The sequence below is a fragment of the Lichenostomus cassidix genome, chromosome 1, assembly GCF_008360975.1.
Source record: "Lichenostomus cassidix isolate B80296 chromosome 1, HeHo_3.0, whole genome shotgun sequence".
Lineage (NCBI taxonomy): Eukaryota > Metazoa > Chordata > Aves > Passeriformes > Meliphagidae > Lichenostomus > Lichenostomus cassidix.
The window spans coordinates 77,068,907-77,321,095 of NC_139479.1; the positions used below are offsets into that span (position 1 = coordinate 77,068,907).

Here is a 252,189-nt window from a genome sequence, read left to right on the forward strand (position 1 = left end):
GGAGGGCATAAACTATGGACAGTTTAGAGTGAAAATCCCTCCAGCTGCAAAAAAACTCAACAGCACTAATCATTTAATCATGTTCAAGTGGAGAAAGTGGTCACCCTGAGTTCGCCTGAATGCATATGTGAACCAAGCTTGTTTGCCCTGAAATTTTCTTCAAAAGCACATTAGTGGTCTCATGTCTGTATTAAGTTTTTAGGAGCTTCTCTCAACTTCTTTTACTTTCTTTAGCTTCCCAGCTAAAATACTGAGATAACTGCCCATGTTTGCTACTTGCCTGGCACTGTCAGAGGAAGAAGGGAATGATTTAATAACTTAAGGCTACAGAAACATTTTCAGCCAAAACAACAATCAAATTCCAAAGTTCTCTGAGATTTGATTCATGGTGTTTACAAAACTGTGGTTCTGTGACCTCCACTTGTCATTGCAATCATAAACAACTGGCTGTCTCCCTCTGTTCCTTTTTGTTTTCCATTATCCACCCTCTGTCTCTTACTTCATCCTTAAATCATATGTTCTAAGGAGCAGAGACCATCTTTTCACAATAATCAACAGTGCAGGACTGTGTGAGCTGGTAGGTGCTTCTGTAATGCAAGTAATGACTACTCAGAACAGCTAGAGTGAGTGGAAACTGAAACACCCCTTCTGTGACACTTAACTGTCACAGGTCACTGTGGTTTGAGCTGCACAAGGTACGTGGGCAAAACAGAGACCCAGCAATTGTACAATTGCATTCTAGTGTTCTGCTCTGCACTCCTCTGTTTACAAACAATATTAAGCAGTTTGCAGATATGATACTTGGAATTTAACATGTCATTTTAACCACCATTTTACCTTCAAGTGTGAGGTACTTAAGTTTAATGGAGCCAAAAAAAAAAGAATACCGTAAGAAAAGCATCATCTCAAAATATGTTATGCCCTAATATTGCAGGAGGAACCTTATGTGAAGGCAAAAATCCCTGTAATTGCATATGACTACATTCATATGTAAGAAATTCCAAAGTGTTTGGTATAAGCAAAAATAGACAGCTCAAGTAAAATTTTCACTATGACCAGTTTTGCTCATAATTGGTTATATAACCAATATTGGTAGGATAGAGAGAGAGATTTCTCTTCAGACAGAAAGAAGTTGTTTAAATCTTTTATGGGAATTTATAAAAAGCAATAATCAGATTTTGTTTTAACAAGCCAAAATACACAAAAATTAAGGGGGGTGGGGGATACAAAAGCCTTTTAACAAATGAAAATTACAGTCAGCACTAGTTTTAAAGTTAAGCTACTGCAAAACATCCATATCTAATAAAAGCAACTTTGCCAACACTCCCCACCAAGAACTTTCTTTCCCTCCTGCAATATCCCCATGTGCTTAAAAAGTAGCCATGACAGTCCTTAAGCATGTTGTATAGCTAAAATATAAGACACCAGTTAATGAACTATGTACCCCTAGATCTCGACAGGAAAGTATGTCACATACGCTTAGATAACATCAGAAATAGAAAAGTCATGGGAAAGGAACTGAAAAACTACACTACCCTAAGAAATCTAAGATAAAAATCTAAGGGCATAGGTCTTTGAGGCCTTTCACATGACCAAATTATTTCATCATTTGCAGTGTTCAGGGGCAATTCAGTCTGTGACTGCTTACTTAGTTAATGGCTTTTTTTTTCAGGCCTATTTCACCTTGCTGAAAATGCTGCTATTTTGCACTAAGTACTGTTGGGACGTGTGGGGAATGGTGGTAGAGGTTTATATATTTCTGATTTATATAATCTCAAAGGAAGTGGATGACCTCAGCAGCTGAGATCCTGTGCTGGCCTCTATCTACTGCTCTGTGGTTTTTATAATTTCTAGGCAGAATTTCAAGACAGGAGGTTTGTGTAACACTCTTTCATTTGGCTTTTCCTTTTGGCTTACCAGAGACCACAGCCCAACCTCAATACCGTGTAAGCTAGGCTCACGTGAACTCAAAGGCTATTTCTGGAGGGATGGAACAAGCATAGAGTAGAAAGGATGGTAAACTTTAAATACAGAGTTAGGGTGAGGAAAAAATCCATTGCACCATCTGGTGTCTGCAAAGACCATACTTATTAAGGACACAGCTTGTTGAGAAAACAAGAAGTTATTGTACTTACAAAGAACTTGTGCTTAAGAACATCATATTTGATACTTACCAGGTACGAAGATTTGTGTCTGTCTTGTTTACAGTTTGCTTTTGGGTACTTTTGATACATAATACATGTTGTTAATACTGTTATTTTGTACATGTATCCCCAGCTGTGCTGAAAGATTCACAGATTTTAATGATGAAAAATTCAGCATTGCTGTGCAACAGGCCAATTCTCGAATGAGAGGCAAGTAGATACAACAGAATGTAAGGGAAGGCTGGGAAAATACTGAACCAGAGCAGATGTGCAAATTTCACAATAAATAGAAAAATTAAAGAATTTCAGAGACTAATATGTAAAGTGAAAATCCATCTTCTATTTTAATTATTTAAACAATGAAAGAACTCTCCATGTGATCTACTTTTTTCATATGGTTGAAACATGTAAATCTAGAATTAAAATTACATTTTAAAATATATTATTATATCTATTTCAAAGAACACTCAGGCAAACCTGCTTTCTCTTGTGAACCTTTTCATGTGTCTTTTTCCTGTGTTGATCTTTCAGGGTCTGAATCTGTGTGGTTGAACTTTTGTTGTTGGCTCCACCAGAGCAGGTTAAGGCTCAAAACTTCGTCTGTCTGCAACTGTCCTGATACCTGTATCTCTTCTTATTGCCAAGGATCTATATACAAACAATAACTTCAGATGAAAGGTGCTATATCAAATAGCAAATCTTGGAGAACCACCATCAGCCCTAGGATGAAACAATCCTTTATTCTGACTTTGCTATTACGCAAATCAATTTAATAGAATTCTAACCTTTATATAGAATATGTAAATTGCACCTCCTTATAAATAGGGTTACCTCACCTTCCTTCCCTCAACTAAATAAGAAATAAATGGCACAATAAGAAATGTAGAGATGTCAGTTTGTTTGTGTATGCTTTGGTATCCTCTTGTACATGCAGTTTAGGTTAACCAGTCAGGTGTTCTCTTCATTACAGTTTAAATACTATATATAAAATGCAAGGAAAACACAAAAGAAGGCTTTTAACAGCCATTAATCAAGCCAGGCCAAAAATGAAGGCTCAGTTAAAGCTGAAAGGCTTTTGCAGGCACAGAGACTCTGATACATAACATGGTAATAAGTTGGTGCAGATGAACTAAAAAGCAGACAAATACTTTTGCCCCTGCAGTTTATTCTAAGAGCCCCTTGTTTCTGCCACCACAGATTGAATATATTCAAGTACCTAAGCACAGTTTTAAGGGTGGAACTCCATCTACTCTCGGCAATTTTAACAGCACAGCTATTCTGGTCACACATCATGACTCATCATATTCCTCCTAGCAAAAGGACTGTATTCCAGCTAAAGCAATGCAGCCAACAGGTTTTGCTTCATTTGTGACAAAAAGAAACTACACAAAAGGTAAAGTCAATTCTTCAGGAAATAGTAAAATGAAGGTGAAAAACTCTGAAAGTAGGATGAAATACCACTCCCCTCAATGCATAAAACTGCTAACCTTCATTATACAGCTCTTGTGGATGCTAGTAAGTTATGCCTTGATTTGCTCTTGCTCAAAACTCAGCACATCAACATGGTCAAGTTATGGCCAGCATAATTTAAACCTCGACATCATTCAAACAGAACCTCTCCAGGATTGTGTAGGAATGTCTCAGCCTTACACCAGCACCAGGTAAACATCAAATTCTATTTATTCCCCAGTCTCTTACTTCAACACAGAAGGGTGTAATTCATACTCAATGTGATTTTGAAAGACCGAGGTATGTCTAAAATCTTAGGGCAGTGAAAATAGAATAAACTGAGTTCTACTAGAATAGAATTGGATCAAAAGAGAGGTGATCTTCATACCCTCCTAATATTAGATTGTATATGCTTCAGGCACTGAAGATAAAAGATTTTAACTTACATACACAAACAGCAAGGTAAACTACACATTTTATCAACTGTTAGGACTTTTAAGTAGCGGGGACAAGAGCTCCCAAAGGTACTGCTGACAACACCATGCAAGTCATCTAGTAATCGTGATCCAGCCTGCAAGACACACAAAGAAAACTTTTGTATATGAAACATCATTTCAGGATCTCACAAGACCAGAAAGCTCTCAGTGCTTCAGAAAGATTAAATGTTAACTCCATTGGTCTCTTTTGTCTGAAATTCATGCTTTCTGTGAAATTCAACACCACACAAAGAGCTAGAATCAGGATTAAGGATCTCATAAACCCCATTTAATTCCTTAAAAAGGCTTCTGTGCAGAAATGAATGCCAGTCTCTGAGAAAAGTTATGCTATTCACAAAAGTGGGAGGGAGGGGGGACTTTAGAATTACTATGAAAACTCTATGCTCCAGGAAACTTTTGGAAACATACTTCTTCTAAATGGAGATGTACATTCTTTAAAATAGGCATTGAAGTGGAATCTTAAAATGCTTTGCCTTAAAAAATTATGACTATTAAGGTCAATTTCTCTGTTGCTACCTGACTAAAGAGTGATAGCAACAAAATTAAAAGAATCATGTCAAAGTGCGCCAATAGCTACAAAGGGCTTTTGGCAGGCTTACCATTTGCAGGGATTCTCCCTAAAATTGGGGAAATGGTCTTCCATTGACAAGACACAGGAGGCAGAGAAATGCAAGATAGTTAGTCCCTTGTAATATGCTCTTCATGTAGCCTGCAGGAGGTTGAGTTCAATGAAGACAGAGAGAAAGAATAAAAGAACAAAAAAATGAAAAGATCACCTTATATTCAATTTCAACATTTCAGGTATAGTCTTATTTGGGGACCTCCCTATGAGTCCTAGCAGCTCTTTCAGGTGATAAAACTGTTGCTGTGTGGTTAATTTGTGTCTCTATTTAATACATGACATAAATGGACCGAGCAGGGGGTTTGGTATAGGGATGGGGAATCCCTAGTGACATACGCTGGTGACTAGTAAAAAGTCCCCTCTAAGGACCTGCAATGCTGAAAATTTATTTCAAAAGCATTAAAGCTCATTGTCATGGGTGCCACTGCCTAAACCTCTTGTCAAAGTCAGAGGTGACTTGCCTTGAGCTGTAACATGCTCTTGAGCTATTGCAATCTGTCAGAGAGCAACTTTGTCAGCTGCACCAGTTCCAGCCAGGCTGAACATCTCCATAAGTTTAAAAATTAAAAAGAGCTTTTCAAGTTGCTTTATTTGTTTTGGGATTTTTTTCTTTTTTGCAGTTGGGGTAAATTCCAGCATTACTATTTGGGCGTGAGCCAACCTAATGCTCAGTATGCCTGGGAGTCACAGGGCATTTGCAAATGCTGCACTGCTGCAGGAAACAGTCCCTGGGAACTGTGGGCTGTGAGCTTCCCATTGCTTACCTTAGGGAAAGGAGAATACCCCAGGCAGGAAGGGTCTGTTTTGTGGAAGGAATGTTCATATAACCCTGTACATCACTGAGCCCCAGAAGAGCTAAAGCTCCAGAGAAACTGCAGTGTGAACTCAGCAACAGCCAGACAGCTAACAGATCAGCTGGAAAGCAGCAGAGAATATGCTCAGTGGCTAAAGCAGCCAGCAACAGAAGGGGCTATTAGGGGCTGCCACTTAAAGTTTCTCATATAATAACTTCTTTATTATCTAAAATCATACAGGACTGGAATACCCCAGTAAAATATAAAACTCTATACTGGGGAGATGCTGTCGCCATCACTTGGCATAGTAACTGCACAAACTCAGTAAAATTGCTATGCTGCACATGAAAATCAACAGTGTTTATTTTCTGTGAGACAAACAAGTTTCCTTAATGTGTAGGGAACATATTAAGATATTTAGAAAAGGAGTTCTGAGGAAAATTGGTCTGTTTGGAAAACTTGTCTCTTGACTGAATTCTGCGACTAAAGTCTAAGGATGCACATGACCCCATGCTGTAGACTCCCCTGGGACTGGGGCTCACTTGAAAAATCATCAGAAAAATCAGGATATAAGTATTGTGAACAGCAAAAACTTTTTGCTGTCCTTCAGAAGCCAGCACTCATAACTGAAACTCCTCATGTCATTGAAGTAGGAAAAAAACGTATTTACTATATATTTTCTTCAGTTACATAGCATATTTTCTGTGTAATTACATTATTTCCGTGTGCTGTTCTACAGGAGTAAAACTACCAGGATTCCTTCATGCCTTTTGTCACAAGGTGGCGACGTTGGAAGCAAGAAATGTGATGGAAACCAAGGACAGAGCAGTACCCTGAAATGTTAACTTCCACCACACTTTGGAGGAAATAATAAATCATGGGAAAACTCTGATCCGTTTATTTATGTGAAAATTCACGTACTGACTTTAAATGTAAAGCAATTAAAGAAATGCCAGCCCAGGACTCTAAATCCCTTAATGCAATATAATCCTTGAGTTATAATCACTATAATCCTTCCAATATAAACATTTTGGTGGGAATTCAACCCACCTGCACACACCTCTTCACCGTATCAAATTCATGATGAAAAATACCTGTCTTTCCTTTCCAGGATTTCCTCTCCTTTTGGTTTTGTTAGCAGCTGTATTTAAAGAAATATATGGAAGCCAATTACAAGATCTTGTTAAAATAGTACAAAAATATGTCAGCAGAATGAGTTCCAAGGTAACGGCAGTTTTCTGCCACAGACCAAGCAAAGCAGAGAAAATTTGAGGCATTAATCTTGCAATTAAAATGCATCTGTAAGCTTATTAGCTTTGAACAGAATCCAGCGTCCTATTCAAAGATGCTTCATGCAGAAATCCAGCAGAAGGTCATTATTCACAGAATCATAGAACGGTTAAGGCTGGAAAAGACCTTTGGGATCATCCGACCCAACCACCAGCTCAGCACCAACACCATGTTCACCACTAAACCTGCCTTCAAATGCTGTATATCCACAGGTCTTTTGAACGTTTCCGGGGACAATGACTCCTCCACTTCCCTGGGCAGCCTGTTAGAATGCTTGACCATCCTTTCAGAGATGAAATTTTCCTAATGTACGATTTAAGCCTCCCCTGGCACAACTTGAGGCCATTACCTCTCGTCCTACCCTTGCTACGCCCTCCTTTCAGGCCGTTTAGAGAGCGATAAGGGCCCCCTTGAGCCTCCTTTCCTCCAGGCTAAATAACCACCCCCAGCGCCCTCAGCCACCCCTCACAAACCCGCCGGGCTTGCTCCCAGGGCTGCTGAGGGAGCTGCTGTGCCGGGGCGCCTCGGCCCAGCGCTGCTCCCTGCCAGCCCCGCTGGGGAGGTGCCGAACCTCACAAGCCCAACGCGGACTGCTCTCGGGAATGCACCCAGGACGGGCACAAACATCTAAACCATCCCACGACGGCGCTGCCTGCGAGCTCCCGGTGATGCGCCGGGAGGGCGCCGAGGCGGGACTCGAACTCATTACCTCCAGTTCGCCCGCCACTGCGCGCCAAGCCAGACACAACCCTCCTCCCAACCCCTGCCGCGGCGTGACAGCACTTCCGTAAATATCACGGCGGGATGAGTGACAGGCGCGGCAGCCAATCGCGGTGCGAGGAGCGGTGGAGGGGGCGGGAGCCCGTGCTCGGCGGCGGGGACGGCGCGCGGCGGGAAGCGGCGGCCGGAAGCGGCGGCGCGCGGTAACGGCGGGGCGCGCGCGGTAACGGCGGCGCGCGAGCTGAGGGGGCGCGGGAGGGTCTCCGCGCGTGCCCCGAGCGCGCGCCCCGAGGCGGGCCGGGCCCACAGCGGCCTGCAGCCGCCCGGCGCCGGGAGCGGCCATGGCAGCGGGAGCGGCGCCCCGGACCCCATTCCTGCAGCCGCTCCGGGCGCTTCGGCGTGCCTCGAGTGAGGTGTAGCCGCTAGAGAAGTTACTGTGCGTGCTGAGCTGTGTTTGGTGCTGGTTCCGCGTCCCGTATCGGTACTGCTAAGGCATACGCCTATGGAGCAAAATATGTATGCTCATACGGGTTGGTTTTTTTTCCTTTGAATGGCACACAATGTAATAAGTGCTTTTTTCTGCCGGTTTATATTTTGGTACAGCCTTCCGATGGGGGTAAAAGCAGCTGTCAAAAGATACGAAACGAGAAATAAGACAGCAGGGACAGAGCTGCCACCAGCCAAATCCCGAGTGGATTGGCGCCGCACTAGGAGGGAGCTCATTCTGCTTGACAGCAGTGATGAATCCTCAGCCAGCTCTGAGGAGGAGGAAGAGTCTACCACATCAGAAAGTGAAGAAGATGAAAAAGATCAACCCACTGTGAAGAACAGTCTTTCAGATCAGGGAGAGAAAAAAGACCAGAGTGGGGAAGGAACAGAAGATGGTGAGGATGAGTGCATTGTGCCTGGAAAGCGTAAGAGGTTGAGCACTTCTGTCATGTATGACAGCGATGAAAGCGAGGACAGTGACATACTTGTTAGAAAGGTTGCTGCCAAGCGCCCCTGTGTAATGGATGATGATGAGAGTTCTGAAGAACAGCAGCCTGATAAAACATGCCCTACAGAGAATGTTTCTACTAATAGGAAACAGAAAGTGCTTGCAAAATTGAAAGAACTTGCAAGACAAAGCGCAGCTCGGAGATCCTGCAGCAGTGCAATTTGTGAGGTCTGGGTTTTGTCTTTGAAATTTAATTGGAGAAAATATTTAATGTGAGGAAAGGTTAAGAGATATAAATCAGTGGGATTTTTTGGGTTTGAATGCCTGACAAATGAGTAGTTCTGTAATATTTTTATAGTCATGTTTACTAGATAACAATATTGACTGCTGAAAATCAATCAAATTATTTTTATCAGCAGAATACCTGCTGAAGTAACTTCGAGATCTCATGTTAGCTTAATTCCTAGAAATAGACTAAAGAGAGGTACATGGGAATAGCTAATTTAAAGCTGAAAGTAATTGTCATCTAGTGCAGAATGATGCATTTATTGGAAATGTGTGCTGTCTTTTTAATTGAACAAATTGTGTTATTAGATGGTCAAAAATATTAGCTGGTGTATTTAGTATTTTGCCTGTGCAAATAGTGAAAATTCTTATGTTTGAAGTACTTTTCAAAATTTAATTAGGATTCTAATAGTGAAGCAGAAATAGAAGAGGAACCACTCTGTCAGTTGCCCCTCACACCATCAGAAGGTAGTGAAACTGACGATGACAGCATGAAAGATTTTATAGTAGAGGAAGAGGAAGGCAGCAGTGATGGTTATGGTGACAATGACAACACAGAGCACGTGAAGAGTGAAAATCAGCCACATCAAAAGCAACCAAATCCATCAAACAGTGAGCTGCTGGCACACTACGTCCCACAGTGTAAGATCAAAATTACTGATGATTCTTTATCTATAATTTGCTCATAGTACTGTAATGAAAATTAATGGGCTAAGTACAAATACTAAGGAACAGGATATGATATTTAAAAGCAGGTATCTAAAAGCCTTCAATTTATTGTGAAAGCATTCTGATTTCCACAGTAAACTTTTACCATCTTTCGGTATCTAATTAAAGAGAGAGTATAAGTTGGGGGGAAGGAAGGGAAACCTTATTGCACAAATTTTCTAAGTTGGTCTGATTTAGGATTTTTTTTCTTTCTTTTGGTAAATTTTGGTCGTATTGCTTTCTTCCCAGTATCTCGCTGTGATCATTATGTACACTTCAAAAGAATAGTAAAGGCTTTCCTCATAAATGCCATTGATGACACTTTTCTGAGCTCATTATATGGTAAGTAAATTGCATTAAACAATATAATCACACATTCAAAGTTATACAAAGCCATTTATTCTAGGGAAAGGTGTTTCTCCTGATTAGAGTATAAAAATGAGGGCCCTGAAATCTGTGGCTTTCCTGTTATCTAACTTTGGTGGGGGAGGCCAGAGGGGACTCTATCTGAAAATGATACTGTAATCTTGGAAAAATGTGTAGACTTAATTATTTTAAGCATAGAAGGCTTAAAATGCCTTTTTGAGATGTAGGAATGTGTTTCTGTGTTACTAATCAGTAGTAACCTTTCCAGCATGAAAAACAAATTAGTTTCAAAGCAGGTATCTCAATGAAAACATTGCAAGGTCAGCTAGTTTGTCAAAATGTATTGTGCTTCACAGCTTTTTTTCTTAGGAATTTGATAGATAATAAATAATTTTAGTTATGGTAATTACTCTACTTCAGATTTTTTTTCCTTTTTTTTTTAACATTTCAGATACATAAACTTCAGCTGCAGTCAGTACTTGTCTTATTCTTTCTGAGGAAGTACTTTTTGGCATTTGGCCTAGTGGGGCTGACTGACAGCCTCACACATAGTTTCATAAACACTGTAATGATGGGATTAAGGAGAGGACTCTCAGTGTCAGATGGTGGAAGGAGTCAGTAAAGTGCCAAAGAGTGAAGGTTTTGGTGTCATCAGGAACTAAGAGGGAATGGAGAAACTGAAGTACACCACAGACCTCAGAATAAAGGTTGTACACTCTTGGAGCTAAAAATGTCTTCCATCTACCACTGCTAGTTCAGGTGTTTGGTTTGTTTTGTTTCAACAAGTAAAAACAAGCTTATGAAAAGTAATAAGTAAACTTTGCCAGATTAATGTTGTAATAGTTTCCTTCTATTTCAATTTCTATCTGCTGTGTAAAATGTAACAACTTACTGCCAAGTTGCTGGAAGTAAATGAGCTCTCTAGGTGAGCTGGAGGTTGTACATGAACATTATATGAACATAGTCTAGCATTACAAAAAACATATTTTTAGAATGTAGAATAGATTGTTCTGAGTTAATGGAAGTGAATCTCTTCACTGGTTTTTAATCAAGAGCAGCTACTATAGTACTTGAGTTCACACTTGCTTTTTATTCAAAGGGATTTTGTTTTGTGGTCTAGCACAGCCTCTTCAAGCTCATACTGCAAATGTGTGTGTAAAGTGAACACGGAAAAACAGTTAATTGCAATTATAGTGACTGTAATGACAGTTAACTACTACTGGATAGCCACTGGTTCTTCTCAGCTCTGCTTTATTTTGCTAACAGCTTTGCTAGGAGACATAGGAAGGTAGCTGAATTAAGTTTTATGTGTGTACATGCTGAAGTTCCAGGACAGTATGCATTGGCCTGCATCTAGGGAAGTCCTGTTTAATTCCTGGAGTCCAGCATGTATTTGGGAAACAGTAGTGGAATAGTGGTAGTTTTACTCATCATCATGCTTTTTTATTTATTTTAGTTGAGTAAGTACTTATGCTGCCTAACTTAAGGCATCTGACTGTGCTGCTGAAGTAAAAGTCAGTTGCTCTGTGATCTTCATAGGTGACAAAGAGAGTTGTCAAAATTTGTGTTCTGAAGTAGCTCAGAGCAATTTGTTATCATGGATTTCAACCACTTCCCTTATTCATTATGAACAACTTAAACAGATTGGTTAAAATGCAAGACATTCCGCCACACACTTTCTCCTTTTCTGTTCTTTTAATGGGATTGAGTGAATGGATCTCCATTAGGGATGAGAACTTTTGACTTGATTGTAGAGTTTATTAATATACACCTTTTAAAATAATCAAATATATCCCTTTATCAAGAGGCATGGGTTGTATGGATCACTCTCATGGATAACAGTAGCAAATGTATTGAGTAATAGTTTAGTAAAATCATTCATAGTTCTTAGCAATGAAGAAGTATAATGTCCTTGAAAATTTTGTCTAAAGAAACTTGTACAACGTAGGTTGGTCAGCAAATTAGTAATGATTCTCACTGAACAGATGGAACAAGACGAAAGAAGTATGCACAAGATATGCTGCTCTCACTTCATTATTTGGACAACCGCTTCATTCAGCCTCGTCTGGAGAACTTAATCTGTAGAAGTCGCTGGAAAGATCGATACAAGGTGTGTAGATTCTACTTTAAATACTGAAGTGGCCCCCAAATCATTTTAATACTCTAATTCTCTGTAAAGGTTCAACCGTCACTATAATTATATATACTTTTTAATAGAAACTATTGTTCTTTAACTTACATAGTTTGTTTTGATGCTTATATAAATATCAGAAATATTTTATGTGTTTATAACCGGATAAACATTCAGGTAGCAGAACAGAATCTGTTCTCAGCTACCTGAATGTATCCCCTGCTAACTTCAGCAGATGACTTTTTCAGGATTTTTGTGACTTGCTAATTAAATGTTATAACAAAATTTCATCCTCCTCCCACAAAAAGATAAACTAGTATGTTCATCATGAAGCTTCTACTACTGCTACTACAAAAAATTAAGTCAGTAGAGAGTAATTAGTCATTGTATGTATATTACCAGAAGTGTATTGGTGTGATAGGTGTGATGATCTAGTAATCACTGTAATAATGGATATTTGAATCTCTCTCATTTCTCTTGGACTAATTTTGTGTGAGTACAGAGTACTCAGCAGCCTATTCAAGGCATCATTCAGTTTACAGAGATTCTTTAATGTTATTTGGAATCTGTTTTTCAGGAGCGTGTGGATTGTTACCCAAATGTTCACATAAGCTTGAAAAATACCAAAAATATGTCTTGTCAGGCCTGTGAATTGAAGCGGTGTTGTAAGTTCAGTGTGATGCTCTCTGGAAGGCTTTATAATAGTAAAACTTTGGAAGTGGATGACTTCATGTCAGATGACAAACAGGTAATTTCAAACCAGCCCTCTATTTTTAAGCTTTATGAAGTATTACAGAAAATCACCTATCAACACATCTGACGTCTATAATGTTAGATGCAAGTGTTAGGCTATTACAGATCCATGTGTAAACCCTATTAATTTTTAAATATGAAGAACGTTTTGCGGTTTGGAGGAGTATAGTCTTTGATTTAGCTACGATTTATGAAGGAAGTTCCTATAAAACTTGGAAAAATGAATGGAGGCTTTCCCCTCTGCCTGCCCCTCCCCTTCCCTTCCCTTCCCTTCCCCCTTTCTTATATGTTGGGAAAAAGGTAATGAAAATTATCCTCAAATAAATCCAACTTTTATCAAGAAAATAAATCAGATGTTTTTCTATGACCTTTGGTTTTGCCTGCATCACAGTGACCCGTTGCTGTTTCCTCCCCACCTCTGCCCCTTAATGAAAAAGCCTTTTAGCTTTGTGTATGCCTACAGAGCCCTTAAGCATTTCCCAGCAGGAATCTTGCATTGAATAGCTCTCAGAAACATTGTAAAAGTAACTTTCTGTATGATTGACAACTATCTCCATTGAAAGACTGATTGTCTTTTCTATATTGTTGCAAGGTTTGTTCTACACTGTGTCAATAGGTTTGCTGATTCTGTGCCTGCTCTGCCTCTAGCACTTATAGGGTCCATGTGCACTCCAACAGTTCTTGTCTGTCTGCTCTAGGCTCAAACGTTGAGTGAAACAGAGTAGTGGTCACCCTAATAGTCCAACTGCTTGTCAGAATTTACTGTTTCATTCTTCAGATTTTTTCCCACATCTGCTATTTCCCACATAGCTGTTCACTCAGGACAAAGCCTCTTGGCATCTCAGATGCATTGACACTTGCAGTTGCTGATCTCCTTTCACGACTTGTTCCTACCTACATCAATACTTTTTGTTAGAGCCTTTTCCCTATTACTGCATTATCAGAACTGCTTGTCCAAACTAGAGAACACTTCCATTTAGGTAGTCTTGCATCTATTTCTCCCTCAGTTGTCACTACTAGAACATTTTGGACCAAATTATATTTTTTGACTAAAAGGCATCTTTCATGGAATATGATGTTCCATTAGGCAGTCATTTTGGGTGACTTAAAAGTCACCTGAAATAATTTAATAATAGGCTAATATAATTTTATTTCACAGCTGAGCTTTTTTCAAAAGCTTTTGAACAGCTTGACTCTGAAGAACCTGGGTGTTTCTAATATTTAGAGACCTTCCCTTCAAATTTGCAGCTACACGTAATTGTTATGATTAGGTATGCATGACCTTCTTAAGTAATGCAATTCATGACCTCTTGTGATAAACTCAAAGCACACAATTTATCAAGAATAAAATATTGCTACAGTTGTTTACCAAGTACCAAGCTGATGTCCAAGTTCTGCCTTTCTTCCCTTTCAGGAGATGCAGATGTTATTTTATTTCTGAGTGTAAAAGAATTTTTGAATACAGCTGAAGTTTCTCTCAGTATTTGTTGAAAATAAAAACGTTTTGGAACAAAGGTTTTTTTCAGTATATTTGGTAATGAGGTATAATAGAATTTCTTATGTAAGAATGAAATGAAGCCATTGTCAAACAGGGAGTATACCTTACTGAAGCTCAAGCCTGTATTGTTTGGATGTTTGCAAATTCTTTAACTTAGAGATTTGAGAGGTGTCACTATGGTTATCTTTTTGTCATCATACAGGTCTCTGCATGTAATGCAGGAGCTTGAAAATCTGTGCCAGAGGTTTTCTTAGATTACAGACCCTTCTGTGAAGCAGTTGGTGATACTCTGTTTTTAAAAGTATGTATGTGCATGATAGTCAAGAGAGCTAGGCTTTTCCAGCTAGGCTTCTCCCCTTGTTTATTTCAGGAAAACAGTAAGTGCTCTGCAATCGTCCCAGCTACAGTCATTCTTCCTTACATACAGGTGTCTAATTGCAGATTACTAATTTAAAAATACTCAGTTTTTTGTGGGAAGTGTTTGCCTTACCTAACCAGAAATAATAAGTGAACTAGCACAAGAATTTAATCTTTTCTCAAGTTCCAACTTAAGTGTGGAAATAACAGTAGCAGTTCCCTCACTGCTGACCAAATATCCTGCATAAAGTGTTGGCTATTTTTCACTTTGGAAAAAAACTTGAAATATCTTATGGAATATTAAACTAACTTGATAGTTCATTTTTATCCTCTTCAGCTTAGCAGTACAAAATGAGAGCTTTTTTTAACCCTGTGTACACCAGCATCTGAGCACATGTCTGCTCTGTGCATGCTCAGTATAGCTCAATGGCTGTTAAGCAGACTCAGGAGAGAGAGTAATTGAGCACTTTTCTAGTCATATTTGATAGTGTCTTGTAATGCCACGTTTGTGTTCTTATGGTGACATGCAATTCAGACTGCTGAAAGTACTCTTCTCGAGTTGTTTTTAAAGTTCTGCTGCCAATGCATTGATCAACTTGTCCTGCCAATTTAGGAAAAAAAAAGAAAGAAAAAAAAGGCTCACGGAGCTACATAAAACTGCTGTTTCACAAATTTAATTGACTGATGGAGAAGGCAGTTCAGAACTGACAGATCAAATTGAACGGAAACACATAGTTGGACTATTTTCTATAGACTTGTTTGAAAATACCCAAGAAAAGTGGATATGAAGAGAACAAAAAGACCTCCAACCCCCTTCTTCTGCATAAAACTTTCCTTTTCTCTCATCTCTGAAGTATTCTGCTTTGCCAGTAGAAAGAGAAGAGAAACAGCTGTTCCAGTTTTGCATAGGCTTGCAGTGATTGTTGACTGTGTAGATGCCAATTCTCATTTCCCCATGGTCAGGGAGAATCAAAAGGTTTAGAGATGTAGGTATCCCCCACACTTCCTTGCTTCTGATGTCACCTAGATTATAAACTGTTTTCTCTCTCAGTCTTGTTTATAAGCATGCTTAGAGGATGTGGATTCAGCCGCCAAATGTTGTGCTATTGTCCAACCATGCTCCTGCATTCCATACAAAGTGATTTAACACAACTTTGGCTGATAGGGCCAGCTTGAGTAGATAAGTTAAGCATTAACACAGAGGGACTGAGAACTGCGAGAGGGAAAAATTAGAATGAGTACAGTACTGAGATTCTTTCCAAAGCTGCATTCTGAAATAGCGTTGTATTTTTAGACTATCTTTCTTGCTTAAAAACACAATACATAGTTACATTTATACAATATTTAGCCATTTGCCTTTGGCATTTCTCCACCTCACACATAAATAAGCTATGAAATTCACTGCCACAGGATATTTTGGAAGGGAAAAATAGTATTGGGTCCCAAAATGGATTAGACAGGTTCTTGGGGAAGGTTCTTTCACACTATGGAACATGATATTTGGGATGTTACAGACTGTCTTAACTCTTGACTGCCAGAAAATGTGTGGTAATCTTATGATCATTCTATTGTTTGTGCTGGATCTTATACTAACTTCCTGAATATCTCCTGCTAGCTGTTGTCATGGGGAAAAAAACTGGGCCATCAGTTTGATACAAGATGGTATCTCCTATTTTGTATCACAGAATGTTCCAAGTGCCACACCTCATTGCTCGGGATACTTGAAAGTTATGCAATGCTCTACAAGACACTGCAGCTCTGTTCTTGATTGTTGCAGTATTTGAAATGGTGCTTCTAATTTGAGTTAGTCGAGGCTCAGCATTGGTTGGTAGGTCTTGCACTTCAGAAGCACCTGCACCACCGAACACAAGCCTTAGTTTTTCAGTTTTGGGGGTACTAGAAAATGGAACTGTATATAGGTACGATATGTACATGATCAGTAGAAAATTAAAATATAGTAATAGGCATTTTTAATCTCAAAAAGTTTAAAATTTCAGTTAATAACCACTTACTGTAGGTCAGATCAAAAGTTCTGTTAAGTGACTCTGTCTTTTTTGACTTCAGTGATATTATGCCTGCTGATATCCACTGAGCTGCCAGTTATTATATTTAACAAATAAGGATATATTCATATATTTAAGAAAATATGAAAATAACACATATAGATTTTGTTTACATAATCTTAATAAATAAGCTTTTTTATTACTTTCATTGTCAGCAGATAGAGTTGGTGCTAGATTGCACAAGTAGGTCAGGTGCTTTGGGGAGCTGCTCACAGATATAAACATTTGGTCATGCATTCAGAAAAGCTCCCTGAAAATGTAGGTTGTAAGCATTAATTAAAACTTAACGTTATTGTAATTTGAGAGTATTCGGATTATTACCAATGGTGGCAATAAAAGGTATCACTGTTGTGGCTCAGAAGAAATAATTTTGCAACTTAAAACTTAGTTGATTCCTTTAAATATAAGTGTGTATATATATGTGCATGTAATCTGAAACAGCAATACAATTGCAGCTTGCATTACTGATGCAAAGAACTTTGACCTTTAACCATTTACATACTTGTTATGCAAAGGTGTGACAAGACACCAGTCCAAAACAATGCTGTCCTTGAAGGAAAAGTTGATGAGGAGGTACTTTTTTCAGAAAAGCTAAATCAATTTCTTTACACATGTATTAATTATGTTGCTTTTTTAGAAAACCAGACCTCCAAAAATCAGCCAGATGTAGATTTCTTACCTGATAGGCTTTGTCTCTATGGGTTGGAGTAGTAATCAGTGCACCTGTGGGTCATTTACAGGGAATAGAATCCTCTCCTGACCTGCCATTGTATCTACTGGAATTACTGTTCTTGTAGAAGTGGAACAAAACATACTCCTGTGAAATGCAGGATGTCCTTAAACACAGGTGAAAGTTCAGTCTTGCTCCCTCCCCGCACCTCCAATTTCACGTACTCTTAGTGAACACTGAGGATGGCCAAAGATTCTTGTAACCAATATATTATGCAGTATTTTCATGTTAGTGCTGATAGATGATAACAAATCTACTCTAATCCATGCTCTGATTATGTAGTAACAAGCACATTTACCATTTGTTTATCTATAAATGCTGCTGTAAAGAAAACTGCTCCATAGACTAAATAAGATAGTTCCATATTTTTTGCATGGAAATCATAGAAATAAATCTGGTAATAGCTAGGAGATGCAGAGGCTTTATTTTCTGCAGCATTATGGCTTAGCTATACCTCCCAGACAGTTGCAGATTAACGTTTGTGTTGTATAAAACTTCAAGTTCAGATGTAACTTTTTTTCAATTCAACCTCTCTATTTATTAAGTAAATGCTTTGAAGTATATATCATATTGTGTTTATATGTATTTCTTGAAGAAATATTGAATATTACTCAGTCTACAAAATGTTAAAACCAGTATTTCATATCCCTAGGAAGTACTTACATATTAAGCAAAACTCATCAAATTCCTCTTCCTCTGCTTTCACAATATGATGGTTGTCTAAAGTGTTAGTGATTTTGCAACAGAGTTGCAGCAGGAGATAGGAAGGATACAACCAATCACAAACATGACTGTGTTTGCAAGAAGACTGTACCGATAAGCTGCCATGGTGTGGACTTGCTGGCTGCCTGCTTGCTCAAAAATCCTTGTGCTGTGGTATGAAAACTACATGGGTTTGTGCTAATTATATGCATGTAGTGTTATTCTGTTTATTTCATTATTCCAGAAAATTTCCTGGACTGACTGGTTAAATCTTACTAGTTTATCCCATCAATTCTGTGTATTGTCAAGATAATCATAGTTCTATCAGAAAGAATTATTTGTTTGTTCTGGCCTAGGTTTTGAAGGTTGGTGTGGTGTGTGCAAATCGTACAAGAGTTTATCACAACTTGAAGCACTTCAAGTACAAGTTGTATGTGGATTGCAGCTCTGTTGCTGAATTGGATGGTGTTGAGGATGAACCAGTCAAAGACACTGTAGAGCGGCTTTTCAGCCACTTGGAAGAGAGTGGGTGGATTCAGGAGGTATGACTGGGTTATTTCCTGTATCCTTTTTCAAGCAGATAAAAGTAAGTTCAGATAAAATGTCTGATGTAATTGATCAGTTCTGAATTACCAGTCTTCAATAATACAACTCAGCTCAACTATTCCCCCATTTCTGCTGACCCAATGTTTCAAACAGTAGTGTGCTGTGTGCTCACATAGAGTTTGTATCAGCTTTTGACACAAAACTTTTTGACAGCTGCATGATCTCCTGGGCTGTGGTGGGCAGGTTCCTGTTTCATTTGAAAGCAGCAACACAGCAAACTTGAGCTGTAGATTAGAAAGATGGGAAAGATGTACATGAGGAACAGCAAGATGATTTTAGAATTCTGTTTATGTTGAAGTACTTTGAATTATTCAGAACTAATTTATGAACTATTTTAAGACAATTTGTAGTACAATTGCATTTAGTATTCAGATATAGCGTCTAAATTATTACTGACATGCTTGGTCATGTGCTGAACAAGGAAGAGCAGCCTTTACATAATACAGTTGTTAAATATTGATAAGTTATACAAATTTTATTTCATTCACAGAAATACAATGATCTTGAAGATTACATGGAAGATGCAGACAATTTCCAAGAAGAGAAAATTGATTAAGAGGTCATATAGCTCTTTGAAAGACATCTTAAATAATGTGAATAGCCTAATTCATCTGCATGCACTTTTTCTCTGCCTGGACTTCAAGATTTCTATTTAGGCTGTTACACCTAAATTCATATGCCTTTAAACTACTGTTTGATAATGTGCTGTATCTTTTTTTCTCATCTGTGTCAATATAAATCCAAAGTTTTACCAAATCAGTCCTTCCGGTCTTACTGCATTAATCACTTTAAGTTTCCTACTGATAGAAGTATCAGTTCAATATCTATTTACTCATTAATTAAAACTTCCACCTATTTATATTGACCTGCATTGTATGGAAGGTAGAAGATGCTGAGATCTTTTGAAGTGGACATTATTTGGAAAGGTAAGGTTTTGTTATACAAGAACTTAGGACTTGCATTTTACCTGCCTTTTTGCTCATTATATACAAGTCCAGTCAATTAGAATAATCGTTACAACAAACAGGACCCAAATGCAAAGATCTATTTCTCCTTTGAGGAATCAGTATAGACAATTGCAAGGCAACAGAGGAAATATTCTGCAGTCCTGACTACATTTGCAGCACAATAGTCATTCCTCTCTTGAGAAAGTAGGTGATGAGTCACAGTATAGGCGTCATACAGACCGAGTCTGGCTTAGCCATCTAAATGAACACATGGGCCCACATTGCTGTCTCAGATAAGCAGCTGGGGCAATTTACTGAGATTTTAAACATCAAGTTACATTGTGCAAACATAATGGCAGCAACATGGAGCAACTGCAATCCTAAGAGAATGGATTAATATGCCTATGCAAGATAAGCAAGAATTTTTCTAGTGTAACTTAACAGAAAGTAGGAGTTAGTGAGAAGCAGGATACTTGGCTTACCAGAATTGCATGAAACCCAGAACAAAGTAGATTTTCAAGGATTTAGGAAGGTCTAAGCATGGTGTTGTCCATTCTGAAAAATTGGACATGAACCATAAATGTGCACTTACGGCCCATAAAGCCAACTGTGTCCTGGGCTGCATCTAAAGCAGCATGGCCAGCAGGTTGAGGGAGATGATTCTGCCCCTCTGCTCTTATGAAACCCTACCTGAAGTGATGCATCCATCTGGGGTCCTGGCACAGGAAAGGCTGGACCTGCTGGATCAAGTCCAGAGGAGAGTCACTATATTGATCAGAGGGCTAGCTGTAGACAGGCTGGGAGAGTTGGGGTTGTTAAGTCTGGAGAAGGGTAGGCTTTGGAGACTTTACTGCAGCCTTTCAGTACTGAAAGGTGGCCTGCAAGAACAATGGAGAGGGACTTTTTACCAAGGTCTGTAGTGACGGGACAAGGGATGAGTTTTAAACTCAGAGAGGGTAGGTATAGATAGCCATAGGGAAGAAATTCTTTACTGTGAGGTTGGTGAGGCACTGGCACAGGTTGCCCAGAGAAGGTGTGAATGCCCCACCCCTGAAAGTGTATACGGTTAGGTCAGGATGGGGCTTTGAGAAACCTGGTCTACTGGAAGATATCCCTGGCCATTATGATCCTTAAAGGTCCCTTCAACCGAAATGATTCCATGTTTCTGTCCCTGTATTTTGGACTGCATATAAAAGGAATCAGATGTAGCCTAAGATAAAATGCTGGGCACAGGGTTTTGAATCCTGTTAGTAACTGTTCCTACATCTTACTTTATGCACATACTCTATTAGTCTTTTGTGGCTAAAAAACTTAGTGAAAGATACTGTTAATACTCTAAATCCTTTTAGCAGGTTACTTTCTCAGTAGAAAAAATAATGAAACCTGATGTCTCATAGATTTGTCCACAAGAAATCCCCACACTCATTTTGCCACTTTACTGGGGACAGATATGCTGATTGGGTAGGCAACTGCTGCCAGGTGTATTGCTTAGCAATGAACATCTGTTGGCTTTTTTTATATAGAGACTGTACCTCAGATGTGTCATTCACTACCTTTTTCCCAGCATTCATTCTAAGAAATGAACTGCTTTTACTTTTGTAAGGGCTTGAAATTCAGCAATGTTTTAAATGTTACTAGGATGAGCTAATAGCATCAGTTCTCCTTTGTACCACATACAGATACAAGATACACAAAACCAACATGAAAATTCCCAATAAAGAGATTGAGATCTGCTCTCAAGTAAATTTATGTTGAAGATATTCTTTCCATACCTTACCTGTGAGTTAGATCCATAAAATTCTGAGGTTTGGTATGTCTTTTATCTATCTCCCTGGTTACCAAAGCTGAAGATTTTCTTCTCTGTTCCCTTTCCTCGCTCATCTCCGTTCTTCTGGGAATATTGGTGGGAACACACCCATCAACTTGAAAGTACTCAGGAGTACATCTTGAATATATCCCTTTTAGTTAAAGCCCCTTGATACCTCACTTGTTTCTGTTAACGAAATTTTGGTTTGCTTCTCTAGAACATTACATACATTTGGTGTAACTTTATTCTTACAAAGGAAAACCATTCTGAAATGAGTTCTGTACCATGTAATGGAGTATGGCCTCTTAGAGACTTCCTGACTGGTCCTATTTTCTGCTACCATACAAATTTTCTGAAAACTCTCAAGACTATTGACTTTTACTTAAAGATTTTGTTGTCCTAATGAATGGTTGATCTCTCATTTTGATACATTTAAACAGTTTGCTACCAAAGTAAAGAATAAGTTTGTGAAATTCTAGCTTGCTGATTGCAGGTAATATTCCAAGAATACATACATTTTGATTGAAAACTAAAATGGTCAAATTATTAATTTTACTCATATTTTGATATCCCAGACCTTGTTTCTCACCTCCTCTTCATTCACCTAAAAAGTGAGTGCTATCTACTTCTTGGTCCTGCAGGCATTCTTTTTCCAGATCACTGTTTTTTTCTGTTGGTAACAGGGATACAAAAGTATCCTAATGGAATTTCATGGTAGGAAGTGCTTCCATGGGATTACTAATCTTGTTTGTGGTATCACCAGTGGGACCAAGAAAATGCCTCAAATTGACATCACCAATTTCTGTTTCAGTAAGCAACAGATATGTGATCTGGCAGGAGCTGATGTGATGTTTTTGTGTGTATTGTATCTCTTAAACTCTGATATTGCCCTCACTGAGATGGAAGGAAGTGATAATATTTTTGTGGCTGTTCTACGTGAAGTGTTTCTACAAGACAGCAAATGTGAAGTGTCACTACATCACGTTTACATTTGTCTTCACCACAGGAAGTTCAAAAATTGTTTAGAAGAGTAAATATGTAAAATTTTAGATCAAATTTTCTGGGTGTGCCTGCAAATGCTAGTACAGCATGAAGCACAATGAAGACTCTTACTCCTGAGACTTTCTATATATAGAAATAATCAGTAAGAATATTTCTAGCAGAAAAAATTTGTGCACATATCTAATGATGGGAGAACAGAAATCTGACCAGTCTTTCAAACTGCTTTTTTCCTTATCAGAGAAGTTGAATGGAGTTAGGAGGTGAGAGAATAAAATGTTTGTTCCAGTAGGACATTTTAAATTGTTTTTAGTGTTAATTTTTGAATCAGTAGCTCTAATTAAGATAAAGTACCTGTCTTAATGGAACAATGAAGAGAGCTCAGTATGCGATTAGACTTTGCACAGGTGATTAATGATCATACTTGGAAATTACTTTAGTTCCTGTAATGTTTTGATAATCTGCTCCAGTTCAAGTTCGGTAACTGGAGACGGTGATAATGAAGTTCACACAAGGTATTTATGCACAGGATCAGGTTTACTAACACGATGTACTTCTGGGACAGGAGGTTCTTTTTGGTCTATATTTTGTCCAGTTCTTGCAGTGAAGTATGAAAAGAAATTATTTTTCTCCCTGTGTCCTTCAGTTTTTGGAAAGAAAGTTGTTTGCCTATAGTAGATAGCTGTTACTGTCACTTTTTCGACAGTGAAGCCTTCTCCTGTTTCCAAAAAGCAGCTATTTTTAGCACTTCAGCAGGCAATTACAGGCAATTCCCATGCTTAACTCCCCTAGTTTACATTTATTTGGATAAATAAAGACTTCTAGTTTTATCCTTTTTTAAGTCTGTCTGGATAAACAGAGTGGGCTAGTGTGCATGTGTGCTACACAAACACTTGTAAATACAATACCATTCCAAGAGAAATATCCAGCACACACAAAATAGACTTTAAAAAGTTGCCTTTCTGATTTTGCTTTGAGAAGAAAGAAATACCAATTTCTAATCTGAATTTAGAGATTAGACAAAAGAATGTAATAAAGTATGATCTACCAGCCAAGGAATATTATGAGAAATATGTGAAATTATGTTAAAAGAACCCAATAATAACACCTTCAGTGGCTCCACTTCCCTGAATAGTTTATGTGAACTTTGGTAAATGTCTAGGTAGTAAGTGATGGCATGGGGTTGTTTTGGGTTTCTTCCTCTATTGTTTATTAAATAAGATGTAAACACAGTTTCTTTGGATTAATTATTCCTAATTAAAAAAAAAATTCTCTGTTCAAGATTGTTCACTTTACAGTTTAAACAGAGCAGCAATTGCATGCTCCTTGTGCCCAAAATTTAAAGATGAGAAAACTGCCTCAGGTGCAGTCAGACTCTTCTTCAAAATTAAACAATTTGCCAGGTAAGCCACATCATACATGAGCCTGCCTAGCTGGGAATACCCCAGGAAATGAAAATGGCTAAGAACCTTCACTGAAAAGCAAATTGAAATGGCTGAAAATCCAAAGCTCTGAGTTTGAAAAGTCCTCTGCAGGATTGATATTAAGCATATGCCGTTCCAGTGGAGTTAATGTAACTTTGAAGCAATTTGATATGTGATTTCTAAACACAGATGAACAAGGCATGTGTTGAGATTGAAGCATGCACTCAAGATTGTAGGCGACACAGGTTCAGCACAGTCTTTTGGTTCCATTTTTGGAAAGTTATTAGCACAATGGGATGTCTATCGTGAGAATTCCTGGCTGTGAACCCGGCAAAAATAAGTGCTTTTCTCATCTGTAGGGGACTGCTGCTTTGGGAAACGCAGAGCTTCGACAGCAGAAAAAATGCTCAAGAATTCAGACAGAAAAAATGCTCAAGCATGACAGTCCATGTGAAATTACATCATGTAAAAAGGTCACAAATTAGGGTCAACAGAAGGAAAAAAGTAATTAATTGTTCAGGACCTGTTATGTTAATTATTTTGTCCTGAGTGTGTTTACGGGAATGCCACTAATCGCAAGGGATGTTACAATCGTGTTAGGAACCGTTTGCTTTTAAGAAAATTGACAACCAACCGGTCCAAAACTGATGGCAGGATCCAGGGGTTGGCGGCATCCGGCAGGGTCTTCTGAACAAAACTTGGAAAGCCAAGGGATGGCTGTGGGGTATTTCCTGCTCGGAAACAGCAGGGGCAGCATTTGCTGCGGATTGAGCGAGCGGGACTCGCAGCGCAGCCCCGCAGCCGGCTGCCTCTCGCCCCGAAAGGGAGAGATCAAACCACAAACCGAACTCTCGAGATGCTGCTTGGCAAAAAGCGAATCTTAAACGTCTCATGGTAAAATGAAAAAAGTCTTTGTTTTGAAAGATCACTCTCTGAGTTCGACAAAAGCTTGTAAGAGAGAGAGAATTCCTCCAGCTGTCTTTGTAGCTTCCGGAGCAGCACCATGGATTTCATATTCCCACAGCCACTTTGAAAACCCCAGCCAAGCCATCACTTAAAATACGCTTACTTACTCTCCATGAGATTCGTGTGTTAGTGTTGCACGTGTGTTCTGTGACTGACCCTCTTAAACACAGCAATGACATCTGAGATGTAAAGAACAAATAAAAGCCCAAGCAGGGCCTGAAGCGAAGGTAACATTCTCTACTATTTTACAAACATTATAATTTCATTTTATTTTCCAGCTGTGCCAACCCATTGTTCTCAACAGATGCAAGCTACTGTTATGTATCAAATAATAACCCACTCTTCCTCAGTTGTTCAAGGTTAAACGAAACAAAACAAAACAAAATCTCTTTTTCCTGTTAGCAAAAATGCCTTCCTCTGAAGGCAGCACAACCCCAAACTCTGTCCCCCAGACCTTATCCCTCAGCAAGGTCTCAAAGCATTTGCTGAGACAAACATGGGTCTGAATGTGCTGGAGGCTCTGGCTGGTGCTCACCAAGCCAGAACTTGGAAACCCACATGTTGTAACAAACCTTCATGTTTGTCACTGCATAAAGGAGATGGGGGTCATGAAAGTGGGGGCTTTTATATTTCCTGTATGTCTAACGCTGCGTAGCTTTTACATTCTGGGGGATTTTACAGGAATGTGTCACTTCATCACTGGCATTCGAAATATTTATTTGCATAACCTTGGAAGGGGATAAAATCACCTGGAGAGGGTTGTCAGCTCCTCCTCATCTTCAGCTTAATGCTCTCGGTATGGTGGAATAAAATTTGTGTATCTTTATGACTGGACCCATGTACTAAGAGCTGCACAGTCCCAAAAGACCTTAGAGGTTTTCCATCAGGGATGTGTCTCGGCATACTTGGGGGCCATTTTTATTCCCAGAGGTATTTGGGAATTTGGCTAATACAGCCACAGTAGTACAACAGTATATTGCTTTAATAAAGCCCGCCAGCTCCCAGCTATTTCTGCATCCTCCTTCAGAGCTCACCTACAACAACACGCAGAACCTGACGGCTGCCAGTTGCAGCAAGGCCAGTTCCAGAGGCCGAATCTCGCAGTCTAAAATTGCCCTGCTCTAAATAGAGGAGCCGGGCGAGAGAAGCACTAAGCCTGCGGCTTTCCCGGGGAGGCACCACAGTGCAGGCGCTACGTGACTTGCCCCGGACACCCAAGAAGCTCCTGTCAGCGCGCGGAGCTCCCACATCCCGAGCCTGACCTCGTGTCGTGCACTCGTCCCGTGCATGCGAGCGCCCTAGAAGGCACTGCTTGTTTTTATACCGTCTGTTCCAGAGAAATCCAGCTGGTAGAGGAGCGCAGCGCCGTGATTTATTTGAGAACTCCCTCGTACTCGCCTGAAGGTCTCGCCGCCGGGGGAGGAGGGAGAGCGCGGGAGGCTGCGCTCCTCGGCAGCTGCTCCGCGCTCGGCGCGGCGCTCAGGTACAGGGCGAGGAGGGGAGCGGGGATTTCCTTGGCTTCCTCCCATGCACATACCTCCCGGGGAGCGGCAGCGGCCCGACTCCCCTCGGCGGCCGCTGGGAGGCTCCGCGCCTCGCCCCGGCCTCCCGGGCGCCGCGTCCCCGGCCGCGCTCTCTGTCGGTGACACCCGCCTCCCGCCCCCGCTCCGCTCCGCTCCGCTCCGCGCCGCGCCGCACGGAGGGGCCGCGGGCAGCTCCGGCACCGGCAGCGCCGACAGCCCACCGGCAAACACCCGCCCGCCGGCGCGGGCATGGAATATACAAAAACACAAAGGAAAAGTGGCTGCTGGACTGTTCTGGGGGCAAAATGCTGGAAGTTTGTAAGTGCAACTCTCCGTTTGTAATTACTGTCTGAAGAGGGGCTGGGTTGCTTGGGGTTTGGTTTTTTTCCCTCTTCCCCTTCTCCCCCCTCCTCCGTGCTTTTCTTGAAACTGTACTTGAAACTGTTCAATATCTGGGAGTAAAAGGGAAAGTACGCGAGAGGAGTTCTTTGCCTGGGTCCGTAGCTTGCTGCTTAATACTAAGGGGGGAGATGAGCACTGAAAGCAATACGGATTTATCCAGTGGCTGAATTAAGTAAAGGCGAAGCGTGGTCTGGAAGTCCACTGACTGACATTGTTCCGGACCGGGGAATCTGTCTCTCTGATTTTGAGAGGAACTACAGTTTAGCGGCAGCCAGCCGGACACAGTCACACGCCGCAGAGTGGCCAGCAACGAGCGGGCGAGAGAAACGAGACAGCACAAAGACTGAACTAACCCGACCCTCCTCCTCCTCCTCTTTCTCCTCCTTCCCCGGCTCTTTATTTGCACATTTACTAAAGACTTACAAGAAAAAAAAAGACAGAGAGAGAAAAACCCCAACAAACCCACTCCAGCTAACCTACGAGATTTTCGGTTCGCCGGGGGTTTCTCCGCGCCGCCGACCACGGCAATGCCTTAAATTTCTACTACAAGGAATAACACCCCCCGCTCCCCCGAAATAAAATAAACCCAATAAACCTGCCAAGTCTCACTCATTCCCGAGGGAGAGCTCCTTCGTCCAGGGATTCATTTTGAAGGCAGCGCCTCACTTTATTTTTTTTCCCCGTTCTCCTCCCCCGGCGGAGCCCCCCCGTCCCCCCTCACCGGGCGCCCCTCGGCCGGGGCTGCCCGGCCCCGACCCCCGCTCCTCCCGCCGGCCGATGCTGGCGCAGCCCTAGCGACCCCCTCCCGCCCCCCGATCTGTCAACCCCCCGCGGGGCCGTCACCGCCCGGGGGCCGGGCGGGGGTGGGCTGGGGGCGCGGGGCTGACCGCCCTCCGCCCCGCCGCCAGCCCCCGGGCTCGGGCTCCCGCCGCTGCCCCCGCCTCCCCCCCCATCCCCCCCGCCCTCCTCCATGCGGCAGTGAGGACCGACCCATCCGGAGGGCCAGGACCGGCAGCCAGCGATGGGCGACACGGCTCCCCCCCAGGCCGCGGGGCTGGGGGCCGGGCTGCTGGGGGGGGGCCCGGCGGCGCCCCGGGTGCACAGCGCCATCGTGGAGCGGCTGCGGGCCCGCATCGCCGTCTGCCGCCAGCACCACCTCAGCTGCGAGGGGCGCTACGAGCGGGGCCGCGCCGAGAGCTCCGACCGCGAGCGGGAGAGCACCTTGCAGCTCCTCCACCTCGTGCAGCAGGGGCAGGGCGCCCGCAAGGCCGGCAAGCACCCCAAGGCGCCCGCCGCCCCCGCCACCGCCGCCGCCGCCGGCGCGGCGCCCCCGGACTACCACCAGCACCTCCTCGGCAACGGCGGCATCAACGGGGAGCAGCCGGCGGGGGAGCAGCGCGCCTCGGCGCTCCTGGCGGTGAGTCACAGCGCCCGCTGCCGGCGGGGAGGCGCCGCGCCGAGCCCCGGTCGCTCCTCGGGCCGCCCGCCCTGCCCGCGCCGTCCGTGGGCCAGCGCCGCGGGCCGGGGAGTGCCTGTGGGCTCGGCCCGCTGCGCCCCGGGGTGCGCCTGCCAGGCCCCGCGCCCGCGGTGGCATCGGGAGTGTGTGTGAGGAGCGGCGGGCAGGCGCCAAGCCGGGGGGCTTAGGGACGTGTGTGTGCTCCTCGAAGGGATTTTGTGACTGCTTGGGGTGTTTTTTTGTTTTGCTTTGCTTTTACATCGCGCTGTGTACCTGCAAACGCGTCGCGCGCCCCTGCCATGCCCTGCCAAGGCGGTGACAGCGGCATCCCTGAGCAGAGAGGGCACGGGCAGCCGCCGCTGTCAGCGCGTCCCCGAGCAGGGCTGAAAAGTAGCGCTAGAGTATCGCCCGCGTTCGGAATTGTCCCCCCCTGCCCCTCTCCATCCCGGAGTGTTCGCCGGGGCTTCAGGCACCTGTTTTCGCTCAGTTGGCGAGCGGACTGAGGTCCCTGGAACTCGGGCAGTGCCTACGCTTGGGGCAGCGGGCACTGCCCGGAGCGGAGCGGAGCGCCTGCGGGGCAACTCCGAGCGCCGGCCTGGCCAGCGATGCTCAGCTTGTTATTGTCACCCAGAGCGTTTCGCGGAGCAGAGTTACGAGAGTTTTCCAGGCACTGCCGCTCTGTAAATGATACGCTGACCTTTTTCAGCTGGAAATTGCTCTGAACATGTCAAGGAGGCGAAGCCTTGTCTCCTGTTACTTTATTACGAGCAGTCAGTGCACCACGCTTTCGAAGGCGTATGCTGCGCTGTGCTGCCTCCCAACTCTTAATTCTCGGCACACATGCGAAACATTGAGAGCAGCGACTGCGTTCTGATAGGCCCGCGGCTGCTATTCGAACAGCTGAAAATAGATCGCTCCCTCTGCTCCAGACATCAAACTTATCTTTCTTGGTGCCTGACGTATGCTAAAACGGGACCTTTGTGGTCGTTTCTCCCTTCTTACCCGAGCGGTGCGTGGATCGACGTTTGGGGCTGCGTTACTCAGCATCATTCGTGAGGGTGATGATGTAAGCGTTAAATGCGATAACATTGTGTCCGAGGGGAGTTTAGGCGCTTCCACCTGACTCAGTGTTCAGATTAAATCTCCCCACGTTCCTCGTCACAATCAAGAAAGCCATTATCTTATTTTTCCAGTGTGTATTAATGTAATGCTTTGCACTTGCCTTATGGGAAAAAGAAAAAAAAGAAAAGGCTTTTGCCTGGTAGTGTACATCCCAGAAAAATTCACTTTCTGAAATCAGGCAACAGGCCTATGTGGGATTTTTTGTTTTGTTTTGTTTGTTTGTTTTCAACTTTTCTTTGCTAGTTGTTACTATTATTATGAAATAGCTGGAGACAGCTGTTTGGAAATGCTAAATGAAACAACTCCCAAGACAATACTGAAAGATTTTCATCTTTTAAGTGCAGAGAGGTTGTCCTTGTTTCTGAAATACCAGTGATGTCTATTAGCCTGCTGCTTTCTGGTGATGCTGTGCACAGCCCTTGCTCTCTGTTGCATGTGGCATTACCCCTAGAAAACTCCACATGCACGTGTCCTTGGAGAAGCAAAAGGTCAGACAAAGTCCCCATCGTTTTTGCATGCTAGTGTTCAGTAATCCCGCTGACAAGGTGTGTGACTTCAGTGAGCATGACGTTTGGGGCCCTGAACCATGCTTTGACACTGAGGAAATGCTGGCTCATGAAGCAGCATTGTTGTAATGGTATCACTGCACATCCTCCCACTCTATGCTTGTCACAGACATTCCTCATTTGCTGCTCTGGTAGGACTACCTAATTAAGAAACAGAGAAAGGCATCAGTTCAAAGTCACATCTCTGTGTCATGGAGATGCAGCTTCTCCTTATCAAGAGCTCCTTAGAACATTGGTGCAAATATTAACAAGGAAAAGCAAAACACACAGTGTCTGAGTGGGATGAGTTCAAGTGGCTGAGGGTCATACACCAGGTAGTACAGCTTTGTGTTCCTGTTCTTGAAAATTCAGAGGGCAGGGATGGACCAGGAAAGAATAGAATCTTGCTTTTTCTCCGGCCATAGTTAGAAAAGGAATTTGCTCTGTCAGTTATTCCAAGGATACTTGAACACAAAGGATAAGGTAGACTAAGCTGTTGTCCTGTGCATTCTAAATGGATGGGAAGAGAAGAATCTCTAATCAGAATTGATCCTCTGTGGGGTGATTCCCAAGAGCAAATCCAGTGGAAGACTTATATGCACTATTCTTCTAATTCCAGATTTATTCCTTACAGCAGATGTGAGGTGCACAGAGTCCTGGAAAAAGGGGCAGCTCTGAGTTTCAGCTGTGGCAGGTACAGCTCTGGCACAGGGAAGCACAATACAGGAGCATGGGTGCGAGTCTCACACTGAGCATGTGAGACTGGACTCATATCTGACTCCAAGGGGAATGTAAAGCTCCACCTGCCTTGCTGGAGGTTCACCAGTTAAAAAAGAAACAAACCCTGAGCTCCACACAGATAAGTGCAAAGGCAGTCATAACTCTCGCCGGGGAGTTCTGGCCATCAGGACGTTCTTTGTCTGCAAAACCCAGCTGGGTTGTTTCCTCTGCTTTGCAGGTCCCACTGCTCTTGTTACATGTGCTCCTGCAGTGTTTAGTGGCATTGGATGGGTCATTTACACAGTTGGACTCAAGAGTAAATATTTGACACTTGGTAACATTTGAAACAATGTTTCCTTGAACATATCAAAGAGCTTGAAGTGATTATCTGACATTGTTGATACTATTATTTGATAATTATCTTTTCCCAGTGGACAGTTTAAAACTGGCAAAAGAGAGAGTTTTAGAGGAGTTTGGTTTGGCCTTAGTTTAACAGTGTTACTTTGATTTTTGAGAAAGTATCTTTGGCAACAGCGTTTTCTAATTGGAGACTGGGGATCAGATTTTTTTAGCTGGACCAATGGATGTGGGTGTGTGTGTGAATGAGAAATTTATTCTTCAGGACACAGCTAGGGAAGCTTTTGTACTTTCTGCCTTCCTGCATTTCCCAAGAGCTGACATTTGTTTATTTATATGGTGTTGTTACTTTTCATGGTGCAGAGTGGAACAGATAAAATATTCTGTCTTTCTTTTATACATGCATCAATATGTATGTATATGCCCTCCAGCGCTTAGCTGTTTATAATATTTATGTTACATATAAACAGTTAGCTCTGGAGGGCATTCCTCAGTGGCTTAAGCACTGAACTGGTAATACCAAAGTTCTTGCACTGCAGTTTCGAGTCTCCAGCAGCCAATTCATTTTATCGTCCTTCTGACACGGGCTGAGCACTGCTCATTTTGCTCTGTGCAAGCTGGGAACTTGTCTCACGGGCATTAGTGTATTACTCTGGTCAGGTTCTTTCATTGCAGCCATCACCCCGGGTGGCTCTGAGTGTGTTAAGTGATGTTTGTCATCAGTCACAGGTGACTTGTTCTCCTTTCACCCATCTTGTGGCTGTGCTGAATTTATCATTATAAGAACTCATTTTAAATAATAATTAAATACGTTAATATTTTTTGTACTTGGAAATGTGAGTGTGAAAGTGGTCTGCTCCCTACATGTAGTCTGCAAGCAGGTGAAAAAAGAAAAGGGAAAACAATCCCATAAAAGTGATGTATCCAAGGAAGAGGGGAATGTGTAAATTCCTCCTGTTCCCCTAAATTCTCATCAACGGCTGTACAAATCTAGAAGAGTCAATGGGTTTGTCCCAGTTCCCAGAGGACCTCAGTGGAAAACAGGGTTGCCTGACTAGTACTCAGAGCCAAGATTGACTTGTAAAAACTCAATTTAGGCAGTTATTTTATGTGGAGATCCTGAATTAATTTCCTTAGGATATTTTTTCTTTTTTATTTTTTATGATCCACACTGTGTTTGCTGAGGTTTGGCCTCCCCTGTGCTGGTGTTAAAGATCCTTGAGTATTTTAAAAGGAACGATTGTGCTCTGGTATCGTTGCCCAAGTTGACACTTACCCCATCTCCCAAGCTCTTTGTTATGTTTGCTTGTTGGCTGCCAGGGTATCCTGCAGAAATACCTGCAGTTTTTGGTTGTAGATGTACATAACATTTGAAGCAAGCAGGATAAGGTGACCAGCTAAGGGGTGAAGTGATGTTATGGTGTAGGGAGCACAAGTGGATTAAAGCACAAACCATTCTGCAAAGCTAGAGTGTGATCTTTTGACTGACATGAAGTTTGGTGCCAAAGCAATGGAAGTGTTCTGTTTTTGAGGTGAAGAACTGCTATCTGCTCCCTAGGCTTCTGCAGGAGTGTTCTGATGAAGACAATTTATGTAGCTGAGTCAGGTAAAATGAGTAAGTCACATTGCCTTTGTGGGTGGAAAACACTGATCTGCTGTTATGGGCCCTCTGGCCTGCTGTGAGCCATTTGGTTAGGATTGGCATAGGCGCCATTTTGAAATCCAAACGAAAATCAAGAAGACTCCCTGGAAGCTGCATAGAAGCTATATTTAATAAAGATTTCAACAAGTGTTAAATTTATGCTAGGTAGGAGCCTTTTCAGGCCTAGCTCTCCCGTCAAATCACTTGTCCCCTTTAAAGCTTTTAAAGCTTTGAATACATTTAATGAAAGCCTCCTCCATTCTGAAAGTGTTTAACAGACTATTTCCACCACCAAAGTTTCTGTAGGCAGTGAGCAGAGGAGCAGTGTCTCTGCCTGTACTTGACATGCTCTCCAAGGCCAACCTGTGGGCTTATTAATGTTCATGGCTGTTATGGCACATCCTCTGATAGAGTTTTTGCATCCCCTGCAGTACTCAAATTCAGTCCCTTGTCTGTAGCACCACAACAAAGGAAAGTGATATTCAGCTTCTGTTTGTTCTGCTTTGAAAAGTGTGACTCCAGCAAAAATGTGAGCTGCTCTGTGGGGAAATCTGAACCTTAGAAAGGTACGTCTGAGTCAGAGAAGCTGTTGTACCGAAACTTTGACTTGCTTCACTATTAGTACTTCTCCCCTTGCAAAGAATACTCCCTGCAGGAGTATATGGGGTTCAGTTAGGTTGCAGTGACCAAAAAAGCCCCAGCAGCTAGGTTAGTCAGTTAGCAGGTTAGGAAAGGCCACAGTGCCTCTCTTCCTCTTCCTAACTGCTGTCAACAGCCTCTTCTACCAAGACATCCTCTTCGGAGGCCAGGTGTAGTCTGCCTTTCTTATTAAGTCTGCTGGCTTATGAAACTGAAACGTCACCTCTGTCTCATTACTGGAAAAGAATTGCTCCATCCAGGTCCCTTTGACAGCTTTGGGGAGGGTGGTATCTCCACTGTTTCATTTATATGGCAGCTCCTGTGTGGTGTAGGAGGAGCTGGAAGGTGGCAAGCTTCTCCAGCTAACAAAGTACCAGCATAGAGGTGCCAGTTCTGCCAGAAAGTGTCCCTGTGGTCTTGCAAATGTCCCCTGCTGTGCCACTATTTCAATTCTATGCTTTAGCTCTTCACATGGCACAGTCTCACTAGCATGTAGGACCTTGGTTTCTACTGAGGGCTCAATTCTGCATGACAATGACCTGACACCATCATGTCATGGAGTTCTAGCAGGTGATTAAAGCAACCACTGTGTAACACCTTAAAGGGCACACAATTAGCTACAGTGCCTAGAAGAGCTTTGGCCACCTGGCTGCTCTGAAAAGAAGAACTAGGTCTTTGCTCTTTGACCTCTCTCCAGTGTCTGCATGTCAGCATTCCCCTGTATGAATTTCCAGTGGTGGTATTCCAAGCAGGAGTAGGATGAGGCTGATGGGATGCCTGTCTCTGTTTTCCACAAATCTTAATCAGCATCTGTAAACCTGAAAAGGGTCTTACCCATATCATGCTGCTCCAGTTTGAAACAGCTTTGAGCAGTGAAAGAGGCAGTAGTCTTGGCTGCAGAAAAGAAGGAGTTGGTGCTGAGTGAGATTTGGATCAAATTTTCAACTTAACAGCAGTAACATACGGATTTTTTCTGTGCTTTTTTTTTCTTTTAAATAAAAGCATAAACTAATTATGTCCTACATTCCCATTGGAAAGCTTCCTATAGCAACCTGAGAGCCAATTTGTGAATTTGTTATATCTTGTCAGGTTCTTCCAAAGTATTTTCAGATGCAGGTAATCAGTCCCTAATTGCAGTCTAGTGCCAGCACCAATACCTAAACCAAAGTACCTGCAACTTTCAAGCAACAGTTTTTAGGTGAGCATGCTGTAAACCAAAATCTAAGCATTTCCGCTCTTACTCTAGGATCTATTAAACAAATTATTCCTGTTATTTCACTTCCATAAACCTCAGTTTCTTCTATGAAAGATATTATTTATCATTTCTGTTAAGTACATAGAGAAGTGATGGTGAGTTTTATGGCTCAGAAGCCAAATTCGTTATTGATGGAGCCCAAGACAGAAGTTTTGAATGCTTGCTTTGACAAAGCCTTTGAGGTGCATTCAAATTACCTTTTCAGCCTTTGACCCACAGATATGAGTACTGGAAATACAAACCCAAATGAGTCTTTTACATAATCACATGACTTCCAGACCTAGGTTTTCATGGCACCATGTTGCAAAGATTGACAATACAAGTGCAAGATGTGGCAGTGACCCTTCTCTTTAGAAGAGAAAAGCATTTTTTGACTGTCTGTTCCTAATCATCAATGTGTATGCTTTATATTTTCTTACTCTACTTGCTCTTGATTCTGCATCAGTTTGTGCTCAAATTAATCTCCCAATTAAGTCATCTGTGTCCAAGTTTCATGTACATGATGCTTCAACAAACTGGGAGCAAAGTGGGATTGGGAGTGAGAGCATATACACAAGCCATCAGCTCTCTGTGAGGCTGCAGATCCCCAGTGAAAGAAGGTGGGAGCTACCTTGCCCTGCATGTGTTGCCTCCCATCTGGTAGTAATGGAGGATGGTTCACATTTATGGCTCAGGGTGAGAGAAACACAGAAACATTTCTTAATTGAATAATTTACACAAAATTCCAACACACTTACTGAAAAATTATAAATTATTTTAGTTTTAATTTGAAAACACCTCACGCCTGTGGTTTCACCTACAGGTGTTGGCATTCCCCTGAAGAAATTCCTTTTGTTCAGAAATGGCTCCTGTAGCTATTTTTATCTGTGTCACTCAATTATAATTCTGATGTGCTTGCAAACCCAGCTGAATCAAGGTGGAGAGGAATTAGTATCAATTAGGAATCAATGTGAAAGTGCTTCTGACAAGTGAGGATGTAGATCTTGCAAACCCATTTAGCTGCTGCCTGAGCCTGAAGCTGGTTGAAAGGTTTGGTAAGATCCTGGACTAGCAGATGAAACCCCAAGAGGGTTCATCATAGCCACTCTGTTTTGAAACAAAACATGCTATTGTTCAAGAGTCATCCCCGTGGTACCCTAGCTTCATTGTAGATCTCTGCAGCCACCTCCCTAGAGTAGGTGTTATACAAACACCCAGTGAGAATCATGCCCTTCCCTGCGTAGCTCAGGGCCTCAGGAGACAAGATAGACAAAGAATGGAAGGAGGAACAGAAGCACAGAAAGGTCAAGTGTCTTGCCCAAGGCCAAACAGCAGGTCAGTGGCAGAGCTGGGAATGGAGCCCAGATTTCCTGACTCCTAGTCCAGCACTCTATTAATCATCTCTTTGCTTTGTGTTCCGTGGCCTGTAACTGATCATAGGAAATGTGAGGATGACTTTCCGACAGCTTCAGAATTGCTTCTTAGCTTTGGAAACTATTGATCATCAGCACATTATTGAGATAAAGAGGTCATGTACTGGACTCTTGTACCTACTCTTGTAGGTGTATATGCACTAGAGGATTCAGAACTAAATGTTCTAGGTATCGATTTCAATCCAGGACACTGAAAAGCTGTGTTTCATAATCCCAAATGTTTCTTCTAAGTGAAATTTTTGAAGTCTTTTTTTCCCCTTACATTATGTACAAAGTAGTTTGTTTTTATAGCATTACCCATCACAGTAGAACTCCTATGTTGGTGCTTGCCCTATAAATTATTTCGTCCTTGAAAATGAGTTACAGCAGTTATTTAGTTAGCAGGGCTTTTATTCTCAATGAAATTTACCCATGAAACAGTCAGAAAACCGGTAAGTCAACAGTCCTGAGACACTAGTGATTCGTACTTATTTTCATTCCTCGCTGTAGGATGTATTCAGTTTCCAAAGTCTTTCAATGGACTATCTTGATCACAAAGTTAATTATACCTGTGAGATTTTTTTCTTCCCAAAAATTTTGACTTGAGGCAAAATTCTGGCTACTGTGGTAATGACTTATTGAGAGTCTCTTGTAAACAATAGTATAATCACTTTCTTATAGTCATGGCAACAGTGTTTAAGCAATGAGCTTACTGAACAGAATGTGCAGGGAACTGTCTCCACTGAATAGCTATTGCAGCACTGAAGTGTATGCTGCTCATTTTCAGAAGTCTCAGGGACATAAATTATTCAGCAAAACAACACTGCTTCAGAAAGCATCTTTGGAATTGTTGCATTTTGTACTAACTAAAGGATGTTCATTGGTGCTGACAGGGCTGTGTTTAGTTACTGCACAACAGTGTAGTCTTTGGTCCAGGTTTGCTCCCAGTGAGTTTAAGGGTGTCTGTCTCAAACCACTTGAGGACTGTGCTACCTGTTGGCAGGGTCATGCTTCCCCTGGTAATGTTTGCTGCTGTGGAGGGTGGAATGGCTCAGGAGGATGCATCCGGCACATATCCATGATGTGAGAGGTGGTGACTAGGTGTAGAAGGAAGAATTTGGTTTGACAGACAGGGGGTTTACTCCAGCAGGGCCAATCCCTTCCTTGGCGCAGAGGATCACCTGAAGTCCTACTCAGTAGGTTCGGGAGGCACCTTGGAGAGTGGGCAACTTCACAGGAAGCTTCAGAGCTGAACCCCAAGACAAGAAGTTGTCCCTGATTTTTCTGTTTATTTTGTTTTTATACCTCTCTTATTCAAATATCTAGACCTGAAGGAAAGACCTTGTTGGCAACAGTTGTTGTTCTGGGATGAGTCATTCCACCAGATTTTAGAAATACCACCTCAGTGACAGTTGGCAAAAATGCTGCATGGGCTGTTCAGTTTATGTTTTTCACTTTGGAAAATCAGACCATTTATTTAGGGTTCTGTTGCTTTAGAAACCATCTCCAGACACTCCAGGTTCCTCTCCTCTCCTCTCCTCTCCTCTCCTCTCCTCTCCTCTCCTCTCCTCTCCTCTCCTCTCCTCTCCTCTCCTCTCCTCTCCTCTCCTCTCCTCTCCTCTCCCTGCCCCGCCCCTTTTTTCTCTCCCCATCCCTTTTCTTTCCTGAATTTCCCCTTTTCCTCACTGTTATGGTATCTCAACATCTGAGCTTTTCTAGCTTGATTCTGATCTGATTTGCCCCTCCCGACACAGCCTATGGGAAATACTGTGGACGTGGCACTGTGGAACATCAACCTAACACAGGATCAGGCATTTTATTTCTGGTCTAGTTTTCTGCTAGTTTATAGTCAATTATTTTGTTTTCTGAAGAAATGCATTCTCTCTGCTTCTCTGAAAGCTTTTAGTTCGACATCCTTCCAAGCTAGATAGACTTGGTGTTCAACATGCGGCTGCTTACCTCCATGGCGCAGTTCCCGGAAACACTTATGCGTGTGCTTAATTGTGCACACATGGGTAATCACACTGAAATCAAGATGTGTCGAATTAAGCAAGTCAAGAAATATTTGCAGGGTTTAGTCTTTGTTCAACAAACAGGCCTCAGCCTGGCTGAAGTCCACGACATGCTACAAAAAGAATCCAATTTGAGAAGTTGTGTATTAATTATCAATTGACTTATTTCCTTAAACCAGTTAATTCTGTATTTTTAAAAGCTACTTTCCATTTTCCTGCAAATCCAATTGCCCTTCCTTTCACACTCATTTTTCCTCCTCACTGCCCAACTCCCAGCAGACCTGAGCTGCCAGCCACATGATCCGCTTTTATAATGATTTGAGTTCTGACATTTCTTTTTTCCTACCAGCTTTGTGTATTACCATAATGGTTCCTAGGACGTATTTTGGCCAGCTTTTAGGGAGAGAGAGTGTGTCACAGTGTTTCAGACCTTCATTTCCAAGTGCAGTATTAAATATAATCCTTATAATTATAGCACTGCCACTTGGACCACTGTAGTTCAGGCTATGTCAATATGTCGTCAAAAGCTCTCTTTTTCAGGAGCTGGAACTCAGTCATGTTGATTGAATTGAAATTTGATGGCCAGCAGCTGCAAACACACTCTGGCCCCATCCCCCCCCGCCCCGCCGTCTCCCTGCTTTTTTTTTCCCCCTTTACCACAAAATCCTCTTGCTTTCTGTCAAAGTCATAGTTTGGAGAACAGAGCTAATGGCTGATTCCAGGCTCAGTTATTCTGAGACATCCCTTTGGGTAAGTCTAGACTGTCCTTTGAGGGGTGCCCTGAGGCAACCTGAAGGCCTTATCTACTGTCTGTGTGTAGAGGGTGAATCTGAGAACACAGCCCCAGGTGCAGTGTGGAGGCCATCCTCAGACTAGGCATGACCATCCTCCGTGTCAGAGCTCCTAGGATGCCATCAGTGTCACTCTCAGCAGCCAAGGAAGCTGTAAATGTGCCTAGGCTGAAGTCTGTGAGGCTCCTGTGTAAGCAGGCCTGGGAGCACCACAGTCCTCTCCCCTCTCGTTCCTTTGGTCAATCTCCATACAGACCTCGCTATTCATCTAAGCAAGGGCACTGGGATGAGGGCAATTGCCAGCAGCAGTTTATACTGCAAGTTTAACACACAACTTTATTTGCCCTAGGGGACTGGGGGGAAAAACAGCTTCAAACTGGATAAAAAAAAATTGTATCCAGTAGTTGTGTAGCATGATCCTGTCATTTTTGGTACTTAGAAACCAAAACAAATCCCCAGCATTCATAACACAAGATATCCAGGTTTTAAAAAGTGCCACTTGGAAATACACAGTAACTACTTTTCATAAGGCCCTTTAGTCCATGTATTTACAGGTGGACCAGAATAGCTCTGCAGAACTTAATCCAGTGCCTTGAGTAAACAGTATGTACTTCTAAAACTTTCTATATAAACCAACCAAAGTAAGGCCTTTGACATACATTTGTACCACACACAGTACATCTGATGGACCCTGGTAGAGCCAGGAGGGCTAGTGAGGTTGATAACCCCCTTGCTAGTGTACTGGATGTGTGCTCATCCTGTCATGCCCATGCAGGATAACTCTCTTTGGATGACTGGTGTGCCAAAAGGGCTATTTACTGCAACACTCTATTATGTGGTTCTTGCAGCCCTCTCCCAGGACATACTGTCTGTGCTTGGGTCTCCCAGGCTGCCATCAAAGCACAGGCTCTTTGACACAGGTCAGAAGGACTCATCACCCCAGCACTGCCACTTTTGGTCACTGAAGTCACACTCAGCCCCTCCCCTGGTAAAGTTCTTCTCTGTTGTCCCCGTCCTCCCCTTCCTAAAGCTATAAGCCATTTCTCCTCCTCCACATTCAACCCCTCTCACCTGGGTTATTGCCCTCCAATCTCTCCTTTCATGCTTCTGACACTGCTGCTTCGTAATGTTGTTTTTCTAGTTTGGAAAGGCCAGAGGGCCAGAGTGAGAGAGACATGCTGAACACATGTTTTCCACATGTTCTCCTCATATTCCCTCATACTGCTTCTCTAGCTGTCTTTAGCTTTTTACCTTAATGGGAAATCTAATGACCACGAGCGTCTTCTCTTTTCTTGTCCTCTTCTCTTCTCTTCTCTTCTCTTCTCTTCTCTTCTCTTCTCTTCTCTTCTCTTCTCTTCTCTCTCTTCTCTTCTCTTTTATAAAGGATGAGCTCAGAGGTCCTCCATCATTAACATAAGAAACTTAGAGCAAAAATTTCTGTGAGTTGACACAGCTCTTGTAGGTTCTTTGGCCCCTCACCACAGGCCATGAGCATGCACAGACTGACCATACAGTTGTAAAAGCTTAGGCTCCAGTTCAGAAAAATACTAAAAGAATATATGTGATGTTAAACATAAGATTAAATACTTTTTTGTTTGAGTGCTGCTTCCTTGAAGTGGACCCCCATTCTGGAGAAGGCATCTTTATTGGTCTGATTCAGAAAATACTTAAGAGTATACTAAAGTTTTAAGAATACTAGTAGCTCTACTATCTTGTATTTCTAATGACTCTTAAATATGACTGGGTGGTGCAAGCAAGGCAGAAAATGTGGAGGCTCTCCTGGTCATCTTTTACATTTTCACTCACTCTGGAATCTGAGTGTCTCTGAACTCTCAATATGTTTTGTTAGTGCTACTGCCTACTTGCCACTTGAATGTTCAATAACATGTTGCATACCCAGGTGCAGGTTATTTAAAGCAACTGTCATTAAATGAGGAGCAATTATGTCTCAGAAAGGAAATCTTCGTACAGAGTTAGCATTATTTCTATGATTGTGTTTGACACGGAGTTGGACCCTTGGACTGTTGGATTCATCTCCTGCATCCCAATGACCAATCTGGGAACAGCTAGGAGTCCAAATCTTTTTGACTTAGCACATGTGGGCATCTAATCTTCTCTGTAATGAACTGAAACCAAGGAGAACTGGACATCTAATTGTATTTTTGAATCTCAGCCTAAAATCTATGGAGACTTTTGGAAAATTTATCCCTAGGAGATTTTGCCTGAGTCAATGGCTACAGACTGGAGCCATTGCTTAAAAAAAAAAGCCGACATGTGACATCAGTGCATCAGTCAATGAGTCATCCATCAGTGCCAGAGGACAAAGTATTCTTTGTATTTACCTAAGAAGTAGTTACCTATTTACTTTCTGAAATTATGCTTGTAGTACTAACTTGACATTTTGGTTTGCTGTACAGTGAAAACACTATTTTAAATGCCTTGTACAAAGAGAGGCCTTTTTGTTTCTTGAACAGTTAGAAATACTAGAGAACAAATGTAAAAGGCCCATTTCCTTCCTTGCTGGTATGTGTGGTCTAGGAAAAATCCTGACCGGTGCTAGCAAGTGACAGTCCAGTCTCCTTTCTTGCCAGTGATGTAAGTGTTGGGCCTTCAGAGAAGACTGAGTTATTATCATTGCCTTCTGATCTGTCAGTGTTTCTGTTTTCCCTTTGTTTTGACTTTTCATTCTATAGATATATTGCTGAAAATGTATTTTAAAAAATTAAAGGCATTAATTTACTGAAAAGGGCTTTACCTGTAAAGGACTCTAGGCATACCACACACAGGCAGGTCCCAGCTGGGAAATCCAGTATTAATGCTGGAAGTCTGTCTCTCAGGCTCACTGTTTCTCACGGTCCTTGCAGGGCAGTGGCATGCCTGGACTTCCCAGCACACATGGTAACCATCGATCTCAGTGTGGTGTTAAGAGGCCAGTGCTAGAAGCTGAAGGAAGAAGAAGAGCAGAAGGGCAAAGGAAGAGAGTGAAATTTTGCTGTCAGTGCTCAAGTGTCTTGCTCTGACAATCCTATGACATATAAGCAAAGGAAGCTTGAAACAATTACCCTGGGACTAGGAAAGCAAATTGATGCAGAGCAGGATAGCTATTCTTTCAAGGAGCAGTAAAATAATTTTTTATCATTTTCCAAGGAAAAGCCCTGCTGATCCAATTTGATTGACTCCACTCCAGCAGTGCAACAGGAGCCAGTGGCCAGATCTCCTGTTTTATGAGGCCTATTACAAAACATTTGCACATCTACAACTTGCACCTTTCACCTGTTGATATGCTCTGTCTCCTCAGAACAGGTTTTGTCCCTCAGCACTTAATTCCTCTTTAGCCATAACCTTTTCCTGCCTTACAAACCTCTCGGTGTGTGCACTTTGAAGGCTGTATGGGCACCAACTTAATGTGAGTGCTTTGTAGGGGAGGCTTGAGCCATTGCCTCTCACAGGGGCAATGAGGTACATGTTAGGACCTGGCTTCTTCTGAAATGGTCTCTAAAGGTACAATATTACAGGAGCAATGGACTTGAAAGCAAAACAAAGCTGCTTACAGCCAGAGACATTTAAGTCCCGCATGAGCAACTCTGCTGGTCTCTTGCAACCATCGCTTATCTAATCTAATCTAACACACATCAGTATCCTTACTGCATTTATTATCTTCTTATCAAGGAATGACAGGAAGGAGATTGGAGACTTGGTAAAAGCATGAGGCAGAGAGGCATGAGACATATTGTTGAGCAAAGGTTAAAAGAGCTCTACAAACTCTTTTATTAGGCAATGAGCATTGCAAACAGCAGACCTTCTCATCCTTCTCCCACCCCACTGACTTTGAGCTGGTGAGGGACCTGGTTGCAAAGACTTGGTGTGGATGACTGAGACACTATAGCCCAGAAGCTTCAAAGGTTTTCTGTGGCTTAGAGAGCTTCTCCAGCAAAATTCTAATGCAAGGCCATGGATACTTCTGATCACCACTCAGAAACATTATTAATGAGACCATTTTTCTGAAAAGGTATTGCAGTTTCGACACCTTCAGATTTCATTCTGTTTCCTTGATGGGAATGAGCTACAGCTACTGTCAGTGTTTATCTTCAGTTAGTTTTACTGGTGACACTGCTCAGTAATGCATGGTTAGGATGGTCCAGTTAATCAACCCTCCTCCTTGCTGCTTCCCCCTTTCATTTTTTGTCAGCTCTTTCATCACAGAAACATTTCCAGCAATTCCCTTTACATAACAGTTACTGAGGCAAAGGACTGTTTAGTTACTCTACTGCAGAAACTCAGAATCCCAAAATGGGTAAAGTTAGAAGGGACCACAGTGGGTCATGGGATCCAGCCTCTCTGCTCAAGCAGGATTGTCCTAGACACAGGATTGTATGTCCTGTGGCACAGGATTGCATCCAGATGGTTCTTGAATATCTCCAGTGAGAGAGACTCCACAGCCTCTCTGGGCAACCTGTTCCAGTGAGGAACTCAAGCAATAGGAAAGACAGACCCTTCACACAAGTAATTCCCAAACCAAGAGGGCAGGGAGGCACCCAAAGGTGCTTATGTGGGCCCATTAAAGCACTCAGGCTCTTTTAGACAGAGGACTGTATTTCCAGGATGCAGCATGAGAAATAAAGAGTGACCCTACATGAACCAATATGCAAAGCTTCCTGCCTCTTAGCTTAGGGATGTGGTGGTGCCAAGTCTTTCTGCAGTAGCCAGGATGGGCTGCTTAGCAGGAGATACAGTCAGTGCCTTTCCCACTCACGGCAGACTGAAGAAAGTCTGCTTATTCATGAAAACAGTCCTGAAAAAGAGAATGCAAAATTAAGCTGGAGTGTTTGGTTCCTATTGGAACAGTTGCAGCTTGCGCTGGTGATGGTGTCCACTGGTGTGTCTAAAGGCTCTCAGCCAGCAGAAGATAGCACACTGATGTGCTGGGGGCTGCAGGCATGCAAACTAGAGCAACTGGTATGTGGGGCTGCTGTGCCTAATGGCAAGGGACACTTCTGATTGGGCAGGGATGAGCCATAATGTAGCATGATGGTATGAAGGGCTTCATATTTGCTTTCCCAGTGTGGGCTAAGTGTTTCCTTGGCTTGCAAGGAGCACTAGGCAGATGGTTGAGAGCTTTCACCCCATCTGTCTATGTATGGAATGAGTACCTGGTGTTGCAGATTGAAAAGGTCTGATCTACTGACAGAGAGTGGCATTGCATGCAGAAAGAAGCTGTGTTCAAGCAGAAAGTGAGCATGTAGACCCTTGGCTAGGGCAAGACCCTTCAGTTTTATACCCAATCTCATTACTTTCTTCTGATTAACACCAGTGAGAGAAAGAAGAGAATCTGTACTGGTAGCAACAAGGCTGTAATTTCACCCCTGGTTAATAAGCCATTTGATCTTTGCTTTAGTGATCTCTCTGGAAACCAATCTGACCTCCTACAGCTGAGGCTGCCCCATGGGGCTCACATCCTGACACACATTTGCAGCCATCACCAGTGGTACATGAGGGAGTGACAGAGGGAATGTCACGTTCATCCTAAGGCTCCCCAGCCTATTGAAGGGAATTTTATCACAGCTGAGGGAGACTAATGCAATGCTCTAGATTACTTTTCTGGGTCTGTAGGTTTTGAGACTGCTGTGGCAGTGCATTACAGAGTCCCAGGAGGAAGTTTTGTTGTTATGTCTCAGAAGGAGCCACTGGGGTTGAGCTAGTGAGCCTGTTCGTACAGAAGACAAGTGTTCATGCTGCCACTGGAGAAAAAAAGGACTGCGACCAACCTTACAGTGGAATGCTATATTCTTAAGATAAGGAAAAATCAAATTAAAAATAATTTTCATAGAACTCAGTTCAAGTTGACTGTCTTTGTTCAGGTCATCAGTACATAATCATAGGGCAATCTCTTTTTTTGTGTCCTAGTTCATGTTAACACACAGAGACTTGCATGCTAACCACTGTTTTCACCACTACCAAATTCTAGAGGTCAGGGACCTCTAGAATTAAACTTACGAGCTATCAGTGTGGGCTGACGAACCAGCTCTTTTAGGGTAGTAGCTGAGAGACTCATTTCCTCTGTGGATGAGCCACAGAAATGGATGCATAACACACTCTGACCAGCGGGTCACATTCTGGCCTGTATGTGCAGCCAGGGTGAAGCAACCTTAAAATGACACGGAACATACCATCATTAGGACCTCATCTAACTGTGGGTAACAACTAAAGTAGTCCTCTTGGCAATGAGAGGTCAGCTTAGTGTTAGGGAATCCAGATTAGTGGATCCAGTTGCAACAAATCCTGCCTGAGCCTTGTGTATGTCTATTGTGTAGAAAGCTCATCCTCTTTCTTAAGCTATCCACACCAAAATGCCTCTAATGTAAGTTTGAACAAATTATTCTGCCTGGAGATATGGTTTAGAGCAGTTCTGCACTAACTTGGATTGAAACACATGTAACTGAAGTCTGTTAGTCCACCAGAGTCCTTCCCATGGTTCTTATTTATACCATTCTCCCCAAAGGATGAATGAATTCTCCCACAGGTTGTACTGGATGAAGACAAACTGCAGAACTCTGCACAAGGGACTGCAGCCCCCCAGTGCCTCCATCACACATGTGTCAGTGAAGAAAGACTAATGGTGGCAGGATTTTGCAGTGGGGACTGACTCCCTCAGGTCACTTTTCCTGCAACAGAGGTTCACAGCTTCACTCAGGCTTACTCCAAGACCATGCACACTGAAAGCATGGTTACCTCAACCTACATTTAAGCTTGAATACTGGGAGTATTATTTCCATTTTGAACTTTTTCCAAATGAATAATTTTTTCAAATGTTATAAAAGTAGTTAAATAATTATGTAAAGCCTGAAGAACATTCTTTTGCATCAGGATTTGAATTGGAAATGGCTGTTTTGGGGGCAATTTACTTTAAAAATTACTTTGTCCACAAGGAGCTAGTTGGCCTGTGATATTTCAAGCCTACAAAGCTTTTTTTACTTTAACAAGGGTCTTAAAGCTAAACAAGAAAAATCTTAGTCTAAAAAAGTTACAATATTGCTTTTGCCAGGAAAACTATATCCATTCTTGAGTTTACACTGCTGAGGTTTAGTGGCAGAGAACTGCCCATATGCTTATCCATGCTGTCACACATACCCTGAAATTATCCAAAAACAGGGTAGCTTTTCTTGCACAGAGCAGGATCTTACCATGTCTACAGGGGAGTATAAAGTCTGTGGACATACCTGTCAATCTTTTACAAACTACAGATCCTTTAAAAGTTTTCCAATACATATGAAGGTTCATTTACAACTGTTTTGAGCCTCATGGCAATTGACTTGCTTTTCTTACTTAGCTTTCACAAACCCTTCAGAAGCAGTTCACAGACCCTCATGGGTCTGCAGACCACAGCTCAAAAACCACTAGCTCTTAGTTTAAATAAGATACTTTGGGGCCTTTTGGGCCTAATTTTCTATAGCCTTGCATCTTGTGAGGTCTTATATACCTATGTCAAGTGTGAGTAAAATGCTACCAGATGAGGACTGTAGTGTTCAGTCATGGTGTTGGCTTTTATTTGGACAGGTGTGAAGGATGCCAGTGCAAAGCAGTGACAGATCAGGGCCCAGCACTGTAACTGTTTCCTCCACCATGAAGATCTTCAGCAGCACTACTCACAGCAAAGCCGGGGAACAATCCTATTTGCAGAACCATCATTCTGCTGTTATTCCCTGAAAGCCAGACACTGGCCTGGCACATCAATAACCACAGCAAGGATCAGGCCATTAGACACCTTGGAGTGACAGGTGGTTCTCTCAGGCTAAGGGGCTCTACTCAGGGTTTGAGTCTTGCTTTGTAGTGCTGTTTGCATCCCCTCTCAGTCTCAGTGTGCTTACTCTTTTTGGTGTTTCATGTCCTGAACATGGAGCAACAACCTTTTCATTTAAGCAAAGTACAGTGAGAAGTGTAAAGTGTTTCAGTGCCTTTTCTTTCCTTTGATCTCAAGTAAAGCTCCATGTAGAGGGTAATGTGATCTCCATCACTATCTCCTTTCATGCCCGATAATTAGCACATGTCCATGGGCTGGGTGCAATGCTATCCTTCCCTGCACTAAGAGGGGAGAAGTAGAAGGGGTTGGAGCGATTGTTTGCTGTGCTGATGACTGTGGTGTTGCCATGGAAAAGCTGGAGACTTCAGGGGAGTTTGTGTTTTGTTGGGCAGGGAGCCAGCCTGCTCTGACTTATTACAACCGTGTGAGTGAGCGAGCCATGCAGAACTTTATCCCTCTGTAGCAATTCCAAGACAGGGAGAAAAAGAAAAGGACAGGATTGCTTTAACAAGGAGTAGTGCAGTGCACTTTGCTAAGGCTGATTACATTAAATATAGAGATGTAGAAAAAATCCTATGCTATTTTCCACGTTTTTTTCCCCTTTTTCTTGGCAGCATGTGTCCACTCTCTTCTAAGGACTGAATTAAGAGCAGTGCAAATAATAAAATCTCAAGTAATCCTCCTGGAAGAGAACAGAGTCATTTAATTGGCTGTATCTGTACAGAAAGGAGCATGTAGAGTTTTGCTGAGTCTGAGTCTATTAAAGTCTTTGATCTGCTCCAGAAACAAAAGTGGAAGCAGACTACAGTGTTTTCATTATTAATTCTGAATGAAGTGCAAAGAGTAAATACATAGTGTAAACAAGGAAAAAAATTAATCAAGGCCTAGGTCCAGCAAAAAGCTATCTTCATACTGAGCCTCCCATACTCTGAGTAGTGGCATTATTCCCTGGAGGTGGAATAAAAAGAGATGCATGCTTTCTACAAATCACTTTCTATGGGCAGATCTCAAAGCAATTTACAAAAGCAGCCAGTTCCATTACTCCCACATTAAAGAATGAATAACTGGGGCCACAGGGCTCATCCAAGAGACTAGATCCTGTCTGAATCCCTGGTTAGCCACTGCCTTCTCATGCCTCTTCCCGAAATGTATTTGAGAAGGTGGGAAATAACAAGATTTTCTTTTGGACTCTTTGTTTGCAGGACTTCTAGATGTTTCAAAAAATCCATTTTCTACAGGAAATAACTGTTGCAGGGGTAATTTTCTGGTTTTCATTTTTGAAGTAGAATTTCCTACATGACTGTTCAGTGTTATAAAAGATACATCTAGGAGTCCTATTTTAACATACACTTCTTAGGGAAAGGTGTCTTAAGTGTTAACCATAAATTGCCATCTAGCAAAGCTCTGATTTCTATAAGAACAGAAGAAAGCAAAATTACTTCCTATACGAGTTGGCCAGGGAGCACACAGGGAAATCTTGACTGTGAATGAGTCAGTGACAAACTTCTGGAGCTTGCAGTCCTCCTGTGATCATACTCAGGAGGTGAGTCCTGCAAAACCTCTGACCATGTGAGACTCCCATGAGCTGCAGCCCACAGCCTCATCACCTTTTTGTTTACCTCCAAGGGTAGAAAACTCCCTGAGTACCATCACAGTCTCTCATGTTAGGCTGGCCTGCAGTGTTCTGTGATTGAGCTGGGAGCTCCAGCTGAGAAGCTGAGGACAGATCTTGCCAACATGGGAGGCGACAGAAACTCCTTTTGGTTTCACTGTGATCTAGGTAAGGTCTAAAGGTTAGGTATCACCACAGGATCTACCCACAGTTTGTCAGTGAAGCCATTGACTCTTTGCTGTATCTCATTGAATTTAACAGGATTTGTCTTGGGACATGATTTTCCAGTTACTTGGTGGCTCTGATATCTCTAGAAGTTACAACACAAAGTAGACTAACTTTGTGTTCCAAATACAGCAGGACAAATCAACTAAATGTAAATAATATTACTTGCTAGAGCTGTGACAACTTACACCAGCAGAGGACTTACCCAGGGAGATGAAGGGTTGCTGCTTTAAAGCTAAATGTCTGCTCAAAAGTGTTGCTTTTATCCTGCCGTTTTTTTCTTACTTATTTCTGTGACATTACTGGTTCAGTACAGAAATTTCTGTCCTCCCCACAGAGCTGTAGTAGCTACATGTTCAGGGACACTCCAGATTAATGAGGTCTGCAACATCTTTAATCTTTCCTCACAGCATGCTGTGCTTAGGATGCAGTGTGTGAGAAAGACCAAAAGTGAGGGATGCGAGAAATGCAGTCACACAGGAAACTGAAACTGCGCTGTCATTCATTCCTGTAGTACAAAAAACCCTTTCCGTAACCTCAGTGTCCTGATTCTCGTGTAGCTGGGGCCAGATTTGCCACTGGTGCAAACTGGTGCAGCACTACTGGCATCAGCTGAGAAGACACCGGTTTACTCCAGGAGATAATTTGTTCCAAGTCTTTTCAGCAACAAAACCAAGAGGACAACAGATGTACATGAATCCAAAGCAGTGAGGTCTTACGAAACGGATTGTTTTTAATAGCTGATGAGCATGAAGGCTGGGCTTCTTAATGACACTTGGACCCAGTTCTACCACTGTTTTTCCAAAGGAAAAGCTACTGCTGAGTGCACAGCAAAAATAGCCACAGAGTTGTTTATCATTCATGGAGTTATCCTTAAAATGAACCATGTCTTGAAAATTCATGTTATTTTGTATGCTGCTCCATCTGAGGAACTACTGAAGTTTCCTTCTCTAAGGATCCTAATGTTTCTCAGCTTTTTCTCCACTAGCCAGAGAGGAGCTGGCTGGTATAAACTGCAGCAGCAATTTTCTGGGGTCATGCATGCTGTGGTGTCAGAGAAATCTGGGAAATCGGCTTCCAGAGTTCCTGTTTTCTTTTCCTCCCCGAGGGAAAAATGGTCTTAATAGTATTGAGCCAGACCCAGCTAAGGATATGTCCTACAGCAGGTCTTGCTATGTTAGTTTATAGCATTTTCAGGCCCCCAGATATGGGTGTCAATGGTGCTTATGTTCTTCTACAAGTATTAGGGAAGTTAAACTGGCAGAACTGGGGTGAGGTGGGGAGAAAAGGGAAGGAAACCTCTGCACACTCCTTCCTCTGGCCTCAGGGGATTTGTTCTGTTTGCATTGGGCTTGTCTGAGCTTCGGAGCAGTGGGCAGAAAGGAAGTTGGAGTGAAGCTGTAAACTCACCTCAAACCTAGCTGCATCCTGGTCCTGATGCCTTTTTTTATTAAGCAGTGGTGTACGAAGCTTCCCTGTACACAGTGAAGTATCCTTCATTTGGCTCAGCGGTGTCTTGCTAAATCCATAACTTTTACCAGCTAGCAGCATTTCAGGCTAGCCAAATGAGATGGAAAGGCCATGGTTAGGCAGAGACTAATTAGAGGGACTAATCAAAGGTACTGGCAATAGTGAGGACAGCCTGTGGAAAAGAGGGATGAGGAGATAGCCATGTTCCCTAGCCTCCCGCTAGCCTTGAGGAGCCTTGCTGCTTCACATGGCTACTATAAGCTCATGCAAGGGCTGTGAATTCCTGTGGTGTTTCTTTACCTCTGTCTCAGCCAGGTAGCTTTGTGGAGGCAGAATAGCTCATGCTACTCGTCAACACAGCGGCAAGAGGACCTTTCTTCTCCTAGACAAATCGTCAAGTTGATCAAGTCAGATTTTTGGCCTACTTGATATTACCTAAATCACTCTAATGGGGAGGAGATAGCAAAGATAAGATTGTGAAGTGGATATTCTGAAGTTCATGGGTGCTTGGGAACTTCCTTGTGCTATTTGAAAGTGCTACTTCTTGGAGGCTGTTCCATATGTCAGCTGAAGCCCTTTGGATCCTGCCAAATTCTTCACACATGGTCAGAGACTGGTGAATTCAGGGAGATTAACAGCAGTATTGAATTTCTTTATGCCATTCCAAAATAGGCCATCAACCCAAAAGCATAATCTTATATTTAATCTAGAAAGGATTTTAAGCTGTGCTGAAAAGCTCAGTTCAGTTAGGATAGCTCACTTGCTTACACTCGCTTACCCCAAACAGGTCACTTTTTGTTAAGGGCTGGGTGCAGCAGCTGGCTGAGGGGGAAGGGGCAAGAGATGCTGCATAGAACTGCAGCCTCATGCCACATAGTGCAAGTGTGCAGGGCACATGCAGCTATATGTAAATGGGAGGGGAGAGGGGAAGGAGAAAAGATCAGACCACTACAGTGTCCTGGGCTTCCTTGGCAAAATTGTAGAGGACTTCTTAAAAGGAGTGACAGACTAGGTGGAAGCAGCATTAAAAATAATTGCATTCTGCTGCTTTGGTTATAACATGTCCCTTGTTCATAACTCCATCCATGACTCAAGTGCCCTGCAGAAGTCTGGACATGTGACAGCTAATAAATTCATTTATTGCGAGGGCTGTTTGTTTCAAATTCAGAACTGAAAGTTCATCTGCAGGTGCAGCAGGGCTGTGCAGGGAAGCAAACGCAGATTTACAGCTGTTGTGGCTTACTCCACTCTGCTACAACAAATCATTTTGTTCAGGAAAGAGGCTCTGCTGTTGGCCAACCAAGACGTGGTCAGAAATTTGAAACGCTGCTTTGTTAGTTTAAAAGAAAACACTGCTGGGCATGTTAGGGTGGGCATTTTTTTAACATTTAGTGAAATCTGTCATAAATCAAAGACTGATTGAAACTGAACAGAATGTGCCTTGCTTTCCACTGTCATTTGCTATCTTCTTCCTGTGCCATTGTGAGGGTGAATCAAGATCAGGATTTTAAAGTTTTCAGCTCCAAAGGCCAGTTATTACTTCCTCCTGTGATCCTGTTTGGTTTTCTGAAAATGAGTCAGTCATTTTCTGCTAGAATTTGGTGCAGCCTGAGCCTTTTCTCTGAGCTCCACTCCGCAAGACAAAAAAACATATTGCTTCACAGGCAAAGCAAGTCTGCACAATAGAAGACTTCCTTACAACTAGGCTCTGCCAAGTCTGCTCTTAGCCCTGCAAGGAGTCATGTTACTCCTCAGCAAGGTCATACAGGCCTAAAATAATCACTGATGTTTATCTTTCCCAGAGGATATTAAGCACCCCCAAACACCACCACAAGAACATCTATTAAAAAAAAGAGAAAAGGATTGAAAATAGTTTGCACCTCAGCTATCAGCAGAAGAGCATTATGGCTTTGCCTTTTCCCATTAATATTATGTGATCTCACATCTAAAGTGCTGAATTATGCCAACAGTGGGGGAGGAACAGCTTTGCTGTTTTTCATTGATGTTATATCTCCCTATTTACTTAGAAGCAGGCTGTGTACATTTCTCATCATTTTATTGCTGTACCTTGGCTGTGTACTGTTTTTACACTACTTTTGCCATTGGGAGAGCTGGAGGATGGCTTACTAAGGGCAGTGCTGAGGCTACATTACAGCCTAGATACTTGCCTGAAGATGCACTAGCTGAATGGTTCATGGATCTAGATCTTTGCAACACCCTTGAAAAGTAGAGAAGTCCTGTCAGCCTGTTTCTGCAGACAGAGCAGGAAGAGGCTTTGGAGGAGTGTGAACTGGCAGCTGAACTCTGCTCTCTGCCCAGCACTGGTGGCTGTCACACCTCAGCTCCATCACCTCACCATGGCCTTGTGTATTCCCAAATGGTGTGGAGCAGCTCCAGATGAGGAGAAAGGCTGCAGGACAAGCAGGTGAAGGGAAGGGTAAGCAGGCCCTGAGTCAGGCTTCAAGAGAAGAAGCAGGGATTGCTGGACACACAGGATTTAAGCCTGTATCACTGAGGCTCCCAAATCACAGGGATTTTGTCCCAGTCAAGGGTGTCTAGCACTACGGTTAATGATTTGCAGTGCAGGAAAGCAAATATCCAAATGCTTTACAGGCCATATTCCCCTGCCTTTCATGTCTGCACCTCTGAACACCCATTTACTTCAGTCTTCCTTTCAAGACCGTGTATTTGGCACATCCTCTCATGCCTACATCCCTAAATTCACAAGCCTCCTCTGGCTGGCTGGGTAGCGAGAGACATTTCCTAGCCACAGTGGTGTTCGTGGGAAGATGTGTGCTCAGGGGGATGCAAAAAGCTTCAGGCAAGTTCTTTGTGTTTTGACAGACTTTGCTGAAGGATTTTGCTCTGACTTGAGCCAGACGTGGTACTGGCAGATGCTGTACAAGCTTCCCACACAGCACTGGCAATGCCTCTTGGATCTGACCTGCGACCACCACCCCTCCCTGACCCCCCTTTCCTCTCCCCTCTCAGCCCAGGCCAGCGTTAATCTTGAGTGGAGAGAGCTCTCCCTGCCAGATTGCGTGGTGGTTCTCTGATGTGAACAGATGGGACTAGGGGGGCAGGCTACATCTGTTCCCTGAATTCTTCCACCTTCGCAATTGTTTGCAAATGGGTGAGAGCTCTGGGAGGCTGGGAAACGATGGGTTTGGGCTCAAAATGTTCTTTTCCCATAACATGCTCAAAAGTGAACCTGTGCTGTGTAATTAAGTTTGACACTGACGAGGAAAACACCTGCTGGTGCAAGCAGCTTGCCTCTCTACCCACAGAAGCATAGATTCTTTGCAGGACTAGTGCTAATGTTTTCTTCAGTCCAGTTTGGAAAGGCCCAAGTGAAGAAACATGCCTCAGGATACCATTCCACAGTTTCACAGCATCAGGATGTCTTTTTTTTGAGATTCAGCATGGATTTAATTCCTGTTTCAATTTCTCATTATGTTTATGTAACTGATTTTTAGAAGGCCTCAACTCTCATTTCTTTGTGAATACTAGTCACAGACAGATGTAAATAGCAAAAGAAGGCTGAATCCTTTGTGGAAAATGGGCCATAAATTCTTACCTTTCAGATTTTCACATCCTTTAGGCATTTGCAGGTTGTTATCATCCATGTTTGCTTTTTCTGCCTATTTCTTGCCAGATTCTCCATACCGTACATGGTTTTTCCTCATAAAACATACTATCTTGCCTCCTGGACACAATCACCTCTGTCCATCTTGTACTTGCCAGGGAATGAACCATCCCCATCTCTCTCACCCTGTCTTCTGTCCAACGTAGTATCACCTTATGGGCCACCCAAAGCCCTGAGGGCTGGAACCACACATGCTGAGCCCTAGCAAACCCACCAATGTCAGCTCTGGGCAGGGCAGCCCTGTTGGCTCGCTGTCAGCTGAAAATGCTCTCCCAGACACCTGACATCAGGAGGACTCGACCACGTGAGACCTTATTGTGTGTCCGTGCTCTGTCCCTTTGTGCCTGTCTCCTCCTGGCACAGCAATGCCAGGATGTGGAAGCCTGTTTTCCATGTGTTGTGCTTACACACCAGCAGACTCCTGCCCTCTGCTCAGTGATGCTGTGCTGTAGGATTGATTTCTCAGGAAGACAGAGGTACCTACTTGCTGTAAAAAGAGGTGCGAAATGAGAGCTTAGATACCACTGAGGCTCTGGTTGTGCATGTTTATGGCACTCGTCTGCTGCTCCTCTGTACTCTCATCTGCACTTGGACTCCACCTTGCTGAAGGTGTGTGAGCCAAGTAAGTATTTTCCACAGGCAACAAGCTGCCATTTTTGTGCCTGAGTTAAACATCAGTTTCTTACACTTTTTAACTGCAGATTTCTTTCCATTTGCAATATTCTGCTGTTTTCATTGTTTCTTGATGTTTCTCCAGTTCTGTTAGCAGTTGGTGATTTCATTCCTGAACTGTTTATTTCTTCTTTCAGATTATTTGTAAGTACTAAAAAAAATTCCACTTTAATACACTGATTCATGCATTGCCTTACAGGGCAGAACTCATTACATTTACATGAGAATTAGCCTTTGGTTATGAACCTTCAGCCAGTTTTCAAACCACATCACAGTGGCCCTATTCTGGCATACTGAATTATTTCTCTTTTAAGATTTTATCCATTGGTAATAGTCTGTGTTTTAAAATAAAAGGAAACACTAATTTTAAATCTATGCTGCCTATTATTTGGGTTTCCTTTTCCCTCTGGATGTTTAGCAAATTATTATGTCTTGATATAGTTTTCATTATTTTGCTGTGAAGAGTGGCTAGATATAAAAGATTACAATTACTACAGTCACTCCAGGATCAAAAAGCACTACTATGCTTACTTTTCTTTGGTCTTTCACTTCCTTCCCACCGAGCAGGGCAGTCAGCATTGCAGTTGAGCCCCGTGTTAGGGGATGTAGAACAACAACTGCCTTTCATTCAAAGGCTTAATGTTCCTGGCTTAATGTTCTCCATGAGTATTGTGTTAGCTCCCTCTCTCAGGAAAACAGGAGCATCTCTATTTTGGTCTTCATGGTGATACGGTTTCCAGTTTTGGCCCCATGAGAATAATCACTTACTCTTCACACTGGAGTTAACCATTATGTTTGCTCCTGGACCTGAAGGGGACTGAGGTGCAGAGGAGGACAAGATTCTATTCTTGAGTGAAATGGGCTCACTAAGTTCCAAGAGCACTTCAAAAACACAATTCCTAATTAGTACCAACAACCTCTCACTGAGCTCAGTGCTGTTACATGTGACCAGATTAGACAGGAGTCACTTTTGGGAAGTGTAGTGAGAAATGTCCTCTCAGGTACGACACATGTTGTTTATTTCTGTAGAGAACTCCTATAAACCTTTACAAAATGCCCAGAATATCAAGATGCAGAGGCTATGATCAAGCATGTTTTAGTCTTTTCATTAGAAAAAAACAAAGCTATGGACCCATAATTCATGCAGCTGTGGTCAAATTCTCACTGGCTTTAGTTGAATCTGGCTAAAAACTGGCTGGTGACAGTGGTTTTCTTGTTGTCCAAAGAGTCCAATAAGAGACACACAATGCTCTAAGTCACATTTTAGGCATAGTGTTGAGTTTTTGAGCACAGAACAATCTACATCTGAGCTGGATGCAAAACATGCCTTATTGGTGGTTACAGTCTCGGTTTTCCTTGTGGTTAGGGAAGGACTGGAGAGTTTGAATGGTGAGCTGGGAAATTATCATCCCTCCTTGTTTCTTAATAAGGCAGATGCCTATCCTGTCATAAAACCTTGCAGGAGCTTTGGCTTCAATAAAGAAATACTATTTCTCATGCACCTATTGAGCTCTCCAGTGCCCTCCTCTAAAACAAATATTAGACATCTGTTGCAGAGCTGATCTTCCTGGATCCTGTTGTGTCTGTGCAGTGAAATAAGAACACCTTGGGTAGCATTTAGTCTATGAACATCGAAAATAAGTCAGAAAAATTATACCTTAAAAATGCTTACTCTTTTCCACTGAATAAAACCAAAACCATTCAGAATGAATGACTCCTTCTTAGACCTCCACTAATAGGTGAAATGTGCCCTGCCCATTAGTGTTTGCCATATGAGGAGTAAGATAAGTATGACTGTTTAAGACAGAGGTGAAAGCTTTCAGAGTACTTCTATAATGTAAGTCAAACAGGCCTTGAGGGCTCATGTGTAAGGCCTACTATCAAAGCTTCTGAGCTGTCCCCTGCCTGTGCTTGCCCTGTGGCTTAGCAAGCCACCACACACGGCCAGACAAGCTGTGTGCCAGCCAAAGGGTCAGGAGGCAGTTGTGGGGCATGGCACAGAGCTCTTGGCACTACAAAGAGCAGTGCTAAGATCCAGGACTCCATGGAAGCACAGCCTGGAGCTACTGTCTCTGAACTGCTGGTGGCCATAGGGAGAGGAGGCTGCTGTAGGGACTGATTTGCCTGGTGCAAGGACACATATCTGCCTTTTTTCTTTGTCCACGTGTCATGTCTTGTGCTTGGGATTTATCCCAGTGCCTTAGTCTTGGAACTTGAATGCCCTCACATCCCAGTGACACCTCTGAAAGTGAAGGTTTCACAAATAGAGGTCTCCAGTGCAGATCTTGCTGTAGATGACTATGCTAGTCAGCAGTGATGGTTTAATAAAAAGAATTTGATCCCTATCAAATTTAATGCATAGATGAGAAATTAAAGAAAGGGTACTTTTTTATATGCAATAGCAGAGTTTGTTTAGAGCCTTTGCTTGATATCAGTGTTTTTTCCTTCCTTGCCCGGCTTTTGTGGTAGGAGAAAAGTATCACACTAGCAGCATTGCCAGCTTTATGATTTTATAATGAGACAGTGTTTTCTATTTTGCTTAAAACCCCAGCTCCTAGAAACAATGGATTATGTGAGAATGTCTCAGATCTGCTTTGAAAAGCAAAGAAAATTTTTAGTGCTTTTTGTGTCAGAAAAATTATTGAAACATTACCCCAATTATATACTAAGAAATCCAAAACCATGTTTGGAATTGATTACACTTTTTATGTGCATGGTTTGAAGGCAATCGTGTGATTTTTCTTTTGGAGGGAGACATCTGACTCATGATTTCTGAATGCTTGGGGAGTGGTGCTATTACATTGGGGGATACCACCGGTGTTTCCAAATCTATTGAATGATTTCTAACACAAAATGCTTCAGCTCCTTAAAGCAAAGAAATGTTTTTATTTGGTAGGATGTATAGGATAGATCCTGCTTTAAAAATATATGGAATACGCTTTTGTTTTGGTTTTGCTGAGCAGCAGAAACATTGAGCAGATCCCATGCAAATCCCTAAAGATGAATCGTAATGCTTTTTGGTATGCACAGAGAGTATCCGAGTTCACCACAACATAGACTTGACCAAAGGTCCAGTCCTGTGTATTTTCAATTCCTTTAGGGATACTGAGCTTGTGGGACTTTTGTACTTCCTAAAAAGCCCCCTCTGCCCCTTTCAGAGTTAGAGTACCTCATAAAGACTGTAATATGTATAAATTCTCCTTTTGGGCAGCATAATTCACTGTCACGGTTAGGCAGCAGTGCTGCCTGGGGAAGCAGATATGGTGTGAATTGCCACAATAGGATGCACTGGCTCACATATCCATAGCTTAGTTCCAGCCAAGGCTGTGAGCCAAGCCTTTCCCCTTGGACCCCTGCCTCTACAAGTCTGTGGCCAGCCCAGAGGAGGCTCTGTGAGCACGCAGTTTGTGTGGGACCTGGGCAGGGCTGAGCATGCTGTGGTGGGTTGGGTGTCAGAAAGCAAAGGCTGGTGCCTTTGAGAGCAGCAGTAACTATTCATTTTTAGGGCATCATTTTTCTGTTAGTGTGTTTAAACAAAGGCAGATGATAGCAATAGAAGAGATGGCTAATGAACCTGTTCCCTCTGGGAGCCCTGTAACACACAGCGTCGGCACCTGGTAGATGATGCCATTCACTGTGATGCCAGTGTTTGTCCAGAACACATGGTAGATCTGGCATTGCTGCCATGCATGCAATCACTACTAAAATATCTTCTGTCTTTTATTTATTGGGAGCATATTTTCACTTGAGCAAATCCCCTTCAGAATTACCTGTAAAAAGGGATTAAGGAGCATTTTTCTTGCTGAGGGCTCCACAGACCTTTCAGATTTTTTTGATGAACCATGCATTTGCAAAAACACATCCTGCATGCTTGCCAGTAATAAGGTGAAAAATCACACACGGGCTTTAGCTGTTCCAAAGGCCTAATATCTTTCCTCCAATGTAATTGAAAGACACAGCCTGAGTCCATGAGCCAAACTATGACCCTGATTACTTAATTTGATGGGGTTGTGTATAGGGTCCCATAATTAAATGAAACTGCCAAGACTGGTGCTTGGTATAAAATTCATTGCACTGTTGGAACGATTATATCTAGGGGGAGTTTTAACTATGTCTTCTAGTCTCACTCCCTTCTTTATGTACGTTTTTGTTACTCCTTTTTATCTTCGTTGTTTTGGAGCAAAATTATCAGAAGTTAACAACAGCCACAAATTAGAATCAAGATTGCATAATCCAAGATTGCAAGATTTGGAATGTTTAAATTTTGCTGTGTTCCTAACAGTTGAGGTGCTGGTTGCTTAGCACATGGCAAAAGCAGATCTGCTGAGATCTGCAGGAAATGAGTGCCTGAAGATGGTATGAGATGGATGAGGGTCCCAACATGGCTTGAGGTACCTTTTTCTCCTCCACAGGAGGATCAGAAGAGAGGTGTGAGAGAGGCCAAGGAAAGAAGCCCCTGCCCTCAATCGATGTAGGAGGCTCACAGGTCTAGAGACCAGGTGGGTGTCTCTTATTCAGGCACTTGGTCATGAGTTGGACTTGGGTCCTGGTGTCACCTTTGAGGGACAGATTTACATCCCCTTGTTTCAAGCATCCCCTTGAAACACATCTAGTTGTTCTGTGGACTGTAAACAAGCGAGTCCCGGCTGCCTTGAGTGGATTCACTGGTGTCTACTAAAGAATAAATCGTCTTGTGCCTTTGCCTCAGTAAGATCATGAATACACTTCTATTTTTTCTGTCTGTCTATTGTCAATAGTCGTGCAGGTACCTAAAATGTTTTCAAATTCTTGTATATATTCTTCTATATCTCAACGTTTGGTTAAAATTGATCAGCAAATACAAGAATTAGGTGTTAAGGCCAGGCAAATGCAAGTATTCTTGACTAACCTGATCTCTTTTTATGGCAAGGACACTCAGTTGATGAGGGAAAGGTTGTGAATGTTATCTACCTGGACTTTAGTAAAGCCTTTGATACCATTTCCCACAATATTCTCCGGGGGAAACTGGCTATTCATTACTTGGATGGATGCAGTGTGCACTGGGTGAAAAACTGGATGAATGATCGGGCCCAGAGAGTGGTGCTGGAAGGAGTGGTGAACTGAACTCCGGCTGATAGATAGCTGGTCACAAATGGGCCCCCCCAGAGCTTAGTATTGAGAGCAGTTTTGTTTAATGTCTTTATCCATAATCTGGGAGAGGGATCAAGTGCAGCCTCAGTCAGTTTGTAGACAATACCAATTTGGGCAGAAGTCAATCTGCTAGAGGGTAGAAAGGCTCTACAGAGGGATTGGACAGGCTGGATCACTAAGGCAAGGCCAATTGTATGAGGTTCAATGATGTCAAGTGCTGAGTCTTACACTTGGGACACAACAACCCCAGGCAGTGCCACAGGCTGGGGGCAATGGCTGGAAAACTGCCAGGTGGAAAAGGACCTGGAGTCCTGGTCTATAGCAGCTATAGAGCCAGGATATGCCCACGTGGCCAAGAAGGCCAATGGCATCCTGGTCTGGATCAGCAATAGTGTGGCCAGCAGGACCAGGGCAGGGATTGTCCCCCTGTACTCAGCACTGCTGAGGCCACACCTCAAATCCTCCAAAGCCACTCACTGTGAGAAAGACACTGAGGGGCTGGAGTGTGTCCAGAGAAGGGAAAGGAGCTGGGGAAGAGTCTGGAGCACAAGCATCTTAGAGAGCTGGAGTTGCTTAGCCAGGAGAAAAGGAGGTTCAGGGGGAACGTTATTGCTCTCTGTAACTGCCTGAAAGGAGTGGCCAGGGGAGTGTCAGTCTCTTCACCCAAAGAACAAGGGATAGGACAAGAAGAAACCACCTCAAATTGAACCAGGGGAGGTTTAGACCATACGTTAGGAAAAATTTCTTCCCTGAAAGGATGGTCAAGCATTGGAACAGGCTGCCCAGGGAAGTGGTGGAGTCATCGTCCCTGGAGGTATTTAAGAGACATGTAGATGTGGCATTTAATGACATGGTTTAGTGGTGAACTTGGCAGTGTAGGTTAATGGTAGGCTTGATGATCTTAGAGGTTTTTTCCAACCTAAACAGTTTTATGATTCTGTGATTCTGTGATTCACATATGAGTACACATAGGACCACATGTGCTTCTTTTCCTTAGAAAACCAAGCAAAAAAAATACCACCCTAGTAAAAGAGGAGGCCAAGGAAAACTGCAATGCCCTGTGTTAAGGAGAGCTTTGTGGTGGGTCTTTCTGGTTTCAGGGTGCATGAGGGCCTTATCCTGACTTCCTCCATGCAATGCAATCCCACAGAGGACCAGCAGTGACTCAGCTCCTCTACCATTCACTGTGGTGAATCCCCCCAGCCCCCTGGGCTTTTTTAAATTATATTTTTCTTTCTTAGTATTTGGTACAATGGAGTACAGTAGGCACTTTGGTATAGTGTCCATTTTGAAACATGCCCAAGACCTCTTGAACACCACATTCCCTCAATGGGAACCATTAATACAGTTTTCATTCCTTTAATTATCCAAAGTCACATTTTTACCTGATATATCTTGAATAGTTCTTCAGCAGGCATGCTGCTTCCACATTATTGCTGGTGGCTGATATTGGTAGTATAACTTCTTTCCTTTCAGTACCCAATAAGAATTTGTACATGTGTTTAGGAGTGCAGTTAGCCTTTTTATAGGTAACAATGTAAAGCCTTTTCTTCGATCACTGAATCTGAGCCAATATTTAAGAAGACAAGCTATTGTAAAGAACTTTGTGCAGCAAAAGTTATGGTCCTCAGTTTGCAAGTGGGTTTCAGCACTAGGGAATAGACCATGTTATTTATCTTCACTGATTTCTGTCTTGAGGAAGACAAAAAATGTTGAATAGAGATCCTGCAATAGGATCAGGTAGGTAGAGTAGATTGGCACCCCACCTGAAGCAGAACATCCCTCCTAGTTAACAAAGTTTTAAGTACATATTTAAGTCAGTTTTAAAGATTTTGCTGCTTAAGAATAGTTTTTGCCGAATCAGAGACTGGATCCTTTAAGAGTCTTTTGTTTGAGGGGCATATTCAAAACTGTAAATGAGAAAACTCTCTCTCTTGCTACTGGCTTTTGTCCTACTCACAATTTTTGCTAATTAACTGACAATTAGCAGCCCTAGAGTTTATGGTTTATTATTTTGCCCTATTTTCCCCTTTGTTAAATAAATGATCCAGAGTTAAGCTTTATGGATCACACCTCTTTGTTTGCCATTGTTGATAGATCATTTTCCACTCAGAATGGAAATGATTAAACCATATAAGAAAGGATCATGCTTGCCGCTTATTCTCTGGCATCATATATGGAAAAATATTGCAGCTGGTTGAATTGTCTAGTTGAAATTAGCCTTTAAAGGAAAACAAAACAGAAGGGAATTGTGCAAGTGGGTTCATTAGGGCTTTATCATAACAAGGAGTAAGTGGTGAAGAGGGAGAAAAGATGATGGAGTTCATGTTCCTGCAGATTAATTTATCAGTCTTTATGGGCACATGAAAAGAAAATTATGGCTACCTATAAAGGTCTAATTAGGGCATCTAGTGTAAATTCTCTGCAGCTAATCTGGTACAGTTCATAAAAAGCTAACAATAAAAACATAATGATGTGTTGCATTAAATGGGCAATCTTCAACAAATGGGGCTAAATTAAAAAAGGTCTATTGGAAAAGTAGGCTCTTTATAGGCCTTAAATTGAGGATAACTCATTAAATACACAGCATGTTTTGCTGTTTAGTCCAATAGTGACTAATGTACCCTGGATGTGTACTCCTGGGAATGTTTCTGTTCTTGGGAGCAAGTCAGAACTTCTGGTAAAATCGGTGTAAGTCTCACCTTGAGCACTTGGGCAATACTTGCATTTTTAATGCTTCTTCACAGTTCTGACCTTCATTATGTAGCCCAGTCCTGCTGGTGAGTATTTCTTGGTGTAAGTAATCAAAAGTGGGACAACTTCTGTGATCCAGCCTTCATATCCGTGCCTGAAATGTGGACATTTGAGAACTTGGCAAAGGCGTGACTTTAAAATCTTGTGTAAAACTTCAGTTCTGTCTGAAAGGAGTATTTTGAGAGTGCTGAGAGTGCACTCTGAAAACTCATCTCTAGAAAGCCTCCAAATGTAAAGGCAGTGAGAACAGAAAGGTGAATTAATTTATTCAAACTGATATCAAAGGGAGAATTTTCCTTAAGCATTGCTTTGACTACAACATTGTCTTTCTGTCTCATGACTGACTTCCCCTTCTTACCTGCTCCTAATCCAAGCCACTTGTCTTTGCTTTGTAAACTCTCTGGTCAGTCCCTACATGCTCTGGTTCTGCTACCACTAATTGATTTTTGTAGTGGCCCCTTGGCCACAAATTGAACTTTTGAGAAAGTCTTTCTGCACATTTGGGAAGGAATTTTTCAAACACACCAAACATGAAGCAAATTTTCTCTATATATCTTCAAACTCTCTGTAAAACTGTCATGGACAGATCCTTAAACACAGTTCAACAACCACAAAAGAATCAAGACAGCTTTACCATTTTTCTGGCCATGGTGGTCTCCTTGTCTGGTGGTTTCTTCTGCTGTCCTTTGCAGCCAGTCCACTTTCAACGGAGAGGAACAATTTTTGGGAGGCTGCTGCTTTGCCATCATCTTTCTTATATGATACCACAGCATAAAAAAATATAAAAAATACATAAAGAAAGGCAAGAGTTGTGAGGGTTGGAGATGCTTGCAGGGTAAGTCAGAGCTGTGAGTTCTGGGGTCTTACTGCAATACTCTGCAGAAAGTAGAGTTCCAGTGATGACTTTCTAGCAATCCCTTTGAGACAAGCAACTCTGTTCCCATGTCCCTGAGCAACAGAGGAAGAACATGAAAAACTACAGAGGTCAAGCAGACCATATAGGTTGTAGTTTCCTCCTCAGACCTTTCACTGCATACACAAATACAGCAATCAGATGGCTATGTGGTATAAAAATCTATGTGAGTGTATTTAAGGCGGGGGGGGGAAGAGAAAGTAGAAGAGTTTTGTGCTTAAATTATCGTTTTCTGTGTTAAAGAAACAGACTTAGCAATTATGTTTACCTCCACATCTTTGGAGGCCATTTTAGCAGAGGTCTTTGCTTCCCTGGTGTGACTGCCAACTTTGAGAATTTTTAGGTTGCGACTGATTGGTCTAATTGGTTGTAAAATAAACTATTTCAAAGAACTGGCACTCCTCACATCTGTCACTCTTGGCCTAGTGTGTTTGTGATGTATTTGCTGGTCGAGAAAAATGTTGCTGGATGTGTGTGCACTGGAAACCTGCAAATTGTTTTTCCTTTCTTTTCTTTCTGTTTATCTTGGTTTGCAAATATTAAGCAGACATAGTTCTCAATATGGACAAATGTGCTGCAAAATGCCACTCAGCTGAGGAGATCATAGCTGGTTTTCAATTATTAAAAGCACATGCAGAGGAATAAACTCACAGCTAATTTCAGAATGAAGGTTTGCAGCAGATGCATAAGCCCTGGTGAGGAAAGGTTTAGGTCACAGAAACACTGATGTGATTTAATTTATGTGGCAAAATCCCCAGAGACAAGGAGGGTTGTATATTGGCACAATGATCACTTACAGGTTATACCTGCATGTCTGAGAGAGAGCCTGTTAAGTGCCACATAGCCCAGTTCTTCTAGTTACAGTGGTGACAAGCATGGAGTTTCTTGTGTGTTCAGGTTGGTCTGAGGAGAGAATTTGTTTCTACAGGTCACAGATAAGCACAGGCTCTAGGCTCTTTGGTAAAAAGAGGCTATCTTCTTCCTCTCTGCATACTCCTGAAAGGGCTAAATTTTTTCATTTTTCATGTTTGGATTTTTGGGGGTTTTTTGGTTTTTTTAAAAAAGCCACAGGAAATGCAAGCAATTCTGAGAAGAAGGTACATCCACCAAAACAAAGTTCTGGAAGAGGGGCAGAGATAAGGTAGTAAGGAAGGATGAGGAAAGACGTGGATGAATTATCACATTCCACCCCTGCAATTTCTATTTAACAGCCTTCCTGTGAGAAGGGAAAGGGATAAACCTTGATAAACCATCTGACTCAAACCCTGCACATCCAGGAGCCTTTACCAAGGGGATGTAGCTTAGGGCAAAATTTTGGCCCTCAGTTGGGATGATGTTCAGAGCAGCTTTAAGGGGTAGAATGATACACCCTGCTCCCTTTGCCCCGTGTGAAAATCCTGGCCTGAAGCCCAGGAAAGTCTCACAGGTTCCATTGTGTAATGAGAGCCCATGCAACACTTACCCATCCTACTCCCAAGGCCAGAATGGTAGAAGCTGGCCAGGCTGTTCTCCCCACCGCAAGGAACAGTGGACCATGCACTTGGATGGAAAACCTGCCCTGTCTGTGTTCCTGCAGCCACTCCATGGTTTGCTCACCAGCAGGCATTGGGAGTCTGAGGGCAGGGAGTTTGGGTTGTTTTGTTGTTTTGGGAATCAAAATATGCAAGTGACCTCCTTCAGCTGCATGTTACAGAGGACGTGTTTGGGTTGGCTTTATGGTGCAGCAATATCTATAAATTTTCTTTCTTTTGTCAGTTTGTGTCGCAATGTTCATGTTGTTTGAGTGTGCAGCAGGGACAACTGGTGTCTACCAGAGCCATTTGTCAGCTTTCTTTTTTTCTCTGTCCTATCAAAAGTAAAGCAGTTTAAGTATGGCCAAATATCCAAAACCTTTGACACCATGCAATGGATAAAGTAAATATTTCTGTACTTTATGAAATCAAGGGAGTCTCAGGTCCTTTGTAGCTGACTACGAAGTGATACTCCCTTTGTGTGCTTTCTGCTTATTTGTAGATGTGTCATCTTCAGGAAATATTTCTAATACAGACCTCAAGGCTTACTGTTGGAGAAAAATCCTTCCTTTTGCTTGTAAGACGTTGTGTTCTCCTCTTATATAGTGGAGGGGGAAGATGAACAGTCCTCTGTGGTGCTGCCCTTGCAGGATATCATCCCTCCTTTGAGACCAGACCTCCTGCTTGCTCAGGACTGAGCACATCTGCGCCAGATCAACCTGGGCCAGACTTGCCTTCTGCTTTATCTTCAGCCTTTTAGAAATGCTTACAAAGCCTTGTTGGTTCAGGGCTACAGCACCCTCAGGGGAGCTACACAACCATCATCTCATGCCCTAGAAAAAAAGATTATTTAGATGTATTGTTCTAGAAATGCTTTGAGTCCCAGCCAGACATTTAGGGCTAAATGCTGCTCAGAAGTTTATACAGGCATAATTGCAAGTATGCAAGTCAGTATTTCTCTCAGCAAGTACAAATCTTTTTCCTCTTTATCCATCTTTGAATGCCAGCTGTACCAGAGATTGGGGGGAGGGGGGGGGGGGGCTTGAAGGTCGGTTTTGACATGAAAATGTTGATCAGAATCAATAACAAGTAGATAATAAAATTGTCATCTTAAGGCTTTCTGCAACAGGCATTATCAAAGCATATTTCTAGCTATGTGGAGCGTTAAGAGCTCCCTGACATGTGAACTGGTGTTTTTGTTCAGCACAACAAGAATTTATAGCAAACATCATGCCCATTTCTGGGCTGTGACAAGGTAGGGCTGACTCCCTCCAGCTCCTTGTACAGTCTGCAGAGAAAAAGAGTAGAATAGGAGAAGGCCAGCTGTGGTTTGTGCCTGATTTAAATGTCCCAGTTACTTGTGGGCAGCTTTAAGCTTTCTCCACCCAAATCCTTGGACAATCCAAACACCACCTGGCCAAATCCTTACCACTCTGCAGGTAGGTTTCTTAGCTCAGACATGATGCCAGTAGGTACCATAGGAACAGATTATGTGTTGATTTTGCCAAGAGCCAGGCAGTGTGAGTAGCAAAAAATGTGAGCACTTTTTTGATCTTAGGTTACCAAAGTGGTAGGGTAATACATTAGATACTTAGAGTCAGTAGCCTGACTGTAGTCCAAAATATTTGTGTAAAATTAATAGCCTTTGTAATGGGAACACCATGTAAAAACACCCAAAGCTGCTTGCCTTTCCCAGAGGAACCACTGGAAGCTCTAGATGTGCTATTGCACTTCCAGAAGTGAGCAGGGTTTGGTCAGCACAGTTCTCACCAGACAGTGGTGTTCCCAAAGCCACCCTGCCCTCACACAGTGCTGCCTCAAAGCTGCATTTATATGGGATGCTCCTTTGCTCTCCCTTATCGTTCTGAATCATCTTCACCAAAGACCTTTCTTTCACAGACCAAAGTTATTCCAGTAAAGCTGGGTTTTATTGTCTCACTTGCACATCTTGTGGACAATTATTCACAGGGAAAATATTTATCTTGTTTTTTCCAATCTCATTTCTACACCTGCCAAATCGCCTCACCCTTTCCAAATCCTTCTAATGCCCATGAAGATCCCATTGTATCATTTTGGTCCATTTCGTAAGCTAAAGAATGTATTGGATTGGGCAGGTCTGGATTTACTGCCAACTATGACAGCTAATTTGAATGTCTGCTAGTATCTCTGGGACAATATAATGTTCTAATCTTAACCAAAATGGCATCAGACTTCTGGCAAGCTCCGTCATAGTTAGTGTCATTATTAGGAACAAGATTTACTCAATAATGACCAACTTCATTTGTTTTTTGCAGTGAATTCATACATTTATGATAGCAAGTTCTAATAATACTATTTCTTGGTTAAAGCAGCAGCCCTGAAAGAAAGTGAGAAAGTAGAAATCTCAAGTTCATTCAAAAATGTTTGACCCCATCATGTCTGTAGGGAAAAAATATTGTGAACATTTAGTCAATGTGTTTTACAGCCACAGAAACATGGTAGAGAATGAATGTATGATTCTTTTCATTATTTTTCTTCTTAAATCTCCTGGATTGTTTTGTTGGAGTTTTTTTTTAAGCCAGATTCATGATTTTGTGTTTTAACAATTGCATTTTAAGCCCTGGATGTTTACAGTAATATGTGTAACAAATTTTATGGCTTATTTTAAAACAAGTTTTATAAACTATGGATCTTAGGCCAGCTGCCAGATATTAGGAGTATATGGTTCTTCTTCATAAAAACTTGCTGTCACTGAAAAAGATTAAAGATTTATGATTGCAACAAGATATGAACTGATAGGGGTTTAAGTCCAGCCTCTGCAATAACAGAATTTATGTGCAGTTTCCTCCTCTTTAATCAGTGATTACAGTAGGAATTTGATGCATTTGAACCAGTTGGTGCAAACTGTGCTTGTGGGAGTTACTTATTTGACATGACTAGCACTAGTTATGACCTTCACCTAAGGATTTTGGCTGATTCCCCTGGGAATTGAATGAGGCCCTACGGTCTAATCTGTTCCCTCGCTTGGGGTGCTACTGTTTCCCACATGCCTGGCTGTAATGCCTATGGATGCTGAACCTCTTGTTACCCACTGATTTTGACATCAGTTTCCAGCACTCCAAGAAGTCAGGCCACACAGGGATTTGGTACATGAAAGCACCCAAACCTAGGGCATACTTTGATTGTTGTAAGAGCACAAAGCAGTTTGGGCCATTGCCTGTGGTGCTCTGAAGTAGCTGCTGTTCCCAGAACAGCTGGTAAGCTGGGAGGGAAAAGAGCTGAGCCAACAAGAGTGGAAAAGCCAAGAGAGCTCCAGAGGGAAGGTCCAGTTTCCAAGCCCTTGCACTGGGACAGTGGTCTGAAAAGTCTGGGGCTGCTGCCCAGGGAGGCTGGTCTAAAGGAAAGACTGAATGGCATAAATTAAACATGATCCACCATTATAATACATGGGGTGAATTCACAGGAGAATCTCACAAAACAAAAACTGTGAATGGATAGATGTGAAGTCTCATCTTGTTTACAGAAAAGAGAGTTGATGAGTGTGTTAAAAAGACATGAAGGTGAGATTAAAATCAACCAAAAAAAGGGAGAGGAGTGCTGGCCCAGCAGCTTGTCCCTGATTCTAGTCATGTTTTGTGTTTTGAGCAAAGCAAGGCCGCCAGGAAGAGAGTAAATTTGCAAGAAGGATATCTCTGGAGGGATGCACATGAGTGAAAGGAGGTAATGAAATTTTTTTCTCTGTTGACTTACAAACTGTGTTGGTGTGAAGACAGGGATAGCCATCGTTACTCCATATTCTAGGTTACAGTTTGGTGTACAGCTATGCACCAACTACACAAACTAGAGACTTCCCAGGCAGTGTTCTGAAAGCCAAATTATCCTTTTATCTTTACTTTTTTTCCATTCTCTTGTACTTGCCTCCTATTCCTTGGTATCCTGTTACTTATCCTGCAAGAAAGAAAGACTCCAAATGCATTATTTCCAGCTGGGCAAATCTGGTGGCTCCCTGCTCCTGTTGTCCCAGGTGAGCAGGGAGGATTTTGGTGGCAAGGAGAGCAAGTGGAAGGGAGCGATAGAACAGAAAACTGCATCTGGAAGGTGAGAAAGGTCCAAGAGAGCACAGTCATGTAAAGAGAATATTTTGTCTTTAGTACAGTGTGTGTTTGCTCAGAGTATAATGGAAAGGAAATCTCTGAGCAACATTATAAACACATCTTCCAGCCCTGGTTATGCACACACACATAAATGGCTCAAGTTTCACTCCTGTGGATTATTATTGTATCAGCATAACCTTGAACTATATTTATAGTCTTGTAAGCTGCCGAGTTGCAACCTGCTTCTTGTTTTTTCCTGGTGGCAGGCAGCATGGCCTGAAGGGGTGACTGCAGCTGAGAGTGTCAGTGGAAGATGTTGGAGTCTGGCCACTCACTCTCTGTGTGGCCATGAGCAATTCCCTGCTTCTCCTCAGTACCTCAGTTTCCCTATTGATAACAGCGGGAAGGGTTGTTATCCCCAAGGCAATTGTAAGCACTTTATTAGAGCTTCTTGTACCTTTGCTGTTGAACACCTGGTTGAACGCCTTGGTGGTTACAGTAGTTGACTAAGTGTAATCTTCTTGTGAGACCACCTTTTCAGGCCCTGGTGACTGTGAGATAGAGCTGCAGAGGACTCTGCTGTAGGTGCTCCATAGGCCTGTGTCCCCATGAAGCCACCAGGGCTTCACAGGGGTTCACCAGGGCAGACACATAGGCTTAAGAAGCTCCACCATTTACAGAATGACAGATAAGATGCCATATCTGCATACTTGAGGAAAGCTAATTTTCTTTCAGAGACAGGCAGTAAGGAAGACTAATTACATTGACCTTTTCTTTTCTAACACAGGTTATATATAGTTAGGAAAGGCAAGAAGGTAGCAAAAAAGAGAGCAAGGGTCTCTCAGTCCTTGCCAGAACTGTGGGTACTGACAAAGAGGAGCGCAGGTCTGAGGAGGTGGTGGCAGATGCCAGAGCTCACCCTGAGGTGGGAAGCTGTGCTGATGAGGCCAGCTGCAGAGTTCACTGATTCTTATTTGTCCAGTACAGAGTTTTCTCACATCTCATGTGACATGACCCTGTTGCCATCATGCCTGGCCCTCTGGACAGAGTCTTGTTTTGCCAGGGTTCACTTGAAGTCTAAGGCCTGAAAGGTCACAACGTCGCATAGTTATAACTTCCAGCTCCCAGACTGTCCTATCTATTGCTAGCTCCTCACTCTCTTTTCTAGGTTTGCTCCCTCCAAACGTGAAGCCTACAGAAACCCACTCTGCCTATTTCCTGTAACAATTTTTATCAGGCTTGTGATGTGCAGTAGTGTCCACTTTGCAACTTCTATCTGGTGGCAACAGAAAAGTGTTCACAAAACTAGTTGATTATAAGTGATTATATATATTTTTTTTAAAAAGAATAGCTATCTCTTTTTTGGTTTTCATTCCCCTTGAAGCTTCTGTCACGTCCCCAACCTTAGGGGCTACTCAGACATAGAGAGGGCTTTCCTTTTTCAGCACATTCCTATCCTCCACTGTGTAAATCCACAAGCCAAAAGATGATGTGATCCTGGCAGCCCAGTTTTTGTGTTGAAAGTGTGCTTTGTGCTAAGGCTCTTCCCCCTGGAGTCTTCTTTGTGCACTCCTCAAAATGATGAAATCAGGGATCATAACTCAGCAGCTAATTAGAATGATGATAACACCTTATCCATGGCAGCTTGCCAGCTCGCCTGACTGCAGCAGCAGTCTCGCTTTGGAGCTTGGTCTCACTGCAGTCTCCAGGTCCTTGAGTGCTGTGAATACTCCAAAGGTTTAGGTCTCCCACCATGGCCCATTCCATTCTAGCTGCGGCCCTGTGGCCTCCCTCCCTCTCTGAGATCCCAACATCAAGTTCAGCTCACCTCTGCTCCGTGGCACACTCAGGGATCACAGAGAAGAAGAGAAGTTGTGAAGTCGCATTGCTGCAAGAGAGAATGATTTAGGAGACACACAGACTGCAGAGCCCTTCCCCATCACTGGAGATACTGTGGCTCCTCCTAGGTCACATCCTGTATCTTACATCTAGATCTCTATCAAGAGGAAGAAAAAATCAGAGTTGTTCCTTTCAGGAGCAGAGAAGAGCTGGGAAAGGTGGTCACTTCAAACCAGGGAGTCCAATAAAATACTTCCCTTCTCCATTACTACTTGTTAACAACAAAAAAAAAAAAAAAAAGGTACTGTTTGAGCCAGTTCCTGATTGTAGTTTTTTGGGGTGGAACAGAAGAGAGGAAAGGCTGAGTCACAATTTGTGAGCACTCAGCTGTTCCATAATGCTTCATCACCAAGGATCTTAAAGTGGTTTTGACATATGAATGAGTTAAATTTCACCACTTCCTAGTCAGGCCAGGAAAACCTTTGCTGAGTTCATTCACAGATGAGATGGAGAAAGCCTTTAGGTCAGAGTTTTCCAACCTGGATACTTGGTGTTAGATACCAAAGCTAGAAATAACTTAAAAATATAGTGGGTTTAAAGTGCATTTATCCATGCTTCTACTGTCACAGTAACAAAGTACCTGGATTTATTTTGGATTTAATCAGACTGTGGAATTTAGTAGCCTACTTCTGATCTGGTAACACCAGATACCTCCCCTGCCTCCACCAGAATTATCTGTGAAAGGCTGAAGGGGAGGGAGATTTGCTATTTTCTGATGAAGGGAGGGTTTCTCACTCTACAAAGTAGTAACATCCTCCCTTCTTCCCTTTCCTCTTCCTTCCCTCTGGTTTTCTGTGTCCGGGACCATGGTAAAAGCATTAGAGATACTGGAGCTTCCAGTACCTTCAGCTCCAGAGACACCTTCCATCAGGTTTTCACTCATTCTACTTCTCAGAGCTTTTGCATTGAAGAAGCCAGCCCTGTCCAGTCACCATCTTCACACAGAGGATAAGAAAGTTGCCATGAGTTTGCACAACAAAACAATGGCTTGGACACAGTTTGGTCAGGGGAAATCTATGTGAAACAAGCCAAAGTTAAATGAGTTACCTTGGAACCATTCTGGGCCATGAGCCGTGAGTGAGACTCCAAGGACCTGGATCACTCCTTGAGCTGCCTGTGTGGCAAGGCTGGGGTGTGCTAACCAGCTGATCTTCACTGAACTGTCGAGGCTGCTCACCTGGGCTGGAGTTCTCCAGAGTGCTGCCCCCTTTTATCCACCTCCAGCTTCCTTTCCTGACCTGCCCCAGCTTGTCCTGGCAGAAGCTAAAGCACCCTCATCAAAATCTGCTCTCAATAGCTTCTGAGGAGTCACTCTGGGATATACAGGGCCAGGCACAAGCCTTTGGCAGAGAACACCTCCTGAGATGTCTGTGTTCTTTTCTTCTACAGTGTGTCTTGCAGGCAGTGCTGTGCTTAGCGGACTTTTGTGATAGTAGCATATCACAAGGCACTGTGACTATCCTCCAGGCTCTGGACTAAAGTTTATTTTGCCTCTGTATCCGAACTGTCTGAGCAGAAAGGCTGGTTTAGCTTGTAAATGTGACTTCACAGAAACATGGCAAAAGACAGAGATACCTTAAGCCAGTAAATGCTTCCAGATGGGGGCATTTCTGGTGAACTTTTTACTTCTGCCTCTAAATGAGGCACTGTTAGGTTTTTACAAAGATCGAAAAGATTTGAGCCTTAGGTAGGGTTAAGCTGGTGGGACACTTTTTTCTTTTCTTTCTTTCTTTCTTTCTTTCTTTCTTTCTTTCTTTCTTTCTTTCTTTCTTTCTTTCTTTCTTTCTTTCTTTCTTTCTTTCTTTCTTTCTTCTTTTCTTTCTTTCTTTTTCTTTTCTTTTCTTTCTTTCTTTCTCTCCCTCTCTCCCTCCCTCTCTCCCTCTCTCCCTCTCTCCCTCTCTTTTTTTCTCTCTTTCTCGCCCTCTCTCTTTCTCTTTCTGTTTTTATTTTTCTATTTTTCTCTTTTTTTGCTTTCTGAGTATTTTAAATTTTTCTCCTTTCTCTCTCTTTTTTGTGCAAAACAAGGCAGCTAAGAAGAGGGAAATGCTGCTGTTTTAAAAAATGCAGCTTAATATATTCCTAGAAGCCTGTAAATAGAGAAAAAACAGGCAAAAGAAGGAGAGAAAGCAAGTTTTGACAGTAATAGCAGTGAGCCAGTGGAACATCTTGAAAGGAACTAGCCTTGTCTTAGGAAATTAAAAAGACATGTGTGTAGCTGTTAAAAAGCCTGAGAAAAGTGTCTATGATTCTCAAGCAAGGCAGTCCTGCAGGAGGAAGTTTACAAGAGCTAAGAGTAGTAGTATCCGTGACTTTAATCTGGTCTTGGAAATTATTAGTTCTAAGCATGCTGGAAGGAATTAAGACCAAACAAGGGGTTTCAGTTTAGAATCTGAGTCTTTGATGCTTTAGGAAAGTAATTTGATTGCATCAAATGGCTCCCAGGGATAGGAACCTTAGTCCATAAATATCACCGATCCACATCGTTAAAAAAAACTCAATCTGCACTTTTTTTTCCTTCTTCTTTTTGCAGTGCTAATATTCTTTGGACATAAGAGGCCCACAGCTGAATCAGCAGGGAGATTGATTTCTCTCTCTCTCCCTTTAAAAGAGGGAAAGAAGGTCCCTTTGGGTCAGGGTTAAGGGCTTGGAAGGGGCCTAATGGGAAAGTTCATCTCACAGCTGCCAGCAGTATATAGTACCAGGCCCATGGATAACAACAGGATGTGGGTTTTGAGCACTGTCAGCTCCTTCATGATATATTTCTTTTTAATTTTCTCCTTTTAAAATAATACACCAGCAAAGAACATTCTTTATTATCATAACAAAATCTCTGCTCCAGTGACTCTGAGACGTTCCTAATTGTTTTCAATCTGTCAGGAGCGCTTTCTGTTTGCATTTCTGCAACCACTCAAGAGATTGCTGTAAAGAAAACAAACAAAAAAAAAATGGCCTGGGCTGACTGAGGGGTTGGGTAATGGGTTACAGCACTTTCACCTCGCTGAGCGCCACTGAGCAGGAACCAAAAGCTGAATTGGTCAGTACTAACTCGAGTATCAGCTTTGCAACAGCCGATTTCGAGCTGTTGTTACCACTTCTAGTCACAAAACAGGCACAGTGACAGGCAGTGAGTTAAAATAAACTCTGGTTATGGTGGAAGGCACAGGGAAAATACCCCGTTCACCCAAGTGGAGTTGGAAAGTGAAGGGGAAGAGTGCATGTTGCTCTTCGCACTGTCATCCTGTGAATGACAAATAGCAGTGCATTCCCCGTGGTGAAAAACACATCAGATCTAACTTTTCACGCTGTTTTGTAAAAAGTGATCTCATTAATGTGAGAGCAGCATGATTTTTGGGAACAGCCATGTTCTGAGTGGTTGCTACTGATCCTACAGGAGGTGCATCCTTACCAGCATGCCGTAGTGGTCTTGCTGTGTGATGGAGCAGGGGTGGGAGCAGAGGAGCTGTAGGGAAGGCAGTGCACAGACAGCCCAGGGCCCCCTGCAGATATCTGCTGGCAGAGCTGGGACACATGGGCCATGGGAGGAGCACCGAGGAATTTTCCCAGCGTCGTTCCCTGTGTGTGTGGGTGTTGCCTCCCACCATGGAGCCAGCGTCCTGTTATGAGTGTCAGTATTACAGCACAAATGGTGGGCCCCCAGCCCAGAGGGAGTCCCTGCTGTACCACAAGCTGTAGGAGAGAGGTGCTGCTTTGAAGAGCTGCAGAACTAAGGTGGAAGAAAGCTGCCCCACTGAGCAAGAGAACTGAAGGCAGCATTCATGTTGCCTTCTAGAAATGCTTGTGAGTTGTCTAGCCTGTCCGTCTTCATTAGTGGTATAGGGACCAATGGTCCATCTGCAGACAGTTTGAATCTCTTCTTGGGCTTGGTGATAGGATGTAATGGTCATGCTGACAGAGGCCCATAGCCTTAGAGAAAACCTGAATTCAGACCTGGTGGACTTTGAAAGCAGCCAAAGAAAACAGAGGAGCTGTGGATCAAGTCCATTGTGGTTTATTCGGATAACCCAAAAAGATGAAGACAGAATTGGTCACTGAGCTCCTCAGTCACAGCTTGGTGTTGTAACCACACATTCCACCAGAACTGTCCTCCTGTGGCTCTTCCTGGCCATCAGGGTTCCATATGTCCCTCAGTCCATCTGTCCTTCAGCAGAAGTAGCTGAAGAAGAGTCAGGGCTGGTTTTGCATGCATAAACAAAAAAGCAGAACCACAAGGACTGTCAGTCGGTGTGTTTGGAAGGAACACAATCACCCTGGCAGCTGTTATGCCCTGAGCTGCTCTCAGCTACCAGCACTGAGAAGTTCACACCAAAACCTAAGAGCTCTGACCACCTCTGGAGAAAGGTCTGGGTGAAGAGTGGGTCAGTGCAGAGCACCCAGAGCCGTGGGCCTGAGTCAGGCTTTTGTTATGAAGGATGGGAAGAAGGGCCTATGTCGGAAAGGACTTATCCTGCCAGTTTGGAAGTCATGACTCCTTCTGCTCTGCCACAGACTTCCCACGTGTGCTTTAGTCACATCCCTCAGCTCTCTTTGGCTGCCTGTGTAAAATGGAAGGTGTTGCCTGCCTCTGTCTCACCAGAGAGCTGTAAAACATGCCTGTCTATTCCAATTTTCAGGGGCTCTCATAGTCACTTAGGCAAGTAACTTCAGCTTGAAGTAAACCATCTTTGGGACCCCTCCCTGGTCTCAGTACTTGGGAGGAGCCCACAGTCAGAAAAAGACACGAGGTTCCTGTTCCCCACTGCTGCACAGACGTGGCTGAGAAGTCTTTGAGTGGGATATGGTTTCCCACCTGTTTTGCACCAGCATAAAGAGTTCTGCTAAATACAAGGCAGCAGTTGGGTTCATGCTTTTCCACAGGAAATGCTGGACACAGAGATAAGCTCGTCCAAGTCAACACTGGGATAACAGCAAATCTTTAGCAACGAGGAATGTGAAGCATGGCAGCCACAGTAGGCACGGGGTGTGAGGGCTCTGTCACATTTTTTATGGAGAAGCAAAACTGCTTTTCCTCTCACCTTCCTGGGAAAGAGAAGAGAGATCCATGGTTAGCTTGACTTGTCAGGAGTGTTGTTGCTACTACTTCTTGCCCTCCCTGTGCCCTTTTGCTGCCTTTGCTCTCTGCAGCAGTGTACAGAAACACACAGGGTGGCTCTCGGCAGAGGAGAAAACAAGCTCTAGAACAAAACAGAAAGTATGTTCTCATGCAAACCTCATTAATAATGGAGAGCAAGTGAAGAGAAATGGGAAAAGAAAAAAGATATTTCTTGCTGTAAGGAAGGGAACATACTGCACCACTGCAAAGAGGGAATGTGAAAGGTGAAACCTTTCAGAGTTTACATCACTCTCCATAAAACAAAATTCAGGCTAATTCACAGTTACTGCACAATATAGCCAGGCAGTGGGATGACAAACGTCACTTAAAAATAAACAAAGAAATAATTTTATGTCGAGATTTTTACTATCTCAGATTCTTTCTTTCCTTTTTTTTTTTCCTTCCCCCCCCTTTTTTTCTTCTTTTTTTTTTTTTTTTCTATTTCAGTTCAACATCTCAAATTTTCTTTCTTACTGCTGGCTCTCCAGAGAATTCAAATTCATGCTGAAATGATAAGGCCCTTTTTCAGGTAAAGAAAATAAGGCCCATATAGCACTGCTCTGCAAATGCATGTTTCTTGGAGGTGTACTGCCAACAGGGACAATGGCTTAGCAAGTCATTCATTATTCAGGGCCATCACATGGTCCAGATAGATGTTTTAAAGATGCAGTACCTGTTACTCTGCCCAAAAGTCCCTGCCATAGTATGACATTAAGTCCTCCTAAGATTGTCCATGAGCCCATGAGTTCTTCCTCTTTTATACTCGTCATTAATCTCAGAAATGCATACGAAATTGATTTCCTATTCATGACATTGTTTTCAAATGACTCTTCTGTTTTCTTCTGCTCAGTTTTTGGCAATCTCAGTGGCTTGGGAGCTGCACGAAATAAAATTCAGAGTGTCTCCAAATGTTTCACTGCCGAAGTCGTCAGTGCTTGCTCCCTCCTGTGTTTTATTGGCTGTGGATGTAGCAAGGAAGCTGCAAAGAGTGGAGGCATCAGGGTGGTAAAAGTCAAGTGTAAGAATATAGTAATCAGAAGAAAGTAGATCCTTTTGAGCTTACAGAAGTAGAACCAAGGGCAGAACTTGGTTGCTAAACCTGGTAGTCATTTTGGGTGTTGGGTTTCTTTAACTGCAAAGTTCAGAAAGAGAACACAGAAGAGTCATTTGCTTTAATATGCACTGCATTTCTGAACAGCAAAGTTCCCAAATAATAAAACTCTCCCAACAGCTCTTCCCTTGCCTGCAAACAGCGAGTTTACATGCAGGGAGGGGGAAAAATGCAGTCACATTCCTTTCGCACTCCCACTCGCCTCTGAGGTTCTTCCACTTCCTTCCTATGGCTTTTTTTAGAACTGTAGTGTTTTTCTCACGTCCGGCAACAAAGGATGTTTTGTGCTGCTCCTGAGGTTGTTGGTTTCTTTTTTTTTCTTTCTTTCTTTATTTTTTTTTTTTAATTTCAGATACATGTTTGAAAATATCGCTTTTGTTTGTGTGGAAGCAAAATTTTTTCTCTCTGGTACTTTACAGATTTGGTCAGTTACTGAGGATTTGGTTAGTAGGTTAAATTCTCCCACCAGAGTCAACATCTGTATTTTCCTGCAAGCTTCTTATTTACTTGTGAAAGTCACCATGCTGCAACCCTAAAGGTAGAATGATATTAGAGAGTCAGTGATATTGCAGTGATTTCTCTGCCCTGTTAATGAATAAGAAATGGAAGTACTCCAGAATTATCATGGTGCAGATGAGAGAAGAGCATGGTGCATAAATTGGTTCAGAAAATGCATAACATACAAAATCCACAAAAGTTTTGTGTTGTTCCCACTTCAAAACCCAGTGAAGGAGGAGCAGATCAATAATGGAATCTCACTCTCCAGCCCCTAGAGTCAGCTCTCCCATTTTACAATAGTGTAACATCATGAAATAAGAGTGGAGATGTACATTCAGGATTAAATCTTTGGGGCTTGTTATATTCTTGTCCCCAATCACTATAGCTGGGTCTTTGTCATGATGATAAATTGACCATGGTCACACACGTTGACATTATTCACTTTGAGAAGTAAAACTCCAAACATCAATCATCTCTGTGTCAGGGACCCTGGATATTGGATATTCAGGCATTCAGTGTTTCCAATTTATTATAATTTGTAGGCAACTAGACAAGGTGGGGGGAAAGCCCATAGACAGCCTGGAATTATATCATAAATCTCCAAAAGCCCTAACATAATCCTTATTGCTACCTTCAGTTCCTCAGACAAGGAGCATGAGTGATACAGTGAACCTGATTTTGACTTTTTGTTCAGCAGTGCTGCACAGGTATCATTACACTGTTGGCTTTGGCCTCTATAGGAATCAGTGCATAAGTGTCTTGGAAAGGAAGCATTCAGTGAAAAAACATGAGGTCTGCTGTGTCAGTGCCTGCTTCATCTCGATAGTCAGGGTGAAGCAAAGAGGACATGAGAGGCCATGAGTCTCCACTGCCTGGTGTGGCAGTCGGTCCTGGGCTGTGCAGATGGGGCTAGAGTGAAGTACCACACACTGCCACTGCAGACGTTGTTTGCACTGCACATAAATTAAGAAATACCCATACCCCTGTTACTTGCTGGATGTTTTCTCCAGATTTCCAAGAAATACCAGTATCAGTGCTCCAAAACAGTCAGCAAAATGCAGGAACCTGTTGGACCTCTGACAAAGTGAGACCTGATTAACAAAACTATTTGATTTCTGCTTTTGTGGCATGTCTGGCTTCCTATGCCTGCTGCCAAGTTTTCCAGAGTGGAAGGAAGAATTTTCCCCCATTATATTGCCAAAGCCTTTTACTAGCCTTGGAGCTTGCTTTGGTTGGTGTGAGCCATTGGGCATGTGCTGGGGAATCATAATGCCACACACACAAAGGGGGGGAACCTGTGCAGACCATGGATGTCCCTGTGCCTTCCTGATAGCTCAGCTATGGCTCTGTTCCCTGTCTTCTCCCCTAACACTAGGCTAAATGGAGGGAGAAATGTCAGATCTCAGTGACTTGAGTTGCCCCTTGAGTACCACCCTCACTCTGAAAGTCTAGCTCCCAGAATTTTTGCTGTAGTGCTATCAATCCCCCCTTTTCTGCTAGATTATTTCTCCCCAGCCTGCCAGAAAGCAACACATTCCCGAGCCACAGGCATCCCAGCAGCCCAGGGCTGAGACAAACACATGGAGGCTGCTTCACGCCAAGATGCCAGGTAGTGAACTGGGATGCCTGAGGCATGTTTGCTTGTTTTATCCACTGGTTTGGATAAGGTCTGTGACTCTGACAGAGTCAAACACCCAGGGTGGTAATATCTCAAACAAAAACATCTGTTTACCAAAAGTGAGTCTGTCTTCCACTGGGTTTAGCTAACATGAGCAAGCAAACCTGATTTAACCTCAGCCTTTTCCTTGGGGTAGGCACAGCAACTTACGGCTGCTTCCAAAAAGGCATTTTCTCTGAGTGGCTGGGTGAGGATATCACCAGTTGAAAGGTTGTCCATGGCAAGACCTGGCTGGCACTATGAAACCTTGCCAGGAGAAGCTAATTTTGTCACTGCAGTGGGACACACCATAACAGCGCTATGAAAAGTCCTGGCTGACTTTTCTGTGACCCAAACAGATCCCCAAGCCATCAGCTGATGGTTTCTAACCCAGCAAGCACCATGGCTTATGGCAGCACCATGCCTCAATGGGAGAAGGTGGTACCCCGTGGCCCTAGCCAGTGTGCTGCAGTGCAGCAAGGTCAGTGCTCCTTCAGACAGAGAAACAGCACTGTCAGTGTAGCCTGGGTAAACAGACTGCCAGTCTGTGGTCAACTCACTTTGCAAGTCAAGAGAAATAAAAAATAAAAAACAGTAAAGTTCACTTTTTTTTTTTTTAATTTATACAGCAGGAGTACTCTTAATTGCTTGCCCAAGTAACACTTTCAATAAAACAGCAATAGGGAGGGAGATGCTGTGACAGCTTTACCTTGCTTCTGCACTGTTCTAGTCATCCCTGTTGCAGCCTCCAGTCAACCCAGGTCACACTGGCAGCCTGGTCTTGTTGTTCCTATTATGTTAAACTTTCTGGCTTAAGTTTGTTTGGATCCCATTAGAAAAATTATAAAGTTACAGTTTAAACCTCTGTCCCTAGAGGCAACTGCGATCCTGCTTCAGTAAAGACAAGCAGGTGTTGCTGTGACACCAGCTGGCACCTGTGCTGCTTCCCCACCACTGGGACATTTCCCACATCAGGAGGGTGATGCTTTCAAGGCCTTCAAGTGGAGTGTAGCACAAAGAGATGAACTACACCCACTTTGTCCCTTCCAGAAAATGTGATTTATGATCAAGAAGGGTCCACCTTTCAAGGTGGGCAAGCGCTGCAGGACAGAGCTCCAGCAAGCTCAGCCAAGGCAGCACCCAGGGCTCTGCTGCTCTATCCTGGCCCTAACACTGCAGGAAAAGGGAGGGTGAAACTGGGTTAGACTTGGCAAATCTTCTTGAAGAATCTTGTACTAAGGAGAGAAATGCAGCCCCTAGATCTACTCTACAAATCCCAAACAACCTCTGGATAAATTTCAGCTGAAAACTGGCTCTTTCATGCTTGCGATAACTGCACTTGACAGGCAAAGAGAGACCCTTTAATATTTAAAAATAGAAGAAGCAATTAATTATTGGAGTCAATATAAGCCGGGAGCTGGCAGAGTAGCAGAGCAGAGTCTGCAGTGATCTGCCTGTAGCAGAGGCCACAGCGGCTTTAGAGCTCAAGCGCCTGTCAGCCCAGGGGGACACGCCAGCATTCCGGATGCAAAGTTGCTCAAACACAGGCACAAAACAGAGTCATGCCCTACAGCAGCAGGGCTGGTAGGCAGCAAAAAGGGAAGGCAGCCTCTGAATCCCCCAAAGAGCTTAATGGAGTCAGTGTTGCTTTTTCAAACCCAGCCTGGCTCAGATTTGGTCAACTCGAGCTGAAATGCTTGCTTGTCTGGTTCACCCTTTTCCAGTAGCTGTGTGCAGCGAGTGCCAGTGTGTCAGAGGCAAGCCTTGGAGGTTAGTGGGCAAGCCCTCAGAGCCAGAGCCACTGATTGCTCTTCCTCAGAGCTGGATAGCCTGGTTCAGTGAGGGATGAAGCATTGTGCACCAGAACCAGGCTCAATATTTTCTGTCTCAGTGTTTACCTGGGATAGACCATGATGTGAGGTGGTGATGGGATTTAAGGACTCCTGGCTTTGTTGCTATGTATTTGATAGCATTTGGCTCTCCCTTGACTCAGAATCCTTTGAACATTGGTAAATGCCCCAGAAGGGAGCTTTCCTTATCCTCCAGGAAAATCCTCTTGGTTTTTTTTTTGTTTTTTTTTTTTTTTTTTTACTATAAAGCCCAGTTCTTGACACTTGCTAGCTACAAGCTGTCCTCCTGGATTAGCAGCCCAGTGAGGTAATGAAAGTCAGCTGCCTTAGACACTTCATTTTCTGCTACAAGACACTTGCACATGACTGAGGTCACTGATGTTTGGTGAGCCCAAACCAAGTGGAGAATTGCAAGGAGAAGCAGGTCCCGAGCTGGAGGAGACTGTGGCTAGGAAACCGAGGTGGTGGTGCTGCAATGTGAGTCGAGGAGAAACCTTTGAAGTGCAGCCTTTGGGCAGCTGCCTGGGCCGAAAGCAAACACTGCACAGGACTTCCACTTTGCTAACAATAATGAAAGCAGTTCCTGGAATGATTTGCTTGTCCTGACAGCAGCACAGTTTGGTTGAAATATGTACAAATGAAAAAAAAAGAAAAAGAAAAAAAAAAGAGGAATTTGTAAGAGAGGCCCTTCCTTGGACTGGTTGTTCTCACTGCCTCCTTTCCCTGTTCAAATTGGTAATTCCCAGCAAAGCCATGATTCAAGTGCACGGTGACTGCTCTTTTAACATGATCAAAGGAATAATTATATGCAGTGGAATTCTCCAAACACAAAAATCGCGTGTGATCCTCCCGGCATGAGGAACAGGCTGTGTGTCTGCAGAAAGCTCCCATTTGCTCCGCAGACAGGCAGCCCCAGGTTGCAGCCAGGGACTGTCCCTGCCTGCCACCACTGCGCTCCTTCCTCAGCTGCCTTCCACTGTGTAAGCTCACTCACTGCTTTTGGGCTGCCTGAGAGGCAGGGAGATGTGGAGATCCTTTGTTTCTCTGTGTATTCAGGGGATATTTTCCTAAAAATCAACTACTGCTTACTTAGTTTATCCTGGAATGGAAACTTTATTTATAGAAGCAACAGCAGCAATAGGCACCCTGGGCCCTAGCAACAGCAAAGTGAGCTCTACAGGTCCTGATAGGAAATACTGCAAGGTGCTGTGCTTCAGCAGCAGATTTTGCTCATGGTTTCCCACTTTGCACCTGTCCCATCTCTTCTAGGAGCTGCAAATCAGAAATCAGCCTTTTCTTCATCCACTGCACTGATTTGCCTCCCCCTCAGCAGTCAGCATAGCATGGTGCATCCAGAGAAGGCAAAGCTTGTGGGGACACATAGAGGTGGAAAAGGTTTCTGTGGTGACCTGAAGTGGTCAGCAGCAGGCCACCAGGGCATTTGAGCAATATGGGCTGAGCTGAAAGTCATTGAGCCCCTTGACTCCTACAATCTTCTGCTACATCCCTGTCTGTTTTTCAATCCCAAAGCTTCCATCCTGCAGGATTACTGCTGGGGCATCCAGCCACTGCATTCCAGTCTATTTGCATCTGCTTTACCCAGACCACACAAGCTCTGTAGGAAGCCCCTGGAGCTGTTCATGCTCACCCCATTGATAAAGCTCACCTGAAATCCCTGCCAGAGTGCATGCCTGGGAGGCAGCAGTGCAGATACTGGTCCAGTCTGCATTTCACTGTGCATGTGTGTCCTGTCTCATCCAAATGATTCCTGGCACGTCTTGTCTCTTTTCAGTGAGGCACTTAGGACTAGCATCTGAAGCCAAGATTGTCCATGTAATTGATGCCTGGACATGGAGTTTTGGAGTGGCCTTAAATTCAAATAAACCACCCTCTGCACCTTGCTAAATGGAGTTTCACTTTGTCGATGTACATAGTTGGCCTCATCTATTCATTTTATCTCCTTTTCATTTGATTACTCCTTAAACCAGCCACTGGATCAGAGTACTGTTAAGATGCTCTTCACTGCTTGGTGGTCTACACTGTATCACCTTCATTAGTTTTTCATATTTCTTTCCACATGAGACTGTAGATTATCTAGGTTGTTTTTGTTAATAGGAGACAGATGGGAATTGGGTGTCAAGTTGCGATTCTGAAGCGTAGGAGCTTCATAGCCTTTTTAAAAATGCATGGTATTAAAGATAATTTAAAACAAAATTAGTTTCTGGCATTTAACAATTAGTGAGGCAAAATTGATGCTCAATAGAGAGGCCAGAAGAGGGTAATTCTTTAGTCTGAATAGTCACCTCTGAACTCCAGACTGACATACATTTGGTACAAAAAGCCAGACTCTTGCATGCTCTAAATCTCCCACGTTTGCCCTGGCACTGCTCAGCTCTCATTCCAGTGGATTGCATTGCCTTTCTCAATCAGATGATACACAGCACAGGAACAATATGGAAGGAGAAATACTGGCATCACTGATACATCTAGGACCTTGTGCATTAGACAAATCAGATTTTGGAAGGCTTACTTTGCCTGGGTCTGTTAGTTGAACTTTCAAAATTAAAAGCAAGAGGCATTTTTTGGAGCACACACAATTGTAAAATGAGCTGCACACACAATTATAAAATGAGGACTTTCACACATGGCTGAAGAATAAGTATACTGGGTCTGAAACAGGTATGTTGACTCTGGAATCCTGTACTAGTTCTGGCCAGGAGTGTATGAAAACAGGCAAACATGACACAGTCCTTTTCATGATGCAGTTGTAAGGCTGGGAGTTCCTTGGTCACAGACAGTATCTTTCTGTTTAGTAATTCCAGTGGACTTTCTTTACTTTCACAAGTTTGTTTTAACTTCTGACCTCAGCAACAGCTGATGGCAGTGAGTTCCACAGCTCGATTTGCACTGGATGGAAACGTGCTTACTTGGGTTTGCTCAAAACCTGATGCCTGCTAATTGCATTTAATGTCCCCTTTTCAAAAAACAGAGGAGAGATGGGAGGCTCTAAACTCACCAGGTGACAAGTGCGTGGTATGAAGTATCTGCAACTGGCTCATGCTTCACCTCATGCAGTCACTACGTGGCTCAGCTTCCTGCCCTGTCACAGTCTGGTGAATTGTGATCTTCTCACAAGCAGCATCTGGCAGGCAAAGCCCCTGTGCAAGCCTGCTTGTTGCAGTTCAGCAGGTGAATGGACAGTAAGCCAGGCTCCAGTCTTGCTTCATTATGTCGTTTATAATTTCTAGCTTGAAGTCAAGTTGATATTGTCTGAGATGTCTTCATATGGAAGCTTTGCACTCAGTCAGCTATCCCACACCCCTTGGATGCCAAATAATGCAGAGGGCAGGAAAATGGGATGCCCAAGAAGTGCCCCAACTTGGGTCAACTGGAACAGAAAGATATTGCAGACCTGAAGTAGCCAGTTTTCAGATGCCATCCAAGTACCATCACAGAAATCTTAGTGTGGCCATGTGGGGATGTGCAGCAGAAACTCTGACAGCAACTGTTTGCATATTTACTTATAGAAAATAATTCATGCTCCAAAGTTCTCTGTCAGCTCCATTTTTTTTTCTTTCTTAATTTATACCCATGGAGGAGCTCTTTTCTCATTGACTAGTAGAAACTGCCCTCCTAATTTAAACCCCATGCCAAGGCTAAATACCACAAGTTATGCAGTACGTTGGTATCTCCCTATTTAAACTGCCCTCCTCCTTTGGGAGGGATGCACTTCATCCCAGGTTTCATACTATGTCCAAAGGATCCTTGTAAAACATAAGACAGGATCTTTTTCCTTTTTATTGGTACAAAAATATCATCAGCTTAATCTGGCAAAGTACTCCTAATGTGGACACATCTGGCAAAGCCGTACTGGTAGTGGAAAACCTCTTTCCACAAACAAAACAAGTTCTACCAGCACAAGAGTGGATTTATCACTGTAACTGGGATGAGGGGAGAAATGGTTCAGGGCAGGATTGAAGATCTTATCTCCCATGATCTATAAAAGAGGGTGAGGTGATAATGTTTCCTGTTGATAGTAAGTTATTAAGGGTAATAAAAATGAAAGTTGACTGCAAAGACTTGCAGAAGGCACTCACCCTAGTGAGGCAATAAAAGGGCAGATTATTTAGATAAACATGGAGTGTTGTGCATGGGAAAAGCTCCTAACTGTAGATGCCAGTTGTTGCTAACTCACAGACTGTGAGTTAGCTGTGTCTGTTCAGGAATGAGATCCCAGTGTTGTAATAACCCTGTGAAAGCAGCCTCTTGTTCCTTGATAGCAGTGTAAAACAAATCAAACATCAAGAGTTATTAGGAAAAAAGAGAAAAAAACGGAGCCATACAAATCTGCTAGTTCTGCCTTTCCATCTCAGAAAGAGTATATTAGAAATAAAAAGGCACCAAAGTTACAAGGATAACCCAAATTATAAGACAATTTCTAGTTGTTTGGGACTCCCTTGTCAGAAAAGGGAGTGAAAGAATAGTATAGAGGTGCTGACAACCACAAATGCCCTCCAGCAAGTCTGCTGGAAATTATTTGGGCTGTTTCTTTTCATATAAGACCTGTGGGACATCCAGTATGATGATGTGGTGCTGGGCTTTAGACAGACAGAAGGAACAGTTGCAGTTAAACTGCAGAACTCACTCCCACGTGATTCTGTGTTGCTAACAATTTGCAAGGTAAAAGCAATTAAATGTATCTCAGGAAGGAAAAAAAAAAAGAGAGCCATGAAGTCCAAACACTCCAGCTCTGTCTCAGGAGATCTGTAAGCTAGAAACATCTGGCAATGGATGGAAAATACAAAGTATTTATTCCTATGTGTTTCCCTAATTCCCATCCTCTTCCCCATGTACCTTCTGTCAGTCTGAGATGGAGACAAGACATTGAGACAGACTGACCTTTGGGCTGGCTCATGACTGAAATTCTTAAGTTTGGCATAACACTAATTTATACCACTTTTATTCAGACATAATGTTGTGATGATGTGATGAGTAGTAAAGAATCAGTGCGAAACTGACATTCTTCTTCAAGAGAAGTAATCTGTGCTTCAAAAATGATTACATTCTTTTTTTTTTTTTTTAAAGAATCCAGTGAGAAATAGGAAATTTAAAAAGTAGTCATTTGAGCACTGGAAAAGCATCATGCAAGTCTCGCTAATAATTTTCTGCTCCTGTCTGTCGTCACCCTATTTCACATACAATCTTAGCTTTCAGTCATTTGCAAGCCATGTCTCACATTTTGAAAGTTCACATGATGCAAAAACCCAATGAAAATATGTTGATTAGACTGGCTTGGTTTTTCCAGCTCCTGAGAATGGGGAAGACTACTCCAACTCCACTTCCCACAGCCAGTCATCTGTGACACACTCACCACTGCAGTCACTCAGGGCATCCTTCCTTGTAGCTTCAGGAAGAGGCACAGGGTTGGCACACAGGGTGAGCGATCTTGCAGGCTGACCCTAGTAGATACTGGTTCTTTCTAATACAGCTGCTTCTTCTCCAGCCCTAAACTTTTCAGCCTGATCCCTGCACTGACAGGTTTTCTGGCTGCTATAAAGGTTCGTTAGACAACTCTTAGGCTTCACCACAGATTTAGCTTCATTTTGGTGCTATGCAATGGATCATCAGGTTTAGAAGTGAGCACCCAGAGTGCTTTCAGAAGAGCTGCAGGAAGTAAGTAATTAATTATTAAGAAGTAATTAGCACAGAAAGAGGTTTGCCTCAAAGTAGGGACTTAAAACTTATCTGGAAGACTAGTGTTCTTCCCTGTAGAAGCTTGTAAAGAAATGTGGAGCTGCTGATAGTGCCAAACAGGCACATACACACCAGCGTGTTGATGGTGGATTTGTGAGACACTGAAGGACAGCAGGATGGGGATGCACAGCTGATACCATCACTTGCACAAATAGCTGACTAAAGAGCCGTGGTCCAAGCAGTCACTGCCATGACTGGAAATGGAACGTTAAGGAAGGAGTTGCTCTGTGTATCTCTTCTAGCCCAAACCTGTGGCCAGGAGGAGCTGTGGTGCATGGCTGCTGACAAGACAGGACTGGTGACACTTTCCACAAATGTATGCTCATCCCAGCTGCAGCTTCACATGCACAGGACAGCAAGCACCTTGGAGAAACACCTCTCCCTGGGACACTAGATGGCTGCTTGTCCTTCTCAGGGAGGAAGTGGCTTCCATTTAAGGAGCTGGAGAGGTTCTTGGCAGGGATTGCAGCAAAGCATCACAGACTCTGGATCCCGTTGGCAGAAAGGCCAGGGGCAGCTTCAGCTCATGCTTTGGAAGTACCATCTTTTGTCAGCTTGAGATTTTCCAGAATTTCAAAGCAGAAAGAAAGAGAGGGGTATGAGGAAGCTATTAAAGATATATAAAATAAACTTGAAGCGGGGAGGAAAGCGTGTTTCATTGAGGAGCCGTGCACTTTATTCGAGGGAAGGATTGGTAAATGCTTATTATTTTAACAAAGACTTTTTCTGTCGCGAACAAGAGAAGCAGATGTTTAAAAGACGGACAGGAAGCGGCTGTGACAAATGAAAGGATTTTTGATTGAATTCATGAGCTGTGTTTCCTGCCAGTAATTCATTCAGCTTTAGGCTAGATCAAAAGACAATATTATGGTTTAATCAGCACGCTTTTTAACACGAAGCCAGGATATACATGCTCTTGGTGCTACAGGTAAAAAGCCATTAGTACACTTGGCTCAGAAGCTTCTTTTTTAAGCATTATTCATTCTTTTTCTTTTAAGCAAATGCCTTGTCTATCAGCAAACACCTGAGAACTCCTAGAGAACTGTGTTTTAGAGTATGCGCAAGCAGGTGTAGAAAGGGTAAAGAACTTTCAGGACGTGGCAGATGAAACAGGCTGCCTGAAAGTAAAATTCTACTTCCACTACTTTCTCTGAGTTCCACTGCCGTCAGAGAAAACTCAGTTTCCTACCTACTGCAGGGAGCATTAGATCAAACTGGTGGGGGGAGGGATGTGTATGCACAATGCAAGTGTTAATTTTGATGTTTTCTGCTTCTCTCCTGTCCTCTAATGAATTCTATTTGTTTACGGCCTCAAGGAAAGCTTGTCACTAGAAATTTCCTTTTGTGTTTTCAGCTCAAGATTTCACAACCACAGCACCATTGCAACACAGTGATAAACAAGCTGAGGGAGGCAACTCTGGAGAATTGAGGCTTCTCTTTTTCACCATTTAGTTAAATAAATAGTTACCAAATGTGCTGAGAGATAGAGAACTTTATCCCTAGCTGTAATGAGTATTAGCAAAAGTGGATTTCTTTTTAATATCAAAAAAATTAGAGTAGGCACAGGAACTACTTATCCTTACACCACTCCATGTCAGAAAGCGTCAGATGCTGGGATGTACTTCTGGGACACAGCACTGGGCTGTAGGCTGTAGGGGAGCAGTGAAAATGGAAAAGAGGGGTTGCAAAAGCTGCCTAAAACTTAGGGTCACAAAATGAATTTACATTTCTCAGGGCAAACATGGGACCTGGCTGAAGCTGAGTAATAATGACCATGATGTGTCCCCATGCACAAATACCAGCTGCCCTCCATCCCCCTTGGCCAGGCTTTTGGAGGAGGGATGAGGACACTAAAGCAGCCTCTGCCAGGTTTCCTCCCCTGCAGGGGTGCAGTCAGCATGGCTTGGCTGCTGGGTGGGTCAGGGCCTCATCCTGCACCCAATGCAAGCCTTAGTCCTCTGCTTGTAAGCACAATATCCACAGATCTGCTGTGATTACCAGGCAGGCTTTCTCTGCCCCATTTAGTTCTCTGTAAAGTTTCTACAGGTGACCCTCTCATTATATCAGTGTACTGGGGGAAGTCCTGCAGTTATGATTTCCAGGGTGCTCTGGGATAATGTGGATAAAGGCTGCTTTCTGGAGGTTGGGAAGAAATTACACGACACCAATATTCCTTCTTTCTCTTGCTGAAAAAAAAAAAAATCACTGCTTTGGATCAACCAAAACTTTTTAATAATACTTGTGAAATTTAGCATGTGGTTTTAGTGACGGCAGAGCAGGCATATCTTGACATTTTTGAAATATCTGAAGGGGTTTGTTTTTTTGCTGGGAAACAAAGTTTTGTTTTGCAGTTTGTCTCAGCTTTGTAAAAATAAAGTACAGTAAAAAAGAAAAATCATTCCAGGGAAACTAAATTCAGTTTCAAAATTTCAGTTTAAGTTGAATACATATTTTCTGTTCAACCCAACTTCGATAGGTCTTTTCACTTCTTTGGGTATTAACAAAAGTGGATTTTTCCACTGCCCAAGGAGTAATAATTTTAAAAATATTTCCCTATTTCTGTTTATTTCAGTGTGCAGTATAATTACTGATATGAGAAAGTAGATCATATGTGGAGGACTAGATCCCTTACTCACGCAGAGTGGACACATAACACTTTTAAGGATTTACGCACTAAACCAGTTGGGCTAAAGAATAAAGACAGGGGAAGTAAATTTACCTTTCTTCTCTTCCAGCAGAGAAAACAGAGGGGCTGCCTCATCTTTCAGTGCCCAACCTGGTCCCACATCAGAGGAGCTAAAGAAGGTGTGGTGGGATCTGCTGCCAGCTAGCTGTTTGAAGCAATTCAAATAATAGAAGCATAGAATGATTTTGGTTGGAAGGAATCTTTGAAGGTCATATAGTTCCAAACCAGTTGCAATGAGCAGACCACCTTTCACTTGACTGGGTTGCTCAGAGCCCTGTCCAACTTGGCCTTGAATGTTTGAATCCTTAACTTCTCTAGGCAGCCTGTGCCAGTGTTTCACCACTCTCATTGTAAAAAATATCTTCTTTATATCTGGAGGTTTGAGAATGGTTTGAGTGTTCCAGTCTCCCAGCTGAGGCACAGCATGCATTAATCCTCTCTGTGGTACAGCTGGGGAGGAGGGTCCCCAGGTCCTTCTGTCCCATAAAACATCTTCACTGCCAGAATTACGCCCAGTAAGTGGTGACTCCTTGGCAAACAGTACAATTGTTAAATGTCAGCTACTGCTTACGGTTTAATTGCTTTTGAATTTTAGCAAGCAGCTCCTCATTCATAGCAAATTGGCATTTTGTGCATTCAAGATTGTGCTATTAGCTGCACAATAGAGAGGCTGGTTTTCTGTAAATATTGAGATTTGGTAATTATAACCCGACAGTTATTAACACTCCATGGCAGATAAATGCTTCAGCTGCTGAATGTGCTGTGGGCAAACCTCCTTCCGGAAGGAGCATCTTATCAGTGAGTGGAGGAAGGCTCTAGCTGCCATACTCCATTAACACCATGTTAATGAGCCAAGAGCCCACGCACCACAATGAAAACATACCCTGAAGTGTAGCAGATGGGCTCAGATGCCAAAGCCACACAATGGGGAAACCTAGAAAATCATAGCTAAATTCAATAGAAAACAAAAGCTGGGCAGCTTGGCCTTCCTTGTAGTAAATACCCTGGAGTAACAGACATTCCTGGATCTTACTGGGTGAAATTGTAGCCGTGCAGGACCTTCCAATGATTTCAGGAGGGCTTGGGTCTCAGCTGGTTATGGGCAGTATGTCAAAACCCATCCAGAAACAACTGCTGATTGCCTGAGCTCTGCACTGGTGTCTCCAGCAAAATCCTTCAGCGATGCTCACAGAGGACTTGTGATTCAGTCCTTCGGATAACTGTGCTGCTTCACACATCTTGTTGCTAGAGCTGCTTAAAATAAAATAAACAAAAGCAAGTTGACAAATGTGACTGAATCAGTGTGGGGGGAAGTACTAACACGATAATCATGTAAATGATTAACAACTGTCTATTAGTCATATGTGATCGACACTTCCCCACATACTAGTAAAAGTGCTACAGTGTTGCTCGTAATCTTAATGAAGTCACAGCAGAAAAAGCCCTCACAGTTTGCTGGGAGACAATGGTTGCTGTTTATGGTTTTAAAGAATTTATTATTTTACAGACTAGTGTAAGTCAGTTTGCCTCTCCACCAGTGTTACCTCACTGTACCTCACTGTCACTAGGGAAGGTGTTATGTACATGAAGCACAAAATTAAAATTAAGTAGCTTTCAGTGTATATCGCAGACAGAGCAAATGCATCCTTGAAGCCCTTTGATTAAGCTGTGTGCAGCTACTGTTCTTCCAGTGCTGTGGTTTGTAGGCAGCAGTTGTTGTACTGTAGTATCAATATGAGTGTTCTGCGCATCAGCTTGGCAAAACTTCCTATACTGCTGCTTGCAAATGCTGAACAATCTCAAGTGGAGGAAGTCACTGCCTGATTTCCAGAAGTTTTATTACATTCTGGAATTTTTGGACAAAATTGCTTACCTAGAAGATCATGATACCGTGGTTATTGGGACAGACTTTTTGGTCAAAAATGCCATTTCCAGTCATTCAGAGGGATGCTCTGTCATCTTACAACACTGCCCTGGTCTCTGTGTCAGATTGCCCACGGAAGAGACAACTGAGGTCCTGCAACTTCCACTGGTCAGTGATCTTCGCAACATGGAGATCCTCAACTCCATGTGTGCCTGCTCAGAAAGAGCAAGAACCAGGGAGCAATCATACAAAAAGGTCTTATTAAAAACATGGTAGGGAAGGGGTAAGGACTCCAATGTACACCTTATCCTCCAAAGGGGCCTCCTGCTCCGGGCTGGTCTGGAAAATGAGGCGCTTCATAGAGCAGAACTTGGCCAGAGTTCATGGTGCCAGGTCTGGCAAGATAGGAGCATGGCCTCAAACACATGCTTCCAGTTTCCAGTGGCCAAAAAGAGATTTTGGTTAAGAATGCAGATGCTTGTGTTAAACATATTAAAGTGATAGTTATCTCTGTCATCTTCCACATCAGATCTGCAGAGAGCAAAGACTTTAGGGCAGCTTCACCATGCTGTTCTGATATAGGATTCTTATCAGGGACATTTTTTCATTAGGAAAAATGTTCTTTCCCTCCCTCTGCTATAAGCAGGGCTTGTCACCTGTTTCCCATCTATTTTCATTATAGAGGAGAAGTAATTGGTACATCTGGGCATTATTGGAGAAATGGCTTGGCTGAAGCCATAATGTGGTAATTATAGACTGAACTGAGCCATGCTGGTGCATTGTAAATACATTTGCTTCTGAGTGTGTGATATTGTCACGTGTCCATTCAGATGGCTTTTTGGAGGAAGTGGGAGGAGAGAGAGGAGCAGTGTGGAAAGCTGACCGCATCTGACCAATCTTGTGCAAGTGCGGTAAGCCTCGAAGATATAAAACTGCTGCCATTACAGCAGAAAATCAACAGTGTGATCCACTGTAAAATGGACCAGTGGCTTGTGATCCAAGTGGCCTATTTTCCTGGGGAATAAATTTTCCTATGCATGACACTTGCTTCTGATCTTTTGTAACTGCAAGGAGCCACCAAACCAAAATAACTCATTTTCACTGTTTTGGTGGTGCTTTCTGCTAAATAGCAGCACATGACTGCTGGTCCACCACTGAAGCCAGTAATCTAATGCAAAGTGGGATAGCAGGCTCTGGCAGCAGCCTGCACTGCCTGAAGGAGGGGGAACCAGAAACCTCCAATGGCCCTGTCTGTGTGTGTGTTCTCAACGGGGCTTCCAGACACATCTCCACAAACTCCCAGCACACATGACCCATTGAGCACAGGAGAAAGTGTTGGAAGCCTCGGTGGTGTTTTACACCATTGGTACGTGGCACATCACAGAGTAGCTGAGGTCAGCAGGGATCTCTGAAAGTCACCTGGTCCAACCCTTCTGCTCAAGCAGGGCCACCTGGAGCTGGCTGCCCAGGACAACATCCAGGGGAATGGACCTTTCCATTGCACCAAGCTGGTAGCATCTGCTTTGGGCCTTGGGGTTTGGGTAGAGTTCTGTATAGCCCAGGTGAACGTTAAAGTTCAGAGGGTTTTGCCTTGAGGGAGATACCAGTGTAAGATGCTGCTGCAGTAACTGAGCCAGCCCCTTGCAAAACTGGATGGATAATGAGATTTAGATCTTTGGCAGTCTCTTGGCATGTCATTGGCATACTGTGGATTTAGAGAGGTATAGAATTTCAGAATATAGAGGAAAGAAAAGCCTTCTGGAGTTAGGCATGTTTCTGGGGTCACTCTGGCTCCCCACCTCTGTCATTTCCATAGTTCAGGGTACAGCATTCACAGGGGGCTACGCCGTGAAGAGAGTTTTTCCATAGGGAGGGTCATTCTCTGTACCTCCATGGGGTGCTATGCCCTGCAATTTCTCCAAATATAATGAACTTATGTGCATATTTTGAGGTAGTGACAGCTTGTGCTCATACTCTTTCCCGTTTTCATTTCTCACATGAAATTGTCATTCCTCTTCTGATCTGCAGTTAGCAAAATATTATCAAAAATATCAGAAGATGTGTTAAAGTCTTATCCTGTACATGCAGAAAAATCCAAAATGAGAATGGGGAGAGCTTTAGCTGTGACCCTGGTGAAAGTGGCATTTGCAGAAGACAGAAGACAGAGAAGATCAGGGTGGAATTGGCGCTGGACCACTGCAAGCTCCACACCAATTGACTATCCAGACAGAGACTAAAATTTTTATTTCTTTCTCTTACCTTCTTCTCCTGTCAGGAAAATATCACGTTTTTCTGGGCTAGGCTAAAACGGAGCAATCTGTTCATTTAACTGCTGAGAAGGGAAATTAACTTCATTCTTATCCGTCTAGCTTATTAGCACAAATATTGCAGCTGCATTATCCTATCCCACATAAAACCCTGTACAGTAGAGCCTTTTAATTGTCTGGCTAATTGTTTGGCCTCAGAGCTGTCTATTTCCGATTGTCTAATTCTCATTAGAATGCCAGCTGACACTGGGTCCTCCAAAGCTGCCTTTAGCTGCTTTTAACCACTTCTGGACTAATTTGGTGGTGGTGAAAGCACTTACAGAAAAGCAACCAACAATAAGAAACACAGTGCAAACGTTTCTCTTCTCTAATGCATTCAACATTTTAAATCCTGCCCATAAAGGAGTTTTGATGCTGGTTTAAATGCATGTATCCTGACAGAGTCACAGCATTGTTGTTAATGTTCAAAAGTGTGTAAAATACGTTGACTGAAAATCTAGGCACAAATGCTTCAGTCCTTGATCTGAAACATCTTCTGAAACCAATGGGTGTTTTTCACCCCATGAATAAGAAATAAATCAGAATGGCAGGGTGCAGGCCCCTAGTAAGATAAAGGATTGGTCTGTGTTTTGGTGCTCTTTGTTAACCCTATGTTACGTATTTCTGAGGACAGTCTACAAAACCTGAATGAGACAAAATCTTGGGCTCATACTCTGAATTTACTGTCATATTTTATTGCTGCATAGCCCTTTTTTCACATTGCGGTACTTCAGCACCCTTTTCAGAATCTTATTTCGTTGTCATAGTTAGAAAATTTTCATGTTGTCTGTTCCTGCAGTTGCCTTCTTTGAACAGCTCTCAGCAATCCAGTTATAGTGACACGAGACTGCCCACAGCTTGTTCCATGTTGCATGAAACTGAAGAAATGCAAGCAGATAGCAAAACTCGGTGAGGCAGGACTCCCTCCAGAGTCATGTTCCCTACCACCTCACTGCACTGAGAGAAGATGGGGAGAAAAATATGTTCTTGATTGTCGCTGTTGAGCAGCTAGCAGAGTAATGAAGGTACTAGTTCTCAGTGGCAAGAAGGAATGACCTTTATTGTTTTGATTTCATCACATATATAGAGTTTTCAAAAGTCACCCAGATTGGTCAGTCAGAAGCTTTCCCCCAGGCCTGATTGGCCAGGCCTGCATTGTCCAAGTTCTGGGACACTGTTCCAACAACATGCAAACTTTATTTATAAAACACAAGAAAATTTCTCATGGGAAAAACCTGTGCTAGCCACACTTGACAGGTTTCAAGTGAAATTTGCTCACCTAAAACCTAGAGAGGAATTAAACTGTGTCCAGCTACTGAAACTGGAACCTAGAGGTCTCCTGTGGGTTTATTGACAGATTTAGCACTAGATTTCTTGTTCAGAAACATGGGGGAAGACTAGGAAAGTCATCAGTGCTGCACTGCTGGAGGGTTTGCTGGCTTCCTGCAGATATGACACCTCTTGCCTGCCCACAGAGCCTTGGCTGTTGGGAGCCCCAAGGCTGCGTTTGCTGATTCCTACCAATTCAGTGTGCAGAATGAAAAGTTTCAGGGAGCCTTAAAGCTTGGGAAGCTGTCCACAAGCTTTCCCAGCTTCTCCCTCCAATGCAGTGAGCAGGTGGGCAGAAACGAGGGAAGCCCCAGCAGCCTCCCTGTAACAGCTGGCATGCACCTCTCAGTCAGGGCAGCTGGGACACCCATCCGTGTGCTTTGGGGGCATGGCATTTGACAGCTTTCAAAAGGAAATGCTGCAAGATTGCTGCTTTGTAAAAATGTATTCTTTGGGGAATTTCCTTCAGAGTTCTTGGAGAAAAGAGATTGGAATTGTCATGTATGAAGTTGATGAAATCTCTGCATGTTGTCCCAGGACTTGCCTTGAGTTCCTCTCCTGACCATCTTAGCGCTGCCATCCCCCCAGCTCTGTTAACCTGCCTACTGCATCACTATCTGCAGCCAAAGGGGTTAATGATATTTCCTGAAAGCAAAGGCAGCTGAGTCCTTATGGCTGGTGCATACAACTTCTGTTTGTATCTGGTGATGCCTTAAGAATTTCTAGCTTCTATTTTTCATGTATCTGTAGGTTTGGTTTGTAGTTCTAGGTTTCATATAAAACACTAAAACCTCTGTTCCCAGTACCTTTAGCCAAAACAATTTCCTCTGAATGGAAATCCAGGGACACATGCGTTTCCTTAGAGTCCCAAATTATGTAAACAACAGTGAAGTGGCAGGGAGCAGGCCTGGGGTGGTTAACATCATCACCCGAGGGTGTGAGTGGAGAATTAAGGACCAATATGCTAATAAGACAGAACTCATAAAAGGTGAAGAGCCCATGACCCTGCATCCATTTTCGGGTGTAGCCTCATATGGGGGCTTTGCTTGCTATGAATATAGCTAAGGCCTTTAATAAATTTGTCCACTTTTTATTCTCCTAACTCTGTCTGGCCTCTATTTCAGGTAACCCTGCCTTAGGCATTCCTTGTTACAAAGATGTAGTAGCAAAATTTTACAACCAATTTCTTCTTATGTGAAAGATAAAAGGGAAAGGAGAAGAAAATTTTTCCCATCTTGCAACCTGGTGGTGCCTGTTCCGAAACAGGTCCGGGAGACCACATCCAGAGTTATCATGGTTTAAAGAGCAATACAAGGCCATGGATTCAGCCTCGCAGCTCTTCCTCCCTTTCTGAGATTGGGCATTTCTTACATTTTTCAGTACAGTTCCACTACCTTGACAGGCTTCATTTCCCAAGCATCCTTTAAAAAAAATACTTGAACTACTCCTGCCATGGATTTCTCTTCTTCATTTTATTGCTTTCTAGAAAATCACAGTGTTCTTCTCTGACGGCTTCTCTTGTCTCATCAAAGAGGAGATGCAGTTACTGGTATCTCCTTCAGCTGTGAGCACAGATGGAATTTATGGCTTTTGGGGTTGTATTTATAACTGTTTTAAAAGCATAGCAAATGCCATCTACAAAACTCCTGTTAGGCTGTTTCTTCCCCAGGCACCACACACTTCGCAACTTCTGCGGCATGCAAGGCAGGGATCCTCAACGTGGTGTGAATTACTGCTTTTGTAGCTACTTCTAAATGTTGCTCAGAGATTTACCTACATGTGACACTTTCTTCAGTTGTACACTTCATGTGAGCCATGTGCTTTCCATCCAGCGGAATCACACACACCACCACTCTGACCTATCTCAAACAGGGACAGGTTAAAATGGAAGAAAATGCTACATATTGTCTGTTTTATGCTTTTTTCCAGGTTTGTGCCTGCATTTAGACTTCTAATTGCCATCAGGTCTCACAGCCTCATAAACTTTTTTTGGCCTTGTCTTCTGTAGTTTTTTTCTTTTTTATTGACTATAACTCAGTTGTCTAGCCTGAATTTTTCAGATATGCACAAGTATCTGATTAATTTTTCCTTTTAGCCTACGTTCCTAAGGAAACAAATCTCATCCAGTTGTGTTTCTTATCCATAATAAGTTCTGGGCAATTTTTCAACCAAATTTGATAGAAGGTTAAAGGTCTGCAACACATAAGTTCCTGCAGTTTCCATGAAAATTAGTCTGGTTAGAAGAAAGAGGAAGAAATTAAGCTGGCACTGGAGGAAAGGCAGCTGTCACTCAGTTTTCAGGGGCAGCAGCCAACTGCACAGCCAGTCATCGGGATCTGGCCACAGCAGTTTGTCCCACTAAACAGGCTGGCAATATTAGAGGGAATTGAACAGACTGCTCTTTGGTGGTGGGATTTTGAGGACACTGGGCACCATCCCTCGAGAAACTGGAGTTTACCAGATCCATTGCCCATGGAATGGCTTTATTAAATAGGAAGACTAAACAAACATTTTCCTTCCTCCTGATTGTGTGTCATTTCTTTTCAAGCCAACGCTTTTGAAAACAAGAGTCTAATGTTAGCACAGCTTCTCTGGAAGAGTTTTCCAAGACTCTCTGCTCCCAGCAACTCTTACTGAAATTAATGGAAGCTGCTGGGTCTCAGTGCTTCCAAAAATAAAAACACTTTGCCAGTGGTACAGATGCAGATGTCTAAATTCAAGCTGTAGTTTTTGAGCATCTGGGGCCTAAATGCATGTCCAAGCACTTCAAAACAAGTGACGTGATTTTTTTATAGCTACTGAACAGCCATACTGAAATCAAAACTTATGGGCTGTATAGTTCACCTTATATTTGGAAGTCAAGAGGTAGATATAGGTAGCTGAAATTTAGGCACACAAATTGGAGCACATGGACCCTGCACCTGAGAGCGGGGATTTTCAAAGCGTTCAGCCTTGGCACGAGTGATCTTACTGAAGTCGCTGGAGGCCAGAGGGAAAGAGTTAAATCAACACAGAGCACTTCTGAAGGCTCCTGGCTCAGCATGTACATCTGTGTTTAAGAAAGACGGTGGAATAAAAAATACTTTGCAGGTGCAACACAGCCAAATTAGTGCGGTAGAAGAAACCATAGGTTTTTAAAATCCTTGGACTGGAGCAGCAGCTCTTGCAGCTTAATGTACGCACATACTGGGGGCTTTTTGTATTTATTTTCCCTGTGTGCCTTGTTGTTTTAAGCAAAAGGAACAAACAGGGAGCAGTTGGCTGGCAAAGCCTGCGAACTCGGCGGGAGCTGCCAACGGGGCTTGCTGGGTCTTTGCGGTGAAAAGAAGGGGCTTGTGGAGTTACAACTGCTCTGCACACCCCTCCTGCCCCATCCTGCCCCGGCTCAATGGGGCTTTGTGTAGAGGCAGGGGCTGCCCGGCAAAGCAGCCTCCTTTTTCTCTCCCTGAGATGCAGACAGGCTGCCTTTAACCCTTTCCTAGCTCTATGGCAGGATTTTGATCCAATAATGCCTTTTAGGATTTTTTTCCTTCTTTCAGTATCTGGAAATAACAAGAACAAAACCAAAAAAACCCAACCAAGACCCTCAAAACCCCTTCAAAAAACCCAGAAAACCAGAAAACCCAAAGAAACCAAACAAAGAAAATCTCACTTTCTTCAGGCCATGATTCAGCACAGATTAAGCAAACAGGGTTTAGATGTTGCTGATGAGGGAGATGATTTTTAAGTTGAAAAGTTCAGTCTGTAGCTCTCAGAGCCCAAGCCAACACCCCATCCTCAGTAATGTGGAAGAAGTTTAATGGTTGAATGAGAAGAGAAGGATTTATTTGATCAGAGGTAGATGATTTATCACCTTTTGTTTGACAGCTGCAGGATTAAATGTACTGTCGAGTCAGAGGTGGCTGCCTATAAGGAGATTTACCTGTGAATGTGCCCCCGAGTGAAACAGTCTTGATTTACTAAAGATGCCAGATTTACCATAAGCAAATGAGAGGCTGTAGAGGCCCGCATGATTAAATGACAAAATGGAGGCTGAAACTCGGAGGAAATTAGGTGAAAACCAAGGGAATGACAGTTTGAAAATATGGACTGAAAAGCAGAAGAGGATAAAGCATTTGGGCAGAAGGGTTGAAAGGCTCTTAGGTGCAAAGAGGCAGAAGAAACACTGTTCAGATACCCTTATATAGCACTGGCCTTGAGTTTTTGCCTGTCCTCCACTGGAAAAATGTGGCAAAACATTGCCAAAGGTTCCTAGTGCTATTTATGGAAATGAGATAAAATTGAAGCCAGGTTTGGGGTAAGCAAAACCTCCTTATTCCAGAGCTGTAAAACCAAAACCCTGGTTTGGATTAAGGACCTGCTGGATCTGCATCTTCTGAGCTTGTGAAAGGGGAGGTGGTGGGCAAAGAATCCATCAGTGCATTGCTCTGCCTTGGAGGGCTGCTGGGAGCTGGCTGTCATGGTAATGCAATACTGCAGAGTTCTTGTGCTCTACGTATTTGTTTAAACTTATCAAAGACTCAGGACCTTAATCTCCAATAGTTTATTTGGACAGGCTGGGAAGACATGGTTATTGTTGTTGTTGGAAAGCCCTGCAATTTAAAAGTTTGTACTAACGATTTGTGAATGTATGCCCACTGAAGTATGTAAGGATCCATGTGTGGAGTATCCAGTGTTGGAAAGTAAAAACTGTGTCCGTACAGGGAAGAGATGGTGCCAAAGTCAGAGTTCTGGAGACAGGCCCTGAGGAGTCACCTGGAAGGGCTGTAAATGAGCATACCAAACACAAAGTCCATGGGATATGCCCATCCCTGTGTCCTGCATGTAGGTGTCCATTTACCCTGCCTCTTTGCAGGTTGGGAGTGACCTGGCCCTTTATTTGAGTTCATGTGCATGCATGCTGAAGGGACACATCTTCGGTGCTGCCTTCTAAAATCTGGCTCTAATTTCAGACCAATTTACTGTTTTGATGAAATGAACCTGCAAAACATATGGCCCAAATAGCATTCGCCTAAGTGGCCTGTACGGTTCAGGTTTGATTTGTGACTTCTTTTTACATTCCCATTCACGTGGGAGTCCATGATAAGTCTTTAAACAGAATAAACCAAAACCTGTCCACAGCTGCCTCTCATCAGGGCGAGGGCTGCAGACAGGCTCCAGGGTCCAGCCTTCGTCTGGGGCACTTGCTGCTACTGCTGTGGAGGGTGGTGCACACACACCATGGGCCACAGAGGAGGCAGGCGCTTGTTCAGCTTGTGCCTGTTTGTCCTCCAGACAGACACTGCAGCCACTTACAGAAATCCAGTCTGGGGGCAGGGGGAAAGAAGGGAGAGAGAGCAGAAAGAAAGAAATCATTAAAAAAAACCCCACCATGATGGAGATTTGGTTGTGGTTTTTAAATCACATTTAGACATAAATCCTTTGAGTTCACAATTTCCATAGATTAGTGGCATCTGTGGACCCCAGATAGACTGTAATCACTAAGATTGTTCTAATCTTCCTATGGGAGGTTTTTCAAAGGAAGTATTGAATTACACCAATTCTTAGTAGAGCTGGGTTTTAACTTGCAAGAAAGTGCTTTAAATCCAAATGCATACATTAGTGCCAGACCTATAAAGTCAGGGTATAATGCTTGTGACTTTCATACATCCTGATGTGTAATTTGTTATCCCGACAATAAAACTTCGCAAGACACACACATGCTCAGCTGCACCCACTGGTGAGTGTATTACAAACCATCAGGCCCATGTTGTCACCTTTGGACCTTCTGTGTGACAGTCTTTGGAAGCACATCTCTGCCCTTTGAAGAGAGCAGTGTCTGACTCAGGCACCAAGGTTGCCTTAATTGAATCTTGCTGCAGCATAGTGTTTCATGTCACTGTCTTGTATGCCTTCTCCTAACCCTGCTCCCATCACACTCTGGAAGTAAACAGAATTGAAAATTATGTGGTTGAAAAAAGATCTATTTGGTATGGAAAACTGTGTACAGAGACAGCAAAGCTGTGGTCCCTGCTCGTGACTAGAGCATGCAGGGGAACATCAGAGAACATCAGCAGAATAAACCAAATTCTGCTCACACACATATAAATGCAAGATGGAATTGCTTCTACTGAACACACTAGAAGGATGTGGAAGCTGGTGTGAAATGGAAATACTGATTGCAGTGTCAGATTCATCACTGGTACATGAAAATGAAATGGAATTACACCAGAGATTATATTGTCCCCGTATGAGTTTTTATGTCTGGTAAATTCTCAGTTTCAATGGGTATCAAATTTGCGCCTGCTGCACTGTGTTGCACAGCTGAATGCTTTTGCCCCAGTGCTAAGGGATTAAATAGACAATTGAGGTTTCTCAGAAAGGATGTAGAAAATGTAAATCAAAAAGAGTGTCCCTGGAACTGGTTGCAGTGCTGACAGGCCTTACAATGCATGCTGCCTCTGACTGCTTGCAGTGACCGACTGCAGCAGCACCTGCGCTGATGCAGAGCAGCGTTGCGGCTGTACTCAGGGTGAATAGAACACTGAGAGCCCACAAGTCCCCAGCAGCCCGCTCCAAGGGGTGCCATCTGCCAGCTGGAAAGCTGAATTCAGTCTTCCCATGTGGCCAGGAGAGCTGGAGTGTAGCTGTTGTGGGGAGCTGCCAGGGGATGGCCATGCTCTGGAGATGGGCTGTGTTTTGCAGGACTGTGCCCCTCAGCTCAGTGACTGCTTCATTTACCATGCCAGACACCAGTGTGGGAAAGTGTTTGCCTTTGCATTACATTCAGATAACTGAAATATTAGGGGCCCATCAGAAAGTGTGGAGGAGTCTTAGGCAATGCTGTGCCTGCCCTAAGTAGAAATATGCTGGAGGGAAGGACCTGACCTTGAGAAGAAGTTCATGCTGTGCTGTATTTCTCTATGATCAAAATGATTTGCTTTACCAGAGGGTAAACATTTTTGTTACCTTCTTGGGAACCAGTCAGCACTTCTTTTATGACAATGCAAGTTTCCAGTTTGGGGTTTACTTAGGGGGAAAAACATCTCTTTGGTTTCATTTGGTTTGAGGTTTTTGTTTGTTTTGGAAGAACACTGCTTCCTTACAAGGGACCACAGAAATTCATCCTCCACAGCTGTGTGAAAGCTACTCTGAGCTGAGCAGAGAAAACCTGTTCCAAGCACTTGCTGACATTCATGCAGGCTCCACTTTGTGTGATGGGACAAGCAGTGACCATGACAGAAGACTGTAATGACAACTCCATGCATCAGTAGGATGTTGTCATCACCATGAGGCTGAGCTGGTTGCCTTGTCTTAAACAGATGAAAAGCAGATAAGGAGTTTGGGAAAGACAATGCCAAGCATCACCACAATGTGCTTAGTGTTAGTAACTGCTGTCTACCGTGCCATAATGGTGTGAAATGAATCCCTGGACTCCTTTCTGAATAGTGCTGCAGAGTGCAGAAGGTGGATTTAATTTGCACAATCAGCAGTTGATGTCGAGAGTGTTAGGAGGAAGATGGTCGCACTGTGGTGTGGTTTTCATAAGCCAAGGGTGCAATTGTATAATTTTGGCAGCTTCACTTAGTTATTTTACTTTCCTGGGTGATGTTAACAAGGGTAAAATCCAACTGTGTCCCTATGTTGGATTCCCAAGCTACTGCAGAGTTTGGTGTGGGCTTCCTGTCCACCCCCTGCCCAAGGATCTGAGTATTGGTGTGTATCTGAACAGGGAAAGGCAGCTGTTGATTGCATTGTGGATCTTGTGTTTGTAAATGTCCCTTCTGTCTCCCAAGGGAAGCTTGTCCTAATTTTGTGTGCAGAGCTTATCCTGGTTTCAGTGACAGTGAGACATTTCCCAGGGTCCATTAAACTGCTTTGGCTCTGAGTGGGCTTTCTCCAGTGTCCAACTACTTGCTTTTCATAGATGTCAGCTTGCACACACATCCTGGCTTAAGTGACTTGCCATTGGTATAGCCCTTGCTGAAATGCACGTTTGGAATGGTTATCTGTGTTCCTGCATAGCTGAAGTGCAACTTCTGTCCATGGGTCAGCCCTCTTGGGAGCTGAAGTGACCTCTTGGGAGGGACAGTGAGCACGGGGTTTCTTGAAAAGCAGTCAAACATTTGAGGACACAGTGCACATCCTGGTTGCCTTTGGGAGGTACCAGCCTGGAGGGTTGGTCGTGAGCTTCTGACAGCTGGATCTCCTCAGCTGTGCTATGGAAAAGCAGTGTGCTGCCTCTCCTGCACAAGCACTTGACATGTGGCTACTTCACTCCCATCTGTTCTCAGCCTGTCTGAGAGCACTGGACAAACCTAGGGGTGTAGGAACAGATAAGCTCTGGCTAGGTGTTTTATGTGGCTTGAGGAGAGACTCAATGCTCCATGCATGTGTAAACAGTTTCAGAGGTTGAAGTCCTTCTCCAAGGCCTCCTTGCTCTGTGGGTCTTCTCTTTGACACCTCTTGTTTATTTCCTCCTTGCTGTCAGCAGATCAGCAGGACACATTAACTGAAGCATAATTCTGGACTAGAGCTGGCTCCCATCCACCCCGTTGGACTGGCCTCACTTCACACAGCTATATACATGTCCAAAAATATACTTCAACTGCAGCAAAGACATATGGAAGAGCAAAATACATTCATGCAATCAGAGTTGCAATAAGACTGACTGAGTTGTCACAGGCTTTGTACAGACCTCTGTCTCTCAGGTGGAACTACATTCACAATTTACATGGATGCTTTACCTTGATTTACTGGTGGTTCATTTACCAATACAATAGGATTATGAAATATTGGTATTCTCAAGTGGATTTTTTTTTTACAGAGGTGTTATTTTCTCTGCCTCTTACCCTTCTGAGTTTAATACCAGTGAATAAGCAGCTGAGAACTATCAGGGGAAGAAAGTGCTCCTGATTGTTCTCTGACATATGCTATGGTGAATTAATAATAATTCAGTGGAAGGCAATGAGGTAGTAAAAAGTACAATAAATCTCGGTAAGAAACATGTGATTGCAAGTCCATTTTATATTTCACAGCACTTAGGAGAAACTTTACCCCTTGCAGTTTCTACTTGGATCTAGTTCAAAAGATGCTATGGTCAGATTTAGGCCCAAAATAGCATGACTGAAGCCACAACACCTTTGTTGAGCTATGGAGTTCTCCATGTGCATACAAGCTCTTAGCCTGGAGCCAGTGTAAAAGACTAATTTCAACCCCAGTTAATTACAGGCTAAACTACAACAAATTACCTTGTGTCAGTCTTGCAGCAAGTGCAAGGTGAATTACCATGGCTCAACTGACCCATGCAGTAGGCTCCAGCTCTGGACTGTGAATACATTGTTGTAGTATCTAAACTCATTCTTTCTCAGTGGAGACCTAGGCAATGCAATTCGTAGAGTCCTGGGAGCATTACAGCTGATGCAGCATCACCTTTTCAGATAAATGAATAGGCCTGTGTTAATCCATCTTAGCATGCTGTCCGTGTTAGAGCCCATCCAGTCTCTGAGATGTCAGTTCATATCACTTGACTACCATTAGGACCATTTTTGGAATAACAAAATAGAATAAACCAGAGGCATAGTGGAAGAATACAGGTTTTCATAGGATTATATTCACATTAATCTTTCCTACCTGTGATCATGATAATTTCTGTTACACAGAGATGATGCATTATCACATCTTAACTCCATGTCATAGGGACAGAGCTGATGTGATCCTTCATTGATTGATGGAGTGCAGAGAGCCAGAGACCAAGCACCACAAAAAGTGGTGGCATAATCATGAGGCAAGCTAGTGGGATATAATTGCCTGTACAAATGGGATCACCTGTTTAAATGACCCATGGTTGATTTCTGTCTCAAACCAACTCAGGTGTTTCACTGGCAGAGCTTACCATCCCCAACAGACAATTTGAATGTATATTCAGACCCTGCTTGGAAGTTAGAAGAGTGTAATGAATCGAATGTGGTTTGTGGCATGGTGGTGAACAACAGAGAATGACCCCATGGTATTCAATTTCCTAATAGAGACACAAGTGTATCAGTTCTCCATAAAGTTGCACGTGAGTTAGCACAGAGCAAGAAAATGAACTCAGGTCTTATGCCTTCTAAACCCTTGCTTTAAGAGCAGTTTAACATACCTGGTAAGCAGATGAGAAGAAAGCAAAGCATGGCTTGTAAGGAGATGGAAAAAGCTACAGTGCTTTCTCCTCTTGCAGAAGATTGTAGTGTTGGCACCCAGGCTGGTAGTGATCTGTGGTGGTGAATCTGCACAGCACAGCATGGAACAATGCTGGGAGATATCTGGGAGCCATAAGAATGTCAGGGGAAACTAGTATGGAAAATGTGGTGGTTGAAACTTTCCATACATTATTTTTAATTTGACAGTATAATTTTGTTTATCAGTATCATCAGCCTTAATGGCCACAGACTTTTTCAGTAGGACTTTGTGATGGGGAATCATTCTCTGAGCTTGTAATTTGTTTCCCCACAGACAATTTATCACATTTCCCCATTTAATCTGAAGAAATTCAGCTATTATGTAATATGCACATCACCAAAGAAATGTACTCTTTCCTCACATTTGATGATTATGAGTAGAGTTCTTTAAACCTTATCCCTTAGTATCATTTGGCTGTTTGCCAACTCCACTCTCATGGGATGGGTAAATATCAGTCTGTTCCCAGGAAGATGACCCAGTGAAATGATTGAGGGGAAAGAAAAAAACCGAGACAACAAATAACTTTTCAGCAGGTTGCACTTTAACTGCCCTCCAGACTTCCCTTAGCCTTTACTTTTAAGATGTTTCCACTCCACTCACCTTGCAAAAATCTCCTCCTCCTGGGAATCCAGCAGAGAGGGGCTGTTTGTGGTGCTCAAAAGCCCAGGTTATATCCAGGTGGGATTGCTTGGCTCCTCCCTCCTGGGCGGAGCATCTAATAATAGGATGAGATAATTCCATTGGTCATGCCGTGGGTTCTTGATAGCCCATGAACAGTTATCAGGGGTGAGTCACAGCAGGAGATAACAACCAGTGCCCAACAGCTTGTGGAGATAGTAATGGAATGAATACATCTGTATTGCAACCTAGGATAGACAGCACCTGATGCAGAGTGAAAAGTTATTATTGCCAGTTGGTGACACAGCTTTGTGACTGCTTGGCCGGAGCCAGCTACAGAGGTGGCTCAGATGGGGACCCTGTTGGTCCAGCTGCCCACCCCCTGAAGCTGTGGGTCTGCATTTGGCTAACCTGAAGCTTGAGGGAATTCAGGATATGGAACCTTGTGTCCATCGTGTTGACACGGATGAAGAGGTGTTAAAAGGTAAAGTGGATACTGCACCCTGTTTTGTCTGTGATGTGTGAAAACCTACAGAAAATTTTTTTTCTGTTTATTTTTTGTTGGTGGTGTTTGTTTTGTTTTCTGCTCTGATCAAAATATTTTATGCCCTATGCTTTGTGAATGACTTTTATGGCTGGAAACAAAACCAAAACAGAATTTCTAACAAATAATATTCCATGAAGAAAAGCATGGTTCAGACAGAATTGAATCTTTATTAGTTCTATTGAAGACAATCTTTTGTTTTACCCTTGTTGACACCCATTTCACTGTAATCATTAACACTATTGAGGCAGAAGTCTCATGTTAACAGCTTGCATTTTCTCTGTTTCGAGTTTGCAATGCCAGGTGGTTATGGTTGGCAGCATACAAGAGGTTGTTTCATTTTCAGGTACATGCAGAGTTGCACCTCCAATGACTTTTCTAACAGGAAATGCAAAATGACGTGTTATCAGGGCTAGCATCATCAGATGTCGATATTACAGTTTTAGGAGATTTTTCTTTACCATGGACTTAGCCATGAAGGTTTTACTTGCTCTTACCACAACTAGTTCTGGAAGCAGTTTTGCTGCTCTGGGTTTGATTCCTGGCAAAGCTTCTTGTTTGAATGCTTTCTGTTACAGAACTGGTGAATATTTGTAGACAAGACACAGCAAACACGTTGGCAGTCACCATGTTATTGCTTTCTTCTAGACAAGGGAACAGGAGCACACCAAATCTTCTGGGACCTGAGAGGATGCAGACAATGCTCAAGCTCTTTCCCCACCTGAATTGCATACAGGAGCAGTCATCTGCTTGCAGGCAGCTCACTGTGGGACATGTCTGACTAAACATGAGAAAGACAAACCATGGGAGTTGCAAGACAGGCAAGCAGTGCTGGTTCACCCGAGAACTTAAAAGATTTCGAACAATCAAGGGCAGCCTTAGCTTGACATTTTTCACATTACAAAGGTAAAAACAAGCAACAGGAGAAAAAAAGAGACTCTGCATCTCATCTGAATAACATAAGGGAGCACAGATTATACATTTTTGCCCATTTGTAGGTGACATAAATGAACTATGCACATCAAAAGAGTTCTCTGTTTATGAGCAATGTCTCAATTTGCATTATTGCCACATACTGAGGAGAACAGAGATGTATGTTGACTTTCTCATGGGTAAAAGCTGAGGTGCTTCCCACAAAAATAAAAGATAATGGGGGATTCCTTTGACATCCATATGTACTTTGTGATTTGACAATTGGTAGCAAAGTCTGGATGATGGTAGCAAGAACAGGTGAGAATTTTGGGTATGGATGTAAGAAGTATGTCATGAGCTCAGTGATCTGGGCAGAAAGGAAAAATAAAAGTTGTCAAATCAGAGAAACAGAATTTCTTAACACAGTGCTCTCCAACTTCCGCATGGAAATTTTCCTGTTCACCTCAGGAACACTTCTACAAACAAGTAAATCTGTATAAACATAGGTTCTTATTCCATGCTGTGTATAATTTGAGTTAAATTGGCTAGTTTGATCATAATCACCGTGCCAACAAGTACCAGAGGAAGCTGGACTGGACATCATGGATGGCCCTTTGAGGTATTTAGTGCTTATTTGGCAAGGCTTGCTTCTGCACTAATGGGTGCACTGGGGACCTATTCCAGAGCAGAGACAAAATCAATTTGCTTTCACAGAATTTTCAGCACTTTCCTAGGGTTAGGGCTGTGCTTATTCATGATGCTTCTGATATTGAAGGAATTTACAATGCATTCCAACAAAGTCAGCAGACACTTACGTTAGTTATTAATTCAGTGGACTGATATAATTTGGAATCTCACTGTATCTGTGAATACATGAGTGGGATTTTAAGATACAATATGTGATTTCTCCTGTCAAAAACTAAATTGCAACCTTGAAGAAAAGATTATGAAGCACCATTGAAAATGCCATAGGTGTATTTTTATAGTAGTGACTACTGGACAGAAATTCATAAAATCCTAGAGTGTTTAAAAAATTGGGGTATTTTCCTCACCCAAGCAGCTAATTTGAGGAAGGATTTGGCACTTTGAATAAAAATCCTTGGTCATCTAAGGAAAGAAATGGGTAAAAACACAGTCAGTCTTTGCCTGCAACAGCATAGAATATATCCTTAATTAAAGTCAAGCACTGCACTTGCACAGTAATGAAGTGTGGAACTTCAGGTAGGGATGAAAGCAATTCCTGTCCACTGCAACTCTGTGAACTTCAGTGAAGTCAGATTTCCCCTCAGCATCCCTGAAAGGAGGTATTTACTTCATTTTTAGTGATTGGAAACTTGGGCCATTTGTCTCAGCTTCTTTTCTAGACCATGTATGCAGTCAGAGAGACTTCATTCAGAGAGTGCTGGGCCTGGCCTTCAGGTAGCTTGAATTGTGCTTGGGATGTGCTTCTCTCCCCAGTGGCTGAAGTACTACAGTCTCAGGGTAAGGATGGTCGTTCAGTCCCGTGCTAGATGTTGGTAGAATCTGCAGGGCTCTTCAGCTGTGGAAAGAGAACTAGGAAACAGCAAAGGCAGGTAAGATGACAGAGCTAAACACAAGCCTCGCCATTGCTGTTCTTTTTGTAGCCTTTTCAAGGGTTTTTTGGAACATCCCTCCTCCACACTGAATGTTGCTTCTCCCTGTGTCCCAGCAAGGCCCACATTGTCCCCTTCTGCACAGAGGCAATGTGTTGTGGTTTTTTTTCTTTTTTTTTGTTTGTTTGTTTGGGTTTTTTTAGGACCAATAGACCTAGAAACCCCACCTTGCTCAGATTTTTCTTTTCCATTGCAAATTCCTCTTTGGAGAGAATTTTTATTATATTTTAACAATGTTTTTCCTCATATGCTGCTCAAAAATAGTGTTACTATCCAACAGCCTGGTCATTTTTAATCATTCATTAGAAGATTGGTGTGGGGTGCTGTGTGGGGTTTTGTGCTGCTGCCCGCTAAGCCCAGGTCAGTACCTGACACTCTATGTCTGCCGTAGCAAGGGGAGTGGCAACATGGTGTGAAAGGCTCTAATTTCTACACAGCTTTCTTTGCTTCACTGTTCTTATATCTGTTTTAAGGGGAGAGAGAAAAAATTTATTTCTACCAGTTACTCTTATCTCCGTGTCTCCCTCCTAAACTGTTAGTAAGTGGCATAAATGTGCTTTAGACCCTTAATTGCAAATACAAAATGGAACTCAAATTTTAGACAAAATATGTCTGTCTTAGGTTACATGGAAGGTGTGACCTTCCAAAAAGTATGTATTCTATGAGCATCTCCACAAGCTGTCAAGCTGTTAAGAACAGGTGGGGCAGTGTTTTTCATCTTTAGCATGACTCAGCACTCATCTGGGGGCAATCAAGGTCTCCTGGAGTGACTCTGGAATTACCTCATCCCACTGTGAGATGCCCCGCCCAGAGGGGAGGAGCTGAACATCCCTACCTGCTTATAAACTGAGTCTTTGGGACACCGAACTGAGCTGCCCTGCCGCGGGATTCCTAGAGGAGAAGGGCTTGAGAGTCACTGCGAGAGTGGAGAGTGGAATTATTTCCCACAAAATCCACTTGTGAGGTGATCTCACAAAAATGGAGTGTGGATTTGAATTTGATCCATTTTTAAGCATTGGGATTCCTAGAGGAGAAGGGCTTGAGAGCCCTTTGTTATTCTCAGTTGAAGAATACTTGAGGCTACATTAATTTCAGCAGCTTTTCAAAGACACGTAAATAGTACCAATCTTACTAAGAAAGGAAAATTAGATAAAGTGCAAGTTAGTGAAAATACGGCTACCAAATTTTCTTCAGAAAATGCAGAATACTGATCTGTGGATTACAGCAGCAATTAATAGTGTCAGTATAATGGGCATGCATTAACAAATGTAATTTATACCTACCAGATCCAAATGTCCAATTTCCTCTACAGTAATTTTGAAAATGGGTGTGTTTAGTAAGAGGATATCAAATGGTTTTTAATCAGTCTTTATATATACATATATATTTTGAAATTAAACAGTTATATGGAGAAGGTAGCAAATGCCATTTAAGAAGAAAGAGGTGTTATTTACTTCAAGTGAATTACTTTTCACATTATTCTGCTGCATTACACAGTCTGACAGGGTGGCATTAGGATGCTGTGTCACACTGGTCTGTGTGGCTGTCTTGCTGGTGAGGACCACACCACTGCTGGTCCTCCTGACCACAGGAACAGGTCTGGCATGTGAGCTATGGCAAGAACAGCTGGTTGGGTTTATTGACATCATTTAGGCTGTGGTGAGGCACAGGACCCTCCTTTTTATCACTGTTTCTCATCCCTGTTCTTCTCCCAAGGAAATGACCCAATCCTAGTCACTTTTCCTGTGTTGGTTGCATCCCATAGGAACAGGTGGGCTTTGCAGGCAGTGTAAATCTGAAAATGGTTATCAAGCTGCCAGCTGAGGAATAAAGCATTGCCATTTTTTGATGCATAAAGCCAGACTTTGCTCACTTCAGTATTTGTCAAAGCATCTAGAAAATGACTCATTTTTTTTCCCCATCTCTCTACAAGAAGCCACTGTTGGACTACATCCTTGTATGAAGTGTTGGCCAGATCTTTCACAATATTGTTTGCAGCTCATTTTTAGGCTTGTTACATGCAGTGAATCCATGTGTTACTTCAGACAGCAGCAGGTGAAGTACTGAAGAGAGAAAAAGATTAAAACTTCTACAGGAGCATTGTGTGACATTGTTGCTTAGCCATGCATGTGGTACAGCTAAAAATAACAGCTAATGGAATGGGAAGCCAAGACAATCTATTGATTCATAATGGTTTTTTTTCCTGGTTTATTGCTTGAGTGCCTTGCCCACTGATATTTGACATTGCTGCTCATCTGCCATTAGATAATCAAAGAATACTCCTCCTGACTGTACATCCCTCTTAATTTTCTTTGCAAAAGCCATTCTTTTCTAATATCATTTGGCCAAATTACACAGATGACTTCTAAGCTAATCAAAGCATTTTATTCTCTTCCAGTGATAGTTACAAGATGATGTGTATAGGCTAAGGACTAGTGGAAGGGACACATGTTCTAATCTGACCCAGATCTAAGAAATTTACTTTGTCTACAGTTCTTTTTTGATTTGAGTTTGTATCATTGGTCTGCATCAAGAAACTTGGAGATACTAAGTGTAGGTGTTCAGGCTTGCTTTCTTCCCAGATTCAGAATTAATCCTTAAGTCTGCTTTAGAAAAGGATTTGGTACTAGTAAAAGAAAAAAAAAATTGTAAGACTATTGATCTTTTTGCTTATTTTTTACTTTTAAAGGCACAGTAGATTGTACACTGAGAAAGTAATATTATATATGGTTTGTAGAAAATAAATCTGTTTTATCACTGCAATAAAAAAGGAGCCAGATGTTTAGAGGAACATGTTCCATATGGAAGAGGCTTAAAATTGTGGAACTTGCTAAAACCATGCAAAGTTGCAATTATGGAGAAAACAGGAAGGCAGCTTCCTCCCTGAATGTACACCATTTCCCAAGGAGGAAGCAAGCCTTTTTTCTCTGCTCTTTGTTGATTTTGAAGCAGAGAGACAACTACTAAGTCATGACCATAAAAGGCTTATGCTGGTAGTGACATCAGTGGTAAAACCACCCTTCTTCCCTCCCCACAACAGCTCTTAACTACACTTTCGAGAGACTTCTGCTTCCCCTATAAAAGGGTGGAGGATGCATGGATTCCTTTGATTTGTGGCCAGGATGCTATCTAATGTAGGGATATTGGCACTGGCACTTTTACAAACATATTTCCAGCTTTGCAGAAAGATGAGGTGCCTTCTAAATTTCCATTAAATTATACAAATAACCTCCTTAATTAGCTAATTTGATTTCACTTTACAGCCCAAACCCCCTGTGCTGAGGTGGGGCCTGCTACATCCCCAAGGATACCTTGCTGCCTGCTCATCTAGGTGGAGGTGTGCTGGCTGGCTTTAACTCAGTGAGCACCACACTTTTATTGCTTAAAATGTCCTCCAAGAAGAGGAGGAACAACATGGCACTATACTATGGAGAGTCTATGATAACATTTACTTTTTAATGGGGGCTGAAAGCAGCCTATGTGTTGCTAGAGAAGAGCAGTGGTGATCCCATGCTTTCAGTGGATCTGCACGCTCTTCTGCTGAGCATGCCTGAGTGAGGCTGGACGCTGGTGTTGTCAGCAGTAAGAATTTATTCCAAAAGCCCACAGCACTTTGCTCCAGTTCCTAGGCTGATTCCATGAGAAACTGTGGCTTGGGTTTCCCAAAGTGCACTGAACTTGTCATCATGCTATGCTGGGTGCTGTAACACGGGTAGTGCTGCGTCTTCACCTTACCTGCAAAATCAGGCCCTTGTTAGCATAGTCTGCTGTTACCTAATTTGGAAATGCCATAGGTAGGTGTGAGGAGCAAAAGAAACCTACTAAATCCTGACTCTGTAAACTGGAGGTGGATCTTGCATTTAAAAGCACACCATGAAGCATTTGATTTCTGTCTGCCATTGCAGTTTCATGTTTTGAGCAGAAAAAGGAGGCAAAATATGACCAAAAGTTGATCTTTGTGCAAATATATCCCAGGGGGCCAGTGAAAAAAAAATCCCAAATTGGCTGTGCTGCAGCTACCTCTGGTCTTTGGTTTTGTCTATACCTTTCTAACTTTGGGGACTTTATCCCTTGCCATGTGAATACTTGCATTACCCCTCCATTTCCTCTACCACATTATTACTGGGCAGTTCTGAGTACTGTGTTTGGAAGAGGGAATGTTTTCCCACTTTTAACCTACACAGTGGATCTCTTCCCTTGTAGTGGATTCTCTCATCTTACTTCTAAGCACTGCTTGTTGTTGATTACGTGTTTTATTTCTAACCCTGAGTTTTACCTGACTGCTTGATGGGTGTGCTCTCGGGTGCCATAGGGATCACCTTGCAAACTGGTGGCCATGAAGTGTATGTGACATTATAGCAGAGGTGGAGAGATGGATGCAAGTAAGACTTGATGCTCACGCTTGAGAAGGTAAAAGTGGCTTTTTGAATCATGCAGTCACAAGGCAAGGTGTCATTTCATGAGTCACCACCAGCAGCATCTGACTTTCTTCTGTCCTCCACCTGTGGCACCTGCTGGTCTCTCCTGAGGACACCAGTGAACTGAAATCTTTTGGGTCAGTGAAGGGAGATCTGGCCAACAATAAACCAGAAGGTCAAATCAGGTGATTCAAGAGTCATATTTATTATCACCAGTGCTGGCAGGAAAGGGTGGTATGGTTGTGGCAGGGGGACAATGTGAAGCATCATCAACCTCAGCTCAATTTAACTAAGAGCATTTCTGTTTCTAGCTTGTTTTATCACACCAAACCAGCTACATTCATGGGATTTGGAGTATGTGCTGCTCCACTGCGCTGGAAGTTTTGACAGTTCTTTTAGTACCCTTTAACAGGCTTAAGAGATAGGCCAGCAAGGAACCAGGATGACATCCTCTGGAGCACAGGGCTTCAAAGCAAATGGATTCCCCCTCCCTCTTCCCCCTTTCCCCTCAAAGGGCAGCGCCTCGATGATTTTTGAGTTACAGATTTTGCAGCTGCAGTGAAAAAAAAAGTGCTGCAAGTTGTAAGGAAGCAAGAAGTATTTGTGAGATCAGAGCGAAGTGATTTATGAAACAGTGAAAGGAAAAGATGTAGTAGCTTGAAATTCTATTGCACATATTTCTAGATGATAAAACTTTTTGGTGGCGAAATAGTTTTAAAATCCCCACCTTTTCTTCTTCCTCTGTGAGGTGACTATTATACCATGCAACAGAAGCAAAGGTCATGTAAACCTTTTTTTCCCCTTACCCCATGATCTCTGCCTTCCCCAAATGCATTTGAAAACTTTTCCTCTCTTCAGCATTTTCATTTTTTAATCTTTAATATAGAATTAACGCCATAATTTTTATTCGTCATATGTTTTCCAGTATTAACCTAAATTCATTCCTTCAAGGATTTCTTTCATTTCCAGTGGTAGAAAGAGAGACATAACAATTTTGAGCTCATGTTGTTGGGGTTTTTTATAAATTTTGTCTTATGTATCTGCTGGCTGCACTAGAAATTTGACTTCTTTTATAAGCTAAAGTTTTGCCAATTTAATGTATACGCGTAAGACAGAACGAATACTGGTCACAATTGGTTTTTTAATCAGCAAGTAAAAACCTTTAATTTAAATAATCTTTTTTAAGTCTTGGTTTGCTTTGTATAATTTGAAAAATTATTAAAAAAACCCCTTAAAAAATAGAAGTCATTGTTTCACAACAGCTAAAATACATTGAAGCTAAAAGTGGATTTTACACTAAAGTTGAGGGGGTTTTAACAATTTAGAGGATATATAATACATACACATTGAAGCCATAGCATACTTTACCACATATATATTGAGATTTCAATACTAAGTATAAGAGATAACACTATGAAATAAAGCCATTTTTATTATTGACATTTTTCTGGTAATTTGTATCAAATGGCACATGCACACTCAGAATACAAAAAGACATTTAGAACACCATAATTAGTTTCCTGTGATTGAGGGAATGTGATGGATAATTCAAGAATAAGTATGTCAAAACTAATCTATTTTTTAAAAACTACTTAATATATTAAATTATAGAAAACTTTTTTTTAGGGATGGGATGGGACAGATTATTTCAGGCTGTCTTGTCCTTCAGTTTTGAACATGTGGGTGAAAACATCCTGTATATAGTTTTTATTCCTAGACTGGAGAGAGAAAATTGGTTTGCTGGTTTTTTATTTCTCAAGTGGTGTCTTAGCATTGAGTGAAGTAATTACTGAACTGAACTAAGCTGAAGGAACTGAGAGGAAGAAGTGCTTTCTGCACCTGCAGAACAAGTTGCAGCTGTCAAGTGCTGGTTTATCACTTCAGTAAATTCTTGTTCCAGGTGCTCAGCAAGTGACTTCCCCGAAGCCAGTTGTTTTACTTTCTTAAAACTTCAAAAACAGCATGTACTGCCTGAATGCTATTTGTCTTTAATTTAAATTATAGAAATAGATTGCTTCAGTCTCACAGAAAAGATTTCAAGATTTTAAATGTAACATAAACATGTTTATTCTTAAAGAAAAGCGCACACTATTTAAATTGGATTTAAAAAAGCAACACTATCTGAATAAAATGAATTATAAAGGTAGAAAAATCCCCAATAGTCCACACATTTGCCTTTAAAAACAAGAACGAAATAACAGTCTTCTTGAAATTATTCTTTAAAATATAGTTCTTTTCATGTTAAGTCAATAGAAGGAATGTGTGAGTTACTGAATAATTTTGTATCTCCTTTACTCAGTTTATTAATACATTATTAAAATTTTGTATCAGTTTTTGAAGTACTCAGAGGCCTGTTGGCTGTGATTTGAAAAAAAAAATCAGAAAAAAGAACTCTTATTTTGAGGAAGTATATTGGGGGAATTCAGACAATACTTTGGAGTACATTCCCCTCACTACATTTGCTGAAAGTGAGCCCTAATTTCAGATTTTTCTTTGAGGTTTTTTTTCTTGTAAGAAGTCATGAACTCATCTGAACTGCAACAACATCCTGCATACAATGATACTCTGCAAGGTAGCAGGCAAAGACCATCTAACCTGGTCCCTGTGTCTAGTAATGACCAGGAGTGAATATTTAGAGCAGAGTGCAGGAAATTATATAATCATTCCCTTGGTGAACATTGCCAGTTTGCTGTAGTCACCAAGGTAGTGACTACAGTAGTAGGTAGTGACTAAGGTAGTGTAGTCACCTGTGGGCACCACCAGGTCAGTCCTCTGTGAAATCGTCTGTTCGCTTTTTGAGCTCACTTCTTCTTTTGGTGGTAAGCTCCCATTCAGCTCTGCACACAATCCAGCTTGTGAGTGAGATGGTTTAAGTGGTGTAAAACAAACATAAATTTCTGCTTTTCACAATGCCATTGAGAGATTTTTGGATGCCACTGAAAAACTTGCATTAATTTTGATGGAAACCATAATACATAATCTGAGAACAGCATTTGACTGGGAAGACAGGTATGGAGCTACTTTAGCAAGCTTTGTTCACTTTGAGATTGTAGTATAGGTGATGCCCTTCTCTGAGTCTGGCTGGCAATTTTCCAGCATTATAACAGCCTTCAGAAGCACTAATTGGCATGTGGAGCACAGAGTGTGCTTTCAGAAGGACTGAGGGGTGAATTTCCCACTTTGTCATGTATGAAAGAATTATGGCGAATGAACTCTTATTCCCCAGTGCTGTGAAACACAGACTACAGAGCAGCTCAAAGCACAAAGTTTTGGACTGTAGTCTATAATTTCCTAAAATCTGAACCTTAACCAGAGCTCTTGGTTTAGTTTTACACTCGAAGTGTGGGTCTCTTGCTCCAAGTACTGTCAACACCCAACGCAGTAAGCAAAGGCAGCAAGGAATTAGGAGTCACCCAGCATTTGTAGCACAGTTAATTACTTGTAGAACATATAACGACTTCCTGAGATCTAGTGAGAAGGCCAAGAGTAGTGATGATGGCAAGGCTCCCTGTAAATCCAGCTGAATGGAGGAATGTATTCTCCTCCCTCAGATTGCTTGAGCAAGCAGAATTTTATCTGAACTGACAGATGAAATAAAACCAAAGCAATGGCAGATGCAAAAGTTATATTTGGTCAGATTTCCTAAAGCACCTGAGGAGCCAACCTGCAGTCCTGCAGTCTCTAGCCATGTGATGGGGTACCTCTCTGGGGCCAGCTTATGCAAGCAGTGAAACCAGGGGATCAGCAGTAGAGTGCATGCCTAGGTTTTATCTCTGTGCATTGTCAGAAGGGGCCATGATGTCATCCCAGGGACTTGGAAGTCCCCCTAGAGCTTCAGCTGTGACCTCTGGGATGCCAGCCTCCCACTAAGGTGAAATTAGCCAAGTATTCTAAAACTCCTGGAAGGGATGAGAAGACAGTTGGTCAGGCAGGTGAGCACACAGTCATACAAACATCATTCCACTGGGAGACCAGGCTCAAGAAATGATTTTTGGATGTCCTTGACTTAGATGCACCAATTGGTGTGCATGGGGGCTATCAGGAGTAAATGCAACAAAAAAACAACCAACCAAAAAACAAACAAAAAACCCAACTACTCCCCCACCCCCCAACCCAAACAAGCAAAAAAGTCTCTGGTACTCACAGGAAAAAACAGAGCACAAAGGAAGATCGGTCTCAGAAAAAGGGGTACATTTTGTTAAAGAATCACTGTTCTTTCTGCTGAAAGGTAGAATGTATTTTTCCAAAGGATACGATAATTTGCTTTTGCTGTTATGTGGCAGTGAACATTGGGAATAGCTATGGAATGGGAGTTGGTGTTGGCCAGCTGAAGTCTGAAAGCCATTTTTTCTTTAGCAGCTAAGGAAAATAAGTTTTACAGTCCAGGAACTGTTCAACAGTTCCTTCTCTGAAGCATAAAACATTCACAAGAATCAGTGGGGGTCCTGGCTGAGAAGGGAGTGGAATTCCTGGTTGAACTTGGAGTCCCATGCAATGCTCTGGCATGTAACATGCTGCAGATCTGCGGTTGGGTGGGTGAGGCCATGGATGGACATCATGGCTCACACAGGAATCCTGAACCATGGGATGTGGTGGTCTGTACAGAGCAATGCTGTTGCACTTGCTCTGGTCATGCATTCCCACACTGCTGCCCCACAGATCTGTCCACTGAAGAGCACTGACTGACTGATGGAAGAGCTGAGAGGTGGCCCATAGACTAAAGAATTATTTACCATCCATGCCTGCCCATGGAGGGATGCCCAGCTTTCAGGCACAGACACAGGAGCTCACACACTGACCCAAAAGAGCCTGAAGAGCAAATCCACCCACTGCCTGCTTGAGGAGGGGTGTGGAGTTCAACCCACATGGTGTTCTTGGCATCAAGCTGCTTATGGGTTGCAATGAGAGCTCCCTCCACCTTTAGCATCAGACAACCAATAAAAGGCAGTGAACGTTGATTTGGAAGGGAGAAAGGCAACTAAAGAAAACACAGACTGACAGTGGACACTGAGGGGACTCACTGGGGCTTATGGAGAGGAATTGCCCCGGCTTTCAGAGAGATGGAGGGAATTTCATGGTACCAAAAGGCACCATGTGAACTCCTGCACGGTGCATGTTGTAGGATGCAAGGATGTGGCTGGATTCCAAAAGGAGCTTGCTTTGTGCCTCTCGATGCAGTCCCTTGATTCACGACTCACTTTTGTTTCTCTCTTGACTCGTTGTTTGAAACACATGTGCAAACTGGCCAGAGTTTTGCTTTTCATACTGTTCAAGGATGATAGGAACACAAAGTGCTGTCTCATGAGTTTTGTCGACTGGATTCCCTTCCAGAAATTTGCTCACATCTGATTTTGTTTCCTCTGCCCACTCTCTGTAGACACCGAGTTTCCAGTGTCATTTGCCTCCTACACACGCTCATTAACCCATTTCCCTCCACCTCCAATCCTACAATGCCCATTTTATCCAATTAATGGTAGGAAATAAGTGGGGGTTTTATGACAAGGGTGTGAAGTTCCATCTGACACTTTGCATCTTTCCAAAGAACAATGCTTTCTCAATAATTATGTTCAGATGACCATTAAGTTGGTGCTGCCACAGTTCTCCCTTCAGTTTTAATGAATATAATAAACAGGAATGAACTTCTGCTATCTGCAGCTGTTGCCATTGTCTGTGAACTGCACATTGCTTCAGAGAAGTTTATTTTAGCTTTAAACCTCTTTCAAACAATGTGTGAGAGAGTGAAAAAAAAAAAAAAGTTGGTGCGTTTTTGTCAGCTCTTGCCTTTCCCAGATGTTTTTGGCATGAGAAATGCTGTAGGACAATTAAAAAGAAGCTTCATTTTGAGAAGTATTTGGGAAGCAAGACTCCAGTAAAGTCCCAGGACTCTGAGAGTGCTCAAAAATTTATCAGCTCTGGGGTGCAAAGTCTCTCCCTGGTTGTATGACCATGCAAATCCCGGAGTGGGAAAGTATTGAGGTAATAGAGCACAGGTTTTTCAGTCCTATTCAGATAAGAAGAAAATCCTGGCCTAGCAATCTCCTTGTTTGGGAGAAATCTCTTTAACTTTTTTTAAATATCAGTCTACCCCAATAATGCTTTGCACCTAGGACCCTTCAAGCAGGAGTTTCAGAGAATCTTATAATCATTTCCAGCACTAAGAACAGACCTGTGTGAGACAAAGACCCCAAGCGTCATGGTACACAGTCCTTGCTCTGAGCACTCACATTTAACTGGCAGCACTGCAAATGGACAAATATTTATTCTCCTCTCATCAGAACTGCATCCTTACTCTGTGTATTTTGACCTTTGGGTTTTTTAAAATTCAATATTCAGACAGAACCAGTGCTGCATATAGTACCTTTAGTCACCATTTCCAAGTTAAATTGCTCTTCCCTAAATATTTTATTTCAGATGCCAGTATCCATGGGAGTTCTGAAAAGTTCTGAACACTGGAAACATTAAGTTTAAAAATATTATTATTAATGTTATGTACATACAGCTTTTGCAGCATTGTGATTAAGTCTGTGTCAGCAAGTAACATTTAAAAGCCAAGTTTAGGGACTTAAAACTCGCTGAAGAAATTCACTTGGGGCTAAAAGTTGGCTTTTCAAGCAGTTCTGTGGGAGTTAGCCAATATCTTTGAATTTTTTGGCTTTTCTTGGCTTTGAGTCACAATGTGACTGAAACATGAGTTTCTTATTTTCTCTGTTTAAAAACTGATCTGTTGTCTTCCCATCCGTAATATAAGGTAGCTCCAGTTGTTAATGTTTGACCTAAAAATAGTTACATGTTTCTTACTTGGGGGCAAAAAATTGGTGAATTGCAGCCAGATTAACTGAATAACCAAATCCACATTGTGCACTGTTCCTTAGTCTTGTTTCTCATGAAGGTCACTGACACATCTCTTTGCTGTGGCAGTTTGTAATACCATTTCTGCAGCACTGACCATGAACACCGTAAGGTGTTTTGAGATTTAATAATTCCCTGAAGGGACAGCATGCATGCATAGTGTTATTTGTCTTGCACATGCATGACAGATACAAATCCAAATAGTTTCACCTCCAAATGAAAATCTTTAGGTGATGACTTGACTATTATTTGGTTGATTTGCACACTTGGTAGTTTTGGGGTTTTTTCCCCCACTTTTATGTCTAATGCCTTAAAAACACTCTGAAGCCTCTTTCCTCCAAGGCTTTTCAAGGGTTATATTAAGGCTTGCAACAGCCCTGGGAGGCAGATTCTCAACTGATTTTTATGAAGCATATGTCGATATTATACCATGAGCAGGTACTGTTCTCAGTAGTGCTACATACATTGTTTTTGGGCAGTACATACAGCCAAGTTACCATTGCGGTGTTGTCATTTGGAAACCTCACACCTTTTTCATTTAGCACTATCATGAAAGCAGGTACTGATTAGGAATATATAAAGTTACTTAATTTCCCTTCATGGAGGTATTTGAAATATCTTTGTATTCTGATGAGAAGGTGTTCAGAGGAGGATTCAGTCCTCTTGTGGTTACAGTGAAATTTCAGATTTACCCAAAAACCCTGCAGCACCCTCTGCCAGCTTCCACAGTTCTTTTTTCTTAGAGTTCTTGGACTTTCCTCAGCCCTGCTGTGGCAGTAATCTTGGGATTGAACAGTCTCCTTTTCAGGAAACCACTAGCTGTGTGCTCAGGAAACAGAGGACACATCTTCAGTTGTGTCTGTTCTTCAATAGGATCCCATGAAAATTGCTTTTGGGTTGTGTGAGTTCTGTGATAATTATTTTAAGGACTCCTGCTCCTACTTATCATGGGCCAAGGTTTTGGTGATCCAAACTGGAAGTCTGGCATTGGGAAGAAGTCTCTTGAGGTGAGAGCTTGTCTTTTGGATACAGCTTGTCTTTTGTTTGTGAGAGCCAGTAGAGATGGGAAGAAGATTTGGAGGACATGGCTGGAGGAGTGGATCAGGAAGGCTGAGCTTCCCAAAGAGGAACATGCCAGGGAAGCTGCTGCAGAAGGAGGTGCTCACACAGGTCTTCACAAACAGCTCCAGAAGTTTTAGCCTGTAGTGACTGGATGAGGCTTCAGCAGTTGTCAAGCCCCAGAGAGAATGCTCTCTGCTGCTTTTAGATTTTACCTAAATGAAAATACATCTTAAAGCTTAACAGCCTTTGTGCTCTAGCACTATCTGTGTTATCAAACCCCAGCATTCTAGAAATGATGGCCCATCCTGCCTTCCTCAGCTCCATTTGCTGACATTTTTGGTAGACATATCCCCCCGTCCTCTCTTCCCAAGCTGAAAAACACCTTCCTTTCTATCCACTTATTGCCCTTTGTGTATAACCCTGTCTGTTCACATATCCTGTCCTGCCCACAGCTTCCTCCATGTGTGGGGTAAGGAGATGGTTTCATGGGTTAGAGATGTCACCTTTCAAAAGTAATCCATGGCCCTGTGCTGGCTGTTCAGCTGGTGGTTTCACCACTCGTTGCACTTGAGGGAGGGACTTAACATGGGCAGCATGAGGGCTTAGCATTGCTCTCTGCTCCGCCAAGCTTCAGGTCACCATAACCATTGGTGGCATTTTGCAGGCCACAGGCATACTCCCAATTTAACATGGACAGGTTCCTGTGGGAGGCTGGAGATATGTGGGGGCTGCAAGGCAGCACATGGTGTCTGGGAAAGAAGGGAACATCAAATATGTGGAGGTTGCCACTGTAACTTCTTCATTCTCTCACACCATGGGGGGAGGACGAGCTGCCTGTCAGAGCTAGAAAAGACAAAACTGTGGAGAGAGCTGGTAGATTCATGCCTATCACTTTCAGCCTGGCTGCCCCAGCTCTTACCCAGCACCGGGGAAGGGTATGCAGCTGGCCCAGATTTTGGTGCAGGGGGTTTAGAGGGACCAGACAATGTGGCTTATGAAAGCTCAAATTCATCCAGTGCTGTTTGGTGAAACGCTTACCCGTGGTTATTTTCTGGGCTTTTAAGAGAAGGCGGGCAGCAGTATTTGGTACCCACTAATTAAATGCAGTTTGAACTGTGTTGTTTGTGGTAATGTAGTGAAAATACGGCCCCTGCTGTGACATCTGCAGCCAGACAAGTGACACCACCCAGCCTCTGGTCAGAGCCTATGTTTTCAATTCAGCACATAACAGCTAAAACACTGTAAAGAGCTCAGAAAGCCAGAGATGAATGAAAGACCAATTCCTATTATTTACATAAGATGTTAAACAGGGCTGAAAAAGGCATTTTTTTCTTTTTTCCAGAAAAGTCCTTTATGGACATTAAATATTCTTTGGAACTTCTTTATATTATGTTTTTTGAGAGAAAGGATTTTGCTATTCTGTTGAGTAGTTCCAATGTTTACAAAGGGAGAAGAAGCTTCCTCATAGAAATAAGCAGCTCTAAAGATTTGGAAGTCATTTGTTTTGTGCATTATGAGGTCTTCTTCCTAATGTACACACTACTTAGTTTAAAAAGCCAGCATAAGCCTTGCACATAACTCACTAAGATGTTAGAAAATGTAATTGAGGCTCACAAGTTAATTTCTAATTTTTTTCAAGAGGCAGTGGTGCCACTTCCAAAAGCACGGCCAAGAGGATCTCGGTTTCTTACACTCCCAAAATTGAGCGCAATGCTGAAAAGAATAGAGAATTCATGAATGTTGCAAAAAATATCAGAGGAAGTGCAATGACCTGCCTCACTGCTCAAGCTTAGATGAGTTTCTCCATGAGGATTTAGAACTGTAAAGCAGCTGTAGATGTCTAGCTGAGAATGGTAATGCAACCAAATGGAAGCTATGCTATGCAGTGAAATCATACATTTGGTAAATGGGAGATCTATAAATAGTTTTTTAAGGCCTGAAGAATTATTAAAGGAGAACTTATACCTGGTTATGCAATCCTTCAAGAGCTCCAGCTGCTCAATAGCTTGTTTTGGACTACAGCACAGAACCAGAGGCAGTGCATTTTACAGATGTGCTTTCACCCATTGCAAACACACTACTAGAGGTCATTGAAGAATGTTGCCAGCATACTGCCAGGATGCTGTGTGTTGTAGTTTTCCATATGAGGCTGCTGCCAAGACAAGACACTCAGTCTGTTGGCTTACAGCATAACTACCTCCCAGGTTCATCCATGGAGGTCTGTGCTCCTCAGCATGCTGGCAAGGTGGCAGCTGCCACAGAAACGCCTGTCACGCAGTCAGGTAATCGGCTGACCACTTTTCCTACCATGAATGTTAATGTCCCTCTGTCCCACCCAGAGTGTGATGTGGGGCAGAGCAGTGGTGCTGTCTCACAGCCGCTACCGTGAGCGCGTTCCAGCATTGTTCAGGGCTGAAAGCTGCCTCCAATTAGCCCAGCTGCACCTCCTTATTAGGAGCGAAGAGCCAGCTGCCAGTCAACGTGATGCTAACCGCAGCATCCCGCCTGCCACCAGCCAGAGAATTTGGTGTGTCCTGGCCACATCGGCTCCACAGCCAACTGGAACCCCCTTCCACGAGATTTAACCTCCTCCAGTCTACATCTGCAGTCAGGCTTAATTTCCTAAAGGTGTAGAGAGCTGTTAGGATTTAAGAGGTCTTTAGTCAAATGTTGTTGACGCCAAGGAGTTCTAGGTGCCAGCTGGCATGGAGCTTTTGTAAAGACCCAGTCTGATGGAGCCAGTCCACTCCAGGCTAGAAGAATAAAGCACATCTTAGGGTGCAGTTGCCTATTTTCAATTGCAGATTCCCAGACCTTTTTGAAGCCTGATGCTATGTGCCTGACACAGACACCTGTCTGACCGACCAGAAATGGTTGGAGAGCAGCAAAGCTGGGAATGGTCACCCATTCAGACATTCAGGTTAAACCCAGCCTGGACTGTTCAGCAGCACCACCAGCTCCCTGCCCTTATATTAGTGTCAAATGAAGTCCAGGGTGGGTGAACACCCTGCACTGAGCAAGGAGCAGGGGCTGGTTGTAGGGCAGGCACACCAGTGCTGCTCCAGAGCCACAGCTGTTGACTCGGGCTCTGCAGACAGCTGGCTGTATTCAATTACCCCTGCACAAATTATCAGAGTTATGAGTCAAAGCTGAAAGGTCCTTTTACAAATGGGACCTTAGCTCCTCCAGCACTCCGTAGCTTTCATAATGTTAAGCCCAGGCTGCTTGGCTGGGTCTCACAAGAGGGGCCTTGCTCCCCTTGCACATGAGCTGACTTCCTCCCAGCACACAGCGAGTAGGGATGCTCCCATCACAGCAAGCACCGACAGCTCCCTCACTGGAAAACTCATCTGAAAGCAGGAGCAAAATGCTGCTGGCGGGCACTGCTGGAGAAATAGCTCAGCTGAGCACCTCCACTAGGCATTGGCTGGGCCCTTTCAAGGAAATAAATGTTAGCAGCAGCATTTAACCTATGGGTTCCTTACCTAGAAAGGTCCTGCCACAAGACTGTTGCATAGCCTGGATTTATCTTCTGCAAGAGCCATGCTAAGTCCCTGGAGAGGGTCTGTCAGCCCTGCAGAGGTACTTGGGAGTTCAGCATTCAGGCAGGGCTCAGCATCCAAATCTACATCAAGCTGGAAAGCACATGAAACCAAATTACTCAGATTTTCCCATCTGTGCACATGTGCTTAGCTGGTTTTAAATTATCAGTGTAAAGGCCTAGTAGCTTTGTAATGTACACACAGAAAGATTCCCACAGATTTTTCCTTTCTTTTTCCTTTTTTTTTCTCTCCTTTTTTTTTTTTTTTTATTGAAGCCAGCTGAGTAAATTCATAGGAAGTTGTAACAGGACAAGTGAAATGTATACCCACATTCCCTGGGAATCCAAATGCCTTTAACACATACTGTATTTCATGTGAAATTTATTTTAGAAGACACCAGAACAGCGTAACTTTTTCATCACTGTGTTTTAAAGCTATCACTTTTGAATTAAATAAGGTGACAAGAAAAAAAGAAAACGTGAAAATCCCAGAACTTGATATCCCTCTCCCACATTCTAAGCAAAGAGATTAACTTCTCCATTTTTCCGGGTCACTTTCAAATTTATAACTAATTACAGAATAGCTTTAAAATGCAGCCCAAATTTAAACTACCATGAGTGAGAAGCAGCTGGAATGACACTTGACTGTGGAGCTGAGTGTTGTCTTGCACTTATTCTCTATTTTGTCTCAGAAGTTTTTGCATTCCCATGTAATTTAAATGTAAACTATTTCTGGCTGTGGCAGGAAAGTGATATCTGAACACAGGAGCAGGGACCATGCAGGTGGCTGGGGGAGCCCTCTGATAACCTGCGGGGTGATGAAGCCATTGAAGAACAATGTCCATGCCGATTCCTTGAGCTGAGCAGCCCTGCTGTTGGTCCCAGCAGACGTGTCCATCTGCATGGTCACACTGGTGAGCAGCCTGGTGGTCAGCAGCAGCTTGCCAGTGCCAGTGTTGGTAAGGCAATGGTACCAGGCCATCCTTCACCCAATTCTTACCCTGGCTCCACTGCCTTTTATATTTAGCTTCATAAAAATCTGGGAGCCAAACCTCCAGCTCGCTTGAGTCAGGGGCTGATTTATGCTATCTGAGGGATCTGAATGTCTCCACAGTCAGTTCCTCGTTTGTAAGATAAACTGAGCTGAGCTTAATGAGATTTTGTGTGATGGCTTTGGTGAGCTCTGCATTGGATGCAGTAAAATTTAACTTGCAGCAGTGAGGGCTGAAGCAGCTGAGCAGGCGACCCCTACATGTAGAGATGGGCAGTGTTCCCTGATGGGAGAAAGAACCAGAAAAAACAGCATCTCCTTGGGGCTGGCCCTGCCTGCTCATATGGTTTGTGATGGGGGATAAATGGTCAGAAGGGCATGATTTTTTCCTCTAGAAGTCAATGTGGTATTCTGCACCTTGATATGAGTCTGCGTTTTCCAGGAGCAAACAGTTTTTGCATCCATTCTGAAATTAAATTATTTGTTACTCAGCTACATGATAGCTGTGTAAATGTAGATGCCACTTAATACTGCATGAGCTGCTTCTGCAATGTTTTGCCCCTGAATTTGCTTGCTGCTGAGCTGTGAGGAATTCCATGCCTAAGTAAAGTCTTCAGGGCTGGGCTTCAGGTGTTTGTTTGTTGGGATGGCAAATTTCCGAAAGTACAGGTACAACACAGGGACTTGTCCAACTTTGTGCAGGCAGCTAGACCTGCTCTTGCTGGGCTCCCAACCTCTTCCTCCATTAACTGGAGCAGGATGAACTTTAGCAGATCTGAGTTCAGGCTTCAGCTAGAGCCCTGGATCTCTTCAGCAAACATAGCTTTAGTTGGCATGTTCAGCAAACACAGATCTGACCCCTTCTCCCATACCTTGTCCTTCATCAGTAGTACTGCAGATTGTGAAGCCTGATTTTGAAATCACCCCTGATTTCCAAATGAGCTCACTCCCAGCATGCTGATCATCACACACACATTTAGCAAGGATTCCCTGCTGCCTTCTGAAAACAAATACACTTAAATGAAGGGGAGACAAGGCAATGATACAACGGCTCTAACTTACAAAACTGTTTCTTTGCAGTTAGTTGAGGTTCATTTTTGGAAGCTAAGATATCCTGTTTGTGTTTGCAGTAAGAGTCCAAGCTGTGGGATCTGCCCCACACATAGGTGCTCTGGTGTTGTACGGCTGTGAGTTTCCTCAAGGGCTGGGGGAATTGGTCCTTCCACTTCCTTCCACAGAGGCTTCCGTGATTTTAATGTTCAGCAGTGTGGGATCTTGCTGCACAGCCACACTCATGGCCATGCATGGAATAAAACTTTGCAGTTCTTTAATCATGACTTTTGCTCACTTGGGCGACTGGTGGTGGTCATTGGCATTAGCTGTGTTCCGTGTGTAAGGAAGGGATGAGCATGTGAGCCAGGAGCAAGGCTTGCAGTTTTCTGATTTTCCAGCAGTACCACTCATCTCTTCTCTTTGGTTTACCTGCTTGACAAGTCTTTGCACAATGCCCATGCCCTCTTCTTTCCAGACTCACTACTGGTTGGGTTTGCTGCGCTATAATTCTGGCTCCAAGATCCATGTGGGACTTTCATCTTGGGTGAGGGAGCTCAGCACCAGGCCGGGTCAGAAGAAAACACAGGAAATGGTGCTTTTCTGTTGGAATTTGCTGACTCAGCAAAGCAAAGCAGCTTCAAAAAGAAGCTTTGATTTCGACATGATTCTGCTGGAATGTGGTGGACTCACTGCCTTCTCCCCTTTCATTCCCCCACTTCACCAGCAGAACTGACAGAACCACCTCTCCTGGGCTATCTGAGGCCATGAATCCCAGCCAGCCCCACAGCCCAGCTTCAGCTCCTGGAGCATTTTGAAAAGTGTAGACTTTGCTTCTAAATCCCTCATGAAAGTCCAAAGAGCGAAATCCTGCCCGAGGCTGCCCAGCTCCTCTCCACACAACGCAGGATGGGGCCTTTCCCCTCTGACGTGTGGGCTCAGCCCAGCTTTCAGAGGCTTTGTGCCCTGGAGGGGCAGAGGTTTGGCAGGACTTATGCTCTGCTCAGTGCCTCTGGCTCTCACGCAGCCAGTGTGACAGCCCTAATCATGTTGAGAGTCTGACGGGGGCCTAGACCTCCCCAAAGGGGGGCAACTCTAGGTACAGTCACGGGATGCTGGCTCCTTCCTTCCCCCATATCTGCTCTTGCTGATTCCTCAGCCACCCTTGCAAACACTGCTCCAGAGGTCTTTTTGCTCTCCTCATGGAATGTATGGTGGCTGCAGCCTCTCCCTGTTGGAAATAAGAAGCGTTTGGGCGTTGGGAGCATGTACCCTTCTCGTCCTCTCTAAGTGACCCCTGCATCTTGGGAGAAACTCCTCTCCCCTCTGTCTCCCTAAGCAAGGGAGATGATCAGGATCTTTCAGAAGTGGCAAAGTAGTCTAAATGACCTCAGTACGGTGGCTATTGCCCCCTTTTTTGTTTCTCTTTTAAAGAGATCACCCATCAGCCCAGTGTCTGGGTGTGCATCCCTGAGAGAAACCATCTGGGGTGCCTGCTATCCCACAAAATAGAAGTACCTGGTCATGTGCACTCCAAGAAGAGAGTACTGGATTTTGCTTTTAGAGATTTGCTTTTCATGCAGTACTTTCATCCGCTTGTCAAATGCTCAGAACTGAGAAGGTCACAGGGCTTATTATATTGGCTATATGCAGGCAGCATTCAGGCTTCCCAGCAGAGCTCTGTCAGTGCAGTTCAGGCCTGACCATAACTCCCCTGAGCTAAATCTGTCATTTACGCTTAGTTTTCTATCCCTGAAATATATTTATTGGGGCTTGAGTTAAAGTTGCCAGATAAAGCCTTTGTCTGGTAGTTAAGGGAGCTTTCTAGGATGCTAACAGAGATATTCATCCTAATACACTCATGGCATTCAATAAAATAAAATCTCTCCTAATACTGCAGAGGAGCTGAAATCCTCAGGTGCTCCCTGTCTAGCTTAATAACATCATCACTGAGTTTTCTTGGCTTGTCTTCTTGAAGTGAAACATGCCAAAATGCTAATGACAAGGGATTTTTAAAGAGTCAGTGATTTGTTATGCTGGAAAATGGATGAGTGTGGAAGACAACAGTTTTGGAAAGCTAACACAGATTGCCAACCTCCTTCAAAGTTTTAGCTGAGACCTTGTAAAAATGGACTGTCAAGGTTATCAGCACATGGACAATAAACAGTTGAGGAATGCAAGGTTTTGTGGGGAAGATACAGCTCTAAAATATTCGCTGGGAAGACCTTGGAGGAGGTTAGGTTTGGAATCTTGCAAAGATAAGCAGCCATAGCAATATTTATTGTTTACATGTAACTACCATCCTTCTGTCTTTTACAAGGGAGGAATCATTTTGCAAGAATTTGGAATAAAAAGCTCATACATAGATGGTTCTGATTACGGACTCACAGAAAATGAAGCACATTTAAGGTTGCAGCCAAAATCTGGTCCAAACCAAGGTAGTCCAGTGGGTTTGTTTCTCTAAGGGTATTAATCTGTGGTGAACCTTGCTAGGATGATAAGCTGTTGCTGCCTCAGCCATCCACTCCACTGCCCTGGGGAGGTTGTCCTGCCTGGGAGCTGACTCTGCAGAAGGGAGGGTGTTGTCCCACTCTTGTCCCCAGTACCCTGAGAAAGGTAAGCTCAGCTCACAATAGCAGACAGTGAGGTAGGGGGCCAAGGCACTGGCCCACATTCCCCTCCATCAGCTGGCAGAGGGAAGGGATGGGGTGCCAGCAAGATGCTTCTCTTGCACCATCCCGGCAAGGTTCACCAGAGCCCATCTGCCAAAGCCCTTGGTGCCTGAGGTTCACTGTATAAAAATTACTACAGAGCTTTCTACCTCAAAACAATTTTATTTCAACCCTTGTAAACCTAAACTTTGTATATCAAAACCCCTTTAAGAACATACAGAGATTTAGGGGTGTTTTTTCTCCTTTCTGTCTTTTGCTTTGTGACATGTTTGTTCTGAGATCACCTTCTAGGCATCTTCTATTAAAATACATGTGACAAGCACCAGATCCACTTTCACGCAGCTGTGCAGTATGTTATTTTTCATGCTAATGCACTGTTACAATTCTACTGAGTGCAGTTATCTAGAGATCAAATTCGCCACATGTGCTCTGTGTTTTTTGGCTACCAGGTCAAGAGCAACAGGGAGAAGGAAAAGATGCTTGTGTGTTAACTGTTCGTGTTGCCTTTGTGAAACATGGGCTTAATTTTCAGGCAATCAGAGGAACTTTTGCTTTGCCCCACCTGCCCTCTTGGTTTTTTGCTTTTTCTGTCAGCACAGCTGACTGCTTCATTGAGATTTAAGACCAAAGAGACCGTTATTACATGAGACAGAGTCACTGTCTGCCACCAGGAGATGATTTAATGTTATGTGATACACAACCTTACTCTATGCCCCCCTACTGTTTTCCACACAAAAATCATTCTCCAACTTGCTTTGCTGTCAGGTTTCACCTAGGAGAAAATTTGAGTCACTGACTACAGCAATGACAGCAACCAGAAGTAATGATTAAAGACCTCCTTGTCATCATTGTGCCAGATAGTTGTGGGTGAAAGAGGCTTATGAAGACACATTCAAACCTTATTTACCCCAAGCTCAGCAGCTGAATTCTGCTGTAGATAAGATGCATGCAGGACGCAGCAGGAACACATACAGAAGTTGCTAACATAGCCTGAATCTCAAGCTATGCTATTAAAACAAAGAGGAAATACTAGCTTTGGTGAAATACTAGATATCAGCATGGTCAGAGTTACACTTCCAAATTGTTCCTAGAAATGCAGAGGGAGCTTCTAGGGTTTCTAAGAGGACTCAAAGCAACAACATATAAGCAATGCAGCCTATCTCATACCAAATCCCTCTTACAGCCACTGCTTTCTTTGCTGCTATCTGAGCTAAGAGCTACTACCATGTCTGGTGTTCTTGCTCCATCGCAGAGCTAACTTAGTTAGCTCGCCTAAATATGAACCAAAGTTACACTCACTTAGGATGAGAGGTTTGAAGTGTTATTCACCAGTTTTGCCCTTTAAAGTGGAATAATTTCTTCCCAGAGCCTGCTCCACTGCCTTCTTCAACAAAAAAGGGCACCTGCAAACTGTCTCCACCTTCTGGAGAGAGATCTATCTTTTGCTGCTACCATTTCCCATTGCTCTGTTATTTCTTCAGGTACCAGGAGAGACCGTGCCTCTTTCTGTTTCCTTATTTTCTCATGGTCTTGATTGATACACCAAAGCAGTGGAAACTATTTCCCAGACTTCTCTATGACTACAGATTGCTGAGTGTACAAGAAGATGCCTTTTAAGTTTACACTTGATAAAAAATCATGTCTCATTCATAAGTTAATTATTTGAGAATGTCACAATAATAAACTTTGACTTCTTAACCTTTTCCAGAAATGATGCCAAGACTAAATCCTGAGGCTGCTTACTAGCTACTGATTAGAAGCTAGAAATCTGACCTTTTCTGTCTGTGTAGAAAACAGAGGCAGTGATGCAGCTCTCCATGCTGCTAGAGTCAGCTTGATTACAGCTCCATCTTTCTTTCCAAGCAACATTAGCCCTTGGGTGTTTTGGTCTGTCTCCCTTTTTTCTTTTGAAGAAAGACAGGAACCTGAGCTAGACTTGGAAAAACTTCAGAACATCACTACTGCTCACAAATTAGTTAAGCTTCATCTTTACCTCTTCTCACTTCTTACCAGTGGCCTGCTCACTGCTGTCATGTCTGACCACCTTTGAGCAGTGTTCTTGTGCAACGGGGACTGTCCCTTGGACACATGCTGTTTGTTCTGCCAGCCTCTTCCAGGAGACAAACATCAGTGCTTGAGAGATTAGAAGGGAGTTTAATTACATGTTTGTTAAACTAACACGCCAACACGTATCTTAAACATCCTGCCAAGATTGGGTTGAAGAGTGGCATTCTGCCTGTGGAACAGACAGTGGTGAGATCTTTGATATTCAGTGATTGTTGGGGAGGTTTTTTACCAGCCTCTGGACTGGACCCAGAGTACATGCTGTCTCCTGCTCAGATGTGTAAGGATCCATGTCTTGCAGAGGAATGAAGTTGTCAGAAGGGTTTGGTTTCACCCCAAGACTCACACTTCATGTAAAACTGCTCTGCAGTGCAGAGCTGGCAGCAGCAACTGCACTGAAGAGCTTTGTTTATCACATTGTTGTGCTCTAATGATTACTCAGCCTCGAAATTATGTGTTCTTCAGGAGTGATGGGGTTTGGGACTGTCAGTCAAAATTTATAATGAGTGATGTTGTTTTCAACCCACTTTAGCTAATGCTAGTGAGGATGTTCCAAAAATTGTTGTTTGTCATCTATGTTTTACAGTTTAAAGGTGATCTCTTTAAGCTATTATCCCCCTGCCACTGTTGCAGAAATAGTGTCTTCTTTTTAAGGTGTTCAGAGTCATCTGCTTAGCACTGAGCTGATGACAGCCTTGTATTTGTCTGTGCAGGTTGCCTGGAAATTAACCCCTCCCCATTTAGCTTGTAGTGTGCCTTGTCAAAGCCTCTTCTGGGAGGTGGTGAGGTGATACAGTGGTGCTTGGTGGGCCTCTGCCGGGGAACATGAAAGATCAGGGCTGTCTTGCCCAACATCAGCTATTTCTGTAGGCTGAGGTTTGCAAAAATCAAGGTGCTGACAGAAAAAGTCCTGATGAAGTTCATTGCAAAAATGAAAGTATCTCCCTCTTGCAGCTCTCTGCTGACTCCTGTCTCAGGATTACCAGCCTTGGCTCAGCACTGGCGGGAGCCAGCCCTGGAGCCTCTGGCTCAGCCTCTGCCATGCACAGTTCAGCAGCTGCGTAAGACCAGCTTTGCTCTGTCCTTCAGGCTTAACACCCCTCCTGTGGTCCTGTCTGTGGCTTTGGGGCAGAGACAGTAGTTTGTGGCTGAGGAATAAGAAAAGCTGGTGGCAGTGTCTTGAAACCTGTGTTACTGTGTGCTGAGTGGCTGTGACTCAGAGCCTCTTGGCTCTGGAATTGCACTCAACTGCACCTTGGGGAGCAGCATGATCTTGCAGAGTGCTGAGCAGCAGCCCCTGACATCCGTGGAAACTTACAGGGTTAGCATTTATCTGCACTAAAGCAAAAGTGAACAGAGGCCAGTCTCCGAGTGCCACAAATGTGAAATAACTCACCAATTTTCAGAATGTAATTACTTCTCAGTTAATCAAGTCCCTTGAAAAGGCTCTGGACACTTTTTACAGGCATAGCTAGTGGAGTGATTTTTGTGTTAACAACATTTATTTTGGTCCTTAACATGTTTAGATTGTGAGTAAAGCCTTAGATGCTATGCAGAATGACAGCAATTTATGGCAAGCCTTTGAAATTAGGACCCAAACCAGTTTTGCACTATAGGCATGATGGATTAATCACCATTTGGTTCTGCATATAAGCAAAAAGTCTTTTAAGTCAGTTCCGTGCTGCAGAGGAAGTCGGTGGAGCTTTGCCTGTAATGTGAGTAATGAAACTTGGCTGGGATGAGCATTTTGGAGCCACAGTCCTGCAAAAATTCAAATCCCTGAAGGAAGTACGGTAGCATGAAGACCTGCAAATAATGGATTACAGTAATCCCACCAGGAAGTGATAATGGCATGTATAAATATTTGCCTTAGTTGATTGCAAATTACATCCTCCTAAAAGGTGTTTGTCACTGTCATTAGTCGTTAGCATTTTCCAAATGCTTTACCAGCTGTTGGGTTGTGCACAATGAGGACTCCATGTCTATCAGGCATAACCAAAATGTCTGGGTGGGATTAGTTTTCCTATGTGTTTTTATTCTACTGACAATCATATAATCATATAATAGTTTGGGTTGAAAGGGTCCTTTAAGACCATCTAGTTCCAACCCCACTGCCATGGGCAGGGACATCTTCCACTAGACCAGGTTCCCCAAAGTCCCATTCAACAAACCAAAGGCCCATGGTTTCAATCTGGAGTATTTTTCTGAACACCACAGAGTATGCAAACCATGTGGCCATGGAGTGAAATTGTGGCCATATGGAACTCTGCATCTAACCAAAAGATGAAATGAGATTGGATTCATACGCAAAAGGGGGGATTCTGTTGCCCCATGCACTACTACCCCGTTTTTAGTGGCCTTGGTTCTGCAGAGTTCTGGCTGAAGGTGGGGATGGCTCTGCTGAGTGGGAACAATCCGTACCAGCAAAAAGCCCTGGCAATTTCCCAATCAGAGTCCTATCAAGCCTGGCTAACTCACAGCCTTTTACATCTTGCAGATTCCAAGAGGGATTAAGTCTTCATTGTCAGTCTAGTGAAGCAAGTTGAAACTCAGCTGAAGTTTTAAATAAAAAAAGAAAGATCCAACAGTTTTCAACAGAGGCAGCAGACTAGGAGAGAATGGGATTTAGAACAGAAGCACAGCCAGAAATCAATGAAGCTTTTATGCCATCCCTCCTCATTTATCTATAAATCCCATTCTTTCAGCTATTTAGACATTATCTCCACACAGAAGCTGAATTAGGTTGATTTTGTAAACCAATTTAGGAAAGCTAGTGCAAAGCCCTGTAGATATACCCATATTTTGGTTTGAGTAGCTGCAGAGGGTAAGCTGGCACCTGGGACAAAACCTTGGTTAAAGTGGTACTGCTTGGGCTTATCTGCATAGAAGATAGAGTGAAATAACTAAAATGTGAATTTAAAGTTTGAGGTATAACCTATTAAACCCATGGGTGGATGCTTTTATTCGTATATAAAGGAGCTTTTTGTTTGCTTGATTCAGTGTTAAAACGGGTTACAGTTACTTTATTTAGGAATGAAACCTTCCATATTAGTATTTAATGTCCTTTAGCTAATCTACTTGAAATCCATGTGTGTATTTGGCTTTGTTTCCAGTGTATACAAACCCTTTGTGTGTAGTCCCGTTCAGGTTTGCTGGAAGAGGAAGGCAGAAAAATATCCTCACTAAGCTATGTGATAATTAGTTATGAATTTTTCAGTAAGAGGAAGTAAAAGCCCCAGGTAGCCCCAAAGCATCAGTCAGCTGGGTTCTCTCAACCCTATCAGTTTATACCACCTGCAGATCAATTCCTTTGCCTGTGGTTTATATTGCTGTTTTTACATTATTCTAAATGTATAGAATAGGATATTCTATGCTGCTGGGAATGGGTTCCAAGTATCAGAAAAGCATTTCTGTTTTGCTAAGTATACAGCATTTGTTGTCTTCTCCCACATTCAAGGGAAGTTGGGGGCAGATTTGCTGTCAAGGTAGCAACTTGTAACCTGCCTCATGCTCCTGAGAGGACTGTATTTTTTTCCTGCTCTCTCTCAGGCAGGAGCTGGGTCAGGTCCCTGCTCAGAGCTGTTAATAGCTGCACAGGGGCTTTTCTGCTCAGCGAGCTTTCACTTTCACCAGGTTCTCAATGACAGGATGTGGTTTGCTGTGTGAATGTAAAGGAGAGAGGAGGATCTGGCCCTGTGGGCTTTCAGCTCACTTCTAAAATACTCCAGGGTCTTTGGCTATGCAGTTTATCTGGCTTTTTTTGCTACTGTCATTTGTTAGTGTGGTGATGATGGAATGCTCAGCAGAACATTTCCAACTGCCTAGAAATTAACTTGCTAATTCAGGGGAACATGCATTTACCGAAACATCCTCTCCATGACAGTGACTATTGGAGGTATTACAGGAAAAGATGCAAACAAACAAACTGAATAACCTTCAGGGCAGACAGTTATGAGTGAGCCTGCCAAAGGTCCTTTTGTTGAATGCCTAAACACATACCCACATTTATTCACATGGTAGTGCCACAGGAGAATTAAACTACTGAATCAGTAGCTACAGAAGATGCCACATTCAGAGATACAAGACTCTGATTCTCTTCTTCTTTAGAATTCAGAGGAGCAAGAATTAAAAGATAAGAAATAAAAGCTGGTTGAGAGGGGATTCAGGTCAGCATTTGGTGTTCTTGTTCTTGTGACAGACATCAAATTTGTTTGAAGACCACAAATGAAAACTGATGCTGATATCCCTGATTTCTTTTCCCTCCTGTAGGCTGCAACTGTACGCCTGCATTTTTCTCAAAATTATCAGCACAAAAATGAGTATAATTTTAAAATCTTCAAAGCATGTAAAAATAGCCAGCTTTTGGCTTTCCTTACCTTTCTCCTTCACTGTATCCTATTCTCCATCTCAGCTTTTCATGCTCTACCGTCTTCCTGGTACTTCCTGCCTTAATCCATGGCAAAAGCATGTAGCAGAGATGACTGTTTTCCTCCTTGAGCAATTAGTTATTCCAACTGATCTGCATTTTTGGAGGTATGGTTTTGCAGCTTGTGCTGCACCCTTATTGTGTGAAAAAGTAATGTGACAAAGCCTTGAACTTCGGAATCATTCCAGAGAGCCCACTCCACAGACATGTTGGTCTGTCCCACATCACATCCTGAGTCTGGCATAGACAGGCCTTACCTCTACCATGGACACCTCTTGGGCCTGTGGTGGTGACTTGCTGATCTCTTTAAAAGCTTAAAACATTTGTTTTTCTTTTTCTTTTTCTTTTTCTTTTTCTTTTTCTTTTTCTTTTTCTTTTTCTTTTTCTTTTTCTTTTTCTTTTTCTTTTTCTTTTTCTTTTTTTCTTTTTCTTTTCCTTTTTCTTTTTTTCTTTTTTTTTCTCTTTCTTTTCTTCTTTCTCTCTTCCTACCCCCCTCCCCACTTCTTTCTTTCCTGACAAATGCTGCTATTCAGTGAGCATGGCAATGTATGTGACCACATCAGGAGCATCCATCAAACCAAGGTTTATGCCCAAACCTTTGATATGCAGGTATTTTCTCAGGGAAGAGCAGTGATAAAAGGTGTGTCTGCTCTTCAACACAGCCCACAGTAGGAACATGCCGATTGCTCACCATCTGTCCTGGTCTGTACTGCACAGGTAATCTAGACATCTCCTTCCCACTGCCTGTCCATGGTGCATCACTCTTCAGGCATTTGGACAGATGCTGTGTTTCACCTCTGGAAAAATGGGTGAAATTCTTGTTCTCCAGTCTGCAGTTCACTCGTGTGGAGAGGAGGGTTTGAGGTACAGGATCTGCAAAGTGGATTTCATTTTCAGAGAGAACTTTCCCAGTTTCCCTGGTCCACCTGGACCCAGGGAGGGGGGAACTCCCATTGAGATCTGGGGAGGGATCAAAGAGCAGGGGTTTTGCCTGAGGGGAGCCGTGGGGCAGCCCTGCCGTGGGTGATCCAACACCTGCACATTCCCAGAGTTGGCAATCAAAGGCTGCATGGCCCCAAGCTCAGTGTCTACTTTTTGTTGTCACAAGTTCCATTAGAATTGCGGGGTTTTGGTTTTTCTCAGATTTGTCTATTGATAACTTTTTCGTTCATCTCAGTCACATGGATCAGAACTTTTTCATCTGCTAATGAAATTCAAGAGATACAAAGTTTATTGGGCAGGATTTGCAGGTGGTCTGCATCAGGATAAACCCATAGAGACCAGAAGCAGGTCAGCCTCATCGCATTTCTAAAAAGTAAGATGCTTTCATATCAGGAAATAAAACATAAAATAAAACCTGGTTTCCCATTCCCCTAGCTTTAAACCAGTAGACTTACACTGGAATCACTTATAACTAAATCACCACACTGTCATGAAGTTAGCAACATAGATGTAGAACAGTTTTCTTTCCCATTGTTCTAAGTTTAATGATATCTTGGGCATTGTGGTTTGAGCCAAAAAAAGCACTCTTTTCATATATTCTTTAGTCAATGCAAATTTTCAACATCCTAGTCTTTATATTGCAATATTTTAATTATTGTTTACTTTATTTAATTGCTCTTTTCCTAAAGAGACATATTTTCTCTCTACTTCAAGACTTTTGGAATTTTTCCAATCAGTCTAGTATCAAAGAACATTTACAGTCTTGTATTTAAACTTCTCATGCTTGTAAACTAAAACCTGTGCAAGCCCCAAGGCCAAGGCTTTGGCTGTATGTTGTTCATAGCTGATTTTTTTTAATGTATATGCTAATTTTTTAGGAAAAAGGTCTATTGCAAAAGCAAGAATCTTATCAGAAAGTTGATGTTTACATTTTCTGATTGGGATGGAAAGATAAAAAGTGAAAAATCTGAAGCTGATAAATGAAATTTCTTCATCCTCTATTTTCCCCCTTTTCCCCCCTTTGTTCTTTTTTTTCCTCATGTCATCTCTATGAAAGGGATGTGAGAAAAAAAAAACTGTGAAGACCAAAAGCCTTTCCATTTCATGTTGAACAAAAAAAGAGCTTTGTTATTTTACTGAACATGAGAACATTTGGGAGATCATAGGTTCCTTTTGGAATTTTATATTTATATAGACATATATATATAAAAGAAATATCACAATGGTGAGACAACCCCAAGCACTGAGGCACTTTAGTACTAGTTGAAGTCTTTCTGTAAAATATTGCAGGATGTCTTCTGTTTGAAGAACTCAAGGCACTTTCCAGGAAGGTGATCTTTAAGACTGTGTCTGGTGGGGAAGCACCACACTCAGTGAAGTCCATTGAGACAGAGAGGAGTGGCATCACCAAGATGCTTGCACAAGTAGAAATGCAAGTGATCAGGGTATTAGCAAGGGTTAGCAAGTGATGTGGTGGGACCACATTAGCAAGTTCTGTGGGTGCCAAGGACCCCAGCTTTCACCTGTATGTCATATGCTTTGGACCAAGTCCTTGCAATTCTTGCAGCTGCTCAGTCCTGTACCATGTGCTCTGTTATGACCCTGCTTGAGTAGAGAGGTTGGACCAGATGACCCACTGGGATCCCCTCCAGTCTGACCTATCCTGTGAAATCTCATGCAATTGCATGGGCTAAACCATGGCCTTCCATGCTGGGAAGGTAGAGCAGGACTGAGGGGTCTTCCAACCTGCCTGCTTCCTGCACTGAGTTCTTCTCCACTGCCTCCCAGGGAAGAGCTCCCCCATCCCATACCCACATTGACACTGCCCATCAGCTTCAATTTCTTGCCTTTATACCTAATTGCAATACACCTACCTATATTCTTGGTAGTTATACCTAAAATTGCAGTGGTCAGTGACAGACAGCTTTCGAGAGAAGCAAAGCTTAGAGTCAGTTTTGGCAGCAGTGTAGCATTGAGCAGAGCTTTGAAAGATGGAGTTGGAAATCTCTTGATAATAAACTTTCTCATGAGGTTTTTAGCAACCTTTGTGTCTTGTCCCAGCTGGAAATGCTATGAGAACATTTTTTCTTGGGGCATTTTGTCACTCCCAATTTCAAATAGCAAGTGGGAAAACATTTATTTTAACATCAGAGAGGTTGAAAAAAAGTAGTAAACTGAATCCTGGAACAAAAGGGAAATTGAGAGGCTTTGGTTCTGTTTAGATTCTTTTCCTCAATACTCCACAGAAAGAAATCTGACAGTTGCAGAAACAAGAAATGCAGAAAGCTGCCCAGACCTTTGGGACATCTAACTATTCTCCTTGCTGCTTCAGTTATTCCTTGTAGCACACTCTCTTATTTTGTCAGTCTACCTTTAAGCAACCCAAGTAATAAGTCTTCTACTTCTTCCCAGAGACACAACAATAAAGTCAGTAGATCTCAGAGTTAAGAATTTTTTTGCTGATATCCAGAACATTTATTTTTCTTTTTTCCTTGGCACGTGGCCTCATGAACAAGTTATCCCAGCTGAGCTCAGCTCTGGTGGTAGCTCTGTGCTCCCTTGTAGCATGCAAAAATTTCAGCCTGCTCTAACCTATTTCAGGGCAGTTTAGTGCAAATGAGCTTTTGGGCTAAAAGTACACAGGTAAAGAGTTACCATGGCTCTGCTTACACACACTAACTTGCCAAGTGATGTATGCATTACATGTGTCCAAGTTTTTAAATCCATCCCTGATGTTCCCTGGTTTAACTGGTTGGCCCAGTTCTCTTCAACACCTTCGTTAATGACTTGCATGCAAGACTCGAGGGAACACTTAAGTTTGCTGACAACACTTAATTGGGAGGAACTGTTGACTCCCTCGAGGTCAGAGACACCCTGCGGATACCTTGAAAAACCAGAGGGCTGGGCAATCACCAATCATATTATGTTTAACAAGGGCAAGTGCTGGAGTCTGCACCTGGGACAGGGCAGTCCTAGTTGTGTGTAAAGATTAGGGAATGAGAGGCTGGAAAGCAGTGCCATGAAAAGGGACCTAGGGATTCTGGTCACTGGCAAGCTGAACATGAGCCAGCAGTGCCCTGCAGCCAGGAGGGCCAAGTGTGTCCTGGGAGCATCAGGCACAGCATGGCCAGCGAGGCAAGGGAGGGGATTGTCCTGCTCTGCTCTGCACTGGGGCAGCCTCATCTTGAATATTCTGTGGTTTTGGGCACCACAATATAAGGAAGACATTAAGCCGTTAGAGAGTGTCCAAAGGAGAGCAACAAAGATGGAGAAGAGCCTTGAGGGGAAGCTGTATGAGGAGTGGCTGAGGTCACTTGGGCTGTTCAGCTTGGAGAAGACTGAGGGGAGACCTCAGTGCAATTACAACTTCCTCATGAGGGGCAGTGGAGGCTCAGGTACAGATCTCTGCACTCTTGTGACCAGTGACAGAACTTGAAGAAACAGCATGAAGCTGAATCAGGAGAGGTTTAGGTTGGATATCAGGAAAAGGTTCTTAACCCAGAGGGTGGTTGGGCTCTGGAACAGGCTCCCCAGGGCGGTGGTCACAGCACTAACCTGATAGAGTTTAGGAAGCATTTGGACAATGCTCTCAGGCACATGGTGTGACTCTTGGGGATGTCCTGTGTGGGGTCAGGAGTTGGACTCAATGATCCTGTTTGGTCTCTTCCAACTTAGCGTATTCTATGATCCTATGATTAAAGCACCTCTGTAAGTAATAACTCTCCTCCCAAGGCATTTATATTAGCTGAGCAGGCTTTGTATAGTTAACTCTTAATCTTTTCTCATACCTTGGTCCTTCTATCTTCCTCAACTCTTTTGCTGCTGTCTTCTGAATTCCCTGCAGTCTCCCTGCTGCTCTGGCTCTGGGGAGCACAGCACACTACTCCAGGTGCTCACATCACAGCCCTTTCTGAGCACATGATAAACAGCAGTTTAGTTTTAGGTAGAAGCACAGCTTTGAGCGACCCGAACAGGGCACTTTTCATATGGCTCATGCCAATTCTGCTAAGGGTAGCTGTTAATTTCCAAACTAATATATTGTGTATTGTTCTCCTAGGGTTTCCCCTTATCCTTTTAACAACTGTCCTTTTCAGGAAGATACACATCTAGAGCTCTGTTGTTGTGTCTTGGTTATCTATAGATCACATATGATCAATGAAAAGCTCCTCTCTTTGCCCTGCCAGCTTTGCAAGCCTAACCTGGGATCTCACAATGAAACTAGGATCTTTCTTTGGTTATACATGATTCCCAGGAATCCTGTTTCAGCCTAAGCCTGAGCTCTGTTATCAATACAATTAAGGTGAATTTGAGCTGCCGTGTAAAGTTTTCAAAAGCGCTTCCATGACCTTAGAGGCTGGGGCTTATTTTCAAAAGTGACTTGGTCACTCAGAAGCCTAAGTGAATTAATTCTCTATTAAATTGGTTCTCTCTTACAATTTAAATGCTTTTGAAAAGGGAATTTAGGGTTCCTTTGGCATTTCAGGCATTTCTGACAAGATTCCTAATGTTATTTAGGTGCAAATGTATCAGACCTCAGCTAGAACAGAAAAACTGGGAAGCACCAAGTTAAATTTTCAAACTAAAATTTGAGTTTAGGGGTGTAATGCACAGAAAACTTATGCTGGAAACTAAGACAATTCAGTCCTGAAAGTAGTGAGAATAAACATAAAATCCTTCAGTCCTGGCTTAAATATAGTCACAGCCTAAGCAACTAGACACACTGTGGTGGCTGCTGTAAATCCCCATTCAGGGACACTCAGTGCAGCTGAAGGAAAGGACAGGACACAGCAACAAATAAGACACTCCATTATATTAAAGGACATTTTGAGGTTCTGGCATTTTTACTCTCTACTTGCTTTTGCTGTAATGGGTTACTTCTCTTTGTGGTTCTTAAAGTTTTATAAATATTTCTAGTAAATACTAAACACTTAAAACAAGCACATATTTTAAAATATTAAAAATATGCAGAAAATGCACCATAGACATGAAAGAGCAATATTGCTTATGGTGGTACTGATTTACTCCTGTTTATTTTGAGTTTTGCCTGGGAATATTATTAAATGTCCTGAAATTGAGGTCAAAAGAATTTTCTGCTCAAAAGTTCTATACTATGTCAACTAAATGGGCTGTGTTCCTCAATCAAAATGCAATTTTTAATAATTTTCTGTTTCTCAGTCATGCTCACTGGGGTTCTTCATTGCTTATATTCTCTTGTCAGAGAATGTTGCTCACAAATAGCTACTGAAATACCGATGGATGAAAGATACATAAATATAAAGGTACATTAGAAATAACCTTTAGCCCAAGTGGGCAAATTAATCTCCCACAAAATGCTACTAATTCCGTTGGAGTTAGAACAGAGTTCATCAGTTCTACGTATAGTTGTCATGGAATGAAATTCACATCTGAACTCAAAGTGCACTCTTATCCTACACTGTTAGAGAAAAGAAACAAGTCTGTTAGTGACCCAGTCTTACACTGGAGAAAGATATAAAGAGCTACTTCACTTTAAACTGATTTATCTTTTAATTTAGTTTCAAGGTTTTAATTGCACCCCCAACTCTGCATCAATTCACACCTATGGAGAGAAAATAGAGGTATTGAAGAAAAAGCACTGCCATACTTTTGTAGGCAAACAATCAGTTCATTGAACTTGTGGTTCAAGATGAGAAATTTATTTTCAGATTTCTCTCTCTGTGTGCTTAAACTTGCTTCTGATCCTACAGGATGCTCATTTTGGCATGGTTAGATGGCTTCTAAGGCCAGTGTGACTGCAGGAGCAGAAGCTGGCTGTCTTACGGCAGTGAATCACTGCACTCTGAGGAAGGGCTTGAAGGGGTCTGTTGGATGTGATGGGATTGCATAAGGAATAAACCAGGCAGGATCTTGTCTCTAGATTTTATGTGTTATATATTTTTACTCCGTGAGGTTGGATGGCATTGGGATGCCAGCCCCTCAGTTGTGATGCAGAGATCATTTGATTTTTCAGCAATGTACATACTTCACAGTGGTTCTCAGTGTGTTTTTGTAATTAGGCATATTTAACTGTGCCTTGTTTTACTGCTGGAGGAAGAATCTCATTTGTCAGCAGTTTTAAGCTTTGCCAAATAAAGGCTTATTGGCAAACTGCATTGAGCGCTCTGATAATAACCCGACTTTAGAAAACACACACCCTGCTGTGTTGTATTCAAGCCATGGTGCTGTTGAAATTAAAAGGGGAGACAATGCCTGCTTTCAAAAACTGGAGGTTCTTTGTATTCTAATAAAAGCCTAAATTAATGTTTTAAAAGGTTATTGCTATTTTTTACCAGCTAGCTGGCACTGTGTATAAATCTTATTTAGGCAAGGTCCTACATTATTTCACTGTTTTTAACACGTCAGCCAGTATCATACTGCCATGGATAATCAGTTCCTGAAATTCATTAGTCCAACCCGTTAAATCTCTTTTGTTTAGCTTTAATAGCAGGGTATTTCTGTGTATTCGGGAATCTAATATATGATGTACATTCTGACAACACCAGCAGGGACCACAAATATTTCTTACATAATCTAAAGGACATATGTTTGGCTTATGGCAAAAATAACCTCATCATTCCTGTGTTTTAGGTTGAGGTGTCCATGTGAGGTCCTTTTATAAGAGCAAAGTAATAGGAACTATGTATAATTTAATCTTGTTGGCTTTTAATACATTTCCTTCAGCTTTTAAAGAGTGCTCTAGGAAATGGAAAAACACACAGTCAGCTATGAAATTCTATGACACTGATGCAGTCAGGCTATAAAATATTCTTTGCATCTTAATTGCATTTTATATAGCTGTATAACCTTGTGTAATTCTTAACTCTATAAATCCTAGCTCTGCATCCCGCTCTGGCAGCTTGGCGAGAGCGACAGAGGAATGTTTCCCACAGTTCATTGTTCAGTTCGGTTGTGTGGGCAGCACACAAACGTCAGGACTAAGCAGGAAACTTGCATTGAACTTTGAAAATTGCTTTTTGCAGACAAAGGATTCTCCTCATCGCTGTGGATGAACCTGATCTTGCATGATGAGATTCGTATCTGAGCTCTTTCCAAAACCAGCCGTGATTTGACAGGCAGGTGAATGACAGAGCCTGTTTTATGTAGCTGATTTACTTAAAGGTTTGGAGGACAGTTTCAGGGACAAGAGAAGGTAGTTTTATTGGTGTATAACTATGAGAACAAAGCAGGGCATGACAGAAGCTAAATACCTATCAGGTGAGAGATCAAGCCAAAGCCAGAATAATCTTTCAGGCACCACCAGCCATGTGAAACACTGACATAATGCAAGTGTGCCCGCAGTGATGCTGGACCCAGCAACACAGCAGATGCACTTACCAGTACTTTGTGCCCTCTGATCGTCCTCTTCCAGTACGAGCTGCATCCCCAGCCTGTGCCACGCTCAAAGCCTTGCACTTGCTTCCCCACTGTAAAACAGAGGCTGAAAAAAGAACACCCCTATGCAGGGACTGGAGACTGTAGTTTAAAAGTCAGGAAAGCAGTGGGAGGATCATAAAGGGATGATGGATGTGATCTGTTCAACTCTGTAGCATATTTCTAATAATAGAAGGTTTTTAGGATGGATAGACAGAGGCATAACAGGATCCAGTGGCTGAAAACTGAAGCTGGATAAATTTAGATCAGAAATAATGCTCTGTCTTCACTGCAGATTACAGCGCAGTGTTGAGATACATGAACATTAAATGAGCTTATTCAGAGAGCAAAACCCATCCAACAGCAGTGGCAGGGAGATCCCAGATTGATATTGCTCAAGAGAATAAAAGAGCCTGCCCAGGGGTCTGTGCTACTGCAGCCCAGACATTCCCAGCTATCCAGCAAGCATTTAACCTCACCGAGTACCCCTGTGCTTGACTTGTGATCTGCAGTGGAGGCATAGCCCATATCACAGAATCACAGAATCACAGAATCACAGAATAGTTTGGCTTGGAAGGAACCTTAAAGATCATCTAGTTCCAATCCCCCTGCCATGGTCTCTGACACATTCCATCAGACCAGGTTGCTCAGAGCCCCATCCAGCCTAGCCTTGTCAAGAGCAAGCATAGCTAATATTGCAACATCTCATCAAGGAATGCTGAAATTAGTGAGTGGCATGCTGTGTCTTGCTTTGCACATAAGATGTAGACAGATTTTACATGAAGATCCCTTTCTGGTTTTGGGAATTCTGCATGTTTGCATAAAATGGATGCTGTTGAGCACCTGCTGAGAAGGTACTCAACAGTTGGAGGTCAAGCTATTTGCATAATTGAAAATTTCTGCTACACCAGCTGAAAATCAGAATTTCCATGCCATGGTGAATTTTGATATTTTAGCATTTGGTTTCATTTTACTTTGGAAGATTTTTTTTTGTTTCCTGTAGTGTTGAAATTCAGTAATTCTTTTTTCTTTGGAAATACTTTCCACAAAATATATTGGTTTTGACAAACCAGCATTTCTGCAATGGAAAATCCTTTCTGACTGAAAAATTTCAAACTCCCCACCACACAGTTGGAACTCATGGGTTAATCTCCATGAAGTTCCACAGGACCACCATCTACAGGAGGGACTTTTACAGCCTCTTTTAGAGAACAAAAATAAAGAGGAACTGACTTTGGCCCAAAGGGATTAATTGGTACCCTTATTTCATTAGGTTATTTAAAGCAAAGATCTCATTAAACTTTCATTGGAATAACAGAAAAAGTCTGTAGGCTGCAGCTGTTGGGAAGAATTGAGAGGTCAGCAAATTACCAGTTGATAACAAAAAATAGTATTACAGTCTGAGAGAGGGAGAATAAAGGTGCAGAGTGGAGATCTGGGACCTTTTAATTCTCTGGTTTTATATTTGTTGGCTATACAGATGCTGAAGTGCCGTTTGCTCCATGTAAAGTCTGTTGAGCTGAGAAGGCTCAACAGAAGCTGAAGAGACCTCACAAGCCTGGAGTGTCAAAATAAGACAAAGTTGTTCATGTGGTTCTTCTCTGAGGTTGTTTGACTCTCTCTGGCCTAATTATTGCTGTGTTAGGGATGATTTATGTCCTCTTAGTTTGCCCTCTTGAAAGTGCTCCACGTGCACCATGCAGCACTAATGGAATAGTCTTGGCACCCCCAAAGTGACTGCATGCATGTTAGGGTGAGACCAGGACAGCATGGCAGAGTGGGGAAGAGAGCAGTGTTAGGCCTCAGCTCCAGGTGCCTTGCATTACTTGCAGCCTTTATGTTTCTGAAGTTGGAGTTTTGTATTTATTTTGTATTAGACATGCAGAAATTCAATTAGAAAGCCTTTCCACTGGGTTAGCTTGAGAAAGGGGTGAGCAATGGTTACTGCCTGGTTGGGTTTGGTTAGTTTTGGCCCATTTTCTGTGCTGTTTGGACCTGTGTAAAGCAGTGTTTGAACCGAGAGGACCAGACCCTATACAAACAGGTTTCTGGGGTCACTGTTGCTGTGAGATGACACGTCCACAGCACAGCTACTTTGTATTTGAGGGAATGCAGTCTGCACTAAAGGCAGTGCACACCTTGGCCAGGCCGTGTTGCTAGCAGTCAGGATGCCTGAGTTCCCATCTCAGTCCTGTGACCTCATCCCTCCCTTTGCCTGTGTCCTCCCTTCTCTCCATGTCCTTCTCTGTGGCTATTCTGATACTATCTCAGTGGCTCAACAAAGCCCTGGGCCCACCTGCCCAGGACCAAGGCACCCACATGGTTACACATGTGCATCCACAGCTAGTCTCTTCCCTACAGCACTGTTCCCAGAGGGTTCACACAAATGTGACCAGGGACAGCTTGCATTTGTGAGGATTTCGGGAAAAGAACAGTTCAAAATGCTGTCTTGTTGCAGCATCATCTGCCAGCTCTACTTGAAGTAAGCAATGGGAAGTAGCTTACAATCCAGCAAACTATTTGCTAGAAAAATCAGATTTGAAGCCCTAAGAATTGAAGTTTAATTGATTGTTCTTCCTTTGTGGGACAGGAATGCTAAGTGTGTCATACTTTGATGCTACTAAATGGACTTCATGCTCAACTGCTGCAGCCAAGGAGGGCTCTGCTTCTCTCCCTTCCCCTGCCTGTCCCCCCACCACTCCCCTTCTGCTGGCACTGACAGTGTTCAGAAAGCTAGATCAGCAGAAAACTAGCCCTACAGAACGGAGCAGAGAGCCGTCAGCTGGCTCAGATCTCCAACCCAGCTCATCGGAGGCCAAAAAAATGCCAGTGCACAAGGAAAAGTGGGAGGAGAGGAGCAGGGACCATTTTCAGTGGTGGCTATTGTTTAAATCAGAACAGTTTCTCTACAGAGCCCCAACCTAAGATTTGAAAATGCCAGGATGGGTGCCCTGCCTCTATTAAGCCTCCCAGGCTGTCTGTCTGTTCCCACCCTAAGAGCTCAGACATCCTACATGCTCTTTTGCAAGCCCCTCGCCTGCAAGCCTCTGCAGCTGCCAGCACATCAGCAGCTCCAGCCTGGAAGAATTCTTGGCTGGGGGAGTATTCCTATTTCTACTTGCTTTTTTGTACACTTACATTGCATTGCAAATGCTGATTGTGTTTTACCCTGGGGATTATAAATCCTAACAAAGTACACTGAAATCATTGAGCTGTTTCAGTTAGCAGTTCCTGGCCAAAAGAATTTTGGGTTTTTTTTTTTTTGCTATGAGGTTACAATCAGTGCTTGAAATTTGGCAGCTACTGAAGACCTGTGTAGTTTCACTGAAATAGGAGTAAAGTAGTTGTCAAGTCATGGAAATTTGACTTATATTATCAAACACCTCTTCCATGGCCTGTACCTATTGAGAATTTAGCCTCTCAAGTAGTACAACTTCAGTGATTTTGCTCTTCTGATTGCCAGTGGTAACATTCCTAGTTCCTGACAGATACATGGAAATGTGACTTAGCATAACCCACTGTCACAGAAGCATAACTTAGTTCATGATTACTTGAGTTGTACCCCGTTTGTGAGGGACTGTGAGCACATGTGCACACATGTAAACACACATGTGCAGTTGCCATGGCTGAGCCAACACATGCCAACATGTCACGCTGCAAGAGCTGAGTTATAAGTCTGAACTCATATGGATATGTTCTACTGGAGGAGAACCAGCATATCCATACAGGTCTAAGAAAATTGAAGAAACTTCTCCTGAATTGAATTTTTGTGTTTCATTTCTGTTACGAAAGGGAAGGGTGAGGGCTGACTTTGATAGTCCTGTGCTTTGCTGCCTGAGGTGCCACAGATGGGTAGAAAGTCCTGGAGCCACTCAGACAGAATTAGAATGGTCTTTAATGGGTGGAAATTGTATTGAGACAGATCCATCTTCAGGGTGAGCATGATGTATATGTACATATATATTGATCTTTATGAATCTACCATTGAAGTTGTATTGACAGAGGGTCAAATTCTTAGTCGAATTATAATGAAGTGTGATTCCATTAATTTCAGCTACTCCCTGGCAGCTACTCTGCTTTCCTCTCACAGTTGTTAATATCCTGGTTCTTCAGGAGCAGACTTGCTTACTCTATTGCCTTTGAAAAACAATCCTTGTCCTTGATGTTAGCTCTGTTTCACCTAGAGTGAAGCAGTGGGATTTGCAGGCCAATATACAGTGTGTTCCCAGAAATGCATATGCACGGTGAATATGTGTGTTTAAGGCTCACACAGCTCTCTGAAAAAACTTGACCATTGCATCTCATATGATCAATATTTGCCTCTCTTCTAGGTTTTTACACTATGCAGAGTGGTAGTAAGAGATATTTTTAGTATGTTTGAATAAATAGAGCTTGTTTCTGTCATCAGGGTTTGGATTTTATCTCAGAAGACTTGTGCATGAGACTTGAGACTGTCCAGCAGATAAGTAAGAATTCCTTTGTCCGGAGCTCCTACATGTTTGCTCCTCCGGTGGTTGCACAGCCACAGTTACCATCTGGTCGAGGCATAATGCACAGACTTCAGTTTCCATGTAGACAATGAGCTGGCACTTCTTTAAGGCCACGTGTGTGCTGCAGGACCGGTGTCTTCCCAGGGCTGCCCACTCCTGGTCCCCTATGCACCACACAGCAGGGTGGCAGGGGGCTCTGTCCACTGTGGGGAAGACAGCCAAAGGGCAGCTCTGACATTTCCCTCTGCTTCTTTTCCCCTTGATGAAGAAAGCAGAGCATTCATGAGTCAGTTCCTTAGTGTTGCCAACCTCCGTCACTCCTAAATCGTTAATTGGGCATGCAAAATCATGCCAGTTGGGGCTTTTAGGGCTTTTGTGTTTTTTAACTCTATTTTTTGCCTCCTAGGTTGCAGGAGCTTTGGGTGTCTTTTTTCAAACCTTTTGTAGTTCCCAGTTTAAGCAGGCAGCAGTTCCACGTTCAGCAGCACTGTCAACTAGACTGCATCTTCAAATATAAGGAAACAAATTGGGATAGATATGTAGGCTGGACTATGGATTTTCCTCAGCCACTGTTTGATCTCCTGACTATATTTAAGCTCTGAAGACTGGCCTTTGAAATGTTTGGGTTTATAAGAAACCAATAAACATTATAGAAAGACGTCCTGAGCAGGGTTTATGTGGTCTCTTGTATATTACATTAACCCAGAATTTCAAATACACCAGAAAACCCTATTCACTGTGGTCTTAAATAGCATTGGAATTGCCGTTTTGCCATTCTGCTACTATGAATCATTAGACTTCAGCAATGTAATGCCCATTAGATCATCCAGTTCAGCTCCCAGTCCCTGTCAGGTTGTTCTCTACAAATATTTTCCTCATATGAGGTCTTGCATTCAGTTTACTACATCATAGACTTTCCACTGCTTCCTTTGGAAAAGAGTGGATCAAGAATACTAGGAAACATCAAATCACGTTGAGTATGTAATTCCAGACTGTAAACAAACAAAGCTAAAAATAATTTCACGACCAAGTGGAAACCTTCCACTTCCAAAAAAACTTCCAAACAGCTACTGTAAGGGAGCCCTTGCATATCTTTGTACAGTTGTAGGCTTTCCTTTGTCAGACAGTTTTATTTAAAATGTAAGATAAGAAAGAATATGCTAGAAGCTCAGAGTAGTGGTTTCTCTTGGAGAGATAGAAAATGAAGCAGACTTGTGGTTCTGCTGCTTGTTTATGTGTCATCCTCCCTTAATGGTAAATAATTATAAGCAGAATCAAATGATAGATATCTGCTGTGCTGAATTCCACTGTTCTGATTTAGTTACACTAAGCATGAAGGTTTTGAATCTGATTTTTAAAACTGTCAGGCACCAAATGGCATGCTTCACATTAGCCTGCAGTTCTGTACCTAATTTGCATTCAGTTATGCAAATTAAACATTTGACTTGAGTAATCACACACAAATCAGCATGTCTGATCATTTGCACACATGCTTATTCACTTCATTTGCTCAAATAAAATATATACTCAAACTAAGTAGACAGCTTAGTCTGTAACCATTTTAGTAACCAGCTTCAGAATTTCTGAGGCTGATAATGTTTCTTAATAGGGCAGCTGCAAGCAGTTAATAGTATAGGCATCTTTTAATAAAATTTCCCTTGTGCATTTTTACATGCCTTTAGAATCTGTAAGTGATGGAGATAAGGTTGCCTGAATGTATGGAAAGTCAAATGCATGGAAGTTTGCTAAAGCTGACCTTCAGCTGTATTTTTGTCTGTTGGTATGCTAAAAGCAAGTAGGAAAAAATAACCCTGAGGACTAGTTAAAACATAACCTGGTTTGGTCAGCTTAAGCAAGAAGTGCATCTACACATATGCTAGTTAGAAATGTTCAAATTTAGCCTTTTCCTGCAGTGAAAGAAGCAAGAAATAAAATTACTTCTGTACCCAAATATTCATTCTGTCAGTAGCATTCCATTGTTCCAGGAAGTTGCAATAATATGGATTGCTATCTGATGAAAGAAAATCAGCTTTTGGAAAAAATGTGAAATTATTTAGCAAATGAAGCAGAAAGTGGGGGTTCAAAATATTTCAAATACATTCAGTTCTTGAGGGAAAAGTGGCTGTTGGCATGGGCACAGAAAACTGCCTTGATACACTAATGCTAAACAAATCTATGAAAAATGCATTTGATAAGCAAGGTCTTTTGAAATTAAGATGGTTTTATTATTTCTTTGTGTACAAAATTGGAATGCAAGCAGTTCTTGTAAATTAGATAAATAAGCAGTTTAGGAATTAATCCTAAAAAATGATTCAAAGAAAATAACATTATTCTCCTGAGGTTGCTGTAGGACACGGTGCAGGGTGATGCAGTACCAAAGCTGCCTGCCTGCATGGTGAACTCTGAAGGCTGTTTGCCATAGGTAAACCATGTCTTGTATTGCAGTCAGAACTGTTCAGGTAGACAAGGAAGGCTGAGACACATGAACTGAAGGGAACTCTGCAGTGAATTACAGAGAGCTGAGGTGCCTCTGAAATCATAACAGTGCTGAGATCTCTTTTCAGGCATCATCATGAATTAGATGTCCCTTTAGTTAGCCCATCTGCATCCCTCTTGGTCAGGTACATTAAGTCCATGCTGGTCAAGGTGTCCTGATTCCTGCCAAAATAACTCATGGTCAGGAGAGGAGCAAGGGATGCCTGTGTAAGGCATCTTTACTTCGAAAGGGACTCTTGCCCAAAAGGTCCAAGGTGGTGATGGCAGTGACAGACAGTCCAAGAAACAGTGCTATCTGCACCGTCCATCCATGCCCTGCTGCACACCTGCACAGACAGCCCAGGGAGCATTTAGAAGAGCTCAAGTGATTAAAAAAAATATTCTATAAAGCAAACCTGCAAGGCAGTTTTGGTTGGCAGAATCATGCAGGGCCTGATCATGGCGTGACTTTGGGGGAGGCTGGGAAGCTGCCTGGCCAGAGGCAGGCTCCGTGACCTCAGACTAAACAGCCCCTTTACAAACAATGGGGGTGAGAGATAAGTTTGGCTTTGTTTTGGTCTCCATATTAATTGTGATTAAAAATAGAGCCCTCAGCAGTGGCAGAGAGCAAAACAAGTGTGGCATTGTTAGCTTTATCAGGACAAACAGGGAGCATGAAGGATGAAAACATGAGGCAAGAAAAGAGACCAAGGACTGTGTCAGTCTGGACCACCAACCACCCCTCCAGTTCAATCCACCAGCTCATTTTTAGTGCAGAACAAGAATACATTTTCGTCCATGCTTTGTGCTTAAATGAAAGTTTTAACCTGTCAGTATTTAGTGCCTGGAGATGACAATCCTGTTCTTAGATCATCCATTCTCTGCCTCCACTTCAGGATTACACAATACAACTAAGTAATTTGGTGTTCTCAAGACTGTAGCACTGGAAGTAAAATCTCAGCCCCACTAGGATTTCCAATAACAACATATCCATCAGTTTCAACAGATTTCACTCATGGGAAATAACATTCCAGCTTATTCTGAAAGTCTTGGCCGAGTGGATCTCTAGAAGGTGAAGCCTGCAACACCATCGACTTGGATCTCATAGATCCAGTGCTTACATTTTCTAGTAGTTTGCTGTGTGGATGAATTTGGGCTCAGTGATGAGAGAGGCGTTTGGAAGCTTCATTTGAAACAGTTTGGGACAGAAATACCCAGAAACAGATCCCATCAGCATTTGTTAGTGTTTGTCATATTACACCAGCAGCCAATGAGACCTACCACATGAAAGCTCCATTTTCATGGCTGTTATATGAACATAAATGTAACAAATGACATTTGCAGACCAGAAGACATGAGATCTTAAAAAACTTTTTGTATTCTTTTACAACATATTTCTTAAGTGCTCACCCCCAAACCAAGAGCAGTTTGAGGTAAACTGAGCAAGTGGAAAAAGAGCACAGTTTTTCATTTCATTTCATAAACAGCATAGATATGAAGTCTGGACTGGCTGAGACCAAAGGTTTGTCTGATTCTGTGTGTGATCACTCTCAGTGGTCATTATTATGACCAGATAAGCAAACACTAGCCTTCCCCACAATGCTCTCCCAGCCTCCAACCATCTTTGGCTAAGCATCAGTAAATGGAGTATTTGCATGCAATAACTTGAATGAATTTTTTGTCATTTAATTTATCCAGTTGCTTTCTGAACCCATTTAAACTTACAGCATGAATGACATCCTGCTAAAAATAGTTCTGCAGCTGTGTCTCACGTCAGGACCTCCTTGTCTGCTTTTACCTTGCCATGTGCTCATTTGACATGATGTCCTCCAACTCCTGAATTGGAAGATTCATTGATTTCTGTTCATATTTCTCTCTCAATTTTTCCTTTCCTGGCCTGAAAAGATCTTAGTCTCTTTAACTTGTTCTTCTATTGAAGGTGTTTGGATTTTTTTCCTTTGATAGTCCTTTTTGCCCTTCTCTGTATATTTTTCTTTATACTATGTTCTTTTTGTGATGGGAGTGGATTTAGGCACTGCCAACACGAGTCTTTGCTTTGCTTTCTGTTCCTTTGCTGGCATTTAGCTTGCTGTCTGAGCATTTGCATTTCTGAGCACATTCCCAAGGAGTAAGACTGAGTTTAGGTCACATCACTGTAGGCAGAGTAAGGACTGTTTCGTATGTGCTGCATTTTATATTTGTCTATATCGAACTTCATCTGCTCTTCTATCACCTAGATGCTGGTAATCTTCTTTCCTTGTGAGTTTTCACTCATACTTTGCTCTTACCCTTCCATTCTGCCTTTTAAGCAATGTGAAGAGCTTCCCTCTTACCCACAACAGCCTAATTTCTTTAAGCATCTCCAGCAAGAGATCTTGTTGAGCACCCTTGGGCACAAGCTTTCCTGTTAAGCTATGTCACCTGAATACCTCTTGTTCACATGCTTGTTATCTACTTCAAAAATCATTACTAGAGTTGTGAAGTACAATTTGCCTTTGCAAAGGCTGAGCTGGAACTCTCCAGTGTATCCTATTTATCCCGGAATCACCTAAAGCTATTCTTTAATTTTTTTTTTAATACATACATTTTGCCTGGTATAAGCATTTTCCTTAGAACCTTTTTGAAAATGGTGCCATATTTGCCACTTTCCAGTGTTCTGATGCCAAGATCATTTTCAGCCAACAGCTGCACATTATAGTTAGCAGTTCAGCTAAATAAAAATGGAAGCAGAAAAAATACTGATTTTTTAAAATTTATTTTTAGTTTCCTGGAAAAGAGTTTAGTTTTGCAAGTTTCTGAATGACCTGGCATTTTAGTTTACTGCTAGTGTCAACCTGTAACATTTAGTGATTATCTGCTAGTTCATCTTTTCACTATTTGACAAATATTGTGATAAAGGACACTCAGCCAGTCAGAGAGTAGAGAAGCTGACCTGTGCTGCAAGCACTGGGAAACCAAAACTGAAATGACAAACCAAAAAAGCTAACAGTAATCTGGAAACAAAGCTAAATAAAAGTCACATACCATAGAAAACTTGAAAACAGGCAAAATAAAGCAGTCAATTTTATTTTGAGTTGTTCTCAATATTTTTCCATTTCAAAGGGGTTGCTGTTCTCAGTGAAAACCCAGCTTTGCTGTGAATGTTTCTACCACTGTTAGAACTGAGCTTGGAGGAAAGCAGCTTGTTCAGCAGTATCTGTTACTCATCAGGGATGTTGTATATTTAAACTGACGTAGGACTGCACTACAGAGGCTGGAAACATTAAATAACGTGCAAGTTTGTGTTTCCTTGTGAACATAATTGCCTGACCTCTACAGCGATGCAATTTGCCAAGATTTTCTTAACAAAGGCAGTGACCTTAGTTTACTACATTGTATGAATGTGTTCAGTCTTTGGCACTGGTGTATACCACATTCCCTTTCTTTCCTCTGCAGTTTTCCCTATTGTTTAACTCACTCTGTTTACCTGAGGCCCAAAAGAACCGGCACAAACTACCTGCTCCACCACATGTATTGATTAGGCTGATATTGAATTACAGTTCCTTATTTTAAGAAGTTTTGTCAATGTGCAGTCCTGCAGAGCATTGTTTATGAAATAAGGCTGTTACAAGGTCAGAGGACTAGCAACCCCGTGGGATGGTAAATGGCATTGCAACTATATACTATTAATTATTTAACATGTCTTCCCATGAGTGATTTGAACTGAACTGTCTCATCTTTCACAGCTAAATACTGAAGATGACTCAAAAGCTTTTATGGCCTAAATCATCCAGGGTAATTTACCTCTGAAAATTGAGATCATAGAGAAACAAAAAAAGAAAGCTGGGTTTCTTACAGATTTGAATCATTGTCCCTTTACTTTCCTTTTTTTTACCAATGACAACACACCCAGTTCCTTCTCCTGTGTTCTATAATATTCTCGCCAGGCAAAAGACATTAGATGCCAGCTGGTCACTTTGTACCTGTGCCAGCCTCTAGTGAACAAATATATGTGGGTTTAACCAGCACCTCCCTTATCTACTGGATGTTCTCTTCCCAGCCACTAGTTTTTATGAAAACTCTAAGAGTTTTGCTTCACTGAGACTCCTGCCAGTCTGTCAAATCTGACTGGAATGCACTTAATGTTGGCAGGGAGAGGAAGAAAATGCAAAGACTCTCAGTAACCAAAATTCCAATGGCATGCAGCTCTTTTATGCTTATTGTCTCTGGAAATCAAATGTCCCCTGTGTCAATCATCCAGCCAAGAATATGCTATTTGAATATAACCATCTATTAAAAGTAGATCATAATGTGGGTGTATCCTGCAAAAGTTCACTAATGACAAGCTACTTCATATATAAGTTGCCCCTTAAATTAAGCACCACAGTAGAGAGAAAAAAACATCCTTTATTCCTTTGCTTAATTTTATCTTTCTTCTTCAGTTCACCAGCATCTGGCTGGTGAAAGATAGATTGAGTTCTGTCCTCCTCTGTTCTTTGGACTAAATCAAACATTGCCAGTCTTCCCTTCCTTATTTTCTGAGATGAGTATTTCCCAGTTTTATCTATGTCCTTTATATTGTTCCTTTTCCTTCCATGTCCAACTTCACCATCATCTCTTTTCTCACTGCTCTCTATCCCTGTCATGTTTCCTTCTCATCCTTATCTCCCTGCCTCAAAATTTACTCTTTTTCTCTCTGTCCCCTGATCCTCTTTGCTATCTTCTACTTGAATTGCACCATGCCTGCATGAACTCATGCCTTCTAAAATGCATGTCATCCCTTTTGGTCAGAAAGGGGAGTGGAGGCCAGCAGGACTGCTTGAGTGGGCACCATATTAACTCAGGCTCAAGTTTTCCAGTGGAGTTTAAACAGCTGCTCAGCTTTGACACTTAATCCCCATTAATTTTGAGTAGGATTTAGGGGTCTAAATCCTTCTGAGCCTCTGGTCCCAGGTCAGCAACATTATCCATCCCACATCTCAGCACCTTAGCAAGACCGTCACAGAACTTACGCTATAAATGACAGAAGTGGCCAATATATGTGGGCACTTTTAGTTGTGCTGACATCATCTCACCTGCCTCTTAATTAAATTGCTGATTGGCGGGGATGTGCTTGTGCCTGAAACCATTATGAAAAGCTTCTGGGGGAAGAAGCTGAGGGGGGAAAAGGTCAGAGAAATATGGAAACCTGGGCACTGTGGGGATGTAAGACTGCCAGTTTGTGGATTGCCTGATTTCAGCAGGTTCTCAGGAGAATTATGTCTCTATGCACATTCTTCTCCCTTTTGCTCTCTCCAACACTAAAACAAGGAGAACTGAAGGAGATTGTGAGTAGGAAGGCAGATTTTCCAGTTCCCTTTGTAGGAATGACCCACTTAACAGATGATACAATCAGGGTATTTGCTCTTTTTTGCCGCGTCCAGTAAGGGATGTTCAAAAGCAAAATGCCCATTCATTGGGATGCCCAGTGTCCAAATTGGCTTGCACAAAGGAGCTAATCTTATCCTCAGAATTCGTATTTGTTCAGGTGCAAAACAAGTGTCTGCAGTATCTACCAATCTAAATACAGATACTGGCGCCTAAAAAAAAAAAAAAAAAGGAAAGAAAAGAAATTAAAGAAATTAAATTTAAGAAAGAAAGAGAAAGAAAGAAGCCCATTTCAGACAAGCCATAGTGAGCCCAAGCAAATTTCAAGTAAATTAATTGTGGAACAATACAGTGTATGATTTTGGCCTCCTAAAATGGAACATATTCCTTATAAAATGGGCACACTGTGCAGCTCTTTGACATTTCCAAATGAAACAATAGGACCACTAGAATGGAAAGTCTGCAGGAACAGCAGACAAGGAAAGGAAGTTTAGGTCGAACAAAGGTTTTGTTCATTTTTACAGCCCCTAGAGGAAGAGTAGTGCTGTACAGAAGCTGTTAATGATGGGCTGGATTGGACAGCCGCAACCAGTGCCAAGATCTAAATGTGTTTTTACTCCAAACTCCTCCCCAGCTGTCTAGATACCCTGCAGAATTTCCAGCTGGTGTGAACCCCATGGGCTTCTGGATCAGCACAAAAAGAAAGGGTGGGGGGGCAATCCTATCCGTAGTTTGCACGTCACCTTCTCGCTTGATAAATGCAATTCATTGCATGAAATAGCAAATCATTAGGCTTTGTCTGACAAACTTGCAAGTTGACCTAAACTCTTGGGTTGTAGGAAGGAACAGTGCTGTGCTGAGGGCTTGCTCAGGTAACTATGGCAACTCTGCTTCTCTGTTAGGCTTTGAAAGAATTGTTCTTAAGTGAAAACAGCTCCAGCCTACCATCGCTGTTTAATAAATAATCTGCCAGTGGAGGAGGATTCAGGTTCGGAGAAGCTGTGCTTCCTTTTAACTAGGCTGGAAAATGGAAAAGTAAAATTCAGCAAAGCCTTTTTCAGAATTTCCATGACATGACTTTGTTCCCCGGGCATGTAAACAAATCCCTCACGCACTCCCGGGGCTTGTCGGAGCGGTACAGGCTCTGGGACCTGCTCCTCACAGCAGGTAAATGCAGAATTAGAGCCTATGAACTGCTTTGAGTCTCCCTGCTGTACTTGAAGTGATTTCTGAGCTGTATGTCATCATTTTAGATCTACACGAGCAAAATGAGATGTTTCTTTGTATTAGGCAGTGAGGGAAAGAAAAGGAGAGAAACCTTTTGAAATTTTTCATTCAAGACTGTCGGGGGGAGATTCAACCTGTGTAGTTCTGTGATATGTCAAAGATCATCGGGGTCAGAAAATAACACTGCGCAGTTCCTGAGTGGGAATGATGTTTACAGGCTTTTCTTTTACAAGTTTGGATTCTGCCAGGGACATTACATGAGAACTTACAATTTGTTCTTTATAACTAAGAGCTGTTTTGAATAGTAGCCAGGCAGTCCAGGCCAGGTTCTTCTTTCAGGCTCTGATGCAGCAAGGACGGGCCTTAGGGCCTGCTACGAGTTTTCTGTTGGCTTCAGTCAGGGTTGGGTCACCTGGGCATCTCAGAGGCATAAAGATGGAACACCTTGATCAGCAGCAGATTCACTTCTGCCTCTCCCTGCACTAGAGTGAAGGAGGAATGGCCAAAGCAGTGCAGCTTTGCCCTGCTGCTCAAGCATGTCCATGTATTTTGAAGCCTGATGTGTCTCTGTTCCAGCGCACATTTTGTACTTGGCAGTATGACCTCTCCTTCACGAGATGGGGTGGGCAGCACGATGTATTCAGAAGTGTTGTCAGATAAATAGAAGAAAGCTTCTGGGGCCAGCTGAACAACTTCCACAGAGAGGGTCTTACAGGTCTTACAGTGTCTAATAGGATCTAAGGTACCTTTCAGACCTAAGCATTTTAAAACCAGCTAGGAGAGCTTTCACCCCACCTGTGACCTCCATTCCCTCAGTCCATGGGCATGCTCTCTGCAAGGAAAGCAGAGGCACTGAGGGCCACAGTGTGCCCTTTCTTCCCTCCTTGCCCTCTCACTGTGTGAATCCCATCCAAGTTTGCCTGCCAATATCTACTGGTCTCTGCCAGCAAAAACAGTGGCAGAGGGCCACAGGGGCTGCAATTCCACTTATGAGGAGAGGAACAATAAGAGATCAGTTTGGTCCAGAAAACATATGGAAGTGGACAAAATGGAGGAATGACCAATACAAAGAGAAGTTCTACAGAAATGGTACCTATATGACCTCTCCAAAATACTGCAGAACCATGGTAGGGTCACCTCTACCTTTCCTAGCTCCATAGCCTGGGGGGACGACAGCAGTTCAGTCCCTTTGAATGTGGTGCCACAAGGATGCAGGATCCAGTGGCATCAAGGAGAGGCACCTGTCTCAGTTTTGTCCATTGGGTGTCAAGATACTGAAGCCATTAGCAGCATCAGAACCAGGACCTGGTCACCATGCAGGAACAGGATCAGCAGGCAGGAACATGACCTGGTCTCCACCCCAGGACAAGGCAGGGAAATGCCATGGACAATGCCAGGATGAGTGGGATTACTGAGGAAATGAAAGGAAAGGTGTTCCCTGCTGAAACCACCAAATTTGTAAGATGCCTTCCACCCTGTCATATCTCTGTTTTCTTGGGGTCTGTTGGTTCCTGAGCTGAAGATTAAGGTTTGCAGGGTCATAGACACTCTCTGGTTATTGTCAATGAGACTAAGACATGAAATCATTAAAAATAACTCCTCTTGCCACTGCCCAAATAACTCTGTAGGGTTGAGTGATTGTAACCCAATTTGACCTTTTGTCATTCCGAGTGTTGCTATTGTGAGGCTGCAGTTTCATGGTTTGTGGAGAGCAAATTCCCCTCCAAACAAAGGCCAAACCAGAGCCAGGGTGTTGTGTACATCTCAGGGAGAGCAGGGTGGAGTGGCCATGCCCAAGTGCTCTTCAAGCTGAGGCAGCCCCAAAATCACTGCATTTCTGGGGAGGGCCTGTCAGAGGGGATGGCTGAGAACCTTCCATACTCATCTGGAGTGAAAGTTTATCACTGCAATCTATCTGGATTTGGACAAAATGTGCCTTTGTAAGTGAGATAAAGTTTCCACTCCTGATTGAAAAAAGGAGGGGGAGGAAAGGCAGAGAGGCTCAGCTCCTAAGAATCCTAACACTTAGAGGTCTTAATTAAAGGTAAACTTTTCCTTTGGGGTGGCTGTGCTTAGAGCAGCAGGCAGAGAGACCTGACAGCACAGGCTAAATAGAGAGAAAAAAAGACTCTTTGTTTTTTTACTTTTTTTCTTTTTCCCCCAAACATTCACTTTGGCCTCAGCCTGAAATGGCTTTGAAACTGCAGACACCTTCATGTAAATGTTCTTAATAAAGGAAAAAAATAAGTCCGCTGCAGGACATTTGTAATCCTTCTGATTTAAATGTTTTAATAATGTGCGAGTTTATCTTGGAAGAAGGTGGCTGACCTGGAATTAATGTCTCTGCCAACGTAAGGCTAAAAGCTCAGACAGAAGGCTTAAATATAATAACATAATATGTGTCTGTATGTGTGTGTGTATATATACACACACACATGTATATATAGATATATATGTGCATGTGCTATATAAACACATCTTTAAATAATCATAAACTCCCTTTAAAAATTATTTCAGCACAAATTAAGGAATATACAGCATCTGATTGGCTCAGTCACTACAGAGTGGTGCCCCATGATATATTAATTTCCTATTCTGGTGTGGTTAATTGGGTATTTCAATTTAATTACTGCAGTCAATAGCACTTTCGGTTGAGTGTCTTAAGTGTTCATTTAATTTACTGTAGATTTAATAAGGCAGTGGTTGTATGTAAAGCTGTTAACCATCTGGATGGGCTGCAAAGCCCATCTTTTCTCTTGGGTAGCTGGAGCCTGATCCAAGACACACTGATGTCTACAGCAGTCTTTCTGTTAACTTCAGGAGCTCGAAACCTAGGCTCCTTGGGGAGCAAGGAGGTGGGCAAATGCCTCTGGCTTTGGGATTCCTGGCTGGCCTGTGTGAGAGGGTTTTCAAGGTGCTGTTTCCTTTCTGCAGGCAATTTCACATAGCAGTAATGGCAGGAAGAGCAACCCATGACTTGGGGCTTGGTAATAGTGAGCTATGACACTGAGCCTTAGAGTTTTAAGCAAAATTTCAAGAGTTTTCTCACAGCCTGGGTAAGGAGGCGACAAGCTGGGTCACACCTAGGAAAATTTAAAATAAACACACCAATTTCACAAACCTCATGCAATTGGATGATCTATTTTACCCCTGTCACAATGTCTGGCAGAGCTGTTCATCCTCTCTCCACCTCCTATGAGTGAGTCATTGCCTCATGCTGTGGGTCAGGAAATAGGCAGGTCTGCAGATTTTCAGATCGCTAACCTTCTGGGGAGAAAAAAGAGGCAACCACTAGATCTAAGCATTGCCTCTCGTGATTTCAGGGCCTCTCTTAAATGGGAACACGATTTGTTTAGGCAAAGGATGATATAGCATAGGGCTGTGATTATAGCATCTGGACTTTATGGCCTGGAGACCTGGCTATCCTATCTTCCTGCACAGCTCTGCCTGATAATCAGGCTTTGGTAAAATTGTAAAATATCACCGTAATAGAGATATACTGGTGCCTAATGATGCTGGCAGGTACCCAAGGGCATTTCCAGGAGCACCTGTGTCAGCAGTGGCCAGACACTACATGTACCAGTAGTCCCTCCACACAGACCATGTTAACTTAGATAGAGGAGAAGAACTGAGGAAAGAAGATGGGGTTCTAGGCAGAGGATAAGTAGGCAGATTCCACATCTCTGCCATGGGACGAGCAGAAGGAGGGTATTTTGGTGTATCCTAGAGTAGCCCATCAGTGGAGGCCATGGTGAGACCATTGGTTGCATCTCCCTCAAGCCAGCAGCTGGGTTTAGCCAGCAACCCCCAGTCATACACTGCCAGCTTGATGATGTTGCCCTGGCCCAGAGCCATAGCTGGCCAGCTGGCAAGCTGCACGTGACACAGGAGCCCCAGGCTCTTCAGGGCTGCGGGCTCCCATGCTCCCCAGGCTTGTAGCCAGCCTGGGTTTAAAAACAAGCAGCGGGAATGTCAGCAGGAGCAGGACTCCAGCACATGAAATCCAGTGAAGAGAAATTCTTCTGCTGCAGAAAGTAGGCAAAAGGCAACTGGAGATGAATAGGCTGCCTGACAGCTGGCAGACATGCAGCCTGTCTGCCATAGATGGTAATATAGGCACTGCAACTATTACAGCATCTAAAGGCAAAAAAACCAATAAAAAGCTTTAACCTTTGCTGTCTGGGAAAACAAGCAGTGGTTTCAGATGCTGTCAGTGGAGAGGAGCTGTTCTGATGCATGTGACAGGCAAATGGTCTAGAAAGCTCCACTGAGCTGTGTTTGGGATTAAGGGCCAGGAGAGCCTGGGTTCGTGCTTTATTTGTACTAGCTACACAGCCAGTTTTAAAAATTGTATTGCTGCTGTTATTATAATGATATTGCTATCACTACTGTTATTTTCTTTACACATCAATGGAGCCTGGACAGCCAGTCTTAATTTCTTACGTGAATACAAACGGCATTTAGATTTTTGTGGAGATCCGACACCAGACACATTCCTACATTCTTGTCCAATGTTCAATATTTTTCCATGAGTCAAGGAGAACAAGAATGGGCATATTGTGTAAATGCAAAACTCTGCCTTTTTAAACTGACACGATGAATTTCAGCCCTGCCTCTTTGTCTCTCTCCTCCGAGCAGGGGCTTTTCAGCCTGCCAGATTTTGTTACTTACTATCCTTGAAAACAGAGGGAGGGAAAAGTCAGTCCTTGTTAATTCATTGTCCCAGTTACCTAGCAGTGCTGTATCCTTAAGGAAGGCTGGACTTTTTTTTTTTCTTTTCTGAGATGGTGAAGAGCTGTGGCTTTCCTGCTAGCCCCATTGTGTTCCCTCAGTAAAAACCTGCAATACTAGAGGCACTTTAAAAAGAAGTGAGGAGTCTGTTGCAATAGACATCCAACAAAAGTTCCTGCTGCAGTCTGCACTTCCAGTAAATGCTGGTTTGTAATCCAGATTTCAGGCTTCAGGGCTGGTTCTTAATAGAACATTGATACAGGTCAGTGTAGCTGCATCTGTTTACAGCAACAGAAAATTTGGCTCACTGTGGTATCAGGCTTCAGTACAGATTCACAAACAAGGCCATGTGTGCAGACAAATATCATCATATAAGGGGTTTGGAATTTGAATTTGAATTTTACCTGGGGAGAGTACCTCTGCATTTTACAGTGTGTGTGAAATGTGCCTAAAGACTGAACTCATCCGTGCCTGTCAGAGCAAGAGCTGCCCTGCAGACTGCTCTGATTTGATCCATATCCCAAGCAAGACTACATGGTATTTCCAAAGGCTTCTCTCAAATACAGACCACCATAGGCAGAAGTCTGGATGGGAACAAAGACTTTTTTTATAGACAGAAATACCTTTGATTCTTTTTTCATATATTTTAATAGGCTATAAAATGCTTATTCCCGCACCATAAATGAGAATAAATATGTATCTACCAAAGCCAGCCTAGTCTAGGTATTATGCAAGGAAAGTTTCGCTGAAGTGCTTTGATAACGCTGAGTTTTTGGTTGCACTTTCTGAGAGTGAAAAGTTGGTGAGTGCCCTCTGAGCACATTTGACCCAGAGCTTCCTAGCTAAGGCTTATGAAGGAAAGAAAAGCATACAAAGGGCAGAAGGAACTAATTAGCTCCAAGAATGATATGGCCAATTGTCCACTAGGAACCAGTCTGCCACCTCCAGAGTTTCAAATGTAGTAGGTTTCTGTACAGCCTTTCACCTGTAATGATTTCTAGTCACCATTAAATGGTACCAAAAAGGTGAAAGGTTTCACATTAGTTATAAAGTGGAAAATTATATTTATCCTGGCTAGTATTTTCAAAAGTATGCTGGGATCCATATTTTGATACCTAAAGAGATGTCTGCTTTTCAGAGGCACTGAATGTGCATCGTTGTCTTTTGGGATTTAGCTGGAAAATAGGGCTCGTTATTAATATGTTTGACAGTGTCTAAATGCATGAAGAGTATTTTTCAAAAAATATAGAGAGATAAAGTCCTTGTCATGCAACCTTATAATCAAGAACAGAGAAACAAAATGCAGCAAAGTCCATTTAAAGACCTGTGTATCTCAATGAACTTTAGATTTGGCTTAAGCAAAAGCATTATTTAGCAACTCACATTCATCTGATGGAGCATCAGTTTGCTCAGTCAACCCTGTGATTGTTTATGTCATTTAAAAACTACTGATCTGATGTCTTCCCTGAAGGAATCTGTGTAGAAACAGAGACTGACATTTCTCACGTACGTTGTCATTTATTGCTTTCGTCTCCTCCTCCTCCCTCATCATATATGTCGTTGACTTGGAGACAAGTCAAATTTATACATTCCCTCCATGTGCTCTACTTTCAAAATGTTCCAGTTACGTACCAGATCTATCCTAGCAATGAACAACAAAAGGATGAGAGGGAAGGAACACAAATTGCTGACTAGACGTAAAGAAAAACAGGGGAGCTGGAAGGGGGCCCAGATAGGTTGTGGAGTCTTGATCCTTCGAAGCATTCAACACTTGCCTGGACAATGTCCTGAGCAACCTGATGTAACTTTGTTTGTAGCTCTGCTGGAAGCAGAACATGCAGTGACAAGACAAGGGGGAATGGCTTCAAGTTGAAAAAGAGTGGGTTTAGATTAGAAATTAGGAAAAAATTCTTTACTGTGAGGGAGGTGGGGCACTCGAATGGGTTACTGAGAGAAGTTGTGGGTGCCCCATTCCTAAAAGTGTTTAAGGCCAGGTTGGGTGGAGCTCTGAGCAATGCAGTCTAGTGGAAGGTGTCTCTGCCAGTGGCAGGGAAGTTAGAATTAGATAATCTTTAAGTTCCCTTTTGACCCAAGCCATACTATGATTCTCTGATTCTATGTCCAGAGGTCCCTTCACAGATTCATCATTTTATGATCCCAAAAGTCTTCTAGGAAACTCTCCACTAAGGCCTCTGCCGCAATATTTTTATTTCTTTCTGTGAGTAACATGGTAAATGGACAAGTAGCAAGTGAACTCTCTACTGTGTTAGTGACCTGTAGGGATGGAGTTTAAGACATGCATCATTGGAACTATACAACTTCAGAGGGTTTCTGCTGCGTGACTCTTGGTGGGGACTTACTCCAGGTGCCTGGACTCCCTTATCCAAGCCAGCAGAGCAGTTGAACAGTTCTTCTGGCCACACCTGATGTATCATTGGTGTGTAGGCTACAGAAGTGATGCAGCACTGACACAACAAACCTTGGTGGTAGTTTAGAGATCCTTAGAGTCCTTGGCTGAGATGTTTTCGCTGCATAGCCAAAGGAATGCTGTTTCTTGGGATGATTGTGGTACATGTTTCCTTTCTTGTAGGAGTGTGTCCCCTTGTCACAGTGTGTTGTGTCAGGAAGGAGATGCTATTCCACTCGGTCATTGCCAAACAAGGAATCTTTCGCATTTTGAATTTTCAAAGCCAGTGATCACAATTGACTCCAGAATCTGACTGGAAAGTATGGAGGAAAGTATGACTTTGAGAAAGGCTGTTACAGTTGAGAGGCCTAGAACTACTCATTTTTCAGTGCTGGTTCTATTTGCATGAGTTCACTCAACAAGTGATTGGCGCACACAGGAAGATAAGGCATGTAAGTATCAGTTGCAATGAATCCACTTGTGTCCCTTTCACCACAAAATATCATAACAGTCAAAAATACTTGGAAGTTTTGTGGTGACCCTTTGTTGTTTACTACCACAGCTGGTGGGGATGGGCTGCTGACTGTGGCTACCCAGAGCATCTTCAGCAGCTGCTTAGCACCCCACTGTGTCTCATGGGATTCAGCAGCCTTCCCTTTGAAGAAAGATGTAGGTAGGATAAAGGTGTTCAGTACAAAGGCTCCCAGGAGGCTGGATGGCTGCATAGGCAGGGGATTGCACCAGCAGTCTCAGTCACTGGCATTGCTGCTCCAAGCCACAAACTATGGTGTGTGCCCAGCAGCTGGGCTTTGCCTCAGAGGGGAAGGACAAAGGAGTGGAGGGATGCAGTGTACAGACAGCATCACCCCATCCCTGAGAAGGTTTGAAAGTCCTGCCTAGATGTGTCTCCTTGAACCTCTTTTGCCAAAGCAAATCTTTTTGCAAAAGCCAGGCTTTTGCTAGATGCTCTGTACCATAAAATACTTTCTTTACTAACCAGAGAGGAAACCAGAAATCTTATTTTCACTTTCTTCAGAGATGTCTACACGCATTTGACTTGTCTACTTATGCAACTATCCTCTCATTGTCCTGTGCAAATTCATCCTCTCCACTCTGCTTATAATTTCTCACGTTCCTTTTAAGCATGATCTTGTAAGATTTTCAGTACATGAATTGCTGGGGTTTTCTTTTAGGTTATAGGTGCCTTTTTCTTGCACCTGTACTGCTCCTGGTCTCCTCTATTCACATAGACCTTTTCCAGCTCCTGAAGCATTCCTTTCTGGGGGATTGCTTGTTTCCAAATCTTTCCATTCAGCCTCTCTGGCCATTTTCATGAGTTTAGATTCTTTCAACCTTGCCATCAAGAAGATACTCAAAGAAAGACCAAATAACAAAAATTCACCTGAACATGTGCTAGTCCAAGACACCAAAGCATTTGGGCGTCCTGTAACTTGCTAATTGTCTTCCATAATGATCACAATTCCATATTGATCTTTATATTCCACAATGACCTAGATACTGGACAAATGAATCCCATTTTTACAGTTTTCCTCCAGGCTCCTAATGTGTTGGAAATACAGGAGCTGTGAAACACATCCATACTTGTGTCCTTTCTAAACCCAGCACCTTCTCATCAATAGCAATGACAAATATATCAGGGGTAGATACACAGTCACCTTGACAGGCCTGCAAAAACCACCACTCCATCCCCTTACCTCTTTTTGCCCTGCCCACAGACAAATGCCACCAGTCCCCATGAACCACAGACTAGTGTGAATTTTGATGTTTAATATTTTTCATCCCCTTTTAAATGTAGTATCATCATCACCTTTCAAAAGTCAGCATCTTCCCATTGCCAAACAAATGTTCAGTCCCTCTTTCGACCTTGCTGAGCTTTGAATCTCTCATGCAGTTCCTCAGAGTCTACCCCCTTTGGATCAAAATGTGTATCATTTCACTGGGATTGAATTTACTGCTGCTCAGGTTTGCTAAATAATCTTTTGATCTGCAGTTAATCTGTTAGAGTCTTAATATATAAACTTTCGTCATTTTCTCTTTTATTTGTCCTTTCCATTGTCCATTCTCTTCATAGGAGTATCTTCAAAGTTCTTTAATTGTTGTTTCAAAACCATCCAAAGCTTTTGAAGTTTTTGCCTGTTTTGCTCAAATAGTCGAACTCTTGGTGGAGCGCACTTGGCCTGTCCTGACACTTCATGTTTAAGCTGAAGGTTTTGAGAATGGCTCTTAATGCTGCTCTTACTTTAGGTCCTTAGTGGGGTGAACACACATGATAGGTGAGACCCAGGGGGAAGATGTTAATACAAGTCAAACTCAACCATCAAGCACGTGCAGCAACCTTGTGGGACACATTCTCTTACCACAGGCGTGGATTTGATCCTGAATATCACCTCTCCACTGAAGTTTTTGGCAGAGGGTCAAGACTCCTTCCTTTTAACAGGAAGCCATTTTGCCAGTTGGTCATTAGTGTATTAGTTAATGCACGATGGAAGGCAGCTCTCGTTGATGTGGCTCTCCTTGCTCTGGCTGATGGAGTCTGATGCTGGAAGCATGACTGGGTACTAAGCTGAAGGGATCTTTCTTTTCCAATTGACAAGTGGTGACTGTATCTCCTGTGAACTGTAACGTACCCTGCAGAAGACCTCAAGGCCAAACAGTTGACTTGAGTGTCCTGTGTGACGCACTGATTTGCAGGAAGACAGAAACAGTCTAAATATTTCGTTATTTCCCAAGTGTGGATGGAGGGCTACTGTCTTCCTGCAGTGACTGAGCTTTTGATAAGAGAGTGTTGTAGAGGAGATAGGTACTTAGACAGGTAATAAAAGCCCACATGTGGGAGTGGATATGTGCCCTAAAGTGCCTACAAAGTGACAATTTGGAAGCAATGCTGAGCAGAATACCAGGACTAGACTGCTCTCAGTCGTCTTTCGTTAGGTGAAATCTGCTGTGGCATTGATCTCTAAAAGGCAAATCAAATAACAGCAGCCACATTTTTAAGGATTAGGAGCTTCCTGTGCAAGACAGTATGTGTTTTTAATACCTTAAGCTGACTTATGAAACTGGTAAACAATGTGGAGGGTGGTGTTGGATGACCTGCTTTACATGCCTGATCATCCTGTCAGCATTTATAATGCATTTGATATTTCCTTCTCATCAGGATAGGATCAGTTAAGCAGTCGTATTTCCCAAAGCTCAGGTTGCATTATGCTTTGTTCCACATTTCATGGTAATAAATGTTGACATAAATTTCTGTAGATTTCACACAAAGTGATTGTTAATTTATTCATGGTTGAAAAGGATCATTAAAAAAAAAGAAAGAAAGAAAAAAAGAAAAAAAAAAACCAAATCAGAAAAGACTTCTCCAGAAGACAAATACACAGCTTGCAAGATAAGAAATACAGATCTTTCATGCCTATTTGTTTTGCACACAGTAATGACTGCTACACTCTGATTAGCAATCTTGACCTAGTTAAAATGCTATTGTTTTTCTGTGTTCCTATTCTTCTAAAAGACTTTGACTAGACATGATATTTTATAATCCATCAGATGTAAAATCTGCATAAAAAATATAATTATTGTGCTTCAGCAACCTGGACCAAAGCCCTGACATTATGTTTCTAGGCAGTACACAATGAATAATATGAATGCATTTTTAGGTTGGTATGCTCAGTTGGCAAGATACATAATTTTTCCATAAGCAAAGGTAAATTGTGGGATTTCTAACATACTGATTGTTATTCCAGCCTTGTTCCAACTAATGAAAATTAAGTGGATACTTGTCAGCCAAGAAACATCCTTATTTGTTGCTGTAAATTCAGTTTTAGTGGCACTAAACATTACAGTAAACAGGGAGGAAAAGTTCTGTTGCCTCTCAATCAGCTTTATTATTGCCAGTGGTGCTTATGTCTAAGGATCAGCCAGAGTCAGGACAGCACTGCAAGAGGCCTGGATAGACTCCCAGATCAGAAGGACAGGGATGGTCAGTGAGGAGGTTTGGGATGGGTAGAGCAAAATTCTCATGGCAGTAAACCTTGCTCCTAGTCACCCAAGTGGTCTGTGGAGCTGGTTAGCTAAACAGGAGGGGAGTGAGGCAGAGTGGAGGAGTGCTGTTTGCAGCTGCCATGCTCACCGACAGTGTGGGGCTGAAGGCACCTGTGCTTCCTCTTCCTTGGGCTCAGAGAGAACAGTTGGTGTCCTTCCTGTGAACACAGGGTGGGCAGCAGAGGACACGTGGAGTTGAGCCTGTGCAAACCTGACTGGAGCAAGAAACAGCATCTGCTACTCCTTCACAGCTCTTTGCCCCATGGAGGAATCACCTTGTCCTAGCCGTGGTGCTGTGAGGACATGCCAGCTCTCAGGCTGCTCTCCATTGTGCACTGTGCCCAGGGCCTCCACTCTGCCACTCAGCCCTGCATGAAAAATTAATGTTGCTTCCCAGATCAGCATTATCCAGCAGATTGGACTTTGTGAATGCAGAGTATTAAAATCTCTCGGAAGACAACTCCCATGCTGCATCCTCAGCCGTGTCAGGTACATGCTGCAGTTGAAGACAAAATATTAAAAAGAAATATACTCATGCAGTGCAGAGAAAGTGCAGAGCAGAAGGGCTGGGTAGATGCCTGCAACAGGGAGGCTCTGCACTGGTGAGCCCCAGTTCCTGCCTGGAAAGGTGCTCCCCAGCTTGGCACAGCTCCGAATACCATGGGATCCTGCTGGCAGCAAGCACTGCGAACCACTATTTTTAAATTGAGAGTTGCTGTCATTCAGAATCAGACTCTAAGCCTCAAGGGTGGCTTGCTGGGTCCAGCCCTGCAATGCAAAGGTTCTTTCACAGCATAAATAAGAAGTAGCATTCAGCATATTTTTCTCCTTTGGAATGAATCTTTTTTCCACTTTTCATTGTTTGAATATTTTTCATATTTTTCCTGTAATTCTTTTACTCTTTTGCTTCCCCAGCTACATGAAGGATTTTGTTTACAGTGCAGCCATAGATACAGTCAACACATATTGTAAGAAAGTCTAGGTAGTCCAAAATGGACTTTTTAAAGTGGATTTGTTTTCTGCTTCTACATTAAAAGCACAAAATACAAACTTGCTTTTTCTATCATCAGAAGTATCGCTCCACACAAACCACTAACATTGCCACACTGCCTGCTTCACAATGTGGGGTTTCAGTCAGGAGCACCTTGGGAGTTTCATCCCCCTTGTTCCACCACAGAATGTTACAAAGCTGCAAACCTTTGTAGGAAACTGGGAGAGGTGGGAGAACAAAGGTGGGAGGAATCTTCCTTTTATGTCTTCAGCAAAAAGGCTTAGTGGGGACTTAAGACTCTCACACTGTGGTATTTTCTCTGTAGTTTCCTTGGGGCATTTTGGTGTTTTGGCCCAGTCTTAAGTGTCCAGCTATAAACATTTCAAAATTACAGTCAGGTACAGTACTAACATCTCTGTACAAGGCCTTGATCTGCAGGCACTATGGAGTTACTTGGGCAAGTCAGAGGGACAGCTTATGTTTTACTTGTCCTGAGAGCTGTGAAACTCAAGGTGCTGGATGGTTAGCTTAGGAGCACTGTCGAGCACTTCCTACACAGTGTTAAATGAAATAAAGAGCAATTTCTAAAGGAAGTCCAACTGCAGAAGCTGTGTGAAATGCACAAAAAAAAAGACTTTTATTGAAAGTGAAACCTGATATACTGTATTATTTCCTGCTGACACAGACAATTCTGTTCTTGGACATATGAGACAGATCCTGTGAAAAGGAATACAAGGTGAATACACATGAGTAATGTCAGAAATGCATCAATGACGTGATAAAAATATTGTTTGATATGGATGTTTTGTAGAAAACAATCTCTAAAATTTCCCACTGAAAAACTGTGCTTTTGCACCAAAATTGTTTTTGTTTCCATTTTCTGGTAAAAATAAAAAATTGAGCCAGAAAAGAAAAATTCAACGAAAAGAAAGGTGAAGCAAAAGTCTTTCTGTTTTTCCAAAAGAGAAATTATTTGATAGCAGAATTTGATGAGCCCTAATTATTAGCTCAGTGGATCTCCTGCTGATTTGGCCTGGTGTCAGAGAGCATGAGAGAAAAAGCTGCCTCTCTTAAATTCCTTTAAGACTCAGAATAAGTTTTAAATATAAAACTTATAAATATTCTATATGTCCTTCTGCACAGGACATGGTATCACACTGGGTCATTTAAACCAAGTCATCTCTAGAGTTTTGCCCTCCGCTGTCCCCAAGCACTTTGTCCAGGAGCAGCGTTGGGCTGTCTCGCAGACATGATCTCCAGAGGCTCAGGCCATGCAGTTTTCACTTCAGAAGATCAATCATCCAGCACTGCCTTGCTGTAAGTGCATGAACTCACACTGACTCACCAGAGCCTGCTCAGCAAAAGGTCTCACAATAACACAGGCTGCCAGGAAATGCTTGTGCTCTGTGATGGTTCATCCAGTGTTGCCCACCTACCTGTGGGATGGAGCTGGGCATGGAGGGCTTCCTCCTCTCCCACTTACTGTCATGTCACTCATTTCCCATCACAGGGCTTTTCAGTATTACGCAGTTCAAGCAGTTTGAGATGTGTAACCGCAAACCTGTACGATCTGAGGAATGTGCCTCCGTGTGTGTGTGTGTATTATAGGAACTTTTGCTTAATGTTTACTGACCCAAATCAATCCTAGCTTGCAAATTGAAAGAGATGGAGCCTGAAATCTGGCAAGTTCTTTTTTTTCTTTTTTCCTTCTGAAGAGTCTGTGTTTTGCTTGGGGAAAAAGGGCTTGAGTACTGACTTTTAGTCAGTAATTGAAAAATGTGACTGCTAGAAAACTGCAAAGATTTGTGTGATGGAACCCTGGTCCTTTCCCTTCTGAAAACAAAAGAGGTGTAATGGTGGAGCAGCAGTGCCCCACAAAAGACATGTTCAGATGAAGTAGTGAGACAGAGAGGCTTGTGACAGTCGCTGCTCATCTTCCTGGACAAACACAGACCTGTCCCCTGCAGCGCCCCCAACATATAATTGGTAACAGCTCAGTGCAAGGAGGTAGAGGGGCCTTCATCCCTGTGAGCTGCTCACATCCTTCCCACACCCTCCCCCCCATATCCTGAACTCATGGGGCAAGTGAAATCAGGCCCTTTGTAGCAGCCTCAGTGAAGTCCCCTGAGTTCCCTGCACCTTTGCAGCCTCACTTGCTCTCATTTCTGCTTTGAGGTGTGGACATCTATTAACTGACAGGGTTGTCAGCATTCCACAGGCTACGTTTGCAAAGTTTTGGGGAGATGTGATAAGTTACCTCTTGTTATTTCTTCTTTAGAAATGCACAGTGCCCTTTTTGGTGGACACTTGAGCAGATGCCATGAAACCAGGAGTCCTCCAGCCCATGTTAAGGGAGGGAGCACTTGGTTAAGGGATGTGTCTGGAGATTGTGGTGCTCTGCCTGGCTCTGCTGCTGACTTGTGTGGCAAACCACTTCCCAGCTCACCCTCGTCTGCTCACCCACCTCACCCTGCTATCCGCTAGAAGCTACTTCAAATGCAGGAGAAAAGCAGATACTGCACACAGCACAATGTAACACCTGCATTTTTATATGTGTCAGAAAGCTTGGTGCAGGTGCCCTGAAAATGTGGAGTTTTTTACACAGCTCCCTCTGCTTTAAAATGTCAAGCAAACCCAAATTAACTCAGAAACTCATATTAACCACATAAAACATATATGTATGCAGGGTACATAGTCTTCCTTATCTGTTCAGCCTTTCTGTCAGCAAGACATCTGAAAGCAAAATGTGCTGCCAAGTCATGTATTCTGACGACCTGGGGACTTCCCCATTTCCCAGGAAGATGAATTTGGGTGTATGAGAATGGTTTCTAATAAACACACTGACAGCAAAAGATGATGGTAAAAGGAAGTGCAACTTACCTTTTTTTTGTTCCAAAGGAAAGTACAGTGACTCATGTGTCAGAAGGAACATGCTAACCCAAGACAGTCTGTACTCTTTGCAGTGACCACCCAAACCTCTCCCCTCAAGGGACACCTAATGACAATAATTACTCTTGCAGGCACACAGTCTGTGCACTTGTACCACTAAGCATCAACATGTCTGTCCTTATCAAAACATGAATCTGTGATTTAAAAGCTGTGCTGAAAACAACTTGAGATATGAGATGCGATTTCCAGTGTCAGAGAGAGAAATTGCAAACTTTATTTTTAAGGGCTAAACTCAGTGACCTGCTGATGTAATGGAAGAATAGGTGGGTTTGGAGGAAATATGTATTTCTCAGTTGAGCTTTTTTCAAGCAATTCATTGGTATTCACACCAGAATAAAATTTTTCACACCTCGAGTTATCTGGGAAGAGCTTTTACCTGTAAGTACGCCTGAAGCTGAGGGGCGTAGAGGCCACAACAGAGTATTACCTGCCCATGGACTTCTGTACATGAAACAGCATGATGAAAATAATGTGACTGGAAGCTCTCATAAATCATTCTTCCTCACTTAACTGGAAAATTAGAGTTCTCAGTTCTCTCTGTCCTTCACAGCCTCCCAAGGTATCGCAGTTTGTCCAGACACTATTTCTCACTGGTACACACAGGTATTTCTCAGATGGCATTGTCTTGATGCCTCTGGGGCCATTGCACTTCTGCCCAGGTGCAGAAGGCAGAAGATGAGCCCTGTTTCCTGGCATTGCTCATGGCTGAAACAGGGACAGTGTGTGCTGGCTCAGCAAGGGCTGCATGTGGCCGTGTCCTCTCCTTGCTGCACGCCCCTTCGGCCATAGAATCATAGAATCATTAAAGTTGGAAAAGACCTCTAAGATCAAATGTACAGGCCTAAATATAGGACAGCTGCCCTTGTTTTAAAGTGATCTGTTCTTTTATGAACCATGTTCAAAGCAATGCTTCTTGAAGGCATCTGCATCTTACTTGAGGGCATATGTACCAAGTCCTAGCTTTTCAGCTTATGGGACTGACATCTCTGTTTTCTGTGCATGGGGTGGGAATTTGTGTGTACAGCCACAGCAGATGAGTGTAGATCAGGCAGACAGAGCCATGAACCTCTTTGCCTTCGGTAGGCCCACAGGCCTGGTGAGCAAATTGAAGTATCTCTGTAAATATTTAAGGAAAAAGAAATAAGAGTTACAACTCTCACGGCAGTGTTGCGTGGACTGTGTGTTTTATGAGATGTTTCAGGACATAAACAACTAGGGTTTAGTGTACTAATATACGTCTTTGGGAAATAATCTGGCAGTACAACATGGGCCAGACCCTTGGCTGACATAACCTGACATGGCTCCAGTGGATTCATTCTCAGTTTTCAACAAGTTAACATCTAATATTTTTAATTATACACGTCTCTGGCCAGTATAAACCTACATGAGCTTAGGATTCCTTGATCTTGTGTGTGTCATTATAATGTGTTCAAGGACTTTCGGACTCTATGGGTATCAAAAATGTTCTTTTGGATCATATACCAAAATCAGGAGAAGAAAAACCTTCAGCACCGAGTAGGCACAAGGGCAGATTTCATGACTGCTTTTGTCTCTGCTAAAAATACTTTAGATCTGTCTGGCACAGCTAGATTGCAGCAGATCCAGAACAGAGAGGTTTTTCCAGCTACAGCTCTGGCTACTGCTCTCCCTCATCCCACCCATGAGGGGAAGCGGATCTGTGATCAAAAGGAGGCAGCAGTGCTCAAAAATGGGTGATGGCAAGGGTGGCAGTGGCAGGGAGATTCACCACTAGAAGCATATTTTCCCACAGTTCTGCACAGCTTCACTGAGTAAAAAAAGCCCAGAGGAGCTTTCTGAACTAAGCAATGCTTGCCTGTTGCCTTTCAAGTCATTAAATTATTTCTTCAGTATCATCTAATGATTTTGTTTTTGTCTGTGCTTCTTTCAGCTCCAAGGCTCCTTGAAGAGAAAGTTGGTGGTAAATCTGTCGCCTGTCAACAACAAGAGGCCCAATGGTGTTACAGAGAGCTCTTTCCTTGACATTAAGAGGATAAGAGTGGGTGACAATATCTCAGTGGGACAAGGTGGACAACATGTTAACAATTGCCAAAGCCAGTCAATGTCAGGAGCTATGACTGTGGGGCAAGGGTCACAAAGAAAGGCCAGCAGCCTAGCAAACAATACCCATGCTAGTGGGAATGACTTGTTTAATATGACTTTGAAAGAGGTAAAGAAAGAACCAGGAGAAACGATGTCCTGCAGCAAACACTTAGACAGCCAGACATCCCATGAGAACATGTTCTCTAACAGATATGGGGAAGACTCATGGGACCAAATGATGGATCTTGAGCTTCAGGAGCTGTTTAATGAACTGACTAACATATCAGTGCCACCAATGAGTGATGTTGAGCTGGAGAATATGATAAATGCCACGATAAAACAAGACGAGCCATTCAACATTGACCTTGGCCAGCAGAGCCAGAGGGGCCCTGTGAGATCTCTGCAGATGGATAAGATGGTGATAAAAAGTGAGTATGCACCAGGCATGAATCAGGCTCCTGTGGGCTCCCCACAGATGAGGCCTTCTTCTACAGGTCCAGCCTTCACTATGGCTACCACTGCCATGTCTGCCTCTTCACCCATCCCCTCGGTGCCTCAAACACAAGTGTCACAGGTTTCTTCTGCGTCCACTCGGCCATTGCCTAACTGGCAGGAGGTGTCTCATGCACAGCAGCTCAAACAGATCGCAGCCAATCGGCAGCAGCATGCCTTGATTCAGCAGCAACAGCAGCAGCAGAACCAGACAGCCAACTGGTCCACTCTGTCTCCATCAGGACCTTCCCCTGGACCCTTCGTGCAAGAGAAGATCCCCAGTCCTTCTTTTCGCCAGCAGCAGTTCAGCCCACAAAGCTCAGCAATGCTTGGGGTGCCAGTGAATGGAAACCAATCAAAAGGGATGAACAGCTATGTTTATAAACCAACCACTCCCCAGAGCAATCCCATGGACATAATCATGCAACAGAAGCCTCAGGACCTCAACAGAAACTTTATCAACAGCGCTCAGCCACCTCTAGAGCAGCATCATGGCAACACAAAGCCTTTGTTTCACTTTAACTCAGAGCAAACAAACCAGCAGATGCCTTCAGTTTTGGGTTCCCAAAACAAGCCTGCCCTTCTGCACTACACCCAGCAGGCACAGGGTTCAGCTCCCGTGCAGCAGCCACAGCAACAGCAGCAACAACAGCCACAGCCGCAAACTGCTCAGCCTCTCCCAAACCAATCTCTTCAGAGGCCACCTAATGTGACCCTAGCAATGCAGCAAAAAATGATGCTTCAGAAAATGCAGCAAAGCCAGCAAATCTCAGGTTTGCAGTATCCAGTCTCTCAGCAGCATAGACAGGTAAGACAAATTCCTCCTTCTTTGTTACAGAATCATTCTGATCCAAGTAGTAAAAAGGCTTTTCCAGCCTGGCCTCATCCCTACAGGAGATGTGTCCTGGTGTAAGTTATTGACCATCTCAGCATGCACTTCTGCAGAGCTGGTGATGGCACATTTAGCACCTGTTCAGGTGTATCATGGATGTACATTTAGAAGAATTTCAAGAAACATGTGCATAACACTTTTTGTGAAATGGAATTAATATGTCACTGCTATATATTATGTAGATACTTGTCAGAAAGGTGAGATAGTAGGACAGATGCAAGCTTATTTTGGATTCCTATCTAAGCTCTCTAGCTTACAAAAATTTAGGCTCTTTTGAAAGTCAAAATTTTGATGAATTCCTATGTTATCTTAGATAATGTGTTTTACAATGTTAATTTTTATGCCATCATTTTTCTCAGGGAGGCAGGGTTAGGAAATTCTGTTTTTAGATAACTTTTGACTGATATGACAGAAAATACTGTTTGCACATTTGCTATCGCTTTGGCAAAGAAAAACTAAGATTTATCTGTGAGCTTTATAAACACCCATCACGCTTCTGGGAATATTCTGTGGATAAAACACATGCTTAGATACGAAGGAGAAGGTTGCCACAGATATGTCTACAATTATATTCCATGTGGCCAGCACCCACTGTGTTATCATGAGACAGTGCTCTGACAAAATCTGCTGTTGTAACTTAGTTTTGCTATGCCAAGTCCCTGTGCACCCAAGTCTCACATCCAAGTTTCATACCTGCCAATCAAAGTGAGAATGTGCAACCTCACTGTACCCCAGAATCTGGAAAGCAGGTGCAAAACAAGTAAAACATATTTGACCTCAGGATGTTTGGACAACTGAGTAGTTTAGGTGGGACTTAGTCTCAACATATTTGAAGATATGGAATTGCAGTATAGGTGTGGAGATCATCTGTAGTTGTGGAAACAGCTATGAGAAGCTACTGAAAAATGAAAGCCTAAGTTTTCCATGGAGTCCCAGAGAAGGAGCACTGTGAAAGCATCATTCAGAACTGGAGTTTCTTCACCAAACTGGGTGAACAGTCTGATGTTTTAAAAAGAGTAAATATAGTTGTATGCCTGAACACCTTTCTCCTTTTAACTCTTAAATTTCCTGACCAACTAACCATGATTTTCTCAAAAAAAATGTCCCTTAGCGAGAGGTATCAGGTGAAACCTATGGGCAGATGGGAGAAATTGCTTTGTTGAAAGATGCTGTAGAATGAGCATTGGCACGATGCAAGTGCAGTTTTGCTGTTTTACGGGAGGTCTCTGCAAGCTGTTCCTCTTCTTCTTGAGTCACTGTGTGCTTTCTTCTTAGGTGTATTTCCCCATTCTCTTAATAGACTGGCAGGCAGATGAATTTTAACAGTTCCTTCATTTAGCCATGATGAACCTTCCAGCAATCTGTCATCACAGGGGAGGGAGGCAGGATTTCTACAAACACTACTGTTTTTCTGAAAAAATTTGCAAGGTCACATTCTGGAAAGGCATAAAAACACTAGAGCTACTCTGCTTTGAGGTCATGTTAGCTCCTTGCTCTGTGTCCTCTTGGGCTGCTGCTCAGGGAGGCCAGCCAACAAGATGGGACTTGGCACCTCGGCCCTAGTAGTACTTGTAGGATTTACCATGAGTGTAGCAAGATCTCTCACCTGTGCAGCCACAAGATTTTTGGCTTAGGAAACTTGTCCTAAGTGAACTTTGCCGAGTGCCAAGCTTTAGATATTACACCAAAGAAGGGGTTTTGCCTATCATCACAGGCTTCTTTCTGCAAACTAATTTTACAAAGTTTCTTGTCATCTGACCACTTCCACAGCTGTTTCTGCAGGATGTGAGAAGTTGAGAAGTTTGGAAGCTTTTTAGACACAGATTATGGGGCTTTTGCAGCAAGGATGCTGTTTTTCTATGCTCTAGAGAGATAACTGGATCTTTTTAGAGCTATTTGTGGTTGTTCCAAAGTGCTGATGAAGTTCAGAGAATCAATTAGGTCTCTCTCAAGTAGAGTATTTTGCTGGAACAATACTTAGAATGCAATTGTCCATAAATTACAGAGTGTTTTAAAGGTTTGAACATAACTGTTTACCTGGCAGTATTTATGAGTGCTGTGGACTCTTTAGCACTTGTCTGCACTGCTGCAAGAGCTCACCAACCCCTTGGTCAGGGCCTGCTTGACACAGAAGTCTGAATATTAAATCAGAAGAGGAGGAGACACTGCTACTATTATCTTCCAGTAAAAACAACAGAGGTCAAAGCGACCTTGTGAGTCGACTGCTGCTGATTTTAGCAATGGGGACATCACCTCATTTAGGCTGCACAGTCTGCTTTCCTGAAGGATCATCTCCCACCTCTGAGGATTTCTACACATCATTAAAAGTAATGCATGATTAATTACCAGCATTTACTAATTAACTTCATTATTAATATTTATTTTACTCATGCTCTATTTCTGCATGAGGAATCAAGATTTTATTCTGCTTGGTATCATTGAACTCCTCCTCAGATCATTATAGGACCATCTCACAACTGGCTGGAATGCTTTGTAGCTAGCAATGTGAGTGCACATTCATAAAGGACTGCTGTGACATTGCCATCAGAAATCACTGACTGGAACCCTGTGAGTTCACATTTTTAGCAGAAGTATATCACCCTCTGGATTTTTGCTCCCCAAGCTTTAAGATCCCCAAAACCCATTTGAGCTTGGTTTTATCAGTCCCAACTGGCTCACTGGAAATGCAAGGCTAATAATTTCTCTGCTTGTCATATTCTCTTTGTGTCAAATCAAAACAAACTTACAGAGGGATTTGCTAATTAGATGTCTCTTGCCTCTAGGGAAAAGTCATAAAAATGATGGAAATCATCTTGGTTTCCTGGAAGGTTGATCTGAGTGAACAGTTTGTTTGCCTCTCTCCTTTATTCTCCATTGTTGTGGGAAAGATTCCATTCTATTGTCTATCGGAATGCAACATATACATAGTAATGAAAAAATTCATAGAAATTCAACACTCTCTTTGTTTAGGAAATAATTAGAAGATCTACACAGGTTTAATCAGGTTTGTGATGCTTCTACAGAACTTTGGCTGAAAATCTGTAATGGGGCTTGGGTAGAACGCCAACTTTTCCCATTTGAAGGAATGTAGTCCAGTCAGTGAAAGATGCTTCTGAAGTAAGACTTAAGGTTTTTGAACTGAAGACTTGATGTTTTTAACTAGTCTAAGAAATTCCACACACATTTTCAAAGTTTTTGATCAGCCGTAGGACATGTTTAATAAGATCCGTTACTTTTCTGTGAAGTCAAAATTTACAAAAAAAGAAAAAAAAAGAAAAAAAAAAAAAAAAGAAAAGAAAAAGTCTGTATCTACTAAATAAAATATTTTTCATCCCCTTCTGGTTTTGACCTAAAGCCAAATTAAACTCAAGGATTTCAAGCTGAATTTTTCTCCAATTGTTTTTATTCAACTTCATTTGCTCAAGGGAAGGGAGAATAGAAGGCTGAGCTCATGAGAACAGGAACCCTAACGGAGCAAGGCCACTCTATCTGCTACATGTGGGCATGTGTCCTATTTAGTCTTGGCTTTGGAGGCAAGGATAACACAAGGGATCGTGAGAGCTTCACCCCCCACTTTACATGAACAAGCAGTAGTCCATATTTTTAAGCCTCTGGAAACATCCATGTAGATACAACCCACAACAGTGTTTGCTAGTGCAAAGCCTGGGGCATTGTTAGTCCTTGTTCCTTTAGAATTGCTTTGAGGATGGGATCATCTTCTTTTTCACATGTCTATTTTCTTTTTCAATAACCCCAGAATTGTGATTAGTCGCAGTTTAAAGGGTGATGGTGGTATTTGCCCTTGCTTGCCCTAGTTGGAGCATGCCTTAGATAATTTTCTTTACCAGGTCTGAGCAGGCTCCTTTTAAGTCCAACCAGTAGTCCTTCCTACTGCATACTGAGCAGTCCCTTCTCCAGTACCAGCTCCTGGCAGGTATTCCCTGTATGTGACTCTTGCCTCACGCTGTGTCCAGGAGGACTTTCTGTCTTGCAGCATGTGTCCAAAGGCCATCCAGGTGCTCCTTGATCCCGGGACACAGCATGGCTGCATCTGGCTGGAGAAAAGCCTCTGAGAAGCACTGCACCAAGGGATGTGCCACCACACAGGAGCTCCAGGTGCTGATGTGACCCCCCGTTTGCAATCCATTCCATTACACCAGCCCTTCCAATGCCCAGAGCTTAATATGTATTCATCATCTTAAAAATTTCAAAGGGACAGAGATGGTATTTCAACTAACCTGGCAGCACTGCAGAGATGCTGAGACAGATTCTCCTCTCATTTTCTCCAGTGTAAACCCAGGAAAATTTGGTGGATTTTTTTTCAGGAGAGTGTAATTGAACTTACAGCAGCATAGTAAGAAGCAGTATATGACCTTCTACTTCTTTTTTTAAAGCATGGGCACCATATGGGTTCAATAAAAAGTATATGTTAAACTGTCAGATAGTTAGAGTGCTATGTGAGGGAAAAGCACCAGGACCAAAAGAACTTGTCTTTTTTTGAAAGTGCAGATATAAAAAACTCTTGTTACCATTCACTGCTGAGTGGTAACTTACATTTCAAATTTAGCCCCTGAAATTTCTCAAAGAAAGTGTGACTTCTTTAAATTAGTTTTATCAAAAGAGTATTTTCCTAGACCTCTGTGTTTACCACTGCAGGAGAAAAGAAGAACACATTTGGTGAGGCAACCTCTCTGTTTTGAAGTGTGAAGGAATTATTTTGCAAATATTTGTGAAATGAAGAGAGAAAACCTAGAGTAGCTTTTGGTAATTGGTACAAACCAGGACTTGAACTTGATTTAGATCATAAATAACAAAGATTCCAGGCTTTTGGAATCTGTAATAATAGAAACTGTTCCATAGTGTAAGAAAATAACAATGTGACCTTTCTCTCAATACTCTCTATAAAAATAATATTTGGATGACAGCTTTTCTTGATAGCTCCATTTTGGTCACATTCCCTTGTACAAGGACTTCTGAATCTAATATTCTGGATAAAAACTTGAGTATGTCCCAATAACCACCATCAATTGCAAGGTCATAGCTGATTTATTAGCATGAAACCAGAGAAAAAACATAATAAGTTGCTGTATTGTCATTATGGACAGTTTTCTTGGTGGTGCCTTATTCATGCTTAGTTTGCTGAACAAAATACATGCACAGTCACACTGTGGACAGTCAGTCCCTGAGGAAATTATTATTCAAAGTCTCAGAGACATTCCAAGTTCTATAAGGTTTCTTGAACTCTTTGCATAAAGCATTAACACTGGAAGAATAGTAGATTGTAGCCATGGTCAAATGCTTCTTGGTTTGGGGATTTGGGAGATAGAGGAGAGAGTTCCTGAGGTCTCTTTTGAGCTGCTTTTTGGAGGTACTTCCATGAAGGTACCAGTGAAAGCCATCATTGAGCTTGCCTGGATTAGTTCTTTGCTAATGTCAACACACTTGAAGTCTCATTCATTATCTGTTAACATTGTGAAAGTGCTTGGGAGGTCCACTGAGAGAGGAAAATGTCATTCTGTGAAGAACTGTATAAACTCGGATTAAAAATGGCACCTGTTTCAAAGGGACAGCACTGATCTGACTTCTGTAAGATCAAAGATAAGATGGGTGTTACGGAAAGAATTTGATAGAAATTAACTTCTCCCTGCCTGCAGGTCTAGAGATGTTGATTTGAGGACTGCAGTGATCCAAGAGACCCTTCATGACTCAGTCAGTTGTCTTGGCTACGGGGGGAAAAAATGCTGTTGGAGACAGAGGGAAGGTTGTTAGCTGCTTCAGCCCTCTGATTATACTCCTCCACAACCTGGAAGGCATGGGCTAGGGATGGAAAGCAGAGAGACAGCCAAGATACCTGGTGTGTGCATAGGAGAAGATGACAATGGCTGCAAGGACCAAATGGCAGCTAAGAAGATCCACAGTGCTGGTGGCTGAGATTACAGTTCAGAGGCACAGGGTGGTAGGGTAAAGTGAGGAATCATCACCAAACACAGGACATGAGTTTGTGCTTATCAGACTAATTGGAAAGGAAGCGTAACAGGACAGGTCTGAGATAAGGAACTAGGAAGATGTCGTGCTGACCAGAAAAAAGGGAGTCAAGGATATTTCAGGTCTAGCTCTCTGCTAAGGAGCAAGTTAGTCTATCTTGACCTGTGTACTTGTCCATAAAGCTATGATGTCCACAAGGGCTCCTTACCTGGTTGAAGTGAGGATTCCTGCTATTGCTGTGTGTGCATCTGAGGCCAGAGTCAAATCCTGAGTCAACTTCCTGCAGGGATTTTGGAAAGGCAGCCTGGAAAAACAATATAATTCCACAGCCATTTGGAGCTGGCATGGTGAAAAACCCTTTCCTGTAAGTTTTTACTTGTTTGTAGGCAATTTATGAATACCTCAAGAAGTCAAGGAACAAAAAAAAAAAAAAAAAAAAATTAACAAGCTCCAGTTCTCCCTAGAGTCTTCCTACTATTTTAATTCCCCAAAGTGCTCAAGAGTGCTTAGTCCCAGTAATTTGTCTCTCTAGGGGTTCAAAATGAAGGAATATTTTAATGGCAAATATTTATTCCTCCACTCAGCCACTTTTACTGCTGGTGTTTTTATGGTGGAGACCTGCCCCAGGCCACAGATGACTGTTGTTAAGACAGCAACAGACCTAGTAATGTTCCTTTAATGTGAGTTTTCACGGGTGAATTTACCATTTGAATGTGATGCTGTTCCAGAAAATCAGCCAGATGCTCCAACAGAACTATTCCAGAACCATCTGCCTGCTTCATTTGCTGCATGCCTGTTTCTGGTAATGTACACACACAGTGTAAGAGACAGTTTTTACCCTGAAGAATTTATAATCTAAATAAGCAAGTCAGCCAAACCTTGAGATTAAGGAAATGTTACTGTATGTTTTATGTATTCTTGTGTATTTGGGGAGAGAAGGAAGATGTCATTCAAAGCCATTACAATCAATCCACTGGAGTTGTTGGATACATTTACCATTGCAGAAAAATCCTCTGACAGACTCTGGAGTTGAACCAGACCCAGTGAAACAGTAGAAAACACAGATATTGAGTAAAAGGAGGGATATTTATCCCTCTCTTTCATACCAGATATCTGTATTTCATGTTAACCCCCTAAGCTTCCTACCTAACCAGTGAAAAAGGCTCACTCTGAGTACCCAAGTGAGGAATAACTCTTTGCAGAAGACTCTAAGCACCCATGAGCCCAATTCTGCTGCTCTGCCTCAAAGACATGTGCAGACTGAAACCTGCTTTCACACATGGAATTGTGTGGCAGTATGTCAAAAGAAGGGGAGGACAGAGGCTTTGGACTCTCTTAGGTGAGGTTTCACAGGGTGGAAGAGCTGATCTAAAGACTGGAAGCTTCAGAAAGGGGTGAGAAATCCTTCCCACCCCAGCCTTGTGTGCACTTCTTCTGGCACCAGCTCTGGCACATGTCTGAGTTCCCACAAAACTAGCAGAGAGCTGTTCTTTTTCTCTCCATGTGTGTTTTCTCCTAGTGACTTTCTTCAGCTTGTGGGGTCAGAAAAGCCAGTGCCAGCACAAGGGAAGTGGCAGGAGCACATAGCTGGAGGCCAGAAGCAGAAATGGAATTGCTTCTGCCAGCACCAGCAAGCTGTTACCCTCACCTCAGGTGGCTGCTGGTGGGGAACCTCAGCCAAGAGGGTGTCTGGAGAAGGAGTGAACAGCTGGCTGCAAGAGGGAGACTGGGTGTGGAAGGACAGGACAGGGAGAGTCAGGGAGCAGAAAGTTTAGTGCAAGGGAAAGAAACAGGCAGATGGGGCTGGATCTAGAGTAGGGCACTTGGATGGGATGGACAGAAACTGTGAGAAGAATGAAGGAGTGAAATGATGGAAGAGTGAGGGTCCGAGGGCAGGAAGAAGCCTGGCAGGCAGTAATACAGAGTGCAGATTGGGTTTGGATGAGAGGGAATGAGCGAGAAGGATTGGGAGCTCAGGAGGAGAAGGCTAAGAGTGAGCCTGTAGGCAGGCATACAGAGAGCAGGGGATCAAAGGGTGGGAAACAGTGCTTGAGAAAATGGAGCAGAATAGGAGCTACTGATGCCCAGGGAACAAGCACCTACAGTCTTTGCAAAGGGGAAGAAGACTGGTAACACTTAAAAACTGTTCCTGTGTCCTATGCCAGGAAGAAGTGAAGGAGCATAAGGGCTTTGTGTCCAGTAGTTCCCAAAGTGTCTGCAGAAAGTCTTCAGGACAGGGAAGGAAATGCAGCCCTGAGCCCTGCAAATTGCCAGCTGAAAGGACACACTGCACATTTCAGGCAGTGCTATTCATCCTGTTAGTCTCCAGCAGTCAGTGAGACAGAATAAACAGGATATTTGCTCTGCTGGGAAGCAGCTAATACAACCTGTTCTCTGGTTTTCTTCCTTCAGAGGACCCTACAGCTCCTCTACCAGCTCCAGCTGCAAGTGTAGCCACTGCAAAACCAACTTGAATAGAACAGAACAAAATAGAACAGAACGGAATAAACAGAACAGTTTAGTTGGAAGGGAGCTACAATGATCATGTAGTCTAACTGCCTCACCAAATCAGGGCTGGACAAAATTTTTATCAGGTGCAAATGCCTCCTAAACAGTGACAGGCTTGGGGCATCAACCACCTCTCTGAGAAAGTTGTTTCATGGTTTAAAGGTTCTTCCTACCTTGCCAAAGATATACACGAGTAAGAATGATGAAGATTGGTCTTCTCAGGCCTTCATAAGAAGCTGTGTAATCCACCTTGGTTGAAAAGTTTCCCCATGATTGACTGATGCAAAAATATTTGCAATAACCAAGGTGTGAAAATGAGGAAAGATGGTATTTTTGTGGATCCAATTTGTTATGTAACTTATAAGAGGGAGAGGGACTGTGAGGGCTTTCTGTAATTCTGTGAAGATGGGTTAGATGTACTCTCACAGACTTTTCTTTTTCCAGTCTTTTCTATAATTTGCAGTGGTTGCAAGCCGGGCCACAGCCCATCTCCAACTGAGTGATGAATGACTAAAGGATTTAGTGCTTTGGATCTGGTTAGAAAAGCATCCAACTTCATCCATTTCAGAACTAGATTTCTCCGAAGGACTGTTAACTGCAATCCCAGCTAAAGCAGGTTTTCCTGGGGTGACTCCAGTCTTGTCTGGTTTCAGCTAGAATGGGGGGGGCGGGGGGAAACCAAATCACTTTTTTTTTTCCTACTGGAACTGGTAAAAGACATGGGAAGACAGAGGGATTAGCAGAAGTATTGGGAGCTTCACAGCCTAAGTGCAAAACAGAGTGGGAGGAGGGAGGGTGGGAGCAAATTCTGGCTATCCATCCTTAATCCAAAGCTGCCTGCTCCTTCCCAGGCTGCACTTCACTGTCATACACTTGCAAATTCACTCCAGGAATGAAAACAGACTAACTTTAAGCTTGTTCCCAAAGCTGCAAATTTGTCCCTGCTGGGTGTTAATTTAACTACTTCCAGGGCACCAGGATGTCTACTGGTGTTCACTGGGCTTGCTTTCTTCTTTTTTTTTTCACACATCTGGTGTTGTGAAAACTTCCAAGGCACCACACAGAAGAGTGATGAACTGACCACTTTTAACCCTTTCTGCAGCATTCTAAGTATGAACCTACCTGTCTCTCTCCATTGTTTTCTTCCATGGGCCTCATTATGCATGGGATCCACAAACACTAAAGTGGATCTTATGAGTATTTCACAGGCTGAAAATTGAGACTTTCTTCAGATCCATCCTTCTCTGTTTTTCCTGTGAACAAACCTGGCTCAACAGTAATAACTGGACTTCAAAAATTTCCAGCAGGAAGAAATGTATTTGGGGCAGGGAGAGGGTTTTTCCAAAATACTTCTTTTTTCCATTTGCTTTTATCTAGCGTTGCCACTTCCCAGCAGGGAGGGCGTGCAGCGCAATAGTTTTGCTCACATTATGGCAAGTGGTGGCCTTTTCCTGTTGGTTTTTGATCACTGCCATTTGTTCACTAATGACATTAACCGTTTATCTGCTGCATCAACTGAACCAGAGCAAATCCAAAACAAGCTGGGTGTCTCATTTCCAGTCTTAGCTGTTAACACTCTACCTGGCTTTTGCCACTTGGTTTGCTTTCTGTCGAACAAGTTGTTTGCATGACCAGCTCACTTGTTTCACTAACATATTCCTAGCAACAGCATACAAACTAGATTTTTTTATATTTGGCAAGGGCTTCCTAAAAAAAAAGCCAAAGGTACTCTTCCGTTTTGGCCTGTTGTGCAATGCCAGCTTCATGGCACAAGAAGTGTGCAAACTTCTCTTTTGCTGTCTTCCTCTCAGCCCTATCATTACCTTGAATCCTGCAGCTCTCCTCCTGTGTTTCCAGCCCACTGACTGTCCCTTCTCAGCCCTACTTCCTCTTCAGCACCCAATTCTGGGGAGCTGAAACACTATCAAGAAATATCTCCCAGCCAGGTGGGCTGCTGAACACAGTGAGAAAGCAGCAGCATCCATCACGTCTGTGCAGGAGACCCAAGTGTGCCACAGTCCTTGATTTTGGCATCTTCTCTTCTTCACATAGGGCTTTCACTGCTGAGTTTATTTTTAAAAGAAGTAAATAACTCTCAGTCCACAAATTATAGGCCTCCTTGGTAAACATGAAAGCTAGTTCATGGGCTAAGTACAGCTGTGTTGTCAAAATTGTGTTTCATATTTGAAGTGCTATCACGGCCACCCTTCCTTTTCAGAAGCCGCACTTCTTGGTGGGCCAAGCTCCAGGGCCCCAGGCAGCACTGGGGCTGTTCTTCAGAAAGGTTTTCAATAGACATATCTAAACACTGTATTAAAAAAAAAAAAAAAAAAAAATATATATATATATAAATTGGACTTTTAATCCTCCAGAAATGCTAGCTGGAGTGTTGGACTCACCATCTGAAAATACTAAGGAAATTGGGTTTGTGGAGGTACAAACATTCATCTCCCTATTAAATTCTGAGATTTTTAAAGCTGCAAAGTAGGACTTACGTGTCCATAGCCAAATTATTTATGCAGATCTAGAGAATGTTCGTCCAAAAACCATATAGCTTTAACATATCCACCTCTGTTTTTCTTCTGACAAGTTTTCCAACCAGTGCACCTAGTAACCACCTTTGATATTGGCCATAAGTAAATTTTGGCTGGAAATTAACAGCACATTCCCAATTGTTTGGCTTTCCTGAGGAGAATGCTGGTGGCCAAAAACCTAACTGCTTTTAAGATAAAATTTAGAATAAATGTCAGACACATGATAGCAAGGCACTCAGTTTAAAAATGGGTTCCTTTTCTCCTCTTCTGCTTTCATAGCAAAATACAAACTAGTTCTCTGACTGGCACCTCATATGTCCCTTTCTTTGTGGGAACCAAGTGAGGATCTGTGAAGACCACCTCTAAGGGAAGAGGAGTAGCTGTCCCATGGCTAGGGACACCAGATAGACTTACAGGCATTTATTTGTACTATTCATTTAAATATATGGTCTGTTATGAGGCTATCTTCCCTCTCCTCCTCCAAAAAAATCCAAATCAAATCTAAAGCTAGTCAGTTGGTACAGTAATTGTATATAAATGAAACACTAATTAAAGTCAAGCTGTGGAAAAATTAAAAAAGCTAAAAGACCTTTGGACATTTGTGTGAAGATCACTGCACTTGATACCAGGGAATATAGAAATGTTTGGACTGTTTGCTCAAATGGGCACAATGTTAATGAATCATTTTAATCACCTTCATTATATTCTTTCAAACAGAGGAGACTACTATGGAAAACCAATCCTGACAAAAACAACATATAAAACCCAGAGGCAGTTGTGAGGCTGCTAATTAGATAACTTTGTCTTGATATTTGCATTTGAGCCCATGGATCTGGACAACATAATGTGTTACTCTCAGGGCAAGAAGCAAACGAGTGGCTGCTGCCCCATGTCCTCTCAAATGATGTTTCCAAGGTGCCTTTTAGTCTCTCTGTCCCCCAGGGTAATAATTTGGGATAGCCTTTATTGTGCTTTTCCTAAATTTTTCTTACATGGCTTGTCTTTTTGTGGCAACAAAACAATGAAGAAGCTGGAATTATGCTATAAATGTTACTTAAAAAAAAAAGACAGAATGCCCAGAATTTGTGTTATTTTAGCCATGCAAATGCTACAAGCAAAAACTAAATCAGATGGAGTTCATGCACAAATATCAGTAGGAACAGAGATAGTAGTGATAGCAGAAGTAATGAAATTATGTAATATATGCTAATTGTTTTCTACACACTAATGCATCCATAAAGCTTCTGTGAAGTGAATAACTATTAACTGTTCTTTAAAGGTTAAAAATTGAGATGGTGAGATTAGCACTTTTTTCTAACACAGTGGATGAAGTGAAAGCATTTGATATACATCTAGTGCTTCTAAATAGGTGTCTTGATACAAGGTGGTTGAGTTGAGGAGAGATGAAGTAGATCAGTATTTGTGAAAACAAGCCATCAATTTAGATGGCTTTAATTTTAGTCTTCAAAATAGGGCTGAATTCAGAATTAGCATAAATTTTGCAGGTTTTGTATAAATTTTTCAAATAAAAATGCTTTTACCAAGCACTTCCTTCTTAAAACTTCAGACCAGCAAAGATTTCTACAAATGTCAGAGTATTTTCAGGAAACTTCCTTTTAAAGATTTAGAGGTTTCAGCAGCCAAAGTGGTCAAAATTTAATTTCATTAATATTTAAATATATATGGCTTAAACAATTTTAAAAATTCATAGGTTTACATTCTATACTGAGAGAGGCTGTATGTGTTGATACTCGTGTGTGATGGAAATGAGCTCGTGTACACTACAGTAGCATCTTAGCATTTCACAAAATGGCAAATAGATGCAAGGTAAGAGCTACATTTCAAATGTAGATCACAGGAGAAATTGATTTCACACCAAGGCTTCTGAATTTGCATCTCAACTACTTCGTGTATGTATATTTACACAAAGGTGAATATATTTTCATGTGTGATGATGGAGAGGGCAACTCTGTCCATATTGAAATGTTAATCAAAATATTGTTCATAATTGCTATATTCCATAAGCAACAGTTTGAAACAAAAGGTACATTTAAATATTTTAACTTTCAACCCAATGCTCTGAAATATTTGAAGGAAATCAGGTTTTTGTTCCTTCTTCAGACTCAGGTCTGCCTTTTTGTCATCAGTTCAGGGTGTTACTGGGTTCCTGTGAGAAACATAGGGCAAGTGCCGTAGTTAATGAGAAGGAAACAAAGTCTGTACTCACCTCAAATTCCCTCACCAATTTTGCTCAAAACAACAACGTGAAGTGCAGGAGTCAGTGTGGTGGAAGTGGAGAGTGTGCAACACACATATGCACATACATAAACATGCAGGACAAGGCTCCTGCATCTGTAGGTGTTTCCATCCCAAGCAACCTGTGTGTCTGTCTCAGGCAACATATGGAAGGGAAGAAACATCTTCCTGCAATTAATCTGAGACTTTTCAGACAATGAGAAAGTATGAGATAGGACACATGGACAGAGATCATGAGTGACATGGGGAAGACAAACTGGGAAGAAATAGTTACTATCTCCCAGCAGGAAAATTGTAGGCACCTGTGGATAACATCAGGCAGCAAAACAAGCAGGAGGAAGGCATCTTATCCATAACACCAGGGAGCACTTCCTGTAGGCATCTTTGCTGCACAACATTGTGGATACCAAAAGTCAGCATGGATTCAAACCTGGAGTTGGGCAAATTCAGAAGAAATATTTGCGGAGGGCAGTCAGACAGTATGATGTAGAGGCAAAGTTGCACTCAAAATGCCTAAATGGCAGAATGTGGAAGATATATTGGGCACAGTCCCAGCATAGAGTGTCTCTGTTCCCGTAGTCCATCTTTGAACATCTCTTGATCACTCTGAGGGTGACCACTGCAACACACAGTTCTGTCTGGAGCCACAGAAATAAGGCTGCTTGATCATAGCAGAAAAGGTTATTGATACAAAGAAAGCCAGAAAAGGTGCCTGGTTTGGGGGAATTCATCTTAGCCATGTCTTCCCTGAAGAAGTTTATGGTGACCTAACCTACAGCCCCTCATTGTGGCAGTATTCTTTTCATTTGACTGGTCTCAAGCTGACCTGGCCCATTTCAACACAGCAGACACAGGCCTTGTGAAAGTGGATGTTCTGTTTGCTTTTCAGCTCTGGAGCAGGCTGATGTGATTGGGAGCTGTGCCTCTTGGAAAGCTTTTTCAAAGACTGCAGCTCTAGGAGAGCTTAGCACCCCCAGAAGTTCCTGCTGCCATATGTGCTTTTTCTGCTGCTGTCTTCAGGGCAAGTTTAATGACCACTTTTACAGGGTGACACAAATATCCTGAGGAGCACAAGCAACAGAAGGGAAATGGTGATTTTCAGCCATTTATATCTTATCCAAACTGGAATGGCATTTCATGGAGAAGCCAAAAGCAATAGTGTCACGGTACTAGCCTTGCTCACTTGCAAATGTTTCTTGCAAAAAAGGAAGGAAATTCGACTTATAAACTAATTATTGCAGGATCCTCTTCAAGCAGAGTATGTAAAGCCACCATAATGCTAATGTCTGCTTTTTACATTGTGTTCAAAAGATTTCTGCTGATCACTAGGGTGATCTGGGGAAATAGTGACAACAAAACCGTTTACTCCTTCCTGCCATTGCAAGTTCCTAAGCAAGAATTTTGTCTCTGATTCAGGTGAAGATGCCCTTTATATCATTATGACCAGAGAAAAGAATTTTTAATCAAAGAAAAATTTAATTACATCTTCAGACCACTTTGGTGCAACAAGGACTTAGTGTTAATAAGAATCAGGCTTTAGGTGTTCCAAATGCTCTTTAAAAATAACATAACAATGTGCAAAGTAAACTCCAAGTTATTAATTCAAGAGTAGTATGAGCAGCAGCAGCAGTAAAGAAACCCAATATATCCATCAATCAACACTGTGGAAGCCTGTTTGTTTGCACTAGTTAGAGAGTGATGAATAGGTCTTCTGTGTAAAACATTCAGCTACAGTGTGAGAGGGCAATAAATTATGTTTGTTAATTTTATATGCCATACATATAAAAATCACTAAAAACTGTCACTACTCTGTGATGGTGACAGAAAGGTTTGGTGCTGTAGAACCTTTACGCAGTGCTTTTTCATCTCCATGAGTGAAGGTCTCCTTGGCATTTCCTGCATTTCAGGGAATATGATATAAAAGGCCTGGAGGAAGAATTTTTACCTACTAATCACTCAGGTTCCCAGCTGCCTCACCGAACTATACTTACCTAAATATGATGCTTCTCACTTACACTTATAATCCCCATTGCCTCAGCAGTCACAGGAGAGACAGGGGCCTCCAGGGAATGAGTGCCTCTGTCCCCCAGGAGGTGCCAATAGGGGTGGTGCAATGTGTGGTGGTGGCAGAGGCAGGAGGGAAATGATGCCATGGCTCACCCACTCTAGAGAGCTGAGGTAGATGAGGTGGGTGCCCCATCAGGGTGGTGAACTGGTGAATGAGCTCAGCTGTGGAGCCAGCCTGTGAGCACAGTCCTGGATTTTGAGAAACCAGAAAGGAGCATCGAGAGTTTGATTCTTGGCTAAGGTAGAGAAGTTTAGACCTAGACAGCCAACGTAGGCTGTGCAACCACATCTGCCTGGTATTTCACAGGCTGCTTTTCAAACTGCTTTCAAACTATGGGCAGTGGGCACAGGCATTTAAGTCCAGGTTATACTCTTGCAGTTTGGTTTGTCTTTATCCATGTGAGCTCTTTCCACTTTCAGCTGTGTGCTTTGACCAGGACAACACTTTGCACACAAAAAAAAGCCATCTGTCCCATATCTGCACTGTTGTACAGCTCTGTCCACATCTTCACACCCAATTCTGTAGTAGCCAAGGCTAGGTGTGGCTATGTTCAGCCTCAGTCCTGCTCAAATGCACCAAAACTGCTTTCCAGAAATCTTTCCTCTGTAGTTAAGCTGGTTGACATTGTAGTGTATGTTGAAGAAAGGTGAAAACTCTGCAAAGACACTAAATAGTGCAGGCAAAAGTATGTTTGAGTATTTTTTTTAACCATTGTCGCAGAGGAGAAAGCAAGTTTGACAAATCACTCCACTTTTTGGAAGCTTGCTTTGCAGCAGTGTGTATTTCTCAAGTCATGGCAGCAAGAAAATTAGTCTAATGCATGAGACTGTTGCCATGTTATTAAACGGTGGTGTGAAAACTGTGCTTACTTTCATGGGAATGAGGTTCTTTGCCAAAAACGAGACGCCTCAGCTCCCCCGTGGGACTGCATCCTAGTTTGGAAGGAATGGAGGAAGCTGCTGTGAGCAGTGAGAGCAGACAGCAGGAATGATCATGCAAATTTGTGGCAGCCTGTTTGTAAGGATGGAGGAGCAGCTCCACCCTTGGCAGCAGATGCAGCGAGCCTGGCACAAGGTGAGGCTGACAGATCTGCCTGGTGTCCCTGCCCTCACATGCCAGCAAATATTCCCCAAACCACTTCTTGCTCTTTCCAGCACTTGGGTGTTTCTCCTACTTATCCCTGGGTGTGAATCCAAAGTAATCTCACTGCAACTCACTGGCACTTCACAGGGTGCTGTGACAGGGCAGAGTTCAACCTGCACACACAAGGCAGCACAGCACAGCATGGCAAACTGGATGGTCCCTTCAGGGGAAAATCAGGAAGGCTTCACTGAGGGCAGCAGTGAGATTCATCCCCCAAGCTGTACAGTGGAAATGAATGTAAAAATAAAATTAGCTTTGTTTGATTTGTTAAACACAATTCATTTCAACCCCCCTGTCAGCAAAAAGTAATTTTTTCCCTAGTTATTTTTATTTTATCAGAAATTGGGAAAACTCATTAACACTGGTGTTTTGAACTGTAGTTTAATGGAAGGCAGACTAACACAGTTCATTAAAATATGCATGTTTGATGTTTGAGGCAATGTTTGCAGAAATCCTCAGGGAGAGGATACTGTGGAGCTAAAATGATGTTTTTCATAGCCAAATGGCATAATCTCATTACCAAAGTTTTGTGATGAAGATGAAAGGTACACTTAGTAATTGCAAGGGATAAACAGTTTTCTCTCCGTAACTGCCCTTATTACTCACGGATAACAGATCCAGTGCAGACTGTTACATTTCCTTCTCTTCTCTTTCTGTTTTCTTTCCTTTACCACCCACTTTGCTTATGATTCACCAGCAGTTTCTATGGACTGGATGTAAGGAATGGGGGAAATTTCTGTTCCCCTATTTCATGGCAAAGGAACATCCTGAAGAGATACATTTGTGAACATTTAGCCTGGTGATGCAGATGTTGCTCAGGGGGGATAAAATTTTAAAAACTGAAATTCTTTTCCATGACTTTTCTCATACAGCTTTTTGTCAAGCTGCTCAGCAAGCTGCTCTGCAACCTCTTCCAGCTGTTGAGCCCACATTATTTCAAGGAAATCCACAGACCCAGTACAGCAAATAGAAACCTTGTTTTCTTTAGTTACCTTTTGACCCTCAGAAGTAATCTGTGGACTCCCAGGCATCTGATCTTATGCTGAAAACAGGATTTCAGAGATCTGAAGGAATAAGGGTACAGCTGCCAGAAAAGTACTGCTCTTCTAAAAGTTCCTCAGACCTCATTGTCTTTGGAGAGGGAATAGAAGCCCTTACCTTGTTTGCAGGATATGGGAAAAATCCCTTTTTTGCCCTTAGTTGAGTGCTGCTGTAGCAGCTGTTGGAGTGGCTTTTGGGCTGTGTTCTTACACAGAACTGAAACGAAATCACACAGTCAAAGCAGTGGACCTGAGTGGGATCTGGCAGGCATTAATTTTATACGTTCTAGTGGACATTTGTTGGGTACCTACTGGCAGCTTTGGTTCAGAAAGAAAGATAGACTGCACAGTGGGTTTTTTTTCTCCTACTTTACAGCTAGCTTGTCATATCTGTAACTGAGGCCCTTAAATCAGGAACTGACACCGTTCCCATGTCCTAAATGATTATATGACCCTGTAGGATTGAGTGATGTGTTAATCTTTTCTAATTATACTGTAGTGTATCTCTTGTGTTCAAACACGGTCACGAACAGGGCTGTTTCTGCTCCCATGGATGTAGATGGCAGAAAGCCAGCTGGAGCTGCACCAGGTCCCGTTTGCAGCCCAATGACCATGTGTTTGGGGAAATTGAAGAGCTTAGGTTCATGGAAGATGCAAGCAAAAAAGGTGCTGGAGCAGGATGAGATATAAAATGATGTTTTGAATGTTCTGTCTCTTTTGCAATATGACTCCTCATTCATCATGCAAATTTATAATTTTCATGCAATTAAAAAATAATTTTTGTTATGAAAGTGCTTTTGATTAGCTTGTACAGTTGACAGCTAGTAAAGCTGTGGGAAGTACTCACACACATAAAAACTCTCCTCCTAGTGGGAAATTTCACTTTTTACTGGAGAAAAGGCATTTTTCCCTTATCATAATCAGGGAGGGAGGATGAGAATTTGTTCTTGTTCATCTCGTTACTGGCTGTAACCCAAGAACTTTACATAGGTGATCCAAACATGTTGTGTCATGACATAAAGCCATGACTCGGAAATGTGCTCAGCTGTATCCTCATTGATGCTGCCACAGTAACCCTGTACAAGGGCATTAAATTAGTTGTAGAAATCACAGTCACTCCTCCTTCTAAAGCTCTTGATTCTCCCAGAGAGATATGAGAGTGCTGCAGGGTAAATAAAGAACCCAGACCCATGAAATTCAAACACAGTGGCCTGTCCCACAGCTCCACAGGGGCAGCACAGCAGTCCCAGCTGCAGGAGTGGGTGTTGCTGCCATTCCTTCTCCTTCTTGCTGGTCACAGAGCTGGCTGAAGCCCTGGGGTGGATACATCTATGCTGTCAGACAAGCACTGTGCTCAGCTTAGTTTCTGTCGCTCAGCAGCAGTAATACTGCCATCGGAACGACTCCTGTCAGCATATGGGGAGTCTCCACTAGAGATGATGCTGGAGTGTCTGCTGTCTGTGAGAGAAACATCCTGCTGCAGGCAAGCCTGGGTCTCCTTCTGCTGTCCTGAAGGAGCTTTGGGGCATTCCCTGGTTGTATCCCCTCCTTTACACAACAGAGGGATTTGAGGGTATCGAAACGTGTGTCCAGCAAAAGTGTGGCTAGTCTTCCCAAGCCCTCAGCATGTATGGTGGTAGCCAGATCACCACAAGTGCTTAGTATCTTCTGAGGCTGTGCAATGGAACTGACAAATGCCTGGTTAGAACCTAATCCTGCTCAGATCCATAGGACAACTCACTGCAGCAATGCAGGCAGCTGGGTCACAGCACCTACAGCATCACATCAGTGTCATAGAGATGCCCAAATTTAGCCCTCACTAGTCTCATGAGCTTCTGTGTGATGCCTTCCTGGAGGCAGACCTCTATTTTAGGGACTGTGGTGGCCTCTGCCATATCTCAGAAGAGCCCATGCCTGGCAGTTTCTTGGATGGATTTGTGATTCCTCAAGGCCTACTGTATGCACAGTGGGCCAGAGGGTCTGGGATGGAAAACAAGCCTCAAGGGAGTTCTGCTGCTGGGATGCACCACACTGTGTGCTTGCCTGCTCCAGCAGCGTGGTCAGAGGCCACGCCACAGCCTGGGTTGGTGCTGTGAGCCATCTCTGTGACCTGTGTCACTGCTCTGAGCCACCTCCCTCCATGTGACTCAGGCGCATGACCGATACACCGGATGAGCTCGGTGTGATTCAGCTCGGTAGAGCTGCTCATGATGGAAGGGGGCATGATGTGAGAGCTGTTGCTTGTTAAAAGGATGCAAAAATGAGAACTCAGACAGTACCTATTTTCATTACGATGCTTAGGCAAACTGGAGGTCAGGTATTCTAGGGCTCTTCACTTGACAGCTGTCTGTCAGATGCATGTACGTTGATTTTAGCCGTCAGCATGTACCTGCCATATCCACCTTTTCCGAAGACATTGGTGCCAAATGTCAAAAATGGGGGATTTTGAGAAGCTGATCCAGAGCTGCTGGTGGCTGTCATCCTGGGTTTGATGTTGAGTAGCTACAGTTTAAAAGGGTGGATGAATGATTGGTTCACGTAACTGAGAACTGCTACAGAGGCGTTAGCTACAGACTACTTGCTGCGGCCTAAGCACTCAGTTTAGACTTCACTGAAGTCCCTTCAGAAAGGGGTTTGGACTATTGACTGATGCCTTCAGCTAGAAAAGTTCTGTGATCCAAGCTGACAGGAATCTAGAAGTTGAAATATAAATCAATTCCAGCCCTTGGCAGCAGGTCTCTATCAAAACATGATATGGTCATCTGTGGAAGGAGGAACGACTGTATCCCTTCTAGTTAGATTGAGATCTGTCAGGAGGAAGAAAAGTAGGTAAAATAATGGAGCAGGAGAATAAAACTAATATCTGTTTTGTCCGTTGCTTTCCATTTGCTTTCCAACTTCTAAAGTTTTTGGAGAAAAACATCGAAGATAACCCTTTGACTCTATATAGCATTATTGTGACATTCATCTTGAGGCCGAAGTGTCACTGGTTATGGAGAGGAAAGAAGAGAATGAAAAAGATACCTTCTTACTCAACTGATCAGTCCCTGGTGTGTGTTGAGTCATAGCTGCTTATTTCACAAACAGAAAGAAGTTTTTACTCTTTTTTTCCCTTCCTATTAGCAACACACAGCACTGACAGCTAAGGGAGGATTGGCTGGCTCACACTCTGGCTCTCAGGTCACTAGCAGCAGAGTTAACTACGTCTTTATTGCTGCAATGATGCACAGGCTAGGAGAACACAGCCTGACTTTCAGGCCACAGGTAAGGTTCACATTCCTGGCAGCTGGAAGAAACAAACGAGGCATTTTGCAATGGAAAGAAAATGTGAGCCCAGCCCTCTGAGTGTCCACGTTCACAGCAAATACTATACAAAAGCATGGCTCTAAAAACCCCCATGGACAGATCAACAGACTACTTGGAAAAAGAAAACTGTGGAACAAGTCTAACCCTTAGTAAACCCTTAGTCAGCCCATGCCCTTTTTGAGAACAGAGATGTGGTCTTGGGGGACAGAAAAAAAGCTGAAAGGGAAGGCAGTGGGGAACAGCAAGAGGCCATGTAGACAACAGGGAGTTTTAATGCCCCAAGGCCAGGTGTTCATTCCCCACACCAGGCGTCACTAGCTGGGACATGTTATGGGAGGATGCCCTATGTTCCCTTCCCAAGAAAATCTTCATGGCTGGATTTGGGCTGTGTAAATGATTTTGTTAATGATAAAAGAACTGGTTGGTTGATTTGTTAGCTGAGGAGGTTCATGCCAAGGAAATGTTGTTCAGTTTCCTACATGTGCCATGACTCTGCATTAAAAGCCTATGGACCAAATACTCCAGTCTGTTTCCAGTGTCAGAAAACAAGATTTAACCCAACAGGCTTGCTAAACTCAGAGTATGGCAATGCATTTCACACTGTTGAATCTGTCTCTTGTGTTTGTTGCTAACCAAAACAGATTTCATTTAAACAGGGAATTAAGCTGGGCTAGTAGGTGCCAATTTTGCATGAACCTTATATACTCCTATACTCATTTTTCTACTTCTATCATTTCAGCTTTCTGTAAGTTTATTACATGGGGATGGATACTGGTGCCAGCAGTCTTTTTTCCCTCCAGTTTCTGCAGAACTTTTCATGTGCATGCTATCTACAGTTACTTACACACACAAGGAAGCACTCCCGGTGGAGCTGCTCTGAGTGTGCTGCCAGCACATAGCAGAGGTGAAACCACCAGGCTGCAATAAAAAGTTTTGCCCTTGAGGCAAAAAGAGGGATGGAGACAAAAAGCATTTATCATTTCCTGTCACTGTTATTGTCTCATGGTTCCTCCTCAGCTAATGCCAGACCTCTGGCAGTGGAGCGGGGAGGGATGGGAGAACTCATGCTGTGCATCCATTGAATTAACAGTTTCAGGGAAGAGGCTTCCAGTAGCTCCTTGAAGAATCAGTTAGAAGTGAAGCTCAGGCAAATCTATTCTTTAGGTAGGTCCCTTTGCAGGATAGGATTTGACTTGTGAATTACTTAATTTAGTTCAACAAAAAGGTTTTAATTCATTCAATTAAATGCACTTAAATCTGCATTATAATCCTACAGACCCATTAGAGTCAATGGGAACCCTTACAGTGACTTCAATGATTTTGGTTCTATAAAATACATTTTCTAATTATATTTATTTAATTTACTTAGTTGTACTAAAGATTTCTGCCACAGGAAAAAAAATCTCATGCTTTCTGTATTTAAATCTAATCCTAACTGTACTCCTAAAAGTCATGTTTCAATGAAAGACTTCATTCTATCATCAAACCAAATGAAATATCCATGATGTCTGAGCTCTCCTAAAGCTTATAAAATGTGAGTGCAGCTTGACTAAGCAATAGAAATGAAATAAAAATTTCTTTCTACCAGGACTAGAATTTAAAATTTCTCTCTGCATTTAGGTGTTAAGCATTTAATTTAGTCCCACCAAAACTACTAAAGAAAAACCTTCAACAAAAAAGCGTTTTTAAATATCAGTGTCTCCACAAAACATTGATAATTTGAAAACAATATGCTTGAATCTTTCAAAATGTGCAACATCACTCCTATGCCAGTAGCACTTATTTTTATAGCAGCCCAAAATCTGGAAAGACACTTATCTCTCCCATTGACATCACTGATACATGGATCAGTGCACATAGGCTGGAAGACTGTGATTAATATCTTCATGCTAGTATTTATACCCTTAGCTAACTTTCTCCTAAGACTAATCCAACTACTATCAGAATTTTTTGGTTCACAGTGTAACTTGAAGTAATTATTGCAAGTTATTTCACACCTCTGTTGTAAAAGCAGATAAAGGCAAGCCAGATCACAGATGTGTCGTCCTCAGTGCAATCAAAGACAAAGAAAATGTCAGTATAAGCCTAAAAATTGTACATGTTCTTTTCTCATTTGTCAACTGTGATATGCTGTTGTGATATTTCATATGTATGTAATAACCAGAACTACTCCTTCATATCTTGCTTTAGTGGAAAATGCCTCAAAACACTTGTTTAGGGCAAAAAAAATTGATGTTACTTTTTACCTATAGAAAGCTACAAGACAAGTCAGAACAGTTCCAAAGACTGCTCTTCATCAACTTTAAATTAGTCATTCTTCAACCAAATTTCAATGCTGATATGTTTTCCATTCTTGAAATAGCATTTTTACATCTTCAGCCTGACTTCTTGGCTGGTGTTTAGTAACCACAGGAGTCCAGATCTCTGCTGGGAGTCCGCAATGCCAAATAAAATCACCTTGTTAAAACCAACATTGAGGTGGTATCAAGTTGAGGGGACAATAATTTGTTAAATAGCACCAAGTTGATCTCTTGTTACCTGTGGTCTGCCTGTGGCCTGACCAGATGCTCTTGTAGGGCACTCCTCTGCTATTGTGATGCCCTCTCTGGCATCTGTGTGTTTCCCAACCTATGGGAAACAGCTTAAATGACTTGATTTTGCATACCCTCATTTTGCACTCATACTGCTAGTATCAGAAGTGGTCCCAGGCACTCTGCAGTTCTCACTGCTCTGCATTTTTTTACCTCTATTCTTTCATATTCTTGCTGTGATGAGGAAGCAGGGTCTACCTGCCAGCCATGTATGCGTAAGCAAAATTATTTTGGGCTTTGGAGGCTGAGCCAAAGACAAAGCATTCCCAGTAAGAGCTGTTTCATATATATCATCTCTTAAGTATCCTTTAAATGCTTCATTAATTGTGAGGCATTAGTACAGGGAGGAATAACTTTTCACTTAATCATTCATAACCAAGAGGTTTCTTGTAAACTGAATTCACTCTCTCATCCCCAGACTTTTTATTCTTCTATCTCACTCCTCATTTGAAGTAGAAATCTGCTACTTATCCTGAAAATAGTTCTTTCCAGGCCAAAGGAAATGGTATGAAGCTGCTTTTTCCTTCTCTCCAGCCTGCAGCCAGGACAAGAGAGTCCAGAAACTCACTACTGAGTGTCGGATACAGAGTCCAAACAGGGACAGATGTGTCCAAGCTCACAATCAGAACTGAGGGAATGAAGTCTTTCCTCAGCTGCAAATGTCTTGTTGCTTAAGAAGAAGACCTTGTCTCCCCTTTTACTGTCAAAATAAAAGAGAAATCTGGTGAATTATTTTCCATAAAGTTTGTTTTATTACTTAGCTTGCTAGCTGGGTGAAAATTCCTGTGAAGCTCACAACTTTTATTCTTTTGAGTTGCTTTTTGGGGTAATGAGACCCCATTGAGTCAGTAGATCTCCTTCATCACTCTTGAGCTAGAAATGCGAGGAAGAAAAGAAAGAATTAAAATTCTGTACAAAGGTCAGAAAAAGCTTAAAGCCTGCAACTTGAAACCACTGGCACGAAGCTGCGGCACTTCATATTTCTGCTGGGAAGGGATCCTGCTCGTGGACTCAGAATAAAAGAAGTTCTTGTGAATCTTACCAGTGAATGTAGTGATATATACAGGCAAAAGTTTATGTGTGTATGTGTGTGTGTGTACATATGCATGCATATTTGTTACATACATGCACACGCATATAAAGAGGGAAATCTTCAGGGGCAGTTTTCATTTGAAATCCTTGCTTACTCCTGGATGATTAGAAAGGATAATAATAACAATAAAAAAACCTCAAATGGGGATTAAATCCACAAGAGAAGAAGTGCTCCATTTATTGGAGCCTTGCTTATCTCACACAGAGTAAGGGGATTATGCGATTGCTTTTGTGTTCTGAACGATTGTGGCTAGACAGTTTCTGACATAATAGACTTGCCTACTGAAATAGAAACATTACTGTGAGATGGATTTGCAGCTGGCTGCAGAAATGCATTTGTCTGAACAGAAATGTCCCTTGTAACTTACTGAAACACTTGCTCTGAGTGTGGAAGTCAGGCCTTTTGGGGAGGACATACACTGACATACTTGTGTTAGAATCACAAGTCGCCGGAGCTTCTGGAGACGCTGGGGCTGCTGCGCTCGGAGAAGGGACCTGTGTTCATGAGCCCTTTTGAATGGACAATGCAACCCCACTCTGGCGGGCTGGAAGCAGGGTGGATGAGGAAAGCTGGCTCTTGGGACATGTTGCTGACTGATGTAACAGGCACCGAGCAAAGAGCTGGATTTGCAGGAGCACAGTGGAGTTACGTGGTGAGCTGGTGTGAGCTGACCTGAGAGTAGGCTTTTGGAAATCTTTCTATGCCAGGGCTCCACCTCTCTGGACACACAGAGTACAGACTCTGATACCCATCATTAGCTTCAAATATTGCTTGGAATGCTTGGGGCTGCAGGGCTCCCTGCAGACCCTACAGCTTTGCTCTGCTAGTTCAGACTGACTGGTGTGCTGTCCTCCAGGGCTGCTGTCTGTGTTTTTGGGATGGTAACATGTTCCTTGGAAGTATTCAGCCCTGCTTTGCTCTGGTGTTATGATCACAAAGGGCCTTTGAGTGTTAGACACAACTTTCAGTAGAGCAGAAGAGAGCCCTTGAATCCTTTTCCAGCCAAGGACAGAACTTTCCTACTGAAGGTGATACTGGGGCAAGCAGAGCAGGGGTCAGTTCCTCTTCCTGTGTGCCCCTGCTTTATCTTGGGCTACCTCTTTCCCCACTTTGGCAGCTCAGCAAATCCCACGTGACAGAGGAAGTGCTCCCATCCAGCATGGCTGGGCAACAAGAGAACCAAAAGCCCAAGCTGGGGCTTTTGCAGCTCTCAGTGTGGGCTGGGGGCAGTTGGCTTCAGAGGAACAGTGCAAATCCAGTGCAGAGCACATGGGAAAAATCCTCCCCCTCTAAATCTGAAACATTGCACCTGGGCACAGTGCCAAGTCAGATCTTTGGGCTGTGCTGTGCTATCCCTCCCGCCAAATCTCGGTATGTCCTTTCTAAACGTTTCATCAAAATCAAGCACGATCCCAGGGCCTCTAGTGTGCTCACGGTTGGCAGTCCCCAAGAAAGGGACAGCCTTGGAGGGATGTGCTCCAGGATGTAGCTCCTGGGGGGCTGACTGAGCCTGTCTCTCTGTTTCATAGATGGGGTGCACTCATGGGTCAGACCATTTTGTGAGGCAAGGCAGCCCAAGCCACAGGAGTGTCAGAAAGGGACAACAAAGGGTTAAGGTGTTCAGGCCATTGCAGCCACATCAGAGCTACTCTCTTTTCCTGTTTTCATTCATCTCTGGCCACTTCCACCAACACACCCCTTCCCATAACCTGGCCACTTTGTTTGGGGAAGGCATTAACTTTCGGCAGTGTTGCTCTTAGTGTGGTGTGAGGAGTTTTTTTCACTTTAAGATTATGTCACTTTAAAATCATTTCACTTCTAAAAATGACAATAAACTTTACACTTTCCTGCTGTAAAACAGGCCAGTGCTGTCACTAGTTTGCCCGTTCTGGGGGATTTATGGCCCCATGTCTGATGTGATGCAATCCTCTCAAATGAAAAAATCATCACGACTGAGCCTGTAGCACAAAGAGACAATTTAAGAGGAACAGGAATAATTAAGGCTGCCCCTTACAAGCCCAGCACAAAGGCATTTCTCAGAGCAGCCTGTACTCTCAGTGAATAGGCAGAAGGGGATCTTAGCTGTCCAAGACTGAAATACCCCATGGTCTCCACCACATCTGCGAATGAAGGCAAACCTGCATCTTTGGATTTTAGCCAGTCCCTGGGGAAAAAAAAACCCCTGAGATTCTGGTGGGTTACTTCCTCCCTGAGCCCTCCAGACCTTGCCAAGCCTGTCTTGGTGAGGGGAGGATGCTGAGCCTGTGCTGGTAGCAGCACATGCACCCCACATAGCTCTGCATCACCCTGCTTTCAGCTGTTTCCTCAGTAAGGAACCAACAGCGTCCTGTGGCCCCACATATTTGCATAAATAGCAGATAGGACTTCAGTTCAGCCAGGGCTGTCATCCCTTGCTCAGCAATTGCTGTCTCATGTGATCCCCTGGCTTGAGTTTGGCATCCCTTGGTTAAGAGGCTCCTGCTACCATGCCTCCTGCAGGAGCTGCTCAGCTGTGTGCCAGTCTAGGGCAGGGTTCTTCTCAGTATCACAGAAAAGCCCAGACCAAGGGCTGTTTAAAACCTGTGATTGTTTCCCAGGGTCCTGGGGACTGTAGCCTTCTGTGTTAAACCTCCGAGACATCTCTCTTCCCGAAGGTCCCTGCTGCAGCCTGCCTTTCTCTCAGGGACCGAGGCACCAGGTCACCACCTCCTGCTGTGCTGCTGGGTCCTGTGGTGCTCTAATCTTCCCCTCTGTCATTTGCCTAAGGCACAAAACTGCCAATGGGAGGGGGAGGGAAATTGCCCAGCAAATTAATGTCCTGCCCATTTACTATGGGCTTGAAATCTGAAATTTGAGAGCAATTAGAACTCAAACAGGGCATTTAAGGAAGAGAAAAAGCCATGGTTTAACTAAAAGAATAATTTAAGTTATGTTTAAAAAGTCCCTACCAAGACAGCTTCCCCAGAAATTCAGGGGATTTTAGACTGCTACTTTAAATGAGCCACTGAGGGTGCTTTGAAACTGGCACGTGTTGCATTAGCAGCCCTTGCCGCTGGGCTGCTCTCTCTTTGCGAATGGAATTTATGTCCAAAATGTTAAAAGAAATTACCACTCCAGCTAAATGACAAGGTGGTAGTTTCAAAAATACCCAACTTCAATTTATCTGCCCCTCTTCAACTTAAGAAAAAGATCAGTGATTGCAACAAGAACAGGTTCTGGCTGTTGCAAGCTTTTGTTAAATCTCACTTACCTAGAAATGTGACTGAACAGAAAACCAACTAGCATGCTATAGAGATCCAGTTTCTGTTTTTGCAGGATTTTGAACTAAATTATACATATAGTTTACACCTTCAATTTCTGGCTTGGCTCTATCTGCCTTTCCAATAAGGAGACCTCTGATTATAAAAGCCTTAGGTCAACTTGCAACTGAAAGCACTCTAAGATCACCATCTTTGCAGCATTGTGCACACAAGTGGTGCAGTTTAATAACAATAATAAATACAAAAAAATATGAGAAGTGTGCCAGTGCTAATCACATTTCATATAAGCAGGCTTCTTTAGCCTTAATGCAGTTTAAAAATGTATCTTTGATTCAGCTCCTCATTTACTATAATGTCTGTGTTTGTTGTTTTATGTACTTCTTTAAATCCAGTTCTGAATGTGACTCACTGGTATTCTCAGCAGACTGCATTCAGGGGGACCATCTTGTCAAAAGTTAGATCTGAGAAAGTGGCTCATTTACTCTGCATTCTTATCTCATTTTCTGTTTGCGGGGCATTGATGCAAATCCTGATACCAGATAATTGCATTGCTTTATTTTACCTGGAGGCATGGTTTTGAAGTTTGGACTATTCATGTAGAATTCTCAGTGTTTCACTGAGAATTAACTACTACAACAGGCAAGTTGTGATAGTTAATTCCATGTGGTCACATGAGCCCAGCAGCATCATTTCTGTCTGTTCATTTGGTAGCCATTTCAGCATACTGGTTTTCACTGGTCAGTGAAGCAATGCCAACTAGAGATAGAACAGAGCAGGACTTAGCCAGCATGGTGTCCCCAAGAAGAGGTATTGTCCTAAATTATTCTTCCTGCAGTGCATTCCATCAGTACATCCTTCACATTTTTCCTCAAAGCCCCTCCCACCATCCTCCTCCAAACCTCTCCTCCTCAGTTTTCTGTCCCCTGTCCCCCTCTCTTTATTTCACGATCTTCAAGGGAATTGGGTTCTGAGGAGCATTTGGAGATGGATCTGCAGATGAGCAGAGGTGACAGTGCTGCTGTGGCTGTGGCAGTCAAAGCTTTATCCAAATCCTGCCTATCTAAACTTAACAAACCATTAGAACAAAAGTCTTGGTGTCACTCAGTCAAGCTCACATTGTCCTCAGAAATGAAATAGAAAGACAGTGTGCACCTGTACAGGGAAGGACAAGGAAATGTTCTCCTACTGCATGTGTTCATGCAGTGTCTGACTGAGGGCTGAGGGTTGCAACCATTCCAGTTTTCCAGCAGCTGCTTAAGAAGGGAAGGTCTTGTACATGAGCCTTATTGGCCTTGTTATTGTAGCTTCCATTTGGCTTTGCCAAGTAATAGATCATACTCCATTTTAGAGTTCTTGTTGTAATAGATGCAAATTAATTGCATTCTCTGGTTGCTTTTTAGAGCTGGTCTACAAATAAACATTGGGTCTTCTCCAGTGGTGAAAAATCCGTAATTGTCTAAACATTGAGAGAAACATAAGTACCATGAGCTGCAAAATAAATGTGCAGTGTTGTAGATTCACTCCTGTTTGCACTTTCCTTGGGCATGTTTCCTGCCCAGATAGAATGTAAAACCAGTTGTTTCAAAAGAAAGCGGGTGCAGGCTCTGTCTTTGGACACATGGTGAGCTCAGGTAGAAGCTGGGAGGAGATGCCATCTGCTGGGAAGTTCGGACATTGTCAGAAGCAGAAGCCGCGTTGGAAGCAGCTGTGAGCAAATGATACGGAAGATTAAATTAATGCTCTATGTCTAGCCACTAGCTAGGGGTGAATCCCACCTCCCTCTTTCCCTGCAGCTTGGAGCACTGAAGCAGCAGCTCTCCTCCCGGTGGGATGGTTGTCCAGCCCTTGTTGGCCAAGCAGCTGCTGAATCATAGCCACCGCTGCTCTTTGTAGCTGTATGAGGCTGGGAAGGAGCATGTGGAGGGGAAGGGAGAAAGAGGTCAAATAGGAAGATTTTAGACAGTCAGTAGGAGTTGGTATAAAGGAGAGTAGAAGGTTAAAAATCTAGAAATTTAAGTAAGTGGAAAGACAAATGAGCCTACAGAAGCTTTGGAAGGCAAAGCTTTTAATAGCAGGAACCACAACAGCAATAATTGTCATCATTGGGGACTGAAAAATGCATGTCTCTAATCCAGCAAAATGTTGAACTTCCCTGAGTAATGCTACTAACACCTTAGTTAAGCAGTTATGCAAATGCTTGAATGATAAAGATAAATTTAAACCAAAAGCAGGAAACAGCATGTCAAGAATAAAACTGTTAATTGTTTTTTGATTTAATCCTCTGATTCTCATTACTGCTTCACTCTACAACCCACTGCGTTTTAAGTGTAACTTTCAAACTTTCAAGGTGGTTGTAGAGAAGAAGGTAGAGTTTAGTGCTTTTTTCATTTCCCCCTAGTGCGTGATTGCACTAAATGTGTTTTTAATATTGCTTTTTACCACTTTGATTTTTTATTTTGTTGTTGTTGTTGTTCACATCAGAAACCACAAGGCAGACATTAGATATGATTTATCAGGAAGTATCTGGGGCTATGCCAGGATGATTAAAAAAAGAAAAAGAAAACAAGCACAGCACACTTGGGAGCCCATCTAAATAAGAGTCATTGAGCTGCAGTCATGAGGGAAGTTCTCTGCAAACTGGAGTTGGATGAGCTGCCAGTAACAAAGATACCTGTATCATTCTGTCATAGGAAAGGAGAAATGTACATATTGATGGGGATTTCTTCCAGTATCTGAAGGGGGCCTACAGGGAAGCCAGGCAGGGACTTAGTAATGACTCACAAAACCATGGATCATTAGAGACTTGCATGGTTTAAATTCTTCAAAGATCATCTCTCAAAGATCTAGAGGAGATTAGGTGATGAAAACTAATAGGCAATCACATAGGAGGCTGGGTAGATGGGTGCATGGGTGGCTAACCAGGCAGCCAGTTGGCCAGGGATTTAAGGAAGTGACCTCTGCATGACCTATGTTTCATTAGCTTGAACATTCAAATCTATTCTCCCTTTTCTGAGTCCTGAAACTGGCCACTGAAGGATTTGCAGTTTGCTGGTCTCCATCAGGCACCTCACCCTCGGGCATGGGCACACGTACTCCTCTGCTTGAGGTGAAGGGTTGGACCTGCCCCTGCAGAGGAAATTCATGCTAGCAGAAGCATCATTGCCAGATCCTCTCAAAAACAAGGAAACATTGTTTGGGTGATTTCTCCCAAAAATATGAAGATGGGAAAATAAAGGTCATTTTTACCATCCTTGCCACCATGAATTTCACATGAGCTCCAGACAGCAGAACCCTGGGAAACTTAGGGATTGTTCCATTTCAGAGAAAGGAAGTGGATTGCTGGGAAGAAGAGGGAGGACAAACTTGTGTCTCTTGAGATTTAACTACGACTGAAATTCAAAACTCTCCAAGCTTCCTGCATTTAATTTTCATATCTGTAGTTTTCTTTGTGCTTGTCCCAACACTTTAACACTACAGAAGAAAATAACACCCCAGGACTTCTTTGTCAGAATGCAATAATACACCCAGTGTAACTAAATTAAACTACTACAATACTAAATATAACTCAAATAATAATAGTAGCCAAAAGAAGAAGTAAGGCTGTAAATCCTACTGTTTGAAGAATTCTGCATGTACTCAGAGCCCATGATCAATATTGCTGTTTTCAGTGCTGCAGTGCTTCATCACTCTCCCAGTGAAAAATAAGGTACCCTCTACAAAATGTGCCAAGTGACATGTGAGTCAGTCCAAGAGCTCTGAAATCCTGTCTGGAATGCCAGGGGAGTCGTTAAGCAGCTGCCTTCTTATTGTCATAAAATGATAGCTTTTTGCAAATACATACAAATAATGTTTTGTTTACTTTTACTGTGAACACAGATACTGCCAAAAATCTCCAACAAAGTTTGGTGCTAATTCTTTCCCCTCTTCATTTGGTTGTTTATTGATTTGGAAGGAGAAGGAATAGACAGGTTTTAGGAAAAAAACAAAAGTAGTCACAATCTCATTGTCAAAGTTGCCAGTTTTTAAAAAATAACCAAGACTGAACATCTGAAAGTTAAAAAATGGGACTTCGTGGAACTGGAATAAAAAAGGGGGGAAGGGTACTGAAATACCTTCATTTACTGTTTAAAACAATTGCTCCAAGCAGGAAACTTGGCACTAGAAGCTTTTATTAAATCAATTCAGACAGATCTGTTTTCAACAAATGAGATAAATGTCAAGTCAAAGTCTTTAGGCACTCAAAGTACATCACATTTTCCTTCCCCAAGAAAGCAGAACAAAAATGTGCACAAATAAAATTACTTACATGTGTAAAAATCCCATTCAGTTTAAATCATCTTTTCTTCCTGCCTGGATATATCAACAGTGTATCAGAGCTTAATGTAATCTTTTAAGAGTGTGATTATTTGAGAATGTTTTGATCTCCTTTACTCCTTATTGTTAACCTGTATCAAAACAAACATGTAAACATGTATTTATCTGTGTAACATCTTTATTTTGGTCACTGAAGTTCTGAGTGCTTCCTATGTGTGTAGGGATAGTCGGGGAAATCAATAGTAATTCTTTACAATTTTTTGTTGTTGTTGTTGTTTTCATCCATTTAGCAACGTCTCTCTTTTTGCTCAGTCTCTCATCTCCCATTATGTGCTTTTCCACCTCCTGGATATCTGTTTTTCTGCTGCCTACTCTCTGTTAGTGCAGCCTAATTCTGCCATGTGCATTCATTGTGGTGGGTAGGAGGGAGGACCTGGCATGGAGACAAGGGCATGCTGCTCTCATCTGCAGCTTTCAAACTTCCATTGCTGGTTAGTCCAAGGGTTTTCTGGCAATTCAGTCCTTTGCATTTTAGTAGGAATATGGCAACAATTTTAGGAGCATATATTCTCTTTTCTTGGAGAAAACAGACTAAGGAGGTGCAGTTTTAGAAAATGCTAAAACACTTCTGAGTTTTGTGAGGTCAGAAACTGTGGGACAGAATCGATCTCTTAATGCTGACTTGGTTCCCTGAGGATCCCAGAGTGATGCCTAAGCAGCCACAGGAAAGCAGAAAGTTTTTATTTCTGCTGTTTTTACTGGTGTACTACCTGATTATGGCTTTGCAAGACGAGGGAGAGAGGGTACAAACAACTTAAAGAGGTGGAAGGGTGCTGAGGGAATCCTTCAATCCCAAAGCACTGAGATTTGTAATCTTTACTCAAGCTAGGGAAGGCTATTGTCAATAGTCCCTTGATATTTAAGCTCTCCAAGCCACTGAGTCACTGGGCCTACTCGTCTGAGTCATTACAGAAGGGGGGAGTGCTGCTGTTGCACAGAGGACTTTAGCAAAGGCCAGTTTTCAGGAAATATCCCACTGAACAAATCCTCTCCCATCTCAATGTGAAGAATGCTCAAAACTCAACAGGGTAGAGCAAGAGAGAATTGGGGAGGGGATGGCAGGTGGGTGATGGAAAGCAGGGGTGAGCACAGTGGGTCAGATGGCTTCTGTCTTCTCCAGGGGATGCTCAGCTCGTCCAGTTTTCCATTCTTGCTTCATATGATTCACACTTCACTGTCCCGGCATTACTGATGAGAATCGCAAAACATCAGAGAGGGGATGAAAAGAAAGTTTGTTCCTTGCCAGGTCAAAACATTGGCTAAGGGCAGCACAGCTCCAGGAAAAGCCACAGAAGAGAAAAATATAGTTCTGGTGCCTCACATTCCTGATTACAGAATTTGATGGAGCCATTTAGCAAATCTTCCTAAATGAGCTGTCTGGCAACCAGTAGAAAGGCCCAATGGTCCTGGCACACTTCCACGCTGGGATTGTCTGGCACGAGTGTTTGTTAGGTTGATCTTGCCCTCTGGTACAACAATGCTGTTTAGTCTTGTGATGGCCTTGAAATATGGAACTCTGTCTTTTGAGGAAAAGCTCATGGAGGTCTTAGAAAGCAGATCAAGGAGTTTTCCCTTCTATTACTGTCACTGAATGCTTTCTTTGAAAGATTATTTCTCCATGAGACAGAAGCTTACCTTCCAGATCTTTCCATATCTCCTATAAATCTGTAATCTCTTTTTTCACCTCTTCCTCTGAATGTAATGATGCTCCAGTCTGACATATCTAGGGAGGGTAAAAAGCCCATGACAGTCTTTACCTTTTCATAGCTTATGAAAGTTACCCTGCTTCAGTCTCCAGTCCGTGTCTTCCCTGCAGAGATACCAGCTACATGCTTCGTTTGCTCCCCAGAAGATTGCAGGAGGGGTCATGATGGCAGGAATTTCTCTATGACCCTTTTATGTTTCTCACTTCTCAAAGCATGCCTGTGATAATAAGGAACCTTAAGGTAATAATCTGAATCTTAAGGTAATAATCCAACTGTGGTATCTTTGTTTATTCCCACGTTATGAACATTAGGATTGTGTCCATTGTGTCAGCACTTCACATGTTGGCTTCTAAGTAGAAGATGAGGATAGAGAGTATTAAATGTCCTATGAAAGCTATGGACGTTTGTCCTCAAAGGGCAACAGAGATTTTTCAAGCACAGGCAGCCCCAAGTAGCCAGAAAGCCAGCACAACCAGACTTGTACTTTCCACTGCTGTGCAGGCACAGGGCCATTTCATGCACAGGGTCACTCAAGGGGGGTCTTGGACAGAGCCAGTAGGTCCCTGCAGGACCATTCTGACTGGCATAGGATTGTTTTGGCATTTAAATACCAGAATGTAGGATATTGGGATCCTTGGGTCTTTTTCCTGTGTTTTGGTTGTGGTCTACTGGTTGGTTAGAGAATGTACAGCCAGGAATGTTAGTTGGAAGTGTCAGTGTGGATGGATTTTGGGTCTGTTTTAGCACACACCTGTTGTTTGCTCCTCATCTTGCTTAAAAGGAACTTCCATTTCCTTTCAGTTGCCATATAAATATGGAAATGTGGAGACTCTTATCTAACAAAGTTCAGACTATCAATGGGCTAAGAGACAGCCAAATCAAGTTAGGAAAAAAACTGTGAGAATAAATGGTCAGGTTCTTAATAAAGAAGTTTTATCATTGGGCTTAAAGCCAGGATCTTTGATGTGTAACAGAAAAATGCTTGTATAAGAAGGGGTAACAGAGTGAAAAAGTTTGCTCATAAGAGAAATTACTCAGTGTAAAACTAAGAGCCAGCTGGGAAAAAAAAAGTTCCTGACAAATAAATTATTATGAAATGGGGAATGTCTATAAATACAAGAGTAACAGATATGATTAAAAGAAACAATCCTGTGTATATATACAAAATCATGATTTCTGACTTAACTGCCACTGCTCAGAAGAGATACATTGAGTTGTTATGAGTAGTTCTCTGAAAATATCAGGGTCAACAGTGAGTGGAAAGGCAAATAGCAGGTACAAAATATTGGCAAGGGCATAGAAAGCAGACTACAAAACATCATTATCCCAGTGTTTCAACCCATGATTCACAATTCACTCCCATTTTAACTGCTGCAGTGCAGTTTCATTCTCCCTAGAAGAGATCAAGGGCGATCAGGAGATATCTGGGAGGGCTTGATGAAGGCATGAAGGTATGATTGACATGAAGAAGTTATATTAGGGGACGAAGCACTCTCTTTGTACTCTGTTTCCTGTACTCCAGGTATTTATTACCAGTGGCTGGGAACAGGATACTCAGGTAACTGGAGCTGTTTGCTAGCTCTTATGATCTTTTATATAGAATGGAATGGAATGGAATGGAATGGAATAGAATAGAATAGAATAGAGTAGAATCTGGGATAGGAAAAAGCTGTTGCAACCAACTATAACTCATATGGGGCAACTTGTACTAGATCTTGCTGGGTAGTGGATGTATCATTGATTTTTGCTCAGAATTAAGGGCAGCAGAGTAGGTCAGACCAGGGTTTCTGCTGAGGTATCAGTTACAGTGAAGAGAAGTAAGATGAAGTTTAGCTTGTGGGCAGAAATTTCCCAGAATACATTGGCAACTGGGCAGAATTAGTGCTTTGGCTTGGCTCCCAAGCACACTGGCTCTCCATTCCAGCAAAGGAACAAACCTAGGCTGTGTTTTGTAAGATGGGTCAAATTCCTCAAAATGTACCCAGTTCAGAAGTATCTGCTAATCCACAACTGTGCCACATCTGAGGATTGTAGCACCTCTCCTAGACAGGAGTACAGGCAATCTCATTGTGATGCTTCATGAAGGCATTTCAGTTTTGTAAAATTGTCAGCTACCTATCAGTAATTCAGAGAAATGCAGAATTTACAGCACTGTTGTTGTAATTATTGGTACACACTATCTGTCACCATCAGTGACAACACTCAAGCAGAATTAAGGAGCATCATGAATAACTGTTTTGTCACACTAGTGTTACTAAGAAAAACAGATTTTGTATGATTACAAGTGCTTTCAAAGCATGTCCTCAGCTGAGTATTTCAGGTGTCTTATCTATAGCTGTTGTGATCACCAATGGCACATGATCATGAGGCACATCAGTTCAGATGAGGATCCCACTTTGTTGTCCCAGTGCCATGACATTTAGAGGACTCACTGGACAAGGGCATCATGGTTGCCATGTAAGGGATGGGAAGTGGTAGGATGAGACAGGATGAGACATAATGAGCACAGCACAGCTTTCACTGATGTTGGTCTTGGATTTGGGGTAGATCTGTGTACTCACAGCACAAGAACACTGCAGGAGTGGCTCTGATGCTGGTGAGTGTGGTTTGCTAAGCAAGGAGGTTCCCCTCTGAGCATCTTAGGGTTAACTTGTGGCACCACTTGAGGTTGGCAGCAGAGAAACTCAGGCAGAAGCTGAGATGCTAATCTACATGCTGGAAATGGTGTTCTGGGAATACTGTCTCTACCTAAACTAATTTTCCTTATTTCTGAGCTTGCTCAGAGGTACCACAGCATCTCTCCAAGGCATAACACTGTGTAGCTCTCTGATAGTACCTCCAGAAATCACATGGATGTTCTCTGTAAAAAATGGGAAGGAACTAAAGGTCCTTGCCAACACACTTTAGAACTGAGCATGTCTTAATTTATCTGTGACAGAGTGTCTTACTCAGTAGGTGAGAATTTAGCAATGAGTATATTGAGTGGCAGCCAGCTTGGAGCATGAGTCTAATTTACTGTAACTCTTGCTACATTCTGTCTGATCATTATCGTGCTGAACAAAATGTTTTTAAAGTGCTTTTATAGGGTTGAGTGACTTGTTCAATAATTTATACCATTTTGGAGGGATTAGAGGATGAATTTAAGTCATCAAATAATGCCATTATGGCTCAATGACTACATTCTTTATCAGGGAAAGAAAAAATCAGTTGTAATTACACTCAAAAAGACAGAGACCCTTTATTCAGCAGTTCCCCCAAGAACAAGGATATCAAAGATGCTGATAGGTCTCTCAGCTGTAAAGAGGGCTGTCCTTCTGTGTTAGGAAGGAATAGATCAGCTGCTGTCTGCTTATCTGTGTACCCATTGTGCCATTTATGCCATAGATCTTCAGTATGCTGTGCCTTTAAACATCTGCTCCATGCAGAAGCCAGGTATCCTTCTGCATGCAGAGCTCTGCACTCTTGGGGAGAACTTAAGTTGCTGGGAATTTTGGCCCTAATTTCAGCAGAGAATTTCTGTCAGAGTTCATGGAGCAAAGAAAAGGCAAAGTTCTTCTGGTGGCTCTCTGGGGACCTTTACTTACACCAGATTGCAAGGTGTCTGCCTGACCCTTATGATAATTTAGTATGTCTTTTCCCATTTGTTTGTTTTTATTTATCTAAACTGATAGCTGTCCTGGCTAGGAGACCACTGGTATCTCAGGAAGTTGTGCTTTGCACCAGTGGAGTGAGCACTGCAAGATTTTATTGGACTCAGTTTGTGTCTAATGCTGTCAGACTAGCAGTGTAACACAATGTTTTCATTTTCTCCTTAAAGATATCCAGTGAAATCATGAAATCCTGCTCACTTGACCTCTGACTGGCTTTTCAGACAAGCTTTTAGCAGCTTAGGAAGACTTATCTCAGAGAGGAAAATCAGGTCATGCAGTGTGTGTGGACAAAGACTAGATAAGTGATTTGAGCAAGGGAGGAGAATACATAAATCATCCCATATTGTGTGTACAAGGTGAGCACTGGCTGAAGTAATTCCCTCAGAGGAGCTTGAGAGGTGCAGGCCAGAAGTAAACATGTCAAACCGTGAGGGTGTTTGGATTTGTAGCTCTCTGCATGTTGCACTCCATGTCCCACACTTACTAACTTGTCTGTATGGCAGAGCCTGGTCTGAAGCCCAGCAGGATCTTTCCAGCAGGATCTTTCCAATGTGTTTGCATTTGGCTCCTAAATCTGTTACTACAGACTTGGTGCCCATGTAATTTCTTAGTCAGATTTCTTACCATCAGATGAGAATTGTCTCATTTCAGTGCATAGTCACAACCAGGAGAGCCGGGGTGACTGCATTAGGTACCCAACTTTCTGATGGCATGAAACAAGCCTGTTTGTGGCTCCTCAATGGGATAATACAGCAAGTCCTGTCCAGTGCATGTCTAGGAAAGCAAGGGCTGGTGGGCCCAGCTGTAAAGATGGCTGTCTGAATCACTCAGCACTCCCCTCAATTCAGATGCCATAGTAGTTGCGACACCTAATTATCCATGTATAGTAGGTGGTCCAAATAGGAGCGCGGAGCAGAGCAGCAGATGGGGGTTGCTGCTGTCAGATTAGATTGAGATTAGATAGAGCTTAATTAACACTTTATTTTTGTTAGATTCAACTCTGATTAGTCACACTAAAAATATTACAGAGAAGCAGGGCAGAAATCAAGAGGCATAACTAATATTATTAAAAATCAAGGAAGCATTTTTACAGAGTAAGACCTTGCTAGTAAGGAGTTATTCCCTGAATTTGACACCTCTTTGGTCTGGAGAACAAGATGTACATGGAAATAGTTCTTTAACATACCAACCAACCACTTTGTAAACCTGTCTTTTCTAGCCCAAGCAATCTAATTTACATAATCATACATATTTCAACACCTATTTGAGGTACTTTATGTTGCTGGTTAAAACTCACTATTTTCCATCACTTTCAGATTTGTAATAACAAGGGACACAGTATTTTAGAGATGTTTTATCAAGACTCCTAGTAACCTCAGTACAATTTATCAAGAGTTTTGGTGCTAAACCCCACAAATGTCACATCACAACTTGCTATCCAGTGTCAGACTTTCATCAGGATATTTTGAATATTCTGAAACCACAATTTGACCCATCACAAGATTTTTGCCCTTCTCATAATTAACAAAGATATGTGAATTCTTCTGTGTCAGAGTCTCCTTCTATTTTTTGAATCCACATAGTCTCCTGGTAAGTATCTGCTGCCTGTGAGTTCTAAAAGCTTACCAGAAACTTTTTTGTGACCCACAGGGAAGGTTACTTGCAGGAGTAGCCTGCAAAGCAGTCTATGGATAAATAATTTTTCTGTGCCAGATAGTACAAACCAGTGAGCCAAAAAAATCCCATTTAAACTTTATTTTTAAGTTAAAGGAGACATATGCTATCTATTGCCCAAGAATGAATCCAACTTTTGCTTTTTAGGATAGGAAAAGGATGTCATAGATTAAGATAATTTTGCAGTAGAGCAAATATGCAGGTTTAGAATGTCTAAAATCCAAAATAATCCAAGCTTGCAATAAATGAATACTCCTCTCTTGTCCTCTATTGTGGTCCATCTGCCAGGACTGCGAAGGGATGACTTCTACAGGGAATCCAAATCAAACCAAGTCACTTCCTTTTTATTTTTTTTAACCTCTGTGGTGTCTACCCAACTATTTATAGAATGTAGTACAACTCATGTAGTTCATTTAGTTTGGTTGGTTTCTCCTTTTGCTTTCTCTCTTTGTAAGCTCAGTTAAGTGGTCAGCTGGGTTCTCCTACTCCACTGTTTTATCTGAGCTGTCTGGTCCAACACAGCTCAATGGGCTTTGCAGATGCCAGTGAAAGGCTCCTTACTGTACTTTTTATCACCTCAGTTTGGCCAGCAGACAGTGAGAAGGATACATTCTGGCCCCTAAAAGGTCTGATACCAATAAACAGTGTCCTTTCTTAGTTTATGTGTTTATTAAACTGTGTGGCTGTGACCTACCATGTGAAGATGGGGGCAGAACTTGAATCTCTACAATATCTCTTCAAAGGCATTGCCAGAAGACAGCACTGTGTCCCCCACAGCAAAGCCCGTGGCTTGTCTGGCAGGGCAGACAGTGGGAGTATAACAGGCTATCCAGAGCCCCCTACTCCTTGCTCCATGGGGTACTGATCTCTGCTATATCCTAAATACCTAAATAATGGGAAATACCACAGCAAAATATGAGGATGATTTGACACAGGCAATTGCATTTGTGCTTTCCCTTGCTCACAGAAAGAAAACAGGACAGTCATACTCTGTCCACCTGTTCTTTTTCATACGAGAGTAGGTCTGTTTAAAAACAGGGATGCAAAACAGGTTTTCACTGCTCTTGCACAAGAATAATACAAAATGAGCAGAAGTCATCCAAGAAAGTTTTTGTTGGCACCAACCTTCCCATTCTCCGGAGTCGCACGTTATCTGATAGCTGGCATACGGCAGGCTCTGGATAGTCTGTTATTCTTTCCCACGCTGCAAGATTTGGGCAGTAAATAGCTTAAATAAATGCCAGAAGTATAATTCATTTTTTACTTCATCTAATTTAAGGAAGACTTTCCTCAGATAATTCCTCCCAGGCATGCTGTCCAAGGCAGGACTGGTCCCTGGTGGATTGAGCTATTCTGACCTCTCTAGCTGGCTCCATTTCAGCTTTCTAAAGGTTGGAGATAAAGAACAGAAGAAACAACTCACTACATCCAAGCACTGTTGCACCTTTTTTTGAGCTCAGTGAGGTGCCAGGTGCTCCTTGAAGGGCAGTATAAGTGGCCCTATGTCACCTTTGATTAACCTTTTATTCCTGAAGAAGATAACCACCATGCCTGCTAATGCTACCAGATGGGCAGTGAGGCAGCAGATCAATTCCCATGATGGGGATCCTGCCAAAGAGCTAAACTCTGCAGGGCTGAAAGCAAAAGTGGATGAGTTCTGTCTAACCCTGTTGCCCCTCCAAGAAAAAGAATCTTAGTACCATGAAATTGTTTGAGTTGGAAGGTACCTTTAAAGATCATCTAGTTCCAACTCCCCAGCAATGGGCAGGAGCACCTTCCACTAGAGCAGGTTGCTCAGAGCCTCATCCAACCTGACTGTGAGCATTTCCAGGGCTGAGGCATTCACAACTTCTCTGGGGAACCTGCTCCAGTGATTCGCCAATCTAGTAAAAAAAATTTCTTCATTATATCTAGTCTGAATCTGCACTCTTTTAGTTTAAAACTAGAAGTGGGACTAGAGATTGCCAGTGAAGGCTACAACAAAAGGTTGTTGAGTATCTAGTCATCCATTCTTACCAGCTTGACAGTAATGTTCATCGAGAGAATAAAGCTTTCCTTATCTTTCCTTTTCTGGCTGACCTACCTGTGCAAGCCCTTCTTGTTACTCTTCGCATTCCTTGCCAAGTTCAGCTCCAGCCACACATTGGCCTTCCTGACCCCATCCCTACACAGTTGGGAAGCATTCTTGTACTTTCCCTGGGATTCCTGCTCTTGCTTCCACTGCCTGTGCATTTCTTTCTTGCCTTTTAATTTGACCTGCAGATCCTGACTCATCCGTGTTAGTCTCTTGCCTCCCTTTCCTGATTTCTTACATCTGGGGATTGAGAGCTCTTGCACTCTATGGGAAGTATTCTTAAAGATCTGCCAGCTCTGTTGTGTCCCCCTTGTCCCTGAGGGCAGTTTCTCAGGGGGTCCTATTGACTAACTCATGGAATGGCTGGAATTTTGCTTTCCTGAAATTCAGGGTCCTGACTTTACTCTTTTGCTAACCCAGAGAAGTAGTTGGAGCTGCTGGGATACCCAAGGAAACCACATTGCTTCCTACATCTTGAGATCATAATGAAAAATTAGTCAAATCCCAGGAGTGGTTTTTAGGAAACCTGGTATTTTCACATTTTAATGAAACTGCTGTTGGCACAGACAGGTGAGGGACAGGTAGATTTGTCAAACCCTCAGGCTGCTGCAGCCACTGCACTCCCATTTTATCATACTCATCAAGAGAGCTGAGGGGATGGCAAGAGCTTAGATTTATGTCAATTCTTGCAAGTTAACGCCCATCAAATTAAGTTGTTTTATAACAAAGACAGTGATTGTTACAAAGGAAGAAGAGGGAAGACCACAGTTGGGGTTGTGTGATAAGGACTCATTTAAAACTGCATAGATAGGCAGTCAAAGCTGCTCTGTTGAACCCTGTGCTGTGCACTTGCACCTCTGCCATGGGCTGTCCCAGTGGGAAACCATTTGGTTTTGTCCCTCTGCCCACTTCTGTGCCCATTGCCCATCAGCCCCAGATGCTGATTTTGGTTAGCACCAGTCATTGTCCCGGGACAGGTAGCTGGGAACAAAGAGATCCAATCCCACCTGAAGCATGTGCCAGCTGCAGCTTCAGTCGGTGCAGGGAGAGGCAGGTCAGAGCCATTCTTCACACTTTGCTTTTCAGTGCTGGCCATTGTTTGCCATCAGAGTTTGGAGCTGTTAGTTTAGAAAGCTGATCCCAGGAGGCTCCAGTTTAAGGATGCTCATGTTCTTGCTGTGTATTCTCAGCAGGAGAGCTTTGATCTGAATATGAGTCTCTGACAGTCATGTCACCCATGTTGTGCCCATTTGAATTCAAGTGTTTGGCTCCAGTAATGTGGTTTTTCTGTTGTTCTTATTGTTCTGGGTGTTTAATTATTTTTTTCTTTCTTCATTAAGTATTTTGTTCAGGTTGCCTTCTCCCTCCTCCTGCAGAAAAACTGGCATTTATGCTGTTTGCTTTGATTTTTTTATTGCTTGAGGAAAATTTCCATATTATGTAATCTTTTTTTTTTCTTTTTTTTTTGTGGTTGTTAGTTAGAAGTGACACAAATTTGTTTAAACTACAGACAATTAATAGGGAGAGTGAATCCTATGAGGAAGGTGTGATATATGCACCTAGATAAATGCAAGCAGGAAAATAAAAGCTGAGGAAACCAGAGACTAGCCTGGAAATCAAGAGCACAAAAAAATTACAGTGATTTCCTACAGAATTTTGCATTAGTGTTTATGATCAAGAAGAAAAGGCACAGACCTACTCTGTTAGTAGGTTCTGTTAGAATGTAAGAGTGTTGCAAATGCCACACCCATGAGTACCTGATCTTCCCGTGACAACCCTGGGCATGTCCAGGTCTGGAAGTTGGCTGCATTCATGGAGTGCCTACTGAGCTCAGTGTCCCTTAGCTCAATGTCCCTCAGCCTGATTTACCTCCGACAATGAATAGCGCCTTTTGAGAATGAATTTTCCACATGTACCTAAATCACTTGGCTGCATGTGATCCCAGCAGCCCAGGTCTCCTCAGAAACCTCTGGAGCTTCCCTGTACAGTGCCCACGTACCCTTTGGTGAAGTGAGACCATCAGAGTCCCTGCTTGGGGGGAAACATGGGGATAAGGCAGGATGCCAAAAATGATACATTATACATTTGCCTGCTACCAGTATCCTTTTTAGCACTGCTTTGTAAACGGAACGTTGAAATATAAACATGTGTGTATGAGTGTCATCTATTACTGAATTACCCAGCTCTTCCTCTGGCAAGACTCTTGTTTTGATTGATTATAGTTTTTCTAAGTGGGCTGAAATTTTCTGAGTCGACCTCAGGCTAGATAATTTTTGTGAAAGATAATAAACATATGGCAATGAGACAAGAACATTTATTATATTAATAAGGTATATATACACACAGATAATATATGCCCATACTAAAGATACAGACAGATAATCACAAGTGTCTAATTCAACCAGTTTAGGAACTTTTCACTGCCTCAGCTGGAAATTACCACTCCTTAGTGGAAGCACAGAGCCTGCAAGTATGCACGTACCTTGTCCTGCATACTAGGCAAAACAGGTCCCCTCACCCCAGCTCTTGTTCCAGCTAGAGGAGGGGCAGTTCTTAAACCTCTATCGTTTGGTTTCCTGCAATTGTGTGATGATAAACTAAAGGGCTCGGCTTGTTGCTATGTAGATATTGCATATTGCAGCCATTGCAAATGGTAATGCTGAAGGAGAGCAAATCATTATGTGTTTGGTCTTGTCCAAAACCAGATAGAAGTCTTCATTCATACTATTGGCAAACTTATTTCTGTATAAGAGCTCATGAGGCATTTAAAAATAGAGCTCCAAACAGAGTGCAGGATAGTCTTTGCCCAAGTACATCAGTGGAGGCTCTCTGCTGGTGTCTCTCTGAACCAGGTATTTTGTCCAGAAAGCATAAGATGAGGTCACTCCAAGCCGAGACTGCCACTGTGCCCCTGTGGCTGGATGGAGATCTGGGAGGAAATTCGAGCCCCGTTGAAGTCAGCTGGAGTTTTGCCATTGACTTCGATGGAGCCAACATTCCTCTTCTGATGCAGACATTTCACAATAACCTCCTCTGTTGAACTTTCAACACGTGCATGTTATTTTCATTACAAATAAACAAAATATTTCTAAAATGGACACCTTCATATATACATTATGCCAGAAGATGACATTAAAAGTTCATCATGGTGTGCATGGTAAAATACTAATAATCCATCCTTGATGTCTCTGGGAAAAATTCTGACATGAACAAATCTCCTTTAGGTCATTTTGCCTGAATATACAGCAATCAAATTTACATCTGAGGGTTTATTATTTTTGCAGAATGCACATGCATTCTGAATTTGCCATGCTCAGAAATGGAGACAAGACGTTCATCTGTGTGCTTGGCTTTGGGAAAAGACGTCCCTGTGTGTCCGGACACGGACCCTGGTATAGAGCAGACAGGAAATCTGCCAGACTGCCTCGGCAGGAGGCTGCCTTCAACACGTGCAGCAAGGAACAAGAAATGTCTTAATGATTAATCACTGTCAACCTTTGTTCTCATTAAAGACTTGATTGTCAGACAAGGCTGGTAATGAGGCGCTGTTCCTGGGTCTGTTGCTATGTGATTGTGCAAGGGCTGAATCTGAGCCTCGCACCCTGCAAGACGAAGCTCCCACTTTGGCCAAGTTTAAGGAGTTGGGGTTGGAACATTGTTCTAAGAGTGCCTGCTAGTGGCTATGGGGCTCTCTGGCAAGGGATTATGGCAGGCCTACAAGTAAATCTGAAAATCCATTTGCAAGGATCCTTGGGCATGAGCAGCTTCCTTGTTGGTGTTGGGCAGGCAAAGTGCTATAATAGGTTTCTATTAAGAATTGCACAAACAACTATCTGTCAAAGTGAGGATTGGCTTTTTTGAATGATTTGCTCACCCCTTTTTATGTTTGAGATTGTGCATAGTGTTACCTATTTCTGGAAATAGTTATGGGGTGCACTTAACTTTCAGTGTGTCCCCAGAAATGTCTTTTTTAAAAGCCTGAACTCCCTGGCTCTTCCAGTGAGAGCTGCAGCAGTTGGGTTTGCTGAAATACTTATCCCTCTGCATTCTGAGTACCTGCTGCATCACTTGATGTCCAAACATATCACTCCAGTGGGTGACTTACACCATGAGGGTGCAGAAATCAGGTGTGTGCTCCCTACTGTCAGGATCATTTCCAGTTTCAGTGTCTGAAGGGATTAGGCCACATTTCCTCTTCAGCCTCTGTCTTTGCTTAGTTGAAGGAGTGACACAGCATTTGCTTCTTTTCCCTGGTTGGATGAAGGCACAAGTATTTCTGGCAGACAGCCTGCACTCGTGAAATTGCAGTCCTAGTGTCCATGTTTCCTTGTGTATGTGCCTTGGAACATGGTTGGCCCTGAAATTTTTGTCCTGAGAGCTCGGATGTTCTCAGGAGAAAAACACAGACGACAGTCCCATGTGGCTGAGCCAACTTCTTATAAACATGCCACAAAATTACTGAAAGGAAATATTTTGCAGCCTTCACCCAGCTGTATCTCTGGATATTAGACACAGCAAAACCAGCTCTTGGGAGCTTGTAATATTCCGGTTTTGCAAATGCTGGTTATATATATAAGAGCGATATTCCTAGAATGCATAAAAATATTTTCTGACAGGTATTAGGATAAATTCAGCTTATAATAGTATCTTCTGCCTGGTTAATTTGGGAGACTTTTAGGTCACGCTGTACAACATCTTTAGAAAGTGACCTACTAGTGCTTGACAAATCAAAGGGTGTTCACACTCACTCTTCCAAGCATCTTACTCAAGTGTGACTAGAAGTATTCAAGATAAGGCATTTAAGGAAATGTTTCTATCATCTAATCTGGATTCCTAACTTAGTTGTCTAAATTAAACATCTGAAGCCTAATTATACAGCCTCATCTCTCTGTGTTGTGAAGGGAGAGCTGCAGCAGGCAGTTTAGAGAGAATCTGCTCTAAATTTTTTGTTAGAGACCTAAACTTAGAGGAGACTCACTTTTATGCTGTGTATTCAAGATATGAAAAAAGGTTGAATGAGTTTGAGTTGCTCAGGAAGATACTGTTTTCCACCCCCATCGGGCAGAACAAGCAGTAAGGCAAGGGAGAATCCGCCTGGCTGTGTTTCTCCCCAGTCTGTCTCATTTCCTTATACACAGACCAGATCCTCAGCTGTTGCAGATGAGTTTAACCTAAGGAACTTCTTGGTACTCTCACAATATACACTGGCACAGACAGCAGCCCTCTGCACTCCAGTCAAGAGTGGGAGTTATTCCTAAAAATATGAAAACTCTTCAGCTTTTTCACTAGAGCTAAGAGCATTCTTACTTGACAGGCACTCTGCTACGGTCCTGCTGGAGTTTTGTTTTTTTGTCTGAGGCAAGGACACAACCAGGCAGTGCTTGGAGTTCAGATGACCATGGAAACCCCATTATTTAGCAGACAGGGATATATCTGCTTCCATTCAACACAGGGGTGTGGGTTTTGCTACCAGTCTCGCACCTCTCTGGAACAGTGCAGGACTTGGTTGGACCATTCCCCTTTCTCCTCCTCCTCCTTCTCCTCTCCCTCTTCCTCCTTCCCCTTTTCCAGATGCTCAGTTGTCCAGAGTGGTTTGCAGTCAAACCAGAAAGCCCCTGAGAAGCTCACACAGTTGGGACAGATTGGCTGAGCCCTGAAGAAATCCACAGAGGTGGCCTTTTTCTCCACCATCCTCGCTCTAAGTAGCCCATGATGTCAATTCATACAAGTGAATCAAAGTGCTTATAACTGAAGTTTGGTCCCCAGATAAACATGACTTTGCACATCCTTTCCCCTGGAAGCAGCTTTTTGTAAGGCAGGCATCTGTCACTGAGCAGGCTTCCATAAATGGATCTGAAGACTTTTCCTTTCTTCTTTTAATTCTTTGTTTCTTTAAGCCAGAACTGATGCAAAGGAAGAGCAGAAGTTGTAGCTGTCACTCCTGATCTGATGCAGGGCAGAGAATGAGTTGCCCCACATAGGAACAGAAAGGTGGAAAAATTCCCCATCTCCTTTTGAGGGAAAATTTGCAAGAAGCAGGAACTCATCTTGTGGCACAGATGTCAGGGCTCCTGGCTGGGAAGCAAACAGCCTCTGCGGGCATTGTGGTTTAGTTCAAAATTGACCATTGTTTCCCTTCTGTCCCATCAAAATTATTCATTAATTCAAAGCCTTTCCAGGAGAAAGAGGAGAAAGGTTTGCACATCCTTTTCCAGCCAACTGTCCTTAAACTACTTCTGAACTAAGAATGCAGAGCCATAAGCTTGCAAAAGGCTTTCAGAGCTCCTAACAAGCTTTATAGGGAAAGGGAGAGGAGAGGAAAGGGGAAAGGTGCACTTTGCCCCAGTGGCACAGGGCTCTCACAGCTTTCCACTCTGCAGAAATCCCTCTCCAGCCACACATTGCTCTTACTGCTCAGTATAAAAGCAGCAATAAGGAAAAGCCCACCTTTCCATCATAAAGGCAGTAATGTCTTGCTTTTCTGTGGAGCCTTTCATCCACCTTTTTGAGCTCCACAGAGGAGCTTCTTCAGAGAGGCGTGGAAGGATCTTTCAGTGCTGTGAGGTCACGAAAGGAGGGATGCCCACAGCTCCTTGCCCTGAGCTCAGCCCAGAGAACACCATTTTGTGTCAAAGGTTTGAGCAGCAGCATGAGGGGTCCTGGCACAGGAGGGAGCCTGCAGTGAAGAGCTGCACAAGCTCAGGAGGCACTGGGCAGGAGCTCACTGGTGGGAGCTGCCACGTCTGGCAGGGCACAGGCAGGGCACAGGCTGGCCAGGCTTGTCCTGCACCATAAGCAGGAGACAAAGGTAAGGCAACCTGCAGCAGCTCTTGGTGAAAGCACCAGGAATGGTCCCAAAAGGGACAACATAAACTATATCCATCAAGACCCAGGCTGGAGAGGAGAGGAGAGGAGAGGAGAGGAGAGGAGAGGAGAGGAGAGGAGAGGAGAGGAGAGGAGAGGAGAGGAGAGGAGAAAGGGGGAAAAAGAAAAGTCTATTTTAGGAAGTTCATATATGTTTTAGAAGCCAAAATATTTCTTCATTTGTATGAACACAAATCAGCTGCAGCAGAGATAGTGAAAGGCAAACTCAGTCTTAGATACTTTGTTTTACTGCTAATTTAAACATTTGAACAAAACGTTCTTTGTGATGCTTAAGAACAAAACCCCAGTTCTGCTACCAGCTTGAGGAGCTCTCACTATCTTTCTACATCTCATAGGTTTTATATCTCACTGTAACATCATATAATGTGGTGCAACACATCTACCTTGTATTGCCATGCTGAAACTTCAGCACTGGCAGGGCAGATGGAGTTCTGTGGTGGTTGGTGAACATTAACCCAATCCCAGCTGGCACCAGCTCTCTGAAAGGGCTGCAGGTCGTTTGCAGGGCTGGAGGAACACGGCATGCATGAGCAGTGCCAAAAAGTGGGGCACGAACTGGGGGCAAACCCAGGTGGACATTTGTACCTGTTGGAGGTGTGATACTTCCAGCCCATCCCTGACACCTGGCTGGCTGCAGGGATGTGCTTCCCACCATGTGTCCTCTGTGGGGGCAAAGTGGGCAAGTTACCTTCCTTGTGCAGGGAAACAGCATGGTGTCACTGTGCAGGCAAGTACTCAGGGCTCCCCAGCTGGAGGGATGCTGGGCTGCCTCTGCAGAGGTGTCCCTGGGCAAGGAGACATGCACGTCCCACTCCAGGCTTTCTTTGGTCAGGGGTTTCTCAAGTTAACCACATGAACTGCAGCATGGGAATCCAGGAATGAAGCTCAAAACCAGCAGCTTTTGAAATGTGGAGTTGTAGTAAAAGCTGCTGCAGTAAAGCTGGGCTTAGAGCAGGATGGAACAGTTCAACGAGAGCAGGGTAAACTCCAACCCAAACCTGCCCTTCCTCTCAGGGATGTGGGAAGGGACACTTTGTCCTAGTGCAGGGGCAGAGCCCCATGTCCCTGGCAGCAGTGTAGCCCTTCAGCTCTCTGATTTGCAGCTATGCAAACGCAGGGTGAGAGCAAGGCTCCATAGCACTGGTTCATGAAGGGTCACACTGCTGTGCAGCTAGTCCCCTGATTTATTAGGAAACTGTTCTTCCTTCTCCCATCGTAACAAGAAGATCAGCAGGCAGGAGAAGTAACACATCGTAGATTCATAAGCTCACACTGACATTTCATGAACAGCAAAGAAAGGACCAAATGCAAAAAAACCCCAACCTGGCTCCAAGTTGATGATTTACACTGTTTTCTCAGGGTCTGTTTGCCAAGCAGCTGGTGTTTTGTGCCAATGGCTATTACAGAAGAGCTTTCTTTGATAGATACTGTGAATGAACACTACACAGTTTATCTTAAAACGAAATCCCCCCCACTGCTTATATGGGCTGGTAGGGGATGAGGGAAAGAAAACGTTGGGCTTTGTTGGGCCTTTTACACAGGACTATGAAAGCACATTTGGGGGAGCCTGCACTATCTGTGCAAATGCAACAGATGAATTCTATTAATGGATGGAACATGTGGCTGGGTTCAAGCTAGAGTTGTCATTTGAATATAGAAGTCAAAGCCAATTTATTGTAACATATTTTTCTTTTCAAAATATTTTAGGAAAGACAAAAAAGTTTGCGCAACAACTTGGCAAGCAGGTCTGTTGAGAGGAGGTATTTTCTATCTCGCAGCTAACATAAGGGCTGAAAAATGTGGCAGTGCCGAGCAATCCTAGATTCCTTCTGGAACTGAAAGAAAGTGTGCACGATATAATTGTGTAAGAGCCCAATAAATTTGAAGGGTGGGTTTGTAACACTGCCTTGGGGGCTGCAGGTGGCTCCAGAAGAAAGTCATTGTTTTTATTTCAGTAACAGACTTCAAATACTTTATCTAACTAGCTAGGCACTCATGTGGCCCCATCTAGAAGCCACAGAATTATTTTAAAATAGAAATACCCATAACAATCATTGTGCTTCTTCCATGCCAGATGGTAGAATGATAAGTGGGATTAGTCTGCAGTGTGTGTGTGTGTTATTTGGGAGGGATGCAAAAGCTAAGGCACAGGAATGAGCTTTCCTGGAGTTTGCAAAGCAATAAACATCAGTGCTCTATGGCCATCAGGGCGTGGGAAGGCTATGAACGACCAGTCCTTGCTTCACTGTAGGTCAGTCCGTATTTCCCCAAATGCCCTGGGGGAAAATGTCCATGGATTTACTAGGATAGTAGTCCAGATCCTGGCTCTACACCTCAGTATTCAGAGAACCACTGCACAACAGGGAGATCAGACTCCTGCTGTGGAGTCTTGTGTTGCAAGGCAAAAATGCTGCTGCCTCTTAGCTTATACAGAGTTGTGTGGTTGGTTGTGTCTCATGACTGCTGTGACCTTTTCAGTGAATCTCATTTTCTTTGTAGTTCTGTGGCTAAGAAATACCTGGGCATTGAGTGATCCAACATAGGCTGAGTATTTTTGTGTGTGTACTGAGAAAGCTATTTCCTACATTTGGTAAAGGCCCAAGTACCAAACACTGCTGGAGTAAGTAGGCAGAAAACATATTGCTGCCAAGGGAAATAATGGCCTAGAGAAAAGGAGCAGCATGCTGTCATTCCATGTACATTCTCATCTTGAGGATGACTTGAGTCCTCATGTACCTTCACCATTGCCCTCTAAGATGACTTTTTGCCATCCTTTCCTTATGGAGCTGCACGCTGGGAAGAAGAAGCAGATCTAGATCCCTCACAAAGACCCTGAAGGACTCTTTAAGGTCCTTCCCAGTTACACATGTATTTTACCCAGCAAGTTGATACACTCTAAGCCTATTTAATCCTGTTGCTAATGGGAGTCAATTAGCAGTCTCTCAGAGATTGCTCTTGTCAGGGAGAGGATGGGACAAATGAAAGCAGCACCATTCACCCCACTGCAAAGTATTATTTTACCACCTCTGTATTTTCTAAGAATAGATGCCACTTGTAGCAATAAGTCTGCATCTTCTCACTGCTGTTCACCACATGGTAGGAACCAGCACACACTGAGTTTTTTCCCTTGTGGTCAAACAAACTGCTGTACAGCCCAATGCACTTTTCCTGAAAGTTCCCCAGGACGGCTCTGCTACTTCTGTTAATGTTTCCCAAGCTCCTGCTACAACATTGAGGTTTTTCCACTGGAACCACCTGGCACACTTTCAGAGTCTTTCCTGAGCAGTGAAGTTACTCGATCCCCTTCTTACTTTATCAAAGCCTTTGTATTGGTCACTTGTCCTGAAAGTCTGTGGGCTGTGTCCTGAACTTCAGCTAATTACATAAAAAGGATTATTTCCTTTTCTTGATGCTTGTTATTATTTTCATCCTTCACAAGCCATTTCTTCTGTTTCAGGAACAACACTCTGTGGTAGGCCAGGGAGCTGGCCCCACTCCAAGCTCCAGTTCTTGCTCAAATCCAAACACTGGAAGTGGTTACATGAACTCATCCCAGCAATCATTGTTGAATCAGCAGCTGATGGAAAAGAAACAGGCCCTGCAACGGCAAATGATGGAGCAAAAACAACTCCTTCTACAGCAGCAGATGTTGGCAGAAGCTGTAAGTTTACTAATTCCTTATTTTACATGGAAAATATTGTTATAAAAACAATAGAAAAGAAAGCTAAGACAGGGAGAAGAAAGCCCCCCAAAACTTCAAGGCCATTTTGGCAATGCCTACAACTTCAAGAGTGTGCTTCACATACTTCAGCACTTTTCTAAGCCTCTTTGAAACCTTCTTTGGTCTGTATGAAACAACTCAAGTGTCCAAGCTACCATGGTTTCATTACAAGAACAGTTCAAGCAAATGCTTGGTTGTGAGGCAATTAAATATTGTCTGTGGTTTTCTTTGCAAGATAAACCAAGGTGCACTGCTATGCTACTTTGACCTCAGTGGAAAAGTTGACTTCCAGGCTCTGTGAGCCAGGCAGCATGGAGTAAAACACCTGTGTGTAAACAAGGATCAAGTACCTTGATTTTGGGGCTCAACATAAGTTTGTGTGCTTGGCTGGGATGGTATACAAGTCCTCCTTTCTCTGCTTTTATTTTTGCATTTCTAGATATCTGTAGCCAGTTCTTCTCTCTCCTTTGGTATCTGAGAGACTAGTTGGGAGCTTCTGGTCATTATAGGAGATGTGGGGGATTCTATAAAGTCAAGTCTATTTCTTGACTTTTTGATTCATGCAGGAGAAAAAGGAAGTTTCAAGTCAGCTCTCTGTGCTGCAGTTTTCTGTCAGAATTTTTAGCAGAACAAGAAGTTAATTGCTCACATAGCTTCTCTTAAAATAAACAGAATAGAAGTGTAATCAGCTTAGCTTTGCTTTTGTACTGTGTACCTAGAAATACACATAAAACTTGCCAACAGTTTTCACATGAATTGCAGGGATTTCCTGGGAGTCTCTCTTCTTCACGAGGGTTCAGGTTGAGCAGGATATAAAAACAAGCCCTACAAATCTTAATCAGACCCCTCACTTCCATCATGAATTACGGAAATGCCTAAATAACACGGGAAAGGCTCTTCTCCCAGTGTTTTTAAGTGCTCCTGAGAGAAGAAAATACAGATTTTTCACTAGAAGGTCTGTTTGCATGCTGTTTTCAGGCAGATTATCCCCAAATTACTCCAATGGACTTACATGGCCATCCAGGGCCTGACTCTTTCACACGGACAAGCTGTTTTGCCATTCTGGCAGCTGAGCACAAAACCCATGCATGTTGCAGAGGAGGTGTGAAGCTGTCCCAGCAGCTGCCCAGTAAAGGCACATGTGCTCCAAACTCACAACTTTCTGCCATGGGGCCACATACCCCGAGGATCTGTTGCTCATGGGTGAGCAGTAGCACTCTGGAGGCATCAAGTCACACTGATGCTGATGAGAGATTTGACATTGACTGGTGCCTGCTCTTTCCAGATCTTCATGAACACAGGGCAGTTAGTCAGATTTCAGTTCAAGGACTTGGAGTTTTATCTTCCTCTCACCAGAGACATGTCCCTGCAAGCTCAAAAAAAAAAAAGAAAAAAATTAAAAATCTCCTCAACTAATAGGTTTATTCTGCAATCTTGCTCTGCTCTCCTTGTCCAAATTCTTGTACTCCCAATGTAGGAGGGAAGACAACACCACATACACGTGCAGGGAAGCACAGGTCAATGTTGAGTGGGATAAATTCCATCCAGCCCAGCACCATCCTTGCTAAACCATGTATCCTGCTGGTTTCCCTACTGAGGAGAGCTGGGGGGAGCACAGTGCAAGGATTTTGCTGGGTTTTGTGGTCACCCCTCCAGTGTAGGAAGACAGAGAGAGTGAAGGAGGGGCATGGCTGTGGATGGGGATGACAAGCTGAAATTGGAAGACACTTTGTACTGCAGTGCAGACATGGCCTGTGTTCCCAGAGGCTGAGAGGAAAGATGAACCAGACTCAAACACAATGCAGCCAGTAAAAAGATTTCCATATAGACTCCAGTGGGTGATGGCACAGTCTTCACAGGTGTTCACTAGTTGACAACACAGGGTGAAAGGAAGAAATACTTCAGTTTTGTAAATACTGAGAAAATAAAGAGATGGGCAAAACACAGAGCCAGGAAAGCATAAAGAAAAGCTAAATAATGTACTTCTGCTCTAACCCTCTAGGAGAAAATAACTCCACAAGATCAGCTGAACAGACACTTGACAAGACCACCACCAGATTATAAAGACCAAAGAAGGAATGTGGTCAACATGCAACAAGCAAACCAATATCCTGGTAAGTGCCCATGGGCTTAATGGAACTTCCTTCCTTCCTTCCTTCCTTCCTTCCTTCCTTCCTTCCTTCCTTCCTTCCTTCCTTCCTTCCTTCCTTCCTTCCTTCCTTCCTTCCTTCCTTCCTTCCTTCCTTCCTTCCTTCCTTCCTTCCTTCCTTCCTTTTTAAGTACTTCACATGGCGCCATCACAGGTGGTACTTTTGGTCTGTTTAACACGCCATGGTCATGGCCTTGATGCTGCTCTACAAGTAGCATTTCAACAGATCAGGCAAACAGTAGCATAAAAGCCCTTGCTTTCTGCCAGAACTGCCCAGGGTAGGAAATGCGCAACATTTCAGGACTAGTCCTTTGTTTCAGCTCTTGTGCCCTGACCTCCTTGGAGAGTCTAGTTTTTGAAGCACAGGATTGCTTGTTTGGCTTTTCATAGTGTTCACCTTGCTGATTGGCTGAAAGCAACTCAGAGGTCAAAGCCAGAGTTAGGAAAAAATGCTGAGGAGAAAGAGGAGGTGGGGGAAAAGATGGGACCAAAGGATGTCCTTTATACTGCACAACTGTCTGTGCATGTAAGTATAAAAAGGATCCTTTGCCTTCTAGTATATTTTTGTATGCAACATGCTAAGGAAAAAAAATTTTGTTTTTGTTTTTCCATAACTGTTGGCTCTGCAGATTCACCCAGTGATCTGAGTCTTTCCTTCTTACCTGTCCTTTGTAGCAAAACCTTTTCAGCTTCTATTACAATTTTGATGAGCTCTGAAGTGCAGCTTACTGTCATGCCACCCCTCTGCCCGACCTGGTGGCTATGTGGGACCCCCAGCCCAGCGCTGCAGAAAAGGGCCAAGTTGGGCTACTCAGGCAGCATTCTTGCACTCCTTTGCTTTGCTCATAAGTTCTAGTAGTGATAAGCTTGCTGCAGGCTGGAAACTGCTGATTTCTAATGGACCTGTGTGTTATCTTCTCCAGTAGATTTGCACAAGCATCCCAGGGAAATAGCCATGGTGAGGACAATGCCACAGGACAGAGAGTGTCCTGCTTGCTGGCTTGGTACCTCCTGTACTCCCAAAACAAATGCTTTGGCAACCTCAGCAGTTTGCTGGGAATCTTGTGATTTGGTGTGTTGTTTAAAGGCTTGTTCCTGGAATCAAAAGATTAACTGAGAATATTGGCTTTTACTTAAAAAACAATCCATTCCTAGCCTGAGAGAGAAAATGGAAGTGAGTGCAGCCACATCTGTGAAAGGCTCCAAAATGAGTAGATCACCATTGTTATGTGGCGGCTCTTGTTGTTAATCTGATGGACTCTTTGCCAGTCTTGTGGTATTTGGAGTCCATCTTCTGGGTTTGAAACATGTGGGATTGGCAGCACTTGTCCATTCAAATCTCAAGTCCCTGCTGAGTGAGGCCCAGGAGGACAGCAGCATGTCAGGCAAGCCTGGGAGAAAGGGCTGTGCTGGGAGCTTCCAGCAAAGCTACCAGATGGAGCGATTAGGAAACTCTTGCATAAGGGAAACTGTTCCCTTTTTCTGGGAATAACATTGCTCAGGTCAGGGAAGAAGAGACAAAAAGCTAAATAAAATCACCCAGGGGGTTGGAGAAACTTGATTAAGTATTTTATTTCTCTGTAGGTTTCCCCACAGTGCCATGCCATGGCAAGAAACCCCCAAGAAAAGAGCAGGTGAATTGGGTAGGAAAGCTGTTTCTCTGAATTGCTGTAGCCTGGGGTGCCCAGCTGCTGTACACAGTGCTTCTGGGGAAGGCATTTCTTCCCATCTGGAAGAAATAGGAATGGAAAATACTTGTGTTAAAAATAAAAGCATAAAAATAGCAAAACAAAGAAAGAGGAAGCTTCGTCTTTTGGCCACAAGTACAACCCCTTCCCAAACACTTGTGTTCTTTAAAAAGTGTAGCATTTGCAGGAACAGTGGGATGGTAGGCCTGGGGTCTGCTCAACAGCTGCCAGGGTTACCCCAGGAGGAGCTTCATCCCAGTGGCAATGAAGTGGCTCTACAAACTTGTAGTTCAGCTGGAGGAAGAGAACCATCTCTGCCCAGCTTGCTGTTCCAGATCTTTTCAAATGTCACTGAATTGTGTACCATTCCTCCTCTTTGCGATACAGACATAAGGGAGCAAACAATCAGGGCCCCATCCCTATCCCCCCTGCAAAAAGATCATAGAATCACAGAAAGGCTTGGGTTGGAGATCATCTTGGGTTCAAGATCATCTAGTTCCAAACCTTCTGCCACAGGCAGGGACACCTGTCACTAGACCACATTGCTCAGAGCCCCAGCCAACCTGGCCTTGAACACTTTCAGGGATGGGACATTCACAACTTCTTCACTAGTGCAGCTCCTCACCACCCTTGAGTAAATTTCTTCCCTACATCCAATCTAAACCTACTTTCTGTCAATTTAAAGTCATTCCCCTGTGTCCTGTCACTGTATATCCTTGTAAAAAGTCCCTCCCTATCTCTCTTGTAGCCCCCTTCAGGTCCTAGAAAGTAGTAGGTCACCTCAGAGCCTTCTCTTCTCCAGACTTAATAACCCCAACTCTCTCAGCCTGTCTTCATAGGAGATTTTACAGTAGTTCCAAAAATGCACAAACCACCAGCAAAGTCAAAGATGGCACTAATCATGCAGTTGACAGCTGAGCACTGATGGTGGGAATTTGATTTGTTTTGGGCTAAAACCAGGTGGACTCCCCATAGCATCTCCTGTCCCAGGGGCTGTTGAGCTTGGGGACTGAATTCAGGTGCTTCAGTTAGGACAACACAATTCTTAGGAGAATTAGATTCTTAGGAGAATTAGATTAGTCAAGTGTCTCCCACTTAGAGCCTGTTTGTGGAACAGGCTGCCTTCCAGGATAGGGGGAGCTTCTTAATTTAGATATCTATGTTCACATTGATTTGGATCAAGCACTCTGGTTGTGGAGTCACGCTCAGTGTTAATAATGATTTGAGAAGAGTTCTTTTTTAAGTCCTTAAGGAAAAAAATTAATCCTTTGCATTTATTACTAAATGGAAATAGCACATGTGTAAAAATAATGCAGAAAAGGCAGAAATATATGAACATTTCTTCGTTGGTTCCAGTCTGTGGGAGCTGAACATCATTATGATGAAATTTCAACAGGAAAAGTATATTAAACAGCTGTTCCCAAACATAGACTTTTTAAATATGTATGCCCATGATTTGTCTTAAAGAGTTTTAAAAGCGCTGGCTGAGAGGCTCTCCAAATTCTTAGTGTCACTTTTTATTTAGTCTCGAAACACCAAAGGAGACTGCTAATGCCATGATAAAAATTACAAGACTAAGTAGGTAATTGCAGCCATAGTAGCGTAATGCAGAGCTCAGCAAAACTGCTGGGGAGCAGATACAGCCCAAATAATAAAGAATTTAGGAAGGGGACATAATTAATATCAAGCAGCATGGGCTGATGTGGAATTTTTTCAAACTCGCCTGGTATTTTTTTCAATGAGACCACAACTTAAAGGCAATATTTGTTTAGATAATATCCTTTAAAGCATCTGACTTCTTACTGCCTATTTTGGTTAAGAAACCTGAGTGACACAAAATTAACATAGCTCAAAAGGAAATGGCTGACAGATATTCACAGTGATTGATATGGACACACAATTTCTGAGATGATGCTGAACAGGAAAAATAGGGCTTACTTTACATCCATACTGGAGGTGTGCAAAAGTTATTACTGCGATCAGCTATGATGTACAGCTTTGAAAGTGAATGCCAAAAATGGTCAAGTTCTGAAAGGAGCTCCAAAGGACTGGAAAACATGCCACACACTGAGACTGAAGAATTTGGAGAATGTTGCAAGCATGACAGTCTTGAAGCACCTGTGTGGTAGGAATTGATGATCTAATGGACCAACCATTAAAATTAATCACACAGACGAATATATAATAAGATTTGATGCTGAAGTCAAAGTCAGTCAAATTCCATCTGGGTTTGCCATATGTACAAAGGATCACACCAAGGTAGTGTCCCATGCCCAAATATTGCTATTAGTTGCTCCCTATGAAATAGCAAATCTCTTTGTTCCTCCTCTGGGCAAGGCTTTGGGAATTCCTGAAATGCAGGGGTACCTTGGTAGCAAGCCCATTCGACAGCTTTTCTCACATTTTGGGAGCCACAAAGAGAGGTATGAGAATTTAGCTTGTACTGTGCCATGTGGCACAGATTTCCTTGGCTGACCCACACATTGTGTGAAGAAACATCTCCTTTCATTTGCCTTGAACCTGACTGCTCCAAGCTGTGCTTCTTGTAGGGTTTGTACTGGAAGCAAGAGTAGCAAAGGGAATTAAGCTATGGAGAAGCTGATTATGTGCAGAGGGGCTTCTCCACAGTGCCATCTACACTGGCTGTGTTTAAAAAATGGCACCTGCTGTCACCTGGGACAGACATTCCCAAAAAAGATGGATACTGCTGCTGTAGGTATCTAAGAAAGGTGGAAAAGGAGCCTGATGAAAGTGCCTCTCACTCCCCATTGTCTCTAGAGGGAGCTATATGAGCTTCTCTTCCCTGTAAGGAAGAAAAGTTCTTGATCTCTGATCACCTAGGCTTTGTCCTGTCTGACATGTCTAGTGCTTCTGTAAAGGAAGGAAGAAAAGTGTCCTCTCCTGCCCAGTGGTTCTGTCTGTCCTTTCCTGCTCCAATATTTCTCTTAAAATGAACACCAGTTTTGGCTCATGTGCTCTCCTCTGAAGGGATGGAAAGACCACAAGTGGCTTAATATAAGCCAAACCAGCCTTTGGATCATAGGCATCTTGAAGGCCTTGAACAAGCTCATATAAGTCCTTGTAAGAGCAAAGTGTCTTCTTCAAGAAACCCTGCTGATAGAAAACTGGATTTTTGAGCTGTTGATGTTTGAATGACACCGCACCTTGATGCACTTGTGCTTGTTGTTAACACTTCTGTTTTCTCCTTTCCAGGTGGTTCACCAGCCGTGAGCATGAGCTCCAACAACATGCCCTTATCCAACCCAATTTCAACTCACAGCATCATGCCCCAGAGCTCCAGCCTCATGTCCACCCCTGCTGGAACTCGGATGCCTTCTGTTCCTGCTGCTCGGAGTATGGGCTGCTACGGGAACCTTCCCTGCAACCAACCAAGCACATACAATGTGACTTCAGGAATGAACCAAATGCAGCCACACAGAAACCAAAATCAAGCTCTGCCCAGTCAGAATAACCCCATGGTGTCCCGACAGCAAAGCATGACCCAGGGAAACAATGTGGCAGCTTTTGGGACAGGGTCGGTGGTCAACTCTCAGCAAATCAGGCCAAGCTTGACCCATGGAGCGACAGGTATCCCTGCTCAACGGCCGGCCAACGTGATGATCACGGCCACTGCCAACGCCCAGAACTGGGCCCCACAAGAGGCTGCAGTGAAGCAGCAGGATGCACTGAAACCTGCAGGGGTGCGCTTCCCCACCGGCACTCCATATCCTAACCAGTCCCTGCAACGCAGTGTAGGCAACCAGCATTTTCCTCAGCGTGCACTGGCACCTCCTAACCAGTTAACAGCAGGAGTCCAGATGAGGCCTCCTCTAAACCAGATGCACCAGACTCTAAATGGACAATCTGCTGGCTCACTACGAGGGCTCAGCATAAGACCCAACCAGCTGAGAGGACAGACTGTGCCTACCTTGAATCAGCCAGGAACAAGCATGACACCGCCGTCATCTCTGCCATCAACTGGTTTCACAACCACCAACCAAACCTCCCGGGCTTACCAAGGAAGTGACCATGGTAATGACCTAGCGTTTGACTTTCTGAACCAGCAAGCTGACAGTATAGGACCTGCGCTCAACAGTGACTCAGATTTTATAGATTCTTTACTGAAAACAGAACCTGGTAACGATGACTGGATGAAAGACATCAACCTCGATGAAATTTTAGGGAACCACTCGTAAGTGACAGTACCACGAGCGAACCAGATTAAGAGGCAGCAAGGACATTAGCTTTCTCTTTAGATGCCAACAACCTGCTTCATTAATTTACACTCCAGTAACTGGGCTGTCCTTTAAAATACAACACAGGGCAACTGCCCTATTTGAAGAGTAGCTCTAGGAACAAAACTGAAGTGACAGCATAAGTGAATATTCCTGCCTGCCACGAAAGAGTGAAAACACGTGAAGGGTCTGTTCCCCACACCTGTGCCCAGACCATTGCAAAGTCATAGGTTCTTCTCACAGGGGCTGCAGGAAAAGTCGTGTTCAGCTTCCCACACATGGAAGCACCAGACAGTGGTATGGGCTGTGGAACATCACATCTCTGAGTGCAAGTAAGACCCCAAGTGGTCCAGAGTTCTTCAGCCATTAACCTGGGACTGCTCAGCCCTGACAGCATCAAGCCCTGTGTAAATCTCATGGCATTACAAAAACTGTTTACTTCTGCACAGTACAAACTTATATTTGCTTTCTCAATGATTTTGTTATAAATGCTGTACCTTTTGTAGCACACAGCAGGGTAAGTGGTCTCATCCAAGGGAAGAAGGAAACAGATCATCCAGTGTGTTTCTCGGTGTGCTCTAGCATTTGCTTTCTCCCTTTCATCAATGTTTGAAGTGAGTACTAGAGGATGCTGCTGTCCTGCCAGCAGCATGGTCATTCTGGGCATTGAGGGAAACATGAGATGAACTACTGCTAAAGCTCAGGATCCTCACTTTGCCACCCTGCCCTACCCCAGGGACTCCAGTGACTTAATAGAAACTTGAGTGAGAAGGGTGCTCATGATTTGACCCTCACTGACTACTCTCCCAGTCCATCTTAGAGGAGGGCAAATACCTAAAGTGGCTCAGCTAAGCCACTGTCCTCGATTTCATCACAAATCATGGCGAGTATCAATCAGGTAGTTCAGCCTGATCTTCTCTCAAACAGGTTTAGCCCAGACTAAATGCCATCATCTGTCTGCCTGGGAAGAAGCTGCCATTTTGATTGCACAGCATTTGGTTCCATCCCGTTTTCTCCCTTGCCATATGTGGGGAGTTGAAAGAGTTCTGGTGATGGCCCAGGTCTCCACAGCCTCTGTCTGGAGTATGAGAGGCTCTGCCCCTGATACTAGCATGCACATCAATTGTAACTCACAGTAGGAGGCTCCACTCAGCTGCAGCTGTGCTTCTACATGAAACAGTTCTGGGGATTACTTCTGGGCACTGGACTCAATCATCTGTTCTGGGTTTGGGGATGGCCCAGCTAATACTGCCCTGAGCAATTTCTGTGCCTCACTAGGAAGATACCCTGGGGCAAGGACCATTCCCATAGGCAGAGTGCAGCCACCTTGCCTTGAAGGCTAACAGAGCAGATCAGTACAGACACAGGCTGTCCCACCCTTGCCAGGGAATAATCTTGAGTATATTAAATTATTTTCTGTAGTATTGGTCAGTAAGGGCATCAGAAGGATATGCTATATCATTCTAAAGGAGCTCCACAGTGATTCAGACAGGATTCATGGATGGGAACAGATCTTGCGATTCAAATGAAAAGCTCTTCTTTAAAATGATGTGGTGCGATGTGTTTCACATTCAGCCTCCTCTGAATTAGCTAAAACTAGATGTGGCAAAGGAATACAATGCCTACGTTCGCATGCCTTGGTGCCAAGAGGCATTGCTCTGCCCATGCAAGTTCTTTATTCATCCTTGTTAGTGGCAGTGGGATGAGTAGACTATTTGACAATAGCCTCTGCACTTATCTGACCTACTTCTTGGGAGCGGTTTTAATAAGGCTTTTCCAGTCATTTCACCCTGTCATTTCAAATGGGCACAATTTTCCAAGATGTTTCAAGAAGCATCGTCACGCAAACGAGCACCAGCACCTCCACAAAAGGTGTAACTTGGGCATTTAGTTAGATATGCCAGTTGAGGCTGTTCATTCCCAGAGAAATAAGAGGGACAAGAAAGCCTGCTGAGGAGTCCCTCCTGCCAGCTCAGCTAGTGATCATTGCACACCCCTGCATTGAGTAACATGGTGACTCAGCTGCCCAGAAAGCTCCCTCTTCTCCCCAGTTTTGGCTGGGGTACATACAGTCCCTTTGATATGTCAGTACAAGTTTTCCTAAGTCTTTGAAGAGCTTTTCAGCTCAGGCCACTGGGGTCCCACCTAAGTTTGGAGAGATACAGATGTGATCTAACAAATGTGTCCCATATAAATTGTGCAAAACTAGACTGAAGTAGTAGGCGCATGAGTTTGAAGTGGAAGGAAGATGGGCTCATGTGCCTCACACACAAGCAGGTCAGCAGTGACTGCCAGTGCTCTGGTAGGAACAGATGACTGTGATGGATGCCACTGAGGCCGAGGCTGAGTTAGTACCACCATGAGCAGTGGGCACTGAAGTCTGGTGACTTCAACTACCCTCACATGCCATTGAAAAAGCCACCACTGGTTTCTGTATTAAGACCAGACTGATTTCCAGATCCTCAAATGATGTAAAAAAATTGTTCCGCTGAGGAGCTGATCCCAAGGAGTCAGGAGTTGGACCCAGTGATTCCCGTGGGTCCCTTCCAACTCAGGATATTCTATGATTCTATGGTTCTATGGTATCATGCAGTGGTGGACTCAATGCTGAGTGTTGTCCTGTTGGCCTCAGCCTGGAGTGCAAAAGACTCTGGGCTGGGAGTGCCATCCCTAGGAGCAAAATTACATCCTGTCTTAAGTAAATTCAAAAAAGGTAGAGGCCATTTCCAGTCCTGTAAATATATGCCTGATGCATTTGAAATGCGAGCTTGTGAAAGACTCTTGCAACCAAAACTTGAATCCAGTACCATTTCTTCAGAACACTTGTATCTGAATGGAGCTAGTGTCTTTTTTTTTCTTTCTTTGCAATGGCTAAGTGCACTACCCTTAAAGTCTATTTTTCATCATTGACTGGGCACTCTTCACAGTATTGGGTTGTAAATATAAAGAATTATTTGTTTTGTAAACTTTTGTAAAAAACAACAACAAAAAGTAATAATATTTTGGTAGGAATAATAAAAATCATATTATTTGGGTTATATTTATACATATGTGAAATAAATATACTATCAAAAAGTTGTATTTTATACAAAAAGTCAACTGTTACCTTTTGTATTCTATATACAAAGTTTTGTATGATATGATTGTTTATTTTTATCTGCAGATTTCAACTTTGGGTTTTGGGGGAGGGCAGAATGGGATCATGGTAAAATAGCTGGGTCTGACCCCAAGCTCACTGAAACCAATGGAGTCTTTCCATTGCCTTCACAGGGCTTTGAATCAAGCCTTTAAATCACCTTCAGATATGTTTCACATCTGAAGCTCTCTGGAAACCTCAACATGAAAACATTCCAGGTTTCAAATTTTTTCCCTGAGAAAGGCTTTTATTATTATATTATTATAATTATTGTTATTATTGTTATTTCAGCTGTTGGGAGGCAGGTGGGACCTATGTAACTGTCATGTCCTTGTTGCATGTATGTCTGCTTTATATTTTCCCCATATTATAAACCAGTGTTTCTCTATACAGACTGAAAAGAAAAGTTGCTGTACAGAAATGTTTGTGTTTATGCATTTTTACATGTGGCTGTATATACCTCCTAGTACTATGCAGTGACACTTATTTGACTCCATTTATTTTTCACCTAAACATGAATAGTATGTTTTTCAGTAGCTATCAAAACTCTGCCAAGTAAATCAATCAAAATTATCCCAAGTGTCTCTTTTCTTACTATGAATTTTATATTGAATGTCTGTTTAGTCAACTGCTCATTCAGCTGAGTAATTTAAAATTATGGTGATATTTTAGGAGGGGGGTGAGGAAAATGAACATCTGGCAGCTTCCAGGAGCCCGGTCTGCCTCTTTGCCAGAGAGCTGTGATGTTTTCCTGCTGACTGAAGACATGATTTCTTTACCAGAAAGGGTTAACAAATAATGGTTAACAAAAAAATGGTATTTTAGCTCCTGGTGAATGGGTTGATGGAATCTTGCAGCACAGCAATTTGCTCTGGGATCCTGCAGAAGTTAAAGCTGAGAACTGCACACCCTCAAGAGTTAGTTACCCCAAGAGGGCTGGCCAGTGCCCAAGCCCATGCCCTGGAGATATCTGCCCCTCTCCCCTCACTAGCAGAGACCCCTAATGAGAAGGCAGAAGTCAGGCAACTGCATTCTCCTCCTTTCCTCCTTGCCTGCTTCTCACTACCTCATTCTAGCCCAAAGAGATTCCAGCCTGAAGAGATTCCAGCGTGTACCACATCACATTGGGTTGCAGACTGTTTCACACAAGTATTCATCCCTACCAGGCTATTTTTAGAAGGTCAGCCCTGAGGAAGTGTCCCGTTCCTCGAGAGGCTTTCCATGCTCCATCTCCAAGTGGGTGGCTCTTCCTGCCCCATGAGCTGAGCAGAAGGGGTGGTGGAGGGGATGTTTCGAAGGGACAAATGTCAGCACATCACTGCCTGTGCTCAAAGGCTGCCTTGTGCTATTTTCACATGGAGAGGAATAAAAAAAGGGCTCCCCACATCTTAACTGCTTCACTGCTGGTGGTGATGCTGAGGGACTGCCATGAAGCACAGCCACCCTTTTAGTCCCTCTCTGCTCACCTTCCCCTACAGGGTAAGGGGGAAGGCACCTCCCTTGGCTGCCCCCCACAACACCAGCTCTGCTGCCTGCTGCCCTCCCAGGTTATTTTACTAATGTTGCTCAGTCCCTCCACTGTATCTGATTGCCACCCACAAATGGCTCCTGTGTCCTTCCCTGGCATCTGGTGCTTTCACAGGAGGGATGGGGGAGGATGCTGGCAGACACCTTGTGTCCCACTGCAGTGGCTGTGCCCACACTCCCGATCCTGGATGGACATGCTGACGTGAGGAGGTGCCCAGGAGCTGTGTGGCTCTCTCCTCACATCAACATTTCCAGCACAGGTGGTAGAAAGTGCTTCCCTTGCACTCAAGGGGGAAAATAAGGCATTCTCAGTCACCCAAACGTAAATCTGAAATATGTCAAGAAACTCATGCCCCAAAGGTATCTCTTTGTCTATCTCAATTGTAAAGGCAAAAGACAAGGCAGGTTGGATGTGTGAGCCTCATGCAGTACTGCTGCTCACCTGCAGAAGGTATGTCTTTGTCACTGAGCTGAAAACCAGCCTGGGACTCCTCCCCTGTCCCCAAAGCATGGCTGTCTGTGCCACCAGGCTCTGAGTCCATGGTAGTGCTTGGGTGCCATGACCACCCTCCTGCAGCTCTGACGACCAAAAGCCATTCCCACTGGGGATGCAGGCCAAGATGTATAAGATAATATAAAATACAAGTCACCCTGCACCCCATGGCTTCTGTGCCAGAAAATGTCCCCAGACCTGTCTCCTGTGCCCAGGGAGAAGTAGATGATGTAGCCAGATGTAGCCAGTGAGACCACATGGAGGGGGTGTGAGATATGAGTGGCAGTGAATATTTTCCCTGCCTGGCCAGACGCAGCACAGCAGGAATTGCACCAGGCTCAGGCGAGGGCTGACCTTTCCCACTGCATCCAAATCACTTGATGGGAACCACTACCAGCTCGGGCAGCACAGCCAAGAGTGCTGCTCCCTCCCATGGCAGCATGGAAGTCTGGCAGCTGCAGGAACAGGGATGACATGGACAGGATTCCATGGCACAATATAAGTTTCAACCATGGTAAAAGCTTACTTCATCCTAATTTTTAAATTAGGCATTGTGGGTCGGGCAAACCATTTAAACAGTACTTCTTTACCAGAGTTCCAAATCATAGCCCAAGTACCTTTTTAAATAAAAGACGAAAATTATTTCATTCATTTCTTGTTCACATACTTGTTACAAACTAGCTCAGCCACAAGTTCTGTCCTGCTGGAGGACTTGCCAGGTAAAATGCCAATCCATATGCTCCAGAAAAGGTCAGGCAAGCTGGAAAAAACAGGTTGATTAGAACTTAGAAATCTAGGCTTTAAAATACTAAAAACAAACCCAAAGCAACCAAAACAAAACAAAGCAAGCAAACAAAAAATAACCCAAAAGAAACTCAACATGAAGTAGCATTTGCCAAACTGGCATTTTCATTCAAGGAGTTCCTTTAAAAGAGACGAAGCTTAAATTATTGTTTTTCCTGCAGTGACTCAGCCTCCTGTGTGCAGGAGAGTGAGCACCCAGCGAGCAATGCCTTTGTGGGTGGACACGTGTGGATCTTCGTGTTGCTGGCGTGCTGTGTGCCTGCTTGGGTACCAAGGTTGGATGAGCTGCTCCAGCATCCTCAGGACAAGCAGTGGCAGAGGCAGCCTGAGGCTCTGGGAGCAGCAGGAATAACTTGGCTGCTCTGCCATGTGCCTGCTGAGCAGCTTGCTCTCCCCAGACATGTCGTGCATTCCTGTGCGCAGTTTCAGACAACAAAGATGCTCTCTCTACATTTTTTTGGAGCACTGCCTGATGTGTTTTCACTCTGGCTGACTGATCTGCCTTGTTTTACAGGACACAGTTGCTCTGTTTTATCCCTCTTGCCCAGGAACGTTGGGAAAACCATGTGGTGGTGTTGTGTTTGGGTGAAATGCTGAGTATAGGTGCATCCATGCAGCTCCTGTTGAAGTTAACAAATCTGATGGCAAAACCTATCCCTCAATATCAATTTGAGATGAAAGGTCAATGCATGTCATGTAAGGGCAGGGCTTGTCTTTGATTCTTTTATGTTGGAAGGACATGATGAAAATTAAACAAGGGAATGTATTCAGATTGCCTTTTGTGTTTACCTGGTCTCTAAGTACAACAGGGAAGTTCAAATCTAGAGGCCTAAAATTATTTTTTTAAAAATTAAATTAGTTCCTGAAGAGGTCCTAGAGTACCAACTGCTGAGAAGTATTTATTAGAAATTATTGTGGTATCGTTTAAGGATCTGATCTGGAAAGCTCCTTCTTTTAGATGTGGCCTATAGGGTTAGTTCTGTAAGCTGATTTCCTGAGCAAGTGGGAAGTTGTTCCCACTTGTTCAGGAAATAACAGTCAGGTTAATATATGAGTATAATTCATATATCAGTGAAATTTCCATCAGTGAAAGACATCTAACTTTTTCAAGGAAAAGCATACATGGGGACTCAGTAATTTGGCTGCATCTCTTCAAATTTATTTGAGAAGGAAGTTGATGAGTTTTCCCAAAGTGCACTTTTTAAAAAGACAAATGTGTCAGAATGCACATGCCATATTATTTGATTCCTCAAATTTAGCAATGTCTTTAAGGTAAATACTGAAGAATATCTAAAAATACATGTGTTGGGCAATATAACCCTTTGTGAATCTGCACAACGGCTTTGCCAATGATGGTTTATTCCATTTTTGAGTTCCTTCTCAAGGATTGTGCTTTTTTTCCATGTTACTTGTCCTTCAGCAAGACTTCTAGCTAGCATAATGTTATTCATAGTGCCTGTATGAATAATTTAACTCTATAGCATATTAAAATCAGTGTAAAGAAACCCATTGTACTCTCATTGGTTTCCTTAGTGTGAACATGTTAGCCTTGATGTGTTGGATAACCAGGCTCACAGGATGTCTGCAGCAGAAGCAGGAACCTCATGTGTGTTTCCAAAAGGCTGATCAAAGCTGCAGGGCTATGTGGCATCCCCATTCACATATCAGCAGCACATTAACTGCATTAGTACAGCTCAAGTCAGGATTTCATGCATAACAATCCCTGAAAGCAAACTTTTCCCTTCATTTAAGTAAGAAATCCACTAACCAAAGGGGTTTGCCCATAGTTACATGGTATTTTTATGTTGTTATATGCCACACACTTGTCTTGATTAATTGTGTGAATCTAACTAGAGTAAAGCCATCACATGATAATCTTATTCATTAATTTTCCCTCCAACACTGAACACTTAAGTATGTTTTGCCATATAGACTTCTAGCTTCTGACATACAAATACCAATAGACCATCTGTTCATAGAGGGGAGTTTATAACCTTCTCATAGAAAATATCTGGAGCGCTTTAGAGGGTTACAAAGAGAAGCTTTCAACAGCTGACAAGATAGTGCTGTTTAAAGAAGTAAATCATTAAAAAAATGGAATTAAAAAAACCCTTTGTGAAGAACATTTCATTAGTTTCCCAACATTGAATATAGTCTTTTTATAAGGGACAAAACAGCACAAAACCTCTTTTGTTACATCTGTCTTTTTAACCTTCAGTAGTGGCCTATTTTGGCTTTCCCTTTTGGTTCTTTTTTTAAAAAAAATTTAAAATTGAGTCTTTTTTATACACTTTACTGTGCCTCCAAAGCCTCCTGCTATTAGATCGGTTTTAGCTTTCAGCAAGTGAGAGTGTGCAATAAAGAAAAATCTCCCAATGGCCACCAACACTGTGGCTCAGCAGAGCTGTGCACTTGGATGACAGATTAGCTCCAGAAATGCTACTTTTTATTAAATTATCTAAGCTTTCATCAGAGAATTCTTTCACCAGGCTTTTACAGCCTTTGATAAAAGGCAAGGTTTTTGATAAGGAGCCCAAAGCCTGGCTCCTGTGTGTATGTTGATCTAAATGATGATGTCTGGCCCTCGGATTTTAGCCCCACCATTGCTTGTAGAATAGTGCCACCCTGGTAATATGAAGTAGCCCAGGCAGAAATAAGCAATGCAAATGAGCAGAACTCTAGAAAATATATAGAAAAGAATGAAGGTTGTTTAGCCTGAAGAAGAGGAGGTTTGAGTGGGAATAGTATAGAGAGTTCTTGAATGGATAGATCACTGCAACCTGGAGAAAAGATTGGGTATTTTCCATAATTATCTCTACAGGCCAAGAAATCATGGGTTCAGGTTGGATGCCAGGTAGAATTTTTTAACAGGAAGGATAATATGAGGATGGACTGTCCAAGGAGGATATGGGGCCTGAAGGACCTCAGGACCTGCTTAGGCAGCTGTCAGAAATTATACTGGTATGGTTATCCATCTTCAGCCAGTGGAATGGACTAAATGTCTTTGTGGGTCCTCATAGACAGTCAGGAAAACTACTAAAAACAAGTGAAAAGTTTTCATGTTGAGAAAGAAAAGGGGGGAAAAAGTAAATAATTTTGTGGGGCTTAAGTCAATGAATACTTACCAACTCACATGAACAGCAATGCATCCCAGCCCATTCCCCCATCCTGTAGGGCAACTACTCAAATCTCACTCTGCTCCCACACCATAAAAACACAGCAGGAGGCTTGACAGAGATGGGTTTGTCCCAGCTCTCATGTCTGCCCCTTCAGATGCTTTCCTGGGGAGTGAAGTTAAGGAAATCTTCTATTTCAGCTCCCTTTCCTGAAGAAAAAGATTTTGATCCTGTGCTTGCACTTTTGTGTTAAAGTTACCAGATCAGGCTGGCTAATCACATGAATGATCAGAAGCTCTCAGAGATACTGGAATCCAGCCTGGAGCATGTCTAAGTTGATGTCTTTGTTCACTTCACAAAACTAAACAGGAGTACCTTGTGAGAGGATTAGATATCTGCAATTCAATCCAGATGATTGCTTTATTATGGAAAACCATCCCTGTCTTTACCACCCAGAAGGACAGCCGCCCCAGGACGATGGAACCATGGGCTCCTGTTCCACCCCAGCTGAAGCTGCAGGCTTTACAGGCAGAGTTAAAAGAAGATGTACAGCTGGCACAGGAGAGGAGCTTAACAGCGTGTAAACGCCATGTGCTTGTAAAGGTATTTAAAGGATTAGGGGAGAATTAAATGTTTGTCTGTCTTTGTTGTTCAGCACAACTTCAAAACTGGAAGACGACATTTATTAAAGAAGATATTTCCCGTCTTTAAATACCGGAAAGAGACTCCTGAAACAATGGCTGGGAAATGCAGGCATGACCTAACAGATTTATACACAAAGATCCTGGGAGATTCTTATCGGATGGATGAAGAGCATGACATTCTGCAGTATAAAACAGTGATGGGAAGTTCACAATTTCAAATACCAGAGAACAATCCCTAGCATGGACAAAAGAGCCGGCTCAGGGTTCCTCTCTGGGAAACAGAGGGCAAGCATCCTGGCTGTGGTTTCAATTCACCCCTCTACATTGGGCTGAGGGTTAACTGGCTGGTAGCAGAGCGAGGCTTCCCATGGCCTCTCCTCAAAGCAGATCTCTTGGGTAGCCAGGGATGGTCACCAGTTCTGCTGCTGCTGTTAAATCTGCTTTGTACCAAGAATCAGAGCTCTGAGTTCCCCAAATAGGGAACTTTGTCTATAACCTTTTGATAAAAATCAAATCTGAGACAGAAAAACTCTTGGAGAGATTCTCAGGCCAGCAGGTGCTTTCTGGGGGAAGGATTTAGTTAAGTAAATTCAAGTAAATTCAGTGCCTTAGCTGGCAAGGGGAGGAATGGAGAGTCTTTCTCAGAGAGGTTATGACCCTAAATCAGAGTTATACTGCACTGAGAAACTTGCAGCTCCACAAATAGGGCTAAAGGGGTCTTAAGACACCTTGGCATGCTCCTGACACCAAGCTATGCTGCGTAGCTTAGACAGCTTTGGGGAGATGGGCTAAGTTGTGGCTCACAGCCTGCAGGAACTGCCTCAGGCACCAGAGCTCTGCCCACGGCAGCCACTCTGCTGCTCCGTGCTGGGGCTGTGCTCTGGCTCCAGGCCCTTCTGTCTCCAGCATCATCCTCTCAAAATACCAGGTCCAGTGCTTCTGAAAGCATCTTCAGAAGGCAGACCGATGGCTGTTTTCTGCATGAGGGAACATCTCTTCCAGCTGCATTTGGGAGTTTTATTCTTCTTCGCTACTCTTTCTTATTTTATTCATTATAGAAAGGGCAGAGCAAAGGCAAAAACCTCACTCATTATATATCTCTCCTCTCCTGTTCCAGCCTATTTCTCTGAAAGATGTCATCACTGAAATAGTTAATTTGGACTAGTAGCAATTTATATCATCCTTAGAGAATAAAGGAAAATTCTTTGTAACAGCAAACCTCATTCTGAGCAAACACAGCCTTGACTTCCTAGGCTGCCCATCACCTAAACCAGCTGCATTATTTGTGACTTCACAGGCCCCACAGTGAAGAACATAACTTTATTCAGCTTCACTGTCATCATAGTATAAATTTGAAGTGTATTCGGTTTTGTGTCAGGTTTAATGAGAGTGGGAATGTGCTCCAAAGAACATTATACAAGTATCTTTACAATGTGCACTGAGCTAACAGATATTCAGGTTATTGAGCAACATGTTCATACAGCCAAAGGCTTTATATCTTGTCCATGAAGAATGCTGGAGCAGAACAAGGACATTTCTCTCCTTTCGTTTTCTTCCTTTTCCCAAGTGAATTAACATCTCTTACTGGGGACACTGGTCCATCCTACATTAGGGTTACTTAACCCTTGCCTTCACAGTGGATCCTTGAGATCCTTTTCTTGGAAGGGATCAGACCTCCACTTTTTTGGAAGCAGGTATTCATACTCTGCACAGGGAATGTCCTTGGGATAAAAAAGTATCTCTGATTTGGAAATTCCTCTTGCTTTGGTTGAGACATTGAATGTTAAACCTCTGTTATTTCACTTCTTGGTTTCCTTAGGCTGGAAAGCAGGTTGGCAACACTCCAGAATGACTGAAGCATTGGGGGAGCTATGAGGCACATGCTGATGGTTCAAGCCAGGGCTCATTCTGAATGCCTGCTGACTTCAGGCACTGCCAACACCACAAAGCACCTCTGCTCTCTGCAGCTGCTTTTGTAGCAGAGTTGGCCAAAGCAAATGTGTCCCAGCCAAAGCATCAGCCTCCAAACTGTCTCTGCTCAGGAACCACCTGAGCTTGTCTGTCAGCATGCTGAGGATGGGCTGAACCTGTTGGCAGAGCAGCAGCAGATATTGTGCAGAGACTGACACAGCTGAGCTGCCAGAGCAGTTGCAGCTGGGAGATGGTGGACTGTGCTTCATGTCACCATCGTGTCACACCACCCTGGGGCCCCCAGGATGGACTGAGGGATACAATCCCTGAGCAGGGGCAAAAAAAGAGAACAGTTGCCTTAGGTTTCTTTGTTCCCCCTCCACAGCAGTGCCAACATATCCAGCACTAAAACACACTTCTTATCCTTTCCTTCCTTGCCAGGGTCATAATTCCCCAGCTAAGAAATGAGGGCTAGCATCTTCCTTTATAAACTCACCACCAGCAGTGTATGTCACTCCTAATCTCCCAAACTGCAGGGACCTGAGGCCTTTGTCCTCCAAGGGCAGGAAAGAGGTTTGTGGATTGTGCTCCTTCTCCTTATGTTTTGAACAAAACACATGAGACAAGAATCCTTTTCAAACATCCCAGACCCCACCCACAGAGACAGACATAAGCAGAACGAGGGTTTCAAGATCACCAAAGTCTCTGAAGTTACAGTACTGAAGGTTCAGAGGTGACTCACTGTAGATAACAGCAAGGTAACTTATTACACTCACCTGAGATAATTAATGCTTAATTTTGGCCTTCATGAACTGCAGGAGTTTATATTTCAGTACTGCATCAGAGCCTTGCTATGCAGGGTAAAAGCAATTGACAGCCAGATGCTGAACTGTGATCAGAAGTGGCATATTTGGTGTTGCTTGTGAAGCCTGAACTTAGGTGCAGGCATTACATTGATTTTAAATTGCACAGTTCCTTTATGTTTTTTGTCCTGAACCTTCACTGTATCCAGCACTGAGATGGATATTTGAGTGGGATTCCTTTAGGTTATACCGGGAAAGTTGAGAACCAGGGATTTCCTAACTTTCGGTACACATGGCATTGCATCCTAAATATTTCTTTCATGCATTAATTTGGTGAATACAACACAGACTGATGTATTCATCAATCAAACAAGTGGCAGAATGGATGCAAGCTGGCTGCTCCTTTCATGACCTAAAGCCAGCTTCAAGAGGATGGCAGTGCTGTTCATGCCTAGGAGAATGGTAAGAGCAACCTATCCTTTCAGCTCATGTCAAAATTAGTCTGAGACCACTTGTAGGACTCCAGGCTCCTGCAGTTGTGCACTTCCCTGACTAGCCACTCACTACCACCTTCTTGGGAGAAGCACACACTCCCCTTTACAGCTGTCTGGTGCTCCTAGAAGGATTGCCCAGCATCCTCATACTGGATGTGTAATGGTCCTGGAGTCAATGAGAAACAACTCCCTGGGTAGGTCCACATTGCTACAATAAAAATGGGTCAGGGGAATGCTGGCCATGGAGCCAGGTGGAGCTAACTGGAATCTGCTCACACCAGAACCAGTTCCTTCTGGAGCAGTCTTGCCTCATCTTTGCAATATTTAGCCTGGTTCTCCTCTGGCCCAAAAAAGGCCCTGTGATCTGCCTTTTCCAAATTATAGTTCCATTTGAAATGGCAGTAAACTTCCTCCCTGATTGTATCCAGGGGCTTAATGTGTCTTCAGTAGCTTCCTGAACATCTTCCACAGTTCACACACTGCAGACAGATTACTTATGCTGAGCAGATAATCAAACACTCTCAAATACTTCATTTTCATTGCCCTCACTGTTAAGCTTGCAACTCCCCAGCCCTTTCATCACTAGAGTATAACACCCTGTTGCTTCAAAAAGAAAGTATGAGCCTTCCACATGGCAACTTGAGCCATCGAGGTAAATAAAAGGGAAACCAAAAGGAATTAAAAGTATATTGTATTTTATATTCTAGAAGTGCCCTTCTCATTTTTAATATCATCTGCAGATCTTACCATCAAGATTTTATTGTGTTTCATTAAAACACTACCACAAATGTGCATCTTCCTTAACAAAAAAGGAAGTATAAACATGATAAAATCAAGTATTCTTAACCATTTCCCTAATTGTAGCTATTAAACATAGAAGTTGCAGATTAAAATCTCACTTTGAGAAGTCTGTGTGCACATAGACAATATAGACAGTAGTATTTCAGACAATGTAGACATAAAATTACTTAATTTAAAATGAATGTTTGCTTGAAAATTGGTTCATAAATCAGGACTGTAAAACACAGATTTGAGATCCAACAGGTACAGAGACTTTTATCCTCCATATGGACACCTTTCCCCATCTCAGACACTGCAAGTGCTGAGACTTCAGACACCCTCCTAATGCCTGATAGTACCAAACTAACTCTTGCCCCCACATCCTTCCTTCCTGCCTGATCACTCTACAACTTCTGGAAATACATTTATTTCCAGCAGTAGTGGTTTAAGAAGCACCAGAAATTTCAAATTTAGCTTCTGTGAGTAATTCCTTCTTACCTCATGCTTGCCAGATTGGAGACCATCACAGGGATGCCAAGGAGCTGCCAGAGTGCAACAGCCCAAATCTGTAGACAGCCGGACAGCTGCTGTGATGTATTTAGTCCTTCAGGAGAAAAGATGCTTTATTTGAATTGACACAAAAAAATGGATCTGTGTGTTCTGCAGCATGCAGTGGAAGTCCTGCCCCCAGAGCCCGAGGCCTGCAGCTCTCCAGTGCCAGCACCCTCAGGCTCTCCGTCTGCTCAGCACTACAGTCCATGCCTTGGACTGCACCAGTACCATCATGTACCTGTAAGCAAACACAGGCTACAGAGCACTGCAAACAATGCAAAAGCCATTGAGAATTCAAAGCACAAGGCAATTAAAAGCCAGGTGAATTGCCTGTGGTCTGTACACACTGAGCACACACTGGGATGGATCCTGATGTACTCGTTAGCCTGTGTGATATTTAATGCCTGATGGTTCTGTGGGCAGCCATGAGCTGGTGGTGGCAGTGAGGACAAGAAAGCAGCACACAGACAGAGCAGCAGGCAGAATAAAAAGTCTGCCCATCAGAAGTGCTTAATAAACAGGTAACAAGCTATAGCACACAGGATTAGGTCCAGGTTGAGTCCAGAGTTGACCCCTGTTGCACTTTGCATCAATATGTGCATGGCTGCATTAAAAAAAACCAACAACTAAGTGACGAAAAAAAAAGTGTTAAAGGGTCATTGATCATTAGCTTCTGCTTCTGTCAAACACAGAGGGGGTGCAAGGCAAAAGTACTGTCAGGGTGCCATCACAGTGGGTAAAGAACCACATTGTGGGGGAGCTAAGAAGTATAGTAACCTTGGAGGCACAGTGACAATTCAAGTGTAGCTGTAAGTCTTAAGTCCCTCTCTTTATTTTGACTAGTGTCCAACTTCAACAGCACAGGCATCATGCATCAGCAGGACCAAATCTGTGCATGTACCCTATGACCATCTTGTAACAGATGTTCTTGCAACCACAAGCAGCTCTAGCTCCAAATCACAGCCACAGAGAGTTGTTCTTCATCAACCTCTCTGCCTGTGCCAAAGCTCTCGCTGTTTCTGACCTCATACTTTATCAGCTGATGGGGCTTGACAAAAGGAACACATGCCACCTCCAGTGTGATCTGATGATCATACATCACAGTGGGATCTCACCAGTGACAATCTGCCCTTCCCAAGGCACTGAGAATCTTTTATCGGCTGCCCACTGCCCTTAAGCTGTACATCAAGGAGACAAGAAAATGTAATAAATCTCAGAACCATTTTAGTGAATCAAAGGAGAGACAGGGGTGTCTCTGGTTGTGTGGTTTTCAGAACAATTATAGGACTGAGTCATGCTGCAAATTTGTTGGACTCATTGATGGGGACTAGACTAGAGAAGGCACAGTGTGTGAAGCTGCCTTTGCCATGAACTATTTAATGTGCTGTCTAAGAAGGCACATGAATACATGAGCATAGTGGCAAAAATATGGGAGATCCATAGAGCTGCAGCAAAGAGAGCTAGTTTTAGGATGGATATGATTTTAATGTTGGGGCTGGAGCAAAAGGGACAAGGCGATCATTTTCAGAAGGGATTAGAGCTCTCTCTCCCTTATTATTTATAGGCCTTTCAACCCAGTGCTGGGTTGTCTGATGGGAAGAGGAGGAGGGAGGAGAATGTCTGATGAGCTGTACCATGTAAGGGCAGGTTATGACAAAGACTGCAGCACAGGAACAGCTTTCTTAGAGTGGACTGTTTGAGCACGAGATCCTGCTTCATGGTCCACCCTTTCACCACTGCAGAAGCATGATTCCTCCTCTGCTCCAGGGACGTTTAGTCAAGGAGTCACAGACCATGACCAAACATCCCTACGAGACCCCTGCAAAAGCCTGTGCCAGGATGTCTGGGATGTGTGACTGTCCCCAGCTTCGGTGACCCCTGTGCTCACAGTGTGAGACACAACAGACCTGTGTTTGGCTGTGCAGCAGCAAAGCTGAGGAGCTAATCCAGTGATGAGAACATCTGGATTCATAGCATCTGGCATATTCATATAGGAGATGTATGGATCACACATACATACAGAGCTAGTAAGCCCATAA

The 252,189-nt window shown here is 42.9% G+C and overlaps 2 protein-coding genes and 3 long non-coding RNA genes across 13 annotated transcripts; 3 read left to right on the plus strand and 2 right to left on the minus strand.

Moving 5' to 3' along the window:
• Window positions 1-2,633: 2,633 nt before the first annotated feature.
• On the minus strand, window positions 2,634-7,520 carry LOC146444951 (uncharacterized). The gene is made up of 3 exons (XR_014850994.1): window positions 5,477-7,520; window positions 4,690-4,799; window positions 2,634-2,792 (listed from the first exon to the last, which is right to left on the minus strand). It is a non-coding gene; the product is annotated as an uncharacterized LOC146444951 (long non-coding RNA).
• A 106-nt stretch (window positions 7,521-7,626) lies between these two features.
• CCDC82 (coiled-coil domain containing 82) lies at window positions 7,627-23,235 on the plus strand. Of its 7 annotated transcripts, none has more exons than XM_085064567.1 (8): window positions 7,628-7,719; window positions 8,120-8,681; window positions 9,140-9,380; window positions 9,696-9,788; window positions 11,798-11,922; window positions 12,521-12,691; window positions 18,403-18,588; window positions 19,143-23,235. In XM_085064567.1, exons 2-8 carry the CDS (start codon window positions 8,127-8,129, stop codon window positions 19,206-19,208), a joined length of 1,437 nt encoding a protein of 478 aa, XP_084920693.1. In that variant the 5' UTR covers window positions 7,628-7,719; window positions 8,120-8,126; the 3' UTR covers window positions 19,209-23,235. The 7 variants fall into 7 exon arrangements, with proteins under 7 accessions (XP_084920746.1, XP_084920693.1, XP_084920739.1 ...); XM_085064613.1 differs by having other exon boundaries at window positions 7,658-7,725; XM_085064604.1 differs by having other exon boundaries at window positions 7,703-7,739.
• Window positions 23,236-25,747: 2,512 nt separating this feature from the next.
• Window positions 25,748-239,599, plus strand: MAML2 (mastermind like transcriptional coactivator 2). The gene is made up of 5 exons (XM_085064654.1): window positions 25,748-28,137; window positions 174,415-175,866; window positions 227,555-227,758; window positions 229,821-229,932; window positions 234,869-239,599. The coding sequence occupies exons 1-5, from the start codon at window positions 27,742-27,744 to the stop codon at window positions 235,849-235,851; spliced, it is 3,147 nt and encodes a 1,048-aa protein (XP_084920780.1). The 5' UTR covers window positions 25,748-27,741; the 3' UTR covers window positions 235,852-239,599.
• On the minus strand, window positions 60,493-64,526 carry LOC146444954 (uncharacterized). Of its 3 annotated transcripts, none has more exons than XR_014853127.1 (4): window positions 64,411-64,526; window positions 62,592-62,710; window positions 61,906-62,051; window positions 60,493-60,767 (listed from the first exon to the last, which is right to left on the minus strand). It is a non-coding gene; the product is annotated as an uncharacterized LOC146444954 (long non-coding RNA). The 3 variants fall into 3 exon arrangements; XR_014853125.1 differs by having other exon boundaries at window positions 60,493-61,424; XR_014853123.1 differs by having other exon boundaries at window positions 60,493-62,051.
• On the plus strand, window positions 105,496-121,300 carry LOC146444955 (uncharacterized). The gene is made up of 4 exons (XR_014853128.1): window positions 105,496-105,820; window positions 116,632-116,776; window positions 117,504-120,298; window positions 120,352-121,300. It is a non-coding gene; the product is annotated as an uncharacterized LOC146444955 (long non-coding RNA).
• Window positions 239,600-252,189: the final 12,590 nt, after the last annotated feature.

Excerpts from the sequence above, each read along its gene's own strand:
- CCDC82 (XM_085064575.1), top strand. The coding sequence starts at position 8,067 with ATGGCACACAATGTAATAAGTGCTTTTTTCTGCCGGTTTATATTTTGG. Across the intron at positions 9,381-9,695 it reads GGCACACTACGTCCCACAGT|TATCTCGCTGTGATCATTAT; the intron begins GTAAGATCAAAA and ends CTTTCTTCCCAG. Across the intron at positions 9,789-11,797 it reads TTTTCTGAGCTCATTATATG|ATGGAACAAGACGAAAGAAG; the intron begins GTAAGTAAATTG and ends CTCACTGAACAG.
- MAML2 (XM_085064654.1), top strand. The coding sequence starts at position 27,742 with ATGGGCGACACGGCTCCCCCCCAGGCCGCGGGGCTGGGGGCCGGGCTG. Across the intron at positions 227,759-229,820 it reads AGCAGATGTTGGCAGAAGCT|GAGAAAATAACTCCACAAGA; the intron begins GTAAGTTTACTA and ends CTAACCCTCTAG. Across the intron at positions 229,933-234,868 it reads ACAAGCAAACCAATATCCTG|GTGGTTCACCAGCCGTGAGC; the intron begins GTAAGTGCCCAT and ends TCTCCTTTCCAG.